The sequence below is a fragment of the Solenopsis invicta genome, chromosome 7, assembly GCF_016802725.1.
Source record: "Solenopsis invicta isolate M01_SB chromosome 7, UNIL_Sinv_3.0, whole genome shotgun sequence".
Taxonomy (NCBI): domain Eukaryota; kingdom Metazoa; phylum Arthropoda; class Insecta; order Hymenoptera; family Formicidae; genus Solenopsis; species Solenopsis invicta.
This window is the reverse complement of record NC_052670.1, coordinates 10,099,573-10,379,452: the sequence shown is the minus strand read 5'-3', so window position 1 is coordinate 10,379,452 and position 279,880 is coordinate 10,099,573. Positions and strand designations below refer to the sequence as shown.

Genomic DNA, 279,880 nt, shown 5'->3' with positions numbered 1-279,880 from the left:
TTTTGAAAAAACTCTGCAAAATATATGAAATTTTGCAATAGAAACATTTCTAAAATTTATAAATGCAATAAAATTTCAAATTTTTCGCCCTTTTAAAATTTGCTTTGTTATTTCCGCCGTCTGCGAAAACAAAAATTTTCTAAAACCACTAATTATACGTAATTACATATATATAAAATTTTCAATGCAATTTTTTAATATTTGTAATTTTCTGAACATAAAAAATTTAAAAATTATTTCTGAAGTTTTTTGAATTTAAAGTAAATTGCAAAATTCTTTCAGAGATGTTGCACATAAAATGTACAACTTTTCTGAAAATATTTAGCAACAATTGGTGCTGTATAGAATATTTATAAAATATTCACATAAAACCGATCATATATGAAGACATCTTTTCCGAGAAATGCTTTATTCAATTAAATTAATTCCTTGATCCATGACCTTATTATAGATAAACAAGCATAACTTCTAGGTTTTTCTCTGATATTTATTCCAGCCGCTTTTTCGGATTATTTTGTTTTCCGAGTTTGATTTCTCTTCTTTCTTTGTGTTGCCTGTATATATGTATGTATGTATATACAGTGCGGTGCAACGATTTGAAGGGTTATAGTAGATGGCTGACTTACTAACACCACAATCTAGCATACATTGTATATGTTAGACTGTAGCGTTGGTAAGTCAGCCATCTACTATGACCCGTCGAATCAATGACGGGCAGTGTACATATCACACACTTGGACTTTCAGGTACGCGCGGTAGACATAGACGTATAATACATAGATCGCGTGTTCTGTTAAGTCCATGTTAAGAAAATGTTTTCTTGCTAGAAAGAGACAACTGATATTGAAAAAGAGAGAGAAAGAATGAGAGAAAAAATAAAAGAGAGAGAGAAACTTACTGTTCAAAACATGTTGTCTCTTTTTAAAGTGAAGACAACTTTTCAGCCAAACGCGTAGTCTATTCATTATACGTCTATGGCGGTAGATGGAAACAGCTGCCATCTATGGAGCATGAAGTGCAGTTGTAGTCGGTAAGTCATTTCTTAAAGTAAACATTGGTAACAGGTAAGTTATCTCTCATGATAAGCATTGGCAGTCGGTAAGTCATCTATGGTTGTTGCCATGGCACAACTAATAAAATTCGCTCTATATATAGGGTGTTCAAAAATTTACGGATACAGAGCACATAATACTTTATGTTTATAAAAACTTTTTTTTTTTAACAAAATTACGTAAGATAAGTTTTTTTGCTGGAAAACAAGTTAAAATTAACGAATAAGCGCGCTTGTCTATGTGGTGCTTTTCATTCACTTGTACCTAATCTATGGCTAGTATTTATTAAATATTAAGTAATGTCTTAAAAAGATAATGCGGCTTTGTTATGACTAGTTTACGACAAGACTGCGCATAAGATAGTTTTAAATATTAGAATTAATTATATGTATATGGAGTCTTACCTTCTTCTATATTGGTTAAAATGTGAAAAATAATAAAATAAATATTTGATTTTATTTCTTACATAATAAATAAAATATAATTTAATTTTGTAAGTCTGCAAATAAAGATAAATATAAATAGTAACATGCTTTGCGCTAGCAAAGTTGAATGTTTTGCTAAATATTGCATGTGTAATAATTGCATTTGAGTTAAGTATCACTAAACTTAAGAAGTTTACTAATTAAATAAAAATGTACATTGCAAAATTTTCAAATGACAAAAAATTGTTTTATTGTGTAACAGTGATAAAAATAACAAAAAATATTTAAGGTGTTTTAAGAACTAATTTTTTCTTTATTTTGTCACTATTAAAGATATAAAAGACTTGATTTTTAAATAATAGATTTTTAGTGATATTCTTGATAGCTATATCATCTCATAAAATTAGAAATGGGATTTGGACCATAAGAATCCAGAAAGTAATTTTTCATCATTTGAGGATTATGTATTACCTTAACTAATAAACTTCTTAATTAGGTTTAGTGTTATTTAACTGTTTAACTATCATACGTAGCTATGCAATATTAAGAATAATAGAACGCTTAGCTCGCACAAATCACGTTACTATTTATATTTATCTTTATTTTCAGATAGACCCACAAAATCAGATAATTTTTTATTTATTTATTACGTAAGGAATAAAATTAATATTTATCTTATTAACTTTTTTTCATATTTTAAGCAATATGTATAAAACGGAAGAAGATTAAAGCCTGATATTTATAATTAATTCTTATATTTAAAATTGTCTTATGTACAGTTTTTAAATGTAAACTAATCGTAACAAACTCGAATTAGTATCTTAAGACGATACTTAATAAATATTAGTCAAAGCTTACATACAAGTGAGTAAGGAGCACACATTAGTTCTGAACGTTACATAGACAAGAGCACTTATTTATTAATTTTAACCAACTCTACTGCAAAAACTACTTATGCTACACAATTTTGCTAAAGAAAAAAGTTATTTCTTTTAGCATGGAGTATCACGTCTGTGCTCCGTATCCTCGAATTTTGAGACACCCTGTATATACAAGGAGTTCTACAACTTGTTACCAAAATTTTAATAGCGTATTCTTGATTTAAAACTAAGACGAAAATCTTATTTTTTAAAACTGTCGAGGCTATAATACTTTTGAAATGAGAAGTTTACAATAGGCGAATCAGGCAGTTTCACGTTTACGTGCTCAGTGACTGTACATCAGTGGATGCTCTTGCACTCTTATTCTTATTACATTGAAGTAATTATGATGATGTTAATAATTCATTGATTGAATCATATTTAAATATAAAAAATAATTACATTGTACATGCATTGTGCATATCATAATTGTATAAAAATATTATAGGATATAAAAAATAATTATAATAAATTGTCAAAATTTACGAGGTGTCAGCAATTCACGAGATAGACAACTTCAAAGAAGAGATGCATATTTGCACCTCGGCAGTACTTAATGAAAAATATGTTGATAAAAACGCAAAATTCTTTAACAAATAATTTAATTTCCTTTGATATAAAATTGACGAGATTTATATTTGTGTAACAATATTTATTAAAAATCTATTACAACACGTATCCAAATGTCCCCCTAACTCTATACAAGACGTGATCGTCGAATTAAATTTGTTCCTGCATTCTAAATCATTTCGGAAGTAATAGCAGCAAATGTGGAAATGGAATTATTTGTCAAAGAATTTTGCGTTCTTATGGACATATTTTTCATTATTAAGTATTACCGAGTTGCATTAAATATGTGTATCTCTTCTCTGAAATATTTAAATGTAATAAGAAGTTTACAAGTGTGTGAATGATGTACACCCACGATAATTGATTCTGACCTTCGAAAAATTTTCAAAACTGAAAAATTGCTATCTTTCTACATACTTACAGTTCATGATTAATGTAACAACCAGCAACAAGCTCTAGTCGTTACATTAACTGTAAATATGTAGAAAAATAGCGACTTCTCAGTTTGAAAAATTTTCTGAGGGACAGAATCAATTATCGTACAGCTGAGAACATTGAGGTTGCAACATTTTTTTCTAATAAATTTGGGAACGTGCAATCAAGTTCGGAGATGCAAATCACTGTCTTCGTTTATGTGTGATGAATAATTACTAAGTTATTAAATTTGCGTATATAACGTGTAACATAAATTTAAATAAATATTATGTGCTGCGCGAAATCTGTGATAAATAAATGGAGAAGAAGGTATTACGGCTACTGTGGACAATATGGCTATCCCTCTTATTTCCGTTATTAGGTGACAAAGTCTAACAATTGCTTATGGAATTATTTTAGTAATCCGTTGTTTTTTAATGGCGCTAATACGCCAATACACAATAGTTGATAATTGTTGTAAGGCATTTTTACAATTAAGCATTTCAAAACTTTTTTGAGATACATTTTAGCACTTAATTATACATAATGCCTCATTGTTTTTAAACTTGAACGCGTTATTAACCAAATATACACTTAAATGTTTTTTCGTTATTTAACTTTTTATTTGGCTGTATACATTTTGAGTTATGCAAAATTAAATAATAATATAGATAATTTGTTAATAAGGCTTTTTAAACAAAATTTTTATATCGAATTTTATATTTCTTCGATAGATCGATTGTCACTCTAGAGGATTGCGTTCAGAAACATTAGAGATATCATTCCATTCTTGTAGATTAATGTTAAACAAGGTTAAAATAATATTTCTAATGATATTTCTAATGTTTCTACACGCATAAAAAATCTAAATCAGGAAAATTCTAAACAATAGAACATTTAAAATACGTACATTTTGTAACAAAATACGATGTGCTTTTTTAAACTAAATCAATTTTTTTTAATGTATTTTTGGGCTAGCCATATTACTATTTTTTCTTTTCTACCGATTATGCAATGCGTCGTATTTTTATAAATCACACCCTACGTAATAAATATTTTATTATTTTGAGTCTAGAACCTGTTAAGCAACACTTTGACATATATAATCGTTCAAGTTTTAATATAAAATAGTGATTATTAACAACGTTATTCAATAAAATGAAAATGGGTGCCATATTAATTTCTTCTTCTTTATTAAATTTCTGATATATGTATATCATCAGTAGAGCACATTACAAGCATTACTGAATTTCTTGAACTATCTTTGAGCACTACATAAATAGCTCAGACAGTACACGATTACTTATGAAAGACTTACAAAGTATATGTAATAATTATTTGAATATTTTATAAATATTTATCAAACTATTTTTATGAATAAATTGGTAGATAGAACAGAATTGAACAGATCATAAAGATTTATTTTAAATATCATAAAAATATTTATACAACATGCATGAAATATTATAAATATAAATATTTATCTTTTGTTTACTATAAGTATTATATGTATAAAAATATATATATACAATTTTTATATTAAATTATATGTAATTATATAATTATATATATATACATATATATATATATATATATATATATATATATATATATATATATATAAAAATTATACAATTTACATACGTAATTTATATTTTTTTGAAAAATATAAGTTTTTTAAAGACAATAAGATAATTTCTCTAACAATATGTTTACTATGTATCTTCACAGACAATTAAGTTAATATTGTTCTCATAAATTTGCCAATATTGTGTTACTATTATTGAATCTATATGAAGGGATGAACTACGTAAATTAAATAACTGCTATATCTACGAATCTAATTATACATATAATTACATATAATTCAATATAAAATAATGTGTATATATATTTTATACAATACTTATAGTAAATACAAAAATCAATATTTGTATTAAATTTATACTAATATTTTGATTATATTATACAAATATTTTTATATTTATAATAAATTTATATATGTTCAATCTAAAGTCATAAATATTTCTTAAATGAAAAAAGAAAGAGTTATATTATGCCATTAAGAATCATTAAAAAATCATAAAAAAATTTATAATTTTAAAAAAAGATGAATTTGTGACAATTATGTAAATTATACAGTTGCTATGTCTACGAATCTAATTATTATCAGTTATATTGAATTTTTCGTGATACTTTTATCGAATATACGATTCCATGATACTTGATTTCTTTTAGACAACACACGATATTTATGGTAAATATTTATAAATGTTTATTACTATTTATTTTTTAAGACGACTATATAAATATTTTATAAACATTTTATAAATATTTTTATGATATTTGTAATAAATATGATTTGTTTAATCTAATATCATAAAAATATTTATAAAGTATTTTTGTAAATATTTATAAGATATTCGAACAATTATTATAAATATTTTTTAAGTATTTTATAAGTAATAATGCACTTTCTGGACTATATAGTGCTCAGTCAAAAACAGTTTAAGAAATTCAATGTTACTTCAAATTGCTCGAGTCGCTTACTGTATATATTTCTTATTTAAAAAATATTATAGCCTTGACTGTATTAGAATTTTTTGGCTTATTTTTAAATAAAAAATACACTACTAAAATTTCGGTCGCAAGTTTTAGGACATCCATAAACATATAATATATATATATATATATATATATATATATATATATATATATATTTTAATAGCGTTTTTTTTACTTAAAAAATATATATACTCGTACATATATCTCAAAAGTGAAAAACGCTGCGAAATGTGAAGTATAAATGAGATGAAATACTCTGTGAAATATAATCGAATTGACACATTACAAAACTTGTGATATCAGTACAAAATGTTGCTCTTTGAAATAATTGCTACACTACATTTAACAAATAAAATTCAAGTGATACTATCTGTGTATTTCCATTAAAAAATTTTTCTGTTCTAACTTAAGTAAATGTACTTAATTTAAAAAAAGTTTTAATAAAATATATAACATTTAATCTCAAAGAATTAAAGAGGAAACAGAAATGAGAAAATAACAAATTTTGAAACTACAAAAACTTGGCATTGTTAGATAAGAAAAGCAATGAAAAGAATTAACATAAGAAAGAATACGATAAATGTAACACTTGTAAGATATGCGCGATTTTACTTTCGTATGCGTATAGTTCTGTTTTACTATTTTTTGTTACTTCTTTTAATTTTATGTCTGCCTTTACTGTCATCTACAGATAAAAATATAATTTTAATAAAAGAAGAATAAATGATAAATTTTATATATTGAAGTAAATATCTACACTAAACTTAAATCTTATTTTAATGAAGATTAACTTAGTACATAATGTAGCGCGAATTAGTCCTTTGTGAGCTAGTGGCACCAGTAATTGTATATTGAAGTTATACATAGAGTCCACGATAATATGATTAAGTATGATATCAAGCTCGAAACAAAGCTTATCAAAAGATATGTTATAAGATGTTATATCAAAATCACTAAAATTATTTTTGAATCTGCAATGCTCAATTTAAGATTGTTTGTGTTGTAGATAACTGTTTTGTCAATAATTACTGGCTCACTGGAAGGAACGTTCAATTCTGGTATTTCTTGACTGCAAATCGTACTCTTTACATTATCGATGTTGTCTTTGATGCATTGACCGTAGACATCAATGGGACTGTTACGTCCACATACGTGAATGTAGGAGGCTGTAAAAGATTCAAATCTATTTTAAATTTAAAATTTAAATATAAAAAATTTAAAAAATTTAGTTTATTTTAATTTGTTATTAAATATTTAATACAGTAACAAGATGAAAGAAATGGAAATCATATTATTTAACTTACTTTTACTACTCTCAACAGCAATTGAAATACTTCAAATAGATAACATCACTATGTATATTTGATTTATTTATTAAAAGTAGTATAACTGTTACTTGAAAATATTGATTAAGAGTAGTATAACAGTTATTTCAAAGAACAATATATGCTTTTTATAATTGGCGTAATTAAAAAATTTCACACATTTTTTGGAAATACATATCACTTTAATTAAATTACACAATTTTAAGATTTTTTTTAAGTCCATACCACTTAGGTTGGAATAAGACTTTTCAAAAATACGAAAATAGTATCACTTGGATTTTGTAGAAAAAACAAAGATTTGTAATGTATATGTCACTTGGGTTGAATTTCAACAAAAATACAAAGAACTACTACTTGGATTTTATTTCTTAAAAGTAGTGCATTTATTTCAGAGTGCAAAATATTCTCTTTATAACTGCGCAATTTAAAGATTTCATACTTTTTTGGAAAAATGCATTTAGATTAAATTAGATTACACAATTTTAAGATATCATTTATTTAAATATAAATACATTTGGATTACAATAAAAATTTTCATTGAGAATTAAAAATACTACCAATTGGATTTTGATTAAAATATTAATTCATACATACCACTTGGATTGGAATAAGAAAAATTTTCAATAAGAATGCAAAAATAGTACCACTTGGGTTTTGTAGAAAAAAATAAAGATTTAAGAGGTACACACATACACACACACACACTTGGTGTCTTTTTTTATTTTTTATGAATATATAAATGATGAAATTTTTATGAAGATATAACGGTTGTGTCAAAATCATAGAAAGGATTACATCAAAACTTAACGTAAAAAAATTATAAAAATTAAAAGTCTGCAGACTTTAAGTGATAAATGCTGAATGTATAATGTTAATGTATAATGTTAAAATATATAACGGAATGTATATAATGTATAACGGAATAACTGGTTCTTGCCACCCATCGAGAATAGCCTCAGTTTGCTGATGAAAAAATCAACTTGTTAATTGTGGTCAAGTAATGATGTACACAATAAATGTTTGTTGTTATTTCAATAATTAATAATTTTTCAATTGGTACATTCGCAATTGATCTTGTTGAGTGGCAATAAGATTTCACGAAAATAAGATTTCGTAACAAGATCATTATGTCACATCGCAGTTAAAAAGAATCGTACATTATTCATATTTCAAATTCCAAGGTTAATGAGTTGTTTTGACTTTGTTTATAGAATCTATTAAATTCGGATGTAATGTGGTAACTAATTTTACTATTTTAAATGTCTAACTCTGTGTCATTGAAAGGATAAGGAAAACAGGTATCAAATCAAATTAAACCAGAAAATAAAAACAAAAACACATATGCGTATAGAGGGTGTTTATTAGTTTAACTAAATGCTTGATCAAAGCTCATAGTGGAGTAGTCTTTATTTCTATTCGTTTCTGTTGACATATACAAATAAAGATAAGAACATGTTAATTTCTTACCCAATTTTGCTGTAACTGGTGTTGGTATAACTACAAAAGCAAGAATTTTAGCATTAACATTTTTGAAAATAAAATTAATAAATTAACAAATATAAGAAAAAAATTTACAAATTTTTTAAGACTATTAAAAGCAGTTTTTAACAGTCTTAAAAAATTTGTAAATTTCTTTTTTACATTTGTAAATTTATTAATTCGCTCTTCAAAAATATTAATGCTAAAATTCTTGCTTTTGTAGTTATATCAACACCTGTTACAACAAAATTGGGTAAGAAATTAACATGTTACAGCAAAACTGGGTAAAAAACATGTTTTTATTTTTCACAATAATGTATACTAATAACTATCAATACTTTCTATACTACATAAAACTTGTCACACTATGTGGGGCAAATTATTAAGTTAATATCAAACTCTCTTAAGGCGATGCTGGACCGGTCTATACGTGCTTATTTTTGGACACTCATATCCCTTAATTGGCTTTACAGATCTTAAAATTCATTTACACAATTAAAATAGTGACAAAAACACACTGTGCCAGCTATAATTTAATGCAAAAAACAAAAGTTGATTTAAAAAATTATAGTTTAATTATCGGCTTCTGCAGCCGACTTGTGGCAACATGTGCCTTATATAAAAGTTTTGGACATTGAGTGTATGAAATAAGTAGCTAGCGGAATGTGAATTAAATGAAAAAACAATACGGCGCTCACAGATTGAGCCTAGAAGCTTTAGTATAAGAGATATAAATGTTTGAAAATTGTTTATATAATTTTTACGTGTATTGGTGCAAAGAGCAGAATTTGTATGATTTCCACTTTTTTCATCTTGTTACTGTATTAAATATTCAATAACAAATTAAAATAAACTAAATTTTTAAAATTTTTTATATTCAAATTTTAAATTTAAAATAGATTTAAATCTTTTACAGCCTCCTACATTCACGTATGTGGACGTAACAGTCCCATTGATGTCTACGGTCAATGCATCAAAGACAACATCGATAATGTAAAGAGTACGATTTGCAGTCAAGAAATACCAGAATTGAACGTTCCTTCCAGTGAGCCAGTAATTATTGACAAAACAGTTATCTACAACATAAACAATCTTAAATTGAGCATTGCAGATTCAAAAATAATTTTAGTGATTTTGATATAACATCTTATAACATATCTTTTGATAAGCTTTGTTTCGAGCTTGATATCATACTTAAACATATTATCGTGGACTCTATGTATAACTTCAATATACAATTACTGGTGCCACTAGCTCACAAAGGACTAATTCGCGCTACATTATGTACTAAGTTAATCTTCATTAAAATAAGATTTAAGTTTAGTGTAGATATTTACTTCAAATTTTTTTTAATGAGGGTACAAACATAGTATCACTTGGGTTTTGTAAAAGAAATAAAGATTTAAGGAGTATACTCACACATTTAGCGCCTATTCACCTGTTTTTTGAAAAGGAAATTTTGAATTTTCTTTCAACATAAATAAAATTCTTCATAAAATTTTTATATATAACATTTATCTTTTAATAAAGATTCCATAGATGCTGATGTTTGTAAATCGATTTTTTCTTTATAAATTAAGGAATCAGCAGGCTTTTGAAAATTGATTTTTTAAATGATCATTAAATTTATAACTAAAGGCATCAATAGGTTCTATAAGTTGATTTATTATAATTATTACCTAACAATCAAATTTTGCGCAATTTGTTTTAATTTTAGTGGGGAGTTGTTCTAATCGCTTTTTTGAATTAATTTATGAATTTGATTTCTCTTTTATTCACACTGGGAAGAAGAAATACCTTTGTGAGTCGACACTGGATGTTCGTACGATGTTAAGTAATTTATTTTCTTCAAAGAGAAGCAATAAACGTTTGACTCGTGATTGAGTCCTCTTCAGTATAATAAAGATTCTTGATTAATTGGGAGTCAATCTCGTGGAAATCAGTTATACTGATATCTATCTTTTTTCAGAAGAACTTGTCGTTTAGCGATGGCTGTCGTCAATTCTTTATTAATTTTCGGAGGGTCTAGGCTCAATAGGTTTTATTTGAGTTTATATTTTACAAGCAAGTTCTGACGCAGCTTTTCTTTAAGCCTTATGCGTGTCTTGGATTTTGTTGAAACGAGAATAATGGGGTTTCGGGCTGAGTCTCTTTTCGAACCTTGTTTTTCACCAAATAACTCGTTTATTAGAGATACTTCACCTTTTTTAAGGCTGGTAACCTCCTGAGACATTTCTGTAAAAAAAAAATCCATCACTCTCTATGACGAGGCACTTGACTTACTAGAAAAAGAAGAAAAGACTTGACAAGGGCACCACACATAACCCGGGTCACCGATTTTGATGAAACTTTACAGTTATGTAGTATTAGTATAGAAATACTAAATGCTAAACGGAGACGATGCACTACTCAACCGTTGACGTGAAATCGTTGTTTGAATTTCACCATATAGCTTTAATACCGTAACATTGAAGGAGTTTGGCAAGTAGCAGCGTGGTGTGGCGGACAGCGCGAGCGCCTATAGTTTTGCAGGTCGCGGCCGTCGCGGGTTCGAGTCCACAATTTTTTTTTTTTTTTTTTTTACCCAGTACTCTTATTGTTACAATATACATATATATATATATATATATATAATAAAATATATAATAAATAATACACAGATATAGATATAATAATACGCAAAAAATCTTCTCTGCATTCGAACTTTTGTTAGTTTACTTTATATACATTTATATATATATATATATATATATATATATATATATATATATATATATATATATACACATAGATTTATATGGATGGCGAGATATTTATATGATATATTTGATTGTGAGAGTTAATATGCATATTTATTTATGTGTAAGTACAAAAACAATTACAAATGAATTTATTCGTCGTCTTGCTCTGTAATTTTGCACACTTTCGGGTGATAATAATCATAAAAACAAGTAAAACATAAAACTGATTTACACCACGAACATTTTATAAATCCAATTTTTTCGCAAGCACATTTTTTTTTCAATAATGCATAAAAGACATAAAAGACATAAAAGACATTCTTAAAACTAGCTGTGAATTTTATTACTTGTTTTTGTAATTATTATGACCCGAAAGTGTGCAAAATTACAGAGCAAGACAACGAATAAATTCATTTGTAATTGTTTTTGTACTTACACATAAATAAATATGCATATTAACTCTCACAATCAAATATATCATATAAATATCTCGCCATCCATATAAATCTATGTGTGTGTATATATATATATATATATATATATATATATATATATATATATTTAAATGTATATAAAGTAAACTAACAAAAGTTCGAATGCAGAGAAGATTTTTTGCGTATTATTATATCTATATCTGTGTATTATTTATTATATATTTTATTATATATATATATGTATATTGTAACAATAAGAGTACTGGGTAAAAAAAAAAAAAAAAAATTGTGGACTCGAACCCGCGACGGCCGCGACCTGCAAAACTATAGGCGCTCGCGCTGTCCGCCACACCACGCTGCTACTTGCCAAACTCCTTCAATGTTACGGTATTAAAGCTATATGGTGAAATTCAAACAACGATTTCACGTCAACGGTTGAGTAGTGCATCGTCTCCGTTTAGCATTTAGTATTTCTATACTAATACTACATAACTGTAAAGTTTCATCAAAATCGGTGACCCGGGTTATGTGTGGTGCCCTTGTGAGACCTAGAGGCAATCGGCTATATTTTCTTTAACTTGTTTTAAACAATAAAATACGAACGGTACAAAAATTCATTAACGACTTTTTAACAATATTTTTACAATTAGAATAATTTTATCTTGCATCTGCAGTTGCAAACCTTGTTCTTAATATCAATTACAACTATTTTTAATATTAATTACAACTTAATATTAAAGTGCTCAATATAACCTCGGTAATACACAGCAGAACGGAGCGACACTATTTTTCATGTTACTCGTATTTCATGTAAAGAAAGGCATTTTTTAAGTAAACATAGTCCTCTTAATACTAAGAAAAAATCTGTTAGAATCTGATACATTTTTTATGAATATCCATTTTATTAGAAGAGGAATACTTTTTCTGTAAAAATTTTCGCTTAGAATATAGAATTATAGGAAATTTCACTTTATCACAAGAATACTTTTCTTTTCAGTGAAATATTTTGTACTTTGTATAATACAATCAGTCGGAAACATTCTTTCTGAGAAACGTAGTTTCTGAGAAATAAAGCAATTTTTTGTTGTATGCTATATGAAAAAGCAGTGGATATACAATGTTCCAAAAAAAATATTCCAAAAGTCACTATCCCGAAATTTAAAAAAGTGTGACAATGTTTTGAAAAATCAATCTTGAATTATAAAAATTAAGACAAATTGTCTTGAAAAATTATTGATAAATGTAAACATATCGAGATAGCACCGTACCTCAAATTTCAAAAGAGAGAAAAAAAGAGAGAAAATAGTAGGTGACGATTTCGGTTCGATGAATGTCTTGATAGATATCAACGAAGCGCACGTCACTAGGATCGTCGACCTTACTGAGGGTGCTTCTTGCCAAAGAGAAGCCCCCGTTCCCCCCATAACACCGTGTCTCGATTGCTAGCCGTCCTTGCTTAAAAAGTATAAAAAACCAGATAATAAATAATAAAAACGTATAAAAATTTAATAGAAACCTTATATAATTTTATCTAGATCTATAGGTTTCTATCAAATTTCTATGTTTTCATCATTTCTTTGTAAGTAGAGATCAGAGCGGATCTAGATCTATGTGCGGCAGCGTTCGAGACACATCGTCGTAGAACAGGTGTACTCGGAATCGGTGCCGCTTCTTCAGCGCATGAGGAAGTGATAGCGACCGTGGCTTCGAGTACACCACTCAGGGGTGATTCCGTGTCGTCGCCGGTCCTCGGTAGACGGAGATCGGTCTAGGCGCGGATTTTCCCTTGACCGTTCGACACAGTAAGTCCGTAGGCGGATATGGAAAGTCCTCTCGGACTGGGAGGTTTCGGGCGCGATACGGCGTTCGGGCCTACCCGGCTGTTGGAACTCTCTTTATCCAGTGGATTTTATTCTGGATGGAGAGGGCTCGGCCACTTTTAACTGGTCGAACGAGAGGCCTGGATTGTACCTTGTTGGCATTACTGTTTATTTGTTTGAGAGCGGGTGGTGATGCCTCAGGCCGGGGAACGTAGTCCTCGAGGTGGCGATATTCCCGCGAGGGGGTGTCACTACTTAGAGGAACTCCCTTCCCAAGTGTGGGGATGTACGCGGTAGCAGGTTGCTCCGTATCCCCTGGGGATGAGTGAGGACTCAAATAGCTGACGTATCTCAGCTGAGCCTTCGAGGGTTGTTCGGTCCCCCGGGATATCGCCTCGCTCAGGGGGTGGAATCTCGGTGACCGTGTGATCCTAAGCTCATTTCCCAACCCAGTGAGTTGATTGTGCTGAGGTGGCATGAAGTCGACGTTTGTCATCATGCCAACCACCTCCGATTGGTTGAGGTGGTTTAGAGAAATTTTAGTGGGCGGGCGCCTTTGCAGGGCTCCTTAGCTCCCCTTAGAGTCGTAACTCTTAAAGATGCCCTTAGGGCACTGCATTCTTCCAATACGCGAATGCTACACAAAGTAAGGTTTGACCAACCCGAAAATCTATTCTCTCTCTTTTGAATTTTGAGATACGGTGCTATCTCGATATGTTTACTTCGATCAATAATTTTTCTGGACTGGTATATTTTAAGATTGATTTCGTGGGGGTACTGCCTCATTTCTAATTTTTCAAGATTATGATCTTTCGAAACATTGCCACATTTCTTAAATTTAGAAATTGTGACTTTTAAGTTCAAGAATTTAACAAATTTTAAATAACTGTTAATTATAACTTTTATACGTTAATTTGTAATACTTCTTACTTAAATAATAAGCTTTGTAATAATCATAACAATTCAGTCCAATCTTGAAACAGTTTTACAATCTTAAAATAGTTTTTTATTTTACACGTAAAATAAAAAAACATTTTATATAATTCTTTAATATAATATTTTTAATTAACATAACCACATTATATCACATTATTTATGTACTATGATACATATATTCTAATACATGTATAAATAAAAAAAAACGCAATTATAATTAAAAAAAAGTAATAATTTAGCTTCAAGATTTAAAAAAAAAAAAAATTTTTTTTTGAAGATTTTAAAGGTATCTCAGTTACTAGATAATTACTTGTCACAGGAGCGATTTAAAATTACTTGCATAATTGACATAAAGCAAGTCAATTGTTTTTTATCTGATACATATTTCATTGATTCAGCTATTGCTGTAATATACGGATGCTGTTGTTGTTGTTGATGGTCAATTGTAGCACGATTTAAGTATGCCGTTGTCATTACATTAAAAGTATAAAAAGATTGGCATAATACGTTTTCTATAGTTTCCGATGTCTTCTGCTTTTTAATAAATCAATCTGGAACTGGTACCATTGATACTACTATTTTTTTGCGCTATATTGTTTGTGGTCTGAATAATAGTGTCTGCAACTGTTTCCTTTTGCATTCTATTATTTCCATACCTAGATATATTTGCCTTCGAGTCTTTTAAGACAGCAAATTGCTGGTCTGAAGCTGATGTAGTAGTTAAAGATTCAATTAAAAGATTACTATCATCTGAGCATATCACGGAACTCCATACATTCTTTGATGGTAGAGGACCCGTAATTATCTTCACTGTAGAGTCTTCATTTGAAGATTTTATAATACTCTGTGAGTGCTTTCTTTTTTTACTGGGATGTCATAGAATTGCGTGACCTATATAAATAAAAATATTAAAATTTTATCAATACAATAAGATATTCTTCAAAAATAATTATATACATTTGATGTGCAATGCGTGGTATCCCTGCCAAAAATGTGCGATTAAAACCGATTTAAAAAAAGGTAATCCTAATCGATCGGGATTTCTGCACCAAAAATACGGGATTAACCAATTGAAAAATAAGATCGGAACCTATCATAGATTTATCAAAACAGAATACATTAATGTAAACGTAATAAATGTTTAGTTTACAAAAAAAATATTTTTTGTATCCTTTTCGTTAAAAATGATTTTAAAAAAAATTAAATTTGAATTAAACATTTAATTTATGTACAAGATTAAATAACAATACAAATTGTTATTTACATGTAAAAATCTAAAATTTTATGTGGAACAGCGTTTCACACACACGCCATGTTTAAAAAGAATGGGAGCAAGTATTCGTCTCGAGGTTACAAAAAGCAGTTCTTAAAAGTGTCACTAAAATATGAGCTGGCAAGTCGGCGGCGGTGATGCCTAGATATAACGCCTGTGACCGCACTTACGAGAAAATCTTCTGCGGCGTGGCCGCCTAGCGGTGGCGTTAGCACTCACTTGTTAAATCCATTTCAATCTGAAATTACAGAATTTCAACATGTCTGTTAAGTTAGCACCCCCATCACAAAAAACCGAAACGCCACCTATGTCAAAATTAAGTGCTTTTTATGTGCTAATTATGCCAATTTGAAATTTTTGTGCTCGAGCGGTTTAGCAGGAAAATGAGATTGAAGGTGGGGGTGCCAGCTTAACGTTAAGCCAGCACCCACTCATATAAATAATTAATAAAATAAAAAAATAAATACACTAGAATTAAGTGCTTTTTATGTGCTTTTCAACGATATATAAATAAATGTTCGTACTCAATCTCTTCGACCAGAAAATCGTTCGGAAAGTACAAATACACACTAATGGAACAAAAGTAAACTACCAGAAAGAAAGCAATTCTGAAATTGGTTGTAGGCTTAAAATATTCTCCTATTTATGTGCTTTCGAAATATGCAAGACAGGATTTTTGTGCTCAACCCCTTGATCGAAAAACCGACCCTGAAGTGAGCACCCCACCGTTCATCTACAAGAGTAAACTACCAGAAAGAAAGCAATTCTGAAATCGGTTGTAGGCTTAAAATATTCTTCTATTTATGTGCTTTCGAAATATGCAAGACAGGATTTTTGTACTCAACCCCTTGATCGAAAAACCGACCCTGAAGTGAGCTCCTTCAAAGCTCCTGGGACACAAACAAGACGTTCATCAGACGCTATTGGACATTATGCAGCTATATGTTACAGAAAAAATAATAAATGGATGAAATATGATGACTGTAAGGACACAGAACAGATTTTAAATGCAAATTACGCTGTTTGTCCACAGCTTATATTATATGCAACGTAATTATGCATTTAATAAAAATAATATAATTTCAAAAATCAATTCATAATTAAGCAACTTATACAAGTACATATATATTTTGTTAAAATGAAATAATTTTAGGAATATGTCACAAATCTTTAACTAAGTTAATAAAAAATGTTATGGAGAAAGCTACATAATAAGCATTGATAATATTTGAAAGCTATCAGTGATCATGTTATATTTCATATATTATTATTTTCAAAATTATTAATGTGACTAAATATCTTTCAAATATTAGTCGCGCGCAAGAGCGTGAACTGCTACTTATGTTAAGTAGCGTAATGTTATCAGAATTTGCATAAAAAGCATTGATTATATCTGCAGATTAACGCGTATTTTTACTTTTAACTAAGATACTCTGCAGATATAAGTCGCGCCAATGCGTGAACTGCTTCTATTATAAATAAGAAAAACAAGTACACTATATTACATTGTTACATAACGTGCATCGATAATAAATGAAGGATATTTAAAAATTATATATGTCATTTAAAAATATAAAATTATAACATTAATATTTTCTTAATTCAAATTTTTGATATACAAAACATTTTTAAAATAACCACAATTTTAAGTATTTTAACCTATTACATGCACGCATATAACATCCAAATATACTCTAGATACTAAATAAAACATCAAATTAATTCATCCTTCAAGTATTAGTCGCGCAATTATAGCGTGAACTGCACTATTATATATGTAACATTGCACTAGAACGTAAAGGACTAGAAAGAAAAAGGCTTGCAAGCATGTAAACACACACACACACACACACGCACGCACGCACGCACATGCACGCACGCACGCACTCACGCACATGCACGCACGCACGCACACGCACACACACAACCATATGTATGTATATATGTATGTATGTATGAATACGTTTGTGTATGTATGTGTGTGTGTGTGTGTGTGTGTGTGTGTGTGTGTGTGTGTGTGTGTGTGTGTGTGTGTGTAAACGTATGCATATAAATGTCCTACACTAACGTAATAATTCTCCATAAAAATTAGACTTTGCAAATTTTTCGATGTTACCATCAAGTAAAAAAATTGAAACAATATTCATAAATGTATCAATACATATACAATACAATAATTTAGAAAAAATTAATTTTACTCTTGTATATTGCAAATTTGATGATGTTTTTTGGCAGTAGCCAAAAGAGTGAGGAAAGAAGTCGGCGACATTACAATATTAATTAATAATACCGACATAATGCCATGCCACAGTTTTTTAGATCATACAGCCGATGAGACCATAAAATCTATCAACGTTAATGTGCTAGCACAGTTTTTTGGACAAGTAAAATCGATTATGTGGAAATATTAAATTGCTTTTTTGTTTTTGAATACATAACGCTATTTTAATTGTTTTACATTTCTCTGGAACAATTATTTGATAATGAGAAATTGTTGATAATTAGACTTTTTAATTCTCAAAGAATTTGACTTATTATCTGTATAAATATATTATAATCGATGTAATTATTATCAATGTGACGCACAAAATATTACATACTCTCACAAACCTATTTTATACAATTTTTTTCAAATGTTGCAAGCATTTTTACTTAGTATGATTAAACAAAATCATGGTTACATCGTTGCACTTTCATCGATAACAGGCAAAGTGTAACTTCCTAATTTCTTATTCTGCTACAAAACATGCAGTCCTAGGTAAAAATTTAACTTTGTATTTATTATAATCCATTTTTATGCGTATTCAGAATTTAATAGAAATAATTCATTTAACTTCAGAAATATTTAAGTAAGAGTTTCAAGCTTACATAGCTTCTATTTTTCATGTTTTTTCAAGCACTTGAGAACAAATTAAAAGTAAACAATAAGAGAGAATCTTTAATCAAGTGTAGTATTATCTTTCTTTACATGGTAAATACGGGACTTTGCAAAAAGCTAAAAATAAATGAGACTAAAAAATTAAGCAAGTTTATAACGATGTTATATTTATGTGAAATTATTGATAGGATAAAGTCGCCTCTTATGGGATAGATTCCTAGTATAAGGTAGCGAGGTGTCTGCTACATTAATAAACGAATATGGTTGGTACCATAATAAACTTATTTCTTTTAGGGTGAAATCTATTTAGCAGAAAATTTATTATTAGATCATGCATGCACTCGTTGGAAAAAAATTTTTGAAATTGGATGTCAAGTTTTATGGAGATGAGTCTTTAAACCTTGTTTATTATAAAATAAACAAATATTTGATAATAAATTCTGCAGGCAGTGATAGATTAAAGTTGTATTAATAGAAAAATATGGAATGTGATGATTTGCTTAATTATAAATATTAGATTTAGTAATCATAAAACCGCAAAGCGTGGAACTCGTAATATGAAACACTCAAAAATCCCTATTTATTATTGCATATTCTGACTTCGAGAACTTTCCAAAATGCTATAACAAAGTTTTTCATTGAGGACTTTTGAATTATGAGGAGGTTATGGCTTTCAGCATTGGCATTGAGACTTTAAAATATCTCTAATAGAATTGATTTTGGAGAAAAATATTACGTACAAAAGTTTTTGAGTATCAAAAGAGCTATTCGATTGGTCAACTGGATTTTGAGTCTGGCTAATTTGAACCTAGTAATATCCAAGTCAATAAGACCAATTTTATATAAAAAAAAACCTTTGTGTCTCATATTAAGAACCCTTTTTTTGAATTAGCAAAATTGGCAATTTTGACAAAAAATTTTATATACAACAAATTCATATATAACTATTATCGATTGCTAACTTTTGGCGATAAAACTTAAATATATTTATTATAATTTGGTTATAAAAACAAGAGTGAATGGTATAAATTAAATAAATTATAAGCCTTTGTACTTTCTGAACGATTTTCTGGTCGAAGAGATTGAGTACGAACATTTATTTATATATCGTTGAAAAGCACATAAAAAGCACTTAATTCTAGTGTATTTATTTTTTTATTTTATTAATTATTTATATGAGTGGGTGCTGGCTTAACGTTAAGCTGGCACCCCCACCTTCAATCTCATTTTCCTGCTAAACCGCTCGAGCACAAAAATTTCAAATTGGGTACATAATTAGCACATAAAAAGCACTTAATTTTGGCATAGGTGGCGTTTCGGTTTTTTGTGGTGGGGGTGCTAACTTAACAGACATCATTCAAACGGTTGATTACCCTATGACTATTCGTATCTAAATCATCTATATTTTCAAGAGGATCGTTACGTCCCAATGTCCATATATTATATATCATCGCTTTAGTGCATAGATTTTTGTCATAAAATAACAAGATCTACATATGCAAAATAAAAATAAGTGTAGTAGTTTTATTCATTAATGACATATACATACATATCATACAACAGAAAGACAACTTACTACTGATTTTCGCAATTGATGAATCTGTAAACAACATTGGAGAATCTCATCATCTGGACAATCAATAGAAAAATATTCTTTGTTTTTCTTTGCCTGATCTCGTGTTTGTCCTATTACACGTGGGTGTTTAGAAGAAAATTGATTATGGATAAAAGAAATCGCTTTTCTAGCTTTAATCGATAATTCATATTTCGATTTGTTGTCTTTAAAATAATCTAATTCCTGTTATAAAAAGTGTTCAGATAAAAAACATGTTAAAACTTTCACAGATACAGCACAATTTTCATTATACTATACATTATACTTACGCATATTACTGTCCAAGGAATTACGATAAATGGACGTGGATAATTTTCAAATGTCGCATCTCTTGCTTCTTCAATAATCTCGAGATTTGATAGAAATACATTTGTATCGACAACAATGTAAAGTGGACCTTTTTCGTGCGACTTCATTTCATTAAGTTGTGTCAATTCTGCAGTATTTTCTGATATACAGTTTGTTTTAGCCATACAATTTTCTCTATCAATTTGTGTTCTGACAACTTCCATCTATATAAAACAAAATATAAAAATACGAAATGTATTAAGAAGTTATATTTTTCATAACTTTTACATAAAAAACAAATATTCAGTGTTGAAGATACATGATTGTACTGATCATATTCATATGGTAAATTTTACCTATACAAGTTGTTACAATTATTTAATAGGTTTCAATTAAACTAATACCTCTAGTGCAATTTCTTCATCTTTCATTGGTTCCCAATCCATTTCTTCGTACAAAACTTCTTGCTTAGCCTTTTCTATTAATTTATCATCTGTCATAATTTCGATAACTGGTTCATTACTAGGTTGACTTTGTGATTTATCATTATTTAATGTAATATTTTTTTCATATATTACATCTTTTATGATTCTGTTATGTAATTTCTTAAGTCGTACATCAGCATTTTTATAAACACATGTCGATCCTAAACTACCTGCAAATGCAAAGCAATGTATAAAATTACTAGAAAGTATGAACAAATATCTCAAAACTTCATTAAAAGCATAAAATGTAAAAAATTTGTATGTCTAATGGAAATTGGTAATCTGTTGGACTTTTGTGGAACTTTCTTGTTAACTAAATTGGCCTGACACATTTCCTTAAATTTTTCTTTATCAATACTTAAATTTTTCCTTAATTTTTTCATACGTTTTTTTACCAAGTTTTCTTTAAACAATTTTCCTTGTTTTTCTCCTAAACATAAAATTAATTCATATGAGATAAAAAGCATTAACTTATATGTGAAAACATAAATATTAAATACAAGCCTTATAGATCATAGCTAGATCTTGATGCTAATATTTATTGTGTGACTTTATATACATTTTCACATGTCTTAGTGATTGAGGTATTATTTTTTTTAACAAATTAAATACATAATGGGTTACTTTACATAACCTATTATTTGTTTATATTCAAAGTCTTTACAGTTTTTGAGAGTAGGAAAGGGTTCTTACATTTAGATGCTTGTTAGTGTCACTTATTATTAAACTGACAATGAGTTTCAATTTAATATCATAACAATTAATTAAAAAGGCCAGTGAGACGAGCAAAAAGGTGTAGATGTTCGTATAGCTAATAATACATATTTATTCGTATATAGAGGACACAAACGTTTCGACTCTACGGAGTCTTCTTCAGTGTGTGTGTATTCTTACATTACAGACGCAGAGCGCAAACAAATCTTCATAACAGCCTTTTAAATACAATAGTCCGGGATTTAAAGCCCATGGTCCGAAATTTCTATTCTTGCTTCGTCGATTTCCAGTCCGCGAAACAAATCGTGTCAACAATTCGGTCTACGTATCGCTTCTTGTACGACTCGTGCAAATAAATTAATCTCCGACCAATGATACTTTAAAAAATATAACAGAAAAAATTCACTAATAAATTCGCTAATAGACGTTTTTTACAAATTTCGTGTCAGTTGAATCGCATGTTTAGTGTAAATAGTTAAACTTACGGTTCGTCGTAAGAGTCGTTGTAAGGCATGTTCAAACGTTGATCGCTTACACTGTTAACGAATAACGGTCGATCTGTATTGATCGACGTGACAAGGGAGACTGAACGTTTCTGATGTTGCGAAGCGTACGCAACCCGCGTATGAGTCAAATCTTTCTCTGTTTACAATTTTATTCCCTATACTTTCTTTATTACATATCGATCAGTTTGTTCAAAACAGGGTTGTAACAGTCGTCTAACAGTTCCGTATCCGTTTTTTGATTAAGGCCATTTTTTTGTTCATTAATGTGTATCATCTCGGAAATTAAGCGTTTATGATAATTTGGTTCAAAATCAAGGATTTTTACATTTTCCCAATCGATCGAATGATTTTGTTGGAGTCTGTGTTCGCTAATGACTGATATTTTCGCTGTTTCAAGTTTAATGTTGTTCACATGTTCCTTGATTCTTGTTTTTAATTTTCTCTTTGTTTGTCCTACGTACGAAGCATTGCAGTCGTTGCAATTTAATTTATAGACGACGTTGTTACATTCTGTTTTTTTGTTCTTGTCCTTGTGTGCCTTAATGAACTTATCCAGCTTATTTAGGCATCTAAAACCTAGTCTAATTATGTCTTTATTCAGGGACGTAGATATTTTTTCAGACACGTCTTTTAAATACAGGAAGACCAAGTACTTTTTTCTTTCCACGATCCTGTTCGGCACGTCGATCCAGTTCTGAACTCCGCTATTTAATTTCGTGTTAATCAATTTTTTAATTCTTATGTTGATTTTGTTAAAAATCAATTTCAATGGGTAGCTGTTGTTAATTAGGGTGTTAACGCCAAATTCTAGGTTCTTTTTGTGGTATTGGGGGTGTGATAATAACAACGCCCGATCTACCATGCTGTAGATGGTTCCTATTTTTTGGCTAACTGGGTGATGTGAATAGTAGGATAAGTATCTACCTGAGAAGGTCTCTTTATGGAACTAGTCAGTATGTAAGGTGTTGTTATCGACTTTAATTAAGATATCTAAAAAATTGAGGCTGCATTTCTTTTCACGTTCGATAGTAAACTGTAAGCGGTTATGGTATCCGTTAAATTCATTCAGGATATTATCAACCGCTTCGGTGGGTGCTGCCAAAGCGATATCGTCCACGTAGCGTACGTAAATATCATAATATTATTATTTGTTCAACTTAGAACTGTGTTTTAAGACCAAAAAGTTATTTAGTGTACAGTTTTGTGAACTTAAAATACATTTAAAATCACACAATAAATATCAGCGTTAAAATTTATGACCTACAAGGCTTTTTGTTTAATATTTGTGCTTTAACAAAATTAATTCTTATTCTCTACACACAATAATGATATATAAGTCTATTACTTAAATATAAATCTATACAATTGCACTTACTTGGAACATTTTGATTTTTCTTTTGTTTTGGCTTCTGATTTGACATATTCAAATCTTGCTGCTTATTTTTAGAATCTTCCTAGCGTTTTAGTTTTACTAGATATTGAATTTCTCTGCTCTCGTTTATCAAGAAGGACACTCATTTTAATTTTCAAAAAAATTTTATGCCATAATATAAAATAAATTCATTATTAATATTTTGTCTAGACATTTTATATGAAATCTAGGATTGAAATAATAGTAGCACGTAATTCTAATTTTCAATTTTCATTATGTCATGGCATAATTTTTATTCACTGAAATTCTATTAACCATGACATAATTTTAATCTGTGAAATTTTATTATGTCGTAACATAATAATAATTGCAGAAATATGAATTATGTAAGTTATCATTGTAATTCAGTAAATTAAAATTGTTTAAGGAAAATTGTTTAAAAAAAACTTGGTAAAAAAACGTATGAAAAAATTAAGGAAAAATTTAAGTATTGATAAAGAAAAATTTAAGGAAATGTGTCAGGCCAATTTAGTTAACAAGAAAGTTCCACAAAAGTCCAACAGATTACCAATTTCCATTAGACATACAAATTTTTTACATTTTATGCTTTTAATGAAGTTTTGAGATATTTGTTCATACTTTCTAGTAATTTTATACATTGCTTTGCATTTGCAGGTAGTTTAGGATCGACATGTGTTTATAAAAATGCTGATGTACGACTTAAGAAATTACATAACAGAATCATAAAAGATGTAATATATGAAAAAAATATTACATTAAATAATGATAAATCACAAAGTCAACCTAGTAATGAACCAGTTATCGAAATTATGACAGATGATAAATTAATAGAAAAGGCTAAGCAAGAAGTTTTGTACGAAGAAATGGATTGGGAACCAATGAAAGATGAAGAAATTGCACTAGAGGTATTAGTTTAATTGAAACCTATTAAATAATTGTAACAACTTGTATAGGTCAGGAGGCGCGGTCGCGTCTCGCGGTATTTTTTTTTTTTTTTTCATCATCAGCGTTAGCGTCATCATCAGCGTCAGCGAGAAAGACCAGCGCCTCTTTTACGCGAGTCAGCGAGTTCAAGCATAATGAGATTATCAGATCTCAGTAACGGCTGAACCGATCAAGTTCCGAGTAGTCTCAATCGATAGCTTGGGGAAAATTGCATAATAAAAGTGTTTTTATTTTTTCTCTCCGTGCCCTACGAGCGGAGATATCGCGACGCAAAGTCCAAATCTCGACGATTTACATTTAAGATACGTCATTATTATTATCGTCGCCAAGCGAATCTTGTCCAGTACATTTTTTCGACACGAGTAACGAGTGGCGCTCGTTACTACACTATATTAGAGTCCCTAGAAGTGGAGAGTCTGGACATTTCGGGGTTCCACGTGATTGGACTGCACCTAAAATGGCAGCACCAATACGGATCCTTATTTAATCCTCTTTAGCCAATGCGATAACAGCATACAACATGTTTATGTGCACACAATGATAAACATACACACACATAAGGTATACATATGTATACATATATGTACATACACTGACATATTCATCACCGACATTTTAGTGGCAGATGTCCAGACTCTCTACTTCTAGGGACTCTACACTATATCAACCCGTATGCAACCATGTGATGCATCACGATGGCCGCGAGTGTCGCGACAATGATTGTCGTGATATCATGGCTTTCCTAACCCGTAACCTGAACTGAATCGGCAATATATCTCGGTTTGCGGGACAGACGACATTTTTTTTGCCGATCGTCGCTAAGAGAAACTTGTATACGTTTTCGACACGGAGTGGTGCTCATTATAGCCGTTTTATGTGATTATGGGTGCGTTCCTTTTCATGCATAACATAACATGCGATTCACGCATAACATAACATGCGATGCATCATTTATCCTTGTTGTTTTTCAACTAACTAACGTTAAACGAGGATATATAATGCATTATGCACGTCATGCGCATCTCATGTGATGTGATGCATGTATATCGTATGGTACTATTTCTGTATTTTAACAGAGAAATTTTTCTATGCTAACCCATGTGGTACTCTCTTTAATTCTATACAAAACCTAAGTGATTCTATTTCTGCATTTTCATTGAAAAATCTTCCTATTCCTAACCCAAGTAGTATTTACCCAAGTGGTACTATTTGTGTATTTTAACAGAAAAATTTTTCTATGCTAACCTATGTGGTAATTACGTTTAACTTTAAGTCTACAAAAGTATATTATTGCTTAACACTACAAAACGCGTGATATCAGTACAAAATTACCTTTTCAAAAAAAGGTAAAAAAAAGGCGGTATTTATGTGTGTGCGCGCACCTTATCTTTATTTTTACCTAAAAACACAAGTGATACTATTTCTGTATTTTAACAAAGAAATTTTTCTATGCTAACCCATGTGGTACTCTCTTTAATTTCTATACAAAACCTAAGTGATTGTATTTCTGCATTTTCATTGAAAAATCTTCCTATTTCTAACCCAAGTAGTATTTACTTAAAAATAAATATTTTTTATTTATTTAATCCAACCTAAATGTATTCTTCCCAAAAAATGTATGAAATCTTTAAATTGCGCCATTTATAAAGAGAATATGTTGCTCTTTGAAATAATTGCTGTACCACTTTTAACAAATAAAATGCAAGTGATAGTATCTTTATTTTTTAAATAAAATCCAAGTGGTATCTTTAATTCCTTTCTAAATAAAATTCGAGTGATACTATCTGTGTATTTCTATTGAAAAATTTTTCTGTTTTAACCTAAGTAGATGTACTTAATTTTAAAAAGTTTCAAAGGAATATATAACATTTAATCTTAAAGAATTAAGGAAAAAACAGAAATGAGAAAGTTTTATTAAAATATAAAATTTTTTAACTACAAAAAATTGCCGCTGCTAGAATTAAATATCTAAATAAAATGTTGTAAAATATTTATTATAATAGTTATGGTAACTTAGATAATTATAATAATTTACAATGTTACTTGTAAAAATTATAATGATTTACAATGTTACTTGTAAAAGATAATAATTTACAATGTTACTTGTAAAAGAAACAAGTGTTGAAGAAATTTACTCATTAACTTACTTCGCGTAATTACTTTATTTTATAACGCGTATCTTACAAGTGTTACATTTATCGCATTCTTTCTTATGTCAATTCTTTTCATTGCTTTTTTTATCTAGCAGCGCCAATTTTTTGTAGTTAAAAAATTTTATATTTTAATAAAACTTTCTCATTTCTGTTTTTTCCTTAATTCTTTAAGATTAAATGTTATATATTCCTTTGAAACTTTTTAAAATTAAGTACATCTACTTAGGTTAAAACAGAAAAATTTTTCAATAGAAATACACAGATAGTATCACTCGAATTTTATTTAGAAAGGAATTAAAGATACCACTTGGATTTTATTTAAAAAATAAAGATACTATCACTTGCATTTTATTTGTTAAAAGTGGTACAGCAATTATTTCAAAGAGCAACATATTCTCTTTATAAATGGCGCAATTTAAAGATTTCATACATTTTTTGGGAAGAATACATTTAGGTTGGATTAAATAAATAAAAAATATTTATTTTTAAGTAAATACTACTTGGGTTAGAAATAGGAAGATTTTTCAATGAAAATGCAGAAATACAATCACTTAGGTTTTGTATAGAAATTAAAGAGAGTACCACATGGGTTAGCATAGAAAAATTTCTTTGTTAAAATACAGAAATAGTATCACTTGTGTTTTTAGGTAAAAATAAAGATAAGGTGCGCGCACACACATAAATACCGCCTTTTTTTTACCTTTTTTGAAAAGGTAATTTTGTACTGATAAAATTTACCATATGAATATGATCAGTACAATCATGTATCTTCAACACTGAATATTTTTTTTTTATGTAAAAGTTATGAAAAATATAACTTCTTAATACATTTCGTATTTTTATATTTTGTTTTATATAGATGGAAGTTGTCAGAACACAAATTGATAGAGAAAATTGTATGGCTAAAACAAACTGTATATCAGAAAATACTGCAGAATTGACACAACTTAATGAAATGAAGTCGCACGAAAAAGGTCCACTTTACATTGTTGTCGATACAAATGTATTTCTATCAAATCTCGAGATTATTGAAGAAGCAAGAGATGCGACATTTGAAAATTATCCACGTCCATTTATCGTAATTCCTTGGACAGTAATATGCGTAAGTATAATGTATAGTATAATGAAAATTGTGTTGTATCTGTGAAAGTTTTAACATGTTTTTTATCTGAACACTTTTTATAACAGGAATTAGATTATTTTAAAGACAACAAATCGAAATATGAATTATCGATTAAAGCTAGAAAAGCGATTTCTTTTATCCATAATCAATTTTCTTCTAAACACCCACGTGTAATAGGACAAACACGAGATCAGGCAAAGAAAAACAAAGAATATTTTTCTATTGATTGTCCAGATGATGAGATTCTCCAATGTTGTTTACAGATTCATCAATTGCGAAAATCAGTAGTAAGTTGTCTTTCTGTTGTATGATATGTATGTATATGTCATTAATGAATAAAACTACTACACTTATTTTTATTTTGCATATGTAGATCTTGTTATTTTATGACAAAAATCTATGCACTAAAGCGATGATATATAATATACGGACATTGGGACGTAACGATCCTCTTGAAAATATAGATGATTTAGATACGAATAGTCATAGGGTAATCAACCGTTTGAATGATGTCTGTTAAGTTAGCACCCCCACCACAAAAAACCGAAACGCCACCTATGCCAAAATTAAGTGCTTTTTATGTGCTAATTATGTACCCAATTTGAAATTTTTGTGCTCGAGCGGTTTAGCAGGAAAATGAGATTGAAGGTGGGGGTGCCAGCTTAACGTTAAGCCAGCACCCACTCATATAAATAATTAATAAAATAAAAAAATAAATACACTAGAATTAAGTGCTTTTTATGTGCTTTTCAACGATATATAAATAAATGTTCGTACTCAATCTCTTCGACCAGAAAATCGTTCAGAAAGTACAAAGGCTTATAATTTATTTAATTTATACCATTCACTCTTGTTTTTATAACCAAATTATAATAAATATATTTAAGTTTTATCGCCAAAAGTTAGCAATCGATAATAGTTATATATGAATTTGTTGTATATAAAATTTTTTGTCAAAATTGCCAATTTTGCTAATTCAAAAAAAGGGTTCTTAATATGAGACACAAAGATTTTTTTTTATATAAAATTGGTCTTATTGACTTGGATATTACTAGGTTCAAATTAGCCAGACTCAAAATCCAGTTGACCAATCGAATAGCTCTTTTGATACTCAAAAACTTTTGTACGTAATATTTTTCTCCAAAATCAATTCTATTAGAGATATTTTAAAGTCTCAATGCCAATGCTGAAAGCCATAACCTCCTCATAATTCAAAAGTCCTCAATGAAAAACTTTGTTATAGCATTTTGGAAAGTTCTCGAAGTCAGAATATGCAATAATAAATAGGGATTTTTGAGTGTTTCATATTACGAGTTCCACGCTTTGCGGTTTTATGATTACTAAATCTAATATTTATAATTAAGCAAATCATCACATTCCATATTTTTCTATTAATACAACTTTAATCTATCACTGCCTGCAGAATTTATTATCAAATATTTGTTTATTTTATAATAAACAAGGTTTAAAGACTCATCTCCATAAAACTTGACATCCAATTTCAAAAATTTTTTTCCAACGAGTGCATGCATGATCTAATAATAAATTTTCTGCTAAATAGATTTCACCCTAAAAGAAATAAGTTTATTATGGTACCAACCATATTCGTTTATTAATGTAGCAGACACCTCGCTACCTTATACTAGGAATCTATCCCATAAGAGGCGACTTTATCCTATCAATAATTTCACATAAATATAACATCGTTATAAACTTGCTTAATTTTTTAGTCTCATTTATTTTTAGCTTTTTGCAAAGTCCCGTATTTACCATGTAAAGAAAGATAATACTACACTTGATTAAAGATTCTCTCTTATTGTTTACTTTTAATTTGTTCTCAAGTGCTTGAAAAAACATGAAAAATAGAAGCTATGTAAGCTTGGAACTCTTACTTAAATATTTCTGAAGTTAAATGAATTATTTCTATTAAATTCTGAATACGCATAAAAATGGATTATAATAAATACAAAGTTAAATTTTTACCTAGGACTGCATGTTTTGTAGCAGAATAAGAAATTAGGAAGTTACACTTTGCCTGTTATCGATGAAAGTGCAACGATGTAACCATGATTTTGTTTAATCATACTAAGTAAATATGCTTGCAACATTTGAAAAAAATTGTATAAAATAGGTTTGTGAGAGTGTGTAATATTTTGTGCGTCACATTGATAATAATTACATCGATTATAATATATTTATACAGATAATAAGTCAAATTCTTTGAGAATTAAAAAGTCTAATTATCAACAATTTCTCATTATCAAATAATTGTTCCAGAGAAATGTAAAACAATTAAAATAAGTAGGAAGACTATGATAGTTCTAATCCGGGAGCAATGAGGGTGGTGAGGGGCGAGGGGGGAATGTAGTCGCGGGGGTACCAGCGGTACGTACCGCGGAGTGGGGAGCGACCCGCAGGGTCTGACGTGGGAGGTGGGTGGTGACCCGCAGGGTCTGACATGGGAGGTGGGTGGTGACCCGCGAGACCTAACTTGGGAGGTGGGGGTCAGCCCGCTGAACTGACCCGCGCGTGGGAGTCAGCCCGCGGTCCGGGGAATGATACAGGGAGTGGGTGGTGATCCTCAAGATGCAGTGGGTGGTGTCACCCACTGATCTAGAGGTGGGATTGAAAGGTGGGGGTAAGTCGTGCGGCAGAGCGGTATGTACCGCCGAGGATGGTTGGGGAGAGAGAGAGGAATCCCATGGCTATGAACCAGCACATCTTTTTTTTTCAATAATACCGCGACGATTTCCGCGGTGATTTTTCCGCGGCGGTTCTCCGCGGTGGTTTTTCCGCGGCGGTTCTCCGCGGTGGTTTTTCCGCGGCGGTTCTCCGCGGTGGTTTTTCCGCGGCGGTTCTCTGCGGCGATTTTTCGCGGAGGTCTTTCGCGGCGGTTTTCCGCGGCGGTTCTCCGCGGCGGTTTTTCGCAGAGGTCTTTCGCGGCGGTTTTCCGCGGCGGTTTTCCATAGCTGTTTTCCGCGGCGATTTCCGCGGGTCCCGCCGCCGCCCGCGGGCAATTTTCGCGGGGCCCGCCGCCGCCGCCGCCGCCGCCGCCGCCGCCGCCGCCCGCCGCCCGCGCCCGCCGCCCACGCCCGCCGCCCGCCGCCCGCCGCCCGCCGCCCGCCGCCCGCGCCCGCTGCCGCTAGCGCGCGAATTCGGCGGACAGAGAAAAAATAAAAATTTCTTTAAAAAGAAACTTACCGCTGCAGCCGCCGTCGCCGCGGATATCGCCGCGGAGAACCGCCGCGGCCACCGCCACCGCCACCACCGCCACCGCCACCGTCACCACCACCACCACCACCACCACCACCACCACCACCACCACCACCACACTGTTAGTGTATTTGTTCAATATTCGTTCGGTACTATGTAAGCTACTATGCGTACCGAACGATGCCCCGTTGTGGTGTCCACCACAACAATGTAGTTTCTGTAATAAACTACACGTTGTCCGCTTGTGGTGTCCACCACAACGATATACGGGACGAATTCCCGCTCTTCCTTCGCGCGACGATCCATTTTTTTTCGCGACACGATTGCGCGACGGTATAATTGCGACTGACGAAGGGCTCGCTCAGCGAGAGCATCCTCCGTCGCATCGCGTATTTTGACGGCGGCTAATCACAAAGGTATACGATTACATCGAAGACAAACGATATATGATTACATTGTAGGTGAAGCAAACGCCGCTACTCTATGCTTGCAATTATATTATATTATATTATATTAATTGTTTTATTTTTCTACCTGATTTTCATTATTCTTCCTGCATCCACTTGGAAGACAGTTATCCACTATGTATAACATTTCAAGTCTCGTAATTTTCTAGCCTTCCGTTCGAGAGATACAGAATAATCTTTATGCAAGTTATATTTGCCGATGCAGGCATGGCCTTGACAATGCTCGATTCTTCCCCTGTGGAATGTTATCGTTCGCGTGACGCAATCACTGTCAAGGCTATTCTATAAGAGACTAAACGCAACTTGTAAAACTAATATACGTTATAACATGGAAAAGGTTTATAACGAGATAAACTCTTTTATATACATTTCACATTTTTTATTGAGTATGTAATACAATGTGTACAATCATTCTATTAAGTAGTTAATGCGTCGTATATAATAGTATCAATAGCGTAGGCTATTAATTCACACTCAATTTGCGAACTCTTATCGTAAGATTTGCGCAATAATTCTGTCGCGTCTGGTTTGTTCATGGCAAAGTTTTGACGCAAAAACGTTACAAAATATTTAAATTTCTCAGTCGCAGTTGCAATGCTCTGATGCAGCGTATAATATACATGCTCCACACAGTGCTCTAGTTCAAACATGAAGAGCATGGTTGTAGGCTTGAGGTAAATACATGCATCGAGTAAAGATAACTTAACAATACTTTCATCACGCAATTTCACGAGTTGTACGGTAAGGTCATGAATCGGTAACGATGGTGCTTCGGTTGACTGGACGAATCGCTCGAAATCTGCACGTTTATCTAACAGAGCTCTCCACGTTCTGTATGGTAGGACAATCCGGTTGCCGCGTGTATCGCCGAGCGATATCTCCACGGAGCAGGAAACAGATCCCACGTTGATCGCTACATCAATCCATTTGTAGGAAGTTGATGTTAGCGCAAACCTTCTGCCCAGTATACGTGGCGTATATCGTATATTCGAAGACGCTCTGAAAAAAGAAACGGATACGAGTGAAATAAATGAATAAAATGTAAAGTCATTATATCGTATAACAAAAGAATACTTACTTTTCACGCGCCTCGGTTGGAATGTAATAGTTTGCCATTGTATGTATTTCAAGAGCGATGTCAAAAACTGTTCAAACGAGCGACTGATGCAATACTGATCGCCAAATAGTGATGTTTGCAGTTATTAATGTTGTATTGGAAACATATAGATGGAGAGGGGATCCTTGAACATGTCTCGACACGTTTATTCTTCTGCAATTTTGTATAGGAGAGGGGATAGTTTCCCCCACTCCAACAATTTCATCGGTAGCCTTGAACATGTCTCGACACGTTTATTCTTCTGCATTTTTGTATAGGAGAGGGGATAGTTTCCCCCACTCCAACAATTTCATCGGTAGCCTTGAACATGTCTCGACACGTTTATTCTTCTGCATTTTTGTATAGGAGAGGGGATAGTTTCCCCCACTCCAACAATTTCATCGGTAGCCTTGAACATGTCTCGACACGTTTATTCTTCTGAATCTTTTGTATAGGAGAGGGGATAGTTTCCCCACTCTTTTCAATAATTACATCATTATCGTCGGTATCACGTTTTCGCGACAACGTTGTACAAGAACAAAACGTTATACATAACGTGCATAGTGTACGTGAAACGCTAAATGAAACATGAAAAAAACGTTAGAGAAACGTTGATGTAATAGAGAAAAAAAAAACGTCGATGTAATGGAGGGGAAAGGAATAAAAAAACGTATATTACATATGTTTATTCATGTAATTGTGTCCACCAATTGAAAAGTTTGAATACATTTTGTAAAGCACAATGTTTATTCGTACGGTGTTGTCCACATTGAAAAGTATTAGCATCATCTAGATTATTTAAATTATCCACGTCTTCGTAATCCACATCCAGGCTCTCGATGTATGTGTATTCTCGTCGACTGTTCAGAAGTAATTCTCCCAGCCATTCTCGTTTCTCGTGCCCTTTGACGTACACAATCTCCTTGTCGTCAGGATTTTCAGCACCCAGTACTGCAGTCGTAATCACTTGTCTCGCTTTCCGGTACGGAACCACTCCGTCGGTGCCCCATCTTAGTCCATGATGACAGGCAGTGAGCCAGGAAGCACAGGATCTTTCGGATTTCATCAACCAATCCCATGGCTGGGGACTGTCAAAGATATAATGCGCGAGAACGTTTCCCCCTCTTAACGCCGCAAATTCTTTTACGATGAAACCCCTTAATCGTCCAAGGGGGAAACCTTGCAGATCCACGAACGTCGGCACGGACATGTCGCGGTCGAAACGAAGACTGTGGTTCATGTCGATGTATCGTATAATATATATATGCACAGAATTAGGTGATTTTGCGCACAATGTTTGTCAACGGGTTATATTGAATCACGCGATCGTGTATTATGAGTGCATACGCGCCGGTGTTCTCCGGCACATTATCTTTAGTTTCGAATTCTATTCGCACGTCAACGGTTGCGCTCTTAATCGATTCAACTTGCCGACTGCAATCAATTATTACGAACGGACCTCTGTTTAGAAAGTTGGTGACGGTGAGATTCGGCTCGAGATACTCGTATCCGAGGTAGGTTTTGCAGAAACGCGCGTACATCTCGTATAGAATAGCCCATTTGTTTTTGGCAAAATCAAGATCCATTTCGATGTAGGGATAAGATTCAGAATTCAGATAAAGTTTCACGTTGGTCAAATTGCAATGGTCGAATCGGCTCGTGTCCTCAGACATGTTATTTTTTCGGCCGGTTTGCATAGCGAAAATGACGTATCGCGGCTTCTCGAGCTGAGTAGCGGTCTTGATTGCCCACGAATGCTTGGTAGTGCGTTGCAATAGTGGATACTCGTAAAGATCCCACGAGCGAAAAGCCATGCTGAGATATCGTCCGCTCTCCAAAGTGCGCAGCATCGAAAGTTTATTTATATCACTCAAGAGCACATGCGGCATTCGCCACTGAATTTTAAACAACTCGAGAACGGGCTCCAACGCCGAATTACCCTTCAGACAATTGTTATCGTTGCGCGCTCGTATCAAGATCAACTCGTGACGACCATTGATCACTATGCGTTTATAATCTTCGCAGAATCCCAACAGCACGTAGAGCGGGACACAGAAATTGAAATACCCGTCAGCGGTAGTCATCTGCGTTTCCCAGCCGGCATTTCGCAGAATCACGCTTTTGTCGGATGACAGCGTTACATAGTTTTTCAGCGTGCTGGTTATGCCCACGTTTCTATTACGATCAATTTCGACGCCGTTCAACTCGTATCTTATCTCGTCGAACATGAAAGCCACGCAATTGTTTCCCAATACCACGTCGCCGCTGGCCCCTTCAGGTCTATTCTGTTTCGTAATTCTCCCCTCGACGTATAGGAAACTCTCGTACGGCAATGTATACAAATCTTGTTACCGATTTTATATATGCTGTCAATTATTAATTTTTATGAATATATAATAAAATCAAGATTTGCTTACACCAACTGAAAAAAAATGAGTCCTGAATATGTAACAGAGAAAACAACAGACAATGATACCGACAATAAAGGAAATATATAAAATACATCTACCCTCTTTTTTGATTTTCTACTAAATTACAAAAAATTTAAACGCATGCTGTTACTATTTAAAACATGTTTTAAATAGTATTGAAAAAACAGTATTAAAAAAGCAAAAATACGTGATTTAAACATATGTTTTAAAGTGCAATAGAATAAATATGTTTAGTCTACTATTCGTATATTATTTTTTTTATATACAATTATGTCAATTTTATGTTACATATTACGTTTTATGTTTTAATGTAAGAACTTAGTAATACTAAATTTAGTTTGATTTGTGTGTAAAAATTAAAAAAAATATATATGTTACATGATCAATGATTGCACTCAACAAAGAAAAACAGCTTTATTGCAATTTAGGAGCAATAATTTTTAGGACTTTGGTTTTTAGTAAAAACAAATAAACATTAAAAAATAAATTTAACATAATTAAATATTTTTTGTAAATATATTTTGAAATATATAAAAAAGTATATTTAATTACTAAAAAATTTATACTTGATTATTAAAATCTAAATAATAGAATTAAAGACATAACATTTGTTTATGTGTATATATATATATATATATATATATGTGTGTTTTTAATATTGCTATAAGATATATTGGATATTATTGTAACATTATATATTTAAAAAAAAAATTCTTTTTTTATATTTACAAGAAATAAACAATATATACAAGTAAAAATATGCATACCATATTCTAAAATTTATAAAAATATGTTTAAAATAAATGTTTATTTATATCAGTATAATGTTTAATAGATTTCAAACATAAATGTTTTGAGTATTACAATCCTTATTATAAAAATCATATGGAATAAATAAAAATCATATAAAACAAATAAAAATTGTATGGAAACAGATTTGTTCATAAAACATTAATGACATTATATCCATTTCTCTAAATATTATTCATAATAGATCGATTATGTTACACAATTAATTACACAATTACACAATTAACTTGAACAATTTCTTTTTTATTTCATTTAGTTTTGATTGGTGTAGTTACATAAAATAGTTGGAGCGTGTAGAAGTATTAAAGATATCATATCATATCTTTATTGATTCACCGCTTCGTTTCAAACACGAGGAACAAAAGTGCTCTGTTCATAAAGAATTTAAATAAAACGTACAGAAATTTACTGCATGTTTAACTATTCTTAATTCTAGCAAAAGGTTCAAGTTAAAAATTACGTCAGATTTAATAACGTCATGAAGAACCATATCCTTTCGAAGATCCTTATTTATCTTATTTCAGCGATTGACGGATTCGGATTTACCATAATACTCGATACCTTGTTATCTCGTCATATCGGAAGCAAAGCAATTAAGGTAAAGTGATTCATTGCATTACTTATGTATGAACAAACACATCGCACATTTGCGTACTTAAACGCTTACATTTCCAATAAATAAATTGTTGTATCATACAAATGTCTAAATGAGGAACGGCAAAATTTTTTGTAGCCTAGACAACAGACTTCATTCTATAATAAAAATAGAACCAAAATGTAAAATCTTAATCCATTGATGGGCAATTTCGACGAACATTTTATAATTCTACACGTTTTTTATTTATTTACTGCCAACTTTTATTACATTTTAAATGTCTTGTATGATGTATCGATATGTAATGTAATACAAAATGCATAAAAATGATTGAAATACTTTTGATTTTACCACATATACGAACTAAGCGAAATGTTTAAGTGTAAAAAGATAAAATTTACTGCGACAGCGATAAAATACATTTAGAATCTGTTCTTTACTTCTTCTCCGTTCAACCATAAAATTGTTTGATGAGAAGCAAAATTAATTAGTTTCCAAAGTCTATAAAGAATATATCTTTTTTTATATTCTTCCGTAGAAATATTTGCTTAACATGTGCGTTTTGTACATCGATCTATATTTATGACATATATCATTATTTAGATCATGCTTCTTAAGCTTTAACTTTTGACATGTAAGGTCATTATTATTCTTTCAACTTTAATGGGTTTCAACAATCAAATGAGTCAGATATGGCAGAAATATAGCAGCAATTACGGTTGGAGCATACTACCAATGTTGTTAAAACCAAAGAGTCGTGGACGAATAAGACTACTAGCCAATGACATTAATGTTAAACCCGAGATTGTTCCGAATTACTTTGATGATCCAGAAGATGTTAAAACGATGATTGCTGGCATTAGAGCTGCAATAACCGTCGGTCAGACGAAAACAATGCAGATGTTTGGTTCACAATTGTCGAACGATACTTTTCCCGGATGCGAAAACTATCAATATGACTCTGATGGTTATTGGGAGTGTGCAGTAAGAAAGCCTGAGAGTAGCAGACGGTTCTATTATGCCCGAGATTATATCGGCGCACACAAATGTACCTATCTATATGATTGCCGAGAAGCTGGCAGACATGGTCAAAGAAGATTGGGGATTTTTGAACAAATATCCCCAATCTTCTTTGACCATGTCTGCCAGCTTCTCGGCAATCATATAGATAGGTACATTTGTGTGCGCCGATATAATCTCGGGCATAATAGAACCGTCTGCTACTCTCAGGCTTTCTTACTGCACACTCCCAATAACCATCAGAGTCATATTGATAGTTTTCGCATCCGGGAAAAGTATCGTTCGACAATTGTGAACCAAACATCTGCATTGTTTTCGTCTGACCGACGGTTATTGCAGCTCTAATGCCAGCAATCATCGTTTTAACATCTTCTGGATCATCAAAGTAATTCGGAACAATCTCGGGTTTAACATTAATGTCATTGGCTAGTAGTCTTATTCGTCCACGACTCTTTGGTTTTAACAACATTGGTAGTATGCTCCAACCGTAATTGCTGCTATATTTCTGCCATATCTGACTCATTTGATTGTTGAAACCCATTAAAGTTGAAAGAATAATAATGACCTTACATGTCAAAAGTTAAAGCTTAAGAAGCATGATCTAAATAATGATATATGTCATAAATATAGATCGATGTACAAAACGCACATGTTAAGCAAATATTTCTACGGAAGAATATAAAAAAAGATATATTCTTTATAGACTTTGGAAACTAATTAATTTTGCTTCTCATCAAACAATTTTATGGTTGAACGGAGAAGAAGTAAAGAACAGATTCTAAATGTATTTTATCGCTGTCGCAGTAAATTTTATCTTTTTACACTTAAACATTTCGCTTAGTTCGTATATGTGGTAAAATCAAAAGTATTTCAATCATTTTTATGCATTTTGTATTACATTACATATCGATACATCATACAAGACATTTAAAATGTAATAAAAGTTGGCAGTAAATAAATAAAAAACGTGTAGAATTATAAAATGTTCGTCGAAATTGCCCATCAATGGATTAAGATTTTACATTTTGGTTCTATTTTTATTATAGAATGAAGTCTGTTGTCTAGGCTACAAAAAATTTTGCCGTTCCTCATTTAGACATTTGTATGATACAACAATTTATTTATTGGAAATGTAAGCGTTTAAGTACGCAAATGTGCGATGTGTTTGTTCATACATAAGTAATGCAATGAATCACTTTACCTTAATTGCTTTGCTTCCGATATGACGAGATAACAAGGTATCGAGTATTATGGTAAATCCGAATCCGTCAATCGCTGAAATAAGATAAATAAGGATCTTCGAAAGGATATGGTTCTTCATGACGTTATTAAATCTGACGTAATTTTTAACTTGAACCTTTTGCTAGAATTAAGAATAGTTAAACATGCAGTAAATTTCTGTACGTTTTATTTAAATTCTTTATGAACAGAGCACTTTTGTTCCTCGTGTTTGAAACGAAGCGGTGAATCAATAAAGATATGATATGATATCTTTAATACTTCTACACGCTCCAACTATTTTATGTAACTACACCAATCAAAACTAAATGAAATAAAAAAGAAATTGTTCAAGTTAATTGTGTAATTGTGTAATTAATTGTGTAACATAATCGATCTATTATGAATAATATTTAGAGAAATGGATATAATGTCATTAATGTTTTATGAACAAATCTGTTTCCATACAATTTTTATTTGTTTTATATGATTTTTATTTATTCCATATGATTTTTATAATAAGGATTGTAATACTCAAAACATTTATGTTTGAAATCTATTAAACATTATACTGATATAAATAAACATTTATTTTAAACATATTTTTATAAATTTTAGAATATGGTATGCATATTTTTACTTGTATATATTGTTTATTTCTTGTAAATATAAAAAAAGAATTTTTTTTTTAAATATATAATGTTACAATAATATCCAATATATCTTATAGCAATATTAAAAACACACATATATATATATATATATATATATATATATATATATATATACACATAAACAAATGTTATGTCTTTAATTCTATTATTTAGATTTTAATAATCAAGTATAAATTTTTTAGTAATTAAATATACTTTTTTATATATTTCAAAATATATTTACAAAAAATATTTAATTATGTTAAATTTATTTTTTAATGTTTATTTGTTTTTACTAAAAACCAAAGTCCTAAAAATTATTGCTCCTAAATTGCAATAAAGCTGTTTTTCTTTGTTGAGTGCAATCATTGATCATGTAACATATATATTTTTTTTAATTTTTACACACAAATCAAACTAAATTTAGTATTACTAAGTTCTTACATTAAAACATAAAACGTAATATGTAACATAAAATTGACATAATTGTATATAAAAAAAATAATATACGAATAGTAGACTAAACATATTTATTCTATTGCACTTTAAAACATATGTTTAAATCACGTATTTTTGCTTTTTTAATACTGTTTTTTCAATACTATTTAAAACATGTTTTAAATAGTAACAGCATGCGTTTAAATTTTTTGTAATTTAGTAGAAAATCAAAAAAGAGGGTAGATGTATTTTATATATTTCCTTTATTGTCGGTATCATTGTCTGTTGTTTTCTCTGTTACATATTCAGGACTCATTTTTTTTCAGTTGGTGTAAGCAAATCTTGATTTTATTATATATTCATAAAAATTAATAATTGACAGCATATATAAAATCGGTAACAAGATTTGTATACATTGCCGTACGAGAGTTTCCTATACGTCGAGGGGAGAATTACGAAACAGAATAGACCTGAAGGGGCCAGCGGCGACGTGGTATTGGGAAACAATTGCGTGGCTTTCATGTTCGACGAGATAAGATACGAGTTGAACGGCGTCGAAATTGATCGTAATAGAAACGTGGGCATAACCAGCACGCTGAAAAACTATGTAACGCTGTCATCCGACAAAAGCGTGATTCTGCGAAATGCCGGCTGGGAAACGCAGATGACTACCGCTGACGGGTATTTCAATTTCTGTGTCCCGCTCTACGTGCTGTTGGGATTCTGCGAAGATTATAAACGCATAGTGATCAATGGTCGTCACGAGTTGATCTTGATACGAGCGCGCAACGATAACAATTGTCTGAAGGGTAATTCGGCGTTGGAGCCCGTTCTCGAGTTGTTTAAAATTCAGTGGCGAATGCCGCATGTGCTCTTGAGTGATATAAATAAACTTTCGATGCTGCGCACTTTGGAGAGCGGACGATATCTCAGCATGGCTTTTCGCTCGTGGGATCTTTACGAGTATCCACTATTGCAACGCACTACCAAGCATTCGTGGGCAATCAAGACCGCTACTCAGCTCGAGAAGCCGCGATACGTCATTTTCGCTATGCAAACCGGCCGAAAAAATAACATGTCTGAGGACACGAGCCGATTCGACCATTGCAATTTGACCAACGTGAAACTTTATCTGAATTCTGAATCTTATCCCTACATCGAAATGGATCTTGATTTTGCCAAAAACAAATGGGCTATTCTATACGAGATGTACGCGCGTTTCTGCAAAACCTACCTCGGATACGAGTATCTCGAGCCGAATCTCACCGTCACCAACTTTCTAAACAGAGGTCCGTTCGTAATAATTGATTGCAGTCGGCAAGTTGAATCGATTAAGAGCGCAACCGTTGACGTGCGAATAGAATTCGAAACTAAAGATAATGTGCCGGAGAACACCGGCGCGTATGCACTCATAATACACGATCGCGTGATTCAATATAACCCGTTGACAAACATTGTGCGCAAAATCACCTAATTCTGTGCATATATATATTATACGATACATCGACATGAACCACAGTCTTCGTTTCGACCGCGACATGTCCGTGCCGACGTTCGTGGATCTGCAAGGTTTCCCCTTGGACGATTAAGGGGTTTCATCGTAAAAGAATTTGCGGCGTTAAGAGGGGGAAACGTTCTCGCGCATTATATCTTTGACAGTCCCCAGCCATGGGATTGGTTGATGAAATCCGAAAGATCCTGTGCTTCCTGGCTCACTGCCTGTCATCATGGACTAAGATGGGGCACCGACGGGTGGTTCCGTACCGGAAAGCGAGACAAGTGATTACGACTGCAGTACTGGGTGCTGAAAATCCTGACGACAAGGAGATTGTGTACGTCAAAGGGCACGAGAAACGAGAATGGCTGGGAGAATTACTTCTGAACAGTCGACGAGAATACACATACATCGAGAGCCTGGATGTGGATTACGAAGACGTGGATAATTTAAATAATCTAGATGATGCTAATACTTTTCAATGTGGACAACACCGTACGAATAAACATTGTGCTTTACAAAATGTATTCAAACTTTTCAATTGGTGGACACAATTACATGAATAAACATATGTAATATACGTTTTTTTATTCCTTTCCCCTCCATTACATCGACGTTTTTTTTTCTCTATTACATCAACGTTTCTCTAACGTTTTTTTCATGTTTCATTTAGCGTTTCACGTACACTATGCACGTTATGTATAACGTTTTGTTCTTGTACAACGTTGTCGCGAAAACGTGATACCGACGATAATGATGTAATTATTGAAAAGAGTGGGGAAACTATCCCCTCTCCTATACAAAAGATTCAGAAGAATAAACGTGTCGAGACATGTTCAAGGCTACCGATGAAATTGTTGGAGTGGGGGAAACTATCCCCTCTCCTATACAAAAATGCAGAAGAATAAACGTGTCGAGACATGTTCAAGGCTACCGATGAAATTGTTGGAGTGGGGGAAACTATCCCCTCTCCTATACAAAATTGCAGAAGAATAAACGTGTCGAGACATGTTCAAGGATCCCCTCTCGGTGGGCGGTGGGCGGCGGGTGGCGGGCGGCGGGCGGCGGGCGGCGGCGGCGGCGGCGGCGGCGGCGGCGGCGGCGGCCCCGCGAAAATTGCCCGCGGGCGGCGGCGGGACCCGCGGAAATCGCCGCGGAGAACCGCCGCGGAAAACCGCCATGGAAAACCGCCGCGGAAACCCGCCGCGAAAGACCTCCGCGAAAAACCGCCGCGGAGAACCGCCGCGGAAAACCGCCGCGAAAGACCTCCGCGAAAAATCGCCGTGGAGAACCGCCGCGGAAAAACCACCGCGGAGAACCGCCGCGGAAAAACCACCGCGGAGAACCGCCGCGGAAAAACCACCGCGGAGAACCGCCGCGGAAAAACCACCGCGGAAATCGTCGCGGTATTATTGAAAAAAAAAGATGTGCTGGTTCATAGCCATGGGATTCCTCTCTCTCTCCCCAACATCATCCTCGGTGGTACATACCGCTCTGCCGCACGACTTACCCCCACCTTTCAATCCCACCTCTAGATCAGTGGGTGACACCACCCACTGCATCTTGAGGATCACCACCCACTCCCTGTATCATTCCCCTGGACCGCGGGCTGACTCCCACGCGCGGGTCAGTTCAGCGGGCTGACCCCCACCTCCCAAGTTAGGTCTCGCGGGTCACCACCCACCTCCCATGTCAGATCCTGCGGGTCACCACCCACCTCACACGTCAGACCCTGCGGGTCACTCCCCACTCCGCGGTACGTACCGCAGGTACCCCCGCGCCTACATTGCCCCCTCGCCCCTCACCCCCCCCTCATTGCTCCCGGATTAGAACTGTCATAGTCTTCCTACTAAAATAGCGTTATGTATTCAAAAACAAAAAAGCAATTTAATATTTCCACATAATCGATTTTACTTGTCCAAAAAACTGTGCTAGCACATTAACGTTGATAGATTTTATGGTCTCATCGGCTGTATGATTTAAAAAACTGTGGCATGGCATTATGTCGGTATTATTAATTAATATTGTAATGTCGCCGACTTCTTTCCTCACTCTTTTGGCTACTGCCAAAAAACATCATCAAATTTGCAATATACAAGAGTAAAATTAATTTTTTAGAAAAAATTAATTTTTTAGAAAAATTAATTTTACTCTTGTATATTGCAAATTTGATGATGTTTTTTGGCAGTAGCCAAAAGAGTGAGGAAAGAAGTCGATGACATTACAATATTAATTAATAATACCGACATAATGCCGTGCCACAGTTTTTTAGATCATACAGCCGATGAGATCATAAAATCTATCAACGTTAATGTGCTAGCACATTTTTGGACAAGTAAAATCAATTATGTGGAAAATGTGGAAATATTAAATTGCTTTTTTGTTCTTGAATAAATAACGCTATTTTAATTGTTTTACATTTCTCTGGAACAATTATTTGGTACAAGCCTACTTTATACAATTTTTTTAAATGTTGCGAGCATTCTTACCGAGTATGATTTAAAAAAATCATAGTCACATTGTTGCATTTTCATTGATGGCAGACAAAGTGTAACTTTCTAACTTAATTTCTTATTCTGCTACAAAACATGCAGTCCTAGGTAAGAATTTAACTTTGTATTTATTATAATCCATTTTTATGCGTATTCAGAATTGAATAGAAATAATTTATTTAACTTCAGATATATTTAAGTAAGAGAGCTTCAAGTTTACATAAGTTCTATTTTTCATGTTTGATGGAAGCATTTAAAGACAAATTAAAAAAATTAAAATAAACAATAAGGGAGAATCTTTAATCAAATTTAGTACTATTTTTCCTTACATGGTAAATACGGGACTTTGCAAAAGCCAAAAATAAATAAGACATAAGTTCATGACGATAAATATAATATGTATAAAATAAATACAAATAGATAAATTTACTAGTTCAAATATGACAAACTCGGTTATTAAGACTGAAAATAAGCATTTTCATTTAATCTTACTTTTAGACTGAAAACATTTGTACTGTTAAGCACAGTGAAAGGTAGAGCTAAACAAATAATTAAATCACTAAGACAAAATATCAAAAAAAGATCTATACCATTATTTTGGTTATCACTCGTGTCCCTATATGGAAAATAACTTAATAAGTTTGCGTAATATATAACACCATAATTATAATTAGTTTTTAACATAGTTATTAAGTTCACATGATACATTCTTAAGCTAGGGGACACGGTGCGATTTTTCTTACTAAATCGCATGCAAAGCATTTTATTAGTAGCCATGCTGGTAATGTTGCTAGAAATATGGCGTATTGCGTGCTACCATGTGTGCTAACATACTAGTTTTCACTGATAGATCTGGAGCTATTTTTTCTGTGAGATTTTCTGCTAGATAAAGAATTAAGTTAAAATACAGATACTCTTACAGAAATGTAATACTAACATTATTAAATAGACAGTTAATTTAAGTAATATATTACTTATTTTAAATTTTAAGTACTTTTAATACTCAAAATTATTATTACTATCAGTAGTACATTTCTGTAATAAAGGTATCATTCAAGAAAAAGATATTTTAGAACATTTGTAATATAATAAATAATAACTAAATTTAATGAAGAAATGGAAGAAATAGAAGCTACAAGAAGGCAAACGTCAACTGCGATTGTTCTTCTTTTGATAACAACCAAAGAATAAAACCGGAAAAAATAGAAAATACGTGTGAAACCTGACTAGCAACATTTCTATCACAGCAGTACACAGCACAGCCCACAAAGTAGCGCGCAATGAATCTATCGACAAAATACCGTATTTAATACCGTATTTTTGGTGCAGAAATCTCGATCGATTCGAATTACCTTTTTTAAATCGGTTTTAATCGCACATTTTCGGCAGGGATCAGAAAAGACGTTTGTTTGAAATAAATCCATGTTTTTGTTTTTTTTTTACCCTGAATTACTAGCTTGACCTGCTTTTATTTCTCGCAATTTCTTGGTAAATGTATTGCGATGAGTATTCCAACACTCTTATGCTTGTTTACCTGTAATTGAAATTAAAATATGCTTACTATTACTTATGTTACATCCAGCCTTAAGGAAAAGAAAGCTCTCGATGCCTAGGATTTGGGGCAAGCCAGGGAAGGATGCAACAAAAATTCTTTTGTTCTCGTGTCCACACTAGAGGGACGTGCGGTACAAGCCGAACACACTTCGATGACTCTGAAAATATGGGTCAGCATGTAATGACATTCATTAACGCTTTTTAAGAGTCGTGCAATTATTGGTCCTAATTAGAGTTAGAGAATTTAATCTCTTTAACTCGGGATTGGACCTAGTGCGATCTTTTTATTTGGAGGAAGGGTGACACAATGGGTTAACAAAATAAATAGTTCACGTTAAAACCCTTTTAAAATTTAAATTTAACATATATTTTGTTATTCAAAGTTATATACATTATTGTCATTAGAGATTATTTTGAAAGATTAAAATTAAAGTACACAATTGTTCATTGGTATAAAAAAAAGTAACTATGTAATTATTATTACTTGAAAAAATTAAAATTAGAATACATAATTATTCATTATCATTAAGAAAACAAAGTAATTAATGATTATTTAGAAAAATTAAAATTAAAGTACATTATTTATTATCATTAAGAGAAACTGAAGTACTTAATTAATGATTGTCATATACATTATTATAAATTTTTTACCACAAGAGGAGATGGATTAAATTATTTCATTTATTGTGACTGTAAACGGAGGGAAGAAATTGTAAAAAAAATCAACGGAAACTAAATATTGAAATTGGTCATCGGATAGAAAAACGGGGATCTCATCTCGAGGATACTTTCTCTCAGAGCAATGACTTGAATATAATACGTCTAAAGTCTAAATCTAAATCGAAGTGTAGGCAGTAGTCGAATAGTAAATCGGGAATTATTTTCATAAGGAGCTGTTCAATCATTTCTTCCAGGGAGTTCCAGAGACCATTGTAATAGTATTATAGTATTGGGGATGACAAGAAGAGAGTTCAATCTCCTCCAGGAACTTCACACTGAATGCAGAATTCGCGGGAGAAGGAAAAGAGCTTGACGTGGGAACGTCGGAGGGTACTGGCGAATAAGAGAAGCTAGAGACAAATAGGGGAAGAGATTTGAAATCTATTCTATAGATGATTAATGAAGAAATGAAAACTGCGGGAAAGCTGGGTTTAGAGCCCTGAGGAATTTCGAGTTTCTCAAGAGGAGCAGGAAAAGGGAGTTCAAATTTCTGAAGAACTTCCGGTTAGAAAGTTCCTGTTGAGGAAGTGCTTCTCGTTCCAGGGAATTGCGCCTTGTTTCTTTGAGAAACTCCTTGTACGCTTGGTCGAGGAATATTCGCGCTTGTCTGACTTGTTCGCGGCGAAGACGCTTCGCGTCAGTCCGGCGACTGATTGTGGTTCGCGCTTTCCCGTGGTTGATCACTACCTACTGGATTTAAATGTTAATTGTAAATTTGAAAGCACCAAAGAGAAAATGAATGGAAGAACTTACTTGTTGGTAATTTAAATTGGTGATTATTTTGGCTTGGGAACCTCGAATGGCGCTGGCTCCTGAGTGGCGTTGGTCTTCGAAAGTAATTTTTTTAAAAGGAATTAGCGCGCACAGCTTTGAGTTGAATTTTTAATAGCAAACGGTTTAAAATTTGCGCACGAGAAGGTTTGGAGTCGTCGAACGCAGGTTTAGTTTCAGAAGTTTCAGGAGATAAAAATGAGAATGTGTCGAGCGCATAAAAAGTTGCGCATTTTATATGACTTAGAAAAGGGTGTGGAGTTGATCAAGTGAGCGAGATGGAGATTTGGTTGGGTGAAGCTTTTGAAATTTTTTTTTTTGTAACTTATATTGTTGTTAAAGTTTCTGGCTTGTTTGTTGGATAGTTCACCAACGCTCACTACCAATCATCTTTTCGGATGATCTCTCGTTGTTTAGTTTTCCGTCTTCTCTTGAGTTTTTTTAACTTTAAGAAGGGCAAACAGTCGCGTCGCCCAATCGCCTAAGCGATTTGTTATCTAATTTTCTTTCCTGGAAAATTCGATCTCAATTTATTATATCGTCCGTTTATTTAGAACTCGCTTTTCATATAAATCACTTTTTTAGCTCGTGATGAAACATGCGTTTGGACAAACAAAGCCAGGATTGTAAATTTTAATTTTATCGTCCGGCGTCGCAATTCAATCTTATCTCTCGTTGTCGCCAGACTTAAATAACATTTATTTTTTTTCTTTTCAAGTCTTAGCTTTGTTCGTTCTTATGGATCATTGTATTAGGATGATATTGCTTGTTCCATCATCGCACAATTTCTTCTTTTATGCTTCTATTTAACAATTTTATTGCTCTGGATGTAATATTTGAGACTTACATCTTTCAGAGACAATATATTTATTTTTTTTTATATTAAAGGAGAAATGTTCGTTATTTGCAAAAAGGGAAATCGTGGAAGGCTCATAAAATGATTAATCGCTGATTAGATCACTCTGTTGCTCAAAGAATACTTCAAGCTTTCGCATTTTAGTTTTTATTCAAATTTGTAAATTATTATTTAATACTTAGATTAAATATCAATATTATATTTTATTATTATATTATTATTATATATTGCAATAAAACCTATTACCTATTTTCAGTTTTTGCTCTCAATAACGCAAAATTGAGTCCGCGAATTTCAAATCATATGCCCAGCCAATCTTTGCGAAAAAGTCTACAAAGTTTTTGTTAAATTAAGCGTACTTCTTAACTCAATTGACCAATTAAATGAATTAAATTAAATTAATTAAATTAATTTATTTACAACTGTTTACTTGATTGCTACAAATATATCAATCCATCGGATAACAAAGCTATTTCCATATTCTCTTAGGGTAAAGATTGGCACAATTATCATCACGTTTTTCCTTGAGATTATAGGTCAATTGAGTTAAGAAGTACGCTTAATTTAACAAAAGCTTTGTAGACTTTTTTGCAAAGATTGAATGAGCTTATGATTCTATTAATCAATTTTTCTTATTTTTCCTTATTGAAAGCAAAAACTGAAAATAGGTCTGATTTATCCCATTCTCCTTAATTATATAATGTTAAAAGATTCATATAATATAAAAAAAGGTATTTAATTACTTTATACAAATTGTATTACATTGTATATTATGTCATGTTATTTATAGTCTTAAGTTGTGCTGGATTCGCACCGGTAATTAGGAACATTTTAGTGACGCAAATACTCTAAGTTATCACATTATCTTTACATAATGCTTACACAACTTTGCTAACGTAACAGTCGTTAAAGACTGTAAAAGAAAATTAAATATTTTATGCTTTTCCAAAACTTCCTGAAGCGTATAAAACACTTATTATTTATTTATTTGCTCATCTGTTTTTAACGCTACCCTTTTTCTAATTGTTATTATTTTTCGTTATATTCAATGTCCACGTTCGAATCCATCGTGTTTGTCACACAATATCTTACGTAAAACTAAATCAGGAGTATTTAATATAAAATCAAAGTTACTTAATTTATATTTATCAAAGTCAGAAATATTAAAAAAAAATTTTTAATATTAATGAAAAATTCAAAATAATTTTTACACACACAATTTGCTCGCGTTATAGGAATATATAGGTTAAAGAAAACACAAAATCATGAATTTAGAGGGTTATTCATAAAAAAGTTAATTATTTTGGGACTGCTTCACGGCTTAACGAAACCAGTTTTCGACTTTTATCATAGTACAGTCAAAAGCAGAATTTCCACAATCAAAGTTAATCATGTTTTGATATCTGCACACTTTAGATAGTGTTACGTTTAGTCTTATGGGAGAGGTACTTATCGTAGTTATAACTAGGATTTGGACAAGGCAAGGAAGGACACAGCAACCCTGATAGCCAAATGCAATGAGCTTGTTATCATATTGCTAACAATTGTTGCTGCAACTAATTTCAATAAACTCAGAACAAGATGAGACAGCATTATGTATGTCAGATTGCATTCAAGTGAATTCCAATTTTAACAACAGCAAATAAATAACAACATGTCAGCATCAATTTGTTACTTGCAAAAAGATTATTTATGACAGCAACTTGACAATTACTTGTGATATCGAAATTTATTATCTATTTCCATATTTCCACATCTTATTTTCATCAACGCTTTTATTTTTTCCCGATTTTTTTTCTCACTTCGCTTTCCTCTAAGTAGCTAGGTGCCCTGTTCTCATCTATAAACTTTTTATATCTTTTATTATACTTTGTTTCTCTAATCCTACGTTCCTCCTCCTGCCATTGTACGTCTCTCTCTAGTTTCTTTAAGTCCTTAATTAAATCTCTCTCTATCCCAGGAAATATCAATTTTATATAAGCAGAGATTGCTTGGAATTATAAGAATAGTTTACGGAGTATGGCGGCTGACGATTTTCGCTGACTCAAACCGCTCCGGTTTCACCCTTCTGAATAAGATCTAGCACTGCAAGTGCCACATGTTTAGCTGTCTGCATCACAGACAGCTCTTTTGCTATAGAAGCGTAAAAGCTGTTGTCTATCGTAGCTTTAACAGAGTCGGACATTTTAGCTTTTACATTTATTCCGACTACTTTTGTCATTGTACCCCCCGGGCACATAACAACGACTCTTACTCCAGATTTATTGTATCTTTTTGCCAAAGATTGGCTGAAGCTCAAAACAGCACTCTTTGTAGCGGAATATACTGGAAAAAGAGATTCTGGGTATAGTCCGGCTACGGATGAGATGTTCATGATTACCCCGCCCTTGCCGCCTTTGTGTTTTCCCATATGGTCAAACGCCAACATAGATCCGTGGATTACCGCTTTAACGTTAATCTCGATCGTTTCTTCCCAAAATACATCATTGACAATACCGGCGTTGTTAATAAGAATGTCGAGCTCTTCAAATACGTCGACAATCTTCTCAAATGTCTTCCTTAAGTCATCGGCTTGCGACTGTGCGTCGCAGGCCAATAACTTAAAGAAAACATTTGAGAAGATTGTCGACGTATTTGAAGGACTCGACAGTCTTATTAACAACGCCGATATTGTCAATGATGTGCTCTAGAAAAAAACAATCAAAAAGAAATTAAGGTTAAAGCGGTAATCCACGGATTTATGTTGGCGTTTGACCATATGGGAAAACACAAAGGCGGCAAGGGCGGGGTAATCGTGAACATCTCATCCGTAGCCGGACTATACCCAGAATCTCTTTTTCCAGTATATTCCGCTACAAAGAGTGCTGTTTTGAGCTTCAGCCAATCTTTGGCAAGAAGATACAATAAATCTGGAGTAAGAGTCGTTGTTATGTGCCCGGGGGGTACAATGACAAAAGTAGTCGGAATAAATGTAAAAGCTAAAATGTCCAACTCTGTTAAAGCTACGATAGACAACAGCTTTTACGCTTCTATAATAAAATGGCTGTCTATGATGCAGACAGCCGAACATGTGGCACTTGCAGTGCTAGATCTTATCCAGAAGGGTAAAACTCGAGCGGTTTGGGTCAGTGATCTCTTCTGCGCCGCACGCAGTAAAAACTGACTGCGACGCGCCAACTACATTTACACACATCGCATCTTCAACACCATACAGGCCCACTGATACAATTTACAGACAACGAGCTCATAACAAAGGAAATGGTCGCCAAACTGGCCAAGCAAGAGATTGCTCTCCATGTACGAAAAATGGAAAAAGACTAGAAACTAGACGATGGCTTGTTTCAGAAACCCTTCGAGAATGGTCTGATGGAAATCCAATATGTTATTGCAAAGAGTATATGCAGAATCGTCTCTGCATATCTTTTAAAAGCCAGACAAGAAGTTCCAGTCTTCTTGGTAAACACAAGTACATCCAATATGTTATTGCAATAACATATTGGATATACTTGTGTTCACCAAGAAGACTGGAACTTCTAGTTTGGCGTATAAAAGATATACAGAGACGATTCTGCATACACTACATTTGGCATAAAAAGCATCCCAATGGCAAAGCTAATGAGTAAGACTCAAATAATAGAAATTAAGTTATTATTTAAAGATTTTATTAAAGATTTTATGAAATAAAGAATTAATAAATAATGAGTATTAAAAGCTGTTAAAAAACTTACATGTCTTGAACGAGAGACCATAATCAGAGATTTTATTAAAATAATTTACCGGAGATGTTTTAATTTATGCTTAAATCTGTTTACGTGACTCACTAATATTCGTTTTTATAGATTCAATCTCTGCTCGGGAACGGAAGAAACCCGTGCCTTTTGTCAAAGGCTATTAGAAAGGATTTTCGTTTCTGCTCTGTCAAAGAAAGAAAGGAAGAAGAAGCATTTCAATCATATGGACAATGCGCTGCTGGAGGGTGTCTGGCCCATCAACACTAATATCGATCCAACTTAAATTTTTGATACTTAGAATTTTGATATGATTAAATATTTATTAGTTTTTGCGTTACAAATATTTAAAATACATTTTTCAACATGACTTTTTGTTTGGCGTATAAAAGTATCTTTTATAGGCCAAACAAGAAATTCCACTCTTTTTGGTGAACACAAGTACATTCAATATGCTTGTTATTGCAATAATAACCATATTGGATGTACTTGTGCTCACCAAGAAGACTAGAACTCCTTGTTCAACGTATAAAAGATCATTGAAAAATCTCCCGACTCTAAAATTGAGTTGACATAACTTAATTTTAAAATAGTCAGCTGACGATTATAATTGCTACATCATAAAATATAAAATGATGCAAAAAGTGGATTTTCAAGCAGAAGGGTTTCCGACGCACGTATTCGGTCCGTATTTTTTATCCGTTACCTGCTAGTTAGTAACGCCTCTTAGCTGAGGGGCAAATGATACAAAACAATTTTAGAGTCGGGAAAATTTTTAGAGTGCTTCGAAGAGTGGTTTTTCGAGCGTAAAGGTGCTTTCCGACGTTCGTATTCGTACGATGCGTTTTGTTTTCTAGTTTATAGCACTTACAGTCATTGTTTGACAAAGTAGAATCACAAAAAATAATTTTTAAAAAATCGCTTCAGGAACGTTCCAAACTTCAACCAGCTGATTAATCAATGTATTAAAGGAAGCGATCTGGATCAAACTTTAATGGTTTTGGCCAGATTTCCGGGTTCCGATGTAAAAACATAATTGTTATTGCTATAGTAATACCTTTTGGAATGATATTATTTCCTAAAATAAAAGAGATAAACTATTATGAATTGCATTGATTTTAATACATTGATTAATCATTTGCAGAGGAGATTCTTATACATTTTATGTGTAAAGAATAAACAGTTTGGTAACATACATATTATTTTTATGATTTTTTTTCTTAGCAATTTGTAATGTAACGGTAAACATTAATAAATGTTTAAAGCCAAATATAATAATTTTTTTGTACTGAATTCTTTTGACAATAAAAATAATATTAAAAAATTTAAACAACTTCTAATGGTATTTCTAAAGCTTCTAAACACAGAAAAATTCTAATCAAAATTTTAAACAACGGAAAATTAAAAATATATAATTTTGTAACAAAATACTGTGTTTCTTTTAAATTAAACTAATTTTTGGAAATTGTTTTTATGGATAGCCGTATTACAATAACTTTTTTTCTTCCGATAATGTAGTGCATTAGATTTTTCTACATTACGTCCTAAATAATAAATATTTTATTATTTTGAGTCTAAAATCTGTTACACAACATTCTGACAAATGTAATCGTTCAAGTTTCAATAGAAAATATTAATTATAAACAAAGTTATTCAATAAAATGAAAATAAATGTCATATTATTCTCTTCTCCTCTAGTAAATAATAAACATTTTATTACTTTGAGTCTAGAATCTATCAAATAACACTTTGACAAATGTAATCTTTCAAGTTTCAATAGAAAATATTAATTATAAACAAAGGTATTCAATAAAATAAAAATAAGTGCCATAGTACCTTCTTCTCCTCTATAATAATAATAACGGTAAAATTGGAAAACAATCTTTTATTACAACAAACCACTTGTTGTCATTATGCAATATTCATTGAAAAAAGTAACTAGTTAGTTGGCTCGTTACGTAACGAGGAAAAGTAACTCAAAAAGTAACGTGTTACTTTGATTTGTAACGAGCAAAATTTTAAGTTAATATTTTTTAATGAGTAATGCATAATGATAACAAGTTAATTGTCAAAAGTGATTATTCTAACCTTGGCCTTACTATTACTGTTATGAAAAATTGTAACATTATTACCAAATTATAAAATGTAACGAGTAACGAGTAACGGCGTTACTTACCGTAACTCGTTACTTGCCATACCTGTATATATTATATACGTATATAGCGATAAATATTTATATATAAATTTATAACAAATTTACGTACTATAAATACGAGAAACATTTTTAAATAATTATAATAAAATAAAATGTAAAAGCTTGATATATCCTGATAGATAATAATTTTCATAATTTTATTAAAAATTATGAAAATTTATTTGTTAGAGTTTTTTGTCTTGTCAATCGCCAAAGCGCGAGTCGGAAGTTAGTCACATCGCAGGGGTAAAATTGAAATAATATTATTCGCCCGCGAAACTTTGAACCGACATAACTTATATATGATTTATAAATAAATTGGATATATCATACATCATTGTACTCGTTAGAAAAAACGCTACAACTTTTACCATATAGAAATATTCACTTTACCATTCGCTTTACCGAGCTAATACAATTATAAAAATTATTATCTGTCAGAACACATCTACCTTCGACATTTTCGACTTCTTTATGATTTTATTTTTAATGTTTCTCGTGTTACATAGTATATAAAGTTGTTATAAATATGAAACACGTGCAGATTGACAATTTATTTAAAAATCAACTTTTAAGTAGTACTTGTTTAATCGTTTATGTATGCAGTATCATTTCCACTGTTTCTTACAATAAGTAATAATTGTTTGCCAAACACGATGGTAGATAATTTACATACGCGTTCTTTGGTTTATAAATTTAATTTAAAACATATTTTGCACACAATTATTTTATATGCTTCTTTAATATTTATTTTCATTAAATATTTATTTAATACGATTTAAAAAACTTATTTAAAATATAATTTGATTATTGTATTTTATTGACTCTTTCTGATATTTTTCTTTTTCAAATGACATAAGTAACAAAAATGTTATTTTAGATGTTACTCCACATTAAAAATCAATAAATGTTTATATTTATATGTTATTAATGTATTTATGAATAAAATATATGAAAAATGTGTTTTATTTTGTTAATTATAATAAATGTTTTACAAACCTTAAAAAAATTTTTCCAAATTATAAAATAAACAATATAAGTAAATCCTAATATGACCCGGAAGTGTCAATAAATTAAAATGACAAAAATGGCAATGATAAAAACTTCTATTTGAACACTGATACTGCTAAGGATAGCAACCCGACAAAGTACACTGTTAAAAATTTCTGCCGTAAATTTAATGAAAAGTACTGGAAGCAATAGTCAATCACGCACATTAAAAGCATTTTAATGTTGTCAATGAAAATTAAGTTACGTAACAAAAATTTAATGTAACATGAATTAAATTTCATGCATATTAATGTACAAATACAATAATGTAAAAACTAAAAATTCAGCTCATGTTACTGAAATTTAATGTGCGTTGAATGAAAGGTAATGTTTATTGGCATAAAGTGTAATGTTCATTGTACATAAAGTTTAATGTTTATTGTGGATGAAGTTTAATGTTCATTGTGCATAAAGTTTAATGTTCATTATGCATGAAGTTTAATGTTCATTGTGCATAAAGTTTAATGTTCATTATGCATGAAGTTTAATGTTCATTGTGCCATTAAATTTTAGTTACGTAATTTAATTTTTATTGACAACATTAAAATGCTTTTAATGTACGTGATTGACTTTTGCTTCCAGTACTTTTCATTAAATCTAATGCAGAAATTTTTAACAATGTATAATTAAATTTCTATTTGTATTATTAAAATGAATTACAAACTGTCTTTATTATCCAATATAACAATATCTTTACGTATTTCTAATAGTGTATATCACATTATATAAGTATATTTAAGTATCACTGGGTTAAACTGAATTGGTCAGAAAAAGCCGAAAGTTCTTTGGCAAGTTTAAATACTGCCACATCAAATGATTTATTATATCGACGAACTTTTGATGCTCTTTTTGCTCCTCTTTGTGGATTTATTTGTAAAAAAATTCTGAAAGCAGTAAATATTTAAATTAAATAAATTAAAAATTCTTATATTTATTAACATTTTTAATATATATAAGGTAACTGTACCTCATATGACCTATCTAAGCTTTTTTTTAATTTTTTGCTGAATCCAAAATTAAAAACTGATGGCCAGATTCAAAGTAGAAAATATTTATGAACATTAATTTAAATTTGAGACAGTTTTAAATATTTACGTGGCCGCAATGCATAAAGATTTTTAGAAAGTGTCATTTAGGTCGTATTAGATACATAAGTTACTTAATTGTTCTAACTAGTCTAATAATATTATTTCGTTTTCACAAAAAGTGTTAGAAAGATGGATAATAAAAAGAAACAATAAAAAAATGTGATTTTATTATCAACAACAAAATACAAAAATCGAGTTGTCAACTGTTGCAAACACGTTGACAGCCTGTACAACACAGCGTTATTTGTTCAATTCATCATATAACCAAGAAACTTATAGAAATAACAAGTAGGCCATATTGAGTATTAAGCTATATAGGATATACTTACGTTATATACATTTATATAGAAATTATAATAAATCGTAGTTACCTTTGTATAAATTCTAGAGATTTTTCAATTTTAGGTGAAGATCAAAATCCATAAACGTAGTATGCGAGAAAAGTTATCAAGATTCCTTCCAGAGAATTCGTGGAAGTAATTGAAACTTTTTTACCAATAATGACAGTACATTTTGCATTCTCGTCGTATAATGATTTTCCTGCAAAGTACAATTCAAAATTATGATTAAAGGTGTAAAGTAAAGCATTTATTGTTTAAAGGCTTTTAATAAAAATACCTCTGATGATAAGCACAGGATACTCAGTGTCAGCAGCATTTATTACATCAGCATCATCAACGTCATTCTAAAATATAAAAATATAATAACAGAGAAATATTCGACCGGTAAAAACACAAACAAGAACGCCTTTGTCTTCAATAGTCGTAGCTAGATCTTAGTGCTTAAATTTATTTAAGAAACAACTCACTATAATTTAGTAATTAAAAAAAAATTTTTTTTATATTATTTTTTAAATATATTATTTTACTTTTAAAATATATTAATTTTACTCTACTTCATTATTTTTTTTTATGTACATTTCAACATTTTATTGCGCTTTTTTATTAATGACTTATACTTACTCCAATTATTTTAAAAAGAAAATTTTCCTTTTCATTGAAATAAAAGATTAATAATCGGAAAATTACTAATAGTTTTGGTATTTTATCCTTCCTTATTTGAACAGCTGTTTTGCAGTCGTTTATAATCTCGTTTATTTCATTGGCTTTTTTTTCTGTGAATGTTTGAAATATTGCCGTATGGATTTCGTCTTGTTACTAAGTGAATTTGTCCAGACTTGAACAACATTTTTCCCTAATAATCGAGAACAGTGTTGAAAGAAACAATCGGTTTCTTGTAAGAAAGGCCACTCAGCAGCTATTATCTCTAAATTTCTGTTTTTATCATTTAATACGGCACGAAGAGTTGGATACGTTTCTTCCATTAATTTTAAAACTTGTGGATTTATTTCGTGAAAGGCGAAAAGTTCTAATAAAGTACGTCGTTTATTTTCACTTTCAGCATTTTCATCTAATAGAATAGGTGCATACTCAACGCAGCCATACTCGTCTTGACGTCGTGATGTAGCTTGCTGCTGACGTTCTTCTTGCTCCGCATCGTCACTGTCATAATTCGTAGCTTTCGAAAACGATTTACGTTTTTTTGAATTAATCTTATAAAGACAGGCGTTATAAATTTCAAGCCGTACGGTTTCTAAGCCACTTCCCCACATTTCATCGTTACCAATTGTATCAGCAAAAGTTTTCGGATAAGTATTGCAGAGAATTGTCGCAATTTCATGTGCTTTACTTCTTGTCGTGTTTTTGAGAGTATCAATCATATATTCTACGATTTTCTGAATAACTGCTTTTCTGTCTGAAAAACACAGTTTATCTCCTCTTACGCAAGCAGCAACTATTCTTTCCGATAATTTACTCCATACTCCGTCTTCTAGATTTATTGATTTTACTTTTGTACTTGATCTATTTGATGAACTTAATGCTTCAGAACATGTACTGATAGAACTAGAATCTGAAATGAATAAAAAAAAAAACACTTGAGTGTATACAGGAAAAGGTGGGATAAAACAAGGTAGTTAAGGTTTGATGATAAATAAAAACCAAGTTTTTAATGAAAAAAGTAATGAAATGTATACCTGAAATGTCATTTCTCTGCATTGTCGAACTAGATTCATTTAAAACAATTTGGTTATCTTCATTTTTTTTATTATAGTCCGAAGACATGTGTTGTATCTCTTACTTTGTGGGTGTGGGTGATTCACAATTAAGCAAGAGGGATATTTATAATGCAATGCCGAGTTTATTGTTACGGGATACAGACAGACTAAAAGAAAAAGACTGAATACATAGATTGACTCTCTGGGAAGGCCCGGAAGGTTACCGGATAATATAGATGGGTCAGTGATCATGAAAAGAAAGGCGGCTTCTTATTGGTCGAGAGAGGTACACGGGTGTAGTGTGCGAAATGCATATGGCGGTAATTCCAAACATAACATTTCCTCCCCTCAACGGAAATTCTCCCGATTAGCGACTTGGAGAGAATCTGTTCGGAAGACGACGATCCCTTGTCGATCTCCGAGGAAGAACTGGAGGTGAGGCGTGCCCGTTTCTTATAACGCCTCTATCGGATGCTGTTGATGGGATCTGTTCTGAAACCGTTGTTGTACGAGTCGAAGTCCTTGGTTGTGGCACTGGAGACGACTGTATTTTTGCGTTCGTAGGTGCCACCGGTGTGTGTGCTTCCGAAGTATCCGGATAGAATCGTACTCGCCGGGGTTGACGGCTTTCCGAATTGTTACTCACATCGGGTGCTGGAGTAACATTGGATTGCTCTGTCGTCTTACCTTCTTCATGTCCTCGAATTTGATCTATATGGCGTTTGAATCTTCGACCGTTGTAATCAATCTCGTAATGAAGGTCTCCCAGACGAGTCGTGATAATTCCTCGGATCCATTTATCCATCCTAGGATTTCCCGAAAGGAAATATACGACTTGAGTTGGCTTCAGTGAGCGAAACGTTGGAACAAACTGTGAGTTCCACTTTTGAGTAACTTTTGTGAAGACGTCATCAGGTCGAACCAAATCCAAGCGTGTTCGTAATGTTCGACCGAGGAATAGCTGTGATGGTGATTGTTCCGTAGTTGAGTGTGGTGCGATGCGATAATGACGAAGGAATCTGTTTAGATCCTCTTGAAGTGTACTACGAGTAGTCCCCATGGCACGAAGGGCAGCTTTGACTGTCTGCACACTTCGTTCGGCTTGTCCATTGGTGGAGGGATGATAAGGCGCTGTTAACTTGTGGTATTTAACGCCACTGGTTTGTAAGAACGATTTGAATTCAGATGACGTAAACTGCGTTCCATTGTCTGAAACTACAGTGGTAGGAACACCGTGAGCTGTGAATAAGTTATCAAGAATGGCAATTGTTGCAGCCGTCGTCATCGAGTTGGTCGCCTTGACTTCAAGCCATTTGCTAAATGCGTCGGAGACAATCAAGAGCATCATTCCAGCGACGGGACCGGCGTAATCGATGTGGATACGTTCCCACGGTCCTTTGGGGTAGTCCCAGTGATGCTGACGAAACTTTGGGGGAGCATGTGCATGTTTAGCACATTCAACGCATGATTTCGCAGTACGTTCAATTTCCGGATCGATGCCAGGCCAATAAATAAATGATCGTGCCATTCCCTTCATTTTAACGATACCTAAATGTGCCGCATGTAGATCATCCAGCATTGCTTTCCGTAGCACGAGTGGTATCACGACACGATGTTCGAACACCAAACAATTAGAGGCCAGTTTATAGGCTGACTCCGGAGCTTTGTAACCTGCACGTTCGAGGTTTTGTCCTGTTTCTAGTAATTTGATAATTTTTCCGAGTGCAGGGTCCTTTCTTGTTTCTCGAGCGATTTGTTCCGCGTCGATTGGTAATTGCTTAATTTGCTTAATGATGAAGTGATCGAATTCATCTCCATCGAACTCTTCCTTCTCTCGTGGCGAAGAATCCTGTATGGCGTTAATCGTTGATGATAGTGATGCTCTGGAACAATAATCAGCGTTAGTATTCTCTTTCGTGGATTTGAAAATCACATCAAAGTCGAAATGAGCTAAATAGTCTGCATAATTAGCCATTCTGCTAATACATAGCACCGGTAGCGATTTTTCTGGATGAAGGATTTGAGTTAGTGGCTTGTGATCAGTGATCAAGGTCCAATGACGAGCGTAGAGATAATGGAAGAACTTCTGTACAGCCCAGACGATGGCAAGCGCTTCTTTGTCGATCTGTGGGTATTTCTGTTCTGTAGTAGTCATCGTACGACTGGCATAAGCTATTGGTCGCTCCCGACCATTGCTGAGACGATGTGAGAGTACCGCGCCCAAGCCTGTTTTGCTGGCATCGGTTGCCAAAAGTAGAGGTAGCGACGGGTCGTATGGCATAAGGACTTGAGGTGATATCAATGCTGTTTTGATTTCCTTAAATGCCTTTTCTGCAGCAGGCGTCCATTTGAAAGTCTCCTGACGAAGTATATCTCGCAGCGGACGGTCTCTCGTCGAAAGATCCGGGATGTATGCATTGTAGTATGTGGCTTTCCCCAGAAATAATTGGAGTTCTTCATGCGTTGACGGTTTCGGCGCATCTCGGATTGCCTCAATGTGTTTATCCGATTTGTGGATGCCCTGAGCGTCGATCTTATGTCCTAGAAATTCCACAGAGGGTGATGCGAAGACGCATTTCGTGCGATTGAGTCGTAAACCATGAGAGCGCATTCTTTCCAGCGTTTTTTCCAAGGTTATCATTAGATCGGCAAAGTTATCGGCGAAAAGTAGTACATCATCGAAAAAATTGCGTACTTTAGGAAGATCTTGGAGGACAGACTCCATCCGTCGTTGCCAGATAGCTGGAATATTTGCGGCGCCGTACACTGCGCGTGTCGGTCGAATCAAGCCATGTGTAGGTGTGTTAAGCGTAAGCGCGTGACTGAATTCCTCATCCACAGGAAGATGTGAATACGCATCTGTAATATCGAGATGACAAAAGGTTGTTGCGCCTCTCATTTGATTGAATATTGACTCAGCCCTCGGGATCGGATGTTCATCTATAATGATACGCGGATTAAGTGTTGGCTTGTAATTACCCGTGATGCGGATTTTGCCATTTTTCTTCGTTACAACGTGCGTAGTCGACGCCCATTCTGAATAATCGACTTTTTTGTAGAGTCCTGACTTGATTTTCGCATCGATTTCCCTCGCGTAAGCATCACGGAGTGCGTAAGGTATTTCACGTGCTTTGGCGAAGACTGGTGTCGCTTCTGGTTTCAAATGTATCTTGACAGGCGGGCCCGATAGCTTCCCTGCTACGTCGTCGAATACATCTTGAAATCGATTCAGGAGTTGATCTAGCTGACCTTTTTGCTCTGCGGTAAGACAGGGCGGTACCGTTGACACCGCGTGAATCCCGTCTGGCGATGAGAATAGTTTTGCGAAATCTATTTCGTGGGTGAAGTGTGAGATCCATTCTCGACCCATGAGCGTATCGAAATTACCATCCACCACGTATAAATTAAGCCTCTTGGTAGTTCGGCCAATTGTGACATTGACTGGCAGTCGTCCAATACAATTGATTTTGTGAGACGTATAACTGGCGAACTGTCTATCGGTTTTCTGCAACAAACATGTAGGCTTAATGGTATGTAACATTTTTTTACTTACGATACCGCAGGGTGCTCCAGTATCCAGCTCCATCTCTAAATTATGGCCATCGATCGAGACATTGATCATTCGTTTCCGTGCTAGGTTGGAAGTGTTGATGTCATTGACCTTGTTGAAGTATTGAATAGAATCGACGTGATCTGCTGGTACGAGTGCGTCAGAAACTTGATCGGATTTTTCTTTCTTCTTGGATCGACACACTGTAGCGATGTGTCCCTTAATACCGCAATTATGACATTCGGCATCTCGGAATTGACATTGACTCCGTGGATGGTCTCTACCACATCCTTGGCATCGCTGGTCCTGCTTCTTTTTTGAGAAATCTTTCTGCTTGTGTTGGTATTGCTGCTGTCGATTGCGTGATGATGATCTCTGGCGTCCTTGTTTGTTGCCGTACTTTTTTTTCGGTTGTGTATAACCTAGTTTATGCGTAGCTTCGGGAGCTGGTGTCATCGTAGTTTTAACCTCATTAGCGGTAAGTCGAGTTGCTTCAAGAGTGTGTGCGATATCAAATGCCGCGTCAAAAGTTGCCGGTTTCTTTGCTATAATTTCGTCGCACGTGTCACTAGATTCGAGCCCATGCAATAATTGTTCTATTAGCATTCTGTCGAGAAATTCTCCGTACTCGCAGTGAACTGCACCTTGCCGTAAACGAAGAGCAAAACTTGCTACCGTTTCGTCTTTTTGTTGGCAGATTTTCCGAAATCGGATGCTTTCCGCAAATTTATTTTTAGCGCGATCTATATGGTTCTTAAGGGTATCCCGTATTTGCTCAAATGTGAGATCTTCAGGTGATCGTGGGCTTACCAAGAATTTGAGTGCCTGGTTGAGCTCTGTTCCCATGTGAACGCGAGCGAAGTTGGCCCAATGTTCTTCGGCGATTTTACTTAATTTGAGTGCCCACTCGAACCGTTTAAAATAATCTTCGACGGTGGCCCCATCAGAGGATCGATATTCACTTATTTTAAACGATGGTGGCTTTGAGTGCGTGGAGGTTGTGGTCCCCGTTGTCGATTCCGCGGCCATTCGTGTTGCTTCTCGAATCGCTTCCGTGAAGGCGGTCGACAATGCCATCAACGCTTCGGGTGTTAACGACATTTTGCACGCTTGCTGTTTTGCTGATTGATCTCATTCCACTGCTGACACCACTGTTGTATCTCTTACTTTGTGGGTGTGGGTGATTCACAATTAAGCAAGAGGGATATTTATAATGCAATGCCGAGTTTATTGTTACGGGATACAGACAGACTAAAAGAAAAAGACTGAATACATAGATTGACTCTCTGGGAAGGCCCGGAAGGTTACCGGATAATATAGATGGGTCAGTGATCATGAAAAGAAAGGCGGCTTCTTATTGGTCGAGAGAGGTACACGGGTGTAGTGTGCGAAATGCATATGGCGGTAATTCCAAACATAACAACATGTTTATATCTAAAATTGTTAAAACAATCTTATCTTTAGATTGTTCTGCATATTCCAGTAGCACATCATTATCATCTATCTCTGTTCCATCGTTTTGTAAAAGTAACTACAAAAAAATTCAATTACATTATATTCTTATAATGAGTAGGTTGATAAACGTAACTCATTTTTTGTAAATAATACATATGTAACGTTTTCTTTGGGAGGGGGGGGGAGTTCTGATTACTTATATAAAAAATTACTTTACAGATTATTTATACAAAAAAGCAAACAATTTTTATTTGTAAATCCATCGATTTCTAATAAAGGTACAACTACCTATACTATTCGTAAAAACGTTTTTCACATAAAAATAGATTTTAAAATTTTTACTAATTTGAATATATTTACGTTGCACTAGTCTAAAAATAATAAAGTAAACAACACACAAAAATTGAATAGTAACTATAATCTTAGTTGAAAAAATACATTATAAATAATGATAAAAACTTATAATTACCTTGTAAGTATTGTCTTCAGGAAGTTTTAATTTTTTTATTGCAATTTCAATTATTTAGGATATACTATTTGCTTTTATCATGATTCTTTTGTGAGTAGGTGATTCTACTTTGAATAATGGCATTTTGCGATCTGAAAAATAGAAAGAATCTGAGCACAAAGATTGTCGTAACATTTACGTAATGTTACGTAAATGTTACGACAATCTTTGTGCTCAGATTCTTTCTATTTTTCAGATCGCAAAATGCCATTATTCAAAGTAGAATCACCTAGTCACAAAAGAATCATGATAAAAGCAAATAGTATATCCGAAATAATTGAAATTGCAATAAAAAAATTAAAACTTCCTGAAGACAATACTTACAAGGTAATTATAAGTTTTTATCATTATTTATAATGTATTTTTTCAACTAAGATTATAGTTACTATTCAATTTTTGTGTGTTGTTTACTTTATTATTTTTAGACTAGTGCAACGTAAATATATTCAAATTAGTAAAAATTTTAAAATCTTTTTTTTATGTGTCGTAAATGTTACGACAATCTTTGTGCTCAGACTCAAGAGGATCCTGAAGTTCTGTTTTACCGATAAAACGTATAAAATGTATAAATTTATTAGAAATTAAGATATTAAACAAAACAATAAAATTAAATTAAATAAGACATTTAACATTTCAATATGGTACAGCAGAAATTCTATAAAATATGAACTTAATTTAATAATTATAAACTTTAATAAATTTATAAATGTTAATCAATAAATTTTTTTCCAATATAACGTACTTAATATGATATCGATTATGTAGATGGTGCCAAACACAATGAGAAACAAAACCATACGATGGTTTAATGCAATACATATTTCCTGTAGTATAAACATACAATGGTTTGAAGTATATCATTTCGTGTAGGGTACGACATTCGTATGATTTAATTTGGCCAAGTTCATAAGCATTAAGGTATGGTATGTACTTATTTTCCATCACTTCAAGTAAAACATAAATATTCTCTTCACAGCAGAGAAACAGTAATATTTTTCCTATGACGATATTATATCGATAACCATCTTGGTGTAAAACTAAAGCATATCCTTGTTTATATTCGGTACCTTTCACAACAACTCTGCTGCATTGCTGGATCAGTTGAGGTAACTTAGCATTCTGTATAGCTTTTTGTATATCTTTGTTGTACAATTCGATGTAAAAGTTACTAACTTCATAGAATTCTGTTTGGATTCTAATATCTGTACCTAATCGTACAAGACTCTGTAAAAGTTCATGTTTTATGCTGAGAGATTTTGGTACATTTATAAAATTAAGGGTGTATCGAATGGCTCTTTTAAAAAAACGATGCTTGCTTTCAAAACGCATAATCCACACTTTCATTAGAGGGCCAAACTGCAAAATGAGTTCAGGATAATGAATCAGGTAATGATGCTTTGGCCGCAACTTAATTTGAGGAAATAACAATTCTCTTGTTAAAATGTACTGAGAAATAATTAATTGTAAATAAGGTAAACAAGATTTATGAATTATTGGAGAACAAATGATTTCAACTATTTCACTGAGTAGAAGTATGCAAACCCACACTTCATCATCAATTGTTTCGATTTTGCCTTCAATTAAAAGAGGCAAAAGTCTAAGAAAGTTCCAAATTTGGCAAGCACCTCCAGATATTCTCTTGTTCATAGCACTTATTGTACAGGGTTTATCTTGTCGATCTTCTGTCGAATACTTAAAGTTCTCAATTCTCTTGTTTAATTGTTTTAAAGTAAACCACTTATTATCAATCAAATAAGCAATATATAATTGCAAATCAAAGGCTACAATTCCTTCAAATAAATCATGTCCTAAACATGGAGGTAACCCTGGTACACAGACATGATAATTTTTTAATTGATTGAAAACTGAATTGAATTTGATACCTTGAAAATCATTTTTATTTCCAATCTTGTCTAAAGCATTATTGTATTATTCAATGTTCCTTGATTCGTATATTTTACATGAACCATTAGCAGAATAAAATTGTTCTCTTGTTACATGACAAAATCTGCAAAAATATTGTGCTGTACTGAAATTTTCAACAAAATCTCCCAATCCGTGACTGTCTAAATTGTCGCCAGTGATAAAAACAAGACAGCCTTTAATAAATTTACTATCAATTTCAATTCCTGTTGCTCCAATAATTTTTAAATTCTCTACTATTTTTCCATAAACACTTTTATGATTAAAATCTGCTTCTTTACATAGAGCAACAAGTTTAATGCAGTTAATGTGACTACGAAAGTTGTCTGGCATGTTACCCAAACTCATATAAATGGCCAATAATTTATGTTTTTTCTTTGCTGAACCTATTGGGTTAACGACTTCAAATGCATCTTGGTAAAGAATTATTTGTAAAGCTTCTGGATTATCTTTGAAAAACAAGTTGCTTTTAAAAACTTTTCCATCTGTAAAATCTTGTAAAAATTCATCGTGTTGGGGTTGCAATCTAAGATCAATTACATTTTGCAACGATTATCCTTGAAAAAATTTTTTAACGTTTCTTGCACAGGCACGTAAGCAAAATACTTTTTCGTTACTTTATCGATTTCAATAAAGATTGGATCGACGTAATCAAACTCTTTTTAAAAAAAATTTTTTCTCTTATAATCTGTTTGAAAGATGTTATTACTTTTAATCCAAGGATCACTTTTGAAAACGTTTTTCATAAATTGATTTATTTTATCAGATGAAATTTTTTCAGCCAAAAAGATTCTTGTAATTTTTGTTGAACGATTTTTTGTCCTTTCTCATGAATGTAATTTATTTCAGTAACTATATACTGAATTGTTGATGCTGGAAGTAATAACTTACTTTCTAGTTTTAAGTAAAATTGACCAACATTTTTTAGAAATAAATCTGATTCATTAGCATCGTATTGGGCATTATAAGGTTCATGTTGCACTATCATATTGGGTTGATCATCAATTTCAAGCAGTGTGTTGTTTAATGACTCTTCAGATTCAACAACAGGATTTTCAACAGTAACTATTTCTGCTTGATCATAACGATTTTTATGGATTTTTGATATGTGACTGGTAAAAGAAGACTGGTAAAAGAAGAAGATAACACAGAATACCTTCTTTTGCAATTTCGAAACGGACATTGGATTTGTTGATTTTTATTAATGTGCTTTTTCAAATGTTTTATAAGAAGATGAAAGTTATCAAATTCTTTCTTGCAAATGTTGATTGTACATACAAATTTCCCTCTTTCATCAACAGAAAAAGCTATAGACAGAAATGTTTCATGCTTTTTTGAGTGTAATCCATGGGTTCGACGTAAGTGTGCTCTTAAATATGTACCACTTTGGAAGCATTTCTTATATCTGTCATAGCCACAATAATAAAAATGAGTAATGTTTCTATGATAAATATGATGGTCTAAGTGTTTTTTCAAATATGGAGTTCCAAAATTGCAGAAGTTGCAGTAAAACATTCTAACCTGCAATTTGTTTAAAAAAGAAACAAACTTTAATTTATTTGCAATACGCACAAAAAATCTCAGGTAAAATTAGAAGTAAAGGAAATATGCTCAATATGGCCTAATATTCAATGTCACCTACTTGTTGTTTTTAGTAGTTACATGGCAAATTAAACAAATAAAGCGTATTTGCTAATATATCGTACTTACTTTAATTATGCTGCGAGTTGTCTAAATATAAAAATATAAATGTAAACTTAATACTAAGTCACATCGGTCACATACGCACAAGCTGTTACATTTATCGCATTCTTTTTATTTCAATTTTCTCATTGTTTTTTTTTTTATCAAACAGCGCTAGGTTTTGTACATTAAAACTTTTTTAAATTAAATACATCTACTTGGGAGAAAACAAAAATATTTTTCAATAAGAATATAAAGATGGCATTACTTGGGTTTTATTAAAAAAAGTTATAGACACCGCCACTTGGATTTTCTTTAAAAAATAAAGGTAATACTGCTTGGATTTTATTTGTTAAAAATAGTACAGTATTTATTTAAAAGGGTAACATAATATTTTCTTTATAATTATAAATTGACGCAATTTAAAAATTTCATACATTTTTTTTTTTAATACATATTTAAGTTAAATTAGATTACTCAATCTTAAAATTTTATTTATTTTTAAGTAAATACTATTAAAGTTGGAATAAGATTTTTCAATGAGAAAGCAAAAATAATACCACTTGGGTTTTGTATAAAAAATAATGGTTAAAAGCGCACGCGCGCGCATACACATACATACACACACACACACTTGGCACTTTCTTTTTACCTTCTTTTAAAAAACATAATTATTTTGTATTAATTTTGTTAACGTGAATTAAATCATGAGAAATTTTAATTTATTACCATTTATTATTTACTGTATATGACTGTTTAGATCAGGCCAATCTAAAATTCAGCTCGAAAGCCAAACATTTTTATCTTTCGTCACCTTAATATAATACTAAGACGGAGATACATCTATCAGCTCTGCAAACATTCGAAGCTTTAGAGTCCTTTTTTGTTTCTCTATCTCGTTCTATCGAGGTGACGGATAATGCTTTGTCTCGTGAATGGATTTTGAATAAGCCTGATGTAAATAGTCGTATTAAATAATAAATTAAAATAATTAACATAAATTTAATAACTTTTACATGAAATTTAATATACCTAACGCATAAACGTTTTTAGAAAATTTAATGCAAATGCGTATGAAATTAAATGTTCATGTACATGACATTTCAACACAAAGACGGAAAATATATCAATGTACATGTGTATGAAATTTAATATTTTTAATATAAAATCTAATAAATTTTACATAAAATTTAATATACGTACATGAACATTTTTATAAAATTTAATGTGGATGCGTATAAAATTTAATGTTCATATACATGACATTTCAACACAAAGACGGAAAATATATCAATGCACATGTGTATGAAGTTTAATATTCTGTATATAATATCTAATAAACTTTATGTAAAATTTAATATATATATGCATGAACTACAATGTATATGCACGTTAAATTCAATGCAGAGATTGAATATATATTAAATTAATGCAATTATAAGTTTTTGAACAGTAAAAATAAATGCGGTATGCCCACTAGGGAAATGTGTGCATAATGCACACAAAAATTCTATATCTTTTTCTTTAATAATAATAATTATTAAAAATTCTCAAGATTTAATCCACATTAACTAAATTATTTTCAGATTTTTTATTCAACTAAAGAAAGGTGTGACAAAAAGGCCCGTTTTTACATCGTTTGTTATTAAATCAATGTTATGATTGAAGTGAGGAATAGCCATGCGTTTTGATGCACAAAAAATATGTAAACAAACTATGGATCTCGAGCGTTAGCAACTAGGTAAGGAAAGCCGATTCAAACATGTTCGTACAAACGCCATTACGACTGATATTTTCACTATTAAATATAGCATCTTTATAAAATATTCTGTACTTTTAATGTTAAAATATGATGTATAAAATTATAATGTATAAGACGTAATTTTTATGTTTTCATTATCTGACGTAATTTTAACTAGCACCATCGGATTCCTCAACAACTAATATAAGAAATAATATTCGTTTTACTTTCTACGAATAAAGTAAAAACGGTTCTTTTCATCACACTCTTTTTTTTTTTAGATATTTTAACAAAATCGTACTTTCCGTATAATCAACTAGAATTATAACCGAAAACCCCGAAAATCGCAATTTCTAAACGTGTAAAAAAAAAGTATACAAACACTTACCGTTGTATCCTTCGATTGACAGCAATAGGTCGTAAAAAGTAGTCTCAAATGTTTATACAAAAATCGTTGAAAGGTTGTCTCACTTTGTCAAGGTAGCTCTCACTGGAAGTTTCACACTTACTGTGTCACACCGGCAGAAACGTGTATGGACACGCACAAGCTCGAGTGTTTTGTCCGCGCTACGTACAGGCATACTCGTTTCGCGTGTATGTGTAAGCAGCCGCGTGTCGCACACTGAGGACTGAGGATTTCTCATTCTTACGCAATCAAAAGAAAGAGATGTAAGATTTTCGTGCGCATCATTATGCGCATGCGCACATTTTCGATTGACTAAAGTTTAGTACATTTTATAAACAGAATATTAAATTTCGTATACACATACATTAAATTCCATAAACGTATACATTAACATACTTTTCGCTTTTATGTTGAAATGTCATGTAAATGAACATTAAATTTCATGCACACCACATTAAATTTTATCAAAACGTTTATGAGTATGTAGGTATATTAAATTTCATGGAAAATTTATTAAATTTTACAAACAGAATATTAAATTTTGTGCACATGTACATTAAATTCCACATATGTACATTGATTTACTTTCATCTTTGTGTTGTAATGTCATATACATTAAATTTTATAAAAAAGTGCAATGAGTTTTATGCATATGGACACAAAGATATGTTCCAGTTAGAGATACATTAAATTTCATGCGCAGTTTTATGAAAAAGTGCACTGAATTTCATGCATTTGTACACAAACATATGTTTAAGTTACAAATTCATTAAATTTGGTGTACTTTTTCGTATTAATGTGCATTAAATTTAATGTCATTTTTGACAGTGTAACTTCTCTTGACTTATTAACAATCGACGTCTTTAATTTTACGCGATGCAGCTAGTATTTCGTGTGTCTGCTTAGATGCGACTGATTTTTTGGCATCAAACTTGATACACCCGGTGCTAGTAACATATTTTTAAGTAATTTTTAAAGTAATTAAAACCAATTAAGCAAAAACAAAATTACTTTTTTGTTCTCGAATTCATTTTTGGATAACCTAGCATCCCACATAGACGAAAGCATCCTCCAGCACATATTGATTAAAGCTCGATAAGAGCGTCAAATAACGTGGATTCCGTTGTCGAAAGAAAAATCCCAGCACTCACTAATTAAAATTTAATCTTAGTCGTGGACCAATGCGGACTCTATCTTCTTTCAAGAACAGTACCCAGCACCCATTAATTAAAGAGCTTGATTAAAAGCGTCAATCAACGCGGACTCTGTTCTCGAAAGAAAACAGTCCCAGCACCCATTGACCCAGACATTCAAATGCAGTGAGTTTGTTGTCATGTTGCCAACAATGTTGCAGCAACCAAGTTCGATAAACTCGGGACAAGGTGAGACAGTATTTTGTCTGTAAGGTTGCACTCAAGTAATTTCCAATTCTATTAATAACAAATAAATAGCAACATTTCAACATTCAATTAAGTACTTGCAAAGTTGTTGCTATCAAGTTGCTATCATTTTTTTCAATAACAGTTCCAGCATCCATTGATCAAAGTTTAATCTTAGCCGTCAATCGATGCGGATCTTATTTTAAGAACAGTTTCAGCACCCAATGATTGAAACATGTTCAAGACTTCAATCAATGGGTACTAGAATTGCTCTTGAAAGAGGATAGATCATAGGATACATCTTTTTGTCTATCTAGGATGTTTGCTTACCTAAAGATGAACGTGAAAACAATAAAGATAATTTTGTTTCATAGTCTTAATTACTTTAAAAATTTGATAAAAAATGTTACTTTGTTACTATTAGGTGTGCAAATTAATTCCGTATTTTACATTTTATATCATAACTCTGTTTTAAAACTAAATATTTTTTCACCACTTTGTAGTTCGTACGTGTGTATCTCTAAGTGCTCAAAACCCAATATGCCTTGATGAAGAAGGCATTACGACCTCACGAAACAACTGTGAACACGGCGATCGACAAGTAGCATTTGAGACGGAGCACTCTTTTCGCATTTCAATTGAAAATTTCAATTAAAGACGATTGCTCCGCAAAAAATGCACCGAATTAATTTGCGCACCTAATACTTTAACGATTGAAAGATTACTTTGGTCGTTTTTATCATATTATAATGAACATAATTTTATCATAATCTTCTACATATTATATTTATAAATTTTATATCAGCTCAGAAAAATGTTTCTGATAGTGATTTATTTCAAACGATAATGATTATTTTGTAATTTATAATAGAAAAGGTGAGCAAAAATGACAAGTATTTTTGTGCATTATTTTAAGAATAATTTCTAATTATAACACAATATTTAATATCATAATATATAATTAACAATTTATTAAATTATCAAGAAGGGAATAATTATTGAATGATTACTTACATTAATGAAAAATACATGAGATATCTTGAATGAATTAATAGTACAACAGTACAACAAATTGTGATCACTAATAACAATATAAATTCAGACTGTCAAACTTGAGGACGGACATTATAACTGTCCTAGACTAACAATAAGTTTATATAGTAGCAGACTTTAAAATATTTAAAATCAATTTAAATATAATAAAAAATAAATTAATAAAAAATCATATAGAATGTACTCAAAGAATCATTTTTAATTAAAATTTAATCAAAACATTTCTTTCAAAAGTCAATTAGAAAGATTTTTTTACGTTACAAAAATTACTTGCTCTTAGTAAAATAATTAAGGATTAAAGTTTATTATCTTATATAATGTTACCTCAGCTAATTATATTATTATTTAAGTAAATATTACACAACAAATGTAAACATTTAGTTATGTATACAAGCATAAAATATCAACAATTTAAAAAAATATTTATTTTAAAATTTAAACTTATAAATATTTAATAATAAGATTTTAATATATTTTGGAGACAAATTTCATACAATATATTTAAAACTTTGAGACTAAAATTGTTATTTAAATAAACCATATAAAATAGATCATATTTAAATAGATATATGAAGAGATGTCTAAACTAGACTTTAAATATTTCTCTGAAGAAACAAAAAAAAGTTTTGTCTGCAAAATCTGGATACAGTACATAGCAACCAGAAAAATATAATGATACAGAAACAGAAGAGACAATAGAAGAAAAGAGAAAGTGCACTCCCTCTCGAAGGGTCAACATTTTCTTCTAGAACCGGTTTCTAGATTTAGGGCTGGTGAAAGCATCAACATTTGAAACTCCGAAACTTCAAAAAATCAAATTTATATAATTACACAGGCCTCCGTTTTTAGACTTCTTTACTGTTGTTTGAATAAACTTTATCATTTTCGATGTATTTTTGCGCGCTGATGAACACGAATCCGGCAAGCAAATTGTTCCATCACGTCAAATTTATAAGAAAAGTCAGGTTAAAGTGTCAAAAATTAATTCGGCGAAAGAAAAACGTACGGCGTTAAAAAAAATTCTTCTATTTTAAAAGTAACAGTTGACACTTTAACATATAACAGAGAGAGAGAGAGAGAGAGAGAGAGAGAGAGAGAGAGAGAGAGAGAGAGCAGGCGAAACTTCAACTCACAGGAAGGGTTACTCTTCCCGAGGCCATTGCAGGATCACCTTGCAGTAGCCTCTTCTGTTCGTGGATCGCGTGCCATGAGGACAGATGTCACCTTGCACCGGCCACACTTCGCTTAGACACCTATCTAAACTTGAGAAAAGTTGAAATAGGACAATTTCTTTTGTTGACTCTTTAGTTATGCAATAAGAAACTATGTTAATGTATTATTTTATTATGTAAAACTTAAGCCAAAGATGCAAAGATTAAGAATTTATAGTAAAACTTAAAAGAAAATTAGTTTTACATTATTTTTTACCTATAAAAAAAAGTTGATCCCACTCGGTCTAACATGGAGAATATGATGACAAAAAACTTTCCCTCCTTGCCGTTTGAATTCTAGTTGAGCTTTGAGCCAGTCAAGTCAATGTGGCGATCAATGTAGAGGAGCACGTCTAATTTTCTCCTCTTCTCCTAATCCGAATCTTCTATCTCGATCATTCTCCCTTCACATAGCATAAGCGATTAAAATTTTGCACAAAGTTTTCCAGACCCAATGATACGTTTAAAGGTTAAAAAGCATTAAATAATTAATATAATTTGTCTACTATTGGATGTAAATGAAATATTTGAATTTTTTAATATTGTTTTTAATGTCAAAAAAATTAAGTACAAAAAAATCATTATGTTTGGCTTTATTGTTAATGTTTACCGTTACATTACAAATTGCTAAGAAAAAAAATCATAAAAATAATATATATGTTACCAAACTGTTTATTCTTTACACGTAAAATGTATAAGTATCTCCTCTGCAGATCGCAAAAAAGAACTGTGGCACTGTACTTGATTGTGGCCATTGTTTTTACGCTCTTTACCTTTCATTTTCTGAGAACAGCAGTTAATATAATTTTTTGTTCTATTAATGCGAACTTCTGACCTATGCAGCTTCTTGGTCCACTGCTGAATGGAATAAAAGCACATTTTTGCCTGTTGTAAGAATTTTCCAGAAGGAAGCGATCTGGATCGAACTTTAACGGATTCGGCCAGATTTCCGGATTCCGATGTAGGAACAGTATTGTTATTGCTACAGTCACTCCTTTTGGAATGACATTATTTCCTAAAATAAAAGAGATAAACTGTTATGAATTGCATTGATTTTAATACATTGATTAATCAATGTATTAAAGTCAATGCAATTCATAATAGTTTATCTCTTTTATTTTAGGAAATAATGTCATTCCAAAAGGAGTGACTGTAGCAATAACAATACTGTTCCTACATCGGAATCCGGAAATCTGGCCGAATCCGTTAAAGTTCGATCCAGATCGCTTCCTTCTGGAAAATTCTTACAACAGGCAAAAATGTGCTTTTATTCCATTCAGCAGTGGACCAAGAAGCTGCATAGGCCAGAAGTTCGCATTAATAGAACAAAAAATTATATTAACTGCTGTTCTCAGAAAATGAAAGGTAAAGAGCGTAAAAACAATGGCCACAATCAAGTACAGTGCCACAGTTCTTTTTTGCGATCTGCAGAGGAGATACTTATACATTTTACGTGTAAAGAATAAACAGTTTGGTAACATATATATTATTTTTATGATTTTTTTTCTTAGCAATTTGTAATGTAACGGTAAACATTAACAAATGTTTAAAGCCAAACATAATGATTTTTTTGTACTGAATTTTTTTGACATTAAAAACAATATTAAAAAATTTAAACAACTTCTAATGGTATTTCTAAAGCTTCTAAACACAGAAAAATTCTAAATCAAAATTTTAAACAACGGAAAATTAAAAATATATAATTTTGTAACAAGATACTATGCTTCTTTTAAATTAAACTAATTTTTGGAAATTGTTTTTATGGATAGCTGTATTACAATAATTTTTTTCTTCCGATAATGTAGTGCATTAGATTTTTCTACATTACGTCCTAAATAATAAATATTTTATTATTTTGAGTCTAAAATCTGTTACACAACATTCTGACAAATGTAATCGTTCAAGTTTCAATAGAAAATATTAATTATAAACAAAGTTATTCAATAAAATGAAAATAAATGCCATATTATTCTCTTCTCCTCTAGTAAATAATAAACATTTTATTACTTTGAGTCTAGAATCTATCAAATAACACTTTGACAAATGTAATCTTTCAAGTTTCAATAGAAAATATTAATTATAAACAAAGGTATTCAATAAAATAAAAATAAGTGCCATAGTACCTTCTTCTCCTCTATAATAATAATAACGGTAAAATTGGAAAACAATCTTTTATTACAACAAACCACTTGTTGTCATTATGCAATATTCATTGAAAAAAGTAACTAGTTAGTTGGCTCGTTACGTAACGAGGAAAAGTAACTCAAAAAGTAACGTGTTACTTTGATTTGTAACGAGCAAAATTTTAAGTTAATATTTTTTAATGAGTAATGCATAATGATAACAAGTTAATTGTCAAAAGTGATTATTCTAACCTTGGCCTTACTATTACTGTTATGAAAAATTGTAACATTATTACCAAATTATAAAATGTAACGAGTAACGAGTAACGGCGTTACTTACCGTAACTCGTTACTTGCCATACCTGTATATATTATATACGTATATAGCGATAAATATTTATATATAAATTTATAACAAATTTACGTACTATAAATACGAGAAACATTTTTAAATAATTATAATAAAATAAAATGTAAAAGCTTGATATATCCTGATAGATAATAATTTTCATAATTTTATTAAAAATTATGAAAATTTATTTGTTAGAGTTTTTTGTCTTGTCAATCGCCAAAGCGCGAGTCGGAAGTTAGTCACATCGCAGGGGTAAAATTGAAATAATATTATTCGCCCGCGAAACTTTGAACCGACATAACTTATATATGATTTATAAATAAATTGGATATATCATACATCATTGTACTCGTTAGAAAAAACGCTACAACTTTTACCATATAGAAATATTCACTTTACCATTCGCTTTACCGAGCTAATACAATTATAAAAATTATTATCTGTCAGAACACATCTACCTTCGACATTTTCGACTTCTTTATGATTTTATTTTTAATGTTTCTCGTGTTACATAGTATATAAAGTTGTTATAAATATGAAACACGTGCAGATTGACAATTTATTTAAAAATCAACTTTTAAGTAGTACTTGTTTAATCGTTTATGTATGCAGTATCATTTCCACTGTTTCTTACAATAAGTAATAATTGTTTGCCAAACACGATGGTAGATAATTTACATACGCGTTCTTTGGTTTATAAATTTAATTTAAAACATATTTTGCACACAATTATTTTATATGCTTCTTTAATATTTATTTTCATTAAATATTTATTTAATACGATTTAAAAAACTTATTTAAAATATAATTTGATTATTGTATTTTATTGACTCTTTCTGATATTTTTCTTTTTCAAATGACATAAGTAACAAAAATGTTATTTTAGATGTTACTCCACATTAAAAATCAATAAATGTTTATATTTATATGTTATTAATGTATTTATGAATAAAATATATGAAAAATGTGTTTTATTTTGTTAATTATAATAAATGTTTTACAAACCTTAAAAAAATTTTTCCAAATTATAAAATAAACAATATAAGTAAATCCTAATATGACCCGGAAGTGTCAATAAATTAAAATGACAAAAATGGCAATGATAAAAACTTCTATTTGAACACTGATACTGCTAAGGATAGCAACCCGACAAAGTACACTGTTAAAAATTTCTGCCGTAAATTTAATGAAAAGTACTGGAAGCAATAGTCAATCACGCACATTAAAAGCATTTTAATGTTGTCAATGAAAATTAAGTTACGTAACAAAAATTTAATGTAACATGAATTAAATTTCATGCATATTAATGTACAAATACAATAATGTAAAAACTAAAAATTCAGCTCATGTTACTGAAATTTAATGTGCGTTGAATGAAAGGTAATGTTTATTGGCATAAAGTGTAATGTTCATTGTACATAAAGTTTAATGTTTATTGTGGATGAAGTTTAATGTTCATTGTGCATAAAGTTTAATGTTCATTATGCATGAAGTTTAATGTTCATTGTGCATAAAGTTTAATGTTCATTATGCATGAAGTTTAATGTTCATTGTGCCATTAAATTTTAGTTACGTAATTTAATTTTTATTGACAACATTAAAATGCTTTTAATGTACGTGATTGACTTTTGCTTCCAGTACTTTTCATTAAATCTAATGCAGAAATTTTTAACAATGTATAATTAAATTTCTATTTGTATTATTAAAATGAATTACAAACTGTCTTTATTATCCAATATAACAATATCTTTACGTATTTCTAATAGTGTATATCACATTATATAAGTATATTTAAGTATCACTGGGTTAAACTGAATTGGTCAGAAAAAGCCGAAAGTTCTTTGGCAAGTTTAAATACTGCCACATCAAATGATTTATTATATCGACGAACTTTTGATGCTCTTTTTGCTCCTCTTTGTGGATTTATTTGTAAAAAAATTCTGAAAGCAGTAAATATTTAAATTAAATAAATTAAAAATTCTTATATTTATTAACATTTTTAATATATATAAGGTAACTGTACCTCATATGACCTATCTAAGCTTTTTTTTAATTTTTTGCTGAATCCAAAATTAAAAACTGATGGCCAGATTCAAAGTAGAAAATATTTATGAACATTAATTTAAATTTGAGACAGTTTTAAATATTTACGTGGCCGCAATGCATAAAGATTTTTAGAAAGTGTCATTTAGGTCGTATTAGATACATAAGTTACTTAATTGTTCTAACTAGTCTAATAATATTATTTCGTTTTCACAAAAAGTGTTAGAAAGATGGATAATAAAAAGAAACAATAAAAAAATGTGATTTTATTATCAACAACAAAATACAAAAATCGAGTTGTCAACTGTTGCAAACACGTTGACAGCCTGTACAACACAGCGTTATTTGTTCAATTCATCATATAACCAAGAAACTTATAGAAATAACAAGTAGGCCATATTGAGTATTAAGCTATATAGGATATACTTACGTTATATACATTTATATAGAAATTATAATAAATCGTAGTTACCTTTGTATAAATTCTAGAGATTTTTCAATTTTAGGTGAAGATCAAAATCCATAAACGTAGTATGCGAGAAAAGTTATCAAGATTCCTTCCAGAGAATTCGTGGAAGTAATTGAAACTTTTTTACCAATAATGACAGTACATTTTGCATTCTCGTCGTATAATGATTTTCCTGCAAAGTACAATTCAAAATTATGATTAAAGGTGTAAAGTAAAGCATTTATTGTTTAAAGGCTTTTAATAAAAATACCTCTGATGATAAGCACAGGATACTCAGTGTCAGCAGCATTTATTACATCAGCATCATCAACGTCATTCTAAAATATAAAAATATAATAACAGAGAAATATTCGACCGGTAAAAACACAAACAAGAACGCCTTTGTCTTCAACAGTCGTAGCTAGATCTTAGTGCTTAAATTTATTTAAGAAACAACTCACTATAACTTAGTAATTAAAAAAAATTTTTTTAATATTATTTTTTAAATATATTATTTTACTTTTAAAATATATTAATTTTACTCTACTTCATTATTTTTTTTTATGTACATTTCAACATTTTATTGCGCTTTTTTATTAATGACTTATACTTACTCCAATTATTTTAAAAAGAAAATTTTCCTTTTCATTGAAATAAAAGATTAATAATCGGAAAATCACTAATAGTTTTGGTATTTTATCCTTCCTTATTTGAACAGCTGTTTTGCAGTCGTTTATAATCTCATTTATTTCATTTGCTTTTTTTTTCTGTGAATGTTTGAAATATTGCCGTATGGATTTCGTCTTGTTACTAAGTGAATTTGTCCAGACTTGAACAACATTTTTCCCTAATAATCGAGAACAGTATTGAAAGAAACAATCGGTTTCTTGTAAGAAAGGCCACTCAGCAGCTATTATCTCTAAATTTCTGTTTTTATCATTTAATACGGCACGAAGAGTTGGATACGTTTCTTCCATTAATTTTAAAACTTGTGGATTTATTTCGTGAAGGGCGAAAAGTTCTAATAAAGTACGTCGTTTATTTTCACTTTCAGCATTTTCATCTAATAGAATAGGTGCATACTCTACGCAGCCATACTCGTCTTGACGTCGTGATGTAGCTTGCTGCTGACGTTCTTCTTGCTCCGCATCGTCACTGTCATAATTCGTAGCTTTCGAAAACGATTTACGTTTTTTTGAATTAATCTTATAAAGACAGGCGTTATAAATTTCAAGCCGTACGGTTTCTAAGCCACTTCCCCACATTTCATCGTTACCAATTGTATCAGCAAAAGTTTTCGGATAAGTATTGCAGAGAATTGTCGCAATTTCATGTGCTTTACTTCTTGTCGTGTTTTTGAGAGTATCAATCATATATTCTACGATTTTCTGAATAACTGCTTTTCTGTCTGAAAAACACAGTTTATCTCCTCTTACGCAAGCAGCAACTATTCTTTCCGATAATTTACTCCATACTCCGTCTTCTAGATTTATTGATTTTACTTTTGTACTTGATCTATTTGATGAACTTAATGCTTCAGAACATGTACTGATAGAACTAGAATCTGAAATGAATAAAAAAAAAACACTTGAGTGTATACAGGAAAAGGTGGGATAAAACAAGGTAGTTAAGGTTTGATGATAAATAAAAACCAAGTTTTTAATGAAAAAAGTAATGAAATGTATACCTGAAATGTCATTTCTCTGCATTGTCGAACTAGATTCATTTAAAACAATTTGGTTATCTTCATTTTTTTTATTATAGTCCGAAGACATGTTTATATCTAAAATTGTTAAAACAATCTTATCTTTAGATTGTTCTGCATATTCCAGTAGCACATCATTATCATCTATCTCTGTTCCATCGTTTTGTAAAAGTAACTACAAAAAAATTCAATTACATTATATTCTTATAATGAGTAGGTTGATAAACGTAACTCATTTTTTGTAAATAATACACATGTAACGTTTTCTTTGGGAGGGGGGGAGTTCTGATTACTTATATAAAAAATTACTTTACAGATTACTTATACAAAAAAGCAAACAATTTTTATTTGTAAATCCATCGATTTCTAATAAAGGTACAACTACCTATACTATTCGTAAAAACGTTTTTCACATAAAAAAAAGATTTTAAAATTTTTACTAATTTGAATATATTTACGTTGCACTAGTCTAAAAATAATAAAGTAAACAACACACAAAAATTGAATAGTAACTATAATCTTAGTTAAAAAAATACATTATAAATAATGATAAAAACTTATAATTACCTTGTAAGTATTGTCTTCAGGAAGTTTTAATTTTTTTATTGCAATTTCAATTATTTCGGATATACTATTTGCTTTTATCATGATTCTTTTGTGACTAGGTGATTCTACTTTGAATAATGGCATTTTGCGATCTGAAAAATAGAAAGAATCTGAGCACAAAGATTGTCGTAACATTTACGTAATGTTACGTAAATGTTACGACAATCTTTGTGCTCAGATTCTTTCTATTTTTCAGATCGCAAAATGCCATTATTCAAAGTAGAATCACCTAGTCACAAAAGAATCATGATAAAAGCAAATAGTATATCCGAAATAATTGAAATTGCAATAAAAAAATTAAAACTTCCTGAAGACAATACTTACAAGGTAATTATAAGTTTTTATCATTATTTATAATGTATTTTTTCAACTAAGATTATAGTTACTATTCAATTTTTGTGTGTTGTTTACTTTATTATTTTTAGACTAGTGCAACGTAAATATATTCAAATTAGTAAAAATTTTAAAATCTTTTTTTTATGTGTCGTAAATGTTACGACAATCTTTGTGCTCAGACTCAAGAGGATCCTGAAGTTCTGTTTTACCGATAAAACGTATAAAATGTATAAATTTATTAGAAATTAAGATATTAAACAAAACAATAAAATTAAATTAAATAAGACATTTAACATTTCAATATGGTACAGCAAAAATTCTATAAAATATGAACTTAATTTAATAATTATAAACTTTAATAAATTTATAAATACGTGTTAATCAATAAATTTTTTTCCAATATAACGTACTTAATATGATATCGATTATGTAGATGGTGCCAAACACAATGAGAAACAAAACCATACGATGGTTTAATGCAATACATATTTCCTGTAGTATAAACATACAATGGTTTGAAGTATATCATTTCGTGTAGGGTACGACATTCGTATGATTTAATTTGGCCAAGTTCATAAGCATTAAGGTATGGTATGTACTTATTTTCCATCACTTCAAGTAAAACATAAATATTCTCTTCACAGCAGAGAAACAGTAATATTTTTCCTATGACGATATTATATCGATAACCATCTTGGTGTAAAACTAAAGCATATCCTTGTTTATATTCGGTACCTTTCACAACAACTCTGCTGCATTGCTGGATCAGTTGAGGTAACTTAGCATTCTGTATAGCTTTTTGTATATCTTTGTTGTACAATTCGATGTAAAAGTTACTAACTTCATAGAATTCTGTTTGGATTCTAATATCTGTACCTAATCGTACAAGACTCTGTAAAAGTTCATGTTTTATGCTGAGAGATTTTGGTACATTTATAAAATTAAGGGTGTATCGAATGGCTCTTTTAAAAAAACGATGCTTGCTTTCAAAACGCATAGTCCACACTTTCATTAGAGGGCCAAACTGCAAAATGAGTTCAGGATAATGAATCAGGTAATGATGCTTTGGCCGCAACTTAATTTGAGGAAATAACAATTCTCTTGTTAAAATGTACTGAGAAATAATTAATTGTAAATAAGGTAAACAAGATTTATGAATTATTGGAGAACAAATGATTTCAACTATTTCACTGAGTAGAAGTATGCAAACCCACACTTCATCATCAATTGTTTCGATTTTGCCTTCAATTAAAAGAGGCAAAAGTCTAAGAAAGTTCCAAATTTGGCAAGCACCTCCAGATATTCTCTTGTTCATAGCACTTATTGTACAGGGTTTATCTTGTCGATCTTCTGTCGAATACTTAAAGTTCTCAATTCTCTTGTTTAATTGTTTTAAAGTAAACCACTTATTATCAATCAAATAAGCAATATATAATTGCAAATCAAAGGCTACAATTCCTTCAAATAAATCATGTCCTAAACATGGAGGTAACCCTGGTACACAGACATGATAATTTTTTAATTGATTGAAAACTGAATTGAATTTGATACCTTGAAAATCATTTTTATTTCCAATCTTGTCTAAAGCATTATTGTATTATTCAATGTTCCTTGATTCGTATATTTTACATGAACCATTAGCAGAATAAAATTGTTCTCTTGTTACATGACAAAATCTGCAAAAATATTGTGCTGTACTGAAATTTTCAACAAAATCTCCCAATCCGTGACTGTCTAAATTGTCGCCAGTGATAAAAACAAGACAGCCTTTAATAAATTTACTATCAATTTCAATTCCTGTTGCTCCAATAATTTTTAAATTCTCTACTATTTTTCCATAAACACTTTTATGATTAAAATCTGCTTCTTTACATAGAGCAACAAGTTTAATGCAGTTAATGTGACTACGAAAGTTGTCTGGCATGTTACCCAAACTCATATAAATGGCCAATAATTTATGTTTTTTCTTTGCTGAACCTATTGGGTTAACGACTTCAAATGCATCTTGGTAAAGAATTATTTGTAAAGCTTCTGGATTATCTTTGAAAAACAAGTTGCTTTTAAAAACTTTTCCATCTGTAAAATCTTGTAAAAATTCATCGTGTTGGGGTTGCAATCTAAGATCAATTACATTTTGCAACGATTATCCTTGAAAAAATTTTTTAACGTTTCTTGCACAGGCACGTAAGCAAAATACTTTTTCGTTACTTTATCGATTTCAATAAAGATTGGATCGACGTAATCAAACTCTTTTTAAAAAAAATTTTTTCTCTTATAATCTGTTTGAAAGATGTTATTACTTTTAATCCAAGGATCACTTTTGAAAACGTTTTTCATAAATTGATTTATTTTATCAGATGAAATTTTTTCAGCCAAAAAGATTCTTGTAATTTTTGTTGAACGATTTTTTGTCCTTTCTCATGAATGTAATTTATTTCAGTAACTATATACTGAATTGTTGATGCTGGAAGTAATAACTTACTTTCTAGTTTTAAGTAAAATTGACCAACATTTTTTAGAAATAAATCTGATTCATTAGCATCGTATTGGGCATTATAAGGTTCATGTTGCACTATCATATTGGGTTGATCATCAATTTCAAGCAGTGTGTTGTTTAATGACTCTTCAGATTCAACAACAGGATTTTCAACAGTAACTATTTCTGCTTGATCATAACGATTTTTATGGATTTTTGATATGTGACTGGTAAAAGAAGACTGGTAAAAGAAGAAGATAACACAGAATACCTTCTTTTGCAATTTCGAAACGGACATTGGATTTGTTGATTTTTATTAATGTGCTTTTTCAAATGTTTTATAAGAAGATGAAAGTTATCAAATTCTTTCTTGCAAATGTTGATTGTACATACAAATTTCCCTCTTTCATCAGCAGAAAAAGCTATAGACAGAAATGTTTCATGCTTCTTTGAGTGTAATCCATGGGTTCGACGTAAGTGTGCTCTTAAATATGTACCACTTTGGAAGCATTTCTTATATCTGTCATAGCCACAATAATAAAAATGAGTAATGTTTCTATGATAAATATGATGGTCTAAGTGTTTTTTCAAATATGGAGTTCCAAAATTGCAGAAGTTGCAGTAAAACATTCTAACCTGCAATTTGTTTAAAAAAGAAACAAACTTTAATTTATTTGCAATACGCACAAAAAATCTCAGGTAAAATTAGAAGTAAAGGAAATATGCTCAATATGGCCTAATATTCAATGTCACCTACTTGTTGTTTTTAGTAGTTACATGGCAAATTAAACAAATAAAGCGTATTTAATATATCGTACTTACTTTAATTATGCTGCGAGTTGTCTAAATATAAAAATATAAATGTAAACTTAATACTAAGTCACATCGGTCACATACGCACAAGCTGTTACATTTATCGCATTCTTTTTATTTCAATTTTCTCATTGTTTTTTTTTTATCAAACAGCGCTAGGTTTTGTACATTAAAACTTTTTTAAATTAAATACATCTACTTGGGAGAAAACAAAAATATTTTTCAATAAGAATATAAAGATGGCATTACTTGGGTTTTGTTAAAAAAAGTTATAGACACCGCCACTTGATGGATTTTCTTTAAAAAATAAAGGTAATACTGCTTGGATTTTATTTGTTAAAAATAGTACAGTATTTATTTAAAAGGGTAACATAATATTTTCTTTATAATTATAAATTGACGCAATTTAAAAATTTCATACATTTTTTTTTTTAATACATATTTAAGTTAAATTAGATTACTCAATCTTAAAATTTTATTTATTTTTAAGTAAATACTATTAAAGTTGGAATAAGATTTTTCAATGAGAAAGCAAAAATAATACCACTTGGGTTTTGTATAAAAAATAATGGTTAAAAGCGCACGCGCGCGCATACACATACATACACACACACACTTGGCACTTTCTTTTTACCTTCTTTTAAAAAACTTAATTATTTTGTATTAATTTTGTTAACGTGAATTAAATCATGAGAAATTTTAATTTATTACCATTTATTATTTAATATGACTGTTTAGATCAGGCCAATCTAAAATTCAGCTCGAAAGCCAAACGTTTTTATCTTTCGTCACCTTAATATAATACTAAGACGGAGATACATCTCTATCAGCTCTGCAAACATTCGAAGCTTTAGAGTCCTTTTTTGTTTCTCTATCTCGTTCTATCGAGGTGACGGATAATGCTTTGTCTCGTGAATGGATTTTGGATAAGCCTGATGTAAATAGTCGTATTAAATAATAAATTAAAATAATTAACATAAATTTAATAACTTTTACATGAAATTTAATATACCTAACGCATAAACGTTTTTAGAAAATTTAATGCGAATGCGTATGAAATTAAATGTTCATGTACATGACATTTCAACACAAAGACGGAAAATGTATCAATGTACATGTGTATGAAATTTAATATTTTTAATATAAAATCTAATAAATTTTACATAAAATTTAATATACGTACATGAACATTTTTATAAAATTTAATATGGATGCGTATAAAATTTAATGTTCATGTACATGACATTTCAACACAAAGACGGAAAATATATCAATGTACATGTGTATGAAGTTTAATATTCTGTATATAATATCTAATAAACTTTATGTAAAATTTAATATATATATGCATGAACTACAATGTATATGCGCGTTAAATTCAATGCAGAGATTGAATATATATTAAATTAATGCAATTATAAGTTTTTGAACAGTAAAAATAAATGCGGTATGCCCACTAGGGAAATGTGTGCATAATGCACACGAAAATTCTATATCTTTTTCTTTAATAATAATAATTATTAAAAATTCTCAAGATTTAATCCACATTAACTAAATTATTTTCAGATTTTTTATTCAACTAAAGAAAGGTGTGACAAAAAGGCCCGTTTTTACATCGTTTGTTATTAAATCAATGTTATGATTGAAGTGAGGAATAGCCATGCGTTTTGATGCACAAAAAATATGTAAACAAACTATGGATCTTGAGCGTTAGCAACTAGGTGAGGAAAGCCGATTCAAACATGTTCGTACAAACGCCATTACGACTGATATTTTCACTATTAAATATAGCATCTTTATAAAATATTCTGTACTTTTAATGTTAAAATATGATGTATAAAATTATAATGTATAAGACGTAATTTTTTATGTTTTCATTATCTGACGTAATTTTAACTAGCACCATCGGATTCCTCAACAACTAATATAAGAAATAATATTCGTTTTACTTTCTACGAATAAAGTAAAAACGGTTCTTTTCATCACACTCTTTTTTTTTAGATATTTTAACAAAATCGTACTTTCCGTATAATCAACTAGAATTATAACCGAAAAACCCGAAAATCGCAATTTCTAAACGTGTAAAAAAAAAGTGTACAAACACTTACCGTTGTATCCTTCGATTGACAGCAATAGGTCGTAAAAAGTAGTCTCAAATGTTTATACAAAAATCGTTGAAAGGTTGTCTCACTTTGTCAAGGTAGCTCTCACTGGAAGTTTCACACTTACTGTGTCACACCGGCAGAAACGTGTATGGACACGCACAAGCTCGAGTGTTTTGTCCGCGCTACGTACAGGCATACTCGTTTCGCGTGTATGTGTAAGCAGCCGCGTGTCGCACACTGAGGACTGAGGATTTCTCATTCTTACGCAATCAAAAGAAAGAGATGTAAGATTTTCGTGCGCATCATTATGCGCATGCGCACATTTTCGATTGACTAAAGTTTAGTACATTTTATAAACAGAATATTAAATTTCGTATACACATACATTAAATTCCATAAACGTATACATTAACATACTTTTCGCTTTTATGTTGAAATGTCATGTAAATGAACATTAAATTTCATGCACACCACATTAAATTTTATCAAAACGTTTATGAGTATGTAGGTATATTAAATTTCATGGAAAATTTATTAAATTTTACAAACAGAATATTAAATTTTGTGCACATGTACATTAAATTCCACATATGTACATTGATTTACTTTCATCTTTGTGTTGTAATGTCATATACATTAAATTTTATAAAAAAGTGCAATGAGTTTTATGCATATGGACACAAAGATATGTTCCAGTTAGAGATACATTAAATTTCATGCGCAGTTTTATGAAAAAGTGCACTGAATTTCATGCATTTGTACACAAACATATGTTTAAGTTACAAATTCATTAAATTTGGTGTACTTTTTCGTATTAATGTGCATTAAATTTAATGTCATTTTTGACAGTGTAACTTCTCTTGACTTATTAACAATCGACGTCTTTAATTTTACGCGATGCAGCTAGTATTTCGTGTGTCTGCTTAGATGCGACTGATTTTTTGGCATCAAACTTGATACACCCGGTGCTAGTAACATATTTTTAAGTAATTTTTAAAGTAATTAAAACCAATTAAGCAAAAACAAAATTACTTTTTTGTTCTCGAATTCATTTTTGGATAACCTAGCATCCCACATAGACGAAAGCATCCTCCAGCACATATTGATTAAAGCTCGATAAGAGCGTCAAATAACGTGGATTCCGTTGTCGAAAGAAAAATCCCAGCACTCACTAATTAAAATTTAATCTTAGTCGTGGACCAATGCGGACTCTATCTTCTTTCAAGAACAGTACCCAGCACCCATTAATTAAAGAGCTTGATTAAAAGCGTCAATCAACGCGGACTCTGTTCTCGAAAGAAAACAGTCCCAGCACCCATTGACCCAGACATTCAAATGCAGTGAGTTTGTTGTCATGTTGCCAACAATGTTGCAGCAACCAAGTTCGATAAACTCGGGACAAGGTGAGACAGTATTTTGTCTGTAAGGTTGCACTCAAGTAATTTCCAATTCTATTAATAACAAATAAATAGCAACATTTCAACATTCAATTAAGTACTTGCAAAGTTGTTGCTATCAAGTTGCTATCATTTTTTTCAATAACAGTTCCAGCATCCATTGATCAAAGTTTAATCTTAGCCGTCAATCGATGCGGATCTTATTTTAAGAACAGTTTCAGCACCCAATGATTGAAACATGTTCAAGACTTCAATCAATGGGTACTAGAATTGCTCTTGAAAGAGGATAGATCATAGGATACATCTTTTTGTCTATCTAGGATGTTTGCTTACCTAAAGATGAACGTGAAAACAATAAAGATAATTTTGTTTCATAGTCTTAATTACTTTAAAAATTTGATAAAAAATGTTACTTTGTTACTATTAGGTGTGCAAATTAATTCCGTATTTTACATTTTATATCATAACTCTGTTTTAAAACTAAATATTTTTTCACCACTTTGTAGTTCGTACGTGTGTATCTCTAAGTGCTCAAAACCCAATATGCCTTGATGAAGAAGGCATTACGACCTCACGAAACAACTGTGAACACGGCGATCGACAAGTAGCATTTGAGACGGAGCACTCTTTTCGCATTTCAATTGAAAATTTCAATTAAAGACGATTGCTCCGCAAAAAATGCACCGAATTAATTTGCGCACCTAATACTTTAACGATTGAAAGATTACTTTGGTCGTTTTTATCATATTATAATGAACATAATTTTATCATAATCTTCTACATATTATATTTATAAATTTTATATCAGCTCAGAAAAATGTTTCTGATAGTGATTTATTTCAAACGATAATGATTATTTTGTAATTTATAATAGAAAAGGTGAGCAAAAATGACAAGTATTTTTGTGCATTATTTTAAGAATAATTTCTAATTATAACACAATATTTAATATCATAATATATAATTAACAATTTATTAAATTATCAAGAAGGGAATAATTATTGAATGATTACTTACATTAATGAAAAATACATGAGATATCTTGAATGAATTAATAGTACAACAGTACAACAAATTGTGATCACTAATAACAATATAAATTCAGACTGTCAAACTTGAGGACGGACATTATAACTGTCCTAGACTAACAATAAGTTTATATAGTAGCAGACTTTAAAATATTTAAAATCAATTTAAATATAATAAAAAATAAATTAATAAAAAATCATATAGAATGTACTCAAAGAATCATTTTTAATTAAAATTTAATCAAAACATTTCTTTCAAAAGTCAATTAGAAAGATTTTTTTACGTTACAAAAATTACTTGCTCTTAGTAAAATAATTAAGGATTAAAGTTTATTATCTTATATAATGTTACCTCAGCTAATTATATTATTATTTAAGTAAATATTACACAACAAATGTAAACATTTAGTTATGTATACAAGCATAAAATATCAACAATTTAAAAAAATATTTATTTTAAAATTTAAACTTATAAATATTTAATAATAAGATTTTAATATATTTTGGAGACAAATTTCATACAATATATTTAAAACTTTGAGACTAAAATTGTTATTTAAATAAACCATATAAAATAGATCATATTTAAATAGATATATGAAGAGATGTCTAAACTAAACTTTAAATATTTCTCTGAAGAAACAAAAAAAGTTTTGTCTGCAAAATCTGGATACAGTACTTAGCAACCAGAAAAATATAATGATACAGAAACAGAAAAGACAATAGAAGAAAAGAGAAAGTGCACTCCCTCTCGAAGGGTCAACATTTTCTTCTAGAACCGGTTTCTAGATTTAGGGCTGGTGAAAGCATCAACATTTGAAACTCGGAAACTTCAAAAAATCAAATTTATATAATTACACAGGCCTCCGTTTTTAGACTTCTTTACTGCTGTTTGAATAAACTTTATCATTTTCGATGTATTTTTGCGCGCTGATGAACACGAATCCGGCAAGCAAATTGTTCCATCACGTCAAATTTGTAAGAAAAGTCAGGTTAAAGTGTCAAAAATTAATTCGGCGAAAGAAAAACGTACGGCGTTAAAAAAAAATCTATTTTAAAAGTAACAGTTGACACTTTAACATATAACAGAGAGAGAGAGAGAGAGCAGGCGAAACTTCAACTCACAGGAAGGGTTACTCTTCCCGAGGCCATTGCAGGATCACCTTGCAGTAGCCTCTTCTGTTCGTGGATCGCGTGCCATGAGGACAGATGTCACCTCGCACCCGACCACACTTCGCTTAGACACCTATCTAAACTTGAGAAAAGTTGAAATAGGACAATTTCTTTTGTTGACACTTTAGTTATGCAATAAGAAACTATGTTAATGTATTATTTTATTATGTAAAACTTAAGCCAAAGATGCAAAGATTAAGAATTTATAGTAAAACTTAAAAGAAAATTAGTTTTTCATTATTTTTTATCTATAAAAAAAAGTTGATCCCACTCGGTCTAACATGGAGAATATGATGACAAAAAACTCCCTCCTTGCCGTTTGAATTCTAGTTGAGCTTTGAGCCAGTCAAGTCAACGTAGCGATCAATGTAGAGGACGTCTAATTTTCTCTTCTTCTCCTAATCCGAATCTTCTACCTCGATCATTCTCTCTTCACACAGCATAAGCGATTAAAATTTTGCACAAAGTTTTCCAGACCCAATGATGCGTTTAAAGGTTAAAAACAACTAAATAATTAATATAATTTATCTACTATTGGATGTAAATAAAATTGACTTTAACACATTGATTAATCAATGTATTAAAATCAATGTAATTCATAATAGTTTATCTCTTTTATTTTAGGAAATTATATTATTCCATAAGGTATTACTGTAGCAATAACAATTATGTTTTTACATCGGAACCCGGAAATCTGGCCAAATCCATTAAAGTTTGATCCAGATCGCTTCCTTCTGGAAAATTCTCGCAACAGGCAAAAATATGCTTTCATTCCATTCAGCAGTGGATAAAAAAGCTGTATTGGCCAGAAGTTCGCATTAATAGAACAAAAATTATATTAACTGCTGTTCTCAGAAAATAAAAAGTAAAGAGCGTAAAAACAATGGACACAATCAAGTGTTTCGATTAATCGTTATTTCAATATGAAGATAAGATTACCTTACAATATTACAATTGGGAATTTATTATGTTAATTAAAATTGAATCAAAAAAGTAACAAAGTATTTACCACAGAATTATTTTTTTTTAACAGATATTGTATGCACAGGACGAAGTAATACGAGTTGTTCAGCCTATAAAAGATATATTGAAACTGTGTTACATGCAGATTCTTTATTTATGTCCGATATAAATGATGCAGATTCCAAATAAGCTATTTAAATTGTATGACTTACTTATATTTCTAATACTAAAAAAATTATCACCTGCGATACTTCATAAGTTCATTTATTATTATAAATTTGTATATAAATTTTAAAGTTATTTTACTTACATTTATGCTATAAAAAGTTGATTATATTATAATAATAATTATAATCGGAATATATATTATAATAATAATTTCCAAAAGTTGATTATATTATAATAATAATAATAATCGGAACCCAGATTTCCGGGTTCCGATGTAAAAACATAATTGTTATTGCTACAGTAATACCTTATGGAATAATATAATTTCCTAAAATAAAAGAGATAAACTATTATGAATTGCATTGATTTTAATACATTGATTAATCAATGTGTTAAAGTCAATTTTATTTACATCCAATAGTAGATAAATTATATTAATTATTTAGTGGTTTTTAACCTTTAAACGCATCATTGGGTCTGGAAAACTTTGTGCAAAATTTTAATCGCTTATGCTGTGTGAAGAGAGAATGATCGAGGTAGAAGATTCGGATTAGGAGAAGAAGAGAAAATTAGACGTCCTCTACATTGATCGCTACGTTGACTTGACTGGCTCAAAGCTCAACTAGAATTCAAACGGCAAGGAGAGAGTTTTTTGTCATCATATTCTCCATGTTAGACCGAGTGGGATCAACTTTTTTTTATAGATAAAAAGTAATGAAAAACTAATTTTCTTTTAAGTTTTATTATAAATTCTTATACATTTACATTAACGCTAGAGTTAAAAAATTATGACTTAGAGACAGATCTAGGAAATGAGATACGCATTGGCGGAAGGTAGGAAGACAAAACCAGATTTAATAATAAGCATTTGGTCTAATTAGCTTTGTTTATCTTCATTTATATGCACTTGTTAATCATGCGTATAACACTTGGAAAATTTAATGCACAGCACTCGTAAGAGTATAATATTGACTCCAGTTAATGCAAAATGTATATTTTTCTCTGTACGTATTTATTATAGGCTTATTCAACGCGTTTTTACACCACACGAACGAATTCGGCAGAAAAAATGTGTTTGCCCCGCGAACCGAGATGTTATTGAGCTTACAGGTAGGGAAACCCATCATATCGAATATCACAGCAATCATGATCGCGGCCACGTGATGTATCACATGGTCGCATGCGGGCTGATAGTGTAGTAACGAGCGCCACTCCTTACTCGTGTCGAAAAGATGTACTGGACAAAATTCGCTTGGCGATGATGACGTACTTAAAAAAAAAAATGCCAAAATTGGACTTTGCATCACTATAAGTAGTAAGTCTAGGCCGGTTCTAATCCGAGAGCAATGAGGGGGGGTGAGGGGCGAGGGGGGAAATGTAGGCGCGGGGGGTACCTGCGGTACGTACCGCGGAGTGGATGATGATCCACGAGGTCTGACGTGGGAGGTGGGTGGTGACCCGCTGAACTGACCCGCGCGTGGGAGTCAGCCCGCGGTCCTACCGGAGGGGGGATGATACAGGGAGTGGGTGGTGATTCTCAAGATGCAGTGGGTAGTGTCACCCACTGATCTAGAAGTGGGATTGACAGGTGGGGGTTACCCGCGCGGCAGAGCGGTATGTAACTGTCGAGGATGATGTTGGGGAAAGAGAGGAATCCCATGGCTATGAACCAGCGCGCATTTTCCGCGGCGTTTTCCGCGGCGTTTTCCGCGGCGGTTTTCCGCGGCGTTTTCACGGCGGTTCTCCGCGGCGTATTTCGCGGGTCCTAACGCGGCCATTTGCGCGCAAGTTATTTTCGCGGGGTCCGCCGCCGCCGCCACCCGCGCGCAATTTTTGCGGGGTCCGCGCCGCCGCCGCCCGCGCCAGCGCGCGAAATCGGCGGACAGAGAAAAATAAAAAATCGTTCGAGAGATATAGAATATTATTCATTTAAATTATATTTGCTGATGCAGCTCTCAAGTATGGCCTTGCCATGTATTTTGACGGTGGCTCATCACAAAGGTATCGAATTACATCGAAGACGAAGCGTACGCCTTGACTGAATGCTCGCTGTTCTATTGTAATATACACATGTGCTTACTATTATATTATTATATTATAAATGTTTTCTATCTAATTTTTGTTATTCTTCCTGAATCTAATTGGAAGACAGTATTCCAATACGTATAACTTTTCAAGTCTCGTAATTTTCTAGCCTACCGTTCGAGAGATATAGAATATTCTTTATTCAAGTTATATTTGCTGATGCAGTTCTCAGGCATGGCCTTGACAATGCTCGATTCTTCCCCTGTGGAATGTTATCGTTCGCGTGACGCAATCACTGTCAAAGCTATTCTATAAGAGACTAAACGCAACTTGTAATACTAATATGCATTATGATATGGGAAAGGTTTATAACGAGATAAACTCTTTTTTTTATATTTCACATTTTTTTTTATTGAGTATGTAATACATCGTGTACAATCATTCTATTAATGCGTCGTATATAATAGTATCAATAGCGTAGGCTATTAATTCGCACTCAATTTGCGAACTTTTATCGTAAGATTTGCGCAATAATTCTGTCGCGTCTAGTTTGTTCATGGCAAAGTTTTGACGCAAAAATGTTACAAAATATTTAAATATCTTAATGGAACAATTATTTCATGCGATTCGAATGGTCACAAACTAAAACAGTTGACGTTTCTAAAAAAAAAACGTAAAAATATTCTCAGTAGGTCAATCAAATCTGTAAGTCATGTCGACGAGAAGGCGTGCAACAAAAGCGCTGCAAGTATCGCGCACTTGAATTGCCGATATTCAATTCAAGGATCTGTCGTATGAGGTTCAAACTGGATATCGCGGGACCACGAAGCAAATTCTGAAAGGTATCAATGGAACCTTCAAGGCTGCGGAACTGACGGCTATTATGGGACCGTCCGGTTCCGGGAAGTCCACGCTGCTGAACATTTTATCTGGATTTCAACAGGGAGATTTGAAAGGTACGGTTGAGTATATTAGCAGCGAGGGTAGGCAGAATTGGAACATGTACAAAAAGCACTTGTGCTACATTCAACAGATGGACAATTTGTACGGACTGTTCACCGTTCAGGAGAGCATGATAATGGTGACCTATTTGAAGCTCGGCCACCACGCGACGAAACAGTTCAGAGAGGCACTGATCGACAACATCTTGGAGACGCTGAAACTATCGATAGCAAAAGAAACAAAAGTCGAGCGACTTAGTGGAGGACAGAAGAAAAGGCTGAGCATTGCTTTAGAGCTGATTGACAATCCGCCGATAATGTTCCTGGACGAGCCAACCACTGGTCTGGACTCGTTGGCGTCCATACAATGCATCACCGCGTTGCAGACTCTGGCAAAGGGTGGCCGAACGGTGATCTGCACCATTCATCAGCCCAGCGCCGCGCTCTATCAACTTCAATTATATTTACCTGCTAGTCGATGGCCAATGCTTATACGCCGGCACGCCTGACAATACAGTGAACTATTTCGCCCAGCAAGGCCTTCAGTGTCCCCAGTATCACCATCCCGCGGATTACATGTTGGAGGTGGTCGGTCAGGAGTACGGAAATTATAATGATCATTTGGTTGCGGCGACCAAGAAATATTGCCAGAGAGAGGAGACGTCTCTAAAGATGCGTATATTTAGGAAAGCATCGTTCTATGACGAAAAAATAAAAATAGCGATGGCTCCACCCTCAGAAATCCCACTGCCCCACCAGTGGTTGGCTCGTCCAGGAACATTATTGGCGGATTGTCAATCAGCTCTAAAGCAATGCTCAGCTTTTTCTTCTGTCCTCCACTAAGTCGCTCGACTTTTGTTTCTTTTGCTATCGATAGTTTCAGCGTCTCCAAGATGTTGTCGATCAGTGCCTCTCTGAACTGTTTCGTCGCGTGGTGGCCGAGCTTCAAATAGGTCACCATCATCATGCTCTCCTGAACGGTGAACAGTCCGTACAAATTGTCCATCTGTTGAATGTAGCACAAGTGCTTTTTGTACATGTTCCAATTCTGCCTACCCTCGCTGCTAATATACTCAACCGTACCTTTCAAATCTCCCTGTTGAAATCCAGATAAAATGTTCAGCAGCGTGGACTTCCCGGAACCGGACGGTCCCATAATAGCCGTCAGTTCCGCAGCCTTGAAGGTTCCATTGATACCTTTCAGAATTTGCTTCGTGGTCCCGCGATATCCAGTTTGAACCTCATACGACAGATCCTTGAATTGAATATCGGCAATTCAAGTGCGCGATACTTGCAGCGCTTTTGTTGCACGCCTTCTCGTCGACATGACTTACAGATTTGATTGACCTACTGAGAATATTTTTACGTTTTTTTTTTAGAAACGTCAACTGTTTTAGTTTGTGACCATTCGAATCGCATGAAATAATTGTTCCATTAAGATATTTAAATATTTTGTAACATTTTTGCGTCAAAACTTTGCCATGAACAAACTAGACGCGACAGAATTATTGCGCAAATCTTACGATAAAAGTTCGCAAATTGAGTGCGAATTAATAGCCTACGCTATTGATACTATTATATACGACGCATTAATAGAATGATTGTACACGATGTATTACATACTCAATAAAAAAAAATGTGAAATATAAAAAAAAGAGTTTATCTCGTTATAAACCTTTCCCATATCATAATGCATATTAGTATTACAAGTTGCGTTTAGTCTCTTATAGAATAGCTTTGACAGTGATTGCGTCACGCGAACGATAACATTCCACAGGGGAAGAATCGAGCATTGTCAAGGCCATGCCTGAGAACTGCATCAGCAAATATAACTTGAATAAAGAATATTCTATATCTCTCGAACGGTAGGCTAGAAAATTACGAGACTTGAAAAGTTATACGTATTGGAATACTGTCTTCCAATTAGATTCAGGAAGAATAACAAAAATTAGATAGAAAACATTTATAATATAATAATATAATAGTAAGCACATGTGTATATTACAATAGAACAGCGAGCATTCAGTCAAGGCGTACGCTTCGTCTTCGATGTAATTCGATACCTTTGTGATGAGCCACCGTCAAAATACATGGCAAGGCCATACTTGAGAGCTGCATCAGCAAATATAATTTAAATGAATAATATTCTATATCTCTCGAACGATTTTTTATTTTTCTCTGTCCGCCGATTTCGCGCGCTGGCGCGGGCGGCGGCGGCGGCGGCGGACCCCGCAAAAATTGCGCGCGGGTGGCGGCGGCGACGGACCCCGCGAAAATAACTTGCGCGCAAATGGCCGCGTTAGGACCCGCGAAATACGCCGCGGAGAACCGCCGTGAAATATACTGCGGAAAACCGCCGCGGAAAACGCCGCGGAAAACGCCGCGGAAAACGCCGCGGAAAACGCCGCGGAAAATGCGCGCTGGTTCATAGCCATGGGATTCCTCTCTTTCCCCAACATCATCCTCGGCAGTTACATACCGCTCTGCCGCGCGGGTAACCCCCACCTGTCAATCCCACTTCTAGATCAGTGGGTGACACTACCCACTGCATCTTGAGAATCACCACCCACTCCCTGTATCATACCCCCCCCGGTAGGACCGCGGGCTGACTCCCACGCGCGGGTCAGTTCAGCAGGCTGACCCCCACCTCCCAGGTCAGTACTGCGGGTCACCACCCACCTCCCACGTCAGACCTCGTGGATCATCATCCACTCCTCGGTACGTACCGCAGGTACCCCCCGCGCCTACATTTCCCCCCTCGCCCCTCACCACCCCTCATTGCTCACGGATTAGAACTGTCATAGACTTACTACTACTATACCTTCGCACGTAGAGCATGGAGAGAAAAAATAAAAACACTTTTTTTATACAATTTGCCCCCAAGCTATCGATTGAGACTAATCAGAACTTGATCGGTTCAGCCGTTACTGAGATCTGATAATCTCGTTATGCTTGAACTCACTGACTCGCGTAAAAGAGGGTCGGTCTCGCTAAAGCGTGAACTTGACGCGAGACGCGACCGCGCCTCTAGATATACTCGTATAGAGACGATTCTGCATACACTCATTTGGCATGAAAAGCATCCTAATGGCAAAGCTAATGAGTAAGACTCAAATAATAGAAATTAAGTTATTATTTAAAGATTTTATTAAAGATTTTATGAAATAAAGAATTAATAAATAATGAGTATTAAAAGCTGTTAGAAAACTTACATGTCTTGAAAAAGAGACCATAATCAGAGATTTTATTAAAATAATGTACCGGATATGTTTTAATTTATGCTTAAATCTTACTTATCTTAAATCTCTCTCGTTTACGTGACTCACTAATATTCGTTTTTATAGATTCAATCTCTGCTCGGGAACGGTTGAAGAAACACGTGCCTTTTGTCAAAGGCAATTGGAAAGGATTTTTGTTTCTGCTCTGTCAAAGAAAGAAAGGAAGAAGAAGCATTTCAATCATATGGACAATGCGCTGCTGGAGGGGGTCTGGCCCATCAACACTAGTATCGATCCAACTTAAATTTTTGATACTTAGAATTTTGATATGATTAAATATTTATTAGTTTTTGCGTTACAAATATTTAAAATACATTTTTCAACATGACTTTTTGTTTGGCGTATAAAAGTATCTTTTATAGGCCAAACAAGAAATTTTACTCTTTTTGGTGAACACAAGTACATTCAATATGCTTGTTATTGCAATAATAACCATATTGGATGTACTTGTGCTCACCAAGAAGACTAGAACTCCTTGTTTAACGTATAAAAGATCATTGAAAAATCTTTCTATTTCAACCCAAGTCGTATTTACTTAAAAATTGTTAGAACTCGACGTTTAAGATAGTTAGTGGGTTAACTATGAAATGATAGTTATAACTCAACGGATAAAATCAAATAACAAACAGTGAATTTATTATGAAAAATTTAATATAGTTAATATGTTCGTATGCTAATATAAATCAGTTAATTCTGCGGCAATCTCGTGCCAAAAAAAGGGGGAGGGCTGTAGAATTCGGTTGCCGTAAGATGAGAATCGTATACTGCTCAGGTTTCAATAGTCAACCCTCGAAATGCTGGAATATTCCCGCACTGCCAGATGAGACTCGGCCTTCTCGAATTATGAGTTGAGGTGTAAGAACAATGAAACAAGAAAATACCTGTATAAAATGCTGAAAATAAACAGAAAATTAATAGTTACAAATCGCTGTTAATTCTAGGATAACATCAGCAGCCTTGTGTTTAGATTGATGCTAATAGGTAGCCCGATAAATGATTCCATGCGCTCGTATCTCCGGTTGTCCAAAATGGCGGCCTATGTCCAACCGGCTATGTATAACCAAAATGTAAGCGGGTTTGACTAGAGCCTTGCGCTCTCTCTCTCTCTCTCTCCTTGTCCAAAGGAAGTCTACGCCCGAACGGCTATATGGATAGATAGTAAAAGACCAGGAGAAGAGAACCTTGAGTTCGCTCTCCCTCTGCCCAACAGGCAGACTTCGCCCGAACGGCTGTATGAAGAGCGCAGATCCAGGATCCGCGACAAGAACCTTGCGTTCTCTTTCTCAATCTCTGCCCGAACGGCAGACTACGCCCGAATGGCTCTGTCACTGAGACAATAGGTAGACCAACGTGAATGGTCCTCTCTCTGCAATCTGATTGCCTTACTTCACAAGACTCAAATTCGCTATGCAAAACAATACTCGTAATTTATTGCTATAAAACAATAACGCACTAAAGACACGCACGTGCACGCTCGTCGTCTCTAACAAAAAGTGAGTTGAAGCCCGTTGCCAACCTCCACATTTTTTGCGCCTAGCGCCGCCATAGTGTACTACCAACTTCAACTGCATGCACGACCAGCGGAACACGCGGGAAGTTCAAACATTCCGCCCGCCTTCGTTAACATCGTTAACGAACAAATTAGAGGGTTTCATGGATAACAGGGAGTGGACAGATTTTTGTAATAGGTCGTTTCAATACTGAAGTCTGAGTACGTATTGTTACGACTCGTACTAAACCATCCTTGCCAGGATGAACTTGTATGATTCGCCCGAGAGGCCATTTTGCTGGAGGATACCGTTCGTCAACCACTAATACTAGAGTGCCTTCCCTCAGAGATGGAGTTGGTTTATTCCACTTGTACCTCGCATAGTACCTTTGCAGACACTCTTTAGACCATCTTGTCCAGAAACTCTCCAACATCTGACGGATTAATTGCCATCTTGAAAGGTGGGAGGTCTTAATTGTCTCAGTAGAGGGCTCAGGAATGACTGTAGGTGCACATCCCATCAACAGGTGTCCTGGTGTTAGTGGATTAAGATCTTCAGGATCTTCACTAAGAGGTGACAGCGGCCTCGAGTTGAGTGCTGCCTCTATCTGGGTTAAGAGGGTAGTGAACTCTTCGTACGTAAGTAATGTGGTTCCCACTACTCTATTCAGATGGTATTTCACAGACTTGACGCCTGCCTCCCATTTACCTCCAAAGTGTGGAGCGGCCGGTGGGTTGAACTTCCACTCAGTTCCGTCATTTGCCAATAGTATGGCTAGTTTTTCTGATTCTTTTGTGGACTGAGTGAATAATCGCCGCAATTCGGTATCAGCACCTTTGAGAGTGGTACCACAATCGCTCGATAACGTCGTACATATCCCTCGCCGTGCAGTAAATCTCTTGTAAGCTGCGATGAAGGTGTCAGCAGTATAATCCGTCACTAGTTCTAGGTGGACGGCAGATGAAGAATAGCATACAAAGAGAGCAATGTATGCTTTATACGTTCGTGCGTTTTTTCCCTTCCATGTCTTTACCGTAAAGGGGCCGGCGTAGTCAATTCCGGTGTGTGTGAAGGGTCGAGCAGGAGTCACTCTTTCTTTCGGAAGCTGTCCCATCAGTTGTTGAGCTCTTTCCTGTCGGAATCGTGCGCATGTGACACACTTTAAGATGAAGGCCTTCACTGGGACTCTGCCTCCAATTATCCAGTAAAGTTTTCTTATATAGGCTAAGGTGAGTTGTGTACCACCATGTAATGTCTTAGTGTGAGCGTCTGCTACTATTAAATCGGTCAACGGTGATTCTCGTGGAATAATCAACGGGTGTTGTTCGGAGAATGTAAGGAGAGAGCGTTGTAAGCGCCCTCCTACTCGCAGAAGACCGCGACCGTCCAGGAATGGATTAAGCCGCAACAATACACTGTTCTTTGATAAAAATTCTCCTCTTGAGAGTGTATCAATCTCTGAATGGAAGTAGAATCGCTGGATCGTCTGGATCCAAAAGAATTTGGATGCTTCTACCTCCTTAGTAGTAGCGGTGCGTGATGTACTTAGATTCGTGTTCCTTTTGAAGCGAGCAACGGCTCTCTGGCATAAAGCCGTGACACGAAAAAGCTTGGTTAGGTTGGAAAATTTACATAGTAGATCCCATAGTTCTAAGCGCCTCCTTACTGTGTTGGACCTTGCAGGTCGTTCTTCAGGAATCTCGGGTTGCTTGCTTGATGACGCCATGACGGGCCACTCTTCCGATGCTTGCAACAACCAAAGTGGACCTGTCCACCATATGGGCAGCTCTGCCAGTTGAGAAGGGGTTAACCCTCTGGTCGCTAAGTCAGCAGGATTTTCTGTCCCCGGTACAAACCTCCACTTGGCTTGAGGAAGAGTATCTTGAATAAAGCTCACCCGATTTTGCACAAAATCCTTCCATCGAGAAGGATGATTACTTATCCAGGTATAAGTGATGGATGAATCCGTCCACAGGAATATAGGTATGTTTGGAAACGTGAAAACATTAAGTATATGTGACACTAGTCTAGTTAATAGACAAGCTCCAGACAACTCTAACCGAGGAATGGTTAGCTTTTTCAACGGAGCTACCTTAGTTTTCGATGCTAAAAGCGTGGTTCGAATAGCCCCTTGAGTAGTAGCCACTCTGATGTACACCGCGGCAGCCAATGCCTGATTAGATGCATCACAGAAGCCATGAATTTCAATCGAGTAGCTCGAAGTGTAATTCACCCAACGAGGGAATGTAAGCCGAGGTAAATCCTGCAGACTTTCAGTAAATTGCAGCCATCGTCTTGTCACTGAATCAGGCAAAGGATCATCCCAATCCATCTTTAGTATCCATAGTTCCTGAATAATAATCTTGGCGGTAATGATGACGGGTGATAGGAAACCGAGCGGATCGTACAGCTTCGCAATATTCGATAATAATGTTCTCTTCGTAAATGATGTAGACACAGGTATATTCAAGGAGAATTGAAATGCGTCTGTAGCTGGTTGCCAGCACAGCCCGAGCGTGTTAACAGAAAGATCCCCGCTAATATTGATCGTGGTGGCCTCTATGCGACTATCCTCTGGAATAGAATCCAACACCGACGAATGGTTGCTTATCCACTTCCGTAATTTAAAGCCGCCCGCCATGCAAATCCCTGTCAATTGCTGAGCGACTTCTTTTGCCTGATCGATCGAGTCTGCTCCACCAAAGATATCATCCACATATCTTCCTCTCTCCAACACAGGTACCGCTAATGGGTATTTCGAGCCTTCGTCCTGCAAAAGTTGAAGGAATACTCTTAAAGAAAGGTAAGGAGCACAAGCAAGTCCATAGGTCACCGTTGTTAATTCATAGGTGCGGAAACCCTTTACAGCATCCCTCCACAATATTCGCTGAAAGGCCCAATGGTCTGAATGAACCTTTATTTGCCTGAACATTTTCTCCACGTCGGTAGTGAAAACGTAACGAAACAAATTAGCACGTCAAAAAGATCGTTTTGCAACTTAGATCCCGTATGAAGGATATCGTTCAAGGAATATCCTGTGGTGGTGGGACTGGATCCGTTAAACACGACTCTCAATTTTGTCGTGAGACTTTGCTCCTTCCAGACGCCATGATGTGGAAGGTAATAGCTATGAGGGGGTGATGCTAGACTTTCGTCAACAATTTGCATATGTCGTAACCCTTCATATTCAGAAATGAAATTCGAGTATTCTTGAGAATAACTCTCGTTCTGATTTAAACGGTCCAATAATTTGGAAAGTACTTTTGCTGCCTTTGTATAAGAGTCTCCCAATAGACTTACGGATTTCTTGAAAGGAAGTTTAACTATGTAACGGCCTCTTTGATCTCTCGAATGTGTGGTTAAGAAATGTTTCTCACATTCTTGTTCCTCTAATGAGAGGTGAGATTTCATACTCAAAGGTATCTCCTCCAAGGTCCAGAATTGACGTATAAGATTGTAAAGATCTACATCATTAGCGACGTGATATCCATGTACCATGGGTGAACTGGTCCCCTCTTCGGCCAGTCCAGAGACAATCCACCCTAAATGTGTTCGTTGTGCAATAGGAGAGTCCTCTGATCCCTTGACAACTCCATCCAAAAGGATTCTTCCGTAAACATCGGCTCCAAGTATTAGGTCAATGGATCCGGGGCGATAATATTCCGGATCAGCCATCTCAAGATTGTGTAAGTGGGTCCAAGTGCTGGAGTCCGTATCCTTCGACGGGGTGCTGGTCGTCAGTTTTGGAAGGATATGAACGGATACTTCACGCTTATAAGGAGACTCAAAGTGTGGTGACAGGGTGAACTTTGTATATCCTTTGGATTTGGTCGCCTTCTGAGCACCTATTCCTACAAGGTATACGTTGGATGATGTGCGTATTAAACGTAGCCGTTGTGCCAAATGTTCTGTAACAAGAGAAACCTCCGATCCTTGATCGATTAATGCTCGTGTTACAGCGGTCCGTCCACTTGAGGCAGAGATGTTAACGAGTGCTGTTGCTAATAAAACTTTCGACGTGTTGTAAGTTCTATCAATAGAAGAATGTAATAGTCATGTAGCCTTGTTACTGGATGTGGTGTCGGATTCGGTTGCGGTAGATTGTATGGTAGATTTCTGTAGAGGCGTTTGGTGTATGGAAGTGTGATGCTTAGCGGCGCACTTGGTACACCGTTTAACACTTTTGCAATGGGATGCCAGATGGAAGCCAAGACAGTTGTAACACAGCTTATACCTTTTGATGATTGCAATACGTTGTTGAGCCGTTTTGTTAGAATAATTGGGACATGACATAACGTAATGCTTCTCCTTGCAGAGCGGACACGATTTTGTATCGACCAAACCCGTTTCCTTTGTCTTTCCGTGGTAATGTGCTTTGACAGCAGTAGGAAGTGATTGCGTTTCACTCTTTCCCGAGCGAGACTTCTCATATGCCTTCAAGGATAACAAACGAGCGACTAGAAATTCATTGAACTGATCCCAAGTGGGAATATCTTTGGAGGAACCTAGATGCTGTTCCCATGCTTTCACGGATTCAGAATCAATGCGTTGTAGTACAATAAAAATTAGAAAATCATCCCAATATTCAACCGGGCGTTGTAGCCCTTCTAAAGATCTATAAATTTGCATTACATTTGTATACAATTTTTCCAACTCACCGGATGATTCCCTCGTCATACGTTTGATAGATAATAACGATTGTAAAGCTGCATTAATTAATAAGCGCTTATTTTCATAAAACGCGGTTAATGCTTCCCAGGATTTTAAGAAATTGTCGGCTGTTAAAGTGGTATTCTTTAGTAAAGAGGAAGCTGTACCGGTTAAACTCGACTTTAAATATTGAAGTTTCTCTACATATGATAATGTTGGATTCTGAATAACAAGTGAGTGGAATAAGTCTTTAAATGGTAACCAGTCAGTAGGAGTCCCATTGAACTTGGGCAGATCAATTCGAGGTAATCTCGCATGGTGAACGAACACCGGTAAGCTGGAATGGGAGAGTGGTGCAGCCCGCGACGATGACGTGCTCGGAACGCTTCCATGATCATCTTCGAGTAAAGCAGTCAAGCGTTCGACTACGGTTACGTAACGTTCATGTGTTAAAGTATAAAGATTTGTTGTAAAATACGGGTTAGCTTTAATAGTAGATTTATCGTCGTTACTCAGTTCTTGAATAGCAATCAGGATGGCTTTATGTTCTAGACAGAAGCGCTCCCAATCGTCCTTTAACGTCGACAGGCGTGCATGCACTCGTTGTGTTGTGACATTATATAACTCGTTTTTCGAAAAATTCTCATATGAGCAGGTTATCAGGTCTGACAGTGTAAACTGTTGTTCCACATGAGCGAGAATGTGACTGAGCCTCATCTTGAATTGCAGCTATTAATATCCGGCTCGAAGGACCAAAAATGTTAGAACTCGACGTTTAAGATAGTTAGTGGGTTAACTATGAAATGATAGTTATAACTCAACGGATAAAATCAAATAACAAACAGTGAATTTATTATGAAAAATTTAATATAGTTAATATGTTTGTATGCTAATATAAATCAGTTAATTCTGCGGCAATCTCGTGCCAAAAAAAGGGGGAGGGCTGTAGAATTCGGTTGCCGTAAGATGAGAATCGTATACTGCTCAGGTTTCAATAGTCAACCCTCGAAATGCTGGAATATTCCCGCACTGCCAGATGAGACTCGGCCTTCTCGAATTATGAGTTGAGGTGTAAGAACAATGAAACAAGAAAATACCTGTATAAAATGCTGAAAATAAACAGAAAATTAATAGTTACAAATCGCTGTTAATTCTAGGATAACATCAGCAGCCTTGTGTTTAGATTGATGCTAATAGGTAGCCCGATAAATGATTCCATGCGCTCGTATCTCCGGTTGTCCAAAATGGCGGCCTATGTCCAACCGGCTATGTATAACCAAAATGTAAGCGGGTTTGACTAGAGCCTTGCGCTCTCTCTCTCTCTCTCTCTCTCCTTGTCCAAAGGAAGTCTACGCCCGAACGGCTATATGGATAGATAGTAAAAGACCAGGAGAAGAGAACCTTGAGTTCGCTCTCCCTCTGCCCAACAGGCAGACTTCGCCCGAACGGCTGTATGAAGAGCGCAGATCCAGGATCCGCGACAAGAACCTTGCGTTCTCTTTCTCAATCTCTGCCCGAACGGCAGACTACGCCCGAATGGCTCTGTCACTGAGACAATAGGTAGACCAACGTGAATGGTCCTCTCTCTGCAATCTGATTGCCTTACTTCACAAGACTCAAATTCGCTATGCAAAACAATACTCGTAATTTATTGCTATAAAACAATAACGCACTAAAGACACGCACGTGCACGCTCGTCGTCTCTAACAAAAAGTGAGTTGAAGCCCGTTGCCAACCTCCACATTTTTTGCGCCTAGCGCCGCCATAGTGTACTACCAACTGCAACTGCATGCACGACCAGCGGAACACGCGGGAAGTTCAAACAAAAATAAATATCTTAAATTTAATCTAACCTAAATATATTTTTCCAATAAGCTGTATGAAATCTTTAAATTGCGCCAATTATAAAGAGAACATATTTCTCTTTGAAATAACCGGTGTACTACTTTTAACAAATAAAATGCAAGTGATAGTATCTTTATTTTTTTAATAAATCCCAAGTAATGGTATTGTTACATCTAGCTTTAAGGAAAGGAAGGCTACCTCTCAAAAGATGCCTGGGACTTGAGAAAGGCAGGGAAGGATGCAACAAAAACTCTTTTATTCTCGTGACCACACTAGTGGGATGTGCGGCACGAGTCAAACGCATTTTTGATGATTCCAAAATTATGCATCAACGTGTAATGACACGCTTTAACACCTTTTCAGAATTGTGCGATCGTAATAAAAATTAATATAATAGAAGGAAAAATAAAATTTCAACAAAATCAAGATTACGTAACATACTGGATCACCTTAATGTGATGAACATTAAAAATTAGGTAGCAGGTGATGTACGTAACTAGCTAAACAGCAATTTTTTGCAAAAAGAAAAAAACAATTTGTCCAGTAATTAAAAAAAAAACAATTTTTATATTTTCAATAATTTAGAAAAAATTGAGACCCAATTGTTTAAAATAAAACATTTTATACGCATATATGAAGGAATAGGCTTCGGAACGTGATTTCCTAATGCATAATGTCAGGGGTAAGAGAATCGTTTAAAAAGTTGAAACGTTCATGGGACTGTCAGTCACAGTTTCGTCACACTAATAAGAACATAATCGTGATAAAATCGAAAATGAATCGTGGTGCAATTAGTGATGCAATTGCTAGCTTTACGTACGTATTATTTATTCTCTCTTTGATAAGACTGTAGATAAAAAATAAGTTACATAATTTTGCAGAAAAATAAACAAATAAAAAGTAAACAAATTATTAGATGTAATCTTACCAAAGAGAGGATAAATAATACGAACGTAAAGCTAGCAATTGCATCACTAATTGCACCACGATTCATTTTCGATTTTATCACGATTATGTTCTTATTAGTGTGACGAAACTGTGACTGACTGTCCCATGAACGTTTCAACTTTTTAAATGATTCTCTGACCCCTGACATTATGCATTAGGAAATCACGTTCCGAAGCCTGTTCCTTCATATATGCGTATAAAATGTTTTATTTTAAACAATTGGGTCTCAATTTTCTCTAAATTATTGAATATATAAAAATTGTTTTTTTTTAATTACTGGACAAATTGTTTTTTTCTTTTTGCAAAAAATTGCTGTTTTGCTAGTTACGTACATCACCTGCTATCTAATTTTTAATGTTCATCACATTAAGGTGATCCAGTATGTTACGTAATCTTGATTTTGTTGAAATTTTATTTTTCCTTCTATTATATTAATTTTTATTACGATCGCACAATTCTGAAAAGGTGTTAAAGCGTGTCATTACACGTTGACGCATAATTTTGGAATCATCAAAAATGCGTTTGACTCGTGCCGCACATCCCACTAGTGTGGTCACGAGAATAAAAGAGTTTTTGTTGCATCCTTCCCTGCCTTTCTCAAGTCCCAGGCATCTTTTGAGAGGTAGCCTTCCTTTCCTTAAAGCTAGATGTAACAATACCATTACTTGGGGTTTATTAAAAAAATAAAGATACTATCACTTGCATTTTATTTGTTAAAAGTAGTACACCGGTTATTTCAAAGAGAAATATGTTCTCTTTATAATTGGCGCAATTTAAAGATTTCATACAGTTTATTGGAAAAATATATTTAGGTTAGATTAAATTTAAGATATTTATTTTTAAGTAAATACAATTTGGGTTGAAATAGAAAGATTTTTCAATGATCTTTTATACGTTAAACAAGGAGTTCTAGTCTTCTTGGTGAACACAAGTACATCCAATATGGTTATTCTATTTAACGGACTTATTGCTTCGGATGTAATGTGTGGCCATTATATATTCTAAAGGACAATGTTTGATTTTTTTTTATAATAACTGAGCAATAGTGTTATTTATAAAAGAGAAATCGTGGAGTTTTGGATATAAGTATTATAAATTTTTCGGACAATCCCTTAACTTGTTTCGCATTTTATTTTTTTTATATGATGGATGCGAAAAGGGAAACCGTGAAATTCTCCGAATGTAACAGTATTTTTAATTTCTTTTAAATAAAATGTAAGTGGTACTGTCTGTGTATTTTCATTAAAAAATTTTTCTGTTTTAACCCAGTAAAAGTATTTAACTTAAAAAAGTTTTAATAAAATATATAATATTTAATCTAAAAAAATTAAAGAGGAAACAGAAATAAGAAAATTTACATAATGTTTTTGCTAATGTAACGGTCGTTAAAGATTGTGGGAGAAAATCAAATATTTCATGCTTTTCTAGAACTTCTTAGAGCGTATAAAACATTTATTATTTATTTATTTGCTCATCTATTTCCATTACCCTTACAAAAAAAATTTGAAGAATACGAAAAAATTATTGATATACTATATAAAAACTGCAGTTTTTCAACAGTATTCTAGTAAGTTTTTCGTATTCTTGTAGTTTTTTTCCGTAAGGGTACTGTCCTTTTTTGTATTATTATTATTTTTTGTTATATTGTTGTGAATTGTAGACTACTTGAACGTTGCCAATAGCAAAATGTCAACCATATTTTGATTGAATTAACCGGATCTTCAGTATTTCTTTTGACTGATACACGGATAACCCCATCCAAGATTCAGGCGTACAGCATCTGCATGTTCAAACGCATCAAGGCAATCCTGGCATTCTTCGGTTTCTTTGTACCTTACCATTACCTTCCGATAACAAGCGTATTTTTCTTAATTTATAAAAAAAGTTTATATGGAGCAAGAGATGCGGCGACATAGTCACATATGCTGTTTTTGTAAATCAGTTGCCATTGTTAGGTAACAAAGTTTCGCAAACCAATGGTTGCTAAATCGTTGATACATTAGACGTCCTAGCGTGATGACGCATCGAAGTTTCATTATGAGTCTGGCAGTGTTCAAACAGCGTAAGGCACGTTTTTCTTCTTCCTCTCGTTTTCTTTTTGTCCAGCAGAAGTCGCGAATTGCCGACATCTCTGCGTATTGTAATCAATGATCAAATAGTGATTATCGAATATTTTAGTTACAGAAAAGAGAGATTTTTCCTTGCTTGTCTCTTCGTAACTACGTCTAACTAAAATTAATGGTTAGTTGAGAACTAATGTTTCTATATATTTTAATATGATCGGATGGGTCTCTCGTTTATACGTAGCGCAATATTCATATAATTCTCGTATCTGATTCAAAGACCCAACTACCGGTATTCCGTTCCCGACATTTAGGAACGGAAGAGGAGCAGGAGAAAGAAGTTCAAGTTCCAGTTCTTCAGGAGCGGAAACTTCCCGTTGAGGAACTGTCTCTCGTTCCAGTGAATTGCGCCTTGTTTCTTTGAGGAACTCCTTGTACGTTTGATCAAAGAGTATTCGCGCCCGTCTGACTTGTTCGCAGCGAAGACGCTAAGCGTCAGTCTGGCGACTGATTGTGGTTCGCGCTTTTCCGTGGTTGATCACTACCAACCGGATTTAAATGTTAATTGTAAATTTGAGGGAACCAAAGAGAAAAGAAATGAAAACACTTACTTGTTGGTAATTTAAATTGGTGAGCCAAATTCTGTTGGCTTGGAGATCTCGAACGACACTGGCTCCTGAGTGGCGTTGATCTTCAAAAGTGATTATTTTTAAAGCAAATAGCGCGCACACAACTTTGAATTGAACTTTTAATAGCAAACGGTTTAAAATTTGCGTACAAGAAGGTATGGGTCGTCGAACGCAGGTTCAGCTTCAGAAGTTTCAGGAGATAAGAATGAGAATGTGTGGAGTGCCAGGAAGCACATTTTATAGGACTTAGGAAAGGGCGTGGAGTTGATCAAATGGGTGAGATGAAGATTTAGTTAGGTAAAGCTTTTAAGATTTTTCTTTTGTTTTTTTTTGTATATTGTATTGTTAAAATTTCGGGCTTGTTAGTTGAATAATTTATCAACGCCCACTATCAATATCTCGTTAGTTAGTTTTCCGGCTTCCCTGAGTTCTCTTAATTTTAAGAGGAGCGAACAGTAGCGTCGCCCAATCGCCTAAGGGATTCGTTATCTACCGATTTCTCTTTTAATCTCGATTTTTATATCGTCTGTTTATTTGGGACTCACTTTCTATTTGAATCATTTGTCTGATTCGTGATGAAACATGCACTCGTACAAACAAAGCCAGGGTTATAAATTTTGATTTTTAAGTTTTATAATTTCCGTACCGACTTAATCTTATCCCTCGTTGTTGCCAGACTTAAATAACACTTGAGTTTTTTCTCTGTAAATCCTAGCTTTGTTTGTTCTTATAGAACATTGTATTGGGGTGAGCAAATATTGCTCGTAATTCCGTTGTCGCGCGATTTCTTCTTTTATACTTTTATTTGACAAATTTATTATTGTTCCGAATGTAATATTTGAGACTTACATCTTTCAGGGACAATATTTAATTCTTTCTTATAATGACCGAGGGATGTTAGTTATTTGTAAAAAGAGAAATTGTGAAATTCTCCGGATTTAACAATTGAGAGTCATAAACTTTAGGGAAAATCTTCTCGCTTTGTTCCATATTTCATATGTTAAACAAGGGATGTTTGTTATTTGCAAAAAGGGAAATTGTAGAATCCTTTGAATGTAACAAAAGAATAAATGACAAATTTTTTATATTGTAATAAATATCACTAAACTTAAGTCTTATTTTAATGTAAGACTATAACTATCTTATGCTTGTAAAGTAGCCTAAATTAGTCCTTTATGAGCTGGTACTAGTAATTGTATGTTAAACTCATACATAGAGTCCACAATAATATGTTTAAGTATGATATTAAGCTTAAAACAAAGCTTATTAAAAGATACATTAGAGGTTATATCGAGATCACAAAAACCTCTTGTAAGGCTTTCCTTACTCTTAGGGTTTCGTCCGGTGCTCACCGAAAGTCTGATGACTTTTCAATGTAGTCCTAGGATCGGTTTGTCAATGTCAACATTAAAGTGCACATCGTCGGAAGTTTCCTTTTTTTTAAGATTAAATTGAGGATGGCGAGTGCAAAATTAATTAGCTAATTGACACAGGCAAATAAGGATTGCCGCGGATAGGGTCTGGAAAGCGGGTTTGATAAACTTTAATTAATCTTATTGATTTACGGGGTTTCTTATCTCGCATAGAATCTAAAGGAGAACAAAAATGTGCTAAGATTTTGGAAAACATTCAGGTTTTTGTTAAGTAAAGTTTAAAGGAATAATTTTTATTATAGGGAGAAGAAAACCTCATTTGTTATAACTTTTAATCAAAAATTTATTTTCCCCTTTTTGTTTTCAAACTGGTGGGATTATTGTGTCATGCCGGAAAGATTATTCGCATTAGAGTGTTATGATTTATAAATTATTAATTTATTAAAAAAAAATATCTTACAGGTGGCCTATGTTCTACTTTTTCACTTTAACAATTATGTAAGATACCAAATATAAAATACCGAATAATAAGGACTTAAGTCAGACTGTTGATGTACAAGAAATAAACGATACCAATGGAGCCTTAGTCTAGCAGTGAGTGTTAACAGTCGGAACGACGGATCCCGCGTTCAAACCCACCCAAACTTCTTTATTTTCTCAAGTATCTTACAGAAAATCTACATTGGAGCAAAAGGCATATGAAGCAGTAATAGCGGTATCTTGCAAATCAACGGACAGTATCTTACAATTATGTGAAATAAGGAGTTATAATATTAATAATGAAATACGAATGTCAGGATTATGCAATTTAAATTTAAAAGCTAGAGTTAACGTTATGAGTTATTTGAGTGCTTTTAAGGCGCTTAGTGCTACAATTACTTATTTGCAATAATTGATTTAATCTAAATTTCCCTGATCCCAAGATTATCCTAGTGATACTTATAGTTTTAATTATGTATTTATTTATATAAATTTATTTAAATTTCAAAAGTGTACATGTCTAGAATTATTTTGCGTTCATACGGTTACGTTGATTTATTTTCCTTATCCTAGTTTCTCTCCTTTTTTTTTTGATCAATCGTAAAATTTGTTTTCCTTTATTAATGTTTAAAATCGGCGTCAGTTGAATTTATGGGCTAAGATTCTGTGATCCCGAGCTTATCTTAGTAGTATTTACGTTGCTTATTTATTTATTGAATAAAGAATTTTGATTTATTTATTCATTTTTGTGTGAAGTATAGCGTTAAGATTAGTTCGAGGTTGTTATAATTTACTCAATTTGTTTCGTTGGTTCTGTTATACAAATTTCCTTTTATTAATAACTAAAATTAAGGTATTTTTATTAGCAATATTAATTTTATTGTATAATTATTGTGAAGTTAATAATTTTACTTATAAAAAGAACTATAAATTTATAAGTACTTACAGCATTTCTGATATAAAGAAGTATATAATATGCTGTTAAGTAAAAAATAAAAAAAAAACAAAAAAAAACATTAATAGTGGAGGAACATCTATAAAAAAATAAAAATAATCTAGATATTCTGCAATTATTCAATTAGTTTTTTTCTTTCTTTTATATATATATATATATATATATAGTCTTTTTTTCTTTTATATATATATATATATATAATTATAGAATGTGGGCAAGGCCACACGGGATGGCTTCCCAATTTCTTTTGCGGAAACAATCTTTTAGTATATATAGATCAAAGATAAACTTTTAATTACGCGACCCCAGTCGCGCAAGGTGACCGCCACGATTAATCGTGATAGTCGCCCTGCGCGACTGGGATCGCGTCATTTAAAAGTCTATCTTTGATCTATATATACTAGAAGATCGTTTCCGCGAAAGAAGTTGAGAAGCCATCCCGTGTGGCCTTGCCCACATTCAGCCGCTCGGTAGAAAAACGAGATGGCCCCAAAGAGCCCGCGAAGTCGCTCGATTGCTACTCGAGGAACGAGAGGAATAGATGAGAATCCTCCGGCCCGTAAGACGCGGCGATCATCTTGCTTGAGCTAAAATGCGGAGGTGATGAGATAAACTACCCGCGGGAACTATTGATTCGCATGAGTTGCGCTGAGCTGTCTAAAGAAATCAGAAATTGCGCACTACCCGGCGTAACGCAAGAAATAGTTAATTAAAGTAGCTATAAGTTTGAACAGCCACGTATTATAGTAAAAAAAATATATATATTGTTACGTCTAGCCTGGTGGTAAGATGGATTTATCGTGGCGATAAAGGAAAGCTGAGTAGGCAGAGAAGAACGTAACAAACTTAACTTGTACACACGTGTTAAGAAGAGTGGGCACGAGCCAACGCGTGAAGAATTCAGATATGGGTCAGTATGTCAGGGCAATCCTACGACTGGTACCTTATTTCACGCGTTGGTCAGTCTCCTTTTGAACCAACAAATTTAATCGTTTTAGCTCGAGATAGGACCAAGTGCGATCTTTTTTTTCAAAGCAAAAAATAGTGACAAAAGATCAGTAAATAAATAAGGTGATTATTGAATAAACATTGGTTTTAATTTTAACACAAAAGAAAGATTAGCAAATTGATAATTATATTTGTTTGTTTTTATAGTTATATTGTTTAATATAATTATTATATTGTATAGGAATTATGTTTATAATGATAACGAAAAATACAAATTTCTTATTATATCAATCGCTTGGAATACAATTTCTTATTATATTAATCGGTAGGAATACAACATATATTTTAGTGTATGTGTGTGTGTGTGTGTGTGTGTTTATTAAACAATTTTAACTCTAAATGACTTTAATAATACGTCCTTAGGCTATGGATCTCAAGTCATAGGACACCATGTACACAAAATTAACAATTTTTACAGTAACAAATATTGCGATGTTATATATAACTATTTTACAATAAAATGTAAAAAGAAAAATATTTTTTATCTAATTTTTACTGTAAACGTACCATGTATAATAAATAAATCTTCACACGTTGAGAAGCATGTTCATAATTAAAAAATTTTTAAATTCTAAAGAGGATCGTCTCCTCAAGTGAATAATAAAGATGTATATATACAAAAAAGGACAAAAATAAATTTCTTCATAAGTCAACATTAAAAATAGCATAAAAACAAAACATTAAATAATTAAAAAATTTATTATCAAAAATTTATAGTAGCTACTACATACTTATCAGTAATAATTTATAGCAGCTACTACATATGTATCAGTGCTTTCATTACTGCTACTATTATCACTTTATCAGTTTCAAAAAATGAGATTCTGTAACATTTTGTTACAACATTTGTTAAAGATACAATTTCATTATTAAGTAATTTCGAACATACAAAAAATTCAACTTTATCAGATAAAATGTCAACATCATAAAAATGTTTAACGTATTTAAACTTTTTTACAATAAAATAATATTGTTCGTCCGCTACAAGAATATTTTGAATCAAACAAATTGATGAACATTTCAAAAGACAACAATTACTGTTAAAACAAAGATTAAAAATCATGTTATTGTATTGTAATTTTCTATATTGCTTACAAAGAAGAAATATTTCGTCTTGTATTAATGGATCAGATTCATGTGATTGTGATTATTTATATTGTCAATACTTTTCATAGTGTACTTTTCATAGTGTATTGGTTGTCCATGATATTCGCTCATTCTTCGAATAAACTGCTGCAAATGAAGATGTGGCTTCCTGATATATTTTGTGATAAATGGAATTTTATTCTCAAATAAAAAAGTAGAAATGGTATCTAAGGGTCCGAATCTTTTGACATCTTCTGTTAAATGTAACAAGCCGTGAACGTTATATTTTTTTATATTGTGACGAAAAATGTAAAATAAAAATAATAATTTTCATAAAATGTAAACAATATGCATAAAAAAATATATTTATTTCTAAACGCTTTGACTTTTCAAATAAAATTGAAAATATATAGGTTAGTACACTTCCAAATAATTACGATACAAATGTAAAAAAATATATTTGTATGGACCGCAACAGTTTATAAGTATTTTTGTTTGCTCTGTCATTTTATGGAAAGACTCTTCATTGTTTACATCAGCCAGAATAATAGGTATGATTTCTAATAAGATACATATGCATTGTATGAGTGTTCAATAATAAATTTTGTAATAATAAACTCTAAATTTTAATGTACCATTATCTGAGGCAAATTCCTGAATAACTGCTTCTAAAGCTGCTTTTCTACGACCAGCAATACCGAACTTCAGGTTCTGATCCTTGCACATATGAATCGCATTTTTTACTAGCAGCTTTCCCGTATATCCAGTGGCACCAAAAATTACTATATCTAAACGATTCACCATTTTTCTGTAATCTATAGCAAAATAATCATTAATATTTCTTATAAATCAGTAATTTACAACGTAAAAACATAGTATTGTAGCATAGGCACTGTATATAGTACATTACAACCGGTTGATATTACATGCTCTCCTGCATAATACAAAGATATTAAATAATTAAATAGTAACAGTTACAAATTTGAAACAACACAAATAAAATAAAATAATTACAAATTTGTCCTGGCAAACAATGGCACGGTACGGTAGGATAAAATATTAAGAACTCCTTGATGCACATTTTTAAGTTTATCATCTTGTCAAGAATTTCCTTAATTGGTAATCTTCTATTTTTACCAATAATCTCGCTAATTTCCCTGATACATCTTTTTTGCCATTTAAAATTATTTGCTAAATAGAAAAGCGTTATCGCGATGGTAGTGGCGACTGATTCTTGGCCGGCCAGCATAAAAGTGCAACATTCCTTGATAATATCACGAGTATTATGATTGGCAAATTCTTGTTATTAATCATGTACTTGATCATGTACTCAAGTAAAGACGTTTTTCCAGCCGTACTATCTTAGTCGATAAGGGCACTGTTCTTTTGTAGACATTTGTGCATTTCCCCCATTTCTACAGCAAAACTCGATTAGATTTTTTTGATTGCGTTCTTTCGACCTCCCAGCTGCTGTCAAACGATAAATCCAATCCAAAAAATTAAAGTCATCAGTTATGACTGTAAATTTTAGTTAAGAAATGGACAAAAATATTTTTGTTTATTTTCAAATTTTTATGAAGAGTTTGGAAAAAAGTGGCATTTACTTTCATAATTCAAAAATGATTAAAAAAAGAATTAAGATTGCAATATATTCCTTAAATTAATTAACATTTACCAACAATATCTAAATTCTTATCAGTTCTCTTATAATTTATTTCTTATATTTCTTGTTAGTTTTCTTACATCCCAGAGAAAAATTGTTTAAATTGATGAATTTATTTCTTTAAACTTGGTTTTTTTAAGTTGTAGTGAAAATAACTTTGAGAAAAATAAAAATTTGATTTCAAGAAACGACGGTTTTAGTTTCTTGTATAGCAAATAAGTTATTTGTTCAAATTATTTATTTAATTTAAACAAATAATTTTTTTTTGCTCGAAAAAACTTTTTACTGGATGTTGTAATTTTATCGTGTTCTTTATTCTATTTAATTTAACGCTAAACTTATGTAAACTCCTACCTAACAGTCATAGCTTTTAACAGAAAAATCCATCGTCTCGTTACAAGATTTTACCGTCAATGTGAATAACGGATTAAACGGATTAAATTGTTCTTGACAGTTTCGCGGTATGAGCAGATCTAAGCCGGTGTTCATAGTCGATTCTTATATTTAAGATCATCTTAGGGATCATCTGAGAGCAGTATTAGCATTTTAAGACGTTACTTAAGACGATCTTGAAATAAGAATCGACTATGAATACCGGCCTAGTAATAATTGAGATGAAGTGGACAGTTGTTCCATCGGGCGTAGAGATCCATCGTGTACAGGTTGAGCACAATGCTTGTGCCGATGATATCGAGTATCCACACAAAGATGCCGCTGGTGACAACTTTGATTTTGACGAAAAAAAGGGGTACGCCAATTCCGACAAATATGATGAGCATTACCGGATACAAGAAACTGATTCCGAACGCGAGTATATACTCATGAATGACGACAGAAATAAAAAATACGGCTATAGCTGCCAACGTTCGGTTGTGTGACACCACGATCTCATACATGCCCTTGTAGATGTATGTATACACCCAGTTATGCACTACCAAGTTCCACTTGCGGAAAAGCTCGTGATGAGTCGTGCTGTTCCACCAGTCCTGTAATACAAACAGTACAAATGTAATATAATTCGTAAAATTGCAGCTTACAAAAGTCGATAATCTACCACGGATTCTCTCATAAAATTAACATGTAATAAGTTTGACAGGGATTAATTCTAAAACTTCAAAATATACAAGCTTGAGATTTATTTTTTTTTTCTTCAAGCTGTCATATATATGACAATTTCATATACATATGTGATGAAATCATCATATATATGACAGATTGAAGAAAAAAAAAAGATAAATTTCAAGCCTATTTTTAATTTTCAGAATTAATCCTTGTCAAACGTGTTGCATGTTAATTTCATAAGAGAATCTGTGGTAGATTATTTTGTAAACTGCAATTTTACGAATTATATTACATTTGTACTGTTTGTATTACAGGACTGGTGGAACAGCACGACTCATCACGAGCTTTTCCGCAAGTGGAACTTGGTAGTGCATAACTGGGTGTATACATACATCTACAAGGGCATGTATGAGATCGTGGTGTCACACAACCGAACGTTGGCAGCTATAGCCGTATTTTTTATTTCTGTCGTCATTCATGAGTATATACTCGCGTTCGGAATCAGTTTCTTGTATCCGGTAATGCTCATCATATTTGTCGGAATTGGCGTACCCCTTTTTTTCGTCAAAATCAAAGTTGTCACCAGCGGCATCTTTGTGTGGATACTCGATATCATCGGCACAAGCATTGTGCTCAACCTGTACACGATGGATCTCTACGCCCGATGGAACAACTGTCCACTTCATCTCAATTATTACTAGGCCGGTATTCATAGTCGATTCTTATTTCAAGATCGTCTTAAGTAACGTCTTAAAATGCTAATACTGCTCTCAGATGATCCCTAAGATGATCTTAAATATAAGAATCGACTATGAACACCGGCTTAGATCTGCTCATACCGCGAAACTGTCAAGAACAATTTAATCCGTTTAATCCGTTATTCACATTGACGGTAAAATCTTGTAACGAGACGATGGATTTTTCTGTTAAAAGCTATGACTGTTAGGTAGGAGTTTACATAAGTTTAGCGTTAAATTAAATAGAATAAAGAACACGATAAAATTACAACATCCAGTAAAAAGTTTTTTCGAGCAAAAAAAAATTATTTGTTTAAATTAAATAAATAATTTGAACAAATAACTTATTTGCTATACAAGAAACTAAAACCGTCGTTTCTTGAAATCAAATTTTTATTTTTCTCAAAGTTATTTTCACTACAACTTAAAAAAACCAAGTTTAAAGAAATAAATTCATCAATTTAAACAATTTTTCTCTGGGATGTAAGAAAACTAACAAGAAATATAAGAAATAAATTATAAGAGAACTGATAAGAATTTAGATATTGTTGGTAAATGTTAATTAATTTAAGGAATATATTGCAATCTTAATTCTTTTTTTAATCATTTTTGAATTATGAAAGTAAATGCCACTTTTTTCCAAACTCTTCATAAAAATTTGAAAATAAACAAAAATATTTTTGTCCATTTCTTAACTAAAATTTACAGTCATAACTGATGACTTTAATTTTTTGGATTGGATTTATCGTTTGACAGCAGCTGGGAGGTCGAAAGAACGCAATCAAAAAAATCTAATCGAGTTTTGCTGTAGAAATGGGGGAAATGCACAAATGTCTACAAAAGAACAGTGCCCTTATCGACTAAGATAGTACGGCTGGAAAAACGTCTTTACTTGAGTACATGATCAAGTACATGATTAATAACAAGAATTTGCCAATCATAATACTCGTGATATTATCAAGGAATGTTGCACTTTTATGCTGGCCGGCCAAGAATCAGTCGCCACTACCATCGCGATAACGCTTTTCTATTTAGCAAATAATTTTAAATGGCAAAAAAGATGTATCAGGGAAATTAGCGAGATTATTGGTAAAAATAGAAGATTACCAATTAAGGAAATTCTTGACAAGATGATAAACTTAAAAATGTGCATCAAGGAGTTCTTAATATTTTATCCTACCGTACCGTGCCATTGTTTGCCAGGACAAATTTGTAATTATTTTATTTTATTTGTGTTGTTTCAAATTTGTAACTGTTACTATTTAATTATTTAATATCTTTGTATTATGCAGGAGAGCATGTAATATCAACCGGTTGTAATGTACTATATACAGTGCCTATGCTACAATACTATGTTTTTACGTTGTAAATTACTGATTTATAAGAAATATTAATGATTATTTTGCTATAGATTACAGAAAAATGGTGAATCGTTTAGATATAGTAATTTTTGGTGCCACTGGATATACGGGAAAGCTGCTAGTAAAAAATGCGATTCATATGTGCAAGGATCAGAACCTGAAGTTCGGTATTGCTGGTCGTAGAAAAGCAGCTTTAGAAGCAGTTATTCAGGAATTTGCCTCAGATAATGGTACATTAAAATTTAGAGTTTATTATTACAAAATTTATTATTGAACACTCATACAATGCATATGTATCTTATTAGAAATCATACCTATTATTCTGGCTGATGTAAACAATGAAGAGTCTTTCCATAAAATGACAGAGCAAACAAAAATACTTATAAACTGTTGCGGTCCATACAAATATATTTTTTTACATTTGTATCGTAATTATTTGGAAGTGTACTAACCTATATATTTTCAATTTTATTTGAAAAGTCAAAGCGTTTAGAAATAAATATATTTTTTTATGCATATTGTTTACATTTTATGAAAATTATTATTTTTATTTTACATTTTTCGTCACAATATAAAAAAATATAACGTTCACGGCTTGTTACATTTAACAGAAGATGTCAAAAGATTCGGACCCTTAGATACCATTTCTACTTTTTTATTTGAGAATAAAATTCCATTTATCACAAAATATATCAGGAAGCCACATCTTCATTTGCAGCAGTTTATTCGAAGAATGAGCGAATATCATGGACAACCAATACACTATGAAAAGTACACTATGAAAAGTATTGACAATATAAATAATCACAATCAGATTCATGTGATTGTGATTATTTATATTGTCAATACTTTTCATAGTGTACTTTTCATAGTGTATTGGTTGTCCATGATATTCGCTCATTCTTCGAATAAACTGCTGCAAATGAAGATGTGGCTTCCTGATATATTTTGTGATAAATGGAATTTTATTCTCAAATAAAAAAGTAGAAATGGTATCTAAGGGTCCGAATCTTTTGACATCTTCTGTTAAATGTAACAAGCCGTGAACGTTATATTTTTTTATATTGTGACGAAAAATGTAAAATAAAAATAATATTTTTCATAAAATGTAAACAATATGCATAAAAAAATATATTTATTTCTAAACGCTTTGACTTTTCAAATAAAATTGAAAATATATAGGTTAGTACACTTCCAAATAATTACGATACAAATGTAAAAAAATATATTTGTATGGACCGCAACAGTTTATAAGTATTTTTGTTTGCTCTGTCATTTTATGGAAAGACTCTTCATTGTTTACATCAGCCAGAATAATAGGTATGATTTCTAATAAGATACATATGCATTGTATGAGTGTTCAATAATAAATTTTGTAATAATAAACTCTAAATTTTAATGTACCATTATCTGAGGCAAATTCCTGAATAACTGCTTCTAAAGCTGCTTTTCTACGACCAGCAATACCGAACTTCAGGTTCTGATCCTTGCACATATGAATCGCATTTTTTACTAGCAGCTTTCCCGTATATCCAGTGGCACCAAAAATTACTATATCTAAACGATTCACCATTTTTCTGTAATCTATAGCAAAATAATCATTAATATTTCTTATAAATCAGTAATTTACAACGTAAAAACATAGTATTGTAGCATAGGCACTGTATATAGTACATTACAACCGGTTGATATTACATGCTCTCCTGCATAATACAAAGATATTAAATAATTAAATAGTAACAGTTACAAATTTGAAACAACACAAATAAAATAAAATAATTACAAATTTGTCCTGGCAAACAATGGCACGGTACGGTAGGATAAAATATTAAGAACTCCTTGATGCACATTTTTAAGTTTATCATCTTGTCAAGAATTTCCTTAATTGGTAATCTTCTATTTTTACCAATAATCTCGCTAATTTCCCTGATACATCTTTTTTGCCATTTAAAATTATTTGCTAAATAGAAAAGCGTTATCGCGATGGTAGTGGCGACTGATTCTTGGCCGGCCAGCATAAAAGTGCAACATTCCTTGATAATATCACGAGTATTATGATTGGCAAATTCTTGTTATTAATCATGTACTTGATCATGTACTCAAGTAAAGACGTTTTTCCAGCCGTACTATCTTAGTCGATAAGGGCACTGTTCTTTTGTAGACATTTGTGCATTTCCCCCATTTCTACAGCAAAACTCGATTAGATTTTTTTGATTGCGTTCTTTCGACCTCCCAGCTGCTGTCAAACGATAAATCCAATCCAAAAAATTAAAGTCATCAGTTATGACTGTAAATTTTAGTTAAGAAATGGACAAAAATATTTTTGTTTATTTTCAAATTTTTATGAAGAGTTTGGAAAAAAGTGGCATTTACTTTCATAATTCAAAAATGATTAAAAAAAGAATTAAGATTGCAATATATTCCTTAAATTAATTAACATTTACCAACAATATCTAAATTCTTATCAGTTCTCTTATAATTTATTTCTTATATTTCTTGTTAGTTTTCTTACATCCCAGAGAAAAATTGTTTAAATTGATGAATTTATTTCTTTAAACTTGGTTTTTTTAAGTTGTAGTGAAAATAACTTTGAGAAAAATAAAAATTTGATTTCAAGAAACGACGGTTTTAGTTTCTTGTATAGCAAATAAGTTATTTGTTCAAATTATTTATTTAATTTAAACAAATAATTTTTTTTTGCTCGAAAAAACTTTTTACTGGATGTTGTAATTTTATCGTGTTCTTTATTCTATTTAATTTAACGCTAAACTTATGTAAACTCCTACCTAACAGTCATAGCTTTTAACAGAAAAATCCATCGTCTCGTTACAAGATTTTACCGTCAATGTGAATAACGGATTAAACGGATTAAATTGTTCTTGACAGTTTCGCGGTATGAGCAGATCTAAGCCGGTGTTCATAGTCGATTCTTATATTTAAGATCATCTTAGGGATCATCTGAGAGCAGTATTAGCATTTTAAGACGTTACTTAAGACGATCTTGAAATAAGAATCGACTATGAATACCGGCCTAGTAATAATTGAGATGAAGTGGACAGTTGTTCCATCGGGCGTAGAGATCCATCGTGTACAGGTTGAGCACAATGCTTGTGCCGATGATATCGAGTATCCACACAAAGATGCCGCTGGTGACAACTTTGATTTTGACGAAAAAAAGGGGTACGCCAATTCCGACAAATATGATGAGCATTACCGGATACAAGAAACTGATTCCGAACGCGAGTATATACTCATGAATGACGACAGAAATAAAAAATACGGCTATAGCTGCCAACGTTCGGTTGTGTGACACCACGATCTCATACATGCCCTTGTAGATGTATGTATACACCCAGTTATGCACTACCAAGTTCCACTTGCGGAAAAGCTCGTGATGAGTCGTGCTGTTCCACCAGTCCTGTAATACAAACAGTACAAATGTAATATAATTCGTAAAATTGCAGTTTACAAAATAATCTACCACAGATTCTCTTATGAAATTAACATGCAACACGTTTGACAAGGATTAATTCTGAAAATTAAAAATAGGCTTGAAATTTATCTTTTTTTTTTCTTCAATCTGTCATATATATGATGATTTCATCACATATGTATATGAAATTGTCATATATATGACAGCTTGAAGAAAAAAAAAATAAATCTCAAGCTTGTATATTTTGAAGTTTTAGAATTAATCCCTGTCAAACTTATTACATGTTAATTTTATGAGAGAATCCGTGGTAGATTATCGACTTTTGTAAGCTGCAATTTTACGAATTATATTACATTTGTACTGTTTGTATTACAGGACTGGTGGAACAGCACGACTCATCACGAGCTTTTCCGCAAGTGGAACTTGGTAGTGCATAACTGGGTGTATACATACATCTACAAGGGCATGTATGAGATCGTGGTGTCACACAACCGAACGTTGGCAGCTATAGCCGTATTTTTTATTTCTGTCGTCATTCATGAGTATATACTCGCGTTCGGAATCAGTTTCTTGTATCCGGTAATGCTCATCATATTTGTCGGAATTGGCGTACCCCTTTTTTTCGTCAAAATCAAAGTTGTCACCAGCGGCATCTTTGTGTGGATACTCGATATCATCGGCACAAGCATTGTGCTCAACCTGTACACGATGGATCTCTACGCCCGATGGAACAACTGTCCACTTCATCTCAATTATTACTAGGCCGGTATTCATAGTCGATTCTTATTTCAAGATCGTCTTAAGTAACGTCTTAAAATGCTAATACTGCTCTCAGATGATCCCTAAGATGATCTTAAATATAAGAATCGACTATGAACACCGGCTTAGATCTGCTCATACCGCGAAACTGTCAAGAACAATTTAATCCGTTTAATCCGTTATTCACATTGACGGTAAAATCTTGTAACGAGACGATGGATTTTTCTGTTAAAAGCTATGACTGTTAGGTAGGAGTTTACATAAGTTTAGCGTTAAATTAAATAGAATAAAGAACACGATAAAATTACAACATCCAGTAAAAAGTTTTTTCGAGCAAAAAAAAATTATTTGTTTAAATTAAATAAATAATTTGAACAAATAACTTATTTGCTATACAAGAAACTAAAACCGTCGTTTCTTGAAATCAAATTTTTATTTTTCTCAAAGTTATTTTCACTACAACTTAAAAAAACCAAGTTTAAAGAAATAAATTCATCAATTTAAACAATTTTTCTCTGGGATGTAAGAAAACTAACAAGAAATATAAGAAATAAATTATAAGAGAACTGATAAGAATTTAGATATTGTTGGTAAATGTTAATTAATTTAAGGAATATATTGCAATCTTAATTCTTTTTTTAATCATTTTTGAATTATGAAAGTAAATGCCACTTTTTTCCAAACTCTTCATAAAAATTTGAAAATAAACAAAAATATTTTTGTCCATTTCTTAACTAAAATTTACAGTCATAACTGATGACTTTAATTTTTTGGATTGGATTTATCGTTTGACAGCAGCTGGGAGGTCGAAAGAACGCAATCAAAAAAATCTAATCGAGTTTTGCTGTAGAAATGGGGGAAATGCACAAATGTCTACAAAAGAACAGTGCCCTTATCGACTAAGATAGTACGGCTGGAAAAACGTCTTTACTTGAGTACATGATCAAGTACATGATTAATAACAAGAATTTGCCAATCATAATACTCGTGATATTATCAAGGAATGTTGCACTTTTATGCTGGCCGGCCAAGAATCAGTCGCCACTACCATCGCGATAACGCTTTTCTATTTAGCAAATAATTTTAAATGGCAAAAAAGATGTATCAGGGAAATTAGCGAGATTATTGGTAAAAATAGAAGATTACCAATTAAGGAAATTCTTGACAAGATGATAAACTTAAAAATGTGCATCAAGGAGTTCTTAATATTTTATCCTACCGTACCGTGCCATTGTTTGCCAGGACAAATTTGTAATTATTTTATTTTATTTGTGTTGTTTCAAATTTGTAACTGTTACTATTTAATTATTTAATATCTTTGTATTATGCAGGAGAGCATGTAATATCAACCGGTTGTAATGTACTATATACAGTGCCTATGCTACAATACTATGTTTTTACGTTGTAAATTACTGATTTATAAGAAATATTAATGATTATTTTGCTATAGATTACAGAAAAATGGTGAATCGTTTAGATATAGTAATTTTTGGTGCCACTGGATATACGGGAAAGCTGCTAGTAAAAAATGCGATTCATATGTGCAAGGATCAGAACCTGAAGTTCGGTATTGCTGGTCGTAGAAAAGCAGCTTTAGAAGCAGTTATTCAGGAATTTGCCTCAGATAATGGTACATTAAAATTTAGAGTTTATTATTACAAAATTTATTATTGAACACTCATACAATGCATATGTATCTTATTAGAAATCATACCTATTATTCTGGCTGATGTAAACAATGAAGAGTCTTTCCATAAAATGACAGAGCAAACAAAAATACTTATAAACTGTTGCGGTCCATACAAATATATTTTTTTACATTTGTATCGTAATTATTTGGAAGTGTACTAACCTATATATTTTCAATTTTATTTGAAAAGTCAAAGCGTTTAGAAATAAATATATTTTTTTATGCATATTGTTTACATTTTATGAAAATTATTATTTTTATTTTACATTTTTCGTCACAATATAAAAAAATATAACGTTCACGGCTTGTTACATTTAACAGAAGATGTCAAAAGATTCGGACCCTTAGATACCATTTCTACTTTTTTATTTGAGAATAAAATTCCATTTATCACAAAATATATCAGGAAGCCACATCTTCATTTGCAGCAGTTTATTCGAAGAATGAGCGAATATCATGGACAACCAATACACTATGAAAAGTACACTATGAAAAGTATTGACAATATAAATAATCACAATCACATGAATCTGATCCATTAATACAAGACGAAATATTTCTTCTTTGTAAGCAATATAGAAAATTACAATACAATAACATGATTTTTAATCTTTGTTTTAACAGTAATTGTTGTCTTTTGAAATGTTCATCAATTTGTTTGATTCAAAATATTCTTGTAGCGGACGAACAATATTATTTTATTGTAAAAAAATTTAAATACGTTAAACATTTTTATCTGATAAAGTTGAATTTTTTGTATGTTCGAAATTACTTAATAATGAAATTGTATCTTTAACAAATGTTGTAACAAAATGTTACAGAATCTCATTTTTTGAAACTGATAAAGTGATAATAGTAGCAGTGATGAAAGCACTGATACATATGTAGTAGCTGCTATAAATTATTACTGATAAGTATGTAGTAGCTACTATAAATTTTTAATAATAGATTTTTTAATTATTTAATGTTTTGTTTTTACGCTATTTTTAATTTGTTTATCTGTTATATAATTTCTTATAACAATGTGTGACTAAATTTTTTTTCAATATTGCATAAGAAACACATTAATACTTGCAAAATAACTTAGTAAATATACATTTACTAAAAACTTAGCAGAGCAGATTGTAATGACTAAAGGAAAAGGTCTACCAATTGCGATTGTGCGGCCGAGCATAATTTGCGCGGCAAACCAAGAACCATTTCCCGGATGGATTGATAACGGATTGATCAAGGGCGGCGTTTTGTATGTGGAATGACGGAGTACTCCACACATGTGAATTTGTGGCATGTGCAATTTCCACACATGGAAATTTAACATTGAATAAAGAGTTACAAGGGTACAAATTATGTATTAATAAGTCGTACGAGAAAATAGAACTAGTCAAGAGCAGTTTAAATCAAATGCGCAAAACAAAATTCGATTCTCTCTGGGATAATATTAATGTAGAAGAAACAGAATTTGTAATTGAGGAATCAGAAATTAAAAAACCAAGAAAAATCTTAGGCGATATAAATCTTAAAATTCTCATAATAAAATTAATTTTCAGTAGCCTAAAGATCATTATAGAAATATGTTTTTTAAAATTATGAACTAAACTCTTTGTTCTTTGAAAGATAGATTTGAAAATAAAACACTGTTGTTTGTAAAAAAATATGAGCGTTATATAATTGGTAGCAAGTTAGACAATTTGTTCATCATTAGTTTTTATAATAAAGATATCGACAAAGAAAATTCTTTTGATTCTAAAAGATTAAAATTGCACCGCAAGATCTGTTTGTACATTATGCGTGATCGCAAAATAAAAGCCAATAGTTTGAAGAATGTAGTTAATTGGTTAAAAAGTGACTTATTAATTTTAAACATCGTGGCAAAGTTTATAAAATTAATTAAATTACTATTGGTTATAGCAAGATCATCTTGTACCTACAAACAATCGTTTTCAGCATTAAGACGATTAAAAAATTATGTGCGTTTAACAATGCTTCAAAATCGTTTATATAGCATTGCCACAATTTATATTTTTAAAGAAGAGACTAAATCAATAAATTTAAAAGAATTTATAAACGAATTTATATGTAAAAATAATGTTCAAAAAACTACATTTGCATTGAATAAATAATTATAAAAAAAAACAAAATAAATGTGTACTTTATTTTTCACATAATATTTGTATATAAATTTTTTTTTATATAAATTTAAATTTAACTTTTATCAGCTCCCTTTCCCCTTTGCCACCAACCGTTGACTATTCCACACATGCAAAAAATTTACTCCGCCAGCTCTGGGATTGATAATTGATGTTATCAATCCATCCGGGAAATAGTTCTTGGTTTACTGCGCAGATTATGCTTGGCCGTACAATCGCGATTGGTAGACGTTTTACTTTAGTCATTATGATCTGTTCTGCTAAGTTCTTAGTAAATGTATACGTGTTGAGATGTTTCCCAATCAATCTCTTTTCTATTTTTAACGTCTCGTCGTTCAAATTTTCACACATATCGGTCACCGTATGCGGCTTTACCTCCGTACTGTAATATTAGCAGTATACAAATAAAGCACACTTTAAATAATTTTTAAATCGCATCAGAAATTAGCACAAAGTTATAAAACGAATTGTTATATATAATTTAAAATTGTTATATATAGTTTGTAGAGGGTTTTAAACCACTTTTTGTATCCAAAAACAACCTAGGTTGCTTACAGAATACAAATCATATCGTATTCATTCGCATTCCTGTATTATTATCTAGACGTGTTAATTAAATTATTAAATCGTATTCTTTTACTTTGCTCATTACTGTACCAATTATGCTATTCACGCTTATAGCATTGTCTTTGTTCATTGTCTGCGCAAATTAAAATAAAAAAACGTACCGGATAAATCTTTTTATTACGTTGACAAAGAATTTCTTCAGCTTTGCCCCATAATTAAATGACTTATTCTGTTTTTTCTGTGTTTTATTTTTTAAATGTGTATATGCCAGTAAAAATCCGCTTAAAAAGAAGAAAGTGTCGACTGACAGGTATGCGTTGACTAGCACTTGAGTGAAGAAATTCTCCGATAATCTCAGAAGCCATGCTTTATTATCTACACACGTGTATGAAATGACGTTCGTTATGCACATTGGGAAAATGATACGTTAAAAGACATCAATAACCAATTCTATAATTTTCGTTTTAATATACTTACCGATATAATCTGCCATAAAAAGTAAAGTGTGGGCCAAGATTATTCAAAACATAGTCAGAAATCTTAACCCGTGTATAACAGGTATCTCGTTGGGACTCATTTTTGTGTTAAATATATATATTTATTTAATAAAGATCATAATGACTAAAGGAAAAAGTCTACCGATCACGATTGTATGGTCGAGTATAAAAGTGCGCGGCAAATCAAGAACTATTTCCCAGATAGATTGACAACATCAATGGTATTATTACTGATAAGATGTCTAAATATAATTTAAACATACTGTTATAAAATATAATAATTATAGGAACTTAGAAAATTATAAATAATTTACAATTTTACTTAAATGTTAAAGAAACTTTATTTTTAACTTGCGCAAATTATTGCGTAATTACTTTTATAACTCATATCTTACAGTGTTACATTTATCGCATTCTTTCTTGTGTCAATTCTTTTTATTGCTTTTCTTAACTAGCAGCTCCAAGTTTTTGTAGTTTAAAAATTTTTTATTTCAATAAAATTTTGTATTTCTGTTTCCTCTTTAATTCTTTAAGATTAAATGTTATACATTTCATTGAAACTTTTTTAAATTAAATACATCCACTTGGATTAAATTAGAAAATCTTTTTATTGAAAATACACATATAGTACAACTTGAATTTTATTTAAAAAAATATTAAAGATACCACTACTTGGTTTCATCATTTTTTCAGAAAGTTTTAGGTTGGATTAAATTTGAACTATTTATTTTTAAATAAAATAAATGTAGTGTTTTGTGTTTTTAAGTAAAAAAAAGTAAAAAAAATTCCAACTTGGGTTGGAATAGGAAGATTTTTCAATGATAATACAAAGATAGTACCATTTAGCTTTTGTGTAGAAATTAAAGAGAGTATCACACGAGTTAGAATAGCACATTTTTTCAATGAGGTTGTTATGTCTTAAAAAGGCAAACCGTTATAACAAACGTTAATACATAATATAATAGTAGAATGTAATAGCGGATTCTAACCCACGGATCTGGGGGGGAGGGGTGCAAGAAGGGGAGAATTTTTCCGGTCTCGCGGGGGGACCTAACCGGAGACGATGTCACGCGGGTGGTCCAAACTGCGGCAGAGATAGCGAGAGGGAAATTTTTCGTGTCACGGGGGTGGACCAAACCGGGTGGGAGTGGGGCAAGGGGGGATTTAACCGGGTACACGCGGATAAACCTAACCAGGTAGGGGAAAGGGTGGTATCCAGTGTGTCTGCGTAACCAATGTTTAAATAAACAGTAATAACGATTAAATAAACAAGGACTATGTTCTTGACCGATGTTTAAATAAACTTGACACCTTTGAAATGTACTGCGTGGAGGGAACTAACCATTTAATGTAAACATGGACAATGTACTTGTCCCTCAGTTTACATAAGCTTAATAAATCACACCGCAAGGAGATGGGTATGACTGTACTTTTGAAATCGGTGGTTTCTTTCAAATGTCTATCATCACCAGTGAGGTGGGAGAGAAAGAGATAAGACTAGCGATACGATGGCGAATATTTTGTGGTGTAGAGAGTGTGCAACCATTTCCGCGGGGCCCGTCGCCGCCGCCGCCGCCACCGCCGCCGCCGCCATCATTTGCTATCCTCTAATAATTATTGGTCAAGGTGGATGCAAGAGAAAAAAGCGCCGAACAGCTCCTTTGGCTGTGCTAATGACGCCTTGAAATAACGTTGAAGTAGCCATCAGCGGTAGTCAACTGTTCTTCCCAGCCAGCATTTCGCAGAATCACGCTTTTGTCGGATGACAGCGTTACATAGTTTTTGAGTGAGCTAGTTATGCTCACGTTTTTTTAAAGCTTTTCTTACATTCCACTTTGATCTTTTATAACCTTAAGTTGACAGCAAATAAGTTGACAGCAAATAAGTTGACAAGAGATATAAAATACATTTTGTTTGCAAATATATATATTATGACATTCTCAAAGGGAAAATCGCAATTCTGGCAAGACATGTCATTTCTTCAAGACGAATTTCTAAAACTTTTTTTTCCTAAAGATCCCGGTTTAGAGAGAGTTAGAAGGATGGATCCAACCGAAAGAATGACAATCAATGCAAAAATATTGAATTTTGTGAGTAACAAATTACTTTTAAATAATTTAACACGTATCTTGTTTTAATTCTTGCTTTATCTTTTACAGTTCTGTAATAAATGTAGAATAAATTATAACACTTGACCGTTTTCATTTATTGTTAACAATCTCTAAATGTTGTATAAATATTTCTTGATATTTTAAAATTATAAATATGAAACGACGACATCTCTCATGGATGTTAAAAATATTATTTTATTATATAGATTGACATGGTAGAACAGTACGGTTATCCTGCTGAGGAATACAATGTTACAACAGAGGATGGTTACAACTTGATAATACATAGAATACCTGGAAGTCCAATACTGGATAACAATGTAAAGAAGGAAATTGTATTCCTTCAACACGGTATGTTGGCCTCATCGAAATGCTGGATAATGTATGGTCTCGGAAAAGATCTTGGTACGTATTCACTGACAGCATGTAACGCAGTAGCACATTAGCTCGTTATTATTTAGCATTTGCTCGTTATTATTTAGCATTATTAGCTGATAGAGGATATGATGTATAGTTTGGAAATATGAGAGGAACTACTTACTGTAGATCGCACGTGAATATGACGACAAATGATCGCAAATTCTGGCAGTATAGATACTCAACTCTTTAAAGATTTACATTAAAAATTATTTTGAAGAGACATTGGATCATGTTCGAACATCTTTTTTCTCCTGAAAAGATTTAAGTACTGCGTAAAATAAGTGATAAACTTTTATACTAAAAAAAATAATAAAAATTATCGTTATTTACAGCAAATAGAATCTAATAATACGAATAAAATTTCAAATTATAAAAAAATTGCATTAAAGGCGTATAAAAATGAAGAAAAGATATACGTTTTATAAACATTTAAATATTGTAGTTTTCATGAGATTGGGACAAAAGATCTGCCAGCTATGTTCAAAATATATCTTAAAATGTACAGACCAAAAAGATTTATACTATATCGGTCATTCAATGGGAACTACTACATTATTCGCTTTTCTATCAACAAAAACGGAATACAATATATAAGTAAAAAAGGGCTACTTGTCTTTCTCCAGTTGTTTTTTGGATAGAAATATCACCTGAAGTATACGTAATTACGTAATTAATTAACATCTGTTTAAATAACATGTGTATTTAGGAGCTAGAGTAATTCTGGCCTACAGAAATATAGAAAAAACGAATAAAGCAATTGAAAATATAAAAAATAAACCGCCTTTGTGGTAAGTTAATTTTTAAGATATAAATTTTTGTAAAATTAATTAAATATATTTATTTTAACTTTCCGTTTTTTATAAAACTGTATCTATCGTAATTAAATTTGCGTGTTGAAGAAAATGTGATATATAAATTTATGGTTATTTCTAGGATCACAAAAGATGAATATGGAACGAGTGTAGGTGAATTAGTAACGTATTATTTGGATTTATGCAGTTTGCAGACCGTAAAACAATGTGCAAAGAAAATAATAACGAATGAAACTACTGTTGACATACTTATAAATAATGCCGGCGTCTGTGCACATTAATACAAAAAAACTATAGACGAAAATGAATTAACATTACAATCAACCATCTAAGTCATTTTCTATTGAAGTGATTTGTTAAATAAAATATTTGCCAATTTACTTTGTGCATAGCTCATCATTGGCGAATAAGATCTTTCTAGATTGATATCATCAAAATTAATATCACCAACTGGGAGACAATTTTATTTTAGGCAAAAGTAGAAGGATCAATAGAAAATGACCTAGATGATTGATTTATGTCAACTATTTAAGTCATTTTCTATTGACCCTTCTACTTTTGCCTAAAATAAAATTGTCTCCCAGTTGGTGATATTAATTTTGATGATATCAATCTAGAAAGATCTTATTCGCCAATGATGAGCTATGCACAAAGTAAGTTAGCCAATATTTTATTTAACAAAGCACTTCAATAGAAAATGACTTAGATGGTTGATTGTAATGTCAATTCATTTTCGTCTATAGTTTTTTCATATGGATGTGCACAGACGCCGGCATTATTGATAAGTATATCAATAGTAGCTTCATTCGTTATTATTTCTTTTGCACATTGTTTTACGGTCTGCAAACTGCATAAATCCAAATAATACGTTACTAATTCCCCTACACTTGTTCTATATTCATCTTTTGTGATCCTAGAAATAGCCATAAATTTATATATCACATTTTCTTCAACACGCAAATTTAATTACGATAGATACAGTTTTATAAAAAACGGAAAGTTAAAATAAATTTATTTAATTAATTTTACAAAAATTTATATCTTAAAAATTAACTTACCACAAAGACGGTTTATTTTTTATATTTTCAATTGCTTTATTTGTTTTTTCTATATTTCTGTAGGCCAGAATTACTCTAGCTCCTAAATACACATGTTATTTAAACAGATGTTAATTAATTACGTAATTACGTATACTTCAGGTGATATTTCTATTCAAAAAACAACTGGAGAAAGACAAGTAGCCCTTTTTTACTTATATATTGTATTCCGTTTTTGTTGATAGAAAAGCGAATAATGTAGTAGTTCCCATTGAATGACCGATATAGTATAAATCTTTTTGGTCTGTACATTTTAAGATATATTTTGAACATAGCTGGCAGATCTTTTGTCCCAATCTCATGAAAACTACAATATTTAAATGTTTATAAAACGTATATCTTTTCTTCATTTTTATACGCCTTTAATGCTATTTTTTTATAATATGAAATTTTATTCGTATTATTATATTTTATTTGCTGTAAATAACGATAATTTTTATTATTATTTTTTTAGTATAAAAATTTATCACTTATTTTACGCAGTACTTAAATCTTTTCAGGAGAAAAAAGATGTTCGAACATGATCCAATGTCTCTTCAAAATAATTTTTAATGTAAACCTTTAAAGAGTTGAGTATCTATACTGCCAGAATTTGCGATCATTTGTCGTCATATTCACGTGCGATCTACAGTAAGTAAGTCCTCTCATATTTCCAAACCATACATCATATCCTCTATCAGCTAATAGAAATGCTAAAATAATAACGAGCTAATGTGCTACTGCTGTCAGTGAATACGTACCAAGATCTTTTCCGGGACCATACATTAGCCAGCATTTCGATGAGGCCAACATACCGTGTTGAAAGAATACAATTTCCTTCTTTACATTGTTATCCAGTAATAGACTTCCAGGTATTCTATGTATTATCAAGTTGTAACCATCCTCTGTTGTAACATTGTATTCCTCAGCAGGATAACCGTATTGTTCTACCATATCAATCTATATAATAAAATAATATTTTTAACATCCATGAGAGATGTCGTCGTTTCATATTTATAATTTTAAAATATCAAGAAATATTTATACAACATTTAGAGATTGTTAACGATAAATGAAGACGGTCAAGTGTTATAATTTATTCTACATTTATTACAGAACTGTTAAAGATAAAGCAAGAATTAAAACAAGATACATGTTAAATTATTTAAAAGTAATTTGTTACTTACAAAATTCAATATTTTTGCATTGATTGTCATTCTTTCGGTTGGATCCATCTTTCTAACTCTCTCTAAACCAGGATCTTTAGGAAAAAAAAGTTTTAGAAATTTGTCTTGAAGAAATGACATGTCCTGCCAGAATTGCGATTTTCCCTTTGAGAATGTCATAATAAATATAATTGCAAACAAAATGTATTTTATATCTCTTGTCAACTTATTTGCTGTCAACATAAGGTTATAAAAAATCAAAGTGGAATGTAAGAAAAGCTTTAAAGGAACGTGGGCATAACTAGTTCACTCAAAAACTATGTAACTCTGTCATCAGACAAAAGCGTGATTTTGCGAAATGCTGGCTGGGAAGAACAGTTGATTACCGTTGATGTCTACTTCAACATTATTTCATCGCGTCATTAACACAGCTGAAGAAACTGTTCGGCGCTTCTCTCTCTTGCATCCACCTTGACCAAAAATTATTAAAGGATAGCAAACGGTGGCGGCGGCGAACCCCTCGAAAATAACCACACACCACAAAATATTCGCCATCGTATCGCTAATCTTATCTCCTTCTCTCCCACCCCTATGATAATGACAGACATTTAAAAGAAACCGCCGATTTTAAAAGTACAGTCATACCCATCTCCTCGCGGTGTAATTTATTATGTTTATGTAAACAGAGAGACAAGTATATGGTCCACGTTTACATTAAATGGTCAGTTCCCTCCACGCGGTACATTTCAAAGTTGTCAGGTTTATTTAAACATCGGTCAAGAACATGGTCTTTGTTTATTTAATCGTTATCACTGTTTATTTAAACATTGATTACGCAGACATACACCGGATACCATCCCTCCCACTCCCCCGGTTAGGTTCACCCGCGTGTACCCGGTTAAATCCTTCCTCGCCCCACCCCCACCCGTTTTGGTCCACCCGCGTGACATCGTCTCCGGTTAAGCTCCCCCCCCCGCGCAATCCAAAAAATTCCTCTTCTTCCCCTGAGATCCCTGGGTTAGAATCCGCTTTTACATTCTACTTATAATACATAAATTACTTTTTTAACATTGTTTTGTACGTTACAAGTTTAAAACTATCACTTGTCATCACGATTACAAATAATTATAAACTTGAAAATTGTACATCTTTAAAACTTACAACAAAATACTATAACAAAAATTTATACTTTTTTAAATTTTCAAAACTTTTCTTCAAATATTTATTCTCTCTTGCATAGCCCTCTATGTCTGAGCATCTCTGTTTGTAAAATTTGATCTGCTTCTTAAAAACATTAATCGCACTATTTTTGCTATTTATTTCACTTTTATTTTTCCGGACTTCTTGTCTTAAGTAAGTTGTCTTCTTTTCCAATTTTTCATTGATTTCTCTAAAATTACTGATATTTTTGTCTTTCAGCGTTAGCTGAAAGATCAAATTCTCAATTTTATGCTACAGAGATGTAGCATCTTTCTTGATAGTATCATTGTTTGAGAAATTATAATATATTCTGTGTATCTTGGTCTATTTTTCTTGGGAAAATTGCATTACTGCATACCTTCCACCCTCCGGGAAAAAGTCGGGAAGTTATGTGGAGCTAGAGATGGGCGTGCAGTCCTTTCTGTTGTCTTTTCCCGATATTGTAAACAAGTTTATTTGTTAAATTGTTATATCCTAAAAATGCAAACCGTTATAACAAAATTATTATGAAGGTTTATCAAAAGCTCAACATTTTTGACCTTACTCAATAATGTAAACTTACAAGCTATAAAGTATTGAATATAAAATTTTTTTATAAATATATTGAGTTTTACAAAGAAACGAAGGAATAATAGAACATTAGTTATTTTTTAAATTTGAATTGCAATTAAATAGAATTTAAAGCTTAATTACTAAAGCATGTATTTTAAGTTTTCAGAAATAATAACATTTTAACGCGTCCCGAAATTAGTATTTCTAAATATTTTTCTTCCCAACTCTGCCGTTTTGAATAAGATTCAAGAATGAATGATTTCATTTAGTCGCATATCCACACACACACACACACACACACACACACACACACACACGGACACACGCGCGCGCGCGCGCACCACTTACATATATTTCATTATATTTAAGTTACTATAAATAGATTCTTCAAACATTGTAAAGCAAAGATATAGATATCGTAACAAAAATTAATATTGTAATCACTATAAATTTTCATTTATCTCCGTTTTAAATTTAAAATTTACATTAAATCCTTTGTAATCTTCTTTTTCTTAAGTTAACAATAAACTATTTTGTGTAAACACTTCTTTAGTAATTTAAAGTAAATCATGTTTTTATAATCTCCTCTTTATTAATTTAAAATAAACCAGTATTCTTGATATAATTAGTGCCCGTTGATTTTTTACCTAACTCATCATCCCTCGCTCTAAAAAGATAACGCATTTGGCCCGATCCTAAGCTAAAGCGATTGAATTCGTTTGTTCAAAACAGGACCGACGAACGCAAGAAGATCAAATATCTGTCATAGGACCTCAGTGGCCTACTGACCTAGGTCCGTGTCTGTAGGCAGCTTATTAAAACGCGAATCTCGTCCATTTCCATCCCATGTGCACAATTGTCATTCGAGCCTGTAGGCGGCTTATTAAGAAGCGGAACTCGGCCATTTCCACCCCATTAAATACTTAAATCCCATTAAAAACTTAAATCTTGATAGACTTAAATCTCGCTTCACTCTTTAGGCAAACTGAACAAAGAATCACAAAATAATTGAAAAATACAAAATTTTAGGACATTTATTTAAAATTTTTTTACGCGTCAAGTACCTCTTGTGGCTCGGAGCAACTCTTATCGATTTAACTATTATCGGACCCAGGCACAACTCTATTGAATAAAAAATTGATAAAAAAATACGTGTCCCTTATTTTTATCTGTACTACACATATATTAAAGACTCATCAAAATCGAAGAGGAATACTTCCCTAGCGCACGGACGGATATGCGTACCATGCACGTAGAGACGTTTCTAATTATTTTTGGACAATGGAAATGTCGTATCATAACTTTATTATATACTATTAAATTTGTAATAAAATAAGCTTTATTTTGCTTATAAAAAGACTTATAAAAAGACTTTTAACAAAAACTTGGTTAAAAACAGATAAGTAATGGGGAAAAGTATGAAAAACAATTTTTCTAATTTTTTTAATGAAAATTTTCTTTCGGTAAATATTCAAATTTTTTATAATATTTACGAAAATTATTACAAAATATCAAAAAATAATAACAATGCATTTTGGCATTACATCCAATATTATCCGTTATGCTAGAAGGTTTTGTATTAGGATGTAATTATGCTCGGCCTCTGTTTGCCCGCGTCCTGTTCCATGAATGAGAAGTAAGCTTTATTCTGGAGAAAATATTACGTGACTGAGTTCTCCTAATTAATCATTTGTATTCCGTAAACCTCAGCCTGATCTAGGTAAAAGCTTTAAAATATTACTTTACACCCATAAAAGATCAAGCTTAATAGCTCCACTGATAATCGTCTTTTTTAAAATTACGTTTCTATAAGTTAATCTTATTATAATGTAACTTGTAATCATTCCAATAATGTAAGGACTAAGACATTTTGAATTTAAAAATATAATTAGGAGCTAGAGTAATTCTGGCCTGCAGAAATATAGAAAAAACAATTAAAAATATAAAAAATAAACCACCTTTGCGGTAAGTTATTTTTTAAGATATAAATTTTTGTAAAATTAATTAAATAAATTTATTTTAACTTTCCGTTTTTTATAAAACTGTATCTATCGTAATTAAATTTGCGTGTTGAAGAAAATGTGATATATAAATTTATGGTTATTTCTAGGATCACAAAAGATGAATATGGAACGAGTGTAGGTGAATTAGTAACGTATTATTTGGATTTATGCAGTTTGCAGACCGTAAAACAATGTGCAAAAAAAATAATAACGAATGAAACTACTGTTGACATACTTATAATGCCGGCGTCTGTGCACATTCATACAAAAAAACTGTAGACGAAAATGAATTTATTAACATTACAATCAACCATCTAAGTCATTTTCTATTGAAGTGATTTGTTAAATAAAATATTCGCCAATTTACTTTGTGCGTAGCTCATCATTGGCGAATAAGATCTCTCTAGATTGATATCATCAAAATTAATATCACCAACTGGGAAACAATTTTATTTTAGGCAAAAGTAGAAGGGTCAATAGAAAATGACCTAGATGATTGATTTATGTCAACTATTTAAGAACATTTGCGATCGGTAAGTGTAATATATAAAAAATTTTACCACTTAAAATTATTGTTTAGTAAAATAATTTGTTTATTAGAGTTGCCTGCATTACTTCCACTCAGAGAAAAAGTTGCAGTCGCACAAGATGGAGTGCAAAAAACTAAATGACTGCGCCAACATACTACTGAGAGAGAACCAGAAGTGGCTAGAATTCGATTCATACAACAACAAGAAGCGCGTACCATTTGTAATTTACGCCACTTTGGAGTGCGTATTAAGGAAGAAGAACGAAACGGAGAACGAGTTTCGCGTATCAACACCCTAAGGTACATAGCATAGCTTACTATGTTAAATGCTCATTCGACGACGCGTTATCAATGTATCGTTTCCGCTGCGACAAGGACTGCGTCGCGTGGTTCGCGAAAGAATTAGAAAATCTTGTGCATGACATAAAAGCTCGAATATCCGCCAATGTTCCAATGAAACAATTAACTATACAGCAGACAAAGACATTTTTAAACGCAACGAATTGTCATATATGCGAAAAACCGTTTATATCAGATAAGAGTCTTACCCGTAACGAGTGGCTTGATAATCGTCGGGTGCGCGATCATTGTCATTTGACCGGCAAGTATCGCGGTCCCGCTCATAATAAATGTAATTTAAATTATAAGAATACGTACGTTATTCCAGTTGTTTTTCACAATTTGAGCGGTTACGACGCGCATTTTATAATAAAAGAAATTTCTACCGCGTTCGAAAGCAAGATCGACCTATTACCGATTAATAAAGAAAAATATATTTCGTTTACTAAACATGTCGCAGCTACCGGTATAGGAACAAAATCAGGCAAAGTACAAAATTATATAAGATTTCAATTCATCGACTCATATAAATTCCTCGAAAAATTGGCGTCGTTTCTAAGCATTGAACAATTAAAAATTAATCGTTCCGAATTATCCAAGTTGTCAAACGAAGATTTCGAACTCCTCACGCGCAAAGGCGTTTTTCCATACGTTGATGATGCCGACAAGCTTGTAGAAACGCGTTTACCTCCGCGCGGATCTTTCTACAGTTTACTTAGCAGACAGACGGTATCAGAGCATGATTACGCTCATGCCGAGAACGTATGGCAACGGTTCGCAATTGAAACGCTAGGCGAATACAGCGATTTATATTTGAAAACGGGTGTCTTATTATTAGTCAACATTTTCGAAAACTTTTGTGATAAAAGCATGCAGACGGTTTGGACCCTGCGCATTACTATACATTGCCAGGCTATACGTGAGATGCACTGTTGAAGAAAACGGATATAAGATTCGAGTTGCTCACAGACATAGAAATGCTACTTTACGTGGAACGTGGGATTTGTGGCGGATTAAGCCAATGTTCGGGCAGATATGCAAAGGCTAATAATAAGTACATGGAATCGTACGATCCAACAAAACCGTCGACTTATTTGATGTAAATAATCTGTATGAGTGGGCAATGTGTCAACCGTTGCTATGTAAATGGGTCGAAAACGTTAACAATTTCGATGTAAACGCAATCACATTGGACTCGGACACCGGGTATATACTGGAAGTCGACCTTGCATATAAGAATCAGCTGCACGATCGACACAGTGACTTACCGTTTTGTCCTTCGAGCGATAAGCCTCCAGGGTCAAAGCAAAAGAAATTACTAGCGACAGTACATGATAAAAAGCGTTACGTCATCCACTACCGCAATCTTCAACAATGCACGCGTCATGGGCTTCGAATCGTAAAAATAGATCGCGTACTTTAATTTGCTCAATCCACCTGGCTCCGCAATTATATAGAATTAAATACAAAATTTCGAACGCGAAAAACGAATTTGAGACAAATTTATACAAATTAATGAATAATGCAGTTTTCGGTAAAACAATGGAAAATATACGTAATCACGTTAATATAAGATTAGTAACGCAATGGGAAGGCCGTTACGGGGCAGAGGCCATGATCTCTGCTCCAAATTTTCATAGTCGCAGCGTTTTCGCAGAAAATCTGGTTGCCATAGAAATGCGTAAATTCTCGGTAAAATTTAACAAACCTATATATGTCGGTATGTGTATTCTCGACATTTCGAAAATCTGCTTTTACAAATTTCACTACGATTATATGCTTCCTTTGTATCAAGATAAATGTAAGATACTCTATACAGATGCAGACAGCCTCGTGATGGCATTGAGTGTGATGATGTGTACATGGATATGAAACGTGATATCGCAAGATATGACACGAGCGATTATCCCGCGGACAACGTATATAACATGCCTCTTGCGAATAAAAAGGTTCCAGGGTTAATGAAAGACGAGAATTGCGGCAAGATTATGACCGAATTTGTAAAAAAAATTTTTTTTAATATTTCTTTCTAGCTTAGGAAGAATTAAAATTGTGCTGCATTGTAACGCTTGATTTAAATAACATACATATTTTTTAAGAGACTGTTAAATTTCTGCCTACTAAGATCCATGAGGCCGTCCTTTTTACTACGTTTAAAGTTGCCTATACTAAGCTGTGACCTCTTTGATATCAAGCTCCATGCACCAACTCAACGATTCAATAATTTTTTCAAACCTGTCACAAATAAAATATGTAACACATATACAGATTAGCATTTGCAAACTCTTTTCTCAAAGATGCATACCCCTTTGAGTGTCCTTCCTTTTTTGTCATGTTTCATTTTTTCGCGTAGCGTCTGTTACTATCCATAATGAACGCTACATGCCTGGGAACCTTTCCGGTCTTTATGATGCTTAAAACCAAGTGTTGCAGGCAGTTCATGATATACTTTGTTATCTACGACGTAAAGGTGCGTTCTGAGTCTAGGGACTCTAGTAGAGTGTAAAGAAAGTCATTCCGAATTAGCTACTGCTAGAGACTCTCTAGCTATTGCGCGTTTTGAAAGTTCTTTTTCTCTTTGATTGTGTGTACATCGTGGAGCTTCCAACGTATACACGCTTGCTGACGAGTCATTTCTATCCCGTCGTACAAGCAACGCGTATAATCTTCCAACGTTATAGTTCGTTCTACAACGCTATTCTTTACACCTTTCGCCTTTTTCGTATCTTTTTTCCCTTCTACATCCGTTTTTTCCCATCTCTCTATTAGAGTATATTGTATTATAATTATTTTATTATAATTAATATATCTGTATCTATTGTGTAGAATTAAAATACAAAAATAAAATTCCATTTATGTATGGTACAAATAGCCCCAATTATATAAATTTCGTGTTACATCATACATATTCTATTAAGCAAATATCAAGCCAAGATAATACATAATACCATGCAGTTGCTTTTTCTTAAACTACTTTTACTTTTTCAGACTTGTTTTCTAAACTTGTTTAGGGTAAATTCGGTATATACACCGTAGCTATCAAAAATTTGATTTATCTAGTATTATATTTACTATGTTTAAGGAAAATAAATTATACTAATAAAAACTTTATACCGTTTACTATTTTTAAAAAATTTTAAATATGAAATATTTCTTTTCTTATATTTGAAAAACAAACTTAAAAAACCTTTCGCATTTTTGTCATATAAAAAAAGTAGTGTGATTTACGACTATTCATGTGTTTTATAAGATATACGGTGCATCGATAATTTACAAATAACATTTACAAATATGATATGAAATAACATAATGACTTACAAAATGTGTTTACAAAATTTATTAAGGAATAAGAACAGTAAATATGTGTGTGTGTGTGTGTATAACATTTATAATCTTACTTGTAAGTTGAAATCATGATTTATCAGAAAAAAAATATATATATTGCTTAACAAAAATATATATATTGCTATAAAATGCGTGATATCAGCACAAAATTACCTTTTTAAAAAAAGAGGTAAAAAAGCGCCAAGAGTGTGTGTGTACCTCTTAAATCTTTATTCTTTCTACAAAAACCAAGTGGTATTATCTTTGTATCTTTAATAAAAAATTTTTCTATTCTAACCCATGTGGTATTCTTTAATTTCTATATAGAACCTAAGTACTATCTCTGTATTATCATTGAAAAATCTTCATATTTCAACCCAAGTCGTATTTATTTAAACATAAGACACTTTATCTGTAACTTACTTTGCGTAATTACTTTCATATCTTAGAAGTATTATTACATTTATTGCATTTTTTTTCATGTTCATTCTTTTTATTGTTTTTTATCTAGCAGTGCAAAGTTTTTGTAGTTTAAAAATTTTTTCTTTTAATAAAATTTTATATTTCTTTTTCCTCTGTATTTCTTTTTGAAATTAAATGTTATATATTCCATTGAAACTTTTTAAAATAAATTACATTCATTTGGGTTAAAAAAAAAAGATTTTTCATTAAAAATACACAGATAGTACCACTTAAATTTTATTTAAAAAGAAATTAAAGATACCACCACTTGGGTTTTATTAAAAAAATAAGAACACTATCACTTAGATTTTATTTGTTAAAAGTAGTTATTTCAAACGGTACGTCAATATATTTTCTTTATAATTGGCGCAATTTAAAAATTTCATACATTTTTTTGACAAACACACACTTGGCGTTTTTTTATCTTTTTTTTTGAAAAAGTAATTTTGTGCTGATTCAATATACGCAAGCATATTATCTATTTAATACTGATTAACATGAAATCCTGAGAAACCAAGTAATCTTTAAAAATTATATTTATCGTTCTAATTACATTATTAAACATGATTTTTTGTAACTTTTTTTCTTTAGAATACACACATCTCGATAAAAAAAACATGTTAAAAATTTTTTATTTTTTGTTAATTTAATCGTAATCGATTCGTCATTATTCGAATTATTTGGCTCTGACATACAGCCAGATGAAATGATTTGATCGGGTTTAAATCTATTTTATACATACCTTAAAATTAATTTTTTATTTCCTTCAGCAAACTTATTTTTTCTATTTATAAAGCTGACGTATACTTCAATAATTTAAATAAACAAACCGCATCCGTGGCTAAATAACTCCGTTCCGTTGCGTATTAGATCAGTGAGTAAAAAATCAAATGTTATTTGTAACATTTCTTTTTCTAATTTTTTATATTTTGAATATTCAAATTATCAACGTTTCCGCGCATAAGATATAATGTAAAAATAAATTATATTTACCGCATGTTGCTCCACCGATGCTCGATGCCTCTACTAGACCTCCTCTCATTGTCAGATTGTCCAGATTTTCAATATCGAAGACACAATATTTTTTTTTATATAACATTCGCGAAAGCAGATCGTGACAATACTTTGCACTACGCTCTCGAAACTGTAGCTAAAAGATACGATAACGCGAGAGTTTATCAACGAAAACATCTCATAAATGCTGCAATAAATGTTTAATAAACATACTATTATTACCGGGATCGGTACGCGTAAGCAGATTTAGCGAACGATACAAGAGCTCGTAATGATACGAGAATTCGATGCGACGCAAGTAAGTCTCACTTACAGTATAAAATCGTTGAGTTGAGACTGCGTTAGCTGGGCTCATATTCTGTAACTCTTAACGACAGCTAGGGATATCATTACGTGTCGTTGCGCAGCTTTTTTATCATGTACAACATCTATGCAACGACGCTGTAACGATACCGAATTGTCGCTAAGGAGTTACAGAATCTCGCTACTGAGGCGCTGCTAACCGACGAACGGGCTGTTGATCGCGGCGCGAGGTCAACGTTCGACAAGGCCACGCCGCGACGCACCACGCATCACGTGCCGTCTAGTCTAGTCTGCCAGACGCTTCCCCCACTACCCCCACTACTCACGCTTGGCGCGCGGCGGCTCGGCCATCTCCGTCGCCGTTCGGCAATCGTCGTTGAGCTACTGCTGCTTCGACGTCACAGCGCCACTGCTACCAAAGTTACCGTCGCCATACTGCGCAATACTGCGACATATTTGTTTACTGTTTCGCCGGTTGTCGAACGTTACAACAAAGCGTTTTCGTGCTTCTCGTGTGTTCCAAACCCGAATTGTGTACAAATACGGTCTCGAGAATGTCGATGTGATTGCGGACGAGTATTCTGATACGCAATGAATCGCAGTGTCACACGTAGAAGTGATCGTTCTCGTTCGTAATCGCAAGTATCGTGTGTCCTTGTGGCGTAGCTTCGTCAAATTCGTGCGCAATCGTATTCGTTAGAATAGAATGCTTCATCTACGCAGTAGAATATTGCGAATGTCAAGTGAACCGTTACTAGTCGTCGTGCGATCATGTTGAGTACAAGATTTGCAATCGGGAGTGAGTTTGTCTTATTTCTATTTACGCGTGCATTCATTCAAACGCTGTCTCAGGTGTCGTGACACATTGGCCGCTCGGTCTTTTTCGCAATGTAATGCCTGTTCTTTCGCGTGCATTTCGTCTTTTATTCGCGTTCGCGTGTGATGAAATATCAGAGTAATATCGAGAGTACCAAATCGCCCGGTCGTGTGTACGGTTAACGTTTGTGGTTCGAAAACAACGAAACAAGTTGTCAGCAGACTTCCATCCTGGAGGTGGCATCCGTGGGGCAATTTGGTAAATATTTTATTAATTATTGTATTTCTGCATTCTTGCATATATGGTTATGTACCGAAATTCACTGCCACTACTAAAAGTCTATAGTATTTGTGACATAAACTATAAATTTTCAGTACTGCTGGTGCATATCGGAACGCAGTCTGTCACATTTTATTAATTGTTGTATTTCTGCGTTCTTGCATATGTATTTTTGTAATTATAGTGTAAAGCCCTCTTTAGACGATCTATAATTTGCAATAGAATTTGAGATAGAATCCTATTTATAATATTTTATATAGAAAACATGTGAACAAACAAAACGCATGAAATATGCAGACTGTATAAATACTCGTAAATAGTAAATGGCATAGTCTACTGTGGCTGCGTCCTGAAATTCACTGATAGTATTGAAAATCTATAGTATATGTGACATAAACTATAGATTTTCAGTACTCCTAGTGTATATCGGAACAGAGTTTGTCATATTTGATCATCTACTTGACCATTTCTTGGTTGCATGTTCTAGGTTACTTCCACATATTAGCCAGGATATGTGCGCTGAGTTGTAAGAATGAATCTTTTTCAGAAAGAAAAATGTGAGTAAATTAATTTCGAAGAGTGTAAATAAATTTTTCTTTGAAATAAATTTTTCACAATTTTTTTCTAAGAGGGACTTATTCTTTAAACTTTGCAGGTGACTTCCACATACTACCCAGAAATTGTGTGTAGTTTTAAGAATGAGTTCTTCTTAGAAAGAAAGTCAAGTGAGCAAATTAATTTTGAAGAGAAAACATGTGAACCTTTACCTTTGAAATTAATTTGCTTATGACTTTCTTTCTAAGAGTGACTTATTCTTAAAACTGTACACAGTTTCTGGATAGTATGCGTGGAAGTCACCTGCCAAGTTTAAAGAATAAGTCCCTCTTAGAAAAAAGTTGTGAAAAATTTATTTCAAAGAAAGACACTCTTTGTAATTAATTTGCTCACATCTTTCCTTCTAAGAGGGACTCATTCTTACAACTCAGCATACATACCCTGGCTAGTAGTATATAATTACTTAGAACCTAGAATCCAGATATGGTCATGTAGATCAAATATAACAGGCTGCGTTCCGATATAAACTGTCAGTACTGACAATCTATAGTTTATGTTACATAAGAGGAGAGCGACTCCATTCTTAAAACTTGGCACACAATTTTTGGATAGTATGTGTTACCTGCAAAGTTACCTGCAAAGTTTGAAAAATAAGTCCCTCTTCTCTTAGTTTCATTGTGCCTTCAAAGTTTATGCAAGTGTGACATCTACATGAATATGTGTTAGAAGTAATTTGCTAATAAAAATATGTGCCCAAGTTTCATACAGATACAATAATTATTTTAACTTGGTTATAATTATTATTATTACAGATTAATGCAGTTTCAACTTCGTTATTGTGCATCAGTGTTGGTAAGTGATACTATGTATATCTTTGAAGCCAATTTTTACTTAAATTGTTGAAAACATTTTCCTACACAAAAATATGAAATAATGAATATTTATTTTTCAAAAAACGACCTACGAGTTTTTATAAATGACTAGCAAAATATTGCTTTTAATTGGATTTTAATTTTTTATTTATTGTGTTCAAAGTTGTTTCAATTGCTTTCTAATTTGCTAAAGTAATGTAGTTATGTGTTTAACAGAAATTAATTTTATTATGTAATTATATTATAAATTATATAAACGAGGTACATTTATTGTAGCAATCCAATAAAACTATTAGAATGAAAAATCATTCCAGGAAATAATCGCTAATACAGACATAATAAAGAATTAATTAAAAAAATTAAATTTAAAAGAATTAATTAAAATCAATATAATACAAAATTAAAAATTGATTTTTATGATTGTACAATTTTTTATATTTTAAATGTAAAAATTTAATTATATTATTTATTACGATCAACTGCTGCCAACCTTTGGTTGTGTATATGAAAAATAAGCATAGATTTAATTCACTGATGAATTATCTTTTTCACACAAATTATAACTATCGTTTTATGTTTTACTCACTTGTATTTTGAGATTATTAACTTTTCTTTTTTATTGTTTATAGGTTATTTTATTTCTATTGAACATTTTTTAAAATTTATTTCCCTTTGTTACCCTCATTAATTTTGCTCTGTTAATTAAAATTATTTAAAGATGTAGGTACTAAAAAATATTAACTCTTTTTGGACAAATGAGTATGTAATTATAACTCCAAGATTCTTTATGTATAAATAGAAAGAAAAGTTTGATTAATTTAATTGACAATTAATTCGAGAGAAATTGTTTATACCAAAATTTCCAGATGTATAATCTGCCTCTCTTAAACTCTTTAATTTTTTTATTTATTAGAAAAAAAAATTATTAATTCTATCCTTCTATATTGTGTTAATTAAAATAGCATAGATGTTACTTGATAACATAATTGTCAAGTTAATCAAAGTTTGGTCAAACTCATTCTTAGATACGCTGTTTCTTATACTTGTTTACTAAAATAAAATACGAAACACCATAAAAATATTTTACTAAAATTGTGTTGAACAACATGGAAATATTACTGAATTGCATATGAAAAATCTTTCAATTAATTTATTTTCAGTATTATTTCATTAATTTAACAAGAATTTAATACAAGACATTAAGATAATTATAAAAAATTCATAAAGTTTAAAATAAAAATCAATGAACACGCTGAATTTAACAAAGTTATTCAACAAAGTTTTTATAAATGAACACTATATATAAGTAGATCAGAATGAAAATATTTCAAGCAAATTTTGAAATTATAAAGGAATAAATAATTTTATTTGCTTTAAAAAATTTTTCAATTTATAAATATTGTAAACTTAAACATTTAAAATTACAATAACTTGAATAATTTATATAATATCTTGTAAACTTTAAACATTTGTATTACAACTTACTTGCAAATATTTAAGTAGAAGAAAAACTTAATTAAAAACTTACAATATTTTTATTTCTGTTTTATTACTTTTCTAACATTTTTGTTTTTTTATTATTTGTTCTTGGAATTCATAGTATTTTACTATAATAGGTATCATTTATGGTACTTATTCAATATATATATTCAATAATATTTCAATAATATTTCAATAATTTTTATTTTCTACACCAACAATTTTAGTGATTTATTTCCATCGAGTTCGGTGTGTGTGAAGCTGGCGTATCATTTCGTGGAAACTCACAAAATGTTGAGAGTTCTGGCTTTATTTACAATAGTTCTATAGTTCCTGATAGATAAAAGAAATAGTTCAGGCCTTTAAAGCGAAAAAAACGTATAGGACAAAGTGAGACGCCAGGTTCACGCAGCGTCTCAGTTTGTCCTGCGTCATTTTCCAGACCCAATTCTTGTAGGATTTTAAAAGATCTATAGTTCTAGATGAGTTCTAGAAAGAGTTCTAGCGTTTAACATAGTTTATTTAATAAAAAAAAAAATTATTATAAAATATTTATTTTATAATATTACATAATAGAGTTCCGTGTACAAAAAAATATTTTTCCTCCAGTTCTGAATGTATATAAACGCCTTCCGAAGAATTCCGGTCGATTGCATAATTTATTAGTTAATAATAAATTGTTAACTCCCGCCAAACACGTATTTTGTCATATATGGGTGAGACGCTAGTCTTTATTCGAGAGTTCTGTGTACCAAAAAATATTTTTCCAATAGTTCTTAACGTAACAAAGCGCCTTCCAAAGAGTTCCTTTGTCCTATACGTTTTTTTCGCTTTAAAGGCCAGAACTATTTGTTTTATCTATCAGGAACTATAGAACTATTAAATAAAGCCAGAACTCTCAACATTTTGTGAGTTTCCACGAAATGATACGCCAGCTTCACACACACTATAAAACATAAAGTAAAATCATATTACATACAAAAGGATTATAATGAATAAAAATTATGTGAAACTTAAAATTCATATACATATAAAAAACATAAAGTAAAATTTATTACAAAACTTAAGAATAATTTCATATGAAAACTTATTATATATAGAACAAAAGAATAAATTTACTATTTTGCAAATTAATTATCTTTCTAATTGCAAACAAAAACAAATAGCTTGACCAATAAAGTACACAAAGGTTATGTCGCAAATTTTTAAATTATTTCTATCTTATTTATATATTTTTTATGATTGAATATATAATTTATTAGTTTCTTTGGAGTCACAAAATATTATACACTTGGCGTTATGTTTACATGATTTTTTTAAACAATAAAGCAATATATATTACTATAAAGTGGATAACAATATAAATAAAAGCAATTAAGTAAATGATTGATATTTGATTTTAATTTTTAATAAATTAAAAATGTGTATTATTAAAAATAAAAAACAGAATCTAGTTTTTGCTATTTCTTATAAAATGTGAATCTTTACGAATCATCTATAAATTTATATTTTACATTATTATATTTTTCCTGTGATCCGGTCACCGGTAACTATGCATTTGTAGTAAGCATTGGATTCCTAAATCATATTGATAAGTAATCATTAATATATGTTTAATAAAATTAAAATATTGTTATTAAAAGGACATGCCTAAAAAATTCGTGAGAAAAGGAAACATTAAATTTGTTGTACCGTGTTTTGGCAAAACTTGTCCACATTTGTGTTAAGTGGTTTATCATTTTACCATCTTTTGAATCAACTTTAGATAGGGATATATTTAATTCTTTCATCATAGAAGCGTGAAACAAGAACGTTAGTTCCTCGCTATGAGACGCACCTATAAAATGTTTTTATTTAATCGATTATTAAGTCATTGATTAAATTAATAAATAAAAATTTTTTAATTATTTAAAAGAACAATTTATTTTTTAAACTATAATAAATAATTATAAAACGGAACTATCTTTATTTAAATCAAATATTTAGAAACATTCTGAATTATTTTATATTACCATTATGATACGAATGTATTTGTATATCCTCTAAAATTAATAAGTTTTTACATCTTTAGAAAGTTTTCATTTAATTAGTGGTAATACCTGGGAACTTAATACTAAACAGTTTCTTCATAAGAGAATTTTCAGCCTTGTATTTTTTTTGTTTTATATATGTATATATATATATATATATATTTGGCTTTACTGAACTAATTTGGCTTTAAAAAATTTGACCTTTCTCCTTTAAGGTAAATCGGGGGAAGATGTCTTATGCCTTTCTTCAGACATAATTTCACGTTATGAAATTAAACGACGAATAATTAATATAATATTTTTGAGACTTTTATTTATTCGTACTAATAATACAATTAAAATTTCGACATTCTAGATATTTGAGCAAAAAAATTAGGTAAATACTTTAAAACTGACATTGTGCCCAACATATATGAGTAAAATGCCACCTCCTATGAAGGAAGATGTTACAACTATTTAAATAGTATGACATAATAGAAGCATGTTTATCTAGACTAGATAATCAAGTTTAAATCACAAACACACAAAAATAAGTGACAAAATATAAATGAGCAATTAAGGTATCAAGTTCTAGCATTTTCATACTTTTATAAGATTAAACAGCATTTCACAAACTTAAAATGTTTAGAATTATATTAATTTTTATTTTTTAAACTATTTTAATGAAGGTGTCAAGCTCGAACACTTATGATTTGTATAAACTATATTTTACCCCTATGTTAAGAGAAGATATCACTGCAGCTTGTACACATATAACGATTTCACAAAATATTATCTATAACAACCAAGAAACATGACTATGAAACAGTTATCTGATTTTAAAGTAACCATTGAACCAAAGAATATAGTTATTGAACCAAAGAATATAGTTCTTAAATATTATAATGAGTTTATTTCATGACTTATTTTTCTGTATTTTTACAAATTTTTACTGATTCGCCACGATCTCACTCAAGCTTCGCTATCCATCGCCACCGTATCTTTTATTTGACGATAAGAATCAACGCTACTCTCATTTTGCGCTAACACGAGAAATCAACGGCTGTTTCAACTCCTACCTTACACGTACGAGTACCCTGACTTCAAAATTTGAAGTGCCACACCGGTTACTCCGATTTCGCCGGTAGGCAACAATTAGCGCTCCCTTCGCCCATTTACTCCGAAATTGTACTCCTCGAGCCATGACAATAAATTAATAGAACCGTGTCTTAATATCCTCTAATATTATCAAGCGTCTACACATTTTAGTTAGTTGAAATACACTCATACTTCAACTGAACTCATTCTGATTTCTTTCAAAAAAATTGTCTTTTCCAAATATCACTAGATTTTCCGTCTTAAATATAATATAGTCACCAGAAGAATAAACGATATCCATGTTAAACTCGTAAGGATGCCACTTAAAACTTCCCACTTAAATATAGAAGTACCTTTGTAAATGAGTCGTCTCATGGATACGGAGGGCAAACTAATTGGCATAGCGTACATAAACCAGCGAAGATATTTTTGCACTCCCTCCAACGGCCACATAGTTCCTACGATTTTAAATAAATTAATTATGTTTATAAATAAATTACGCAGAAGAGAAGATGGTAATATGGTAATAACCTATTTTCATTTTATTGAATAACTTGGTTTATAATCAATATTTTATATTGAAACTGGAACGATTATTTTAACAAATTCTAGGCTTAAAGTAATAAAATATATTTATTACTTAAGATGTGATTTATAAAAATGTGATGCACTGCATAATCAGTGGAAGAAAGAAAGTGGTGGTAATATGGCTAACCAAAATTAATTTTTAAAAAATTATTTTAGTTAAAAAAAAACACAAAATACTTTGTTACAAAATTATATACTTTTCTATCGTTTAGAATTTTCCTGCGTTCAAAGACTTTAAAGATATCATAAGAAATATCATTTTATTTCTGTTTAATATTAAACAACAAACATAAAATGATATCTCAATGTTTCTGAACATTACTCTTTAGAGTAACAATCGATTTATCGAAGAAATATTTGGATATAATAAATATTTTAATTAAAAAATCATATTAACAAAATTCCACGTTATTGTTTAACTCTGCGTAACTCGAAGTGTGTACAGTCGAATAAAAAGTTAAATAACAAATAATACTCGAGTGTACTCACATTTGTGTGATAATACGCTCAAGTTTGATAACATTGAGGAAGTACGAGGTGTGTTCAAAAAGTATCGCGAATTTTGAATTTTCGCGGGTTACGTATATTCGAATTTCGATCTTTTTGTGGCGTTATGTTGGTACTCATGTCTCTCACTTATGCCGACAAGCTCGGCCATTTTGAATGTTCACTTAATTGTTGACAGCTGCTTTGCTTGCACGTGTTTTGGATCGTCTTCGATTTTTACCTATTCAAAAAAATGGATCAAAGAACCTGTATCAAATTTTGTGTGAAAAACGAAATTAAGTGCGCGGATGCATTCCGAATGTTGACTGTGGCATACGGAGAAGCTACCTTGGACCGAAGCAACGTTTATCGGTGGTACAAAATGTTCTCAGAAGGCCGAGAAGATGTGAACGACGAAGAGCGTGCCGGACGCCCGAGCACTTCAACAACAGACGAAAAAATTAATGAAGTGGAGAAAATGGTATTGGCCAATCGTCGAATCACCGTTAGAGAAGTTGCTGAGGACCTAAACATATCGATTGGCTCGTGCCATTCGATTTTTATCAATGATTTGGGCATGAGACGGGTCGCCGCGAAATTCGTACCAAACGCCCCTGCTCACACATCGTTGCTTGTGCGCGACTTTTTGGCCAAAAACAACACACTAATGATGCCGCAGCCACCGTATTCCCCAGATCTGGCCCCCTGTCACTTTTTCTTGTTCCCTAAACTGAAGAGGCCCATGAAAGGACGACGTTACGCTACGCTTGACGAGATAAAGACGGCATCGAAGGAGGAGCTGAACAAGATAAAAAAAAATGATTTTTTGAAGTGCTTCGAAGATTGGAAAAACCGTTGGCACAAGTGTATAATATCTCATGGGGATTACTTTGAAGGGGACAAAATAGATATTCATGAATAAATAAATAATTTTTGAAAAAACACAAAATTCGCGATACTTTTTGAACACACCTCGTATATGTAATTAAGTGCTAAAATGTACCTTGAAAAAATTTAGAAATGTTTAAAAGTAAAAATGCTTTATAACAATTGTTATAAGTTATTGTGTATTGGATATTAACATCATGCTAAAAAAGCGGCGGGCTACGAATTAAATCATTCCATAAACAATTGTTAGAATTTATCACTTAATAACGGGGATAATGGGGGTCATAATGTCCACAGTAGTCATAATACCCTATTCTCCTCTACATATAATGATAACTTAGTTAACGTGACACAATCTTTAGCGACATGTAATTAATGTTAATTTTCACTAATATTTGTCAAAACTCTTTATGTTGCTATTATATTATTAATGCAATGTATCACTACGTACGTGCGTGATAAAGGAATTTAAATTCACAGAAATATTAAATTTAATAATCGATACGATTTGTTACTATTTAGCAATATTAAATTGAAGTATAATAGCAATTTTCATAAAACAGATAAAATGATGACTTACCGCTAACCATTAGTAGCAGGAGAAAACTTCCAGCCGAAAAGAAATGCGCCACGGCGTGATTTTTGGACCAAACAGAGTTAAATAAACCTAAAATATTAAAATGAATAATTGATGTAATCTCCTGCAATTTCTAAACTGCTGCTGCGTGCTTTTCTTTATGAATCATGTAGAATACCTACTCACCCAATATCAATCCGCAAAAGCCGCTGAGAAATACGACAAAGAATATGAGGAATATCGATCCATTATAATCCGTACTCAATAGAACAAAGAATATGAGAATTAACAGGATGGTATCGATAAGTGCGTTTAAACTCTGGTAAAGAATGTGAGATAGCAAGATTTCTTCTGTCCTGACTCCTAATGCATATTTACATTCGTATTATTACAATAAAAATAAAAAGATAAAAAGTAGTTGTAAAATTAATTTAGATTAGAGTAATTTTAGATTAGAGTCTAAATTACCTTGGACCGCACTTCTGTTCCAGAGACCGTCCGACCGATCTGCGAGTATCAGGTCGGTAGAGATTGTGACACTCAAATAGAAGATAAATCTGCAGAAGGAAAAGTAGTTTAGAAAGAGCAATTGATTTTATTTGTTATCTCGGCCTAATTTTTGCTTACGCTAATATGGCTGACGGTATCGCGAAATCTTTATAATTGTAGTCACTTTTACCATAAATAGGATCTTCAAACTGAAAATGGATTGGAATTTTATATTCTTATTTTAGTTCTGCACAATAGAGATGTATAAATTATAATATAAAATAATAGTAATAATAATATATACTTTAATGGGTAGATCAATCAATTTTATCGAATATTTGCAATCTCTCATAATATCCTGAAGAACTTCCATAAAACGCTTGGATAGCTTTCTCTGTATAAAAAGCCCAGTTTGTGTATCTGCAACAAAAAAACATTTTAAATTTGAAAATATAGTTTAAATAGATTTTTTCTACGCGCGCGCGCACACACAAATTCGTTATGGGATAAATGTTCTGTAGATATAAATAACGTACCACTCATATCGAGGTTAATTGTAATTTCACTGGCGTTAAGATCGGAATCACTCGTGTGAAGTTGATATTGTATTCGGTTTTGCAGACCTTTGGAAAAGTTTTGATTAAAGTGCATTACACCACAGAGTTTTCCATTTTGTACATCACGTTTCGCTTCAGATGAGTCGTGATAATATTCCTGAAAGCAAAGTATTGATAAGAATCATTTAGATTTGATTATTATTTTTATTCTTTCTTAAACCTAGAGTTCTACTATGGGTAAATTTTCACTCAGATGCTAATTCAAGTTTAGTACAGCTTTGATTAAAATTTTGATATCTTAAAATAATAATATTTTGTTTATTAAAATAGAGTCAGTTGTTTTAATATCTTACAACCTGAAAATAAACGAAAAGTATAAAAAACTTAATTTTGCGAATGAATATTCACCCAGAATAATGTAAAAAGGCATGAATAGCACACTCTAGTGTTAATTTATATTACAAAACAAAACTTCTTAGTTCATTTAGGAATAAATCCGTGGGAGAAACACTAAAAAACAAAAATTTATTTTAATCATATACATATCGACTACGTTAATCTTTAAGTCACCTTTATCGCGATAGAATCATTAAAATGATACAGAAATCTGCAGCTGAGATTATTAAAGATGGAGATGCTTTCGTTGTTCCAAACATTGCCAATATTGCTGCCTAAATCACAATTGCCAGCTTCTTCGTTGATTATACCAATTTTGATACCCTTCAGATCTCCGCCAACAGCAAAAGAGAATGCGATGAATGGATAGAATTAATAAGAAGAAATAGTGGAAAACGAGGCCTCTGGAAGAACATATTATTTACAACAAATTAAATATAAGATAGGCAGAGACGGTCATAGCAAGATCTTTATGATGAAATAATGTTTCAAATGTTTTTATTTATTTCAAGCTGCGTGCAATTACTTTCGGTTTCAAACACAGCTCTTGAAAATAAAACATAATTAAATTGAAAATCAACTTATTAATACTACTAATTTGCATTTCTAAAATTTTCTTACACCGAAAAAAGTAAAAAAATCTTTTCGTTGCGAAAAAATTGCCATGTCCATGGTTTGAACCTGGTTCCGCCAACTCTCCGAAAATGGTTTAACCAGTTCGATCATCGAGGCACTCGATAATATTTTTCACAATGAGTGTTATTCAAAGAATGTCTTTAAAGACTGACGTGTAAAGCCGTATAGATTCAAGATTGCAAATTATATACTCGTTGTTGCCTTATATTTAATTTGTTGTATACAATTCGCGATCTTGAATCAATATTGGAAAACTCTGTGGTGTAATGCACTTTAATCAAAACTTTTCCAAAGGTCTGCAAAACCGAATACAATATCAACTTCACACGAGTGATTCCGATCTTAACGCCAGTGAAATTACAATTAACCTCGATATGAGTGGTACGTTATTTATATCTACAGAACATTTATCCCATAACGAATTTGTGTGTGCGCGCGCGCGTAGAAAAAATCTATTTAAACTATATTTTCAAATTTAAAATGTTTTTTTGTTGCAGATACACAAACTGGGCTTTTTATACAGAGAAAGCTATCCAAGCGTTTTATGGAAGTTCTTCAGGATATTATGAGAGATTGCAAATATTCGATAAAATTGATTGATCTACCCATTAAAGTATATATTATTATTACTATTATTTTATATTATAATTTATACATCTCTATTGTGCAGAACTAAAATAAGAATATAAAATTCCAATCCATTTTCAGTTTGAAGATCCTATTTATGGTAAAAGTGACTACAATTATAAAGATTTCGCGATACCGTCAGCCATATTAGCGTAAGCAAAAATTAGGCCGAGATAACAAATAAAATCAATTGCTCTTTCTAAACTACTTTTCCTTCTGCAGATTTATCTTCTATTTGAGTGTCACAATCTCTACCGACCTGATACTCGCAGATCGGTCGGACGGTCTCTGGAACAGAAGTGCGGTCCAAGGTAATTTAGACTCTAATCTAAAATTACTCTAATCTAAATTAATTTTACAACTACTTTTTATCTTTTTATTTTTATTGTAATAATACGAATGTAAATATGCATTAGGAGTCAGGACAGAAGAAATCTTGCTATCTCACATTCTTTACCAGAGTTTAAACGCACTTATCGATACCATCCTGTTAATTCTCATATTCTTTGTTCTATTGAGTACGGATTATAATGGATCGATATTCCTCATATTCTTTGTCGTATTTCTCAGCGGCTTTTGCGGATTGATATTGGGTGAGTAGGTATTCTACATGATTCATAAAGAAAAGCACGCAGCAGCAGTTTAGAAATTGCAGGAGATTACATCAATTATTCATTTTAATATTTTAGGTTTATTTAACTCTGTTTGGTCCAAAAATCACGCCGTGGCGCATTTCTTTTCGGCTGGAAGTTTTCTCCTGCTACTAATGGTTAGCGGTAAGTCATCATTTTATCTGTTTTATGAAAATTGCTATTATACTTCAATTTAATATTGCTAAATAGTAACAAATCGTATCGATTATTAAATTTAATATTTCTGTGAATTTAAATTTCTTTATCACGCACGTACGTAGTGATACATTGCATTAATAATATAATAGCAACATAAAGAGTTTTGACAAATATTAGTGAAAATTAACATTAATTACATGTCGCTAACGAGGGGTCAACCACTAGTGGGAATCATTGTACATTTCTCTATAAATATATTGCGGCAGTACAGAAATAAAACAGGCAATACTAGTAATACGCGCAATACATTAACAATACGTAGCAATAGATGGCAATACGTAGCAATAGATGGCAATACATAGCAATACATTAACAATACGTAGCAATACGTTAGCAATAACTTTGCAATAAATGACAATATTTGAGTAAATTGTATAAATATCAGATTAATGCAGTATTTCTATAGTAGTGTACGGTAATAAAAGAAGTGCAAGGAGTGAAACGCCAAAAAGATAAACAATAACCTAAAAAACGTCTGCAAACACGAACGCGCACAAACACGAGCGACGAGTTTCCTTTGGAAATAAAAATTACTATCTATATTTTGTAACAAAAATGTGAGTATTCATCAGCCAGACAGACCTATATCGCAAATGATTAGGGTAAATTGGGGTATTATGGCCATACGGAAAAGGTGGCCATAGTCTGTAATTTCTCCAGTAATTGCTAAATAGTGCATTTTTATAGTCATTCTGAAAGATAATCAATATTTACAGTAGTTTATATACGTACACTATTCGAAACAATCTTATTCTGAATATTATATAATACTTTTACTTGTAACTACCTGCAAAATTTTGCATGTGTCCTGCTATAACGTCGAATAAATTACTGTTAAGCCATCATAATCAACGTTACGTATATAATAAAGGAAGCTAAATTGTAACATGACTTATAATTTGTGCTCTTATTTTCACTATTTATTTAAATACACCATGATTATCTTTTTCTTACAATTCGGCCAAGATGGCCCACTTTGTTTTTTCATATATTGTTTTTTTTTTAAATTATAAAAATCTGTTTTTTTCCTTACTTTAAAAGAATTATAATTGTTACGTTATTATTGCAATATCAACTTTTAAAAATTTTCATGTTACTATTGCAGTATAATTATAACTAAATCATATATAATTATATATATTTAAGATATATGTATATACGTGTTTATAGTAAATGTATAAAATTATAAGTTTTATTTATCACTTTAGAAAATATTATTATACTTTCATTTTTAACATGAAACGTGTATAGCCAACTGTCCCATAATACTATGGCCATCTTTTCCTTAAAATTTTGATAAGATGGCCAATGCATATGTTATAATATTTTGTTAATATTTGATTTCTAATAAATGTTTTCTCTTTAAATTCAATAATATTATTAACTTTAAGATTCAGTGAAGTGATATGTCAAACATTATTAAAAAAATAATAAAAATAAAAATGCGTTTTTTGCATTTTGAAAAACAATGGCCATCTTACCCAAGTTTATTCTACGAAAGAATACGTTCGTTTCTTTGACACACAGTTAAGTACGATTTACTAAAAAAATTCTATCTACTTTTTTCGATCTCCAATAAAATATACATTTGTAATAAAAAATAATTTTTATTATCGAGATTATATATTTCAGATTTAAAATGGAAGCTGAAAACTTTATTGATAAACTGTTAAATAATTATCATACAAAATTACCAAGTTATATAAAATTACTTTTAAATTATGCAGGCTATGATAATATTATATCGATTTCGAAAATAGATGATGCTTCTATAGCGGAATTAGAAAAGTTCGCAAAAGAAGATTTAACTAAACTTTTAAATGAATTAGTGGAATTATTTATCATGGCAAAATATATCATCGAAATCCATCACTTTTCAAGATTCTTGATGGTTAGGTTACAAGAAACTACTGTTACATTTAAAGGAAATCTGTGTCAAGGAAGTTGAAAATATTTCAAATAAATTTTGTATAAAATGTAATGAGAAAAATAGTACTCGTGAAGGAAAAAAAGAAAAGAGCCAAAAGAAAAGAAACTTTCGCATGACATGCAAAGAGAAGCAGAGGAAGTAATAATTGAAAATGACAAAGAAAATAAAACAGATAATGCTAAAGAATACGTAGAAAATTTGGCTAAAAAATATGTTAAAAGATGTATTGATGAGTACTGTGAAGAACATATTGAAGACTTTATTTAAAAAATTGATAATTTAAAGGTCACAATGGATAATGAAAATTATTATGCAAAAATTAAATGCTGCTTCTGCGATTTTATTTCCACAGGATATTCGGTAAAAAATTCTGGAATTGGAAGAAAATGGATATTATCTAATTTTAATAAGCACATTTTAATTCATATGAAAAATAGAAGAAACAAAAAACAGAGAAAAGAAAACAAACCTAACAATACTTTACTTTCATTTATAAAAGTACAAAATAACAATTCTTTTGCAAGTTCACTTCCAAGTTCACTTCCGAGTTCAACTCAAAGCGAAAATAAAATTCAAAATAACATAAATATTTTATCTGAAATTACTGTTACTAATAGTTTGGCCAACACTAATGCCAATACTATTCAAAATGCGGAAATTTATATTTCGCCAAATATAAATCCCATAGAATTAAATGCATTTTCTTTGACAAACAGCTCGAAAACAACCTGAGTTACAACCATTATGTCCAAGTGTAACCGATTGCAGTGAAACTTCTAATTTATTAGAATTATCGGATTTTTACGAACGCAGAATTATTGAAGAGGCTAATAATTCTGCAACGTTAAATAATGAGCCTCAACTACAAATGGAAAAGAATGCAAAAGTAGATGTCATGAGTAGACAACAACGAAAACTAAAAAAATTTGAAGCATTTGATGAATCCCAGACTAAAATTACAGATTATTTTCTTAAAACTATTACAAAAATTATTGAAGACCATCCTGATTTACAAAATACTTTGTTAAGTATCGCTAATACAGAAAATACAAGCAATTTTGCAAATATAAGTTCATTCTTAGAATGTTTAAAAGATACGGCAATGAAGAATATCAAACGCAAGAAACATGGAAACAAATTTACTAGCCCTTTAAAACTTTTTAGTTTATATATTTTCATTGTTGGTGGTCGTGTGCTCTATGAACTTTTACATGCGAATCTACAAAGTATATTACCATCAATTACAACAATTAACAGATTAATAGATAAGGAAAGTAATATAGTCAATGGAATAGTTCGATTAAAAGAATTAAAATTGTTCTTAATAAAACGAAATTATCCTTTAAATGTATTTATTTCTGAACATCAAACCGCAATAATTAAGAACATAGCATATGATTCTAAAAGTAATCAAATGATTGGCTTTGTGTCTTCATGTAAAAAGAATGGATTTCCCAAAAATAATTTTTATGTAAATTCTGTAAAAGACATTGAAAATGCCTTTTCAAAATATGTTGTTGGCTGTAATGCCTATGTGTACATGGCTCAACCGCTTATTGATAACGCACCAGCATTTTGTTTAACAGTTTTTGCAAGTGATGATAATAGATTTAATCATAATGACGTCTTAGCTAGATGGACGTTCTTAAAAAATGAACTTGAAAAACTTGATATACAAATAACTGGATTTTCAAATGACGGTGATACAAGGTGCTTAAAAGACATGAGAATATGGTCTAAAATTCCTTTATTGTCTAAAAATCCATATTCTCCTTACTTTCAGGTGAGTAATTCATTCATTTCTATTTTTTTCAAGCAAGTTGTTAAATTAACAATGTTGTCAATTAGAATCAATCAAATTTCTGTTTCAAATTGCAAATATAGAACAATAGAATAATTTGTTATATTAATAATATTACTATTTAACTATACTAATATATAACTAATTTAACAACTTTAATTAAAAAATAATGTAACAACCTGTGCGAATTATTTTAATTATTTATTTTAGATAGAATTTGATATAAAAAAACCAGTATGTATTCAAGACACAGTTCATATTGGAACAAAAATAAAAACAAGATTTTTAAAACCGAATGTATTTTTACCGATGGGCTCAAAAATTGTCTCTCCAGAACATGTGAAAAAATTAATAAAGCAATTTTCTAAAGATAAACATTTATTATGTGACAGTGATCTTGAACGTATGTTTAATTTAGTTTAATTAATATATGAAATATTGTATTATTTATCTAAAATTCTAAAAATTATTTTTCAGCAAAAGATAAGATGAATTTTGATGCAGTTAAAAAATTATGTGCGCCTCGAGTAACGGAATTATTATCTGCTATTCCAAATAGCCAGAGTAACAATTTCTTATTTTAATTAAACGTATATTAAATTCTTTTTTAAATAAAAAATTAAAAATTGAAGAGCGCATATATTCCATGTGGCACGCAACATTTTTTTTAAGATTGTGGAGAAGGTGGTTACAAGAAAATAACTACAGTATTGATAAAAATGTTATAACTTCTAATGCTTACACGTCCATAGAATTAAATGCACATGGTTTATTAATATTGATTGAAAAATTACGAGAAAATAATCAGTTTACACCTTGGTTATGTAGCAGTCAACCATGTGAAAAAATTTTCAGACAAATAAAATCCATGACATCTACTTTCTCAACAATAACTAATTTTAATTTATTGAGCATTTTGAGACATTTAAATCGAGTGCAACTTTTAAACGACATAAGTACTGACTTAAGTAAGTTTAATTCATAATATTTTAATTAAATTTATACATAATTATAAAAGTTCAATTTACTTTAATAATATATTCTTATTTCAAGGCGATACATTTCTATTTCCACGAGAAGAAAATAATAGATTAGGAATTTCTTCAGATAGAACTTTAAATTCTGATGAAATTCCATCTACAAAAAAAATTTTACATATTTTGGACACCGCTAAAAATGATGCACTAAATATTGCAATAAAATTAGAAATGAATATGAATGAAGACATAATAAAGGAAAGTTTTGAAGAGATCAACATTCGACATTTAATTGACGAAGAGGAAAATGAAGAAGAAGAGGAAAATAATGATGATATTATAGAACAACAAAATGAAGATATTGTATCTGCCAGTGAAGATTTCGGAAATTTCGAAGATTTGGAAAATTTGCCAAATGATATTTTAATATTTAAAAATTAAACAAAATTAAATTTAAGAGATTATACAACTAACTGTACAGAAAGTAATAAAGGTTTATTTTTAGATGTGAACGTTAATGGAAAAAAATATGTTGTGAGAAAATCTTCGCTCTGTTGGATATATCAAAATAAAAATAGATTGTCTAATGACAGATTATATCGAGTTCGTGGTATGAACATTGCAAATACAAATGAAAAGTCGAGTGAAAAATTGAAGATAGAATGTGAAAAATATAGGTACATTAGAATTTTTGTAAAATTTTTTTACTGCTGAATATTTTAAACTTAATATTTTATAAAATAACTGTATTATTAATTGTATTATTGATATTTAGAAAATCATCTGTCGTCAACATTCACCCAACAAAATTTTGTTTTATGGTCGGAAGTCAGTCAGAGTTTTTTCCAAAAGAGCACTTTGCTTCAGATGAAGCTTGGGAGCGATTTGTAAGAGTTATGGCTGCTGAAAAATCTAAAAAATCTGCTATCCATATGAAGTTAACTAAAAAAGAAAAAATAAATACTAATATAAGAGAACTAATCAAAATCATGAAAGAGAAACAGTTTTCTAAAGCTGCTGAATGTTTACAGGTAAATTTGTAATTATATGTAGCAGTACAGTTTCAATATACACTTCAATCATATATTATGTAATGGAAAAATTCATATAATTTTTTCCTGTAATATTATTTAATATTAATAACTATAATTAATTTTAATTAAATAATTACAGTTAAATATAAGTATAAATATAATTAATATACATAAATAAATATAAATTGTAATTATATTTCAATCAATTGTATTTTTATGTTTAATTGTTTTTATATAAAATGTACTTTGTACTATAATTGAACCATAAAGTGTGTAATTATGAGAGAAATTTAAATATACAATCATTAGCATCATATATTACAGTCCATTGAACTATGTTAATATGCATTGTTTATTTTCACATAGGATGCAGAAATGATCGATAAACCAATTTTTATTTCACAGAGCTTATTTTGTTTGAAAATAGTCATTTTAATAATTGCCAATAGTCACTTAGTCAATAAATGTTATTTTTTAAACAGATTTAATAAATTAAATTGTTTGAAAACTTAAACTTTCCCCATTCAAATATATAATCTTAATGTCTTTATTTTTAAGTTTAATTTCTTATTTTATATATTTATAAGTAACGGTACAGTTATAAAAACTGTACATTTTATAAGAAATATTTTAAAAATTTAAATTTTAATCATTTTTTTATATTATGAAACGGTTGTGGTTAACTTAAAATATTCAAAAATTTTTATAACTACTTTTTTCTCTTAATTAGGAATTACCTGAACATTTACAAGAATTGATAATTCGAATAAAAGAAAAATAAACTACGACTGCGTTTTCTGCTCAATTAAAAAATTTTGCCAGATCCTTACATTTTTACTCTCCAGCTGCTTATGAGTTTGTGAGACAAAGCTATCTCAAGTGTTCCCGTCAAATCTCTTAGTAATTGGTTGTCTTCAAAAAATTATAAACCAGGTATTTCTGAAGAATTAATAAGACACGTGTCAAACATGGTGAAGCAAGGATTTTAGAAAGGCAAAAAGCTTATTTTTAATGTTACGAGTTGTTTTAGCTTATATTTAATGTTACGATTTTTAATGTTTATTTGACGAAATGAACATCCATAAATGGAAACATTGAGATAAAAATGCTCATAAATGGAAAGGTGTCGTCGATTTAGGTGGACAGTTGGATGAAATTGATAATAATAATGAACTTAAGATAGCTACGAAAGCATTAGTTTTTATGCTAGTCTGCATTAATGGGTCGTTTAAAACACTCATTGCACATTACTTAATTAATTCTTTAACAGATAAAGAAAAAGCAATACTTTTAAAAGATTTATTGATAAAACTTAGCCAAAGTGACATTGAAGTAGTTAGCACTACTTTTGATGGTGATAAAACACATGTAAGAGCATGTGAAGTATTAGGCGCTAATTTTAATTACAAAGATAAGAACAATTTTAAACCGTACTTTAAACACCCAAATACTTTAAAACCTGTCTACGTGTTTTTTGATCCGTGTCATATGCTCAAGTTAGTAAGAAATTATTTTGCATTAAAAGGACCTATAATATATGATAAAAAAGAAAGTATTAGTTGGGAATACATAAAAAGGTTACACAATAAGCAAATTAGTGAGGGCTTGCACAGTGCAAGCAAAATACAAGATAGACATGTTTATTTTCAAAACGAAAAAATGAAAGTTTCACTGGCGGCGCAAGTATTAAGTTCAAGCGTATCAAATGCATTACATTTCCTTGAATTTGAAATTAAAGATAAAAACTTTGAAAAAGCTTCATTTACAGCAAAATTTTGTAAAACAATAAATGATATTTTTGATGTTTTAAATGTAAAGAACAAATTTTGTAAGACGCCAGAACGAAAAGCTATTACCAAAGATTTTTTTTATCCCAATTCAAAACAAAAATTGATGGATTTATTGATTAAATTGAAAAATTAAAAATTGATGTACCTGTTGCGAGAAAAAACAATAACATAACGACAACAGACAAAGAAAATTCTATAATTAATAATAATCAAGTAATACAAAAAATTTGTAATTCAGTCCTTGAAAGCAAATCTGTTAAAACGGGGTTTCTTCGCTTTATTATTTGTCTAAAAAACTTATTTAGTCTTTGTACAGATTTGATACAAAATAATATTGTTCAATTTGTTTTAAGTTATAAACTATCTCAGGATCACGTTGAAATGTTTTTTGGTTTAATAAGAAGAATGAATGGTTATAATAATAATCCAACAACAGTACAATATCAATCTGCTTACACTAAATTATTAGTTAATAATATGTATGTTTTAGTATCTACTTCAGCGAACTGTACTCCGCAAGACAATACATTATTAATTTCAGACGTAACTAACATTACCGAAATAAAACAAACAATAGCAGATAATGAAAATACATCAATTTCAAAAACTAATACGGAAATTCATAATAAAAAAGAAAGAAAAAAAGTCCCACAACAAAAACAAATTAGTAATTTTCCAGTTTATAATTATTTGAAAAGTAATCATAGTATACTATTTGATTACAATTATTGCGGAAACGCAGGCTGGTATGTTTCTGATTATTTTGAGGAAATCGTGAAGCATATAGCTGGTTCAATAGTACATTCACTGAAAAAAAAATTAATTTGTGAAATTTGTAAAGATATGTTAGAAGGTGATAGTGATAAATCAAAATTAACAATTTTAAAAAATTGTGGTGGCTTGCATTTTCCTTCGAAATATGTCATTTTCATTTGTATGAGTGCTGAGAAAATAATACGTCAACATACTTATTTATTGTTAAAAGATATAAATAACAAGCTTATAACAAAAACACTACAACTACTTCCTAATGCAATTTTAGATAACAATAATCATATTTTAGATCAAGAGCCTTTGTATGATCATCGACACCAATTGATTATTCTTATTATACAAAAATATATCGATATTCGTTTGACACACAAAAGTAAATGCTCCAAAAATGATTCTAAAAGAATTAGAATGCATTATAATAAGCTAACGATTTTCAGTGGCCAATAATAATATATTAACTGATAAAAACATAGATAAAAGTTGTATACTTTCTATATGTTTGATGTTAAGTTTATAACAAATAAGAGTTCAAGTTTGAATATATATTAAAAATACGTAAAATGTTTTATTAGAATATTTTATTATTATAACATTACAAATTTTTGTTATGTATAAGCGTTTATGTAAATAAAAAACTTCATGTGGAATGTATTGTTATTATTAATATAAACATTTTCCTCCTTTTCTCCTTTCCTCTGTTTCATGCATTATGTATCTTTATTTAACATTCAATGTTCAACAAAACTAAATGATGCATTGCACGCATGCGTGAAACGGAAAACGCACTCCGATATATTGCTCTCCTCATCCTCCCCACTTGACTGCGAAAATCAACAGCGCATGCGCGATTAAACAAGGATGCTGAAACCCTCTCGTTCTCTGTCTCTTTCTATTAGCTCACGCATTCGTGGCTGGCTATTCCCTTCTATCTATACAACCTCTTTGGTTTACAAACGTTTCTTGTCAGTGACTTGTTCGCTCGCTGCGCCGCGCCGCGCCGCGCCGCGCCGATGCGATTGAAACTTACCGATCTGATTATGGTGATCGCCCTGGGGAGCGGAATCTCGCCGATTAATAAGCCCAATCTGAGTTTGGAAATACACGTAATCATCGTACAATCTTAACTTATTATTATTTCAATATTATGATTTTTATTAGAATTAAAGGTGGAAAGGCGATTTACAATTTTAAATTTAATTCTACTTTATTAAATTTTAGAATCAAATGGAGAAAAGAAGGAAAAATTTTATCCGCTAGTTTATTATCATTTGGCAATAGGAATAAATGTTACACGCCTCGGAGTAATAGGGTGTAACAACATATCAACTTCCAATTGCGTTTCTTCTAATAAATCTACCGGTTTTAGGTAGAAATTATGAATTAATGTTGATATTACTGCCTTCATTTTCCGCAAGGCAAAATTTTGACCTGTAATTTAATATATATTAAATTAATATATATTAATCCATTTACACACATAAAATGATATAAAAAAATATTTTACCCAAACAGTTTCGCTGTCCAGCACTAAAAGGTATGTATGAATATAAATGTTTTTGGTTATTTTTATTTGTAAATCTATCCGGATTAAATAATTCCGGATTTGGCCAAAAATTTGGGTCGTGATGTACTGCGTAGATAGATAAAAATATTACCGTTCCAGGCGGTATTAAATATGACTCTGAAAAATACTTTATTAAAATATAATGTTCAAATAATGAAACTTTATAAAAATTTAGAAAATAAATAACTATATAATTCATAAAATATGTGTGTGTGTGTGTGTGTGTGGGGGGAGGGGAGGTGGGTGTGGGTGTGAATATGGGTGTGGGTGTGTGTGTGTGTGTGTAATTAGCATTATAAGAAAATTAATTAGTTTTATTTATTAGAATAAAATAATTTAAGAACTTAATTTAAAAATAAAAGAACATATATTTTATCATATAACTGTATAACCTTCGTTGATATGTTTATATATAACATATTTTATACATATATTACGTGTAAAAATATATATAACAGTTACGTACTTAATTGTGCCTTTTCTGAAGTAACTCGTGCTATGAGAGGAGCAGGCGGATATAAACGCATCGACTCTTGAATGCATTCTTCTAAATATTTAAGATTTTGTAAAGAAGATTCTGTAAGTTTTCCTTCAGTGTCCTTCATACTAGCATCAATTTCATTTCTGACACGATCCTGTTTCATTAATGTTAATTATAGAGATTATTTTTTACTATTTGACATTTATGTAGAGTAACCAACACCAAAATTGAAAAAGGAGAGAATTTTTTGTCAAAAATGAGGAAAATAGAAGAAAATAGAGGAACATCAATTTTACTAGGTGATAACCGGAGGAAGACATAAAATCATTTTTTTACACGTTTTTTACAATTATATTTAATAATTTAACTAAAAATAATATTTAATCACATATTTAATGTACTTTTTTGCAGTCTTTTAAATAAAAAATTAACTAAAAAAATAACTCTATTTTAAAATATCTTTTAAAATTAAAATTGTTTTTTCAATATTCATTTTTTTATTGTTTTTATATTTAGCTTTTGTCTTGCAAAATTCTAACAATTTTTTTATTATTTACAACATCGTTGTAAAAATCCTCACAAACGCAGCCTATCTAACAATTAGAGCTAAATATAAAAACAATAAAAAAATGAATATTGAAAAAACAATTTTAATTTTAAAAGATATTTTAAAATAGAGTTATTTTTTTAGTTAATTTTTTATTTAAAAGACTGCAAAAAAGTACATTAAATATGTGATTAAATATTATTTTTAGTTAAATTATTAAATATAATTGTAAAAAACGTGTAAAAAAATGATTTTATGTCTTCCTCCGGTTATCACCTAGTAAAATTGATGTTCCTCTATTTTCTTCTATTTTCCTCATTTTTGACAAAAAATTCTCTCCTTTTTCAATTTTGGTGTTGGTTACTCTACATAAATGTCAAATAGTAAAAAATAATCTCTATAATTAACATTAATGAAACAGGATCGTGTCAGAAATGAAATTGATGCTAGTATGAAGGACACTGAAGGAAAACTTACAGAATCTTCTTTACAAAATCTTAAATATTTAGAAGAATGCATTCAAGAGTCGATGCGTTTATATCCGCCTGCTCCTCTCATAGCACGAGTTACTTCAGAAAAGGCACAATTAAGTACGTAACTGTTATATATATTTTTACACGTAATATATGTATAAAATATGTTATATATAAACATATCAACGAAGGTTATACAGTTATATGATAAAATATATGTTCTTTTATTTTTAAATTAAGTTCTTAAATTATTTTATTCTAATAAATAAAACTAATTAATTTTCTTATAATGCTAATTACACACACACACACACACCCACACCCATATTCACACCCACACCCACCTCCCCTCCCCCCACACACACACACACACACACATATTTTATGAATTATATAGTTATTTATTTTCTAAATTTTTATAAAGTTTCATTATTTGAACATTATATTTTAATAAAGTATTTTTCAGAGTCATATTTAATACCGCCTGGAACGGTAATATTTTTATCTATCTACGCAGTACATCACGACCCAAATTTTTGGCCAAATCCGGAATTATTTAATCCGGATAGATTTACAAATAAAAATAACCAAAAACATTTATATTCATACATACCTTTTAGTGCTGGACAGCGAAACTGTTTGGGTAAAATATTTTTTTATATCATTTTATGTGTGTAAATGGATTAATATATATTAATTTAATATATATTAAATTACAGGTCAAAATTTTGCCTTGCGGAAAATGAAGGCAGTAATATCAACATTAATTCATAATTTCTACCTAAAACCGGTAGATTTATTAGAAGAAACGCAATTGGAAGTTGATATGTTGTTACACCCTATTACTCCGAGGCGTGTAACATTTATTCCTATTGCCAAATGATAATAAACTAGCGGATAAAATTTTTCCTTCTTTTCTCCATTTGATTCTAAAATTTAATAAAGTAGAATTAAATTTAAAATTGTAAATCGCCTTTCCACCTTTAATTCTAATAAAAATCATAATATTGAAATAATAATAAGTTAAGATTGTACGATGATTACGTGTACTTCCAAACTCAGATTGGGCTTATTAATCGGCGAGATTCCGCTCCCCAGGGCGATCACCATAATCAGATCGGTAAGTTTCAATCGCATCGGCGCGGCGCGGCGCGGCGCGGCGCAGCGAGCGAACAAGTCACTGACAAGAAACGTTTGTAAACCAAAGAGGTTGTATAGATAGAAGGGAATAGCCAGCCACGAATGCGTGAGCTAATAGAAAGAGACAGAGAACGAGAGGGTTTCAGCATCCTTGTTTAATCGCGCATGCGCTGTTGATTTTCGCAGTCAAGTGGGGAGGATGAGGAGAGCAATATATCGGAGTGCGTTTTCCGTTTCACGCATGCGTGCAATGCATCATTTAGTTTTGTTGAACATTGAATGTTAAATAAAGATACATAATGCATGAAACAGAGGAAAGGAGAAAAGGAGGAAAATGTTTATATTAATAATAACAATACATTCCACATGAAGTTTTTTATTTACATAAACGCTTATACATAACAAAAATTTGTAATGTTATAATAATAAAATATTCTAATAAAACATTTTACGTATTTTTAATATATATTCAAACTTGAACTCTTATTTGTTATAAACTTAACATCAAACATATAGAAAGTATACAACTTTTATCTATGTTTTTATCAGTTAATATATTATTATTGGCCACTGAAAATCGTTAGCTTATTATAATGCATTCTAATTCTTTTAGAATCATTTTTGGAGCATTTACTTTTGTGTGTCAAACGAATATCGATATATTTTTGTATAATAAGAATAATCAATTGGTGTCGATGATCATACAAAGGCTCTTGATCTAAAATATGATTATTGTTATCTAAAATTGCATTAGGAAGTAGTTGTAGTGTTTTTGTTATAAGCTTGTTATTTATATCTTTTAACAATAAATAAGTATGTTGACGTATTATTTTCTCAGCACTCATACAAATGAAAATGACATATTTCGAAGGAAAATGCAAGCCACCACAATTTTTTAAAATTGTTAATTTTGATTTATCACTATCACCTTCTAACATATCTTTACAAATTTCACAAATTAATTTTTTTTTCAGTGAATGTACTATTGAACCAGCTATATGCTTCACGATTTCCTCAAAATAATCAGAAACATACCAGCCTGCGTTTCCGCAATAATTGTAATCAAATAGTATACTATGATTACTTTTCAAATAATTATAAACTGGAAAATTACTAATTTGTTTTTGTTGTGGGACTTTTTTTCTTTCTTTTTTATTATGAATTTCCGTATTAGTTTTTGAAATTGATGTATTTTCATTATCTGCTATTGTTTGTTTTATTTCGGTAATGTTAGTTACGTCTGAAATTAATAATGTATTGTCTTGCGGAGTACAGTTCGCTGAAGTAGATACTAAAACATACATATTATTAACTAATAATTTAGTGTAAGCAGATTGATATTGTACTGTTGTTGGATTATTATTATAACCATTCATTCTTCTTATTAAACCAAAAAACATTTCAACGTGATCCTGAGATAGTTTATAACTTAAAACAAATTGAACAATATTATTTTGTATCAAATCTGTACAAAGACTAAATAAGTTTTTTAGACAAATAATAAAGCGAAGAAACCCCGTTTTAACAGATTTGCTTTCAAGGACTGAATTACAAATTTTTTGTATTACTTGATTATTATTAATTATAGAATTTTCTTTGTCTGTTGTCGTTATGTTATTGTTTTTTCTCGCAACAGGTACATCAATTTTTAATTTTTCAATTTAATCAATAAATCCATCAATTTTTGTTTTGAATTGGGATAAAAAAAATCTTTGGTAATAGCTTTTCGTTCTGGCGTCTTACAAAATTTGTTCTTTACATTTAAAACATCAAAAATATCATTTATTGTTTTACAAAATTTTGCTGTAAATGAAGCTTTTTCAAAGTTTTTATCTTTAATTTCAAATTCAAGGAAATGTAATGCATTTGATACGCTTGAACTTAATACTTGCGCCGCCAGTGAAACTTTCATTTTTTCGTTTTGAAAATAAACATGTCTATCTTGTATTTTGCTTGCACTGTGCAAGCCCTCACTAATTTGCTTATTGTGTAACCTTTTTATGTATTCCCAACTAATACTTTCTTTTTTATCATATATTATAGGTCCTTTTAATGCAAAATAATTTCTTACTAACTTGAGCATATGACACGGATCAAAAAACACGTAGACAGGTTTTAAAGTATTTGGGTGTTTAAAGTACGGTTTAAAATTGTTCTTATCTTTGTAATTAAAATTAGCGCCTAATACTTCACATGCTCTTACATGTGTTTTATCACCATCAAAAGTAGTGCTAACTACTTCAATGTCACTTTGGCTAAGTTTTATCAATAAATCTTTTAAAAGTATTGCTTTTTCTTTATCTGTTAAAGAATTAATTAAGTAATGTGCAATGAGTGTTTTAAACGACCCATTAATGCAGACTAGCATAAAAACTAATGCTTTCGTAGCTATCTTAAGTTCATTATTATTATCAATTTCATCCAACTGTCCACCTAAATCGACGACACCTTTCCATTTATGAGCATTTTTATCTCAATGTTTCCATTTATGGATGTTCATTTCGTCAAATAAACATTAAAAATCGTAACATTAAATATAAGCTAAAACAACTCGTAACATTAAAAATAAGCTTTTTGCCTTTCTAAAATCCTTGCTTCACCATGTTTGACACGTGTCTTATTAATTCTTCAGAAATACCTGGTTTATAATTTTTTGAAGACAACCAATTACTAAGAGATTTGACGGGAACACTTGAGATAGCTTTGTCTCACAAACTCATAAGCAGCTGGAGAGTAAAAATGTAAGGATCTGGCAAAATTTTTTAATTGAGCAGAAAACGCAGTCGTAGTTTATTTTTCTTTTATTCGAATTATCAATTCTTGTAAATGTTCAGGTAATTCCTAATTAAGAGAAAAAAGTAGTTATAAAAATTTTTGAATATTTTAAGTTAACCACAACCGTTTCATAATATAAAAAAATGATTAAAATTTAAATTTTTAAAATATTTCTTATAAAATGTACAGTTTTTATAACTGTACCGTTACTTATAAATATATAAAATAAGAAATTAAACTTAAAAATAAAGACATTAAGATTATATATTTGAATGGGGAAAGTTTAAGTTTTCAAACAATTTAATTTATTAAATCTGTTTAAAAAATAACATTTATTGACTAAGTGACTATTGGCAATTATTAAAATGACTATTTTCAAACAAAATAAGCTCTGTGAAATAAAAATTGGTTTATCGATCATTTCTGCATCCTATGTGAAAATAAACAATGCATATTAACATAGTTCAATGGACTGTAATATATGATGCTAATGATTGTATATTTAAATTTCTCTCATAATTACACACTTTATGGTTCAATTATAGTACAAAGTACATTTTATATAAAAACAATTAAACATAAAAATACAATTGATTGAAATATAATTACAATTTATATTTATTTATGTATATTAATTATATTTATACTTATATTTAACTGTAATTATTTAATTAAAATTAATTATAGTTATTAATATTAAATAATATTACAGGAAAAAATTATATGAATTTTTCCATTACATAATATATGATTGAAGTGTATATTGAAACTGTACTGCTACATATAATTACAAATTTACCTGTAAACATTCAGCAGCTTTAGAAAACTGTTTCTCTTTCATGATTTTGATTAGTTCTCTTATATTAGTATTTATTTTTTCTTTTTTAGTTAACTTCATATGGATAGCAGATTTTTTAGATTTTTCAGCAGCCATAACTCTTACAAATCGCTCCCAAGCTTCATCTGAAGCAAAGTGCTCTTTTGGAAAAAACTCTGACTGACTTCCGACCATAAAACAAAATTTTGTTGGGTGAATGTTGACGACAGATGATTTTCTAAATATCAATAATACAATTAATAATACAGTTATTTTATAAAATATTAAGTTTAAAATATTCAGCAGTAAAAAAATTTTACAAAAATTCTAATGTACCTATATTTTTCACATTCTATCTTCAATTTTTCACTCGACTTTTCATTTGTATTTGCAATGTTCATACCACGAACTCGATATAATCTGTCATTAGACAATCTATTTTTATTTTGATATATCCAACAGAGCGAAGATTTTCTCACAACATATTTTTTTCCATTAACGTTCACATCTAAAAATAAACCTTTATTACTTTCTGTACAGTTAGTTGTATAATCTCTTAAATTTAATTTTGTTTAATTTTTAAATATTAAAATATCATTTGGCAAATTTTCCAAATCTTCGAAATTTCCGAAATCTTCACTGGCAGATACAATATCTTCATTTTGTTGTTCTATAATATCATCATTATTTTCCTCTTCTTCTTCATTTTCCTCTTCGTCAATTAAATGTCGAATGTTGATCTCTTCAAAACTTTCCTTTATTATGTCTTCATTCATATTCATTTCTAATTTTATTGCAATATTTAGTGCATCATTTTTAGCGGTGTCCAAAATATGTAAAATTTTTTTTGTAGATGGAATTTCATCAGAATTTAAAGTTCTATCTGAAGAAATTCCTAATCTATTATTTTCTTCTCGTGGAAATAGAAATGTATCGCCTTGAAATAAGAATATATTATTAAAGTAAATTGAACTTTTATAATTATGTATAAATTTAATTAAAATATTATGAATTAAACTTACTTAAGTCAGTACTTATGTCGTTTAAAAGTTGCACTCGATTTAAATGTCTCAAAATGCTCAATAAATTAAAATTAGTTATTGTTGAGAAAGTAGATGTCATGGATTTTATTTGTCTGAAAATTTTTTCACATGGTTGACTGCTACATAACCAAGGTGTAAACTGATTATTTTCTCGTAATTTTTCAATCAATATTAATAAACCATGTGCATTTAATTCTATGGACGTGTAAGCATTAGAAGTTATAACATTTTTATCAATACTGTAGTTATTTTCTTGTAACCACCTTCTCCACAATCTTAAAAAAAATGTTGCGTGCCACATGGAATATATGCGCTCTTCAATTTTTAATTTTTTATTTAAAAAAGAATTTAATATACGTTTAATTAAAATAAGAAATTGTTACTCTGGCTATTTGGAATAGCAGATAATAATTCCGTTACTCGAGGCGCACATAATTTTTTAACTGCATCAAAATTCATCTTATCTTTTGCTGAAAAATAATTTTTAGAATTTTAGATAAATAATACAATATTTCATATATTAATTAAACTAAATTAAACATACGTTCAAGATCACTGTCACATAATAAATGTTTATCTTTAGAAAATTGCTTTATTAATTTTTTCACATGTTCTGGAGAGACAATTTTTGAGCCCATCGGTAAAAATACATTCGGTTTTAAAAATCTTGTTTTTATTTTTGTTCCAATATGAACTGTGTCTTGAATACATACTGGTTTTTTTATATCAAATTCTATCTAAAATAAATAATTAAAATAATTCGCACAGGTTGTTACATTATTTTTTAATTAAAGTTGTTAAATTAGTTATATATTAGTATAGTTAAATAGTAATATTATTAATATAACAAATTATTCTATTGTTCTATATTTGCAATTTGAAACAGAAATTTGATTGATTCTAATTGACAACATTGTTAATTTAACAACTTGCTTGAAAAAAATAGAAATGAATGAATTACTCACCTGAAAGTAAGGAGAATATGGATTTTTAGACAATAAAGGAATTTTAGACCATATTCTCATGTCTTTTAAGCACCTTGTATCACCGTCATTTGAAAATCCAGTTATTTGTATATCAAGTTTTTCAAGTTCATTTTTTAAGAACGTCCATCTAGCTAAGACGTCATTATGATTAAATCTATTATCATCACTTGCAAAAACTGTTAAACAAAATGCTGGTGCGTTATCAATAAGCGGTTGAGCCATGTACACATAGGCATTACAGCCAACAACATATTTTGAAAAGGCATTTTCAATGTCTTTTACAGAATTTACATAAAAATTATTTTTGGGAAATCCATTCTTTTTACATGAAGACACAAAGCCAATCATTTGATTACTTTTAGAATCATATGCTATGTTCTTAATTATTGCGGTTTGATGTTCAGAAATAAATACATTTAAAGGATAATTTCGTTTTATTAAGAACAATTTTAATTCTTTTAATCGAACTATTCCATTGACTATATTACTTTCCTTATCTATTAATCTGTTAATTGTTGTAATTGATGGTAATATACTTTGTAGATTCGCATGTAAAAGTTCATAGAGCACACGACCACCAACAATGAAAATATATAAACTAAAAAGTTTTAAAGGGCTAGTAAATTTGTTTCCATGTTTCTTGCGTTTGATATTCTTCATTGCCGTATCTTTTAAACATTCTAAGAATGAACTTATATTTGCAAAATTGCTTGTATTTTCTGTATTAGCGATACTTAACAAAGTATTTTGTAAATCAGGATGGTCTTCAATAATTTTTGTAATAGTTTTAAGAAAATAATCTGTAATTTTAGTCTGGGATTCATCAAATGCTTCAAATTTTTTTAGTTTTCGTTGTTGTCTACTCATGACATCTACTTTTGCATTCTTTTCCATTTGTAGTTGAGGCTCATTATTTAACGTTGCAGAATTATTAGCCTCTTCAATAATTCTGCGTTCGTAAAAATCCGATAATTCTAATAAATTAGAAGTTTCACTGCAATCGGTTACACTTGGACATAATGGTTGTAACTCAGGTTGTTTTCGAGCTGTTTGTCAAAGAAAATGCATTTAATTCTATGGGATTTATATTTGGCGAAATATAAATTTCCGCATTTTGAATAGTATTGGCATTAGTGTTGGCCAAACTATTAGTAACAGTAATTTCAGATAAAATATTTATGTTATTTTGAATTTTATTTTCGCTTTGAGTTGAACTCGGAAGTGAACTTGGAAGTGAACTTGCAAAAGAATTGTTATTTTGTACTTTTATAAATGAAAGTAAAGTATTGTTAGGTTTGTTTTCTTTTCTCTGTTTTTTGTTTCTTCTATTTTTCATATGAATTAAAATGTGCTTATTAAAATTAGATAATATCCATTTTCTTCCAATTCCAGAATTTTTTACCGAATATCCTGTGGAAATAAAATCGCAGAAGCAGCATTTAATTTTTGCATAATAATTTTCATTATCCATTGTGACCTTTAAATTATCAATTTTTTAAATAAAGTCTTCAATATGTTCTTCACAGTACTCATCAATACATCTTTTAACATATTTTTTAGCCAAATTTTCTACGTATTCTTTAGCATTATCTGTTTTATTTTCTTTGTCATTTTCAATTATTACTTCCTCTGCTTCTCTTTGCATGTCATGCGAAAGTTTCTTTTCTTTTGGCTCTTTTCTTTTTTTCCTTCACGAGTACTATTTTTCTCATTACATTTTATACAAAATTTATTTGAAATATTTTCAACTTCCTTGACACAGATTTCCTTTAAATGTAACAGTAGTTTCTTGTAACCTAACCATCAAGAATCTTGAAAAGTGATGGATTTCGATGATATATTTTGCCATGATAAATAATTCCACTAATTCATTTAAAAGTTTAGTTAAATCTTCTTTTGCGAACTTTTCTAATTCCGCTATAGAAGCATCATCTATTTTCGAAATCGATATAATATTATCATAGCCTGCATAATTTAAAAGTAATTTTATATAACTTGGTAATTTTGTATGATAATTATTTAACAGTTTATCAATAAAGTTTTCAGCTTCCATTTTAAATCTGAAATATATAATCTCGATAATAAAAATTATTTTTTATTACAAATGTATATTTTATTGGAGATCGAAAAAAGTAGATAGAATTTTTTTAGTAAATCGTACTTAACTGTGTGTCAAAGAAACGAACGTATTCTTTCGTAGAATAAACTTGGGTAAGATGGCCATTGTTTTTCAAAATGCAAAAAACGCATTTTTATTTTTATTATTTTTTTAATAATGTTTGACATATCACTTCACTGAATCTTAAAGTTAATAATATTATTGAATTTAAAGAGAAAACATTTATTAGAAATCAAATATTAACAAAATATTATAACATATGCATTGGCCATCTTATCAAAATTTTAAGGAAAAGATGGCCATAGTATTATGGGACAGTTGGCTATACACGTTTCATGTTAAAAATGAAAGTATAATAATATTTTCTAAAGTGATAAATAAAACTTATAATTTTATACATTTACTATAAACACGTATATACATATATCTTAAATATATATAATTATATATGATTTAGTTATAATTATACTGCAATAGTAACATGAAAATTTTTAAAAGTTGATATTGCAATAATAACGTAACAATTATAATTCTTTTAAAGTAAGGAAAAAAACAGATTTTTATAATTTAAAAAAAAAACAATATATGAAAAAACAAAGTGGGCCATCTTGGCCGAATTGTAAGAAAAAGATAATCATGGTGTATTTAAATAAATAGTGAAAATAAGAGCACAAATTATAAGTCATGTTACAATTTAGCTTCCTTTATTATATACGTAACGTTGATTATGATGGCTTAACAGTAATTTATTCGACGTTATAGCAGGACACATGCAAAATTTTGCAGGTAGTTACAAGTAAAAGTATTATATAATATTCAGAATAAGATTGTTTCGAATAGTGTACGTATATAAACTACTGTAAATATTGATTATCTTTCAGAATGACTATAAAAATGCACTATTTAGCAATTACTGGAGAAATTACAGACTATGGCCACCTTTTCCGTATGGCCATAATACCCCAATTTACCCTAATCATTTGCGATATAGGTCTGTCTGGCTGATGAATACTCACATTTTTGTTACAAAATATAGATAGTAATTTTTATTTCCAAAGGAAACTCGTCGCTCGTGTTTGTGCGCGTTCGTGTTTGCAGACGTTTTTTAGGTTATTGTTTATCTTTTTGGCGTTTCACTCCTTGCACTTCTTTTATTACCGTACACTACTATAGAAATACTGCATTAATCTGATATTTATACAATTTACTCAAATATTGTCATTTATTGCAAAGTTATTGCTAACGTATTGCTACGTATTGTTAATGTATTGCTATGTATTGCCATCTATTGCTACGTATTGCCATCTATTGCTACGTATTGTTAATGTATTGCGCGTATTACTAGTATTGCCTGTTTTATTTCTGTACTGCCGCAATATATTTATAGAGAAATGTACAATGATTCCCACTAGTGGTTGACCCCTCGTTAGCGACATGTAATTAATGTTAATTTTCACTAATATTTGTCAAAACTCTTTATGTTGCTATTATATTATTAATGCAATGTATCACTACGTACGTGCGTGATAAAGAAATTTAAATTCACAGAAATATTAAATTTAATAATCGATACGATTTGTTACTATTTAGCAATATTAAATTGAAGTATAATAGCAATTTTCATAAAACAGATAAAATGATGACTTACCGCTAACCATTAGTAGCAGGAGAAAACTTCCAGCCGAAAAGAAATGCGCCACGGCGTGATTTTTGGACCAAACAGAGTTAAATAAACCTAAAATATTAAAATGAATAATTGATGTAATCTCCTGCAATTTCTAAACTGCTGCTGCGTGCTTTTCTTTATGAATCATGTAGAATACCTACTCACCCAATATCAATCCGCAAAAGCCGCTGAGAAATACGACAAAGAATATGAGGAATATCGATCCATTATAATCCGTACTCAATAGAACAAAGAATATGAGAATTAACAGGATGGTATCGATAAGTGCGTTTAAACTCTGGTAAAGAATGTGAGATAGCAAGATTTCTTCTGTCCTGACTCCTAATGCATATTTACATTCGTATTATTACAATAAAAATAAAAAGATAAAAAGTAGTTGTAAAATTAATTTAGATTAGAGTAATTTTAGATTAGAGTCTAAATTACCTTGGACCGCACTTCTGTTCCAGAGACCGTCCGACCGATCTGCGAGTATCAGGTCGGTAGAGATTGTGACACTCAAATAGAAGATAAATCTGCAGAAGGAAAAGTAGTTTAGAAAGAGCAATTGATTTTATTTGTTATCTCGGCCTAATTTTTGCTTACGCTAATATGGCTGACGGTATCGCGAAATCTTTATAATTGTAGTCACTTTTACCATAAATAGGATCTTCAAACTGAAAATGGATTGGAATTTTATATTCTTATTTTAGTTCTGCACAATAGAGATGTATAAATTATAATATAAAATAATAGTAATAATAATATATACTTTAATGGGTAGATCAATCAATTTTATCGAATATTTGCAATCTCTCATAATATCCTGAAGAACTTCCATAAAACGCTTGGATAGCTTTCTCTGTATAAAAAGCCCAGTTTGTGTATCTGCAACAAAAAAACATTTTAAATTTGAAAATATAGTTTAAATAGATTTTTTCTACGCGCGCGCGCACACACAAATTCGTTATGGGATAAATGTTCTGTAGATATAAATAACGTACCACTCATATCGAGGTTAATTGTAATTTCACTGGCGTTAAGATCGGAATCACTCGTGTGAAGTTGATATTGTATTCGGTTTTGCAGACCTTTGGAAAAGTTTTGATTAAAGTGCATTACACCACAGAGTTTTCCAATATTGATTCAAGATCGCGAATTGTATACAACAAATTAAATATAAGGCAACAACGAGTATATAATTTGCAATCTTGAATCTATACGGCTTTACACGTCAGTCTTTAAAGACATTCTTTGAATAACACTCATTGTGAAAAATATTATCGAGTGCCTCGATGATCGAACTGGTTAAACCATTTTCGGAGAGTTGGCGGAACCAGGTTCAAACCATGGACATGGCAATTTTTTCGCAACGAAAAGATTTTTTTACTTTTTTCGGTGTAAGAAAATTTTAGAAATGCAAATTAGTAGTATTAATAAGTTGATTTTCAATTTAATTATGTTTTATTTTCAAGAGCTGTGTTTGAAACCGAAAGTAATTGCACGCAGCTTGAAATAAATAAAAACATTTGAAACATTATTTCATCATAAAGATCTTGCTATGACCGTCTCTGCCTATCTTATATTTAATTTGTTGTAAATAATATGTTCTTCCAGAGGCCTCGTTTTCCACTATTTCTTCTTATTAATTCTATCCATTCATCGCATTCTCTTTTGCTGTTGGCGGAGATCTGAAGGGTATCAAAATTGGTATAATCAACGAAGAAGCTGGCAATTGTGATTTAGGCAGCAATATTGGCAATGTTTGGAACAACGAAAGCATCTCCATCTTTAATAATCTCAGCTGCAGATTTCTGTATCATTTTAATGATTCTATCGCGATAAAGGTGACTTAAAGATTAACGTAGTCGATATGTATATGATTAAAATAAATTTTTGTTTTTTAGTGTTTCTCCCACGGATTTATTCCTAAATGAACTAAGAAGTTTTGTTTTGTAATATAAATTAACACTAGAGTGTGCTATTCATGCCTTTTTACATTATTCTGGGTGAATATTCATTCGCAAAATTAAGTTTTTTATACTTTTCGTTTATTTTCAGGTTGTAAGATATTAAAACAACTGACTCTATTTTAATAAACAAAATATTATTATTTTAAGATATCAAAATTTTAATCAAAGCTGTACTAAACTTGAATTAGCATCTGAGTGAAAATTTACCCATAGTAGAACTCTAGGTTTAAGAAAGAATAAAAATAATAATCAAATCTAAATGATTCTTATCAATACTTTGCTTTCAGGAATATTATCACGACTCATCTGAAGCGAAACGTGATGTACAAAATGGAAAACTCTGTGGTGTAATGCACTTTAATCAAAACTTTTCCAAAGGTCTGCAAAACCGAATACAATATCAACTTCACACGAGTGATTCCGATCTTAACGCCAGTGAAATTACAATTAACCTCGATATGAGTGGTACGTTATTTATATCTACAGAACATTTATCCCATAACGAATTTGTGTGTGCGCGCGCGCGTAGAAAAAATCTATTTAAACTATATTTTCAAATTTAAAATGTTTTTTTGTTGCAGATACACAAACTGGGCTTTTTATACAGAGAAAGCTATCCAAGCGTTTTATGGAAGTTCTTCAGGATATTATGAGAGATTGCAAATATTCGATAAAATTGATTGATCTACCCATTAAAGTATATATTATTATTACTATTATTTTATATTATAATTTATACATCTCTATTGTGCAGAACTAAAATAAGAATATAAAATTCCAATCCATTTTCAGTTTGAAGATCCTATTTATGGTAAAAGTGACTACAATTATAAAGATTTCGCGATACCGTCAGCCATATTAGCGTAAGCAAAAATTAGGCCGAGATAACAAATAAAATCAATTGCTCTTTCTAAACTACTTTTCCTTCTGCAGATTTATCTTCTATTTGAGTGTCACAATCTCTACCGACCTGATACTCGCAGATCGGTCGGACGGTCTCTGGAACAGAAGTGCGGTCCAAGGTAATTTAGACTCTAATCTAAAATTACTCTAATCTAAATTAATTTTACAACTACTTTTTATCTTTTTATTTTTATTGTAATAATACGAATGTAAATATGCATTAGGAGTCAGGACAGAAGAAATCTTGCTATCTCACATTCTTTACCAGAGTTTAAACGCACTTATCGATACCATCCTGTTAATTCTCATATTCTTTGTTCTATTGAGTACGGATTATAATGGATCGATATTCCTCATATTCTTTGTCGTATTTCTCAGCGGCTTTTGCGGATTGATATTGGGTGAGTAGGTATTCTACATGATTCATAAAGAAAAGCACGCAGCAGCAGTTTAGAAATTGCAGGAGATTACATCAATTATTCATTTTAATATTTTAGGTTTATTTAACTCTGTTTGGTCCAAAAATCACGCCGTGGCGCATTTCTTTTCGGCTGGAAGTTTTCTCCTGCTACTAATGGTTAGCGGTAAGTCATCATTTTATCTGTTTTATGAAAATTGCTATTATACTTCAATTTAATATTGCTAAATAGTAACAAATCGTATCGATTATTAAATTTAATATTTCTGTGAATTTAAATTCCTTTATCACGCACGTACGTAGTGATACATTGCATTAATAATATAATAGCAACATAAAGAGTTTTGACAAATATTAGTGAAAATTAACATTAATTACATGTCGCTAAAGATTGTGTCACGTTAACTAAGTTATCATTATATGTAGAGGAGAATAGGGTATTATGACTACTGTGGACATTATGACCCCCATTATCCCCGTTATTAAGTGATAAATTCTAACAATTGTTTATGGAATGATTTAATTCGTAGCCCGCCGCTTTTTTAGCATGATGTTAATATCCAATACACAATAACTTATAACAATTGTTATAAAGCATTTTTACTTTTAAACATTTCTAAATTTTTTCAAGGTACATTTTAGCACTTAATTACATATACGAGGTGTGTTCAAAAAGTATCGCGAATTTTGTGTTTTTTCAAAAATTATTTATTTATTCATGAATATCTATTTTGTCCCCTTCAAAGTAATCCCCATGAGATATTATACACTTGTGCCAACGGTTTTTCCAATCTTCGAAGCACTTCAAAAAATCATTTTTTTTTATCTTGTTCAGCTCCTCCTTCGATGCCGTCTTTATCTCGTCAAGCGTAGCGTAACGTCGTCCTTTCATGGGCCTCTTCAGTTTAGGGAACAAGAAAAAGTGACAGGGGGCCAGATCTGGGGAATACGGTGGCTGCGGCATCATTAGTGTGTTGTTTTTGGCCAAAAAGTCGCGCACAAGCAACGATGTGTGAGCAGGGGCGTTTGGTACGAATTTCGCGGCGACCCGTCTCATGCCCAAATCATTGATAAAAATCGAATGGCACGAGCCAATCGATATGTTTAGGTCCTCAGCAACTTCTCTAACGGTGATTCGACGATTGGCCAATACCATTTTCTCCACTTCATTAATTTTTTCGTCTGTTGTTGAAGTGCTCGGGCGTCCGGCACGCTCTTCGTCGTTCACATCTTCTCGGCCTTCTGAGAACATTTTGTACCACCGATAAACGTTGCTTCGGTCCAAGGTAGCTTCTCCGTATGCCACAGTCAACATTCGGAATGCATCCGCGCACTTAATTTCGTTTTTCACACAAAATTTGATACAGGTTCTTTGATCCATTTTTTTGAATAGGTAAAAATCGAAGACGATCCAAAACACGTGCAAGCAAAGCAGCTGTCAACAATTAAGTGAACATTCAAAATGGCCGAGCTTGTCGGCATAAGTGAGAGACATGAGTACCAACATAACGCCACAAAAAGATCGAAATTCGAATATACGTAACCCGCGAAAATTCAAAATTCGCGATACTTTTTGAACACACCTCGTACTTCCTCAATGTTATCAAACTTGAGCGTATTATCACACAAATGTGAGTACACTCGAGTATTATTTGTTATTTAACTTTTTATTCGACTGTACACACTTCGAGTTACGCAGAGTTAAACAATAACGTGGAATTTTGTTAATATGATTTTTTAATTAAAATATTTATTATATCCAAATATTTCTTCGATAAATCGATTGTTACTCTAAAGAGTAATGTTCAGAAACATTGAGATATCATTTTATGTTTGTTGTTTAATATTAAACAGAAATAAAATGATATTTCTTATGATATCTTTAAAGTCTTTGAACGCAGGAAAATTCTAAACGATAGAAAAGTATATAATTTTGTAACAAAGTATTTTGTGTTTTTTTTTAACTAAAATAATTTTTTAAAAATTAATTTTGGTTAGCCATATTACCACCACTTTCTTTCTTCCACTGATTATGCAGTGCATCACATTTTTATAAATCACATCTTAAGTAATAAATATATTTTATTACTTTAAGCCTAGAATTTGTTAAAATAATCGTTCCAGTTTCAATATAAAATATTGATTATAAACCAAGTTATTCAATAAAATGAAAATAGGTTATTACCATATTACCATCTTCTCTTCTGCGTAATTTATTTATAAACATAATTAATTTATTTAAAATCGTAGGAACTATGTGGCCGTTGGAGGGAGTGCAAAAATATCTTCGCTGGTTTATGTACGCTATGCCAATTAGTTTGCCCTCCGTATCCATGAGACGACTCATTTACAAAGGTACTTCTATATTTAAGTGGGAAGTTTTAAGTGGCATCCTTACGAGTTTAACATGGATATCGTTTATTCTTCTGGTGACTATATTATATTTAAGACGGAAAATCTAGTGATATTTGGAAAAGACAATTTTTTTGAAAGAAATCAGAATGAGTTCAGTTGAAGTATGAGTGTATTTCAACTAACTAAAATGTGTAGACGCTTGATAATATTAGAGGATATTAAGACACGGTTCTATTAATTTATTGTCATGGCTCGAGGAGTACAATTTCGGAGTAAATGGGCGAAGGGAGCGCTAATTGTTGCCTACCGGCGAAATCGGAGTAACCGGTGTGGCACTTCAAATTTTGAAGTCAGGGTACTCGTACGTGTAAGGTAGGAGTTGAAACAGCCGTTGATTTCTCGTGTTAGCGCAAAATGAGAGTAGCGTTGATTCTTATCGTCAAATAAAAGATACGGTGGCGATGGATAGCGAAGCTTGAGTGAGATCGTGGCGAATCAGTAAAAATTTGTAAAAATACAGAAAAATAAGTCATGAAATAAACTCATTATAATATTTAAGAACTATATTCTTTGGTTCAATAACTATATTCTTTGGTTCAATGGTTACTTTAAAATCAGATAACTGTTTCATAGTCATGTTTCTTGGTTGTTATAGATAATATTTTGTGAAATCGTTATATGTGTACAAGCTGCAGTGATATCTTCTCTTAACATAGGGGTAAAATATAGTTTATACAAATCATAAGTGTTCGAGCTTGACACCTTCATTAAAATAGTTTAAAAAATAAAAATTAATATAATTCTAAACATTTTAAGTTTGTGAAATGCTGTTTAATCTTATAAAAGTATGAAAATGCTAGAACTTGATACCTTAATTGCTCATTTATATTTTGTCACTTATTTTTGTGTGTTTGTGATTTAAACTTGATTATCTAGTCTAGATAAACATGCTTCTATTATGTCATACTATTTAAATAGTTGTAACATCTTCCTTCATAGGAGGTGGCATTTTACTCATATATGTTGGGCACAATGTCAGTTTTAAAGTATTTACCTAATTTTTTTGCTCAAATATCTAGAATGTCGAAATTTTAATTGTATTATTAGTACGAATAAATAAAAGTCTCAAAAATATTATATTAATTATTCGTCGTTTAATTTCATAACGTGAAATTATGTCTGAAGAAAGGCATAAGACATCTTCCCCCGATTTACCTTAAAGGAGAAAGGTCAAATTTTTTAAAGCCAAATTAGTTCAGTAAAGCCAAATATATATATATATATATATACATATATAAAACAAAAAAAATACAAGGCTGAAAATTCTCTTATGAAGAAACTGTTTAGTATTAAGTTCCCAGGTATTACCACTAATTAAATGAAAACTTTCTAAAGATGTAAAAACTTATTAATTTTAGAGGATATACAAATACATTCGTATCATAATGGTAATATAAAATAATTCAGAATGTTTCTAAATATTTGATTTAAATAAAGATAGTTCCGTTTTATAATTATTTATTATAGTTTAAAAAATAAATTGTTCTTTTAAATAATTAAAAAATTTTTATTTATTAATTTAATCAATGACTTAATAATCGATTAAATAAAAACATTTTATAGGTGCGTCTCATAGCGAGGAACTAACGTTCTTGTTTCACGCTTCTATGATGAAAGAATTAAATATATCCCTATCTAAAGTTGATTCAAAAGATGGTAAAATGATAAACCACTTAACACAAATGTGGACAAGTTTTGCCAAAACACGGTACAACAAATTTAATGTTTCCTTTTCTCACGAATTTTTTAGGCATGTCCTTTTAATAACAATATTTTAATTTTATTAAACATATATTAATGATTACTTATCAATATGATTTAGGAATCCAATGCTTACTACAAATGCATAGTTACCGGTGACCGGATCACAGGAAAAATATAATAATGTAAAATATAAATTTATAGATGATTCGTAAAGATTCACATTTTATAAGAAATAGCAAAAACTAGATTCTGTTTTTTATTTTTAATAATACACATTTTTAATTTATTAAAAATTAAAATCAAATATCAATCATTTACTTAATTGCTTTTATTTATATTGTTATCCACTTTATAGTAATATATATTGCTTTATTGTTTAAAAAAATCATGTAAACATAACGCCAAGTGTATAATATTTTGTGACTCCAAAGAAACTAATAAATTATATATTCAATCATAAAAAATATATAAATAAGATAGAAATAATTTAAAAATTTGCGACATAACCTTTGTGTACTTTATTGGTCAAGCTATTTGTTTTTGTTTGCAATTAGAAAGATAATTAATTTGCAAAATAGTAAATTTATTCTTTTGTTCTATATATAATAAGTTTTCATATGAAATTATTCTTAAGTTTTGTAATAAATTTTACTTTATGTTTTTTATATGTATATGAATTTTAAGTTTCACATAATTTTTATTCATTATAATCCTTTTGTATGTAATATGATTTTACTTTATGTTTTATAGTGTGTGTGAAGCTGGCGTATCATTTCGTGGAAACTCACAAAATGTTGAGAGTTCTGGCTTTATTTACAATAGTTCTATAGTTCCTGATAGATAAAACAAATAGTTCAGGCCTTTAAAGCGAAAAAAACGTATAGGACAAAGGAACTCTTTGGAAGGCGCTTTGTTACGTTAAGAACTATTGGAAAAATATTTTTTGGTACACAGAACTCTCGAATAAAGACCAGCGTCTCACCCATATATGACAAAATACGTGTTTGGCGGGAGTTAACAATTTATTATTAACTAATAAATTATGCAATCGACCGGAACTCTTCGGAAGGCGTTTATATACATTCAGAACTGGAGGAAAAATATTTTTTTGTACACGGAACTCTATTATGTAATATTATAAAATAAATATTTTATAATAATTTTTTTTTTTTTATTAAATAAACTATGTTAAACGCTAGAACTCTTTCTAGAACTCATCTAGAACTATAGATCTTTTAAAATCCTACAAGAATTGGGTCTGGAAAATGACTCAGGACAAACTGAGACGCTGCGTGAACCTGGCGTCTCACTTTGTCCTATACGTTTTTTTCGCTTTAAAGGCCTGAACTATTTCTTTTATCTATCAGGAACTATAAAACTATTGTAAATAAAGCCAGAACTCTCAACATTTTGTGAGTTTCCACGAAATGATACGCCAGCTTCACACACACTCGAGTTCGCTCAAGTTCTTTTTTTCACGTGCTATTTCAACAGGAATTAAAGTCAACCAAATTATGTCATTATATGTATTAATCCTTGATACACATGTACACCATTAAAGTGTACAATTGCGCTCCAAAGTTAGATTAAAATAACATCACAGTAAATAAGAATTAAAATGTGTAAATGAGACGTAGATGCGAATAATGACGGGACTATTGTAGTATTTGATGGGGTCTAATGGCATACGAAGGTACTATGAGTTTAGAAGGCTTTGTGTATGTCAAGGAAGTTACTGATAAATAAAATTTTAATAGCGGTTTAAACTGTCAGACTGGCATTACAGTTCAAAGGTTAAGACAGTCTTTAAATAAAATTCCACTTTGAATACTGGCATAAGAGTCAATATTAAAATGCACTATTGCATGATAAAGCTATTGTTAGTAATGAGAAATTACTTTACAATAGAGAATGTGTGTAGTAGCTATCGTGTTTCCTTTACCTATTCCTAGTTTATCTTTTTTTCCATTTATCTTTGTCTCTTTCTATAGTTTTCTCTTTATCTTCTAACATTCTAAGATACTTGCAGAAGAGAAAACTTGCGTCGCAAAGAGAACCACAACAAAGGCGGTTGAGTAATTTCTAGTAGTAGCACGACAAACATTGCTGAGATTACCGCGTAGTTACGAATTAGGGAATTCTCTATATGCTGTTTGTTTATACTTTTTCTGACGTCTGCGACGTACATCCCAGCGCGGCGTAAATACCGACTTTACCCTAATGGCCGTCACATTCTCTCTATCAGTTTGATAATCACAGAACGTTTGGAAGGTGTGTGGAAACGTAGTCCAAGCTCCAATTTACTCTTATCTAATCCTTTCTAAAAAAGGCATGTAAAGAATGTATCGAAATTATTGGTGTCGCTTTTCGGCAATGCCGATTGATTCTCTCGCTGTGCTAACTTTGAGTGGCTGTCCTCTGTTTTGATCCGTTTAACTATCTCTACTTTATCTACTTTAGGAGCTGGGGATGACTTTGGCACAGCGATTGGTTTAGGTGTCGGAGTAAGAGCAGCAGTTTAAGGATATGAGCGGCTGTTGATTTAGCCGTAGGAGCGGCGGTTGGTGTTGTTGTAAAATCCGTGTCTTGTTTTTTCTATTTTTACACCTTCAGGATCGACATTCGGCAACTGTTTTTCATTTGTTGCGCGAGAAGATTCTTTCGCAATAGCAAAATACGCAATCTCCAGGCGAAGATCGCCTATTTTGCTATTGTGAAAGAATCTTCTCGTGCAACGAATGAAAAACAGTTGCCAAATGCCGATCCTGAAGGTGTAAAAATAGAAAAAACAAAATGAGACACGGATTTTACAGCAACACTAACCGCCGCTCCCATGCCTAAACCAACAGCCACTCATATCCCTAAACTGCTGCTCTTACTCCGACACCTAAACCAATCGCTGTGCCAAAGTCATCCCCAGCTCCTAAAGTAGATAAAGTAGAAACAGTTAAACGTGTCAAAACGAAGGATACATTCCAGGTCGGCAAATACGTATGATAAACAGTATCTTTCTGTTCTAGTTTTTAAAACTCAGCCACTTGTTATTGTCGTTTGATAACCTGATGATAGTCTCTAATTCAAGGTAACCATAACTACATCTTTTTCGTAATCGGGTCCATACATGATTGCATCATTGGATTCCATAGAAAAACCGCCGCCGTATATCCATAACCGTGCGCTTCTTGTCAGGCTCGATTTTTGTGGCGAACACATTTAAATAGAAGCAATCTTCATCGCCCTCAATTTGATGTGTTAAAAAGTTCATTTGGATAGCCATGCTTCTATATTTCGAGGCGTCTCTACTATCGGACCATGGTTCTGCTAGTACCGAATCTTAAATATATAAAATGCGTTCATACATAGGATTTCCTTTGCGTGATACGATTGGGTCGAAAGAAATGACCTTTTTCCCTTCGAAAGAATTACGTTGGTATAATAATTTTTATAAGAGCATTTTTCAAAATTAATGAATAAACGCTCTAAGTTCCGTATGAATAAGAGATGGCGCGCGCTGAATAACTATGCTATTTTAATATTTTTTTTCCATAGCAAATACTTCGCACTTAATATTACTAATTTATATTATGAGCAAATAATATTTAACAATTCAATTAAAAGATTAACTTATATTAGAAGTAAATCAACTATTGAATGATTTTAATAGCTGATGCTACTTTTCTAAATAATCGCGTCTCTCTAAAAATTTTCTTATAATTTTCTGTGATGTAATTAATTAAAATATTTTTTTAACAAACATTATTTTATATCGTTATTTTCTTACATAGTTTTATTATGTCCAGACAATTTTTAAAACAATTTACTTTGGATGGAGACGGATGCTCGGTTAAATTAAAGTATGGAAGGGAGGGGAGTAATTTAAAAGTAAATCGTAATCGTATTTTTATTGTGCCTCGATGACATCGTGCAACATGCAAACTTAATAATTCCTACAATATTCAATATTTTGATGACTTGATGCATCCGGTACAACCTGCAATACACAAATACAATCGACTTATTTCTTGTACAGCGAATGTCCTTTGTGAAAAATTTTCTTGTTTAAGGAAATTAGAATACTTACTTCTTTAACCAACTTCAAGCCTTCTTTAATGTGTCGAGATGGTTTTTTAAAATGTATTTTCGGATTTCTTACATATATTGATGTAAGCATATGTCTCAATCCATATTTTGAACGTTTAAGTCAAAGTTTCTACTATTAAGTTTGCATGTTGCACGATGTCATCGAGGCACAATAAAAATACGATTATAATTTACTTATTGTTAGATTACTCTCCACCCTTTCATTCTTTAATTTAACCGAGCTCTCCGTCTCCATTCAAAATAAATTGTTTGAACAATTTTCTGGACATAACAAAACTAAAAAAAAATAATGATATAAAATGTTTATTAAGAAAATAATTTAATTAATTACATCAGAAAAATTTATAAGAAAATTTTCAGAGAAACGCAATTATTTAAAAAAGTAGCATCAGCTATTAAAATCATTCAATAGTTGATTTACTTCTAATATAAGTTAATCTTTTAATTGAATTGTTAAATATTATTTGCTCATAATATAAATTAGTATTATTAAGTGCGAGGTATTTGCTACGGAAAAAAAATATTAAAATAGCAATATTCAGCGCGCGCCATCTCTTATTCATACGGAACTTAGAGCGTTTATTCATTAATTTTGAAAAATGCTCTTATAAAAATTATTATACCAACGCAATTCTTTCGAAGGAAAAAAGGTTATTTCTTTTGACCCAATCGTATCATGCAAAGGAAATCCTATGTATGAACGCATTTTATATATTTAAGATTCAGTACTAGCAGAACCATGGTCCGATAGTAGAGATGCCTCGAAATATAGAAGCATGGCTATCCAAATGAACTTTTTAACACATCAAATTGAGGGCGATGAAGATTGTCTCTATTTAAATGTGTTCGCCACAAAAATCGAGCCTGACAAGAAGCGCACGGTAACGGTATGGATACACGGCGGCGGTCTCGATAAATGATATTATCGTCGCCAAACAATGTATTATCGTTGTTGTTACATCAGTCATTATGTTCTGTTAAAAATAAATGTGCACACATCAGACATTTTTTTTATTACAATACATGAAAAAATATAAATTAAAAAACAATAGCACATATGAAATTTTTTGCAAATTACAAAACTGTATAAATAAATAACATCTGTAAGCAGTGTATTATCGTCATCACGATAATACACTGCTTACAGATGTTATTTATTTATACAGTTATTTATTTATACATATACTATCTCTTATAAGATATACTATCATTACGTTGCGCATTTCATACGAATTTCTTCTTTCGCAACCGACAATGCTGGTGCACGCATTCAACACGTACGGTTTGCTCATCGCCAGACATCTCTTGCAGGTGACTGTTCTCACTTTGGTAAGTCTTATCATAATACTTTTCTACGCTTCGTTTTGATTTCTTAAAGGACTTAAGGACTTCACTTTATTTTATTCTAATGTTGTGGCTCTTACGATATTATAATATAAATATTATATCAATATTATAATATAATATTAAATAGATATCTCAAATTATTGAAAAATATTTGCTTATAACTGTTGCATTTGAATAAAATTCTTATATGCACTGTTATTTGTTTATCTTTACTTTTCCGTTTACATTAGTAGAAAAAATTGTATATAAGAATTTTATTCAAATGCAATTTCACTTAATCTTGCTGCAGCTAAACAATGATATTAATTGGAAATATAGAACGAAATCGTCCAACAAATACTGTCTTGGTATGAATAACAATAGTTGTAATTGGCCCAGAGGAAGAGTAATAGGCGGTAGCAGCGTGCTAAATTACATGATCGCAAAAAGCGGCGCCGAGGATTACGATCGAAGGGCTGAGTTGGGGAATAAACACTGGTCTTATAAGGAAGTCCTGGAATACTTTAAAAAGCTGGAGACAATAGATACCTCAGAGCTGCAATCGAACACTACTTATCTCGGAACTAAAAGACCACTGCATATAAATTATCAGATGCTTATTTTTGCTTATCTTACGAAAAACTTAATTATTGTAAAATTTGAAACGATTATAGAAACTATTATATCATCTAATAAAAGGAAATTTTTAGTTTATATTTTCCAAAATTATTTTTAGTTTTTGTTTAAGAAATCTTAAAACAAAAAGTGGTATGTCGGTATTGATTTTTTTTCTATTTTTTAATCTTCTGGATAAACCCCCACATTTATGAAATCCAGGAAGCATTTTATTGCTTTTTCGGGTAATAATCTGAAATAAAAATTAAATTTTTATTATAAAAAATAATAAGATAGTAAAATAAGTGATAAAATAAGCTCTAAAACCAATAATAATGTTTCAGTTTTCTTTTCTTTTTCTTTAAAATAAGTCATCTATATAAAAAAAATTTACAAGTTAAGGTATATGAGTATTTTTTTAAATCTTTTGTTTCAAAAACATTTTTTTGTGGATTTATAAAAATACCTTATGTTGTTTTGCAATCCGCAGTGTAAAGCAGCAATAAGGTTTAGATTTAAATTATTAACTTAACAGATAGTTATAGATATATGTATTTTTTATTCTTTTCTTTATAGTTTTGGTATGTTATAATCTATTTTATCGATAGATGTGACAAATTTTATTACACAGTAATTTTATGATTAACCTGTATTATAAAAAAAATAAGAAAGAGAAATAAAACAATACAAATAAAACCATTTCAGAATGCTACAAATATGTATATATATTCAATTAAACACGATAAAGAAATAATAAATATTATTTTATTAATATTATTTTTATTTATATCACAAAATGATGTATAGATAAAAATATGTATACAAATGTTTATTTTATAAAAAATATATTTTGTTATATATAAAATATTATATAGGCCTATATATAAGCAAGCTAATTGGCGCCATTTCTGGTTCTATGGCTATTAACTATTTTGCCACAAAAACAGCAAACTTCATGACAAGTTTACCAATAACTCTTTATAACTGTGGCTAATCGAGTGAAATAGCTGTTCGCAGCCAGGTTACTAGCTGATATCAGTATAAGAATCATGTACGAGGTGTGTTCAAAAAGTATCGCGAATTTTGTGTTTTTTCAAAAATTATTTATTTATTCATGAATATCTATTTTGTCCCCTTCAAAGTAATCCCCATGAGATATTATACACTTGTGCCAACGGTTTTTCCAATCTTCGAAGCACTTCAAAAAATCATTTTTTTTTATCTTGTTCAGCTCCTCCTTCGATGCCGTCTTTATTTCGTCAAGCGTAGCGTAACGTCGTCCTTTCATGGGCCTCTTCAGTTTAGGGAACAAGAAAAAGTCACAGGGGGCCAGATCTGGGGAATACGGTGGCTGCGGCATCATTAGTGTGTTGTTTTTGGCCAAAAAGTCGCGCACAAGCAACGATGTGTGAGCAGGGGCGTTATCGTGGTGCAAAAGCCAATTTTTGTTCTTCCACAAATCCGGGCGTTTCTGGCGGATTGCTTCGCGCAAATTGCGCATAACTTGCAGGTAATATTCCTTATTGACCGTTCTACCCTGTGGCAAGAACTCATGATGCACCACGCCCCTGCAATCGAAGAAAACTGTCAGCAAAACTTTCACATTCGACCGAACTTGGCGCGCTTTTTTCGGTCTTGGTTCGTGCGGCAGCTTCCATTGAGATGATTGAGCTTTGGTTTCCACGTCATAACCATAAACCCACGATTCGTCACCAGTTATGACCCTCTGGAGCAAATTTGGGTCGTCGCGGACAGAGTCCAACATCTCATTAGCAATGTTCATGCGATGCTGTTTTTGGTCGCAATTGAGCAATTTTGGTACGAATTTCGCGGCGACCCGTCTCATGCCCAAATCATTGATAAAAATCGAATGGCACGAGCCAATCGATATGTTTAGGTCCTCAGCAACTTCTCTAACGGTGATTCGACGATTGGCCAATACCATTTTCTCCACTTCATTAATTTTTTCGTCTGTTGTTGAAGTGCTCGGGCGTCCGGCACGCTCTTCGTCGTTCACATCTTCTCGGCCTTCTGAGAACATTTTGTACCACCGATAAACGTTGCTTCGGTCCAAGGTAGCTTCTCCGTATGCCACAGTCAACATTCGGAATGCATCCGCGCACTTAATTTCGTTTTTCACACAAAATTTGATACAGGTTCTTTGATCCATTTTTTTGAATAGGTAAAAATCGAAGACGATCCAAAACACGTGCAAGCAAAGCAGCTGTCAACAATTAAGTGAACATTCAAAATGGCCGAGCTTGTCTGCATAAGTGAGAGACATGAGTACCAACATAACGCCACAAAAAGATCGAAATTTGAATATACGTAACCCGCGAAAATTCAAAATTCGCGATACTTTTTGAACACACCTCGTACAGCTCTATCTCTCTTTACATAGGTGAAATCGCGGATCTTTGCGGATCACTAGTCGTCCTAGCTGTAAGTGGATTATCAATAGGCAACCTAATGATGAGCATCACGGGCGCATATTTAAATCAAGGAGGGAAAGGAAGCACAAGCTTCGATATTCTGGTATCACCGTGATTATGACGTAGAGTCGGAATTGCAAGCATTGAAAGACTTCCACGAATATAACAAATATTTACTATTTGCAGACATTATGAAGGAATTCAGAATTCCATATTTTTGGAAAACGCAAATACTCGTGTGCATGCTCTTCATATATCTTTAGTTGTGCGGCATGAACAATGTGTTATTCTACATGAAAACTATGCTGCAAAATGCCAAAGTCACCATCATAGGGCCGTCGGTGATCGTAATCATCGTCACCACTACTGGGATCAACGGCTCCGTACTTCTTATTTCTGATTGATAAGATTCTGATGATCGATTTCAGTTTGGCCGTTACAATTTCGCTAATACGCCTGGGTATCTACATACTTACCTAGTAGTAAATAACCAAATTATACGAGCGTTTCTTTCTTCGGCATATAGCCCTTCGTTTTCTCTCTCCCGGATACTCCTTTTTGTTTAAGTTTATCTATTGTTCCTTAAAGAACAAGAAAAAGGAAAACAGTGGCCCTATCTTAAAACGTCGGTAATTGAAATCGCAATTAATTATAGTGAAAAGCCAACAAGACCCCACTCAAAACAAGAATAAACGGCTCGCGCCGCTGCGAACCGTCAACGCCCCGGGAATCGGCAGAGCAGGTGAGCGCCGCGACAATAAATAATCAACCGTTTAGATTTAAGTATGTATTTCTCCTCTCTCTCTCACCCCTTTTTACTCCCCTGTATCACACATAGAACCCAATCCTGAGCGTTCCCCAGGATCTTCTCTTCCGTATTCATTTCCTCTTTTTGATACCGCCAAAGAGCGCCTTGCGTGCTTTCGGGAACTGAACCCTCCCTCAACAGATTTTCCTCTATCACCTTCCCCTGATTTCTTCTATCAATCACCCGACTCACCGGTCTAAAGACCATCCGAGGATTCTTACTCCCCAGCCTTCGAGTTTCCTCAGGAAAATCCACCTCCTTTTCCCTCAGCTTCCTATGAAGAAGCGAAAAACTTCGTGTACCAGCTCCCACTAGAACTTCTCGAAGAAATTCTGGAAGTCTGATTCCCATCCTCCAAATTTTCCTCAAGGGGAAAGCAAACTTCAAATAATCTATTCTAATATGTTAGTAATCAATTAAAGTTTAAGTATTTCCGAATCTTTGTTACTCGACTTAAGGTCTTGACCACTCTTTATTAATCATTTTTTCTGCTAGAATAAACATCATGTTAATTCCTAACCGGTGTAATCACCTTATTCCAAAAAATATTCTTAAACCTGTTTCTTTTGAACTTTCCCACCGTAATTGAACTCCGCAAGATGAGTCATCCTCCATACACGCACACATACACATTTATATGTATACATTCACATATACACAATAGATATATATTTATATCCTTAACTATTCGTTATCAATAATAATATTAAGTATTAAACTTTTCACGTTATAATACTAAATAAATTCAAATATTAAACAAAATTTATGTCTAAAAATTTTTATATTAAAATAAATGTATTAATTTTAATCTTAAAAGGTCTCTACTTTATTTGATAAGACCTCTGCTTCCCTCGCTCGCAAAAGATTAGCACTTGGTCCGATCCTGCGTAACAGCGATTTAATTCGTTTACGCAAAATAAGGACAAGACGAATGCACGAGCTCTAATAAGAGTCATAAGATCTTCGTGACACTGACCTACATTCGAACTCACTTGCTGCGTTTTCATTGCTTTTTTTATTTAGCATCGCCAAGATTTTGTAGAGAAAACAGAACAAAATGAGAAAATTTTATTGAAATAAAAAATTTTTAATGTATACAAATTTGGCGGTGCTAGATAAGGACAGCAACGGAAAGAATTGAAATAAGAGAGAATGCGTAAATGTAACGAACAACTGGTGTGTATGTTAGCGATTCGGGTAGGTATGCGGCTTAGTATTAAGTATAGGATTAATTATACAAATGTTACAAATAGCGCGTGCGTATGTGAACGTGTAGATAGGTATGCGGTTTAGTATTAAGTTAGGCTTAGTTTATATTTATATTGCGTGGGTTAAAAATGTTGTAAAAATTTTCAATACTTGAACTTTGCGTCGCGATATCTCCGCACGTAGGGCATGGAAAGAAAAAATAAAAATACGTTTGATAATAAGAAAACCTTTGGTCGCAGCTAAATCTTAGTGCCTATATTTATTCGTGTGATTTTATATACTTCTTCGAATTCAACCAGAATGTGCGCCAAATTTTTTCCGGTTGTAACACGGCCACACATTCTGATTGAATTCGAAGAAGTATATAAAATCACACGAATAAATATCGATCTAGACACGAATAAATATAGACTAAGATTTAGCTGCGAGCGAAGAAGGCTTTCTTATTATCATTGTGTTGTTACACTATCGGTCCAAAAACATGTCTGTAATTTAAAAATTTATTATTTTATTATGCAATTTTCCCCAAGCTATCATTTGAGACTATTTAGAACTTGGATTTTAGATCGGTTCAGCCGTTACTGAGATCTGATAATCTCGTGTGCTTGGAAATCGCTAACTCGCGTAAAGAGAGGTGGTTTGCTTGCTGCGCTTGACTTAATGCCGCGTCTCTTGATAAAAGATAACATACGAAAAATATGTTAAAACTTATATTAAATTGCCATTGAGTTATATTAAATTGTCATTAAATTCAAATAGATTATGTAAAAATATTTTAGCATTAAGTATCTAATTTCATTTCCGCTTTAGCAAGTTTTTATTAATTCCATATAAATGATAAAATTATATACTTTTACGTAGCACATTTTACTACTACATAAAATATTTCTTTTATTTTTTCAAAGAGAACTTTATCTTACAACATTTTTATCAAATCTGTAAAAACATTTAAATAGAGATTTAAAATCTTACAGATTTCTTTATACATATGTAAAAACATATGAAAATTTAAATTCTTGCCAATTTAAAATCTTTATATGCTTTTACAGATGAATAAATCATAAGATAAAGTTTTCTCCTTGACAGTAAAAGAAATATTTTATGCCGTACAACATGCATAAAAATATACGATTTTATCATTTCAATGGAAATTTGTTAAAGCAAAAACAAAATTGGCTATTTAATTTTAATATGTATTTACATAATTTATTAGAATTTATACTAAATGACATAATGGCATTATTGATAAGAATGTAATTGTACGGAGATATTATTTTGAGTCATCAATTAGTGCGATAATCTAATATTACAAAAAGATACGGAGAGAACATATTCCGCATTTTTATCATGCCCATGTATCATGTCATATATAGACAATTAATATTCCAGTGGATGTCACTAACAATACGTAACACACGCACAAGCAATCGGCTGTTTTCATCGCAGGATCCGTGTCAGCTGATATAGAGTTGAAATATCGACTTTATACTCTTTATCACATGTTTGTGACTTTCATAAATTTAATATTTAATAATGTTTTGCATACATAATGCTTGACAAGAAAGGCTTATGCGGAAGCATCGTCGCATATAATGCTCAGTACTTTGTAAGAATAAAGAGTAACATAAACTCGAGTGCATGTAAAACAAATCAGACGTCTTTTAAATTATTCATTTGCGATACACATACGTGAAACGTTTTATCAAATAACTTAAAGTGTGTAAATTAAAAAAATTTATGCACAGATGTCTTGTAAAAAAGAAAACGTACCAAGAAGACCAAATTAAAATATAGAAGATGTTTATAAATCATGAAACAATTCTGAATAGATTGATGAAATGTAATAGAGAAAGAAGAGTTATTAACTTTAAGTAATTATGGAACAAAATAGTCAAGATTGCAAGCATATCTTCGATTGAGAATTTAATGTTCATGGATGCCAATAAGATTTCCAATTTCTTCTTAAGAAACTCAAATAAAGAGAATAAAATTAGGAAAAAAGTGAATAAACAGAAAGTGATCAAAATAAAATCAGAATCACACCAAGATTCGTTTCGTATGCTTAGGATATCAATAACATTTTTCAAACTCATCGGTCTTGCCACGTTTACCCGTCACATTGTTACACAAAAAAGGAAAACTTCATATACATTTCAATATTCCAAATTTGGGATAGTTTACAATGTCATACTGAGTAGCCTAATGATCACCTCGAACTTTGCGTCAATACCGTACAGGATTGGTTTGCAATACGAAAACAAGACGAATTTGACCACAAGCATCGAGGTTCTACAAACCGTAGTCGGTTCCTTGGTAATCTGTGCTATTTTGCTTAGCTACTGCATCGAACAGAAGTCTTTGGTGCGGATCGCCAATCGATTAATAAACGTCGAACACGAAATAGATCATCTATATTATCTGTATCATCCGCTGCGGCGACAGCGAATTTTCTGTGGTATGATCATCGTTTGCGCCTTGAAGATTTGTCTATTGATCCTTCTTCTGTTCACTGAGATCCTAGCTTTCCACACGGGTCCGATTTCCTGGTTGACGGACATTCTGCCGACATTTCACGTGGGCTGGCTACTTTTACAATACTTTATATTAGTCACAATCATCCAGGCAGATTTCACTGATGTGAATCTAGCGATACAAAGTTTCATCAGGGTCAGCACCCCTGATCTTCAACTGCAGTCTCTCTGTCAGACGCGTCATGTTGTGGTCAGCAATTCTGCAGTTCATCATCTGCTGCAGCTGCGAGATATGCATTGTCGCCTCTGCGAAATCTCTGAAGACGTGTCAAACTTTTATTCACTACCAGTACTGTTTGGCTTCAGTTTTCTTTTTCTGACACTCATATATAATGGCTACTATCTTCTCTCGCCTTTGTTGATGACCGACAATATCTTAGAGTACAAAACTCTCAGTAATACCGTCATTTGGTTATTAATTCTAATTTATCCCATTTTTCTTCTCACTAATAGAGTTACCAAGATTTTAAAAGAGGTAAGATAATCTATATAATTAAGGAGATTGGGGCTATTTAATTATATGTATATACAGTGATAAGTTGACAAATTAAATAAATAAAACAAAACACTGAAGATAGCTATAATAAAGTCCCAGGAGCACTTATACCATCACATCCAGTTGTGTCCTATATGGACTGCAATATACATTTTCGATATACACTGCCAGTACTGAAAATCTATAGTTTACTTTATGTATACTGTAAATTTTTACTACGAACAATGAATTTTAAAACGCAGCCATAGACTTTGCATCCCCATTATTACCTTCATCATCGCCATATTGTGATTACTCCAATGTTATCAAACCCCATTTAATATGAACATATTCTATCAGTGTGTTAAATTAAGATTTATTATACACTGTTTAAGAAATATGTTGCAGTTTACATGCTTTTTTATTAAATAAATGTTAAATTTGAAATTGCAAGTTAATCAACAAGCCCCAATCCCTAATCTCAATTTTGTATCGCGTTTTAACAAAAAAAAAAAATTTTTATTAATAAATAAAATTCCGAATATTTTACGAAATTGCGCAACATTGTTCCAATTACAAATTTATTGTAGATTGGGGTAACAGGCAATGTTGTTCATGGTCTTTTAAGCTGCGCAATCGACAAAGAGACAAAATCAGAGGTAAGAGCTAAATCCAGATGTATATAGAGTTCCCTAAACTAGTTAAAGTAATACATAATATTAAATTTACTCGCTGTGTTACAAAATAAATGTTAATTGTAATTTAATAAAATGTGTGTTAATCTCGCTATGTTACCTGATATTTAATAATGTTTTCGAGTTTTTTATAAAAAGTTTTTTTTTCTTATGAGAAATAATTCATTTTTTAACACAACGAGCATATTTAGTATCATGTATTATTTTAACTAGTTTAGTGAACTTTATATATATTGTAAAAGTTAGACATAACTTTATTAACTTTTAATAAATAAGATTTAAAATCAAGATGTACTTGCTTTACTTATTAATTAATCCAGTTACAAATTTGTGAAACCAGAGAGAACACGCATCGTTGAGGCTTTTAACAAGAGAATTGTCACGGGTGTCCGGCGCTAATTTGATTTTCCTTGAAATATATATGTTATTAAGCACGAACATTTAAGAGACCCGTATTTTTTTATATCAGCTAAATTTCATGTTTAGGCGATGAAACAATCTTTGCAAAAATATAGTATTTCTCTTTTGGGGCAAATATCGTCGAAAGTAGAAAAGACAGAAGAAATTTTTTTAACAAAAGTTGTATGGTTTAAAGAGTACTTTAAAGTTGTAAAGAAAAAAAATTTTGTTTTGTTTTGTTTAACAAAATATCCCCACCATCCAAAGTTTTTTCAAATTTTATTATACATAGTTAGATTTAGAAAAAAATAACCTTTAAATCGTACAACTTTTGTTAAAAAAATCTTTTTCTGTCTCTTCTACTTTCGGTCTCTTCTACTATTTGCCCCGAAAGAGAAATACTGGTTTTTTTCAAAGGATGTTTACCCCCTGAACATAACATTCTGTCAATATAAAAAAATACGGGTCTCTTAGATTTTCACGTTTAACAACATATTTCAAGGAGACTCAAATCAGCGCCGGACATCCGTGACAGTTCTCTTGTAAGTTTCTAATCATAAAATGTTGAATCGGCTATTTACTTTTTATTACTAATGCTCTTAATTAAAATTTTGACTTAAAAACTGTGAAATATACTCAAATTGAAACACTACACACACGTAATATCAGTACAAAATGACCTTTTCAAAAAAAAGATGAAAAAAGGCGTCAAGTGTATGGTTGTACCCCTTAAATCTTTATTTATTTTTTTTTTTTTTTTTTTTTTTCAAAACCTAAGTGGTACTATCATTGTATCCTCATTGAAAAAAATTTCTACTCTAATTCATGTGGTATTATCTTTAATTTTTATACAAAACTTACGTAGATCTATCTTTGTATTCTCATTGAAAAATCTTTCTATTCTCAACCTAAGTGGTATTTACTAAAAATTAAATATTTTAAATTTAATCCAACCTAAATGTATTTTTTCCAATAAATGTATGAAATCTTTAAATTGCGCCAATTATAAAGAGAATATATTGCTCTTTAAAATAACTGCTGTACTACTTTTAACAAATAAAATGCAAGCGATAATATCTTTATTTTTTAAATAAAACAAGTGGCGATATATTTAATTTCTTTTTAAATTAAATTCAAGTGATACTATCTGTGTATTTCTATTAAAAAATTTTTCTGTTCTAACCTAAGTCGATGTACTTAATTTAAAAATATATTCGTGATCTGGGCACAACGGCTCCGCGATTTTGGCTTTGCTCTCAAATTGATTGTTATCGAGTTTAGACAATTTTGTTTGTCAATGAATGCATTTTACGTACCACTTGGGTTTTGGAAAAAAAAATAAAGATTTTACATCCACACCTTTTGGGCCTTTTTTTGCCTTTTTTTGAAAAGGTAATTTTTTACTGATGTTACTTACTCATCATAGATCTGTTGTAGCTCAAGCAATTTTCGCTTCAATTGCTACACCGCAAAATACAGTTTACAGCTAATGGATACTTCTTGCTTGATAATAGTTTTCTTCATTCGGTGAGAATATTTAAAACACTATACGAATAACTTAATGTAAATTAAATTTTAATTAATAATTAATAATTAATAATCTTAATTAACAATTTTGATTATTAGTTGATCGGCACGGTGACAACGTATTTGGTGATACTTGTACAATTTCAAATGGGAAGCTCTTGCTCGTCGAAATCGCAACCCTGTAACTGTACAAGAAAGATTTAAAAGCAGACTAATAAACTGAAGATAAGAACAAGCGTAACAACATATCAAAGTTTCTTATTCGAAGTTGGCATCTAATATCCAATATTCGAAATAATATAAATATCAACATTCAAACTTATGTGTAATATACATTGTCAGTTTTGAAACAGAATTACTAGAGTAAAGAGAGAGGAAACAAAAATAAATACATACATATTGTACACAAATTAATACTGTCGCTATTTAATGACGAAGCTTGTTTGGAACATTTTCAAGAGATAATAAAAATCATTACTTATGTGAGATGAAGAGAAATTAAAACCTATTAATTCACAAAAATGCAACATAAGATTCACTTCTTAAACAACCTTATGTTTTGCGATGTATTTTACAATGGAAAACGGTAAGTAAAGCTTCAAGTTTTAATTGCACATTATTTATTTAAAGTAACACAGCATGATTAAAGATATAATGACAGGCATCAGCTACTTTCCTTGTCAACTCGGAAATTATTATAGTTTCCAAGACGCGGTCTTCCCTACCTAATCACAACCAATTAATACTACGTCGGCGATTATAGCCCATCCACCACATCGCAAATTTGCTGCGATATGCGTGAAACCGTGATCTTCGAATGAGAGTACGTTTCTCCTAATTAATGCGCCGAAGATCACCGTTAAAACACACCAGCATGCATATCATACATCTTTTTTTATTAGATTATTCTCATTCTATACATTATATCCATGAATTTTTCTATTTGCACGTTTAATTTCGCATCTAAGATTGCGGCATGCCTTTCACATTACCTTTATATTTGTTTCATTACGATACGATACTCTGGGCTTCAAATGTTACGAAGTTAATATCGTAACGTCCGTTTAAACAGATTTTATGCATCACGCCGATTTTAAGTAATTTATTTAGGTGGGGCACGCTTTTTTACGTAAAAATATACTTAAAAGTATGCGGCTATACTTTCCAATGCGATATAAATGTCTCAAATTGTTTTAACTGTAGATCTTCTTGAGCCTTCCTACAAGTTAAATACATATATTATAAGACGTAATCTCTTCGCACTTTTTTTGTTCGAGTAAGACATATTTTCTCAAACTACCTGTTAGCAAAATGGCTACATAAAAAAATATATCATGAATATCTCGTTAATTCAGTTTTTTTAGAAATTCCTTATAAATATTTACGCCATATATGATTGCATTTTGATAATTGGCCAAATTGAAGAGTTAGGTTCTTTTTAATGAAATCCTTTGTTAATGATAGATTTAATGCAGATTGTTTGAGAAAAGATTTGTCTATTTTTCTATTTAGTAAATACTTATTCGCGCAAATTACTTGTTAACCCAAATATTTGTTTAGAAAGTGTCAGAATTAATTATTTAAATTATAAATTAAAATGAATTTTAGGCCAAATTAACGAGCAAATTTTACTTTAATGTATCTAAATTTTTTACTTCACTAAAGTTTACATAAATGTATGACTTCGTTACGGGACATGTTTCGACTTTACTTGATCCTCGTTACGTATCAAAAAATTCGTAAAAAGTTCTAAATATTGAACGTTACAATAAAGCGATATTATAAATTAAATTAAGTCCTAATGCTAAATACATTTCTTAAAATAGCAAGCGCTAAAGTCAATAACTGTAGTCAACATTTTATCTGATCAACATTGTGGCTGATCATTCGCAATAATACTGTTACTCCAAAACATTGTCGGTAGCTTTATCCAGATCCTCTCACACATTCTTGATGCAGCCGTAAACCAGCGTCACTCCAAGTGATCAATTTTAAAGTCTAAGATATTGATATTTGTATTTGTCAATAAATGTATCCGGCTGCTGCACAACGATAGTAAAAGGTCGTATTTCTTTCGAGGCTCCTTTATTCTTCCGGTCCTCAAAATATATCAGGCAAGTCGGACACATCTATAGGACTGCTAAGAAAAATAGCTATGCCACAAGTAACAAGGTCCACATTATGCGTCCGTCTTGTACAACGTCGAACGAACGACTAGTCGTTCAGCGTTGTACAAGACGGACGCATAATGTGGAAGATGACGCTGTGCTCTTCCTTGTTAATTGTGGCATAGCTATTCTTCTTCAGAGCAGTCCTATAGACGTGCCCGACTTGCCTGATACATTTTGAGGACCGGAAAGAATAAAGGAGCCTCGAAAAAAGTACGACCTTTTGCTATTGTTGTGCAGCCGAACATTTATTGACAAATACAAATATCAATATCCTGGACTTTAAAATTGATCACTAGGAGTGACGCTGGTTTACGGCTACATCAAGAATGTGTGAGAGGATCTGGATAAAGCTAAAAAAATAAAGGAACCAAAAAAAAAAATAAAGGAACCTCGAAAGAAATATGCAATAAAAAATTGTGAGTTTATATGTTGAACTTTTCTTGTGTTACCACGTTTTGATTACTACTACAATGTAAAATTAACATATCACTAATGTGTTATTATTTTTATAACATTTTCATGTGTTACAACTTTATAAATTAACACTTTGTGTATGTCTCTTAGAAATGGAATATTATTTCAAGTACTTTTAATACAATTATTTCAAATAATCAACATGTTTCAAAGTTAATTTAACATGATTATTTGAAAATTTACTTACGTCTTTTAGAATCTTAAAAGTATTCAAAATAATATTCTATTTCTATGAGTTACATATCCTATGAGTTATTGTAACTACTCTTCCATGTAGTTTTAAATAATTTATATGTAACATAATTTATATGTACATCACATTTAAAGCGAATTTTTTGATACATAACGGTTTTGAAGAAGACCAAGTAAGGTCAAAACATGTCCCGTAACGAATAATTATACATTTATGTAAACTTCTGTGAAGTAAAAAAATTAGATCTATTAAAGTAAAATTTGCTTGTTAATTTGGCCCAAAATTCATTTCAATTTATTATTAACATAAACGAGCTGGTCTATTTGTTTATTTTAATTATGTAAGGTAAATTCAATATAAGAAACAAATTATAATTGCATCATTAATAATTTCATAATCAAATAAACTATTTTGAAATATGCAAAATTTGAAAATTATTTTTTTTTATGGCATAATATACTAAGAATTTTCACTTTATTTAAGTAAGTTTAATTAAGAAATAATTATATTATCTGATAAAATATTTTCATTATTACTTACTAAACTCGTAAATTGTCACATAATTATTTATTATATATCGCAGACTGTACGCGGATTGATGTTATATCTTTTTTCTTTAATTACAGAATAACAACGGATATCCTTCAAGAGATTGTTTTGTCAATCTATACATTGCATGCATATTTTTATAGTGCGTAAAATTTTTGTCAAAAATCTTGCGGTAAAGAAATTAATTTCACTATGTAATTAGAATATTTTAATATTGTCGCAATTGGGCATGCCCAAATATTAAGAAAGTTATGATAAGAGTGTTAAAAATTTGGAAATTGAATGCGCAAAATCTTGGCTAGAATCTGAGTTTAAGAAGCGACTGAAACATGCTGAAATATGCACTTTTTTAGTATGTTTGAAAATAAACTTTTATCTAAACTGGAATATTAATAAGAAAAAGTATTTTTAAGTTCCGATTATCTTATCGTGAAGCGAGAGATTACTTCATGAATGTTTCGAAGAGGATTGTTCCACAGTTTTGTATTAAAAGGCCGCTTTTGTAAAAAATTGTAAGATAATATTTTTTCACCAGCAAAGTCAATATTATTCTATGATTTGGGAATAAAAAACAAATTCATCTATACATACAACATTTTCCTTTTTTTTGTTGTCAGCTCATAAAATAGCTTCCACAGTTCTTGTATTTCCCAAGATATTGTATTAATATTATTAAAGAGAATGAATAAAAAATATCTAAGCGCAATTTTATTAATAATGATATTAGTCAAATTTTTTTCTTTCTTTCCAGTATGCATCGCCGTGTAATAACACTTGCTATATAGCAATAACGCATAAGATATCCCTCAAAGAAAGTATATACGCGATATACGTATTACATATTGCGGGGTTTCTTTGGCATATACATAGTATGATTATAAAGTTACTTGAACTACTTAATCGCTACGTGTCATATATTATTGCACGATAACAGAATATTCTTACTTATTTTTCTATGATTTGTATAATATAAATCAAAATTTAATATATATACGACAAACTTAAAATTTTACAACTGTCAATATTCAAGTATTCGAATAATTGTGACTAGCACACACACTCGAATATTCGGCTCACGGTATTTGGGCATCTGCGCGATACTACATTATTACTCTACTATTATTATTTATTACATCATTTATTTCATACATATCTATAAGAGTGAAAATGATCGATATTAATTATTCGAATATTTGAATACGTTGAAGCTTGAATAATTCGTCAGAAAAGGTAACTTTCCTTGAAAATTCAAATTTTACTTTGCAGTTCGCGTTCGTGTTAGTAGTAAGGCTAGGCCGGTTCTAACTCGGGAGCAATGAGGGGGGGTGAGGGGCGAGGGGGGGGAATGTAGGCGCGGGGGTACCTGTGGTACGTACCGCGGAGGGGGGAATGACCCGCAGGGTCTGACGTGGGAGGTGGGTGGTGACCCGCGAGACCTAACTTGGGAGATGGGGGTCATTTGAATTTGGCGAAACAATTTTTGTGCATTTACTTAAAATTTGTTTGATTTTGTAATTTGATTTTTTTTATTGCTGTTGTTTTTTAAAGTTTATTGTAACTAGAATGAAAAAAGTTTATTAGTATACATTAAAACAGTTAGATTGTAAATATTGTTAAACCGTCTCATGTAAAATGTAAAATATTTTAATTATATAGTGAACTGAATAAATTTCTCAGTTCAAAGAATCGTTTGGTCATTGTGATCATTAAAATACAACAGACAGCGTTATCTTTTTGATCTTTCCTTTAAACAATCATTTCCTTTTACCTTATGAGATACCTATATTCAAAGTTAATTGAAGGTCCCCCCTTCTACATGTCGCTTGCTCACCTTTATACGCGCTTGTTTCCTTATCTCAGTCGAAGTGCGGTTGTGGTCGCATTTACCACGATCACCTCGTATCCCGAGTAATAAAGAACCTATCAACTTTCGTCGGTTTTTATGCGTCTCGACGTCTCATAGAGGCGCAGTTTTCTGGAAGAAGCAGTTCGGGAGAAGCAGTCCTTACACGTTACTAGAGTTAAAGATAAAAAAAAAACCAGAGTTGGTAGAAAGCTGTTGATAAATAACTTATTAGTCCCGTGAAACGATGACCTTCCATTGCTTGCAAAATTGTGAAGTTTCATTTTTCGATTTTGTAAGTGTATAGCTTATAGTGTGTAAATTGAAAAAGATTTTCTGCCGCACCTAGAAACGCCAGTGAGATGACGCAGACAAACAAAGACTACCTCGAAGACATGTTGGACATGTCGGACGTTCCGAATATTAATGACTGTCAAAGCGAAATCCCCCAATTTTTCGCGAGAAGCAACATCCTAATAACGGGTGGTTCCGGTTTTCTTGGCATACTTCTAATAGAGAAATTGTTGCGGTAAAATTATATTTTAATATAAAAAGTCTTAATGTGCACACGAAAATAAAGGATTTGCTGACGTATCTGAAAATTTAGCTAGATACATATTTGAAAATAATCTTGTTGTAGAGACGATCAAAATAATTACAACGCTGGATAAAGTATTGGTATAGTGTGGATGTTATTGCAGTCGATTTTTGTCTCTAAAGAAAATAACAATTAAACATGCAAACACCCAAATTTTTCTTTTTATATATGACTACGTATTATAGTAATTAACATAAATAAGTGTAAATGAATTTACAAGAACAAAACATCCGGAGTATGTTTTCAAGCATTTTCTTTCCTCGGATAAAAGCTATTATTAACATAACTGATAATTTACGATTTATATTCAGAACGCATTTACAACGTTATGATATTAGCTATTAAGGTATTCTATTCATGTTTTATAATGAATGATCTTTCATAAGAAAAGAAATCTTGTTTTATAGAGAATTATGAGAATGAATTATGAATATAAATTTAATGGCATGTTAACATCATTATAAGCGCATTCCATGAATGCGGACTTCTGTGTATTCAAGAAACAGAAGAAGCAGTTGTAGCTATGAAATTTATAAATATTTAACTTTAAATGTTACCTTCAAAAATATTATTAAATATAAAGGATAAAATGCAAATTTTTACAAAAATAAATAGTTTGTTACTACTTCCTTTGAAAAGATTTATTATTTTATAGTAACCGCCACGCGCCATACTAATACTTTTGTTCAACCTTGTATATCGAATACTAAAATAAGCGATGAGAAAGGCTATCGAAAAAGTTTTCATACATTCCAACAATTTTGAGTTTCTTACATAATTATTTTATTGCAACAAAATAGTTTGCATATCTGTATCTAGCTAAATTTTTATACCTTTCAACAAAACCGTTTTTCTATATAGAAACTTTTAGTATGTGAAAATAACCCATTAAAATATGTTAATCTAACGTGAAATAATCTTTAATGTTAAATAATAAAACGTCAGATTACGCTATTCTAACAGATTAAGTGGAGGTATATCAAACGCTTTTAATAATTATTTGTTGTAAGTTTTATTAAAAACAGATGCTGTCCAGACATAGGAAAAATGTACCTATTTATGAGGACAAAAAAAGATAAATCACCCGAACGAAGACTCAAAGATCAATTTGATGATATTGTTAGTATATCATACAAATAATAAGCATATATGATGTATATTGTAAACATAATTAGATGAAGATTTTTCATCATTCCTTCAAAATCTTTTTCTTTAGGTTTACGAAAGATTAAAGAAAGAGCAGCCCAACTTTAGTACAAAGATTTTTTCAAAGAAGTATTTCTTTCCATTAAGGTGCGATTTAGCACATATAGAAAACTATGTATTTCTTATTTTTGTTTCAACATATTTTAACATGATTTAACATATTTTAACATATCTAAAGCTTATTAAAATCGAATCGAAAGTCGCGATAATAGAGATTTTTAACTCTTTCTCCCTTCCCCAACTCGGACTTTCTATCTTATTCTCTCTTCACACAGCAAGTGAATAAAATTCCGTACAGGGTCATCCAGACTCAATGATGTGTTTAATCTTTTTGTACTCGTTACCTTGAGACAACAACCTTCAGACGTCAAATAAATCAATATTTGGACACAACAACATTTTGATTTCTCCAAAACCGATAATAAATAAATTATGAAGAAAAATTAGGTACCATCTCTACATTATTAGAAATAATAAATAAAGAAAAATATTTTTTCAAATAGAATTAATTCGGAAAAGGGTTAAGAGTTTAGTAGCTTTTGAATAACCCTCAACTTTTATTCTTATAACTTTACTGAAAAGGCACTTACGTCGGTGTAAATTTGTCTAATTTTTCATCGTCCAAAATATCGACTAAAGTTAAAATCTTATCCGTTTCTATAGGCGGAGAATAATGTTTTTCATCAATGAAATTATGTACACAATTAGAAAATGCGGTGGATATATAGACAAATGCCTGGAAAAAATTGAAAATTAAATAAGATAATTTTTGCCATTATAAAGCTTAAAACTGTAGCAAATAACTTCTTTCGTACCTTTAAATTCGGCATTTCTTTAGCGAAGAGAAGAAGCTCTTTCGTTCCTCTTATATTTATGTTCACCGCGGTATGAAGCGATTCGTTAAATCGTACAGTCGCTGCCGCATGGTAAATGTAATTTACGTCCAAAAGACGTTTGCGGTCTTCCTGTGATAATCCGAGGTTGAACTTGTTTAAATCAGCTTCTATCATTATTACTTTTGTACTAAAGTTGGGCTGCTCTTTCTTTAATCTTTCGTAAACCTAAAGAAAAAGATTTTGAAGGAATGATGAAAAATCTTCATCTAATTATGTTTACAATATACATCATATATGCTTATTATTTGTATGATATACTAACAATATCATCAAATTGATCTTTGAGTCTTCGTTCGGGTGATTTATCTTTTTTTGTCCTCATAAATAGGTACATTTTTCCTATGTCTGGACAGCATCTGTTTTTAATAAAACTTACAACAAATAATTATTAAAAGCGTTTGATATACCTCCACTTAATCTGTTAGAATAGCGTAATCTGACGTTTTATTATTTAACATTAAAGATTATTTCACGTTAGATTAACATATTTTAATGGGTTATTTTCACATACTAAAAGTTTCTATATAGAAAAACGGTTTTGTTGAAAGGTATAAAAATTTAGCTAGATACAGATATGCAAACTATTTTGTTGCAATAAAATAATTATGTAAGAAACTCAAAATTGTTGGAATGTATGAAAACTTTTTCGATAGCCTTTCTCATCGCTTATTTTAGTATTCGATATACAAGGTTGAACAAAAGTATTAGTATGGCGCGTGGCGGTTACTATAAAATAATAAATCTTTTCAAAGGAAGTAGTAACAAACTATTTATTTTTGTAAAAATTTGCATTTTATCCTTTATATTTAATAATATTTTTGAAGGTAACATTTAAAGTTAAATATTTATAAATTTCATAGCTACAACTGCTTCTTCTGTTTCTTGAATACACAGAAGTCCGCATTCATGGAATGCGCTTATAATGATGTTAACATGCCATTAAATTTATATTCATAATTCATTCTCATAATTCTCTATAAAACAAGATTTCTTTTCTTATGAAAGATCATTCATTATAAAACATGAATAGAATACCTTAATAGCTAATATCATAACGTTGTAAATGCGTTCTGAATATAAATCGTAAATTATCAGTTATGTTAATAATAGCTTTTATCCGAGGAAAGAAAATGCTTGAAAACATACTCCGGATGTTTTGTTCTTGTAAATTCATTTACACTTATTTATGTTAATTACTATAATACGTAGTCATATATAAAAAGAAAAATTTGGGTGTTTGCATGTTTAATTGTTATTTTCTTTAGAGACAAAAATCGACTGCAATAACATCCACACTATACCAATACTTTATCCAGCGTTGTAATTATTTTGATCGTCTCTACAACAAGATTATTTTCAAATATGTATCTAGCTAAATTTTCAGATACGTCAGCAAATCCTTTATTTTCGTGTGCACATTAAGACTTTTTATATTAAAATATAATTTTACCGCAACAATTTCTCTATTAGAAGTATGCCAAGAAAACCGGAACCACCCGTTATTAGGATGTTGCTTCTCGCGAAAAATTGGGGGATTTCGCTTTGACAGTCATTAATATTCGGAACGTCCGACATGTCCAACATGTCTTCGAGGTAGTCTTTGTTTGTCTGCGTCATCTCACTGGCGTTTCTAGGTGCGGCAGAAAATCTTTTTCAATTTACACACTATAAGCTATACTCGTACACTTACAAAATCGAAAAATGAAACTTCACAATTTTGCAAGCAATGGAAGGTCACCGTTTCACGGGACTAATAAGTTATCTATCAACAGCTTTCTACCAACTCTGGTTTTTTTTTTTATCTTTAACTCTAGTAACGTGTAAGGACTGCTTCTCCCGAACTGCTTCTTCCAGAAAACTGCGCCTCTATGAGACGTCGAGACGCATAAAAACCGACGAAAGTTGATAGGTTCTTTATTACTCGGGATACGAGGTGATCGTGGTAAACGCGACCACAACCGCACTTCGACTGAGATAAGGAAACAAGCGCGTATAAAGGTGAGCAAGCGACATGTAGAAGGGGGGACCTTCAATTAACTTTGAATATAGGTATCTCATAAGGTAAAAGGAAATGATTGTTTAAAGGAAAGATCAAAAAAATAACGCTGTCTGTTGTATTTTAATGATCACAATGACCAAACGATTCTTTGAACTGAGAAATTTATTCAGTTCACTATATAATTAAAATATTTTACATTTTACATGAGACGGTTTAACAATATTTACAATCTAACTGTTTTAATGTATACTAATAAACTTTTTTCATTCTAGTTACAATAAACTTTAAAAAACAACAGCAATAAAAAAAATCAAATTACAAAATCAAACAAATTGTAAGTAAATGCACAAAAATTGTTTCGCCAAATTCAAATGACCCCCATCTCCCAAGTTAGGTCTCGCGGGTCACCACCCACCTCCCACGTCAGACCCTGCGGGTCACTCCCCACTCCGCGGTACGTATCACAGGTACCCCCGCGCCTACATTCCCCCCCCCTCGCCCCTCACCCCCCCTCATTGCTCCCTAGTTAAAACCGGCCTAGCCTTACTACTCGTGTTTTATAAATGCCACGTTCGTTCAGTATCATATCACGATTTTGAAAAGTGTGCGTTTTTTTACAAATTTCTAGCATAAACATGTTCTCATTCATTAGTTAATTGTTGTTGTCAATCTAGACCGTATTATATAACGAAGATACATAGTAGTATAGGAGATCTTTTTAAATTTTATCATATTTTATTCGCCATCGTTACATTTACTAAAATGTAAAAACATGTATCTATAACTATTCTTCTGTTTAAAAATAAGTTTGTTTATTACTGGTAAAAATAATGCAGTTGGCAAAAGTGAAAATTACTGGCGTTGCGTTTCATTTCTTTCATTAGTAAAACCAGGAGACGATCCCAAATAGTCCGAAACGTCATAAAGATTTTCAGGTTTAAAATCGGACATTTCAAGCCTTACCGCAAGCTTATAATAATGTTGCAGAAATCTTTTGTAACTTCCATATTATATTACAATGTTTTAAAAATGTCCACAATTTTAAACCTGAAAGTATGACATTTCGGACTATTTAAAATCATCTACTAGTTTTACTGGTGGAAGAAACAAAACGTCAGTAATATTTACTTCAGTCAACTGTATTATTTTTACTAGTAATAACCAAACCGATTTTTGAACAGGCTATACATGTCTTTATTACCTCGAAACATTCGAATTATTTGGAATCTTTTTCTTTAATATTTTTTTTATTTCTCTCTGTTTACGTATCCTTGCAATTCACACGCAACAATATTAACAAAGTAGAATTGATTGTTGCATAAATAATTACTAAAATAGACTGCTTTGTAGCAATAGATATCATTACTTTATCAGAGGTTTCATAAAATCACAATTGGATACTATTGGCAAGCTTTGTTAAATTCTTTCTATGTACAAACACATTGAGAATATAGGTGGTGTATCTCATTTACATTTAAGTATAAATTGCATAATATTAGCGAGGAAGCGACTGTTCGCGTTGTTCGCTAAATATAATGCAAATATGATATAATTAAAGACGAAAGGTAAATGATGAAAGTGGATATTATACATATATTATACTTTATAGAGAGATATAAGATTTCAGGGAGTTAAATGATATGATCTATGATGACTGAGGGAGAGATTTTTGAAATAAGAATAGAGATTGCAGAGTAGAAATTCCAAATGAAAGTCTTGAAACGATCAATTAAAATACTTGTGTACTGCATCAATACATGTTTGTTTCTGTTGTCTTCTTGTTAAACGGAAGTTTCTGCTGAGGTAGTACCATTCGCTTTTAAAGGACTGATGCTATCCTTGGATCGTATTAAATCTACCTGAAATATTGAATTGAAATAATTATTAATTCCTTTCGAAGTACCTTACTTTTTACGTTTTTCCTAAAAATTTTCGAACAAAGTGAACATATTGAATTGTGTTTATTGATAATTATTATTTTGTAAATTCTTTAAAAATGTATATGTATGTAGAAATAATTATAGGCATGTACGAAATGCACAATTACATTTTAAAATTACTTCTATAGCATTTCATTTTATTCAACATTTATTATTTAACTAATTTTTGACTAGCAATTTTTTTTATTTACTTGAATAGTAATTTTGTGAAAAGAATATACAGTCCATTAACGAAACAAAATAGATATTTTAGATATACTATATATATATAGTATATTTTTAAAAAGTGTATATATGTAAAATATATATACGGTGTATCAAACTTTTTATAAGGACGCTTAACTATACTAATCAACAAAAGCGTGTTAAAAAAATGCAAGTTTATTTATGCCAAGAAAAATGCTGTTAACTTGATTAAATTTTTCAAAAGTTGTCAACTTGACTAAGTTTCTTCAGTTCAAGTATTTAAAGTAAATACATAAATAGTTGAGCTGAAAAAATTTAATCAAGTTGTAAAATTTAATCAACAACTTTTCTTTTCAGTGTATGCAAAACATGTTTAAAATAAAACTTTTATTTGTAAACATTTTTTCCTCGTTTTTACTCAACATTTTGTTCATAATCTGGCATTTTACTTTCTTTTTTTTTTTTTTTTTCGAAAATTGCAAGTGATATCAGAAAAAGTTTAAGTAAAAACAATTGATTAAAAGATCTATCCAATGAAATAGGTAATGAAAACTTTTTTCTCAACTTCCGACAACTATCCTTACCGAGAAAAAGGGTGATACAAATAGTCTGATATACTCTGTATATCACATATAAATATACACATATAAAAAAGATACATACACATAAAATAATAAATATATATGCTATATATATCTTTTGAAAATCATCTTACTTGTGATAATATTTTTTTTGTCGATGTGCAGAATATCCCATAAGTGACTAATATGAATGACAATTATTTAAGTAAGTCTAGGACAATACATTTTTATTGTATGTATCTTATTAACATAAAGATAAAATTTTAATGCTCATGCAACAGTAAGAAACAACTAATACTAAAAACAATAAAAGAAAAAAGTCTTTTATCTCATATTACAAAGTGAGAAAACGTATTAGTCCGTTTTTTCTGTCTTTTATGTATTATGTTTTAGTAGATAGTCTATGAGAGTCTTAAACCAGTGGCAATAAGGGGTGGGATGAGAGGCGAAGGGGAATGTAGGGGGTAGTAGTTACTGTACTAGCAGTACTAGTACTAGCAGTACTGACCGCGGAATGGGAAAGATCAATCATAACAGCATTTTGATCTATCAAACGAATTATTCGAATATTACTTTTAAAAATTTCTACTTACACTATCTCGTTTGATACAGATTAGAGAGTTTGATAGAATTTTTTACAACACTAAAAATTGCTTCACACATCGTAACTGGACAATTATTCGGGTTAATGTTTTATAATTTCGGCGACGATGCTACAAGAATACAAAGCAACATCTCTTGCTTATTTATCACTCCAATGTTTTTATTTTTTATGAACTCCCTACAGACAGTAATGCTGTGTAAGTGACATAGATCCTGTTATCATATGATAAAAGCATGCAGAGTTACGGTTTGGACCCTGCGCATTACTATACATTACCTGGCTACACATGGGATGCAATGTTGAAGAAAACGGGTAAGATTCGAGTTGCTCACAGACATAGAAATGCTACTTTACGTGGAACGTGGGATTCGTGGCGGTTTAAGCCAATGTTCGGGCAGATATGCAAAGGCTAATAATAAGTACATGAAATCGTACAATCCGTCAAATCCGTCAATCCTTTGACTTATTTGCTGTATAATGATGTGAATACTCTTTATGAATGGGCAATGTGTCAACCGTTGCCATACGGTGAATTTAAATGGGTCGAAAACGTTGACAATTTTGATGTAAACGCGATAGCATTAGACTCGAACACTGGGTATATACTGGAAGTCGACCTTGCATATGAGAATCTTCTGCACGATCGACACAGTGACTTACCGTTTTGTCCTTCGAACGATAAGCCTCCAGGGTCAAGGCAAAAGAAATTACTAGCGACAGTGCATGATAAAAAGCGTTACGTCATCCACCACCGCAATCTTCAACAGTGCACGCGTCATGGGCTTCGAATCGTAAAAATACATCGCGTACTTCAATTCGTTCAATCCACTTGGCTCAGCGATTATATAGAATTAAATACAAAATTTCAAACAAACGCGAAAAATGATTTCGAGAAAAATTTATATAAATTAATGAATAATGCAGGTTTCGGTAAAACAATCGAAAATGTACGTAATTACGTTAATATAAATTTACATATTAATGAATTTATACATTACTCAACATACCTGTTTAGTAGAACACGCTATTATAATCTAAACTACACCCATGGCATAAAGCGTTTTTTGTAAAGTAAGATATATAGCAATAATTAAAACGGATACGTATCGCTCGTAGATCAGAAATAAAATGAAAACATTACATGCGCTAGCAAGACAAAAGGCGCACCAACACAGAATTATAACTTTCTGAAATGAAACAAAATAAAATGTCAAATTATTATAACAGATCTTTATTTATGCATTATTATATTAGGTATCAATAATTAGGTATTAATAAATTTGCAAAAGTTAATAAATAATTAGTAGTTTATATATTCCATAATTATTTTATTATCTATTTTTTCAATATTTATTGCTTTCAATATATTAAAAATAATACTTAACCTTTTTCCAGAGCAAATTATTATTTTATTTTATTAAAATATATCCCGTAATTACACCAATAATATATGAATTTATTTTTGTCCATGGTGGGATGTATAAGATATCCATGTATGAAAGAGCGGAAACGCATTCTAGATATCATATAAAGAAAAGAAGCTAGGAGCGTCAACACAGGATGCGACAATGCAAATCAATGCAAATTTTTTTTATCCTCCTCCCACGAGTTCCACATCCAGCGTGGAATTCATAGAGGAAATCATCTCCCCTCCTTTACCCACTAATTCCACGTCCAGCGTGGAATTTTTAAAAGAAATAATCACACTTCCTAATCTTGACCATGATCCTGACCTCTCTGACACGGAACATTTACATACACTTTACTATAATTATTTTCATACTAAAATATTAAGTTGTAATTAATTCCATTTAATAGTTAAGTTGCGCAAATATAAATTTTAACATATAATTATGCTAATAAAAATTTGTATAACAATATTTTTGTAAAAAAATAAATTTTTTCTTTGATTCTATCGTTAAGATAAAAAGTATCGTATTTTTATACATTTTGTAGAATAATTTAGAAATCTTATTTCACAAAAATAATCGGAATAGATAAAAAATAAAATAAATTAAAACTTTAAGTAACTGTATTTTTTATAAACTTTAAACAAATTTGTTTTTCTCATAACTGTATTTCCAGATTTCCTTCTTATCATGACCCATGATTAGAAGGAAATCTGGAAATACAGTTATGAGAAAAACAAATTTGTTTAAAGTTTATAAAAAATACAGTTACTTAAAGTTTTAATTTATTTTATTTTTTATCTATTCCGATTATTTTTGTGAAATAAGATTTCTAAATTATTCTACAAAATGTATAAAAATACGATACTTTTTATCTTAACGATAGAATCAAAGAAAAAATTTATTTTTTTACAAAAATATTGTTATACAAATTTTTATTAGCATAATTATATGTTAAAATTTATATTTGCGCAACTTAACTATTAAATGGAATTAATTACAACTTAATATTTTAGTATGAAAATAATTATAGTAAAGTGTATGTAAATGTTCCGTGTCAGAGAGGTCAGGATCATGGTCAAGATTAGGAAGTGTGATTATTTCTTTTAAAAATTCCACGCTGGACGTGGAATTAGTGGGTAAAGGAGGGGAGATGATTTCCTCTATGAATTCCACGCTGGATGTGGAACTCGTGGGAGGAGGATAAAAAAAATTTGCATTGATTTGCATTGTCGCATCCTGTGTTGACGCTCCTAGCTTCTTTTCTTTATATGATATCTAGAATGCGTTTCCGCTCTTTCATACATGGATATCTTATACATCCCACCATGGACAAAAATAAATTCATATATTATTGGTGTAATTACGGGATATATTTTAATAAAATAAAATAATAATTTGCTCTGGAAAAAGGTTAAGTATTATTTTTAATATATTGAAAGCAATAAATATTGAAAAAATAGATAATAAAATAATTATGGAATATATAAACTACTAATTATTTATTAACTTTTGCAAATTTATTAATACCTAATTATTGATACCTAATATAATAATGCATAAATAAAGATCTGTTATAATAATTTGACATTTTATTTTGTTTCATTTCAGAAAGTTATAATTCTGTGTTGGTGCGCCTTTTGTCTTGCTAGCGCATGTAATGTTTTCATTTTATTTCTGATCTACGAGCGATACGTATCCGTTTTAATTATTGCTATATATCTTACTTTACAAAAAACGCTTTATGCCATGGGTGTAGTTTAGATTATAATAGCGTGTTCTACTAAACAGGTATGTTGAGTAATGTATAAATTCATTAATATGTAAATTTATATTAACGTAATTACGTACATTTTCGATTGTTTTACCGAAACCTGCATTATTCATTAATTTATATAAATTTTTCTCGAAATCATTTTTCGCGTTTGTTTGAAATTTTGTATTTAATTCTATATAATCGCTGAGCCAAGTGGATTGAACGAATTGAAGTACGCGATGTATTTTTACGATTCGAAGCCCATGACGCGTGCACTGTTGAAGATTGCGGTGGTGGATGACGTAACGCTTTTTATCATGCACTGTCGCTAGTAATTTCTTTTGCCTTGACCCTGGAGGCTTATCGTTCGAAGGACAAAACGGTAAGTCACTGTGTCGATCGTGCAGAAGATTCTCATATGCAAGGTCGACTTCCAGTATATACCCAGTGTTCGAGTCTAATGCTATCGCGTTTACATCAAAATTGTCAACGTTTTCGACCCATTTAAATTCACCGTATGGCAACGGTTGACACATTGCCCATTCATAAAGAGTATTCACATCATTATACAGCAAATAAGTCAAAGGATTGACGGATTTGACGGATTGTACGATTTCATGTACTTATTATTAGCCTTTGCATATCTGCCCGAACATTGGCTTAAACCGCCACGAATCCCACGTTCCACGTAAAGTAGCATTTCTATGTCTGTGAGCAACTCGAATCTTACCCGTTTTCTTCAACATTGCATCCCATGTGTAGCCAGGTAATGTATAGTAATGCGCAGGGTCCAAACCGTAACTCTGCATGCTTTTATCATATGATAACAGGATCTATGTCACTTACACAGCATTACTGTCTGTAGGGAGTTCATAAAAAATAAAAACATTGGAGTGATAAATAAGCAAGAGATGTTGCTTTGTATTCTTGTAGCATCGTCGCCGAAATTATAAAACATTAACCCGAATAATTGTCCAGTTACGATGTGTGAAGCAATTTTTAGTGTTGTAAAAAATTCTATCAAACTCTCTAATCTGTATCAAACGAGATAGTGTAAGTAGAAATTTTTAAAAGTAATATTCGAATAATTCGTTTGATAGATCAAAATGCTGTTATGATTGATTTATAATACGAAATACACCGCGGAAAAGCGCCGTGGAAAACGCCACGGAAAACGCCGCAGTATTATTAAAAATATATATATGCTAGTTCTAATTACGGGCTTTCCTCGTCTCCCCAACATCTTCATCCTCGGCGGTTACATACCGGTCTGCCGCGCGGGTTACGGTCCAATTCGGTACCGTTCACCGACACGCCGTTTAATCGTTCAAATTTTTCAATGTCTTTCACTTTCATTGGAAATTGTATGTCGTCAAACTTTAAAACAGTAGAATAAGATGACGGATAAGGTGACTCCCGGTCTGCATTTCTTTTAGCGGGGTATAGGGCAGTCACAACCGACCACGCGAAGCACGCATTGTCTTTCGATTGCACATTAATTATTGCACGCTTGTCACTTGCTTTCTTCGGCATTTTGATGCAACAACCCGCGTGCATGGGATTAAGCTTGTTTACGTTCACCATTAAATTCTGTATTCGGTGTAACACCCAACCACTATCGCGTTCCTGAAACTCATCGAGCATCGCTAATATCACTTCGATTACACGCTGCTCGTACCATTCGCGCAAATTTGTCGCTCGATATAGTTCATGGTTCTTCGTTGCAAGACTTTTATCGCGGTATGAAAAAGAGTTTATCTCGATATGCTCCTAGATTAGAACTCTCATAGACTATCTATTTGCTTTATATTTTTCCAATTGTCAAAAATTCATGATTATTATTATAGTACTTTTACATGAAAAGCTGCACACAATATATTTTAAAGAATAAATCAATGATTTTAAACAGATGGATAAATAGTACAAATACAAAATAAAATAAATCAGATTTATATGTAACGTTTTCTGAAACCATTTAACTACTTAATTAATTGCTCTCACATCTACGATTAACTATGTATATATTTCTAAAAGTATAAGCAACAGTCGCAATATTTAATTTCATAAACGATTATGTTGTGATATAATAAATAACAATAATAAATAATAACAATAATAAATTTATCATAACAGTAAATTTAAAACATATTCTTCTTTTTACTTTCTCAAATTTTGCTTAATTATAACGGTATTTATGTAAATTTACGGTGTGAAATAAAAACTTGAAATAAAAACTGTCACAAAATTTTGTGCAATTAGAAATTAACATTTTATATAAAATGGTTAAAGGCATTTTACATATGCTGTTACCATATATTGTTAAATAATATAAACGTAACTGTCATCGTCTATGAAAATCCATATTTTCTACAATGAGTCGTCCGCGTCAGAATCTGCTTTTTACGTCGACTCAGCGAGGATTATCATGCCATCCTCGGTTGTAAGTTTACTCACAGCAGCGGTGCATGGGATATGTTGCATGCCGGTATATTGGTGCTCTTGCTGTGTATCTTGCCATATGAATTGTCGGTTTTTTGGTGATGGTGATGGTAGTTAGAATTTAGAGTCATTTACGTGTGTCACCTTGATCGAGATTCCACTGTCATCTTCGTCTTCTTCAGTCATTGTCGTCAACCTCGTTGTCTCGTCGGCTAGCAGCGAGTTGTCTTTCTTCGGATGCTTCTTCTGCTTTCCCACACTGCGTCAGACAATTATAAATTAATAAATTTTAAAAATTTGATAATAATAATTAGAAATTCATAGTCACATTATAATTTTATTTTGAATAATCTAATACTTTCGTTTATTTAAACAATAGATCTTGATGTGCAACATTTCTGAAATTAATCTCTTATTATAATTTATTATAATTCGAGGATTTTGATGTTAGCAAATGTAATCAAATTCATGTTTTGTTATATGTTCAGTGATTGCTGAATGTCTTAATTCGGTTATCTTTATATTGTTTTTACGTTTTTTAATTCTATTTCCGGGTTGCCACTTCATCGTAAGAAGAGGCGTCGGTTTTCTTTTTCTTATTCGTAATCTATCAATATTGTAATATCATTATTGTTATTGCTAAAAAATTTTAACATTATGATAAAATGTATTTATTATATAATTCAAACAAGAAAGCCTTCTACGGTCGTAGCCAGATCTCCGTGTTTGTATTGTTTGTGTGATTTTATATAAGTACCTTCCTCAAATTCAATGAACTGCGCGCCGAAATTTTTTCAGTCATAACACAGCTCTACATTGAATAAGATTTAATAATATCAGTGATATTTTTCGCAATAAATTTCTTTACATTTTTTTCAGGGAAGGAAAGGGTTAATATTAATTTCAATGTTAATAATATGTGATATTACTAAATCTTATTCAATATAGAGCTGTGTTATGACCGAAAAAATTTCGGCGCGCAGTTCATTGAATTTGAGGAAAGTATATTAAATCACACAAACAATTCAAGCACGGAGATCTGGGACCGTAAAAGACTTTTTTGTTTGAGTTATGTTGTTATAGTAACGGTCGTATATTTATTATATTTTAAACTTTCATATTTTATAGAGAAATTCACAATATTAATTTATTCTTAATTTATCATTAAAATAATATTGAATTCTGTAATAAAAGCCAAACCTCAAGTTATATTTTTATTACTACTGATCACGTTGATTTTAAATGATGCTCAAATTATTTAAATTTATTGAGAAATATTTGATCGCAGTTTGCAATTTTTTATCTGTTTTTAGTTGCCGTAACATTTTGATTTTATACTATCAAAATATCTTAAAAAAACGGAATTTACAATGAGCTTCTATGAATACATAAGCAATGTTGTGATCCATCGTTAATGGATCATCAGTTTTAAAGAAGTTTTATCTTAAAAAATTGTTTCAATTACTTTAAGAAAATAAATATATAAAAATATGCAATAAAATATAAAAATATACGCAAAAATAAGGTATATTGTATAAAAAAATGTTATTAAAAATAAAATAAGATGTAAATAGAAAGATAGAAAACAATCTTTAAATTGAAATTAATCATCATAAAACATCACACTTAAAAAATATTTATTTGTTTATTTTATTAATCAAAAATTATTCGAAAATTTGTTATATTTATTCAACAATTTTAATCATTTTATTTGTATGTTTCTTTTTTATACAATATTTGCAAAGAGTACGTAAAAGATCATTTAAAATTCAGTACCTACTTGATTAGTGATTTGGACTGCTTCGTTTTTTCGTTACCCTCGTTGACCTGTTGCCAGATGCCAGTTTTGTTCACTTCCTCGCTGATATTGATACTCGCCAAAGGAATCTTCATGATGTTGCCGTTAGCCAAAGAGATCTGAATGTTTCCCGGGGGTCCATATCTCATCGTTTCGTTCTGATCCTGCAGGATGAATGAAACAATAGTTTGAATCTCGATCTTAATGTGTGATGAATTTTTATCAGGCCATGCATAAATTCAAGCGAACTTTGCGTTGCCTTCGAATTGCTGGGAAGCAGGCGTGATACGTTGCTTGCCAGCATATATTTCACACGAGCTGGTCAATTATACATAGCATAATGAATTATAGATGTATGCGAGGAAGTAGTAACGATCGGTCAGGGGCGTCACGTAACACTATGAATAAATTTACAAGGGTGTGACTTGGCATGTAGATAATTCTACCAGAAGAATACACAATAGAAAAATCAGTGCGACGAGCCTGTGATGAAGGGATAGAATTATATTGATAATTTCGTGTTAGTTTTCCTTTTTCTTTTTTCGAGGAAAGGAAATCATTTTAATAAATAACGATTCCGTTTATCTTAAGATTTATCAATACGATATTATTATGTCACATCGTGTGTAACGGTATGTCAATTGTCAATGATTAATTGTTCACATCTTGTGAAGAAATATTAGCATTTATATTAAATTATTTAATAATAAATGTGCAAAGGCACATTTTGATATCTTAACATTTATCAATATTCTTTTTAATAATTTAATGATTAAACATCGTGCAGTTACGTTCGTTTTAATCCTCAACTATGAGTGTAAGTTGCAATATATCTTCGTTATCGCCACTTAATTTGCAGAAAAAAAAACATGCTGTTATTGCGTTTAGCTTATGGCCCACGATTATTATCGAAACGCATCTATCGCAGTGTGCATCGTCGCGTTCGCTCATCAAAAAGTCTTTTCTATTACAAATGGACGTAGGATACTCGCTGAATCATTTGTTTGCGAAAAGAATATGACTGCCGGCTATATACGGCGAAACTACGGACGTGCACTTATGGTGACGTACCGATGACAGGCGGAGGATTCGACGACTGGCATTTTTTTCGTTTGCGATTTCCGTATCGATATCTCCGTGTTTGTCCAGCTCGTGTGTGATTTCTTTCAGTCGCTCTCTCATTTTCTCTTGCTGAATCGTCACTCTCCTCCGTGAGTCATGGTGTGCTTCCGCTCAGTTATTCTGTTTTTAATTGCATTGTTAACAAAGAACGCTGTCGGCTGTTACACGGTGCAACGCCTCACTTAATAGTGCACTCGCGTTAAAATAATAATTTCAAAAGGTATTACATTCTTTTTAGTGAAATTATTCTACTGTATTATATGAAAAATTACACATAATAATGATTACACTGTTGTATATATTATATATATAATATATCCAATTTTTTTTTGCTTATTTTTGGCTTTGTAAAATTAAAAAATTTTGTTTTATTGTCATTAATTCTTGACACAATTTATAATAAAAAAGATTTTTATAACAAAAAAAATATCCGCAAAAAAACAGTTAAATGAGAATCTTTTCTAAGGAATAAACATCATCGTAATAAATATGCACTTTATTATTTGGGCAATTTAACTATTAAAATAAAATGGGATCTTTATACACAAACTTAATTCAAATTATAAAAGTAAAATAAAACGTGCAACCCAAATATAAAAGATTAAATAACAATACAGCAAAAATAAAACTAATTTTACAACACGCATAAATAAATTTAATGTTAATTATTATAAAATATTAAGCTTATTGTTATTCATATTAGTATACTCGACATTCTCTTCTTCCATCCTTATATAATGTCATTATGTGCTTTTTAATTAATAATAATTTTTGGGTAATCAGAAATTTGAATATTTGACTACTATGAGAGATAAATGGGATCTCTCTCTCTCTCTCTCTCTCTCTCTCTCTCTCTCTCTCTCTCGGTTTGTCTCAGGCAGGCAAACGTGTAAATTACATGAGTCGTTAATTGTGTAAGGAGATGTTGGAATTATAAAGAGGTTTTGTGTGTTTCGAAAGAATAATGTATTTTTACATGATTTAAGATAAGTGAACTGTGTACGACGGCGCATTAAATCGATACAAGTGTCTCGAATGTTCACAGAGAGGAGGGATATCAGTGACACAGCGATACATCAAGTGCAACAGACACTTCATCTCGCCTAGTCGCGAATATCCGATCGCGGTGTGTCGGTCGCTACGCGATGAATATCTTCGTTGATATCATTTGGATAGTAGGCAACCTGCTTTTCGTTTAATAATCGATCAACTATGAGCATATTAAAAAAAAAAGAATTCACAATGCAGCGAACGTCTACTCTCCCATGGTGAACTAATTTTATTTCGAACAGCACATTATTTGCTGTAATATTGGAATGTATAAATTATATGGAAGAAGTGCTACATAAATTTATTCGAATGTACGAATAAAAACAATACAATATTGCTTACTTTGCAACAATAATTTTCCTTAACTATTGTTAATATCGCGGCTATGCTGGTAACTATTATACTCGTGTGAGTATTATTCAATTTCAATTATGTTACGATGTAATAACGAAGTAAAAGAGTGCATTTTCTCTTATCTCTATCTTAAATTCTCCTAAGATCGTATAACCAATATATCTATATATATATATATATATATATATATATATATATATATATATATATATAAACAAAAATAATTATACATAATCCCATCAAAGACATCACACATTAATGAAAACACCGATAAAAATTCATCGCGCGCGGTTCACCATTGAAGAATAATTGATAATCTGGAGCGAAGTGTTTCACAAAATAAAATTTCGGGTAGCCGTCGACGTGTTCGAAGCGCTCGCAAAAACGATCAACACTCAACACATTACTCTAATCTCGCTACAACAATGATGCTATCGATAAAAACGTTTAAGATTGCGGTATCCAAAAGTCTACCGTGTTCAAAAATTCAACAACGATTATCATTACATTTACTTTAATACTGGTCGGTCAGTATACCACCTGGACTTGAGGATAAGGGTTGTTTGGCACATGTACTGCGTGGAAGACGCGAGAATGGCTTTCGAGGCCAAAATCTTGATGATTCGGTAAAAAAAAATTATAAAAATTTGCCGCATAAATGCTTAAAGGACAACAATTTGTCATATAGGAATTTCTGTAAAATGGCAAATTTCAATTCACGTTTAAAAAATTTTCTGCAGACTGAAAACAGTCTGCGCGTGTGCATTTTTAAAACGTTTTTTTTTTGTTTTTTTTTCTTTTTTTTTTCTTTTTTTACATAGTACCATTCTCGTCATCCTGATGTATTCAGGCGGTGAAATGTCATTTGCAAAAATCAAAAAATTCTTTACCGCAAAAAGGAGCAAAGTGTTGTTTCGACGAAATAGTTAAAAAGTGTGCGTTTTGCGTCGAATTCATTGGTCCGTCCGTACTTTTCTTTTTTAAATTATTAAAGGCCGATTTGGCACTCTTAAATTATTCGGTGAATGTATAATTATGCGCTTTAAATTAAATTATATTCTAGCTTCGTACTCGGAGATCCTCTATCTTTATTCTGTTCCGCGCAGCGACGAAAAACTAATTCGTTTTAGGTGACATTTGTCCGTTCACTCGTCATAGTATACATCGTTTCTTCTACAAAGGGCGGAATCCCCAAAGTCGGAGAGAGTTATGGTGACCACGGGGCGAGCGTTCGCCACGCGATCACCGTCTGTATGCTATTTGCGACAGGTGATGGCGTTTAATATTCGTGTCGCGGTGCTAACCTCGCCGTTCTCCAGCTTACGAAGATCGTCGGCGTGTTTCTTGCTTGGTTCCGGCATTATGTCGTCGAGGATTTTCAGCTCGCGTTGCGTAAATATAAAATCCAGGGATTTGCGTATGCCGATCATTACCACAAGCTGTAAACATTTACACAAGTTGAATTATCATTGAAAATATGTTATCTCGTTTTCTCAAAATATATCAATCGTGAGATTAATTAACTTTCGGCTTTATGACTGCCACCATGAAAATCTAATATTACCACTGTGTATATAAGACAATTTTACCGAGAAACATATTGATTGTCTTGGAAAAATTATGAGATCTTCGAAAATTAATAATTTAATTTAAAATAATGTAAAATAATTCTTTATTGAATAAGATAGTTAACTGATTTCTTAGAAAAGTCCTTTTGCAAAAATTCAAAAGAGCAATACAATATACTTATGTCTGAATGTAATCATAATTTTTCTGTTTAGCAATCCAAATTAATAATCCAAGAGAATTACAAATATTATTAAATATCTCATCCTTAGATTAATTACTCACCATTAAAGGAAACAGAATAGAGGTATGGCTGAAAGATTTAATGAGCCATAGGCAGGCGAGGCAAGTAAGCTGAATTGCAGTGAACATGTGTACTCGTTTCAGCGGAACCTAAAAACACATACTCTTTTTAAATATTTGCTACAGTAGCTTCAAAATAATAAGAATTATATAAAATTTCTATAAGTAAAAAATGTTCTAAAACATTTATAATTTTGTAATCTTACATATATTTTTATTTATAGTAATTTAATATAAATTTTATAGAAATTTGATCAATGATAACATATCCTGCACAAAAAAAGAATAAATTCAGAATAATTTAGATCTATTTGAAGGCTATCAAAGCGTCGAAATCATTTGCTTACCTGGCGAAGAAACATGTAGTCTGGCTGATACTTAACGGGCATCAACATTATCAGAATCCTATCGAAGAACTGCAGACCTTTTAGCGACGCGGCACCCATATACAGGAAGACACCAAACAGCACCGGCATCGGTATGTTTCTTAGCATCGGTGTTAGGAGCACCGAGCATCCGATCATCAAGAAAATTAATATGTGAGTAACCCTCTGCTCGCGGACACCTAAAAAGTGCGGCTTCTCGCCTGGCGCTGCACACTCAGATTCCAACTTCAATGAGTTCACGTGATTTATGGAGAGGACTGTCGCTGCGACGAACCATGGAAGTCCCATCACCGAGCATATCTCAATCAGGATTGCCAGAATGAAAAGATCCAGATGATAGCCGCATCCTTTCTGGAAGAGCATCACTAGTATCATTAATACAGTCTAGCATTATTATTGCGAACTATTAATCATTAATTGTAATACATTTTATTCGCATTTATTTCATATGACATTCGTTGACGATAACAAATGGAGGTGTAACATTTGAAGCATCATAATCATTCACCTTTAACTTGTTCTCTTTTCTATTAACAATAACGGCCGTGATTTGTTGATCCATAAAGATCAATATAGTGCCCAATAAAGCGGGAAGGCATGCCCCGATAGCACTCCACCATGGATTCCTCTGAAAAGGCCAGATTATCCATCCTCGTCCCTCTAATGTTGGCTTGAATTCCGTTGGCACCTCCAATTTCGGCGTTGGAATGCCCACAAAATGATCCAATGTGCTCATAGAGAATATCGCGATTATTACTGCAAAATCGCTCACGACTTGCCTGACCTAATATAACACAAAAATGTCAAGAAAAAAATTGATATTTGACGTGATAAGCATAACAATAAGATATAAAAAATTATTAAATTTCTAATAAAAATAAACAAAAAATAATATTTTTTCAAATAAGACAAGACGAGTTTAAGAGCCGTGTGCTGGATGTTGTGTGCCAAAAACAAAAAGAAATACCAAAATAAATAGAGTAAACGTTTCGATTTTTAATAACAAGTCTTTATCAGTATAAATCAATAAGAGTCTGTGACATCAGCTAAGGAAAAAGTACAGATCGAATCATGTCGAAAACGCATTAGTTTAAATGTCTCGAGAAACGTGGAAAGAAACATCGTTTTCGGAACATAATCATTTCGCATTCCTTGTAATCGGCCACCATGCTCTTTATCTTGTGTCTGATGCTCTCCTTAGCAAGGTACTACCCGCAAAATACTTCCGCAGTACCCATTTGGCTATCATAAAATACTACTAAACTTCACTAGGAGGCCTTCAATTTCCTGATAAAGGAATTCTTTTGTGAGAATTCCTTCATGAGGAAATTGCCTTCGAGCGAAGTCTAGTAATATCGTATAGCAGCTAGATGTGCACTGTACTGCTGAAGAATTTGCAGGTCCCCTTGCCATAGTACAAGATGAAGGACATGGTGACCGATTCCGAGAAGTGCGACAGGATCCGAAAAATTCTTGGAAATTTTGAAAATGAATACCTGATGAATATCTGATGCTCTCCTTGGTAAGGCAATCCGCAAATTCTTCAGCAGTACCCGTTTGACTGCCATAAAATATTATAAAACGTTGCCCGGAAGCCTTCAATTTCCTGATGAAGAAATTCTCTTGTGAGAACTCCTTCATGAGGAAATTGAAGGTTTCCGGGCAACGTCTTATAATATTTTATGGCAGTCAGTGGGTACTGCTGAAGAATTTGCGGGTCGCCCGGAAGGCTTCTATTTCCTGATGAAGGAATTCTTTTGTGAGAAAATTGAAGGCCTCTGGGCAAAGTCTAGTAGCATTTTATGACAGTCAGATGGGTACTATATTGCTGAAAAATTTGCGGGTCGTCTTGCTATAGTACAAGATGAAGGTTTATGGTGGCCGATCTCAAGGAGTGCGAATATGATTATGTTGCGAAAACTATGTCTCTTTCCACGTTCCTCGAGACATTTAGACTAAGACGTTTCCGACATGGTTCCGACATGGTTCGATGTGTACGTTTTTCTTTAGCTAATGTCACAGACTCTTATTGATTTGCACTGATGAAGACTGGTTATCAAAAGTCGAAACGTTTGCTCTACTTATTTGGTATTTGTTTTTGTTTTTGGTGTACAATACTCAGCACGGCTCTTAAGTTCGTCTTGCTTTATTTAAATTATTATTCATAGAAGCCTTGAACTTTTGTTTTTATATTTAATTTAATAATATTTATATTTGTATCAAATATAACAATTTTACAGGTATAGCAATCTTATTACTTCTTGTATCTTGTATTTAAAAAAAAAATAAAACTTCTTTAATTAAAGCATATGTTACCTTTGAAGGAAAGAATAATGCGTTCTTGAAATCCTTGAGCTCTACCGATAGTAAAAACGTGCCCATGAATAGGATAATTGACATAAGGAACACGTCGGGTACATATTGCGGTACGCTGCAGTCATCGCCCACCATAGTGCCATTGTAATTCTGAAAGAAGCAATAACGAATACAGCGTCAAGGAGGAAGCAAATTGAATTTCTCAAAGATCATATTTTCTTGGAAATTCAGAAACACCTAGTAATCTATCTGTACTCAAACCTATAATTTTCCAAGAAGATATAAGAAGAAGCAAGGAAAATACGTGTTTTTTACGATTGAGCGTAACGAGATGTTTGTGTACTGGTTGCATACGATGTTTCTTATCATTAAAATGCATCAGCAAGCTGATATTCCAATTCAGAGTTTGCTATTTCTGTTACAATACCAAGCTACACAAATAGCTAAAATAAAAGTTGCTTTGATAATCTTGTAATGCAGCCATACGGTGTTTTTAATTTTTTAGCAAAATAAAATTGAAGAAAAATTAAATTATTTCTGAACAATATGAAGAAAAAACAATAATGAGATATTAGCGTTCTTAATTTTCCGGAACAATAAAATTGATGGAAAAAATCAGATTTTTTTTATTTTCCGCCAAAAATTTTCTTCGATTTTATTTTTCTGATAAATTAAGAACATTGTACAGCTGTACAAAATTATTATGGAAAAATTCAACAACGAGCTTTATTGATGTTAAATTTCTTAAACAAAAAGAACAATTTTACTGTAGTATGTAAAAATTGCTGTAGCTAGATATAAATAAAATAATAATTTTATGCTGGACTAATAAAATAATTATGCAAAATGTTCAAGTATGATGATACTGCTGTAACAAGTTTTGATATTTTAACAATCAGCTTAAACGACCAATATAATTTTTTTTATGATTCAGTATAATTATTTTCAAATCTATATTTCAACAGAATTGTTCTTTCTATGTAGATCTGTTAAATGTGAAGAAATCTTGAAACCATTAATATAGAAAACAATAAAAGTGATTTAAAAAAAAAAAACGTTGTAAAAATACAGCAAAGAAAACCGAAAAGAAAACGTTCCATTCTTAAAATTTTCTAAAATTTTTTCAGACGAAGAATACTATGTACTAATCATATTGATACGCTTTAATGAATAAATCTTGAGATGTATATAATGGAAGAATCTATTGTTTTCGATTAACAATAAACAGATTGTTGTGTGCTTGACATCTCGCACGTTATTTTGGATAACATTACCTCGCAAGCTGTTTTATCCAACGTCGTCCAATTCATGTTATCATAACTGGATGGCAGACTGACATTTGGTGGTTTGCACCAGCAATCGTAATCCATTGTGTCGCTGGAGTAGGTGTTTAAAGGATATTTCTTGCCGATTGACATCACATTTTCAATAGCCTAAAATTAATGTGTGTGTATGTATATATATATATATATATATATATATATATATAAGGTACTTGAGCCGAATAAGGCCCAGTACTAAATAAGGCTCACTTGTACATTTATTGTTATAGCCATTGTCATTTGTTTATTATGTATGTGGCTTACAACAAAGAATAACAATTTTCCATGATACTAACCTTCCATAAACTAAAATTGCACTAAAATAGCCAGAATTTCTTAAAGTTAAAATATTAATTATAGACAAAATTAAAAATAATTGTGATGTTTTACTAGTAAAATAGATCTTAAAGGATTTTGTATTTGTGATTAATAATCATTTTAACAGTGAGTTGGAAAATAATATTTAATTCCTTTGTTATTTTCAATTTATTTTTAATTCGGACCTTATTAAAAGCACAAGAATTTAATAAAGCCCAATGACAGTGTTTAAAAACATTTCTTTTTTGTTTACTTAAAAATGTTTTATATAGAAGATAATTTTATTTTGGCGAGTGGTTGAAATAAACATTTTATTCTCATTTAGTTTATTTCAATATTTTTGTAAATAGAATTTATAAGAAATAAAATAAGTTAGGTGGGCCTTATTCGGCTCGGGTACCTTATATATAATATGTGTGTGTGTGTGGGTGTACTCAATTCACATAGCATTTTTTACACACGGGTTTTTTACGCAGTCTGAAATTATAACTTTCTATTTCATTCTACAAATATTCTACAAATTCTGTTATTGAGCAAAATAGGTATTTATTAAAATTATTCTACTAAATAAGTATATGAATGACTAGAGCCAAAAATTTTTACTTAATTATACTTATTATATCAATTAACTGCTTGAAGTACAGTACTGACGCAAATAAAACTTGAATTTATTTTTCTTAAATTTTATTATTGTTTTTGTAGAAATATATAAAATAAATATTTTTATATAATTTTTTCTTAATTTTTATTATATTAGCTGGCTCTATTTACATTAATTCTCTACCACGTAAATAAATTATATGGAACAAACACTCCACGTAAATCAAAATTAAACTAGCATACTATTGTATAAAGATATGTATAATAATCAGTTTACACACACACACACATACGCACGTATAAAAATGTCAAAAACAGATAACAATATTAAAAATATAAACGTGATTGTCGCGCAAATAATCAAATATATAGCATTTCTCTTTTTATGATAAAATAATGTTCTTTGAAACGCCTTAATATGAAAAAAATTGATAGAAAAACTTAATAAATTAGTATTGCGTCTATCTTGTTAGACAGTGATGTGATTTTCCTCACCTTATAGATAAAAATAAAGGCGATAAGAGTGGCAAAATTTTCTTCCGTAAATCGAGTGATGTAACAGACGCAAGCACTTGCATCAAGAGCCACGAGAATCATCAAAATTAAAGAAATCCATGTACCTATCCAGAAACGGAAAGACATGTAACTCCAGTCGACCTGCCTGCAAGAAGAATAACGATCTAATCAGATTATTTCAAAAAAATAAAATATTAATAAATAAGATTTTATACTTTATATATTATGCACTATATTTTCATAAATTTATAATATAAAAAAAATTTAGATACAAAAAATGGTCAAAAATATTATTTAAAAGACTAATTTAGATGCAGATAGATTCTATCAGACTCACTTGCAAAATTCGTAGACAATCGTCTCGAAAACCAGAACCGGACCAGTGGAACCGAGTATAGTTAAAGGCTGACCAGAGAAAAAGCCATATCCTATGCCGCAGACGAAACCAGAGACCAGCGATTCCATAGCGGCCATGTTCTTTCCGGTGGCCTCGCTGAGAAGGCCACCAAAAGTAATAATGGGCGACAAGCAGGCAAAATACAAGAAAATGAAGGACGCGACACATTGAAGGGCTAGGGCCTCTTTGAAGTCGGATAGGTAAAATGGAGCTTTTCTCTTAAAGTCGTTGATCAGACCGCCGAACAGTCTACCGGATCTCGAAAGGCCAGATTCCTCTCTTAGTTTTTGTTCGTCAGCTTCTTCGTCGAACTCTTCTTTAGGCTTTTCCTCCTTGGGTCTCTTTCTAACTTCCTGTGAACGTTAAACCAATTGCAATTAAAGTTGTAAATGCTTTCTAAACCTCAATTTTAAAACTAGATATTAAAATTGATATCAATCGATTTTAATAATTTAAATGTTCAATGTCATCCTAACCGATTAAAACAGAATTATTTTCGCACATTTATAATAATAGTTATTTCATAAAAATGATATCGCTTCATATTCCTGGGATTACTCTCACCTGCGATGGTATAGCGGCTGGCGGTTCTATTCTGATTGCCGGATCCCATTCACCGGGTGGTAATACCGTCACAGCATCTAGGAACTCGTCAATACCAGCTAAGAGATGATTTCTATTTTTTGCCTTGTAAGCCACATCGTGGAAGACTTCGTCAGACATCAAGGTCGCCATTGCTCGGCCGATCTCGTGAAAACCCGAAATCCCACCCTAAAAGTGATCATAAAATACGCGGAGTATTATAATTTTGTCATATTGTCTAACGTATAGAAATTAAATCGATTATATAAACGCTGATATATGCATATATTGTTTTTGTATATAATTTTAATATTATTTTTCCTTCATATAATTTTCTATGGATGTCTTATATTGTATTTTAACGATTTATTTTGAATATTGTAAAATTATAACGCCATCATAAAACGGCGCAACTTACGATTAATAATTATTGCATAACTTATTGCAAACAATTACTTAATACAAAATAACGTGAGAAGTAATGGGCAAAGGTTTTATAAGAACTTTTGAAAATTACCAGCCACGCGTAACGCACGAAAATAAACTACTGTACCCGTTTATCGATAAATAATTTTTATCACAGTGATATTATATACAGTCCAAGAACAAGTCATTTTTACCCAAGAAGAAAAGCATCATCAAAATTCGATATAATGCTGTACATTTACCACTAATATGCAAAATTTATGTATTAATGCAACTTTATATATACACAATCTGTATGCAAAAATAATATAAATAATTTATATAATTATAAAATTATTATCAGAAACGTTAAGATATATATATATATATATATATATATATATATATATATATATATATGTATGTATGTATGTATGTATAACTTGATTTGAAAAAATTAATACCATTTCTGATAATAATTTTATTACTATTTTATTATTATTATAATTTTATAATTATTATCTCTTTGTGAAACCGTTAAAAGGTAAAATAAGTTTTTAATAATTTTAATGTTTAAATGTCTCTCTCTCTCTCTCTCTTTCTCTCTCTCATTTAAAAAAATTTTTTATTAGTATTTTGCTTGCAATGCATTGTTAGAATATTCTTTATATTTGTATGCATTTTAATATTCAAATTACGGAAAATTTAGTGAAAAATTTTCTTATTTGTCATTAAAATAATGAAAATACTTAAATTTAAAAACAAATGATTTATAATAATAAAAAGACCAATTTGTGAAGATAATGTCATATGTCAAAATATGTACAATAAGTTTACACTTGAATACTTAAATTGCATTTATGCTAAAAAATTATTTTACGTATAGACGAGTCAACAGACGCAATCGGCATGTATGACTGCTTATTAACTATTTAATTGCCCCGCTGTGAGAGAGACGGATTTCCGAGTCTTAAATTAACATTTAGGTAGATATGCATACACATAAATGCAAAGTGAGAACCTTGCACAAGTGATTTCGAGACAATTCGGACTAGTTATGTTCTTTTTTTAGATCTCTCATTTATTCGAGATTGAATGTGGAAGATGATTGCCCGTGATAAGTCGTTTAATATTACTGTAATAGGCGAGTAGAGATATTGATTCGTCAGATAATCGACGATTCAAAAGGACTTCAAGGAATTTGTTAATGGTACTGTCGTACTTATATAGATTTACAGCTATTTTTATTTGATAACACTAAAGTTGGAAAATCTATTTGCAGTATGCAATTTATTCATGCGTTACGTTGTTGCTCTAATATTTCAAACAGTATAAAGTTCTAAACCCGCGTGTACCATACTTTTTCCAAACTTCTTTTGAACATAGGATCCTCCGTAGGGATCACCCGATACTTTCAAATGCATAGTCTGTCGGACAAATCATTAGATTTTTGAAACATACAAAAATAGTAACTTTATTTTGTTTATTATAAAAAACTAGTTTTCTTAGAATTCTCAATTCATTACAATTTAATTTATGCGTTTAAATTTGCCTAACTTTAAAAAAAAAATTATTTATATAATAACTCTGCAAAAGTGTACTGATAAAAATGTCAAGAAAAGAGATTTGTACGTAAAATAAATTTTTGACTAGACCTTATATCGTTTCATTTAGGATTCAAACTTTCCTATTATTGAAAATATTTCTCGCAATAAATTCCTCATAGGATTTATGAAATGAATATCAATAATATTTCATTGATTATTAATTCAATAATGTGATATTAATATGATTTTCAGATTTGGCATAAAATTATATTCGAGATTAAATGATAATTGGCGAGTAGGGGTAGAATGAGATTTCTAAGCCATGGGGCAATGAGGGGGTATGCGAGAGGGGTATGACGTCACGCGTAATTTGGCGGTGCGTATCCTGTTTACATAAACATTTGGAAGGAACATGGATCATGTTTGTATCATTCGTGTCACAGAGCTTTCAAGACAGAAAAGTTGAAAAGCAGATTTTTCGTCTACTCACACGAGCATTGTTTCGAAGATATTTCAGCTGATATCTTGCCTGTCGAATATGGCGGTACCGGTAGAACAATGCAGGAATTAACAGGTAATTATAATAAATTAAATTTTAATTTAAAATAATTACCTATTAACTCCTGCATTGTTCCATTGGTACCGCCATATTCGACAGACAATATATCAGCTGAAATATCTTTAAAACAGTGCTGGTGTGAGTAGACGAAAAATCTTTCAACTTTTCTGTCTTGAAAGCTCTGTGACACGAATGATACAAACATGATCCATGTTTCTTCCAAATGTTTATGTAAACAGGATACGCGCCGCCAAATTACGCGTGACGTCATACCCCTCTCGCATCCCCCCCGCGCCTACAATTTTCCCCCGAACACTCAACCTCCCTCATTGCCCCATGGCTTAGAACTCTCATTCTACCCCTACTTTGGCATTTTAGAAAAGCAAGAAATCTAAAATTTATATAAATTATTAGTAGGCATAAAATAAAAAGCACTGATCAATATTTATTTATTTTACATTATTGATGCATATCGGTAGATTATTTACTCATTAAAAACCTATTTACTTATTTAATTAAATTTGCAGATTTTACAAGAATTACGGAATACACAAAACGGCTTTTAACAATCCCTCATATATGGGACGTGCTGATTAAAATAAAGTATTGTACATGTAGTAAAGTCTCTTGTCGTTATAACAATTGTCACATATCTAGTTAATGCGCGAATCTCAGGGAAATGATGCTTAAAGTAGGTCGGGATCATAACTTGTTTCCCGCTTTTCATTTTTTGCATTTAATCCCGATCTCTACGTAGAGTCGCGATAGTGTTCTTACCATGGGCCCCAGGAGGACGAAGATGAATCTCGTCGGAACAGGAACTTCTGTCAGGTCCCCCATTATCCCGGCCTGGCTTAACCGGATGAATGCGGACAAAGTCTTGTCGAGAAAATCGACCTCACCTACGAGTATGTTGCTTGCCTCGGCGCCGGCTGGTATCTTCCTCATAAAGTGCGTATTACCCTAATGAGAAAGTGGAAGTTGAAGTTTCTCGAGTTAAGCTGCCCGCGATACGAAAGACCAATCTTGACATTAAAAGAGAAGGATACGAATAAAACCCCTTTAGATAAAAAAAAAATTACTAAAAAGAATTAAGCGATTCTCGCTTGTTCAATATTAAAAATATCGGATAGTAATAGGCCGATTATTACTACAACAACTGCATTTAAGCTTTCACGAAAGCTAAATCGTACATTATACACTTGAAAACGTACATTGTATAGATTTATTAATCTTAGTTGCATTCGGTGCAATATCTCACAATAAATCAAAGATATCCGCTAATTATGATCTGAGCTAAATGTTATAATTCTCCATCGTATTGCCAGCGTTACGCAGCATCACGCTAAATTAGAAGTTCTCAAGAATTTGGTCTTGAATAGTCTATTTACAAACCCTGTGATTAGCGTCTCCATTTTCCAAAGCGGAGGAGCTGTGATTTCTGCTGATAGACACGCTGCTAGGGCTCCGGTCCATACCGTTGCTGCCTGGTTCTTGGCCTGAAAGAGGTCTGGCTTACTGCCTACTGCATTTTTACGCGCGACTTGTGTAACAACCTCTGTCAGTAGCATGCAATGAGGAAAATGATGGCTTTCATCCGCCCGTGCGTCATTAATCCTCCGAGGTGAGCGCGCGAGGCAGATTGCAATTTCGTGCGGCTTGAATTTCACCCTCTACGTAATTCGCACGAAACTTCTTAGAACACATGTCTAAGGCAGTCTGCCGCAGAATCGAAAAGAGCAAACATTTTTTCTCGCACCAAAATCATTTGTCATACTATGGAAATTTATAAATTTTTCGCGACAATTCAAATAATATGTTGATAAAATAATATGAGTAGATAAACTTTTAATTTTGGCAGAATTACAAGTGTTAAAAAATACAAAATAGAATTCTTTCAAATTAAGATGCGATAATTATAAAAATAATATATAATTGCAGAAAACTAAATGTTTATCGTATTTCCTGCAAATAAATTTCAATAAAAGCGACTTGTAAAATGGGATTTATTTTTGCATGTTTATATAATCAATAAGTTGCGAATAATTAATGAGTCATATCAAACATTCAATATTTTATTTACAGTATAAAGTTGCAATTTTATGTTTATCTCTGAGTTTTCTAAATTAAATACACTATCGTATGAAACAAATTATTTTGAATTGCCAAATTCTGGTTAAAAAAAAAGAATTAAATCTTTTATACGTAACGAAATGGCTATTTAATTATCTGATAGAAATCAAGCGTAATAAAAAAAAAATATTATCAATTATAAAATGCAGATAGATTTTTCAAGCTTACATTGAACCGATATTAGAGTTGTGCGATAAGCTATATTAACTTTTTAATAATTTTTTTTTTTAATCTTTTCTTCTTATATCGGTGTGCATATAATCAATATTGACCGATTTATTCGATTAAATAAATCAAATGAACTTTGTTTGATCGAAGATCGCCATACTTAAAGTAGCACTTGACCTTTGCATGTCAAATGTCAAGGATGTACGCTAGCAACCCTTTGCAAAGATAACTTTATCGTAAATTTCTCCAGCAGTCTTATCGTAGAAGACCCAAGGTGATACGAACTCTGCTCTACTTTACAATTTCAATATTCCTTGAACAGTCTTTTGCAAACAGTTTGCTTGAAAATATGTGCTCAAATATTTCTTGATTTACGATAAGCAATTAAAGGTGATGCGTTTGTTATTATCTTCCTCAGGTTTGCAACAAGTTGTTCGACAGTTTTTTTTTTTATCTAAAACCTTGAATTATTTCTAATAAATGTTTGATAGTTAATAAATTTTTCATCATTCATTTCATGGAATCTAATTTCACGAAATGACAAGAAGTTTAATGACGTCTGACGCTATACTTGTAAATTGGCCATCATTATTCGCAGTAAGCATGGTAAAAACTTTTTCATTCTCTTTCGACAATTTCTCAGCGAGCGAAATGAAATTTCGTTGAGCTTTTCAGCGTTCCAATAACAATTTCCAGCAACAATTCGTTTCGATTTCGCAACGGTTTCTAATTTGTCGAGCACGTCAACGAGCGTGGATAATTGCTACTGCAGATTACTCTACGTGTATGTGTGGAACTTCACTACGGATTAATGCGGCTCGCGAGGTGTAAAGGTGTGTATGTGTAGAAAAGCAAGCACAGAAAAGCGGTTTACCGGGATTGCCGGGTATCGCAAGGAAGCGGCTACCAGCATTCAGCGCTGCTCCACTGCCCTGACTTGTTGCGCCGGCGATCGCCGGAGCGGAATTCGATTCCTCCACTAAAAATGAGCATGAAACACAACACCAGGATTGCCTTTTATTTACAGAGGAAGATGCAAGACGGAACAAAGGATAATACAGGGCCGTTAATAACTCGCGATCGCTTTGATCTCGGAATCACTTAAAATATATAACAAATCAAATATTTGCATACATATCGTACATTTTCTATCGTTTCTCTCACATCGCGGAAATAGCCCTTTGGCGATAGCAAAAACAAATTGTCGAGACGAAATTTAAAAAAATTATTGCCTTGTTGATATACACCAGCGTTTTAATCTCAATCTAGAAATTTAATCTGAGAAGAAATATTCGCGTGCGAACAAACAGTCCGGTTCCGGAATATTCCATATACACGTGCTGATCACAATGTTACCGCTGGGAGAAAATTATACCATGCGATTGTTTCTATTTTTATACATAGAAAATGCGCGCCAAACGCCTGGCGTGGACATGGCGACGGTAAATACGGACGTCACGAAATCTCCTTGGGCGACTTTACCGCACGTTTCACCACATTGTTGTTGCTTCAACGTCACTTTATTTCCATACGTTCGTCAGAAAGTTTCCGTAGGAACTCAAACGCGCGACGGCTCATGAACTTTTTACACTTGAAAGATATACCGATACAACGAACGCCTCGTTAATTAACGAAAAAAATCATCAAGACGTAATATTTCATTGATTGAGCGCTCCAAGTTAGCTATAATTATTTTTTGTAATACTTTAATATTCATTTTCCTATCTTCTATAAAGGTATTCGCGTCTCGAGAAATGCGACATTAAAAAAAAAATTATATTTATATTCACTTCAGATTACAAGGAGAACGGGTTAGTTGGAATACTGAAAAGAGATTAGTCAATTATAACATTGAAAATAAATGCACAATAGAAATGCAGTAGACAGGGTTTACATCGAGTTACGTGCACTTAAGATCACATAGAAAGATCCATGCCTCATAATCGGAATCATAAACGTTGTTCAATGTTATCAACGAAGGAACGTGCATATTGATCAATGGATAATGAGACCGCGAATGATGAATTGCAGTAACGTCACGTACGATAGGAAGTAAACCCGTCATTTGCAAACGCATTAAAATTCTCCGTGTTCTCATCGTACATTTAATATCGCTGTCTGATCTTATTTGCCTAGACTAAAGGGTGGCGTTCAATGTCGACAAAAGAGGATAATTAGACAGCCACACTTAATGCCAATGAGAATGCTGAGCAACCATAATCCACTTCTCATGTTACTGTATTGTATTAGCAACTGTAATCAATTTCAGTCAGTACTGAGAACGACCAAGGTGTATCTAATATTCGAGAGGTAGAATCGAGCAAAGTGGTCGCGGCTAGATTAGGTCAGACGCGTTATCTACCGCGGTGTCGTTGATGTTTACACTCTCGTCGATAAGGACACGTATTTGTAGAAGATAGAATACTTTCTCGTGGATTAATTTCCGATTGTTTAAATCAATGCTTAAAAAAAAAGACTCACGCGAACTGTTTTAAATCTCTACGACGAAATTTTGAATCTCTATGACATGAATTTCGCTGGATTACCCGGGACTCCCGCTTTGCGCAGAGGGGTGTTAGATGATGTTGCGTCCTTATAGTTGAAATTCTTGTGCATTACAATAAGACAATTACAGTTCCATGTAGATAGCTGAAATAGGAGACAGGATCGACGAGAGATCGGAATGAGTTTCGCCGCGCGTCGATCACGATCACTTACGTGAAGACACGGAAAACGACAGAGAAGAGACTTTAGCATAGACGGAAGATAAGTGAGAAGTAAAATTTTGTGCAGATTCGTAGAGAATCGAGAGTAAACCATCTGGCGAGCTAACCTTTTAGCGGACACATCGCGAACCACGTCGTGAATCCCACCACGTGGGGTATGCCAAATTCGTCTGACAAAAGAAAAGAAACGACGGTAAGTTACAAATTTTCGACCGGCTTGAACTCCGGAGCACGAAGAAGGTGACTCGATGAGGGCGATGAACACAGTCTTGATGACGCCAAGTATTTCACACTGACAATCAATTAGCAAGACAATCACCAAGAAACATCAGGCAGTTGGGGAATGACCATGATGGCTTGTAAATCCAACGGATCGCGGACGGATCCAGCGACAATCTAGATTGTCTTGATCCTCGCTTGATCGGCACGCACTATGACACACAATCCAATGATACCAAGTTATAGCTAAACGTATCGCTTGCCTCCCAAATTCGTGCTTATACATTGCCATTCTGAAATTTTTTTAAGATGCTAATATTAAAATTTTGTGCTTAATGCACTTGACTAAAATGAACCTCCTGACAATTATAATGTTAACTACATCCTTGTTGGCAATCAAGATGTTGATCATCAACATCAAGATTAAAGCCGCGAGCCTCGTTTATCAAATTACTTGAATCTCATGATTCAAATCTCCGAAATTAAATTCACGAATGCTTTTAATCTCGGCAGCAATAAAAACATCCCAGAATTTGCGAAGCGATCGATACACGCATGTTGTATAGTTGTTAGTGGGTTGTTCCGTTGGGGTGTGGTTAGAAAAGCGACGAAAGCACCGCAATCCAAGGCTGCTTAGCGGATGAACTGGCCTAAGTTGTACCTGGAACCAGAAGGTACGGCCCTTTGAGGTCTTTCGCCTCTTTCGACAGGGGGGCTGTGTTCGAGTTTGGGCAGCTGCTGCTACGGGAGACGGACGGCACGTATGCGTCCTTCGGATCACGACGCTCCTGCAAATCTGACGTCAACAAGGCATGCATACCACATGAACAGTCGCAATCTGAAAATGTCGATTGTGTCGTACGTGTTTTAACAAAGTTAGCACACCCTAGGACCCTTGGACCCGACTCTTTCGTCTCGCCACCGTCATCAGGGTGGTCTTCAACGAAAATGCAGGTGAAAATAAAAAACAAAATTGGATTAGAAGTTAAAAGAAATAAAATCATATCAACTTAAATTATAATAAACCCTTAATGACCCGAAATAGTAAAAATTAACGAAAGAAAAATAATCTGTAAAATAAAAATCAATAATGAAAAAAGAATCAATCTTAATACAATCATGAATTAAAAAATTAATTATTATAATTTATCTATTAAACATTATTTCGGGTCATTACGAGTACAAAAAGTAATAAATTAAATATATAGTTACATACTAAATTATATAAATAATAAAAGTTATGGACGGGATACGGGGATGTTATTGTGTTTAAAAATTATTTTAATAATTAATAATTATTTATTAAAATATTTATTATATTATTGTTTATAAATTTCTTAAATAAGAAACCAAAATATAATTTAGGAGGAATGACAAATTAAATATAAGTATAAAATAATAAAGGAATATGGAGAGAAATGCATTAAGGACAGACACATTAGGTAGGCACACGGGTTGGTGCTAATCACGTTGAGACAATCTTTGTTTCTGAGCGTCCATATGCCTAATATTAGAAGTGTTATGTACAGTATTCGCGTAGAGCCATCGGTAACCTGTCAAAAAGTAATGTACTGATACTGAGATGAAGGTAGTAATGTGAAACTTACTCTTCGAGGAGGAATGGTTACGTCCTATCTCAGCTAACGATCTTATGATCGGTAACTTCGACATGTTATTGTCTTTACGTCTTTCGTGTTGGTGCCGATGTCGGACGAGAAGGGCTTCTCTCACCTGAAATGATATTAATACTCCGTCTGATCGATTGGTTACAGCTACACGTGGCTGACATGTCGAAGTATTGATTTACAAATCAAAAATATCAAGAATAAGTATAGAAGTAAAAGCCATAAATCTTCTCAAAAGTTCAAATCAATTCAACGAACTCTCATATATAAAATAATTAAACAACAACAATAAATAAATTATGAGAATTTTATTTGCAATTATTACTGCGGAAATATAACAAAATGTATTTATTCACATTCTTTATTCAAACAAAATTGTGTAATAACGACGTTTCAGCTTTAGTTTGAGCCATTTACAAAGTGCATCGTAAAACAAGCTTAGGATGGGATTTTTGAAATTGCAAAGAATGGAGAACTATATTGGCCTCCAGAAACGTAAGATTATGGTACATCTTGTTTTCACGCTGCACCTTAAAAATGGCTCCAGAGTCAAAACCAGAGCTAAAACGTTGGTATTATTTGTATAAATACACAATTTTGCTTGAGTGAAGAACATGAATAAATATTATTTATTATTAAGAAATAATATTAAATTGAAATAATATAAAAAATAATCCTAAATACATTTTGTTATATTTGCATAATAATAGCCGTGTTGAACACTCAAAGCCTATTTTTTATGTTTAGTTATCTTCAAAATATATAATTTCAATAAGATCAAGCTCGTGTAAGTAAATAACAATAAAAATAGACAATTAGGCCTTTAACGAGCAGTATTTATTCCGCACAATAATACAATTTAAGCAAGTTCGTAAAATTATTATCAATTATTGTATAAAGCCGGAATAAAAATAATTACGGATACGTTCAAACGCGTTTCTTGCTACACAGGGCCTTCATCAGTGGAACTTAAAAATATGAATATACAGTAAAATCTCCTTAATTTTGGCCCTTTATAATCTTTGCATTCTTTCACACGTTTTACAAACACTAATATCGTACCTCTTCCTTTTATAGGAAGGGATACGATATTGGTATCTTACCACAGTACGAGTCTAACAATCATCGTGTACTTAGCTCGCACAAGGTATTCTATAACTTTGGCATTTTGCTCTTATTACCCCACAGGGTCAAATTTAAGGAGACTTATTGTATTAGTAGATTATTTATCGGTAACTTGATTAATCATTACGAATCACAGAAATCCCATTTTGAGCCTTTAATGTAAGTGGTTAGAACGAGAGCGGCCGCAAGACTCAACGCGAAGGTCGCAGACACTAAGGAATCAGCGATGAGATTTGTTGTTGTGGATGGTTTATGAAAATCGATGTCTTTCAAAGCCTCGATCTCACGATTCTTGAATGTACGATAGAATCCGTCCGAGAGGAAGATCAGGGGCACTGACCGCAGAGTCGCGACTTTGCGAACGTAATATTTCGACAGTAGCTGTTCGGTATTGTTTGTAACGTGATAACTCACGAACAACTCGGTGATGTCGGTTTCTTTCGTGAACCGAAGCCATTCAGGTCCATCTGGATGCGATTTTGCAAAGGCTTCCAAATCGTAAAGATTGTTGCCGATCCTCCATAGTCCTTTAGCACCGTTTATTTTTCTTCTAGCCTCGAGAAAACTCCCTGCGGTTTTCGATGCTTCTCTCAGTAGATCAGCCAAGCCAGGCACCATGCTGGTTTTCAGCATTTTTGTTGGTGTAAATAATTATTTAATCCTGCGTTCTGTATGAGAGGTCGATGGGTATCGAGCTCTCAAAGAGAACGCAGGATTAAATAGATTATTTACACCAATAAAAATGCTGAAAACCAGCACGGTGCCTGGCTTGGCTGATCTACCGAAAGAAGTATCGAAAACTGCAGAGAGTTTTCTCGAGGCTAGAAGAAAAATAAACGGTATTGAAGGACTATGGAGGATCAGCAACAATCTTTACGATTTGGAAGCCTTTGAGAAATCGCATCTAGGTGGACCTGAATGGCTTCGGCTCACAAAAGAAACCGACATCACCGAGTTGTTCGTGAGCCACCACATCACAAACAAGGCTAAACAGCTGCTGCCGAAATATTACGTTCGCAAAGCCGTAATTTCGCGATCAGTGCCTCTGACCTTCCTGCCGGATGGATTCTATCGTTCATTTAAGAATTGTGCGGTTAAGGCTTTGAAAGACGTCGATTTTCATAAAACGTCCACGGCAATAAATCTCATCGCCGATTCCTTGGTGTCTGCGACCTTCTCGCGGCCGCTCTCGCTCTAACCATTTACATTGAAGGCTCCAAATGAGATTTCTGTGATTCTCAATAATTAACCAGATTAACCAATAAATAATTATTGAATAACCAATGAATAATCTACTAATATATTCATATTTTTAAATTTCACTGATGATGACTCTGTGTAGCAAGAAACGCGTTTGAATGTATCCGTAACTATTTTTATTCCGGCTTTATACAATAATTGAAAATAATTTTTTTGAATTTGCTTAAATTGTATTATTGTGCGGAATAAATACTTCTCGTTAAAGGCCTAATTGTTTATCTTTATTATTATTTAGTTATCTTGTCATTAAATTAATAATAAATTTCGACAATAGTAGATTTACGAGATTTATAAATAAACTTTATATATGTGCTATATTAATGATAAACTGTGGAAATTATAGATGCATTAATAATCTATTTAAAGAAATCGCGATCAATCTTTTCTATTTTAATCGGACAGACTCTCGAATGATATTTCTTCACTTACTTTGTTACATTCTTACCTTTTCTCGCAAGTCGACCGATAGTACTCCTTTATTAATCATATTATCGAGAACAAGATCAGATATTTGTTCTAAACTGCCTGCTTCCATATCGAGCATGACGGTCCCGTTTAAAAGGAGGCTCCTTAATTCAAAGAGCGAATGCAGTGATAAAGTAGCAACATGAGGTTTGCTCCACCTATTGCCACCTTCCTCGACATCTTCTTCGAACTTGATCCATCTGCGTACATTACATTTTTATATAACATTTCTATGTGCGTACAATAAAAAAAAATCTTTGCTATTTTATTTCAAGAATTAAAAACTTGTTAAATCTTTTTTGAAGCTTGAAACGTGCATAAATTTCAAACACTAATTTGCATCGAAAGAATTGTCAACAATATTTTATAATTTTCATAATTGTTATTTCTGCCTTTGACATTTTCGTTTAATTATTTATTTTGTAAAAATTTTTGACGTCAATAAAAAATTAAAATTATTCTGCATTGTGGTATGTATTTTGCCGCATCACTGTATTGCAATCGAGGGAATTGGATATTATTTTGATTATGGAAATATATTAATGGAAAAAAAGCGACGATGATTTCAATTGAATGCATAATATCAACGATGCAATATGCCCGCAATTTAAAAAGTTAAAATCAATGTTGGTGAATTGTAATTTGACCTTTACCTCGCTGTTTCCTTCCATTCCATTTCGTCGCCATCCTTGACAAGCTCCTCCATCTCTGAGAAAAGCGGATGCGATTCGTGGGCATCGTCACCGACCTCCTCGCCAAGGATGAACTGTACTCTCTGGGCTGGCGGAGTGACTAAACAATTGTGCAATAAAGCGTGAATCGCCGATTTCAAAGTTACACACAAAGATATGCTAGATTATGTACAATATTTATACAGAGAGGGCATACATCTATATCAGAGTAACTCTAAGATATAACAGATTAGAAGTTTGTTTAAAACGGTATCGCTTGCAAAATGTTTAGCTAAATGCGATTGAAAAAGTTGCCGAATGCAAAATATATACAGTATTAACATTATAACGGTAGACATTCTGGTCTCAATTTTCCATTATGTACGTTGTTCATCAAATAGAGATTGTAGAGTGATAGCTTTTACGAGAACGCGCGTCAATCAGAGATAAATCATTAAGACATATCGGCTATCCTTGTTTACGTGCAGAACGATATGCAAGCAAGTAAACGATAAATTTTCAGAACATGCTTCGTCGCATTTTATTTTTTGCGCATCTCAGCGAATAAATGTAATATTCAGAAAGAATGCATTGCATAGCACATGTAGAAGAGAAACTAGATTTTTTATCTAGTAAAAGATCGACAGAGACAAGATAAATTTTTATATATCTAAAAACTCAGGCAGAGCCGTAGCTAGAACGAATTTTGTGAGGGTTCCTGGGGAAAAGTAGAGGGTGCTTACAATTTAATCAAAATAACATTTTAGGATTTAAAGCCAATTTAAAGCCTTTTTAAAAAACCAAAAAAAAAAATAAAATATATTTATATAAAAATTAAAAAACAATAATAATGTATTATATCTATGTATAAACAAAAAAAATGTCTTTCATTGCATTTATGCAGACAAAATACAATAATAAATTCTTAACATTAAAAAAGGCAAAAGATTGTGTAAAGGTACATTAGTCGTTATTTGTTCTATTCAGAGGGTGCCAAAAGAATGTTAGAGGGTGCCGGGCATCCTCTGGCACCTCCTCCCCTGGCTACGGCCCTGAACTCAGGAGAACAAAAATGATCAAATGAGGAAATAAGGTTTGGCGAGAGCTGAAGGATGCCAGCACAAAAGTATCCGATGTTACGCTTGTCGTTAACAAAATTTATGCACCGTAAAAAAAAGGGGGGGAAAGAATTTCGTATTCGAAACATCTCTGTGAGCACGGTCACGTCAATTTCAAAGCGGAGTGAAAGGAAGTTGGCGTTGATCGATCTACCGACAAATAGCGTAAAATATATATATAGGTGTGTGTATGAACATATGTATACGCCATGATAGATGACGCATGCACATTAGAAAGATTATTTTCAGAAACACATAAAAAGCAGAATAAAAAAAGAATAGAAACCTTCTGATTAAAAGAATTGTGTAACCTGTTGTGTAATGTAAGTTACGTAGCTAGAGTTGGGTAAAATACTATTTTATAAAGTAAACGACGAGGGGAAAGGCTAACCGATAACCCCGATCTGTTCTATAACTATCGCCGATGTAAAGAAAGACTTTAAGGTCAATCAATTATTATACTGACCTACGAAGTCTGCCACAGGATTATTTAAAACAAAATTTATACGTAAATATTATTTGCATGTTATATTTTTAAACGTTATGCTTGTTTCGATAATATTTGTAAATATGTATGACTTCGGATTTCAAAACGTTCCGAATACAAATAATACATATTTGGATTTCCAAATATTTCAAATACAAATATAATACATGTTTAATTATAATAATTAAATTACAAGTCTTTCGGGATAACTCTATTATTTCGCGTACCAATAATGTCATAAATAATTCTAAAATAATCTAAAAATACCCATTCGTCATGGGCGATGCATATTTATTTGTTTATTATTGTACGAGCGGTATAACATTTTTCATCGTCCACATTTATTGTATTACACTTCCCGCAAATGTGGAAATAGCGTTCTTACCCTCCTCTGGAATTATGTATGTGTTGTGTCCGTGCGCCGACAAAATTTCGGTACCGTTCGTACATCCCCGCACAATGCTGTAAATATTTATTGGAATCGGCGTATTGCGTAACCGGACGTTATGCACACTCGGTGTACACAATTCGCACAATCCGGACACATGCAGAGTTTGCGAGTCCACACGTGTTGCAACGCATGACAAGACACTTGTGCGCAAATGCGTTCGGCACATCAAATATCATCGCGATTGTGTAATGATAATCAAAGATTCAAGGTGACGTCTGCACGCTATATACAAGCTGCACTTGCGTCTGATAAACGTCGATGCACATGGCACATGGATTATCGTGGACACTTGACATCACACGTCGTCGAAACATTACGTTATATTAAGTTGAAAATGTAATCAAGAGTGTAACTTGCGGGATGTAATGTCAACGAGAGCGTCATCCGCGACCGATCACTCGTAGACATCACGTGCGCAAATGATGGCGAACATGTGAAATCTTCGGCGAGGCGAGTCAACGGGGTTCACATTGCGGGATGTACGAACGGTGTCGCATAAAATATTTGTATCACATAAAGGAGTCTTGTACGTATTCATAAGGGTGGCTTACATATCATCTCGCCGGCGGGGTCGCAGATGCTAGCGAGACGACCCCTGCGCGCCATCAACAATTGTCCTGCAATGTCAACGGTGTTACCGTGTGTCATTCGGACTAAAGGAATGCTAATTGTCGAGAGTGTTCGTATCATATTTGCTTTCTTTTTTTAAATTACCGACATACAAGGTGAGTAGATTTAGAATAAATGATGTTGTTTCCAACACAGTTACGAAAAACAAAAGGATGATTTTTCGCCTTTTCTCATCGCCTTTGATAAAAAATTATTTTACTCTCTTTTTATAATTAGTGCTTGACGTAAATGAAACGTCGTGTTGCCGTTAATCTATCATTTGTATTCTCAATTAGAGAGAATCACGAATGTAAGCACGAGAATTGAGGTATTGATTCAGCCGTTCGTGATGAAGAATATCTTAATCACTTGTCTTGACGTATACACGATGTTTGCTAAAGTCAAGATCGAATATTTGTACGATGAAAGGTGTCGGCAATGTATTGATTAATTGTACCTTGAAGATTTCCTATCACCGATACAAGAAATATTAAATCACACGAAAAGTATTCTACTTATTTATTTTGATTTAATGACTAGTTAATGTCAAAGTCTTATAATGTTTGGCTATACTTCTTAAAAAAGCTCTCTCAAAATGCATTTCCAACACAAACAAGGAAAAAAAAACAAAAGTTGTACTTTTCGCAACTCATATTTTATTACACATCATGTGTAAAAAATATTTAACCATAGCAATTAAATAATAATAAATATTTTTGTTGTAATGTTATCTATACATTTAGTGTAAAATTTATAATCTTTATTATATATAATCTGGCTTTTACCTAATATTTTTGTAATAATCAATAAGCGAGAATAAATGATTAATTGTTCTCTTTAAACCTATTTAGACCTCAAATGATTAATTGTTCTCTTTACGCCTAATTTATTATATATTAATATAAATCGATTTTTAGAATTTTGCAAAAATCTTAACAGATTTGAAAAATATTTACGTTTAATTAAACTTTAAAAAGTGTCAATTTTGGAACTTTATTTTTAACTAAGAAGTAAATGAGTTCGTAGTTAATATAACATGACTCTATAAAGTTAACGAAGATCCTTTGATCTTATAAACTTATCAAATAAGCTATCTAAATGTAATGGTGCTGTACTTAAGATTCTATATTAATTGATTCAGCCTGCAGATAGCAATTAACACAAAGTAAGAAATGTGAACATCTCAGCTTTTCAACTTTCAAGAAAATAAATTTAATATCTAAAATGAATAAAATTTTTAATAAACAAACTATATTTAAAGCTGCAAATGTCTTATGATTTGTATTCAACATGACAATTGTAACAATTTTCATTATAATTCTCTAGACTCTTTGACAAATATAGATTCTCTTTTAAAATATTAAAATATTTCAATTTCTTAAAACATAAAATATTTAAAATAATTTTTAAAAGTATCTATAAAATATTTTTTACAAATGCCACTCCCTTTTTATTATTTTCAGAGTTTGAGCACATAAAATGATGCTATTATTGGCATCGCAATAGCTAATAATAAATTCTAAAGATTGTACAGTCTGTGCCATTATTGGTGCCATTATTGGCACTGAATTGCACAATCTTTAGAATTTATTATTAGCTATTGTAGATATGAAGATATTGTAAATAAGTTAAAACGGTATATTGCGGTCAAAACGTGGTTGCTTTGCTGCGACAGGAATTAAATGGATAGCACTATAGTTGGCTGCTAAGAAATTGTACGAGCTTCCGATTTGTGTGCTTTCCATGAGAGTTCTTACGAAATCCATTCTCCGAAGGTTGTAGTCAATGTACATTTTTTACGTCACAAGTGTCTCTTTAGCTTCATCGAGTCTCGTTAAGCAAAACAATACGAAATATATATCAAAAATATACATTTTTATAAAATATTTATAATAGATAATATAATAATGAGAATAGGGTAATAATTAGTTAGAAAGTTAGAAATAAAGTAGTAAAATTGAATAGTTAATAACTTGTAATTTAAATCTGTTATTTGTACATAATTTATAACTTCAACTTTATTTTAAATATATTAATTTTTTAATTCATTAACTTTGCTTTAAAATAAAATTTATTTGCTTTTTAAAAATGCACCAATAGTCCTTCTTTCCATAAAATCTTAGATAATCGACCTTTGTGTTTGTCGCGACTATTATTACGGTCATGTAATTTTGTTACTTTTTTTTAGATTTTACTAAACGGGGATAATTTAAAACGAAAATTGAGTAATAAAAATTTTTAAATAACACATCTATTAAAATTCTATGATTATTTGTAATGTGTACTCTACATTATACATAATTACAATTATTTTTATATTATTTTTATAAATATGAAAAGAAAAATATTTATTTTCTTCTAAAGGCCTTCTTCATTATTTCACGTAAACTTAATTTACATTAAAATATTAAATTTACAGTATATTTTATATTGCAATTAATTTGTATTATAATCGTTCAAAGTAAAGTAATTATAAAATTTCAAATAATTATAATTATTATAATTTAAACAAATTATGCTTTTTAAGATTAATTTTTACGGAATTAATTTTTTATATATACAAAAAGTTGTCATTTCACTTAATAAAAAAATTCAGAGACTTATTGCATCTTGAAAATCTCACGATTGACATTTTCGCAAGTTTCTTCAACTTTTGTCATATTTTATTCATTACAAATGAATAACTTGATCAATTATTTCATCGTCTTCCAATCTTTTGATAAAATATTACAATTTTCCGTGTCCTAATTTTACTGGTATACTGCAATTGAGAGTTTCTAACTATTAAAGTTTCTCTTACTTTGACATTAAATTACAAAAAAAGTTTTCGATGTAACAAATCGCAGAGCCGTAATAAAAATGAAATTTTTTGTAAATTAATAGCACATAGATTATAAGAATTGGATATGTATTGAAAGGAAAATTTTATTAATAAATTAACGGTGATAGGTCTTCTTTATACGAAGAAAATAGTTTCATTAATTTATATGCTAACATGGGAAACCAACCACAATTCTACAAAATTAATTAATGTTTGAATTTTATAGAGGAGAAAAGCATTATCTTCAGACGATGTAATAATAGTAGAAAAAAAAAGAATATTTACTTCTTGCCACCATTTTGTAATCCTCTTCGGTTGGACAGATAAAATTTTCTTTCCAATACATATCCAATCCTTGACCTTGATAAAATTCTTGCAATTATTGCATTATACTATCAGATAAATGATGATTATTGCAATTTATGTAAGGTAAGCAATATTTGTTTAATTTAATTAAATAAATTTGTACTGTAACTAAATTTATTGTTATTATAAGAAACTGATAATAATCATAATTATTGTTCTGATATATCCAAAGGAAAATTTAGCTTTCCTGTAATTCACGCAATTACAAGAAATCCCGACCTTCGTATCTTATTAACAAAGTATCCTTTGTTAATAAATTAACGGTGATAGGTCTTCTTCATACGAAGAAAATAGTTTCATTAATTTATATGTTAACATGGGAAACCAACCACATTATATAGATGTCAAGAATTGAATATGTATTGGAAGGAAAATTTTATTTGTCCAACCGAAGAGGAATATAAGATGGTGGCAAGAAGTAAATATTCAATTTTTTACATATTATTACATCATCTGAAGATAATGCTTTTCTCCTCTATAAAATTCAAACATTAATTAATTTTGTAGAATGTGGTTGGTTCTTCGTATGAAAAAACCTATCAGCGTTAATTTATTAATGAATTAATTAAGGAAACTAAAAATAGTAGCACATTTTATTTTAAAATATATTTAAAATTCCATTAAATAATAAAATATTTAATAATAAGATTCAAATTTTACAGGTAAAAATAATATTCGACCAAATTTTTATCAATAAAAAATTGACAATAATGATAATTGTATAATCGATACTAATTTCAAACTGACTAAGATTATTAACATATATGTATCATCGTTATTTTAATACAAAATACAAAAATACTATTTCTTTTTTGTATAATATTTTTCTTTTCTTCCCTTTTCTTCGTTTTGGTTAGAGCTATGAACATAAAATTGTTCCTTTGTCCTTATACTAAAGGGCTACATCCCAGTCTCGACTGTCTCTTTGTATTCGGTGTATTAGAAGCAGGGTGAATACCCGGATAAGTCTCTACAAGTGGTTGGCGCGTTGTCATGTTCAGTTCGATAGCGCCGCAAAAGCGTAACGTGTCACACGTGGAGCATTTCAAATTGTTTTTAGTACGAAAAAGTAGTTACAGATTTATAGAACGACCAGTATGATAAATTCAATTTTTTTTTTTTAATGCAGTTATATTTAAGTGGGCGAAATATAATAGCGCTGTCACGAAGTGCGAAATTCACACCGCAACGAAATGTAAGGCGACGACCCTCGTTTCATTTTTAGACTGACGCAGTCTTCATCTTATTGCTATATTTATCGACTGTCTGTTTTAAGCAACAAAGGCAGAAAATGTATATACATCTCCATTTAACTGCGAAATTAGAATGATATAAGTTAGATATTTTATAATTATAATAAATTATATTTAATTAAGTGAATGCTTTGTTAGAAGCTGCTAAATTTATTATTAGATAAATAGAAAATTTATGCAAGATCAAAAGAATTGCTTCTGCATTTAAGAACTGTACAATATTCTGTGCAGAAGAACAATTTACCATTTGTATTATAAATTATTGTTAAAAATATATTTACGATCAAAATATCAAAACGCCAATGATAATTAAAACAATTATTTTACATATCCTTTCTGTGTCGATGTGATGTCTCTCTTAGTAATAATTTATAAAAATAAAAAATTACTAATTATATTGTGTCTAATTATAAATCATGATTAAATTAATTTTACGTACATTAGAAATATAAGTGTTATTTGGAGCAAGGAAGGTAGCACACATCGATGCCAAATTCTGAGAGTTACAAATAGTATGAATACATCGTAGAATGAATATGATATTATAAGAATAGATGATTCCATTGTTGCAGATGCATTAAATTAACTTCTAAGTTCATGTGATGTTTAATCATCTCTAGCTGATACGATCTTTTTATATATTATTTTAATATTATTATTTGTTATTCAGAAAAAAAAATTATTTTAACTAAAAAGAAAATTATTAATTAAATGAAAAATTAATTTGATATAATAAATCGCGTAAATCCATATATACTTCAACTTATTAATGAATAAAATATTGATATATTATATCAGTTCGTTACAATTCTAAAGTAAGTAACTGTAACAATGTAATTAAGGATGTATTATACTCGTTACAAATATGTTTATATTTAAATTTTAAATAAACTATATACATATAAAATTGTGTTTATTAACATTTTTATTAAACAATATATTTTTCTGGTTTATTGTATTTGTTATTTTACTTATTATAATATTAAAATTTAAAAAAGTAATGATAAAAAGCTGTATATTTTATGTAAATACTTTAAGGACTTATTTGAGATAATTCATATAAAATTTCATGGCGATTTTGAGCTTAGTTGTTCTGTAAATAAATAAATTTTGTTTAGGAACAAGTAATCTCTGTAACGCAATGAAACTTAATATAAATAATCATCTTAACTGCTGAACTACTTAAGTGCTTATATAAAAAACTTCAAATCTTTATCATTATTTTTTTATATTTCTATTTATTATAATATTAAACTAATTTTTAATTCAAATAGAAAATCGCGCAAATAAAATTTTTATATTACTTTCAAATTTAATATAGCGCAATTTATAATTTTTAAATAATTTTTCATTATTTAAAAAAAAAGTATAATACATTTTTAAAATTACAGACTTTTCTAGTTCAATTTTTATCTAAGCTTTTAAGCTTTTAGCGTAATCAAGCTTGCTTTATCAAAATAAAATGTTTTCGTCAAAGAAAACTTATTTGTGTGAAAGGTCACAAATAAAATTCACATAAATCTTCTCTCTTGACATCATAGGGTCCAAAATTGCTGATGTGTTGAGAATATGTAATTTTATCATTTGGCAAATGCAATAAATTTTCCTGCGAAACATGACGTATCGAAATACATTAATATACATAAATGTTCAATTTAATAGTTTAACTCTCTCGTGCAAATTCACATGTTCGAAAGTACTTGTTCGAAAAGTCAGACAATAACATATACATAATTAACGCTTCGTGCGTGGCGCCCACGTGTGAATCCTTGTTTCTACCGCAACGTTCTGTTAAGCCACAGAATTTGAAACATCCGCTTATTGGCAGAACTGTAGGATGCGATAACAATCGAACAATATATCGACAATAGTTACCATTTAAATTTAAAAATGATGCATGAATGTAGCAGACAAATAAATTATATATAATTTAACGATCGAGAGACATGCGTGTACCAATAGATGTAGAGTACAGAACTCATTCCCGACGAATTATTAGAAGTACGTCCTATCGATAAATTAATCGCTTGACATTGAAGGATAACGCAGTTGACATCAACGATCGGGAAAGAAAATACTGAAACTCTATCTCAGAATTATCGCATTCGAACAAGTGTTCGTGCGTTTTTATCGTGCGATATTTTGTCACTGTTTGAATAGGTCCGACGTATTGCACATCGAACACGCGACATCGTTATTGACAAGAGTCACACAATTTTCTGGAACACGAAGAAAGAAAATGAAGGATCGACTTACTCGGTCTATCGTTGTCAGCGTCCTCCTTACCGCCGGGCTGTCGTTGTGAATGGTGGTGCTTATGGTGCCGGCGGTGTCTCCTTTCCCCTGGCAAATGCACGCCCACATACACCGTGTGCGCCCTGTGACCTGGAAGCAGATGAAAGGGATGCCCTGTCACACACAGTGCCTCACGACCCACCATGGAGAAGATGCGCGGATTTAGAGCGATTCACCCTGATGAAAGTGCACGCGACCTACGGGCTTTTCTTTCGCCGCACGGAAGAAAATTAGGTCGGCGTCATTTGATCGCAATCCTGCCTGCAAAAACGTGCACGCGAAAAGTAGATCCTGCAGAAGTGAAAGGACTCCTCGTGCGTACCTTTCCAGATGGAATTAATTTACGGATTATTGTTCGAATGGTTCGCGTGCTAATTGCTAGAGTCCATAGGCGTTCCACCTAGACGAAAAGGTCAACAGGTTTGTGCCGATTTTGTAATAGGCAGATGAATAGTTGAACTTTGTACGGATGACATACATCAATGACACATTATTCACTTTTTTTTATATTAATAACTATATTAATATGAAAATCTGATCTTTCAGTATGGCATATAATTGGCAAAGACAATCATTACGTGTTATCTCAATATACGAAGTCTACTCTACGTTTCCGGTTGTTTCCATTAGCAAATTGTAGTCTACGTTATTATATAAAGATCGTGTCAAATTAAAAATATTACAAAAATCACATAGTAACTAAATAAATGGATAAATAAGTTCATGCCATCATAGGTCACCGCGCAATTTAATTAGAATTTGACATCAATCCCAATAGTGTATAAAATAGTGTATAAAACAGTGTTAATTTAAAATACATTTGTATATGCTATTAAATATATTCTGATAATTTTTAATTAAATATTTTTTAACGATTTTAATGATTTTAACAAATTTTATTTTATATTTATATAAAGATTGAGATGCCGTGAGCTGTGAATAAAAGAGTTTTCTACCAAAATCAAACAAGTCCAATTTTTTTTTTATTGCATCAAATCATTCTCTCTCTCTCTTTCTCTCTCTCTCTCGCGTTACATCGTAAACAATTTTATTCTAATAAAAATCAAATAGAAAACGGAATATAAATATAAATTGATTTTCCTTAAGAATTAAATAAATAGAGATTCTTTTTATAATATTTTTTATTAAATGGATCCTCAAAGTGTCAATCAAAGCCCAAATGTTGTTCTTATATTTATTATATGACTGAAAAGAATTATCATATATTTATAGAATAAACGGTTTAAAGATAAAAAATTTTTTGTTTCCTGAAAATTTAACTTTTTGTTACTTGTTTGATTTTTGTAGGAAATTTTTCAATTAATCACATAATGAAAAGTTCAATTTTTAAAAACGGTTCGACGTTTTCACGTTAAAACTTCGTATTATGTCGATCGCAGGAAAGGAATATCTGCCAAACTGGACGATCAATTTGTTTTGTTGTTGGGAAGTCCAGCGTTTACGATACCGCCACAACATGTACGGTCTCTATTCGCACGTTTCGTCATCGATATGAAGTGACCTCGCAAACCCGTATCCATCCACAGTCAGTGTTGTTTAACGAAGTAACGATTTTCGAAGCACCTACACGCGCGAGGTCCGTCGTGCGAGCAAACATTGAAGCCAGATTCGTATCGGACTGACCTATAGCAGATGCAGGCACATTATTGCCTGTTGTAGACAAGTCTGATATTTCAACTGAGACTCATCTCGTGTCCATTTACTAAAGAATAGACGCATTCATAGATTGGCATCACGTAAAATGAGCTGATGCCAATTGTCGAAATTGTTATTCTCATATTGTTGTTTATCACCTCGTTCTTTTCGTCACTTAAAAATTTTATCTTATATCATTTAATAATAATCTTAAAAATAATTTCATAATTAAAACATTATATCTCTGATGAAAGATCTGCAATTGATATTGCTTATCAAAATATTCAAAAATAATAGAAGAAAAATCTATCAAGTGTTCTACGATAGTATAGCCTCCAAAAATAGAATGTAGATTCGATAAGTCAAATATAACCGTTCAATATCAGTGGCTCGACTGTCCTATATTTTACTAAGTAACTTCAACTTATCACCTTTAACGTCAACCGTTTTCCGCTGAACCAGAATATTTCGAGCGCGTATTTTTTCATTAAATTTAAATCTTCGACGCAAGAAACAATTCCATTTTGAACGCAGAATTTAATTATTTATTCACCAAATTCAAATTATTTGCAATTTAATCAAGTATAATGGAATTCTTGATTAATATCATAATTATTAAGAATTATATCAATTATTCTAATTAATAATTGATTAGAATATATTTTAATAATAAAACTATATTTTCAAAAATTTTTGTGAATTATTAAACGGAAGGTATATTTATGAAACAATTTTTAACTGGTTAAAAGTTAGTTATAAAGTGCCTTATTTAATTAATTTGGTCAAATTATGTTAGAACAATTTTCCATTTATTTATAGCCTTCTAACGTAGATAAAAAAGTTTGGTAATTATTTTTATTGCTAATTCTCGTTAGATTAAAATTTGAAAACCCAAGCATTTCTTACCTTCATAATCTTTTTCCGTGTAAGACTGATGAGTAATCCGCGCTCCCGGGTCTTTCGGGGCCTCATCGTCACCTGTCCCACCCGGATGGGCCCCGCCACTGCCCGCTCCCGGCTGCATCCACGGCCTGTGGAAATAAATTAAACGTTCGATTTAATTATCGCGATGCCGATGGCGACGACGACTCTCTGCATGTATCCGCTTCATCAACGCGGACGCAAGTTTCTATTATTAGCGCATTAACAAGTTCCCAACCAGCAGAAATATCATCGGGTTTGTTTGTCCGTGACTTTGTTCCCTTTCTGAGGAACGTGCTTCTGATGGTAAATTTTCCTCTGGTGAGCACTCAACCGTTATTTTATTAATAAAAGTCGATTCAAATTTTCGTTTAACTCATAGTCTGTTCAATTAATGCGCGTTGAAAGTTGCCTATACATTTTGGAGACAGTGCCAAATGTGTGCACACGAGCATACGCGTCGATGCGAAATATTTCGTAGGCGTCTGTCCACGACCGTCCGCAACTACTCTGACACCAGTTAATAATAATTAAGCTTCCACCGTCGGAGTCACTTTGCACTGCTTCCTCCTCATCTTTCTCCTTCCGCTTCCATGCTATTAAATTTCATACTATTCATTTTAATTCTTCTTATATTTAATTGTTTAACTTTTTAATGCAGTTTATTTCTATTTCATGTACTTAAATACATGAATATTCAAGATTTATCTCTATGAAGAGTAATAAAAATCAAATATAATAGTAATTGCAGTAGAATGATACGTATGAACTTTTCAATCAGTTTTAATTTTCTTTTGTTGATAAAAAATTTATAAAAATTTATCAAAAATTGTAATAAAAATTTAATCTTGTTTCGATAATCAAATTATAACTTACATATGTATATCTCGTATTAGATTGCAATCTAATTTTGCATAATCATCATTTTATGATTGTATAATTTCCTAACACAATGAATATATTTATACATCTTCATCCGGTATTCGTAACATTTTATCTGTCTGTCTCTGTTTGCAAATTATTGCACGCTAACTTTTGTGTATTTTACTGTCCTTGTGACAGATATATAAATTTCGATGTTCTCGTGGTTTCGCTCGGTAACGAAGATGAATTTAGCACATTCTGCAGTTAGCTCGACAACGATTTCATATGTATATCGGTGACAATTGATCTAAAAATAATAAGACGATATCTCTGAATAAAGCAAGAAAAATTATATATTTTACAAATTCGATTTTTTTCAATTCATGCAAAACTTTAATATTTATTTCGTGTCATATTTCTGCTTGTGATAATGCAATGTATATACTTACTGTCTATATTATAAAATATAGTAAATTAAAAATAACTTAAACTAATTAACAACAAATGCTTATTAAAGACAATTAATAGAAGTATAAGAACTAAGAATTTTACTGACGATATAAGTTTGTGTTTTTAACAATCTAAATTTTATAATTAATGGACGAATACAACTATATAATAAATGTTATCTCAACGTATAATACCGATAGCACTCTTAAATAATTATTAAGACAAAGAACTATAAAAAATTATATATATATAATTTTTCATAATTATCTCTCTTAATAATTTTATATATATATATAATTTGTAATGTTATTTGTTTATATATATATATTTTATTTATTATATATATATTTATTATATATATATTTTATTGTTATTTGTTTATATATATATATATATATATATATATAAACAAATAACATTACAAATTAACTTAACAAAAATAAGTTTTTCTATTAAAATCATCTAAGTGTTTTTTGTCTAATCATCTAATGTTTACGTTGTATTTAAATAATATTTCTGTTTCTGTTAAAATGTTCGAATTGATACAAATCTTATCGGAACTTATGTTCAATCGCGGATAATTATCTCCTATTTAAATTTTATAATAGTATTAGAATCTACTATTATATTATTTAACAGTACTATCACATTATTCAACTGCAATAAATATAATTTCAGTCTCTATGTGTTACGCATTCTGTATCCCTCTATTCTTGTATACATAAGAAATCTGACAACTCTTTTTTGGTGCAACACAACGCAGAATGCATTAAATTGTCTCATTCAACAACTGGAGTTGACACATGGTCTTTTGAAAATCTTTTCACGATTCTACGTCAAAACGAGAAAAGTCATAGAAATGAGAAAAATAACTGTTATTAAAAAAATTCAATCAAACGTAAAACTGAATACAGATTGGTTATAAAACAAAAAAAGACGTAAATAAAAATACGAGTAATTTAAATATGATATTCTTTCAACAGAACATACTGGAGATGCAAAACTGAATTTAATCAACCAAAAACTAACATTTCACGCGGTCACGTAACATTTTGTTCAAATATTATTCAAGAATTATTTGTAAAGAAATATAAAATAAATTTATATCAAAAATGATAAATGAATGCTATTAATGAGTTGTGAATTTCCTCAAAATAATAAATTCATAAAATTTTTAATTATATATATTAATCTTATGCGTAATAACGAATTCAATATTGGACTAAAAAGTCTTTTTAAAGTTTTTCTAAATACATTTGAAATAATCCATGTAATTAGTCATATATAATAGAAACATAATCATAATAACTTACAAATTCAATTTTCAGGTAAAAAATTATAAATATTGTAAAAGTATTACATTAAGCAACGCTAATAATTAAAAAAAAACTTTTAATTTCTAAATATTATCTTAAATCGTAAACAAATATTTTATGTAGCATGTTTATATATAATATATAACATTTAATTTAAAAAAAAATCTTTTATAATCTTTATTAATTTAATTTGGATAAAATGTAAGTTTTTTTAAAATTATGTATACATTTCAGTAAAACATATAAGATACATAATTAAGTATTAATTTTTCCGAACTTGATTGTTTTATAAATTCTGCAGCTTAATATGCAATTATTTTAGTTTATTCTTTAAGTTTCTAGAATGTCACAGAATTTACTTTCCTCCATTTTTTTTTTTTTTTTATGTACATTATAATCTTAAAGCTTTGTTTAAATAAATAATACGACTAACAACGAGTTATAAGCATGTGTTAGGACACAAATCATTATTTGTGCCTAACTATTATGTATTTACATAATACCGTTCACTAAATTGGATCTTGAGGTTTTCGCAGTTTAAGGCACCTAGCATCCGATTTGCTGTCGAGTAAGCAAACAGCTTCTTTGTTTGTATGATTTTGGAGCCTGTTTTTATGTCTGTCTTGCGTAATTCTTAATTACTTCGAGGACAAACTGGAGATCCAGGTCCGAATGAAGGTCATCAATTCGCTGCATACCATCTTGCATTTGTTCTTATTCTAATTACTATATTCTAATTATATTGTTTTGACAGAGTTGTATCATTAGCCGATTTGTATCTTTTGTACATCCCCACATTTGGATTCCGTACGTCTAAATCGGTCTAATGATTGTTTTATATAAGAGCATTTTATTGTGTAGTCTTAATTTCCTTCCAATTAAATATATTTTCTGCTGTTTTTTCTCAAGAAAAATAAGCATAATAATATAGTTGTCTGTTATCTTCATCTTGTCCCTTGTAATTATCTTCTTCCTCAGAGACATTTACTAATTTCCTTTTGCTACATTCTTGATTCCTCTGTTCTCACGTTTATCAACGGTTATCAAAGCAACTTTAATGTTAAGTAGGTGATATCGTGACAAAACGTATAAAAGTGATTTTCAAAACTAAATGGTACAAATAGGTGAATAGCATGATTCTGATAAGTAAAGGAGGTACTTAAAAGTGTCTGAAAAATAAATAGTAATATCTCTCTTTTAATTTTCCACTCAGGTGTTTATCTTTACTGTCAGGCGTTTATCTTTACTGTCAGGCGTTTATCTTTTGTCCTTTCAATTTAAACCTACGATTTCTCGAGATTGTAATTAACGAACAGATCGATCAAAAGCTTTGAACGAGTAGCAGATCATGCATAAACAATGTACTTCGCAAACAAAAGTTTTAGGTCAGTATTATTATCTAGAATGTAAGTCTCTTAGAATAACAAAGATAGACACTAAATTGTTCATACACACATTTACGTTCGCATATTGATCGTGTAACTACCACGGTCACGTTTCTTTTGATATTCCACGTTCACCCTTACAGAAGCTACTAAATTACCATATTAATCGCGATTTAATTTTGGATTGTGAGCAACAGCTTCATAGAACAGAGTTTCGCACGTGGTTGGTTATTCTGTTGGGATGATGCGACTACCGAATTTCTCACGCGCAGTAGTCTGCGATTATATGAAAGGTAATGACGATAATGAGAGAGAGACAGACAATAATGTCACTGATTGATAAGTGGCAACAATAATGATCGAATTTATTGCGTCTTGATAGTACGGGAAAGAGGTGACTTGTAAATTAATTTAAGATAATCGGGATTAAATAACGAGACACGAACAGATAGAAACACACACACAAACATATATACGTGTTCGTGTGTGTATGTGTGTGTATATATATAATTGACGCTACCGCGTCTCTTAATCAACAAAGAAAATGTTTATTTCTTTATGCCATGTAACTTTTCATGTTATTACAATTAAAATAAATTATATTTACAATCTCTTAATCCAAACCGAAAATATGATAAAATATTTTGTATCCTTTATTGACTTGTTGTTCATTTATTAATTGAATTATTTTTGATGTTGTTATACATGAATTCTGGCCATCATCGATTGTTACGCAGAAACGTAAATTAAAATCATTTGTAGATGTTAGATATTAGATGAAGTGCAGAAGTAATGAAAATAAAACGGGGTTATTAACTTCAAAAACTCAATTTGCATTATGATGTAAATGCAACAATATACGAAATATATCCACATAAATAACATTTTCTCTGATATTTTGTAAAAATATTCATGCAACAACAAAATTTTTCATTAAATCTGATAATTATTACAATTATTTACATTACAAAAAAAACAGTTATAATGGAAATTATAATTGAAATATTATGTAATATTCATTTAAAATTATGTATACATATTTACATATAAAATAATAAAATTGTATATAGAAAAAAATAATAAAAGAATTAATAAAACAAAGATTGATACAACGCAGTGATACGCCCAATTAACAAAGACAACACGCGAAGTTAGATAAAGTGTAATGTACTGCGTTGTCGTGACACTTCTTTATGCCAGACAATGCGTCATAATATAAACGAGCACGAAAGAAGATATGGTACACTACGATTATCTACCTACGCTGCAGATGTTAATTTTGACGCGCGTTTTATAAAAGCATTTTGTGCATTGTCATTTTTTAACAAAGACTAAAAATTATATTAAGTGCACGTAAATGAGATTGTAATAGATCTTCTCTTATAATGGTCTTCTGTAACTTGAAACTTCTTGCTACTTGTTTTCATTCAATACTTGAGATTTCTATTTTTAACTGCGAAGGCCTTTTCATTCTCTTTACCTGTTTATTTGAATTATTTGATTGCCGTTTATCCGGTGGCGAGTATAATAAAATAAAATGAAGAAATAATGAGGAATACAAAATTTATTACGATAAATCAAAATGGCAGCTTTCGTTAATTAAATTTCCGCTACCTTGTTACCGAAGTGGTGAATTCTTTTTTTTTTTTCTTGTCTGTCCCTTAGCCTCAAACGCAGGCGACGCTTAATCACACGACACACACGTTTGACGTTCATCGAGGGTGCGCGACATTTCTTATATCTCTTTCCCGACGACACGTGGCGGGAAACGGTCAAACGCACCGCACATGCACCTCGTCGCAGATGCACTGGCGCGACACGAGCTTTACGCGACGCGAATCAGTCGCTGGCAGAGCGGGGAAGATACGTACGGATCGTTTAATCTGCTTTTTCGTGGGCGCTGCCAGGTGCTCTCTCGGCAACGAACGCAATTGCAGTGCTCGATATAAACGCGAACGACGCATGCACGTGCTGTCAGGGTCGTCTCTGCCTCAGTGTCTTCGCGGAGAAAGATAGCAGAATAACATCGATGTCGCGGTCCCGCGTTATATACCCTCAATGAGTCCTATTTGAAGGTCTACATCTTATATACTTACTTCTTAATTATGTTAATGTATTAAATTTGGTGTAATTTATTAAAATCATCTTCTCTAATTCGAGGACCGTTAGTTCATATTGCGAAAAGTGTTAAATAAATGGAATGAGACGATTATAAAAACTAATTTAATCTCCGGTTGTTAGTCTCGCAAAAAAAAATTTATTTAGCAAAGATAGTGATTGTCCATGCATCTTTCATTGATTCGTTCACGCATTTTTGAGACAGCTCGTAATCTGCGAGCGATCATTCGACTAATTGTAAATGTCAAAATCGCATTGTCGACGTCGAATTGTGAACCCCCGATTACGAGCCGTCAAGTGGATAATTATCGCAATATGATTATTCAGGTTGTACGTATGTACGAAGCTCCATAATAAACGATTTATTCGTCCGAGTTGTTTCTCTAATAAAGAAAGAGTGATTTGATAAACGAGGAAAGAAAATGAATGATAATTGCTCAATTATTAAAAGTTACTCACAACTCTTATAGTTGAAAAAAGTCTTGAAAATTTTAAAATTCTTAAAAAAATACATAGTTGAAAACTAGTTAAAAAAAAAAAAATTAAACAGTAAAAAAGTAATTCAGAATCTATTTCTTTTTACCTTTGGCGTTGAAAATATTTACCCATATTGAAAGAACAATTTATCAAATAGATAATTTTTGCATAAAAAATGTAAAATAAACTCTTACATCAAATATAAAATGTAAAAATTATTCGAATCTCGGTCATGTATTCAAATATCAGCGAGTTTGCTTATACTAAAAATATATCTGCTCAAGAGCTCTCGGAAAACCCCTTCCGATGTTGTGAAATTATATATCCTCTAGATATATACTTCGTTTTGAAAATTGTATGTGCAGTTTATATTCTGAAGTGCCTCGGGCGTTATCGACGCGTTTAGCAATTTATTTAAATTCATCATAGTAAGTGCAAGACAGTTCCTAATAATTCATTGTCAAATAAGTCAACAATAATTTCAAAGTGTCGCATAATCTACCGCACCAAGTATAATATCGTTAATTAACACGTAAATCGTTACTCTGCGCTTCTCATTTTATCATACCTTGACTTAGATGGATGGCGTTTATAACTAATATTGATGTAAAACTAATTTAATATCTGTAAAATAATTTTTTAGTTTCCCTAATTATAAAAAAAAATAATTTTTAATTATACTAGAAATAAAAGACATTAAAGGCACGCATAAATTAATAAAATCTATTTGTAAAATTAATGTACAAATATGCTACTTTTTCTTAGACTTTTTTTTTCTTAAAAAAAAGACTGATGATTAATGAAATGTAAAGTGTATTTTATATACAGAAAGTATGTAAGTAACTATAATGTGCAAGGCAAGGAACTTTAAGTACTACGTCTTTAATTGCACTATGCTTCCGGTTTGGAAGCAAGCAACAAGTTTGGACGAGGAAGCGGACAATGCTCGGGATGATGATCAGGCGCGGAGGTCGGCGGACAGGCCAATGAGACCTTTAACGAGCGGCAACAACGTCAAATGAAAAGGTCCTTGTGATACGACACTTTTCCGTGGACATGCAGCGATAATTGCTCGATAATGAAAATAACTGCAAATTGTTTCGGTAGACATGCCTGGTAATACTCGGCAATCGTCGAAGATAATTCGTTCATCAGCGTATTAAATACGTAACTGACAGATGATTTGAATTTAAGAACGATCAATGTTTGTCATATCACTCATCAATTATTACAATTGGTAATAGCAAGTAGTTATCAAACGCACTTCAATTTTGCCGTGCAATAAGTGCTAATTTCAAATGTGCCAAGAGCGAAATGATGTAACAGTTTTTGTTACGATGTGTCAAACGAGCACTGAAATTTCCTTCATAGCGATTCAAAAATATCAATTACTATAAATAAGTATTAAGATATTTATTAAGATATGTATGTAAAAGAAATATGTTTTTTATTTCTTATAAAAATGTGAAATAAAACGTTTCTTTTATGTGCAAAAGAGGTATTTTTAATATAACTCTAGATATAAATTTTCAAGTATTTGTTATATTTTACATAGTCTTTTATTGGCAATTTCCATGAAACGTTCGTTTGTGTCTTTTTGAATAATCAATAATAATAATTTCCTGAAAAGAGTCATATGTCATGCGCAAGTGGTCTTGACTTGCAAACGGTATCGCATCAAAATTGCATTTTTTATTTCTCGCGAATGAAGAACGATGAATGGAACAAATAAACGGAATAAGCTTCAACGACAGACAAAAATGTCTGTAAGGTACTTTGACATTTTATTGATATAAAAGTGAGAAAGGCGACACACTCGACTCGTAAGTAAGCGTCAGTTAAATATTCGTAATTGTTCGTCTCTCAGAAATCGTGCTACAGGTCTAAAGGAATGTGTGCAAAACGGATTATGCATTTACGAGCATTTACGTAAATACTCTTAAAAACGGGAAAATTACATAGAAAATAATTGCATTGAGCATTCGAGAAAACTAAAGCATTGTTTAAAATTTGTATATTTGAGAACCTGTTATTTTTTTTAATATAACGTGGTTCGATTAATCGACACTACTTTGCGAACATTAACATCAATGTTTTATTCTTGCTCTACAATTTTACTTTAAAAAGTCGTATTTTATAACAATTAATTATTTATGGAAATATGCCTTCATAAATGTGCCATTTATTCAATTCCATAGCGTGAGAATATATTTGTATTACGTATTTTATAATTATTTCAGTGTTATAATTTATCAAAGAATTTACCGTTATATTTAAAATCAAGAGTTGGATATACTTTATACATAACAAAATTGTTTTTTAAATAATTACTAATTCTCTTACTTAGCAAATACATTATTCATGCAATGTAATAGCAGAACCATTATTGAATATAATCTATCTTTCTTGAATAAGTCGCAACAAGTCGCATGTCAACGTACTAATCGATCGAACAATATTTCCGTGAAGGAATTAATAAATAACGAACAATCTCCAATACTTAAATAGTGCTATCTCGTAAATACATATATATCAATGATATTTATTTGAGGACTGAGAATTCGAGCAGATTAAAGCGAGAAGATTAAGACGATGAAATTGATCAAAGGCGATAACTGACACGTAAGATTAATAGGCATGACTCACGAAACAGTAATTCCGTCGTAATTATCACTTCGTAAATCAAGACTGCGGTTACCTATCAAAATGTAATTTTACAAGCGGAATTTAAATGACACATTTAATAAAATTTATAAAAATAGTAAAATCCCAGCAAATTCCAATTAAGTTACACAATGCATGTTACATGTAATGCAAATTTTAGTTGTAATTTTCCACTCAACAATGTTATATAACGAGAGTGTTATATAACAATTACATTGTTGAGTGAGAAATTACAACTAACATTTGCATTACATGTAACTTGGCGTTTGCTGATATCAGTTTTATTGGTACTAAGAAACGGATATCATTAATAATTTTTATTAATTTACGATTTACGAGGAACAGACACGAATGACATGTTTAAGAGTAATTTATAATTTTGAAAAAATAGTATTAATTGCTGAAGCAGATTGATTTAGAATTATCAAAAGCAGACAGCACGATGTCATCTTTTAGTCGCATTTAATGTTATTTTCAATTCTCCATTTACATTTCTCCATTATACAATTGTTCCATACAAAAGTATTAAGAGCTGCTTTACGTTAACGTAGCACCAATTGAAACAAGCGAAACTCTCGGCACAAGTAAAGCAGCCTTAAATAACTACTGCATTTCCCTAGGATGAAAGATGAATGTTTGCAGGTATAATGGGAAGAGTAAGAGAGAGATTGATGTGATACACTGTGCCACTTTTGAGACTAATTTTGAATAACGCTGATGTAGAAAATGTGGTGTTCTCGTGGTCGAAAATGTTCTTATAATTCCTGTACTTTATGCCTAACAAAGCGTAGAGTGATGTTATTAATAAAGATGACCTCAACACATTGCATATTAAAGTTCTCGAATGCATAAAGTAATTCATAAATAATGTCAGAATAAATATATAAATAGAAACTATACATGTATATATAAAAAATTTACATCAAATTATTGTTGCGAAGCAAAATTTTATAATTTTTATATGTAAAATATTACGATTTTATAACTTTTGGAATTATTCTATGCGTACACATCCATCGTCAATTATTTTTATAACATGAACATTTTCATAATTTGTAGCTATACAATTAGATATGCACCGATGAAAAGTTGGCTGATCGCAGGCTTTAAATGTCAAAACGCGTTAGTGTGGCTCGTTGAATCTTTTGCAATATTTCGCATCACGACATAAATCATTTACACGAGAGCAGCAAACCCGTCCGAAGCAATTTTATAAAGCACGTGCAAGTAGATCAAGAAAAATGTTATTCTATCTTGAGAGGAGAGTCGCAAAATAGAGATCTTGTCGGTAAAAAGAGGAACGAGTGGAAAAAGCAATCGATTATCACTCTAAATACCAATAGAACTTTTATGCACCTTTAAAGCATAAGAGAGGTCAAAGGTCGATTATTCCTGAATAAACTGTTATTTTTTAACAACCTTCTTTTTCAGCATCTCTAAAATAACTCTGAAACTGCGTCAGTACGTAATTTTTGCCCTGAATCGCATTAATTTTTAACGAAGAAATATTGCATTTTGATATGTATTAGCGCGGTTTGTATTATTTTCTGAAATTACCTGTCAAATTCTATTCTTATTCATAACAACAGCAAAAGTATATTTTTCATTATTTTACAATTTACCTAGGCATAAATTTATTTAATCTATTTTTTCTATTTTTGTAAAATAACATCTTTTGCAAAATTTTAATGCTGCTTTTTTTTACTTTCTTATCCTGCGTGTATATATTTTTTATTTTTTTAGATCATTTACTTAGATTTACTAAAATTCATTCACTTATAGATCTCTGATACAAACAGAAATTATTACGCAATACCGTCGATATTTGCTTCCGCATATTTTCCGGTGTACTGAATGATATATAGATTACTTAGATAATTCAAATGCAATTGCAAGAAATTTGCGTGTCACATGTCCATTATCAATTTTGTCTCGATTAGCTGATATTTTTTTCCAGGTTCGCTGCTCCGATAACGATAATCATTGTATATGTAGAATCGAGTACATGTAAACGCCGATAAGAGAATTCATGTGATGTGACGTTACTTGGGTCAAAGTGCGGGTCAGCACGTGATAAACAGTTAGATATTGCGAAATAATTATTCTCCCATGATTTTTACGAACGGATTGAGCGCATACGCATGAAAAGGAGAAGATTTATTTAAATATCCGGTCGACTCTATTCACGTTTCATGTTGCAAGGTGAAATTAATTCAAGGCTACTGCACTGGAATTAAATACGTTTCGTGCAATGCATGATTGTATGATTAGTATGATTAGTATGGTTGATTATGAGTTGGCTGGTCGATTGTTCAATTTTTAGACATCAGACACGTCTAGGGTGTCAATTTTACGCTTGAACAATTTTACACTTAGCTCCAACTTGTGCGTCCAACGCAAATATTTTCATTCGCATAAATTATTTTCCTACTTTACTAGTGATTATCAGTATCATATCGGTCTTAATATCAATAGTAATTAATATGTCTATATTTTTACATCGTGTAAATAAAATTTTCTTAAGCTACATTCCAAAACATTTTTATTTAAGAAAATTTTACTCGATATAACATAGTTACGTGTACTATATATTTCAAGTAAAATTTCCCCCTCCCCCCCCAAAAAAACGTTTTGTAACTTAATCTTAACATTTCAAGCAGAAATGTTATTAATCGTAATAAAACAAAACTATAATTTGTCTTTTTCGTAGCACGCCATCAATATTTCTAAATATTAATGCGTTCTTTTCCTCCCTGGTAATAAGTTTTTTTGAGAAATTTTACTAATGAATATCAAAACACGCTGGAATTGGTCGGCACACTTTACTCGTTATTATCGATAGCTTCGTAGTTTCAGCTTCTGTGTTTTCACAACGATCGTTCGAAAAGCGGGGAAAAGTGCATCAAGAATCTTGGGGAAACAAACCGTGATCCAATATAAATACGATGGAAAGGAGAGCGCAAATTGCGCCAACATCTGTTGCTCAGATTGCAGTATCGATCAATCTAGTAGCCTTAATCATCATGGCGACGATTCAAATAATCTAAATAACTAATGAGATACTCATACAAAATGAGATTTATCACCAGATAAAAATGATTTTAATCGATACGTATATGTATATTAACTTCATCTAATAAGTCCGATTGAAAGTATAAATTTGCAATAACTAATCTCTGCATCAGCCTGGTTTTACCAGCGTCGTTTATCGCATTGAAGAGGTATAATAAAAAGCAGCGTCGAAAAGAACGCCATCTCCAAATTAACAAGTTAATTGTAACAAGAGTAGAATTGTGCCACATGAGTATTAAAGACCCTACTTGTCCAATTGCATGTCTTCTTGGAGCTCCACCGGTGATTGCACCTGAAGAGATCCGTCGCCGCGACGATAAGCACGATAGTGAATGCACTTTTGGCTGCAATGTCAGACGGTGGTCCTCATGTCGGAGTCGCCCCGCTTTACGAGTAAATAAAGCGCGCGTGGACAGACGAGAATGTGCATTCAATTACTGCTATCTCTCTTTCTCTCTTTCTCTCTCTCTCTCTCTTTCTCTCTATAGGTACGCCCACATATACACGTGTATGCACACATGCACACGTTGCACTACGTACGTACGCACGTCTGCGCACCGCGGTGTATGCCGGAGGACTGTTTACCATCGGCTGACAGCCAGATAATAGCTTCCGATCGCGCTCTCCTCGGTGCTAGCGACGAGCAGCAATCGGCCAGTCTCAGCAACCAGTCGGTGGCTGGCAGCAGCGCGGAGACAGTCATCCGGTGATTCTGATAAGGAAACTCCGCCCAGATAGTGCCGAGATATGCTCGGGAATCCGGTCAGACTGTCATGGAGGGGTATCATTCTGTCATTTCGAAATCGGTGACGATGTAACAATCATAGAGTAAACGATGTTGTCAGGTCATCCTAGATGACTAGCCCGCAACTCCGAAGAAGCTACACATCGTTGCAACTCTCGCTGAAATTTCTACGTAGATGGAAAATAATTAATCCTCTTCTGTTAGTGAAGGTGTATATACATTAGGCATACGTCTCGAATTTCTTGAAGCAACGATCAACTTGATTTTTCAATTTGCTCTTGTGTATTATAGTATGATGAGCATCAATAGTCTGAGAGAAAGAGAGAAACAAAGAGAGAGAGAGAGAAAGAGAGAGAAAGGGAGAGAGAAATAATAGAAATAAAAGATCAGTTGAATATTATACGTGACGATTAAAAAAATATTTATTTTCGCCAAATTTAGTACTATTCAATTATCGATGCTCTAAAATTAAACGACGCAAAGTGAATAATATTATTTCACGATGTGTGAACATTCCGATCGTAGCGACACAGCAGACGTACTTCTGGCTCTCCAAATAAGGAAAGCAAATCTGTTTGAATAAACAGCGATTCTTGTGATAATCCATCGGCTCTTATTTCGTCTTACTAACTACTTTTGCTGAATTTTATTATTACATAACGTTTATATAATTCAAAACTATTAGTATTAAATATAAAATCCTCATGTCAATTTGAAGATAATGTTATCAAACGTAAATAAAAAAAGAACTTATAGAAAAACTACAGTGAGATGATAAGAGATTGAACTAATTCAATATATCGGCATTTGTAAAAGAATTATTATCTATGCGATATCGCGCGGATAATATGGCGATTATGTCGTTTAAGAAGTTATTTGTGCGCTAAACAACAGTTCAAAGTATAATCGGATTATATATCTCTAATGCGTGTTGACTGCAGCCATCGGTTTGCATTGTAGCGCACGCATGTACACTAATACACGTTTTTTTATTATATGAATCACTCATAAATCGCTAGTGTTATTGGAAATCATTATAATACACCTTTGCAATAATAGGTTTGACGTACGGATGCGAATGTGCGCGGGATTGCCTTGTGCATACAAGCACGTGGACGCACAACAGTGGCATTCCTGATTAGCTCCGAACAAGAGAAAGATGTGCATGATATAATGTTTTACTTGAGAAACGTGAATCATGCTTGTTGTTTCCTTGTATGAATTTTTGTAAATTAATTATTTGCATTTATCAATAATATTGTTATCTCTATATTATCTCACTATAGCTGATGATGAAACGTATTATTTTAGCATGTTGCGTATCTATCTCGTTAGTGAAAATTTTAAAGATTACTAAAATAACTTTGCGCTACAAAAAAATATTTAATTATCAGAGAAATACTTGTGTGTGAAATAATCAGTTACTCCCTTCACGCGTTACATGCAAGAGGAGAGTCTGTTGAAACCAACAGAAGTTTCGAGCTGAAATGTAATAGCCGTTGTTGCGAATGAACGTGGAGCCTGGGGAAATAATTCTATGGAATAATGCTGTCTAAACGACTGACTCCGATAGAATCTTGGTTACGCCGCTTTAGCGAACAGGAGTGACAAGTAGCGCATACGTCATAAATAATTAATAGCGCGAATGAATATTGCATACAACATTTATGGTCACACTCGCAGGAGGATACGATCAATTTGTTTAATCGCGCATTATACATCCTGAAACCATATGTATGCCTCTACATATTCATGAACTAATTAGTAATTATTGAATTACTTTTAACAGGTGTATAATTGAATTACTACAAGGAAAGAAAAAATGCTAGAGAAGAAACCCGTAATACTAATAATGTAAAACTCTTTGAATCTGTTGTTTAATGAGCAATTATCTTCAAATTTCGTTTCGCTGGAATAATAACAATAAAACGAGTCTTTTCTCCCGTTTTAGATGCATTTTTATATTTTCAGTCAGAATTTAACTCCATTGACAAAAATAACGCGTGCGTGATATAACGACGAAATCGATGTTAAATCGATTGAGTTTTTTGTCATTTTTCATAATTATTCAAATTTTTTTCCTAACTGTTGTGCAATCGCTCATTTAAATTTCTTATTATGTAAATTTATAGATCTCTACAGCGTATGCGTTATTGTTCGTCTTTTTTTAAACGACGAGGAGCGACGCAAACCGCTGAGAGCCAGAGGTAGCGAGTTAATACCAATTTCACGATAATACAGGCTTAATTAGACGCAGATGCTCGCGCACTCCAGATAAAAGTTAAAAACGCGCTCGAAACGTGGGTTATTACGCATTATCGCTACGAGTTTCATTATCACGTTACGGTAGCCGTAAAAGATAGTCGTGCCTATCAATTGAAGAAACGATCTGTTATCATTGCCGTGATGCTTGATGAAAGACACGCTGTCTAGCAGAGAATTCGAATAATGCAAACTTTCGCGTTGTCGCGCTGTACAATGTGCGTCGCAGTTATCGTTCATATCTTTTCAACCATTAAATACAAACAATACGTAAACAGCGATTTTTCTTCTGATCTTTTCATCCAAAGAAATATTACTCGCATTTTGCGCTAGTGTACCGCTTGAATTATGATTCAAAACATTTGCTCGCGGAATGTCGAGAAACGAGAAAAAGAGATATCTGTAACTCTTTGTAACTACGGACGCGTATATAAATCATTCTTGAATTATTTGACGTATTATTTAATAAAATATATATTGAAGAATTTCAAGTTTCGAAAAGTATTTCTCCCTGGCGCACATACTTACAATTCGGTCGAAAGAGAAAATCCTAAAATTTTAATTTTAATTTTTAAGATTAATCGAGTTTCCAACGAATCTCTTGCGAAAGTTTTATCGAATAAATTCAATCTAAAAAAAAAAAGCGGGGATCACTTACCCATAACCGGCATTTAATTCGGGAAAATCTTTCAATGAATTGAATGTAAGCAAACTGCCTATAAAATTTTCATTAAAAGGAAATTCGTTCTTAAATATCTATTCGTCATGACTTGCGTAACGTATGTATGCGAGGCGAGTTTCCATTCTTTATAGCGCCCCTCGCGTTAAACCGCTCTCAATTAACGTCTGTTTAGGCACCGTGAGTCTTTTTAGAGCCAATCAGTACGCACTAAAGACTCGTAAATAGTGTCCTGTCACCGACGTCTCATCATTTTCCTCGTTATCTCCCGACTCGTCCTTGTTGTCTAATAAATTAGGCGGTACAGGACCAGCATACGTTAATCGTATGTGAGTCCAATTTAACGTATATCTCGTATAAGCACGTGATGGGACGATAATGCCTGACCCGTCAGCCCCATTATAATAACACGTAAGTCGTTCGGCCAAAGCCGGTGGAATCTCTCAATAAATGGTACGTGACTGATAATATGTGCCAAACAACTTTATATCATGCGTAACTAATTCAGAAACATTCTCGTTTTGGGATAATCGCTGAATATAAATGATATCCCCCGCTTTACGTAATAACAATGAAAAATATCACGTTGCAAATAATCTGTCTTTAAATCTAACCGAGTAGAATGTATAAAACATGTGCTTAATCGCGAGCGTTTATTACACATCTGTTATTTTACTTACGTGTTTAGAGCAATGCAAATTTTATGACGATGCTGATAGATTAAGCGGATTGGGACAATTACATAATTTATGAGAGACTAGTTTCTCGATCGTATTCTTAAAGAGTGCACTCCAAATCAAATTTCTTGAACCTAATCTATACTCAATTGAAGTAAATACACTCTGATCTAGTAATCTTAAAATGTACTTATTATCGTACTTATCCAATTAATAGCTAATTTACTTATAAAAGAATTAAATAATAAAAACTATTTTAATGTCATCATAATTAAGTAGAAAAGCGTCAAATACGATCAAAGCTGAATCTTGTCTGCCGAATAATATTTAACATGTAAATATTTAATACATTTTTAATTTGTATGAACCGCGCGTCCACGCACAGTGGTCTTGAATATTTTTCGAAATAAGTTCTTTACAATTTCTAAGATACTTATAGCATCGTTATTAAATTGATGATTAATTTCTATTGTAATATTATTTCTAAGGTTTGCATTTTGTTCCTAAACTTTCCGAAAACTAGTGTACATTTAAAGCGAAGTGAGTATATGCTTGAAAGTTAGCGAAAGCAAGAAGGGAAGCTCTAATGCAGTCTAATGGAAACTTCAAGTTCAGTTTATGATTGCGTAACAAGTTACGTTACAAAACCGATTATGTTCGACACGCAGTTAATAAAGATGGGAAATATATTTAAAATTTACGTATTAAATATTGACAAGTTCCAATCTCGACTGTATTTAGCGTTTCTCTATTAAATTGAGTTATTCATTTAAGCGGTCCAATTAAAATTACTTTTGTTTATTGCAGTACCATATTCCGAATAATGTTGCTTTCGTAAATCACACTAATACTGTAACAATAATTAATGCCTAATCATTAATTATAATGTGCTTATATTACCGTTCGCTGCACATACGCGATTTAATCCGATATTATAACTTACAGCATGTGAAATATCATATCGTAAAGCGCCTTTAATATATATTCGCTATATATGTGTACTTACCTCCTGATTTACTAGCAGTCTTGAATGCACCCTGATTGTAACTTCCTTTCCTCTGAGTCGATCACGTTCTATCAAACAGCCCGCATAACTACCTGTAAGAAAAAGAGAGAGACGTCACACTTCTTGCACGAATATAAAATCGTCTAGATTTCAATCAACGAAGTTTTGATGTTCTCTTGAAACGTATTATTACTCTCGTGTGCGACATTTCGAAGATTTCATGCCGGTGAAAAATTAGAAAAGTTGGAGAGCACGTGTTCTCCGTTGCGAAACAAACTTATTTTCTTGAATGAACGAGACAATCGAGAGAAAGAACTAAATATAGAATTAATTACAGGGAAGCGCGCTTACACACGAAGCTATGACGCAACAAAGCTTCCCTTAAGTCAAATTTGGAAAAATCGAAAACAATAATTTAATCTGAAACTTTCTTCATTTCAATTAAGCTAAATTTCAAGTTGTCAATTTCGTAAAAAGGTATTAAAGAAACTTGCAATTGTAAACGGTTGAATTTATTAAAGTTATTAATTTTTTGCGACGGGACCAAAATGAAGCGATCCCTTTGGGGGGAATAACGTCAAGGGATTTGAATGGAATTAAAAGATGGTAGCTTTAAACATGCGAATCGTCGATTCACCAGAGTTTAACGTCGCGTCTCGCCTTGACCTGGCGACGGCGAATTACAGGGATAAATGCCGCCTATAAAAAGCCGTCGTTACAAATTCATGCAACCTTCACTACCTCCGCCCTATCGCTCGCAACTGCGACTGCCACGAGCGGAACGATCGAACGCGAACCGCCCTTCGCTCTGTCACCGAACGCAACAATGACTTTCACCTCAGTTTCTATCTGAGGATGCTTGCCATGCATACCGATACTTGAGAAATATTGATCGATTTACCCCAGAAATTTTCCATAATTTTTGCGCTATGTTAATATTTTATAAATAAATATATTCTTCATAAACTTTATATAAATTTATTGTTTTTTGTACATCAAATATTTTTTAATGCACTGAATTCTTTCATAGATTGTTCTCAATATCGATACTCTCCAAGTCTGATATTGTGACAAAGAATCGATAACGTAGAATGACGTAGATAATCTCGAAACACTTGAACCATTAAATAAAAATGAGAAAAATGTTATCGATAATTCTGCGATACGTTTAATGGTGTATGTTAACTGTTTATTTTTATTATTAATTAATCACAGAAGCGCCTTTTCAATATGAGTGATACTTTGTAACATTTGATAAAAATAATTAAAATTATCAATTATTAAGTATCTTGATGCAGACAAACGTCGATACGAATTAAACCCGACTTATGCTACGAATGTATGCATCTTTTTACTTTTATGTTTTTTACAAATATAGTGGATGTGCACTGTTAGAAGTCTGTGACGTTTGGTTGCCAAAAAGAAAACTCGTCAATATTGAATTTCTAACTATTTGCTTTCTCAAATTGCTAGTGTAATTTCACAGTCTACAATACTGGTGGAATACATCACTTTACTTTGCTCGTTTTCTCTTTTTTTTCTGTTATTAAAACGTAGTGAATATAGTCTCTTTGACAAAAAAATTTGATAAATAAAATTATAAATAATTCAAGGATGAAAATTGTGCAAAAAGATTTTAAGACGTATGACGCTTATAAAGTTGTGACTAAGCGATAAGTAAAAAAAATCTCGTCTGTAGCGAGTTCAGCGGCACTTATCGCCGGGAAAGTTTAGTGCACTCTCGGTAAAACTCGCGTGCACAGCTGTTGCAAGCTGAAATGCGGCACAGGACGCAATAGAGAAGACGGCAAATTATTTTTCATGTTCGACGTGCGACAGATTGGCAAAATAAGACGACAATTTGAAACGCGATAACGTAAAGACGGCACCTGAGGGAATTTTCTAAGACGTCGAGTGGCAGCAATAAACGAGGATGTCGGATGTCGACAATGTACCAGTTACTAAGGTGCATATACTCAATATTACGGTACATTATTTTATCCATGAATACGCACATATCCATATCGCTCTTACCTAATATATTTCTTTCAAAGCAGAAAAATAAGAATTGAACAAAAATATAGAGAAAAAGATGAAACGTCAGACTTGAATACGTAATGTAAAAATATTTCATTGTTTCGTGCATTTTCTTTTGTTACATATTCTTTATATAGTTTTCTCATTCGTTCGCGCAAGAGAAATTCTTGAAAATTAAAAAAAAAAAAAATTTTAAAAGTTGCAGAAATTATAACAGTCTCAAAGATGCTTTGTGCAATTATAATTACATAACAAAGAGATAATAATGTTTTAAAAAATTTTCTTGCTTATGATCTTTTTATCTATCAAAGAAGCACTTTTGTTGCATACTTGCTCCTTTTAATAATGTTAAAAATATTCAATCTCATTATAATGTTTTTCGAAGCGTATTGTTAGTTGTGCACGTGTCATCCGACAGGTGCATAATAATGTGATGCACTAAGAAAACGTGACTCTGAAAGGAAAAAAATATGAATTTTTTCTCGATTCTAAGTAAAAATCACATCGCTTTGAGACACTAACAATAAGGTTTTTAATTGAACTCAAGATCACTTTTGAATGAATGATTGTACCCTAGAGCATCACCGGACGTAAGAGTAATGGAATACTGTAAAAACGATTTGCAAAATAACAGCATGGAGATATTTCATAATGGATCAATTACACGATGTCAAGTGAGATAGTCAAATGATGAGAAAAATCAATACTGTAAAAAGCAGCATACCTGAAAAGAGCGACAATTTTCTTATACAAAGGAATATTTTCTGTTATTATGAAATTATAATGATGTATACGTCATTTTACCGCGATATACTTAATTTTAATTCCTTTTAATTATTCTATGGAAAAATATAGCGATAAACATATATTACCTAAAACACACGTAGGGAAAACTACTTCAATACATTAAATTTTCAAGCTTTTAATAATAGAAAGTAAAGAAAAAAATTTAATAAATAAAATAAAAATATACATTTAGTCTACATTAAACAAATATACATTTAGTTAATAAAAAAATAAATAATTAAAAGAAAAATGTGGTACGACGCAAAATATATGTCACGTAAATAAAGGAAATACCTCTTGTTTATGATCTTTTACATTATCGGTAAAGAAGAAAGAATACCTCGAGAGAAAAATATCTTGAAGCGAAACGCAATGAGACGGAGACGACTTTTGTATTCATGAAAAAACTAATATAATCATGTTTATGTGATAAATTATTGATAAATTATAGAATAAAATTATCGGAAATAAAACTGCCTCTTTGTCTTTTTCTAAGATAAAATGTTCAAGTTTATTTGCGAATAACTTAACCGAATCCGAAGAAATTTATTGCGACGCGCCAAGTAAACACGTACCACAGAAATGGAGAGAGGTGTTATAAAAAATACAAAAATACAGTACATCATACAAGAAAATGAAGCGAGGGAGCGAGAGGGACCAGGGATAATACACGCGAGATTTTTTTTCACATGGAAGCTAACAAATCGAAGAATACCTCTTGTGTATACCCGGATGTAACGAAGATGAAAGAAAAATACATCGGGCAAGCGGGAGCGGGTAAGGCACGTCGCGCACGAGATCTAAAGATCCTTCTTTCCCGATCGGCAGGCGACTCGCATCCTCCGTGCAAGGTGAGGACGAAGGAGAACGCCGGGCGGACAACGACGGCGTCGCCGTGCCAACCCTCGGACCTTTGCACGAAGGATCGACGGTGGAGAGCGTGCGGCGCGTGTCCGCGGCGCGAGAGTACTGCTTCTCGCAAAAGGTGGAGGCGCCTGTACGCTCTTCGGTATTGATCCACGTGGACGACACTCCTCCTCGCTCGTGCGACCAGCCCCGCCGTCTCTTAGCGTTAGCGTCCATCGGCGATCTGCCGCGCGTACCAAGTGCCTCCCGTTGATTCCACGTCCTGCCTACCTGCTCGGAGATCCACGGGGATTTCCTTGACAGATCGATAATTATCGTAGACACGGTTAAGTGAACAAGGTAAACTATTAGACGGGCTCGCGGGACGCGAGTTGACGAAGCGGTGATTAATCGATTAACCCTGTAGTAATCGCACACGCGTCTAAAATATTAATGGTTTTCTATGCATAAATGAGATATTAAACATAAAATATATATAAACTTCAAAACAAAATAAAGAAATTTTATTTATCTTTAATATCTTCATTTCAATTTTCAATTTTCTCAATTTAACTGAATTTTCTTATAGTACGATTATATTATATTTATTATAAATTTACATGTGTATTGCATATTATATTTCGTATCGTGTTATATAAAATCAGTTCTTTTATATTTCCCTATCAATATAAATATTTATAGAAATATATTATTATTCTCTCTCGTAATTGCATGTAATATTTATTAATAAAGAGAGATCAGGCATTATTAATAATTGCCTTCCTTTAAATATACAGAAAGGAGAAAAAATACATTTTTTAAGATCAATCTTCTCTCTTTTCTTAGT

At 31.7% G+C, this 279,880-nt stretch overlaps 23 protein-coding genes, 1 long non-coding RNA gene and 2 pseudogenes across 47 annotated transcripts; 10 read left to right on the top strand and 16 right to left on the bottom strand.

Moving 5' to 3' along the window:
- Nucleotides 1-20,117: 20,117 nt before the first annotated feature.
- Nucleotides 20,118-20,977, bottom strand: LOC105207265 (transcriptional protein SWT1-like). The gene is made up of 2 exons (XM_039452161.1): nucleotides 20,717-20,977; nucleotides 20,118-20,630 (listed from the first exon to the last, which is right to left on the bottom strand). Exons 1-2 carry the CDS (start codon nucleotides 20,957-20,959, stop codon nucleotides 20,385-20,387), a joined length of 489 nt encoding a protein of 162 aa, XP_039308095.1. The 5' UTR covers nucleotides 20,960-20,977; the 3' UTR covers nucleotides 20,118-20,384.
- A 124-nt stretch (nucleotides 20,978-21,101) lies between these two features.
- Nucleotides 21,102-21,592, bottom strand: LOC120358315. The gene is made up of 2 exons (XM_039452162.1): nucleotides 21,489-21,592; nucleotides 21,102-21,390 (listed from the first exon to the last, which is right to left on the bottom strand). The coding sequence occupies exons 1-2, from the start codon at nucleotides 21,550-21,552 to the stop codon at nucleotides 21,128-21,130; spliced, it is 327 nt and encodes a 108-aa protein (XP_039308096.1). The 5' UTR covers nucleotides 21,553-21,592; the 3' UTR covers nucleotides 21,102-21,127.
- A 2,694-nt stretch (nucleotides 21,593-24,286) lies between these two features.
- On the top strand, nucleotides 24,287-24,775 carry LOC120358259. Its single transcript, XM_039451901.1, has 2 exons — nucleotides 24,287-24,389; nucleotides 24,488-24,775. The coding sequence occupies exons 1-2, from the start codon at nucleotides 24,326-24,328 to the stop codon at nucleotides 24,748-24,750; spliced, it is 327 nt and encodes a 108-aa protein (XP_039307835.1). The 5' UTR covers nucleotides 24,287-24,325; the 3' UTR covers nucleotides 24,751-24,775.
- Nucleotides 24,776-25,366: 591 nt separating this feature from the next.
- Nucleotides 25,367-28,632, top strand: LOC120358238 (transcriptional protein SWT1-like). Its single transcript, XM_039451788.1, has 4 exons — nucleotides 25,367-25,664; nucleotides 27,791-28,033; nucleotides 28,120-28,341; nucleotides 28,428-28,632. Exons 2-4 carry the CDS (start codon nucleotides 27,791-27,793, stop codon nucleotides 28,572-28,574), a joined length of 612 nt encoding a protein of 203 aa, XP_039307722.1. The 5' UTR covers nucleotides 25,367-25,664; the 3' UTR covers nucleotides 28,575-28,632.
- A 3,179-nt stretch (nucleotides 28,633-31,811) lies between these two features.
- On the bottom strand, nucleotides 31,812-32,953 carry LOC120358241. Its single transcript, XM_039451808.1, has 2 exons — nucleotides 32,813-32,953; nucleotides 31,812-32,733 (listed from the first exon to the last, which is right to left on the bottom strand). The coding sequence occupies exons 1-2, from the start codon at nucleotides 32,848-32,850 to the stop codon at nucleotides 32,151-32,153; spliced, it is 621 nt and encodes a 206-aa protein (XP_039307742.1). The 5' UTR covers nucleotides 32,851-32,953; the 3' UTR covers nucleotides 31,812-32,150.
- Nucleotides 32,954-49,100: 16,147 nt separating this feature from the next.
- LOC105200295 lies at nucleotides 49,101-50,483 on the bottom strand (annotated as a pseudogene).
- Nucleotides 50,484-50,487: 4 nt separating this feature from the next.
- LOC120358327 (15-hydroxyprostaglandin dehydrogenase [NAD(+)]-like) lies at nucleotides 50,488-52,752 on the top strand. Its single transcript, XM_039452214.1, has one exon. It carries the CDS (start codon nucleotides 50,625-50,627, stop codon nucleotides 51,045-51,047), a length of 423 nt encoding a protein of 140 aa, XP_039308148.1. The 5' UTR covers nucleotides 50,488-50,624; the 3' UTR covers nucleotides 51,048-52,752.
- Nucleotides 52,753-55,909: 3,157 nt separating this feature from the next.
- On the bottom strand, nucleotides 55,910-57,336 carry LOC120358216. The gene is made up of 3 exons (XR_005575183.1): nucleotides 56,907-57,336; nucleotides 56,563-56,629; nucleotides 55,910-56,484 (listed from the first exon to the last, which is right to left on the bottom strand). It is a non-coding gene; the product is annotated as an uncharacterized LOC120358216 (long non-coding RNA).
- Nucleotides 57,337-58,367: 1,031 nt separating this feature from the next.
- Nucleotides 58,368-69,619, bottom strand: LOC120358267 (uncharacterized protein K02A2.6-like). Its single transcript, XM_039451945.1, has 3 exons — nucleotides 69,249-69,619; nucleotides 63,475-63,605; nucleotides 58,368-63,081 (listed from the first exon to the last, which is right to left on the bottom strand). Exon 3 carries the CDS (start codon nucleotides 62,649-62,651, stop codon nucleotides 58,368-58,370), a length of 4,284 nt encoding a protein of 1,427 aa, XP_039307879.1. The 5' UTR covers nucleotides 62,652-63,081; nucleotides 63,475-63,605; nucleotides 69,249-69,619.
- On the bottom strand, nucleotides 62,905-65,180 carry LOC120358266. Its single transcript, XM_039451944.1, has 3 exons — nucleotides 64,581-65,180; nucleotides 64,291-64,511; nucleotides 62,905-63,081 (listed from the first exon to the last, which is right to left on the bottom strand). The coding sequence occupies exons 1-3, from the start codon at nucleotides 65,158-65,160 to the stop codon at nucleotides 62,905-62,907; spliced, it is 978 nt and encodes a 325-aa protein (XP_039307878.1). The 5' UTR covers nucleotides 65,161-65,180.
- On the bottom strand, nucleotides 64,950-66,645 carry LOC113004467. Its single transcript, XM_039451613.1, has 2 exons — nucleotides 66,328-66,645; nucleotides 64,950-65,521 (listed from the first exon to the last, which is right to left on the bottom strand). The coding sequence occupies exons 1-2, from the start codon at nucleotides 66,617-66,619 to the stop codon at nucleotides 65,508-65,510; spliced, it is 306 nt and encodes a 101-aa protein (XP_039307547.1). The 5' UTR covers nucleotides 66,620-66,645; the 3' UTR covers nucleotides 64,950-65,507.
- LOC105207072 lies at nucleotides 66,126-86,130 on the bottom strand. Of its 4 annotated transcripts, none has more exons than XM_039451609.1 (8): nucleotides 83,005-83,139; nucleotides 81,258-82,198; nucleotides 80,148-80,278; nucleotides 79,563-79,755; nucleotides 78,490-79,439; nucleotides 78,147-78,213; nucleotides 77,900-78,068; nucleotides 66,126-66,957 (listed from the first exon to the last, which is right to left on the bottom strand). In XM_039451609.1, the coding sequence occupies exons 2-7, from the start codon at nucleotides 81,835-81,837 to the stop codon at nucleotides 77,941-77,943; spliced, it is 2,049 nt and encodes a 682-aa protein (XP_039307543.1). In that variant the 5' UTR covers nucleotides 81,838-82,198; nucleotides 83,005-83,139; the 3' UTR covers nucleotides 66,126-66,957; nucleotides 77,900-77,940. The 4 variants fall into 4 exon arrangements, with proteins under 4 accessions (XP_039307543.1, XP_039307545.1, XP_039307546.1 ...); XM_039451611.1 differs by lacking the exon at nucleotides 83,005-83,139 and adding an exon at nucleotides 80,933-81,014 and having other exon boundaries at nucleotides 81,258-81,398; XM_039451612.1 differs by lacking the exons at nucleotides 81,258-82,198; nucleotides 83,005-83,139 and adding an exon at nucleotides 85,920-86,130.
- Nucleotides 86,131-93,357: 7,227 nt separating this feature from the next.
- Nucleotides 93,358-94,688, top strand: LOC113004046 (annotated as a pseudogene).
- A 3,842-nt stretch (nucleotides 94,689-98,530) lies between these two features.
- LOC120358265 lies at nucleotides 98,531-103,746 on the bottom strand. Its single transcript, XM_039451943.1, has 3 exons — nucleotides 102,450-103,746; nucleotides 101,356-102,287; nucleotides 98,531-101,266 (listed from the first exon to the last, which is right to left on the bottom strand). Exons 1-3 carry the CDS (start codon nucleotides 103,744-103,746, stop codon nucleotides 98,531-98,533), a joined length of 4,965 nt encoding a protein of 1,654 aa, XP_039307877.1.
- Nucleotides 103,747-131,377: 27,631 nt separating this feature from the next.
- LOC113005699 (lipase member J-like) lies at nucleotides 131,378-132,705 on the bottom strand. The gene is made up of 3 exons (XM_039451942.1): nucleotides 132,513-132,705; nucleotides 132,356-132,464; nucleotides 131,378-131,588 (listed from the first exon to the last, which is right to left on the bottom strand). The coding sequence occupies exons 1-3, from the start codon at nucleotides 132,703-132,705 to the stop codon at nucleotides 131,378-131,380; spliced, it is 513 nt and encodes a 170-aa protein (XP_039307876.1).
- Nucleotides 132,706-148,632: 15,927 nt separating this feature from the next.
- Nucleotides 148,633-153,460, bottom strand: LOC120358323 (ABC transporter G family member 20-like). Its single transcript, XM_039452209.1, has 7 exons — nucleotides 153,317-153,460; nucleotides 153,085-153,200; nucleotides 152,919-152,989; nucleotides 152,760-152,848; nucleotides 152,478-152,654; nucleotides 152,295-152,381; nucleotides 148,633-150,210 (listed from the first exon to the last, which is right to left on the bottom strand). Exons 1-7 carry the CDS (start codon nucleotides 153,429-153,431, stop codon nucleotides 149,999-150,001), a joined length of 867 nt encoding a protein of 288 aa, XP_039308143.1. The 5' UTR covers nucleotides 153,432-153,460; the 3' UTR covers nucleotides 148,633-149,998.
- A 1,148-nt stretch (nucleotides 153,461-154,608) lies between these two features.
- Nucleotides 154,609-156,714, top strand: LOC120358324. Its single transcript, XM_039452210.1, has 7 exons — nucleotides 154,609-154,750; nucleotides 154,867-154,982; nucleotides 155,078-155,148; nucleotides 155,219-155,307; nucleotides 155,413-155,589; nucleotides 155,686-155,772; nucleotides 156,254-156,714. The coding sequence occupies exons 1-7, from the start codon at nucleotides 154,636-154,638 to the stop codon at nucleotides 156,301-156,303; spliced, it is 705 nt and encodes a 234-aa protein (XP_039308144.1). The 5' UTR covers nucleotides 154,609-154,635; the 3' UTR covers nucleotides 156,304-156,714.
- Nucleotides 156,715-157,232: 518 nt separating this feature from the next.
- LOC120358322 lies at nucleotides 157,233-161,905 on the top strand. Of its 3 annotated transcripts, none has more exons than XM_039452207.1 (3): nucleotides 157,233-159,560; nucleotides 159,789-160,546; nucleotides 160,632-161,905. In XM_039452207.1, exons 2-3 carry the CDS (start codon nucleotides 160,225-160,227, stop codon nucleotides 160,994-160,996), a joined length of 687 nt encoding a protein of 228 aa, XP_039308141.1. In that variant the 5' UTR covers nucleotides 157,233-159,560; nucleotides 159,789-160,224; the 3' UTR covers nucleotides 160,997-161,905. The 3 variants fall into 2 exon arrangements, 2 of the variants coding, with proteins under 2 accessions (XP_039308141.1, XP_039308140.1); XM_039452206.1 differs by having other exon boundaries at nucleotides 159,789-161,905.
- Nucleotides 161,906-166,898: 4,993 nt separating this feature from the next.
- Nucleotides 166,899-168,101, top strand: LOC120358264 (cytochrome P450 4C1-like). Its single transcript, XM_039451941.1, has 3 exons — nucleotides 166,899-167,340; nucleotides 167,675-167,861; nucleotides 167,938-168,101. Exons 1-3 carry the CDS (start codon nucleotides 167,158-167,160, stop codon nucleotides 168,099-168,101), a joined length of 534 nt encoding a protein of 177 aa, XP_039307875.1. The 5' UTR covers nucleotides 166,899-167,157.
- Nucleotides 168,102-171,613: 3,512 nt separating this feature from the next.
- LOC113004486 lies at nucleotides 171,614-176,286 on the bottom strand. Of its 2 annotated transcripts, XR_005575287.1 has the most exons (4): nucleotides 173,959-176,286; nucleotides 173,538-173,730; nucleotides 172,973-173,463; nucleotides 171,614-172,887 (listed from the first exon to the last, which is right to left on the bottom strand). XR_005575287.1 is itself a non-coding variant. In XM_039452205.1 (3 exons), exons 1-3 carry the CDS (start codon nucleotides 174,871-174,873, stop codon nucleotides 173,357-173,359), a joined length of 1,215 nt encoding a protein of 404 aa, XP_039308139.1. In that variant the 5' UTR covers nucleotides 174,874-176,286; the 3' UTR covers nucleotides 171,614-173,356. The 2 variants fall into 2 exon arrangements, 1 of the variants encoding a protein (XP_039308139.1); XM_039452205.1 differs by having other exon boundaries at nucleotides 171,614-173,463.
- A 516-nt stretch (nucleotides 176,287-176,802) lies between these two features.
- LOC120358325 lies at nucleotides 176,803-178,910 on the bottom strand. Its single transcript, XM_039452212.1, has 7 exons — nucleotides 178,769-178,910; nucleotides 178,537-178,652; nucleotides 178,371-178,441; nucleotides 178,212-178,300; nucleotides 177,930-178,106; nucleotides 177,747-177,833; nucleotides 176,803-177,265 (listed from the first exon to the last, which is right to left on the bottom strand). Exons 1-7 carry the CDS (start codon nucleotides 178,881-178,883, stop codon nucleotides 177,216-177,218), a joined length of 705 nt encoding a protein of 234 aa, XP_039308146.1. The 5' UTR covers nucleotides 178,884-178,910; the 3' UTR covers nucleotides 176,803-177,215.
- A 1,148-nt stretch (nucleotides 178,911-180,058) lies between these two features.
- On the top strand, nucleotides 180,059-184,886 carry LOC105207217 (ABC transporter G family member 20). The gene is made up of 7 exons (XM_039452208.1): nucleotides 180,059-180,202; nucleotides 180,319-180,434; nucleotides 180,530-180,600; nucleotides 180,671-180,759; nucleotides 180,865-181,041; nucleotides 181,138-181,224; nucleotides 183,309-184,886. Exons 1-7 carry the CDS (start codon nucleotides 180,088-180,090, stop codon nucleotides 183,518-183,520), a joined length of 867 nt encoding a protein of 288 aa, XP_039308142.1. The 5' UTR covers nucleotides 180,059-180,087; the 3' UTR covers nucleotides 183,521-184,886.
- A 12,320-nt stretch (nucleotides 184,887-197,206) lies between these two features.
- On the top strand, nucleotides 197,207-202,237 carry LOC105199847 (putative gustatory receptor 28a). 2 transcript variants are annotated; one of them, XM_039452204.1, is made up of 4 exons: nucleotides 197,207-198,674; nucleotides 199,265-199,333; nucleotides 201,195-201,295; nucleotides 201,395-202,237. In XM_039452204.1, exons 1-4 carry the CDS (start codon nucleotides 197,595-197,597, stop codon nucleotides 201,396-201,398), a joined length of 1,254 nt encoding a protein of 417 aa, XP_039308138.1. In that variant the 5' UTR covers nucleotides 197,207-197,594; the 3' UTR covers nucleotides 201,399-202,237. The 2 variants fall into 2 exon arrangements, with proteins under 2 accessions (XP_039308138.1, XP_039308136.1); XM_039452202.1 differs by having other exon boundaries at nucleotides 197,208-198,674; nucleotides 201,206-201,295.
- Nucleotides 202,238-205,268: 3,031 nt separating this feature from the next.
- LOC105199846 (fatty acyl-CoA reductase 1) lies at nucleotides 205,269-211,675 on the bottom strand. Its single transcript, XM_011167115.3, has 4 exons — nucleotides 210,676-211,675; nucleotides 209,488-209,581; nucleotides 209,145-209,390; nucleotides 205,269-209,065 (listed from the first exon to the last, which is right to left on the bottom strand). The coding sequence occupies exons 1-4, from the start codon at nucleotides 210,840-210,842 to the stop codon at nucleotides 208,916-208,918; spliced, it is 657 nt and encodes a 218-aa protein (XP_011165417.3). The 5' UTR covers nucleotides 210,843-211,675; the 3' UTR covers nucleotides 205,269-208,915.
- LOC120358326 (fatty acyl-CoA reductase 1-like) lies at nucleotides 206,851-208,694 on the top strand. Its single transcript, XM_039452213.1, has 3 exons — nucleotides 206,851-207,054; nucleotides 208,149-208,242; nucleotides 208,340-208,694. The coding sequence occupies exons 1-3, from the start codon at nucleotides 206,888-206,890 to the stop codon at nucleotides 208,484-208,486; spliced, it is 408 nt and encodes a 135-aa protein (XP_039308147.1). The 5' UTR covers nucleotides 206,851-206,887; the 3' UTR covers nucleotides 208,487-208,694.
- Nucleotides 211,676-212,452: 777 nt separating the features above from the next.
- On the bottom strand, nucleotides 212,453-279,166 carry LOC105200077 (electroneutral sodium bicarbonate exchanger 1). Of its 17 annotated transcripts, none has more exons than XM_039452187.1 (24): nucleotides 278,903-279,166; nucleotides 275,365-275,456; nucleotides 257,635-257,759; nucleotides 255,034-255,162; nucleotides 248,280-248,345; nucleotides 245,655-245,793; nucleotides 244,982-245,201; nucleotides 242,134-242,257; nucleotides 241,188-241,364; nucleotides 238,456-238,560; nucleotides 236,676-236,779; nucleotides 236,058-236,243; nucleotides 232,752-232,958; nucleotides 232,128-232,540; nucleotides 231,770-231,935; nucleotides 230,309-230,467; nucleotides 229,035-229,184; nucleotides 227,227-227,502; nucleotides 226,680-227,069; nucleotides 226,315-226,422; nucleotides 225,768-225,902; nucleotides 221,920-222,101; nucleotides 220,284-220,398; nucleotides 212,453-213,083 (listed from the first exon to the last, which is right to left on the bottom strand). In XM_039452187.1, the coding sequence occupies exons 3-24, from the start codon at nucleotides 257,750-257,752 to the stop codon at nucleotides 213,006-213,008; spliced, it is 3,747 nt and encodes a 1,248-aa protein (XP_039308121.1). In that variant the 5' UTR covers nucleotides 257,753-257,759; nucleotides 275,365-275,456; nucleotides 278,903-279,166; the 3' UTR covers nucleotides 212,453-213,005. The 17 variants fall into 17 exon arrangements, 16 of the variants coding, with proteins under 16 accessions (XP_039308121.1, XP_039308135.1, XP_039308120.1 ...); XM_039452201.1 differs by lacking the exons at nucleotides 275,365-275,456; nucleotides 278,903-279,166 and adding exons at nucleotides 240,415-240,477; nucleotides 270,244-270,621; XR_005575286.1 differs by lacking the exons at nucleotides 275,365-275,456; nucleotides 278,903-279,166 and adding an exon at nucleotides 270,244-270,620 and having other exon boundaries at nucleotides 220,155-220,398.
- Nucleotides 279,167-279,880: the final 714 nt, after the last annotated feature.

What these genes read in the sequence shown, in the direction of transcription:
- LOC120358265 (XM_039451943.1), bottom strand. Translation starts at nt 103,746, where the DNA reads ATGAGGCTCAGTCACATTCTCGCTCATGTGGAACAACAGTTTACACTG. An exon ending in CGAATCCGACACCACATCCA is followed by an intron (nt 102,288 to 102,449) that starts GTAACAAGGCTA and finishes CTCTTGTTACAG; the next exon opens with AACATTTGGCACAACGGCTA. An exon ending in TGCAAAACGATCTTTTTGAC is followed by an intron (nt 101,267 to 101,355) that starts GTGCTAATTTGT and finishes TGGGCCTTTCAG; the next exon opens with CGAATATTGTGGAGGGATGC.
- LOC113004467 (XM_039451613.1), bottom strand. Translation starts at nt 66,619, where the DNA reads ATGTCCGTTTCGAAATTGCAAAAGAAGGTATTCTGTGTTATCTTCTTC.
- LOC120358322 (XM_039452206.1), top strand. Translation starts at nt 158,646, where the DNA reads ATGGAAAAGAATGCAAAAGTAGATGTCATGAGTAGACAACAACGAAAA. An exon ending in CATATTCTCCTTACTTTCAG is followed by an intron (nt 159,561 to 159,788) that starts GTGAGTAATTCA and finishes TATTTATTTTAG; the next exon opens with ATAGAATTTGATATAAAAAA.
- LOC120358259 (XM_039451901.1), top strand. Translation starts at nt 24,326, where the DNA reads ATGTGTCAGGCCAATTTAGTTAACAAGAAAGTTCCACAAAAGTCCAAC. An exon ending in CAACAGATTACCAATTTCCA is followed by an intron (nt 24,390 to 24,487) that starts TTAGACATACAA and finishes TTGCATTTGCAG; the next exon opens with GTAGTTTAGGATCGACATGT.
- LOC105207217 (XM_039452208.1), top strand. Translation starts at nt 180,088, where the DNA reads ATGCACTTTAATCAAAACTTTTCCAAAGGTCTGCAAAACCGAATACAA. An exon ending in TGATTGATCTACCCATTAAA is followed by an intron (nt 180,435 to 180,529) that starts GTATATATTATT and finishes ATCCATTTTCAG; the next exon opens with TTTGAAGATCCTATTTATGG. An exon ending in GAACAGAAGTGCGGTCCAAG is followed by an intron (nt 180,760 to 180,864) that starts GTAATTTAGACT and finishes AATATGCATTAG; the next exon opens with GAGTCAGGACAGAAGAAATC.
- LOC120358266 (XM_039451944.1), bottom strand. Translation starts at nt 65,160, where the DNA reads ATGAACAAGAGAATATCTGGAGGTGCTTGCCAAATTTGGAACTTTCTT. An exon ending in CAGCAGAGTTGTTGTGAAAG is followed by an intron (nt 64,512 to 64,580) that starts GTACCGAATATA and finishes ATATCGTCATAG; the next exon opens with GAAAAATATTACTGTTTCTC. An exon ending in ATGGTTTTGTTTCTCATTGT is followed by an intron (nt 63,082 to 64,290) that starts GTTTGGCACCAT and finishes ATTTTTTTGTAG; the next exon opens with TTACTTTTACAAAACGATGG.
- LOC120358327 (XM_039452214.1), top strand. Translation starts at nt 50,625, where the DNA reads ATGTTGGCGTTTGACCATATGGGAAAACACAAAGGCGGCAAGGGCGGG.
- LOC120358323 (XM_039452209.1), bottom strand. Translation starts at nt 153,431, where the DNA reads ATGCACTTTAATCAAAACTTTTCCAAAGGTCTGCAAAACCGAATACAA. An exon ending in TGATTGATCTACCCATTAAA is followed by an intron (nt 152,990 to 153,084) that starts GTATATATTATT and finishes ATCCATTTTCAG; the next exon opens with TTTGAAGATCCTATTTATGG. An exon ending in GAACAGAAGTGCGGTCCAAG is followed by an intron (nt 152,655 to 152,759) that starts GTAATTTAGACT and finishes AATATGCATTAG; the next exon opens with GAGTCAGGACAGAAGAAATC.
- LOC120358315 (XM_039452162.1), bottom strand. Translation starts at nt 21,552, where the DNA reads ATGTGTCAGGCCAATTTAGTTAACAAGAAAGTTCCACAAAAGTCCAAC. An exon ending in CAACAGATTACCAATTTCCA is followed by an intron (nt 21,391 to 21,488) that starts TTAGACATACAA and finishes TTGCATTTGCAG; the next exon opens with GTAGTTTAGGATCGACATGT.
- LOC105207265 (XM_039452161.1), bottom strand. Translation starts at nt 20,959, where the DNA reads ATGGAAGTTGTCAGAACACAAATTGATAGAGAAAATTGTATGGCTAAA. An exon ending in TTCCTTGGACAGTAATATGC is followed by an intron (nt 20,631 to 20,716) that starts GTAAGTATAATG and finishes TTTTTATAACAG; the next exon opens with GAATTAGATTATTTTAAAGA.
- LOC120358264 (XM_039451941.1), top strand. Translation starts at nt 167,158, where the DNA reads ATGAAACAGGATCGTGTCAGAAATGAAATTGATGCTAGTATGAAGGAC. An exon ending in AAAAGGCACAATTAAGTACG is followed by an intron (nt 167,341 to 167,674) that starts TAACTGTTATAT and finishes ATTTTAATAAAG; the next exon opens with TATTTTTCAGAGTCATATTT. An exon ending in TGGACAGCGAAACTGTTTGG is followed by an intron (nt 167,862 to 167,937) that starts GTAAAATATTTT and finishes ATTAAATTACAG; the next exon opens with GTCAAAATTTTGCCTTGCGG.
- LOC120358325 (XM_039452212.1), bottom strand. Translation starts at nt 178,883, where the DNA reads ATGCACTTTAATCAAAACTTTTCCAAAGGTCTGCAAAACCGAATACAA. An exon ending in GAACAGAAGTGCGGTCCAAG is followed by an intron (nt 178,107 to 178,211) that starts GTAATTTAGACT and finishes AATATGCATTAG; the next exon opens with GAGTCAGGACAGAAGAAATC. An exon ending in CTTTTGCGGATTGATATTGG is followed by an intron (nt 177,834 to 177,929) that starts GTGAGTAGGTAT and finishes TTAATATTTTAG; the next exon opens with GTTTATTTAACTCTGTTTGG.
- LOC105199847 (XM_039452202.1), top strand. Translation starts at nt 197,595, where the DNA reads ATGTTCATGGATGCCAATAAGATTTCCAATTTCTTCTTAAGAAACTCA. An exon ending in TTACCAAGATTTTAAAAGAG is followed by an intron (nt 198,675 to 199,264) that starts GTAAGATAATCT and finishes AATTTATTGTAG; the next exon opens with ATTGGGGTAACAGGCAATGT. An exon ending in ATAATAGTTTTCTTCATTCG is followed by an intron (nt 201,296 to 201,394) that starts GTGAGAATATTT and finishes TTTGATTATTAG; the next exon opens with TTGATCGGCACGGTGACAAC.
- LOC113005699 (XM_039451942.1), bottom strand. Translation starts at nt 132,705, where the DNA reads ATGGTAGAACAATACGGTTATCCTGCTGAGGAATACAATGTTACAACA. An exon ending in TGGTCCCGGAAAAGATCTTG is followed by an intron (nt 132,465 to 132,512) that starts GTACGTATTCAC and finishes TTATTATTTTAG; the next exon opens with CATTTCTATTAGCTGATAGA. An exon ending in AATGATCGCAAATTCTGGCA is followed by an intron (nt 131,589 to 132,355) that starts GTATAGATACTC and finishes GGCTATTTCTAG; the next exon opens with GATCACAAAAGATGAATATA.
- LOC120358267 (XM_039451945.1), bottom strand. Translation starts at nt 62,651, where the DNA reads ATGTCGTTAACACCCGAAGCGTTGATGGCATTGTCGACCGCCTTCACG.
- LOC113004486 (XM_039452205.1), bottom strand. Translation starts at nt 174,873, where the DNA reads ATGGAAAAGAATGCAAAAGTAGATGTCATGAGTAGACAACAACGAAAA. An exon ending in CATATTCTCCTTACTTTCAG is followed by an intron (nt 173,731 to 173,958) that starts GTGAGTAATTCA and finishes TATTTATTTTAG; the next exon opens with ATAGAATTTGATATAAAAAA. An exon ending in ATGTGACAGTGATCTTGAAC is followed by an intron (nt 173,464 to 173,537) that starts GTATGTTTAATT and finishes ATTATTTTTCAG; the next exon opens with CAAAAGATAAGATGAATTTT.
- LOC105200077 (XM_039452201.1), bottom strand. An exon ending in CAGCCGCTATACCATCGCAG is followed by an intron (nt 232,541 to 232,751) that starts GTGAGAGTAATC and finishes TAACGTTCACAG; the next exon opens with GAAGTTAGAAAGAGACCCAA. An exon ending in GTAAGCTGGAGAACGGCGAG is followed by an intron (nt 222,102 to 225,767) that starts GTTAGCACCGCG and finishes TTCATCCTGCAG; the next exon opens with GATCAGAACGAAACGATGAG.
- LOC105207072 (XM_039451609.1), bottom strand. Translation starts at nt 81,837, where the DNA reads ATGAACAAGAGAATATCTGGAGGTGCTTGCCAAATTTGGAACTTTCTT. An exon ending in CAGCAGAGTTGTTGTGAAAG is followed by an intron (nt 80,279 to 81,257) that starts GTACCGAATATA and finishes TCTATTTTTCAG; the next exon opens with ATCGCAAAATGCCATTATTC. An exon ending in TTCTTTTTAAAATAATTGGA is followed by an intron (nt 78,214 to 78,489) that starts GTAAGTATAAGT and finishes TTTATATTTTAG; the next exon opens with AATGACGTTGATGATGCTGA.
- LOC120358238 (XM_039451788.1), top strand. Translation starts at nt 27,791, where the DNA reads ATGGAAGTTGTCAGAACACAAATTGATAGAGAAAATTGTATGGCTAAA. An exon ending in TTCCTTGGACAGTAATATGC is followed by an intron (nt 28,034 to 28,119) that starts GTAAGTATAATG and finishes TTTTTATAACAG; the next exon opens with GAATTAGATTATTTTAAAGA. An exon ending in ATCAATTGCGAAAATCAGTA is followed by an intron (nt 28,342 to 28,427) that starts GTAAGTTGTCTT and finishes TTGCATATGTAG; the next exon opens with ATCTTGTTATTTTATGACAA.
- LOC120358326 (XM_039452213.1), top strand. Translation starts at nt 206,888, where the DNA reads ATGACGCAGACAAACAAAGACTACCTCGAAGACATGTTGGACATGTCG. An exon ending in CTAATAGAGAAATTGTTGCG is followed by an intron (nt 207,055 to 208,148) that starts GTAAAATTATAT and finishes TATTAAAAACAG; the next exon opens with ATGCTGTCCAGACATAGGAA. An exon ending in AAGATCAATTTGATGATATT is followed by an intron (nt 208,243 to 208,339) that starts GTTAGTATATCA and finishes CTTTTTCTTTAG; the next exon opens with GTTTACGAAAGATTAAAGAA.
- LOC120358241 (XM_039451808.1), bottom strand. Translation starts at nt 32,850, where the DNA reads ATGGCAAACTATTACATTCCAACCGAGGCGCGTGAAAA. An exon ending in CCAACCGAGGCGCGTGAAAA is followed by an intron (nt 32,734 to 32,812) that starts GTAAGTATTCTT and finishes TTCTTTTTTCAG; the next exon opens with AGCGTCTTCGAATATACGAT.
- LOC120358324 (XM_039452210.1), top strand. Translation starts at nt 154,636, where the DNA reads ATGCACTTTAATCAAAACTTTTCCAAAGGTCTGCAAAACCGAATACAA. An exon ending in ATACCGTCAGCCATATTAGC is followed by an intron (nt 155,149 to 155,218) that starts GTAAGCAAAAAT and finishes TTCCTTCTGCAG; the next exon opens with ATTTATCTTCTATTTGAGTG. An exon ending in CTTTTGCGGATTGATATTGG is followed by an intron (nt 155,590 to 155,685) that starts GTGAGTAGGTAT and finishes TTAATATTTTAG; the next exon opens with GTTTATTTAACTCTGTTTGG.
- LOC105199846 (XM_011167115.3), bottom strand. Translation starts at nt 210,842, where the DNA reads ATGACGCAGACAAACAAAGACTACCTCGAAGACATGTTGGACATGTCG. An exon ending in CTAATAGAGAAATTGTTGCG is followed by an intron (nt 209,582 to 210,675) that starts GTAAAATTATAT and finishes TATTAAAAACAG; the next exon opens with ATGCTGTCCAGACATAGGAA. An exon ending in AAGAAATGCCGAATTTAAAG is followed by an intron (nt 209,066 to 209,144) that starts GTACGAAAGAAG and finishes AATTTTTTCCAG; the next exon opens with GCATTTGTCTATATATCCAC.